General features: G+C 52.4%; 13 protein-coding genes across 26 annotated transcripts in view; 8 read left to right on the forward strand and 5 right to left on the reverse strand.

Annotated features, from left to right (window-relative positions):
- The first annotated feature begins 2,894 nt into the window (after positions 1-2,894).
- On the forward strand, positions 2,895-17,520 carry SIN3B (SIN3 transcription regulator family member B). Its single transcript, XM_054174871.1, has 19 exons — positions 2,895-3,101; positions 3,794-3,900; positions 4,429-4,582; positions 5,518-5,781; positions 6,138-6,281; positions 6,515-6,637; positions 7,085-7,174; positions 7,849-7,967; positions 8,675-8,882; positions 9,567-9,683; positions 10,046-10,284; positions 10,544-10,727; positions 10,950-11,544; positions 12,040-12,209; positions 12,675-12,848; positions 13,117-13,209; positions 13,785-13,879; positions 14,301-14,505; positions 14,872-17,520. Exons 1-19 carry the CDS (start codon positions 3,006-3,008, stop codon positions 15,100-15,102), a joined length of 3,408 nt encoding a protein of 1,135 aa, XP_054030846.1. The 5' UTR covers positions 2,895-3,005; the 3' UTR covers positions 15,103-17,520.
- Positions 17,521-21,232: 3,712 nt separating this feature from the next.
- On the forward strand, positions 21,233-23,155 carry F2RL3 (F2R like thrombin or trypsin receptor 3). Its single transcript, XM_009909838.2, has 2 exons — positions 21,233-21,323; positions 21,922-23,155. Exons 1-2 carry the CDS (start codon positions 21,233-21,235, stop codon positions 22,992-22,994), a joined length of 1,164 nt encoding a protein of 387 aa, XP_009908140.1. The 3' UTR covers positions 22,995-23,155.
- Positions 23,156-26,843: 3,688 nt separating this feature from the next.
- CPAMD8 (C3 and PZP like alpha-2-macroglobulin domain containing 8) lies at positions 26,844-70,478 on the reverse strand. The gene is made up of 42 exons (XM_054175424.1): positions 70,314-70,478; positions 67,868-68,019; positions 66,621-66,643; positions 65,502-65,667; positions 65,302-65,354; positions 64,851-64,868; positions 63,622-63,676; positions 63,392-63,505; positions 62,776-62,860; positions 62,399-62,507; positions 61,708-61,935; positions 61,170-61,340; positions 60,680-60,808; positions 58,698-58,887; positions 58,292-58,464; positions 58,045-58,194; positions 57,775-57,933; positions 56,838-56,980; positions 55,677-55,739; positions 52,320-52,551; positions 51,613-51,766; positions 50,902-51,044; positions 50,057-50,108; positions 49,094-49,392; positions 48,475-48,700; positions 47,769-47,945; positions 46,102-46,183; positions 44,454-44,610; positions 43,951-44,025; positions 42,635-42,800; positions 42,026-42,112; positions 41,593-41,729; positions 41,091-41,246; positions 40,666-40,728; positions 40,073-40,311; positions 39,420-39,507; positions 36,183-36,257; positions 35,394-35,499; positions 35,192-35,302; positions 34,362-34,574; positions 33,879-33,953; positions 26,844-27,016 (listed from the first exon to the last, which is right to left on the reverse strand). Exons 1-42 carry the CDS (start codon positions 70,394-70,396, stop codon positions 26,844-26,846), a joined length of 5,550 nt encoding a protein of 1,849 aa, XP_054031399.1. The 5' UTR covers positions 70,397-70,478.
- A 4,696-nt stretch (positions 70,479-75,174) lies between these two features.
- Positions 75,175-80,672, reverse strand: HAUS8 (HAUS augmin like complex subunit 8). Its single transcript, XM_054175425.1, has 10 exons — positions 80,566-80,672; positions 80,434-80,489; positions 80,037-80,133; positions 79,428-79,544; positions 78,659-78,741; positions 78,002-78,073; positions 77,372-77,530; positions 76,866-77,007; positions 76,047-76,188; positions 75,175-75,439 (listed from the first exon to the last, which is right to left on the reverse strand). Exons 1-10 carry the CDS (start codon positions 80,633-80,635, stop codon positions 75,319-75,321), a joined length of 1,059 nt encoding a protein of 352 aa, XP_054031400.1. The 5' UTR covers positions 80,636-80,672; the 3' UTR covers positions 75,175-75,318.
- Positions 80,673-81,860: 1,188 nt separating this feature from the next.
- MYO9B (myosin IXB) lies at positions 81,861-118,734 on the forward strand. The gene is given in 41 exon segments (XM_054175483.1): positions 81,861-81,940; positions 89,388-90,280; positions 94,499-94,593; positions 95,666-95,728; positions 95,878-95,977; positions 96,112-96,212; positions 96,388-96,517; positions 96,926-97,015; positions 97,228-97,344; positions 98,067-98,201; positions 99,883-100,004; positions 100,600-100,741; positions 101,045-101,240; positions 101,573-101,648; positions 103,212-103,322; positions 104,236-104,275; positions 104,784-104,906; positions 105,356-105,436; positions 105,613-105,723; positions 106,545-106,667; positions 107,129-107,276; positions 107,279-107,540; positions 107,890-108,879; positions 109,554-109,620; positions 110,000-110,130; positions 110,347-110,504; positions 110,627-110,817; positions 111,041-111,139; positions 111,624-111,800; positions 112,241-112,282; positions 112,849-112,960; positions 113,111-113,181; positions 113,596-113,788; positions 114,088-114,216; positions 114,806-114,911; positions 115,136-115,267; positions 116,160-116,283; positions 116,731-116,778; positions 117,239-117,378; positions 117,601-117,728; positions 117,849-118,734. Coding segments are annotated over 40 exon segments (6,678 nt in total). The 5' UTR covers positions 81,861-81,940; positions 89,388-89,443; the 3' UTR covers positions 118,286-118,734.
- Positions 118,735-119,291: 557 nt separating this feature from the next.
- On the forward strand, positions 119,292-122,173 carry USE1 (unconventional SNARE in the ER 1). The gene is made up of 8 exons (XM_054175342.1): positions 119,292-119,402; positions 119,642-119,691; positions 120,225-120,303; positions 120,400-120,552; positions 120,761-120,779; positions 121,405-121,435; positions 121,645-121,807; positions 121,990-122,173. The coding sequence occupies exons 1-8, from the start codon at positions 119,301-119,303 to the stop codon at positions 122,170-122,172; spliced, it is 780 nt and encodes a 259-aa protein (XP_054031317.1). The 5' UTR covers positions 119,292-119,300; the 3' UTR covers position 122,173.
- Positions 122,174-127,507: 5,334 nt separating this feature from the next.
- INSR (insulin receptor) lies at positions 127,508-168,980 on the forward strand. The gene is made up of 21 exons (XM_054175363.1): positions 127,508-127,811; positions 133,788-134,339; positions 148,320-148,635; positions 149,979-150,124; positions 150,382-150,526; positions 150,763-150,977; positions 152,184-152,310; positions 152,912-153,162; positions 153,888-154,055; positions 154,749-154,950; positions 158,821-159,092; positions 159,776-159,918; positions 160,663-160,822; positions 161,392-161,491; positions 162,249-162,316; positions 162,669-162,898; positions 163,182-163,292; positions 163,368-163,527; positions 164,509-164,638; positions 165,067-165,201; positions 167,836-168,980. Exons 1-21 carry the CDS (start codon positions 127,736-127,738, stop codon positions 168,188-168,190), a joined length of 4,062 nt encoding a protein of 1,353 aa, XP_054031338.1. The 5' UTR covers positions 127,508-127,735; the 3' UTR covers positions 168,191-168,980.
- Positions 168,981-176,385: 7,405 nt separating this feature from the next.
- ARHGEF18 (Rho/Rac guanine nucleotide exchange factor 18) lies at positions 176,386-216,005 on the forward strand. Of its 5 annotated transcripts, XM_054175348.1 has the most exons (31): positions 176,386-176,479; positions 178,939-179,075; positions 179,969-180,450; positions 181,976-182,177; positions 182,624-182,738; positions 183,105-183,162; positions 183,344-183,388; positions 183,560-183,640; positions 184,004-184,109; positions 184,639-184,801; positions 195,990-196,057; positions 197,523-197,586; positions 200,676-200,817; positions 201,602-201,714; positions 201,858-201,998; positions 202,381-202,631; positions 203,227-203,352; positions 204,540-204,657; positions 205,177-205,425; positions 206,135-206,211; positions 207,834-208,012; positions 208,359-208,450; positions 208,739-208,924; positions 209,456-209,593; positions 210,496-210,617; positions 211,152-211,208; positions 211,466-211,513; positions 212,271-212,738; positions 213,346-213,673; positions 214,497-214,619; positions 214,730-216,005. In XM_054175348.1, exons 1-31 carry the CDS (start codon positions 176,404-176,406, stop codon positions 214,888-214,890), a joined length of 4,716 nt encoding a protein of 1,571 aa, XP_054031323.1. In that variant the 5' UTR covers positions 176,386-176,403; the 3' UTR covers positions 214,891-216,005. The 5 variants fall into 5 exon arrangements, with proteins under 5 accessions (XP_054031323.1, XP_054031320.1, XP_054031321.1 ...); XM_054175345.1 differs by lacking the exons at positions 176,386-176,479; positions 178,939-179,075; positions 179,969-180,450; ... (5 more) ...; positions 184,004-184,109; positions 184,639-184,801 and adding an exon at positions 190,277-190,340; XM_054175346.1 differs by lacking the exons at positions 176,386-176,479; positions 178,939-179,075; positions 179,969-180,450; ... (5 more) ...; positions 184,004-184,109; positions 184,639-184,801 and adding an exon at positions 190,277-190,340 and having other exon boundaries at positions 197,526-197,586.
- Positions 216,006-222,858: 6,853 nt separating this feature from the next.
- Positions 222,859-225,794, reverse strand: LOC104300740 (ectoderm-neural cortex protein 1). Its single transcript, XM_009901058.2, has 2 exons — positions 225,774-225,794; positions 222,859-225,396 (listed from the first exon to the last, which is right to left on the reverse strand). The coding sequence occupies exon 2, from the start codon at positions 225,379-225,381 to the stop codon at positions 223,612-223,614; it is 1,770 nt and encodes a 589-aa protein (XP_009899360.2). The 5' UTR covers positions 225,382-225,396; positions 225,774-225,794; the 3' UTR covers positions 222,859-223,611.
- A 1,443-nt stretch (positions 225,795-227,237) lies between these two features.
- Positions 227,238-229,550, reverse strand: PEX11G (peroxisomal biogenesis factor 11 gamma). The gene is made up of 5 exons (XM_054175155.1): positions 229,485-229,550; positions 229,219-229,407; positions 228,897-229,075; positions 228,657-228,707; positions 227,238-227,997 (listed from the first exon to the last, which is right to left on the reverse strand). The coding sequence occupies exons 1-5, from the start codon at positions 229,548-229,550 to the stop codon at positions 227,769-227,771; spliced, it is 714 nt and encodes a 237-aa protein (XP_054031130.1). The 3' UTR covers positions 227,238-227,768.
- A 1,057-nt stretch (positions 229,551-230,607) lies between these two features.
- On the forward strand, positions 230,608-239,471 carry ARRDC2 (arrestin domain containing 2). 3 transcript variants are annotated; one of them, XM_009901112.2, is made up of 8 exons: positions 230,608-231,063; positions 235,988-236,054; positions 236,177-236,324; positions 236,666-236,768; positions 237,041-237,297; positions 237,604-237,763; positions 238,031-238,182; positions 238,273-239,471. In XM_009901112.2, exons 1-8 carry the CDS (start codon positions 230,799-230,801, stop codon positions 238,324-238,326), a joined length of 1,206 nt encoding a protein of 401 aa, XP_009899414.2. In that variant the 5' UTR covers positions 230,608-230,798; the 3' UTR covers positions 238,327-239,471. The 3 variants fall into 3 exon arrangements, with proteins under 3 accessions (XP_009899414.2, XP_054031108.1, XP_054031107.1); XM_054175133.1 differs by lacking the exon at positions 230,608-231,063 and adding an exon at positions 234,710-235,059 and having other exon boundaries at positions 235,958-236,054; XM_054175132.1 differs by lacking the exon at positions 230,608-231,063 and adding an exon at positions 234,711-235,089.
- An 8,618-nt stretch (positions 239,472-248,089) lies between these two features.
- On the reverse strand, positions 248,090-252,569 carry IL12RB1 (interleukin 12 receptor subunit beta 1). Its single transcript, XM_054175426.1, has 17 exons — positions 252,524-252,569; positions 252,315-252,370; positions 252,046-252,245; positions 251,728-251,897; positions 251,502-251,656; positions 250,946-250,982; positions 250,649-250,759; positions 250,483-250,565; positions 250,185-250,410; positions 249,925-250,152; positions 249,734-249,835; positions 249,484-249,633; positions 249,250-249,393; positions 249,047-249,143; positions 248,874-248,955; positions 248,491-248,770; positions 248,090-248,439 (listed from the first exon to the last, which is right to left on the reverse strand). The coding sequence occupies exons 1-17, from the start codon at positions 252,567-252,569 to the stop codon at positions 248,300-248,302; spliced, it is 2,307 nt and encodes a 768-aa protein (XP_054031401.1). The 3' UTR covers positions 248,090-248,299.
- Positions 252,570-254,842: 2,273 nt separating this feature from the next.
- The window catches only part of MAST3 (microtubule associated serine/threonine kinase 3), a 23,671-nt gene continuing 5,357 nt past the window's right edge, over positions 254,843-273,156 (forward strand). Inside the window, exons 1-17 of one of the 8 annotated variants that reach the window (XM_054175507.1) lie at positions 254,843-254,947; positions 257,468-257,499; positions 265,497-265,585; positions 265,816-265,888; positions 266,063-266,083; positions 267,236-267,308; positions 267,820-267,977; positions 269,141-269,216; positions 269,608-269,817; positions 269,897-269,998; positions 270,517-270,649; positions 271,147-271,214; positions 271,581-271,666; positions 271,796-272,004; positions 272,334-272,472; positions 272,694-272,826; positions 272,937-273,102. In XM_054175507.1, coding sequence (XP_054031482.1) covers positions 254,909-254,947; positions 257,468-257,499; positions 265,497-265,585; positions 265,816-265,888; positions 266,063-266,083; positions 267,236-267,308; positions 267,820-267,977; positions 269,141-269,216; positions 269,608-269,817; positions 269,897-269,998; positions 270,517-270,649; positions 271,147-271,214; positions 271,581-271,666; positions 271,796-272,004; positions 272,334-272,472; positions 272,694-272,826; positions 272,937-273,102 — 1,807 coding nt within the window. In that variant the 5' untranslated portion in view covers positions 254,843-254,908. Of the gene's footprint in view, positions 254,948-257,467; positions 257,500-258,362; positions 258,443-258,884; positions 258,966-260,644; positions 260,810-261,933; positions 262,279-265,496; positions 265,586-265,815; positions 265,889-266,062; positions 266,084-267,235; positions 267,309-267,819; positions 267,978-269,140; positions 269,217-269,607; positions 269,818-269,896; positions 269,999-270,516; positions 270,650-271,146; positions 271,215-271,580; positions 271,667-271,795; positions 272,005-272,333; positions 272,473-272,693; positions 272,827-272,936; positions 273,103-273,156 lie in introns of those variants that run through there. The other 7 variants (XM_054175508.1, XM_054175500.1, XM_054175503.1 and 4 more) reach the window with 7 other exon arrangements.

Here is a 273,156-nt window from a genome sequence, read left to right on the forward strand (position 1 = left end):
AGTGTGCTGAAAGAATAGGAACTTCAGAGGTTTCAGCCACATCCACAAAGGCTGTAGACAGAAAAGGAGCCTCAGTTCTCACTACTCCTGTCCCTTATGCCACCTCTTTCCTTGGCACACAGAGACTGCAGAACTCCAGATTTTTGGAGAGGTGTTGGATGCATGGATGTGTTCTGCAGTACTCAGCCCAAGACTGGGGATTATGGCTGTCTGCAGGAGGAACAGAGCCTGGGGGACAGGACCACTGAGATCCAAATGTCAGCTATCGCAGCTACAGAAGAAACCCCAACACCCACTCTTCTCATCCAGAAGCAAGGAAAGATGATACTGGGATTTAGCAGGGGATCTTTTGTCTAGAATACATTGTTATTGTGACAGCAGAAAAATGAAAATATGAATAATATACAAATTATTTCACAAACAGAGAAGCCAATGATGAGCCTCATCTGAGGGAAGACGTTCACGTGCAGTTGGAATTAGAACAGTCCTGCTGATCTCCTCCTGTTTCACAAGTGAAGTGTGTGACACATCAGATACCTCTGCCCCAGTGAGATGCCTGGAAACAGATGTGCAAAACCAGCTTGTTTCCACTGTCCTCATCTCTCTCCTGAATTCCAGGCAGGACACAGCACATGTCCCACCACCAGTCACAGAAAAGAGTCAAGGACACAGCACTCAACAAGCAGTGGAGAAGCAGCTTGCCATAGCATATGATGATTTTGTCCCTGTGCTTGATATTCTCCCTGCACACCCATTCCCAGTGACTGACAGGCCCACCTGAACCTTCAAACAGCCCTCTGGCTCACTGATCTCCAGAGTGGCTGTTCTTGCAGATTACAGAGTCCTCTAGGCATGACTAGTGGGGACTTACTCCTCTATGACTGCCCTCAGGCACAAGAGTTTCCTTTGCAAGGTCACAGAAGGCAGATCTCGTTTGGAAAGCAGCCACAGCAAGCAGTGGGCACTCAGTGGATCTGAAGATTCCCTGCAGTGCCTCTGGGACTTGGAGTTCTGTCAGCAGGAACACCAGATGTGCTGTTCTGAGGTCTGACAGCAGTAAGACAGTGTCAGTAGTAGATTACTGCCCTGAGCTGTCAGGGAGAATCCAACTGACAGGACTCCCAGCTCTGACAGAGAATACCCAAATCCTGACAGGCAGCACTGTTATTCTCAGCATCTAGGCCTGGTTTTAAAGCACCCTTACATCTAGATACACTATCACGGTGTTGATGCTGAGTGAATGAGTGCTGCTAACACCACTCTGACACTAAACTTAAGTTCTGGGAGTTATTTATCTACAGCTTATTACTATTCCTTTTGCTGTTGTTAAGCTGGACACGAATCAGTGAAGAGAATGAGACTTCACAAGGCAATGATAGCAGGATCAGAGCATCCTCCGTGTTGTAAGGGAAACATTGTACAGCAGCAGTTTGTGCAAGTATCAGAACAGAAGCTAGAAACCCAATTCCAGAGGCAGTGTGTGAGCACTGTGGCTGGCAGCTGCAATTGCAAGACTAGAGTTGGAGCATTCCAGCACATACCAGAAAGAAAATATTCTGGATTCAGTGATCAGCAGTCAGTTTCAGGGCAAAGCAAGAAAGGTTTCTTTTTTGCAAATTGTCCAATGCTCCAAGAAGAAACAAGCAGCATAGCTTGGTTTTGCCCTTCTCCTCAGTCTCCACGTGACCCAGCGTTATAGGGCTACAAACTTCCGGCATGGGACCATCTGAGGGAAGTGGGTTATCTCAAGTCCAACCCTACTACACAGTAAATGCTTTATTCCGAGTTTGTTTTCCACAGGAGCCTTGCTGGCTGTACAATCTGTATACACAACTGCTACCAGAATTGTACCAACTGCAGACAGATTTGTTGCAACAATAAAAGTTGATTATATAATTCATGAGAAGTTTTGCTGCCCTAAGACCAACCCTCCTCAGTACAACCCACTCCAGATCGCCGCGGCAATGTGCACAGCAAAATCCAGAAACAAAAGCGGGGAAAACAGTATCACAGTATAACTAAGGTTGGAAGAAACCCCAAGGATCATCGAGTCCAACCTGTCTCCACAGACCTCACAACTAGACCATGGCACCAAGTGCCACGTCCAATCTCCTCTTGAACACCTCCAGGGACAGTGACTCCACCACCTCCCTGGGCAGCACATCCCAATGACGAACGAATCGCTCAGTGAAGAACTTTCTCCTCACTTCGAGTCTAAACCTCCCCTGGCACAGCTTGAGACTGTGTCCCCTTGTTCTGGTGCTGGTTGCCTGGGAGAAGAGACCAACCCCTTCCTGGCCACAACCACCCTTCAAGTAGTTGTAGAGGGCAATGAGGTCACCCCTGATCCTTCTCTTCTCCAGGCTAAACAATCCCAGCTCCCTCAGCCTCTCCTCACAGGGCTTGTGCTCAAGGCCTCTCCCCAGCCTTGTTGCCCTTCTCTGGACACGTTCAAGTGTCTCGATGTCCTTCTTAAACTGAGGGGCCCAGAACTGGACACAGTACTCAAGTACCCCCAACCCTAACCTACTATTTTTACCTAACTACATCAGAGCAGGCTCAGACAGAGTCAAAGCAGCTCTGCAGCCTTCCCGCACCCACCTCGGCTGTCCCCTTCCCGCCAGGCCCCCCGGTTCCCGACAAAGGCACGGGGGATCTGCGTCACCGCTGTCCGCTGAGGGCCTCGGTTCCAGCCCCAGCTACCATCGAGCTCCCCTGTCCGGTGCCGCACCCCCTCAAGTGCTCCCCTCCCGCCCCCTCCTCCAGGCCGCTCACCGGGGGCCGGACCCGCCGAGGAGGCGGCCGAGGCGCGGCTCCCGCCACGGCGCTTGAACGCCGGAAGCCGCGCGGGCTGCGGGGCGGTGCCGATCGCAGCGGCCGCGCAGGCTCCGCGCAGGCCCCGCTGCGGGCCTCGCCGTGGGCCTCGCCGTGCCGCGCGCTGTACGCGCTGACGCAGGCGTTCCGCACGCGCTGACGGGGGCGCGCGCTCCTGTCCGACTCGCAACATGGCGTCGGGGGGCGGCGGCGGCCGGGGGGGCAGCGCCCCGCGCTGGGGTGGCGGCGGTGGCCGGGCCGCAGCACAGGAGAAGCTGCCGGTGCATGTGAGTGTGGTGACCGCCTCAGCGGCTCACCCCGCTGGGATCGTCGTGATTTTCCCCTTCCTTTATCCCCCTCCTCCACCCCACCCCCGCGAAGGGCCCCGCTCTTCGCCGCCGTCGACCCGCCCCCGTCGGGGATGGCCCTGCCCGCCCCGCCGTGACCTGCCCCGTCCTGTCCGCGGCGTCGAACTCTCCTTTGCCCGCAACGTGGGGTGTCCGGAAGCTTCTTCCCTGGTGCCGTGGAGCACCCCGTGCCCTCCACCCCCGTGCCCTAGGGTCCCTTGGGGCGGGCCCGCACCCTTCTCCTCCGGTACCGTCAGAACCCCGCCCCTGGGATTGTTCCCCGCCTCCCCTGCGTCCCTGCCCCAGCTCTTCTGTCTCCTCTGGCACCGCGATCCTCTCCCCGGACTCGTGCCCTGCTCCGTGCTTTTGCCATCCTCCTCCAGTACTGTGAGGTCCACCCTCCGTATTACGATGGTACCCCACGGGGGCCTGCCTTCCTCAGGGCCTCTTCACCTGATACCAAATCCCCTTCCACAGGCTGCTTCCACCTTCCTGGTGCTGTGGAGCTCTCCCTGGGCCCTGTTCATAACTCCCCCAGTGCCGTGGGGTGCCCCTGTCCCTATTCAGGGGCCGTGGGGTGGCCCAGGGCCTCTTGTCCCTTTCTGGGCATCACTCATGATCTCATCCCGCAGGTGGAGGATGCTCTTTCCTACCTGGACCAGGTGAAAATCCGTTTTGGCAGTGACCCCGCCACCTACAATGGCTTTTTGGAGATCATGAAAGAGTTCAAGAGCCAGAGGTAAAGCCCAGGGCTGAGGGCTGCTCCAAGGAGCTCCTCAGCTTTTGCAGGACTCTCTCTGTAGGGTCTTTCAACCTTCACACCATCTTTCCATCTCTGCAGTCACACAGGCTGCTGTGCTGGTCTGCCCCCTATTAGAGCAGTCACTTAGACACTGGTGGAGGTGCTTATCCATCCTAACATTTTCCACAGGAAAAGGCAAATCTGTCCTTCTCACACTGAAATCCAGATCTGGAAAATAAATGAAGAAACTTGAGTGCAGAGCCTCTCTGGGACCTGCCAGCCCTAGATGTGGTGGCTGTCTCGCCCTTTTTGGGTGACCTGCACACTCTTCTCTGTGGATAACCTTCCCAGTCTGAGGCTGCAGTCCTCATTCCCTTGTCTTTGGCTCATTTCTAGGCCTGAGGCTCCCAAACTTGTTAAAAATTAATCTCTCAGAAGCCAGCTGCTTCACACACTTCAGTGATTTTCTGGGCTTACACTGAGTTTCTGATTTGCACACAAATAACAAAAACATCTCCATTTTAGCATTGACACACCTGGAGTAATCCGACGAGTTTCACAGCTCTTCCACGAGCATCCCGACCTCATTGTAGGATTCAATGCTTTCCTGCCTCTGGGCTACAGGATAGAAATTCCAAAGAATGGGAAGTTAAGTATCCAGTCACCTTTGAATAGTCAGGTAGGTTATAGAGCTCTTGCACTATGTGTTGCATGTTGCTAACATTTTTGCAGGGTTCCAAAGTGTGTGCCAATGGGCATAATATAAATGCAAAAATTTCCTCTGAAAGCAGTTGCTAGTGTAGATTACACAAGACTCCTGTTCCTGCATGAAGTGTCACTTCAACTCCAAGTACTTAGGTTTGGGCACTGCAACTGTAATTGGCTTGACACATTTCTCTAGGTTCTCACTATGTGGGGTGTGTAGTGACACATTTCAGAAGGACATCCTGGACAAATTCACATTTCCAGTCCCCACAGAGAAACTGTGAAATGTGTTCAGGCAGTAGGCTAAAAACACCTTAGGTTTTGCTATGCAACTGCTGACACCCTGTGATGACAGACATCCGCTGTAGTACAGATGCCTGTGTATTGGCCTCTGCTGCTTTGAGTTGCTGTGTGGTGGTAGCTGAAGCAGAGCTATTACCTGCATTCTGCTGATCACCTTGATGGTTAATTAGTAGCAGTAAATATCTTCTAGATCACAGTTCCCTTGGGTCTCCCTATTGCTTTGAAATTTAACATCTTTTTGAGCCTTACATTTTAAGATGCTGCTTACACGTGACGTATCTTCTGCAGTACAGCAGTAGTGGCACTTGCTGTGGTCTGTGCAGTTTGGTGCAGCCTCTCCAGGGCAGTGGCTAATGCAGGGACAGTCCAAAGCAGCAGTGAGCCAGGGGGTTTGTGAGCCAGATAGGACTTGAGGGATTTTTTTAAATGTGGTGTTAATATTAACTAGGTAGGGAAGTTTATTGGTTAATCAAATCTGTTTTCTTTCTTCCTCACAAGCTAATCTTTCATTTAGCTAAACAGCTTGAAAACCCTGATGCTGGATGACTGTTGAGCTTTCACTTCTCTTTCTGTGCAGTCACTGTCTTGCGTGTCTCATGCCACTAGGTGCCCTCCGAGCCGGTTCCCAGCGCATTCTCTGGCAGTGGGCTGCTGCTGCACTACTCCCAGGAGAATTCACACAACCACAGTGACTGTTCTGAGGAGTTTAGGCAGCAGCTTCCATACAAAGAAGATAAATCCCAAATTCCTCTGGAGTCTGATTCTGTGGAGTTCAATAATGCTATCAGCTATGTGAACAAGATCAAAACACGTTTCCTTGACCATCCAGAAATTTACAGATCCTTCCTAGAAATTCTCCATACTTACCAGGTAAAACAGGTTTCCAAGCAGTTGTTGGAAGATTGGATGTCAAATGACATTGCTGCCTATTAAATAGCTTCTATGTATCTTGTCCAACAATTCCCCCACAGATATTCACATGAAATGACAAAAATGTGAAAACCATAGACATTTCCAGGGTCTGAGGTGTAGTGGGACCATATCTAGGTCTGTCTGTACCACTCTGGCTGATTTAGTGATATCCTGTGTGGAAGGATGCACCTTAAGAACCTTGGACGATATGACAGCCCATTCGCATTCGTGTAGGACAAGGTTTTAGCTAAGCTGGTGAGTTTTCTTGTATCATGCCATGTCATTTTGGCTAACATCTGTGCATATCTCTTCAGAAAGAACAGCTGAACACTAAAGGACGACCATTCCGGGGCATGTCAGAGGAAGAAGTTTTTACTGAAGTGGCAAATCTCTTCAGGGGACAGGAGGATCTGCTTTCTGAGTTTGGACAGTTCCTCCCAGAGGCTAAAAGGTCTTTGGTATGTGTATGCCTAGAACAAGGCAAAACTCTGGATATTTTGTGTGTAGAATACATAAAGGGATGCAAAACTTTAGGGAACAACACAGAGCCAGTAGGTGAACTTTGCTCCTCTTCACTGTCTGGAATTGCACAGAACAGGTGACATAACTCCATGTTCTGTTCAGGTGTGTGGGATTTTTGGTTTGGGCTAGTCAAGAAGAGAACGCTGAAACCATGGTTTATTTGCTTCAGTTCACAGGAAATGGACCCTGTGAAGTGAACAGCGTCCAGAAAACTGAGCATGAGAAGAATCTGGAGCACAGCAAGAAGCGATCAAGACCACTGCTGTTGCGTCCTGTTTCTGGTCCAGCAAAGGTATCTTGTAGCAAGGGAAGACTTGGATTAACCTAAACTCACCTTGTGTGGTTAGGGAATGCCTTAGGTGTCTGAAGTATGTAGGTGTTAGGTGTGTGAAACGAAATTGCTGTAGAGCAAGGGAACATTTAAAGCCTGCTTAAACCTGTGTGGTACCATGTTAACACTAAACATCAGGATCTTCTGTCCTAAGTATTGACCCTTGAAAGGGACAATTTATTGCTCCTACAAAGAAAGTCCTTTGGAATTCATTCTCAAGTGATCCTTTTTTTCTGTTGGTTTCTTCTTAGCAGGGAGTCATTTAATAGGGATTGCTGTGGAGGACTTGACACTTTGTGGGAACTGTGGGGTTTCAGCCTCTGCAAAGAGCTGTTAGATGTCAGTCAGAGGAATCTGATAACATTTGAGTCATAACATTTTAAGTATAACTGCTGCTTCTTTTAACAGAAAAAAATGAAACTGCGAGGTACCAAAGATCTGTCAGTAGCAACAGTGGGGAAATATGGGACACTGCAAGAGTTCTCCTTCTTTGACAAGGTTGGTGTTTGGCCAGTTCTCACGTTCTGTGGACTTATTTTCAACTATTTGTGTGGTTATTAATTGGTTGGGATTCTGTACAATCGGTGTGTCGACCACTTTCAAGAGGGAGAGAAAGACCGAGAAAAGAGAGAACAGGTGGGTTTGGAAAATAAATAGAAATAATAATTAGCCTTTTTATGAATGCTTGTCTCTCTCAGATGTGTTTGTCTCAATTTTTCAGTGATCTTTCCTCATGGTACCAGCTGTAGTTACTGGACTATTGTTTGGAACTGAGTGGTTTTGCACATACTTGTAGAATCATAGAATGCTCTGGGTTGGAAGAGACCTCTGAAGATCACTCTGTCCAACCCTGCTGCAGTCAGCAGGGTTATCCCCAATTAGTTCAGGTTACTCAGAGCCCCATCAAGCCTGACCTTAAATGTCTCCAGGGATGGGACCTCTACCACCTGTTTTGGCACCTGTTCCAGTGTTCCACCACCCTCATAGTGAAGAACTTCTCCCTAATGTCCAATGTAATTATACTCTTCTTCAGTTTAAAACCACATTCTCTTCTTACGTGGCAGTGTGGACAGAGGTTTCTCTCTGTACCCATGGTTCAGACTACTTAGAATGCAACCTAAATAAAAGTGATGTTAAGTGATCTGCTTATTCCTCTCCAAACTGTGCTTTAGGTGCGTAGGGTGCTAAAGAGTCAGGAAGTCTATGAAAATTTCCTCCGTTGCATTGCCCTCTTCAACCAGGAGTTGGTCTCTGGCTCCGAGTTGCTCCAGTTAGTGACACCATTTTTAGGGTAAGTTACCACTTTCTCTGCTATATTGTATTTTTTAGGTCTTACTCTGGTTTTTTTTGATAGACGTGATGCTGATGCTTTGGATTTAACTGCAGAAGTATCTCCTGGTGTGCAAGAAACTGAAGGCAAATCCCAAAAGAGGAGTCATAAAATCTGAATCTTTTAGTATATCTACAAAGTTCTTAAAGAGCATTTTGGGGAGGGTATTTTCCCCTGTGTATCCAGTTGAAAACTTCACAAGCAGCAGACTGCCTGATGTTACACTAAATCACTGGAGCAGGCAATCTCATGAATTTGGAGGGTGCTCTTTGTTCACACTCCATGTTCTGATTTTTCAAGATATGACAGAGGTGTAAACATGAAATCCTAGACCAGAGCTGTGAAAAGGAGAAGTAGTTGGAGCTCTGACGTGAGCCACTCATGCTGTTTGGCTTCCAACAGAAATGGGAGAGTCACATGGGAAGGATCAGTGACTCCTCAGTTAAGGGAAGTATTTATGAAGTTGTGAAGGGAAATTCTTTTCCTTCCTCAAGTGAACAAAACCCAAACCCTAGATAATTCAGAGAGAATAAGAGTAGTAAAAGGTTGGTGAAAGATTTCTCAGTGCAGTGCTAAGTTTGTTTAGATTTTCTCCTTTGCTTTTACAACACTAGCATGCTTAAAAGTGTCAGTGAAATAACAAAATACCTTTACTTGTGCTTTTGAAGGAAATTCCCAGAACTCTTTGCACAGTTCAAGTCCTTTCTTGGTGTGAAAGAGCTTTCCTTTGCTTCGCCACTGAGCGACCGATCTGGGGATGGAGTGAGTCGGGAAATTGATTACGCATCCTGCAAGCGCATAGGGTCCAGTTACCGCGCGCTCCCCAAAACCTACCAGCAGCCAAAGTGCAGTGGAAGGACAGCCATCTGCAAGGAGGTACTTTGGGACCAACCTATTCAGTCCCTGAGCACACTTTGCACTTGGGTAACTTGAAGCGGGATTGTTAGTGCCACAGCTCCCGCATGTGGATTCCTCCTTAATGCTGCTCAGCCAGCTTTGATCTCACATCAGTTACATTCACCCAGTTTACTGAAGTGAGCATCCACGTGCGTTGTACTGATTTTTATCTAAACCCATCTCAAATCTCATCTTTAACATCTTGAGCCTCTGTGCATACAAAAATGTATTCCTATAGACAGAATATTAAATAGCCTGAAATCAATTTTCTAGCAGTGGACCAACGTGGCCTGCAGAAACAAATTTTCCCTGAAAGAGCACCATGAGCCAGTGCCTTGGTCATTCTTCTCACTGGGAACAGAAATCTGCAGCAGAGGTGCTCCCACCTCTCGGTGTCTCCTTTACTCACAGTTGCTGATTGCTGCAGAGAAATCTCAGTAGTTTGGAAGGTGACTGAAGGTGCTTTTGAGCTTTCTGAGCAGGGCCCTGGCACAGTTCCACACAGACCATCATCACATCATGACTTGTGAACTAAATTTGAAACTTCCAACAGAAACTCAGGAAAGAACTGTGTGAAAACAAACCAGAGAATTATCAGACCCCATGAGAACAGGTCAGGGCTCCCAAGGCTCTCTTCAGTGTCATGTCTTTGCGCTGTTGCAGGTGTTAAATGATACCTGGGTTTCATTTCCATCTTGGTCTGAAGACTCCACTTTTGTCAGCTCCAAGAAGACCCCTTATGAGGAGCAGCTGCACCGTTGTGAAGATGAGCGGTTTGAGGTACCTCTGCTACTGAGCCTCTTGTCTGTGACTCCTCAGAAAGGCAGACTTCCAGTTAGGAGGGCTTTGAATTAGTTGGTGGTCACCTACTGAAAGTTCTATTATTGTTTGTTGGTTTGAGATCAAGTTTGGTGTTTTCCACATGCTTGGATCCTAACTGCTCCTTCAAGGCATGAGTCCAGTTCTAAAGCATGTTACCTTTGGGAGAACTGGTGGGGATACACTTTCCAGCAAGAGATCATGCTGATGGGTCTCGGCTGCACGCAGTGGGACTGGGATCCACCCCACAATCCTGGCACCTCTAGTCTCCATTTTCCTGCTGTGCCTGTTCTTACACCACATCTCTTGTGAACTCTTCACAGCTGGATGTTGTCTTGGAGACCAATTTAGCCACAATACGTGTGCTGGAGAGCGTGCAGAAAAAACTGTCTAGGCTGACTCAGGAGGATCAGGAGAAATTCCGTCTGGATGACTGCTTGGGAGGGACATCAGAAGTGATCCAGCGCAGGGCCATTTATCGTATCTATGGTGATAAAGCACCAGAGATCATAGAAAGTCTTAAGAAAAACCCAGTTACTGCAGTTCCTGTTGTTCTCAAGAGGTAATTGCCTTCTTCTGCATTCAGCTGTGTTCTCTTAAGACACTGATAAATGATTTCTAAAGCCTTTTTAAACAGCTGCTTTCTGTAGATGTTGTTTCAAGGCAAAACTCATCTTCAGTGGGGGTTCTTGTGTTAATTCACCTTTGCTTCCAAGCGTGCTGACAAGTTCTTGGTGCATTCACAGCTGGCTACATTCAAACGTTTTGTCTGCATTTCTGTGGTGTCTTTTGGAGCTGAAGCAGATTGTCCTTCTATGCAGATTGAAAGCAAAAGAGGAGGAATGGCGGGAAGCCCAGCAGGGCTTCAACAAAATCTGGCGGGAGCAGTATGAGAAAGCCTACCTGAAGTCCCTTGACCACCAGGCTGTCAACTTCAAACAGAATGACACCAAAGCTTTGCGCTCCAAGAGCTTGCTGAATGAAATTGAGAGTGTCTATGATGAGGTATGTATGCTTGTAAATAACCCACCCTGTGCCTCCTCCATCTGTAGTATTTAGATGCTGACATAGCACCCAGGACCTTGTGGAAGTGTCAGTGCTCTGAAGAGTTCTCTGTCAGAAGTGACTGTCCCAAGCACAGCATTAATCCTGGCTTATTTCTTCTGGCAGGAATGGCTCTTGAGCATGGATTGGAAGGATCTTTATCTATTTGTCTCTTGATTGCAGCATCAGGAGCAGCACTCAGAGGGGAGAAGTTCATCCACAAACGAGCCTCATCTTATCTTCATCTATGAAGATAAGCAGATTTTGGAAGATGCAGCATCTCTCATCAGCTATTATGTCAAGCGGCAGCCCACTATCCAAAAGGAGGATCAAGCCACCATCCGGCAGATAGTACATCACTTCATACCTGAGCTGTTCTTCTCTCAGCCCCCTGAGCACAGCATTTCTGAAGAATCAACAGATGAGGACAGGGAAAACCATCAGGGACAGAACCCGGATACTCCTGAGCTACGGAAAAAGCATGTGCCTGGGCCTACAAGCAGTCCTTTGGAAGCCAAAGCGACCTTCTGTGATGTCACCGCTGCTGAGCCCCACAACACTTTGGATGATGTCTACAGCCTGTTCTTTGTCAATAACAATTGGTATTTCTTCCTCCGCCTTCACCAGACTCTGTGCTCCAGGCTCCTCAAGATTTATCGCCAGGCTCAGAAGCAGCTTCTAGAGTATCGGACTGAAAAGGAGAGAGAGAAGCTCCTGTGTGAGGGAAGAAAGGAAAAAACCAATGATCCAGCCATGGAGCTGAGGCTGAAGCAGCCAAGTAAGAATAACCCTGGCCATAGTCTGTTCCTAACGCTCTGGTTGCTGGTGCTCGATGGCATGTAGCTGAGAAACTGAGACCAGCAAGGAACGTGGAGGTGCAGTGCTCCACTGCACTTCTGGTTTGTGGATACAGCTGACTCAACAGCATAGCCAGTTTGTCATTTATCTCAAGGGCCCTCCCAGGTGGTGCATAGAGCATTCACACAAGCCCTCTGGTGTCACACGTTCTCAGGTTTCTCTTTGTGTTAATCTGGTACTTTGATTTAACATGTAAGTGGCTCCACAGTGAAATAGTTAACTACACAGGGCAGTTGAGGAAGTGCATGAGATAAGACTGTTCCAGCCTATCAGCACTCCTTACAGAGAAGTGTCTGTCTGTCAGCATGTCCTCCATCCTGAATGTCATGGTTCTTGAGCAGTGCTGTCCCTTCCATCTCCTGACTTCACTCTGCCTGCTCCATGCATTAAGTGCCTGCACTTTTCCCTTGCCCAGGTGAGGTGGAACTGGAGGAGTACTACCCTGCCTTCCTGGACATGGTGAGGAGTCTGCTGGACGGGAACATTGACCCAACGCAGTACGAGGACACCCTGAGGGAGATGTTCACCATCCACGCCTATATTGGCTTTACTATGGACAAGCTGGTGCAGAACATTGTCCGCCAGGTAACTCATGGTGGCCAGGCTGTGCTTGGCAGCTGCACTTCTCCTACCATAAGCAGAGGTTTCTCACAGTGCCCTGCAATGCAAGCACTCATGAAACTGAATGGAATCTATAGAGGGGAAACACCAGTAGACATTGAGATAGTTCAGCTTCAGTACCAGGACCACCTCAGAGGATTTACTGCTCCTGGTCTTTTCAGAACTCTGCCATTCCCAAAGTACTTTTGACTCCAGTCTGTCTTTGAATTGCAGATTTGTTCTACTTAAGGCACATCAGCCCCTGGCTCTTCTCTGTTCCTTTTACTGCAAATACTGAAAAAGTGAACTGTGGGGGGTATTTGGAGTTGACGCTTTGGTGCTTCACCTCGGGGGTGATGCTGTGCAGGGTTTTATGTTCCTTTCACAACACACTGGACTTAACTCTTGGCCAGACTCGCTGAGTGAATTCCCACTTTGTTTTTTTTTAAGCTGCACCATCTAGTGAGCGATGACATCTGCTTGAAGGTCGTTGAGCTCTACCTGAATGAAAGGAAGCGGGGTGCTGCTGGAGGTAACCTGTCCTCTAGGTGTGTCCGGGCAGCAAAGGAGACCAGCTATCAGTGGAAGGCTGAACGTTGCATGGCAGATGAAAACTGTTTCAAGGTAAGAGCTTGCTGACAGGGAACTTAAAGTGACTGTGGCATTTTACCTGCAGGAGATGATGGGTTTGGAAGCTCCATAACCAGCACAGTGGTGAGAGCAGTATGAAGAGAAAGCACCAAGACCTGAGCATAAACACTGAAGTGATTTACTGGCTTCCTGAAAAGCCCTGCTGCTTACTCCTCTCCTGTCCAAAAGACTTGCTTTGAATGCACAGCATTTTATTGTGAACCGCTGTGGCCAACATCCTATGCCTGTGGCTTTGTTACAGGTCATGTTTCTTCAGCGGAAGGGACAAGTGATCATGACCATTGAGCTGCTGGATACAGAAGAAACCCAGACCGAAGACCCTGTGGAGGTCCAGGTAATGTCACAGTCACCATGGAGTCTGCTGCAGAGAAAAAGCAGATGTCTAAGAATGTTTTCCCACTTCTTCCAAACTGTGGGATTTTGCCAGGAGGATAAGTTTGCCTAGAGGTAGGAAGATGACCTGTGAGACTGGTCATTGAGAGAAATATGCATGCTAAATGGAGCCTCCTGGGTTCCAGCTGGTGCTCATTGCCTCTTGTTCTGTTACTGGGCACCACTAACAGGAGGTCTGGCCCCATCCTCTTGCCCCGCACCCTTTCGCTCTTGCTGAGCATTGATCAGATCCTCTCTGGGGCTGCTCTTCTCCAGGCTCAACAGCCCCAGGGCTTTCAGCCTTTGCGCCTCACAGAAATGCTCCAGGCCCCTCAGCATCTTTGTGACCTTTGCAGGATTCTCTCCAGTAGTTCCCTGTCTCTGTTGAAGTGGGGAGCCCAAAACTGAGCCCAGTAGATAACTTTTTGACATGCATTCCAGTGCACACAGTTTCAACATAAATCAGCTTCACACACTTTGCAGAAATGTTTGTCTTCATGAGAGCAAAATCTGACTTGAGATGGGTCTCTTGTGTAGCACCTGGCTAACTACATGGAGCAGTACGTTGGGGTGGAAGGAGCTGCGAGCAACCAGAACGATGGGTTCTTGCTGAAGCCAGTCTTTCTGCAAAGGTGAGCACACCCTGAGCCCCACCTGCAGCAGCTGCTCCTGCCTACTCACAGCAGCGCTGGTTCTGTGCTGTGCAGGCAGCTCTCGGGAGGCACACTCGCCTCCAAGAGGCAAAGGGGCTGCTGCAGGCCAGTGCACTGCGTAAGAATGATGGAGAAAACGTTTTTGCCCACTGCAGGAGGTTTGTGCACGAAACTGGTTAGAGTGGAATGGGTCTGTCTGAACAATCCCTTCTGAGAACAATTACAATGGCCTAGTTTGTTGCCATTTCACTAAATGTCAGTGTGTGGAGGGAGATCTTAGAGAGAGTCTTAAAACTAGACGTGGGAATACAACTTTCCTACTTGTGCTGCCAGCTCTGCCAGCTTAGGAGAAAGGACAACCAAGAGTGACACCTGCTCCCCAACCCTTGTTCTGCTTTAGAAACCTCAAGAAGTTTCGCAAGTGGCAGTGTAAGCAAGTGAGGGCTCTGCGCAGCGAAGTGAAGAGCTCCTGGAAGAGGCTGATTGGGGTGGAAAGTGCCTGCAACATGGACTGCCGCTTCAAGCTCAACACCCACAAGATGATGTTCATCATGAACTCGGAGGATTACATGTACCGGCGGGGAGCTCTCTGCAGGGCCAAGCAGGTGCAGCTTCTCTTGTTATTCTTTCTGCAGCTCAGGTAGCAGCTGAGGTTGAACATGTGAGCCAAAAGACAGGTACCCATATGAAGTCTTGTAACTGAATTCCTGCCAACTAGACCCAGAAGTTACTACTCTGTTGGGTGAAACATGGAGAAGAGCTGCTAAATGCTCTGTAATTTGCTGCAGTTCAGCACCCTTTTCTTTGCCATGCAAAGTACAAGGGGGAGTGGCAAACATTAGGAAGCAGTTTCCTCGTTTATTGTTGGTGTTGTGTTTAAAACATGTGCAACTCAGACAGGAAAAGAGGGGGAGGGGGGGTTGGCTTCTCTCTCAGAAACCTCTCGGTGATCTTTACTGTCCTGTTTTCAGGTGCAGCCAATGGTACTGCTGAAGCACCACCAGCAGTTTGAAGAGTGGCACAATAGGTGGCTGGAAGAGAATGTGACCATGGAGGCAGTCGATGTAGTCCAAGACTGGCTGATGGGAGATGAAGATGAGGAAATGGTGCCCTGTAAAACCACTTGTGAGACAGTGAATGTCCACGGGGTCCCAGTGAACAGATACAGAGTTCAGTACAGCCGCCGTCCAGCTTCACCGTGAGCAGAGACTTGTTCCTGGGGCCAAGACAAGTGGGAGTGTTCTGGTGAAAGATTTACTGAGAACAGTGGTGGGAATGCCATGTATGAGTTACTGATATTTATCCAAACAGCATTTTACTTTGGATTATAATGTATTTTCCATACGGCATGGACTTGTCTCCTTGCAGTGTAATCCTCCAGCCATCACAAAGAGACTTTTAAAAGCTTTATAGGAAGTGGGCTCTCAGCATGGCCACAAACCCTGTGGCAGTTTCCTAGCTCCAGGCCACTGCTGACCAGCCAATGCTGCAAGGCTGAGTGAGGGCCTCCAGGCGAGTTCAGAGATGGAGCTAGGCTGCTGTTTGAGCAGATGCTGGCAGCTGCTTCCACTTTGAAGGTTTAATGTTCCCTATCTTGCTGAATTTATTCCATCTTGCAGCCTGCAGAGCTCTTCAGTGTAACCTCTGAGTGCCAGCAGGGCTGAAAGCAGCTGGCTTAGGTTGCTCAGCCCATGACGAGCGGCTTCATCCTCTGTGCCAGCGAGGCAATGAGCACAGCATTTGCTGCTGCTGCTCAGGTGAGGAAATGCCAAAACTGAGATGAGGGTGGAAAGCACACCAAGTGCTCTGGCTCTCACTCCTCAACAGAGTATTTCTGGAGCAGCAGCTGAGGGGAAGAAACTCTGAGCTGCAATTTGTGGCCCAAGGCAGCCCAGGCCTGTCAGCTCTCCCTCTGCTGTCGTGCACTGGACCCTATCTTGTTGCTTTGTGAACTTAGGACCTGCTGCTGAGTCTGCCTTCACAGACCTGGAGCTGCTTGCAGCGTGTGCCTGGGGAGGAATATCCATTGCGAGGTCTGGCCTGGTTTTTTGTGCGTGTGTGGGTTGTTTTGTATTTTGCATGTTGATTGGCAGCCTCTGTAGACTGCGTGCCCAGCCGCTTTGTTTTCCTCCTGTGTGCCCGACGTTGGTGGTGCTGCCGGCTTGCACCACTCCAGGAGCAGCAGCAGATGGCGCTCTGGCAGCACGCTGGAGCCCAGCTTTGTGCCGGCTGCTTTGCTCTTCCTTTTGGGTCAGCGCAGCTGCTGCGTCCTCGGTGACACACGGAAGCCTGTATCGGGCAGCAGCTTTTCCACTGAACCATCTCTACTTCTAGCTAAGCTTCCTTGCAATGGAACCGAACAAACCCCTGCCCTGAACCATGCAGAATCCCACCTCCCTTGTGACTCAATCTATTGAAAAATCAAGATTTTGTCATCTGTCCCAAATCCCTCTGTAGCTTCTCTCTTGTTTCTGAGGGGCCAAAGGCAAGCACACTGTCTGTGGAGAGTATTACAAATACAGTGTCTTGAGGCAAGTCCAGCCTCCTCTCAGCTCTGCCTGCAGCGTTTTCCTGGCTTTTGGGGGAACACCCCTACACACCCTCAGATTTTCTGTGGCTTTGATCTCGGTTATAATTTCAGCCAGACCGAAGTAGTAGCCTGCAGGATTTGTCCTGGGTTATTTCCACTGTACCACACTGGTTTCACAATTGTCTCTCTTGACAGCAAAACATTGGCCTTTGGGGTACATTTAATAGAAAACTGTACTGACTCTTTGTCTTTTGTGCAAAATAATCTGTAGGAGGGAAGGAGGGTGGCCAGTCTTTGGCATTTGTGGCCACTTGCACAACCACTGCCAGCACAGGACTTCATCAGAAGCTCATGTTGTTGTTGGTTGGTTGTCTGCTAAAGTTTGTTTACTGAAATGATCTGAAGGTTCTTCCCCTTCCCTTGTTGAAGGGATAAAAGACACAACAGAGCTCTGAGGGCTGGGTGGAGGAGCAGGGGGATGAGCCCAGTGCAAAGCACAGGATCCCCTTTTTGCTTCCAGACAGCTCAGCAAAGTACACCTCAGTCATGTTCACCTCTCTGCTGTTCTCCAGTGGAGATGACAACTGTGCCAAATTTTATGGGTTTATGATACAGAAAAATGTTTACTAGGAAATAGGTTGCAACTTGTGGCTTAAAATGCATTTGATTCCACGTGTCCTGAGGTGCAGGAGGGTCACTGCCTGTGTACCGTCCTGTTCCACCTCCCCATTTTTAAGTGTACTTCAGGTATTTTTAAGCATCCTTATTTTGTAAACCTTAATTTATGATCTGAATGGATTAAGTAAGACTTTTGCCCTTGCCAGTGCTCTTGTCTCCAAAGGGATAGCAGCAAATGATGTGAATGGAGTCAGTTGGCAGCGCAGGCTTGAGAGGGGCTTGCTTAATGGCTGAGAGTTTAAGCTCGACTGCTGTGTCTCTGCTAGCACAAACTTCATTCAAGAGTTTGTTCTTCCATTTTTTGAAGGATCTTTACTTTTGGGCTTGTAATTGCTTTGCCAGCTCTTTGAATGTAGGGTTTTTTATATTTATTTGCACATTCAAGTAAAATAAAATACTGGGTTTAAAAGTCTGCAGCTCTCACTGCTTAAAATTTATTTTAAATTAAACTTTCTGCCACTCTCCAGAATTTACAGAATCACAAAAAATCCCAGCAGGGTAGGGGTTGGAAAGGACCTCTGAAGATCACCAGGTCACCTAGGAACATGTCCAGGTGGGACTTGAATGCCTCCAGAAAAGGAGAATCCACACTCTTCTCAGAGTATCACTAAGGTTGGAAGAGACCTTGAGGATCATCGAGTCCAGCCTGTCTCCACAGACCTCATGACTAGACCATGGCAGCTGGCTCCAGGGCTCCACCACCCTCAGTGATGAATTTTTTTCTTTATGTTTATATGGAACCGGTGTTCCAGTTCATGAGCAGTTGGTGCTCTTGCACCTGAAACTGAACTTTTAAATGGTAGAAAATTCTGTTAGCCAGGCTGCAAGATGTCATGGTTAGGTGTGTGCCAGCTCACTTCCAGTGGGCCAGCAGGCAGCAAATCTCTAACCTTACCTGTGCTGAGAAGTTAGTGCACAGTAAGAGTATGGAACTACAGCACTGGCTAATGAAGAAGGGAAATAAATTTCCTGTGAGGGGTGTGCACAGGAGCTCCCATCCAGGAAGACAGTGGGGGGGGATCCACTGCCATGCCTGCTGCCAGGACCTCTCAGAGCAAAGGTCCTTGGCTGGATGAGCACACAGAGGCCATAGGGGGGCACAGCTGCTTCCCCCAGAGATGGGTCTCCAGGGGAAGCAGCACAGCACGCAGTGCGAGGCAAGTGTGGGTGTAGTGCAGGTTGGTTGGTCTCTGGCAGCACCTTTGCCACGAGAGATGTGGCACAAAAACGTGGTCCAGGCCTGGTCCCCAGGTATTGGCACGCTAAATACAATTGAAGCCACTGAAGGAAGCTCTAAGAGCTAGAGGCACATCTGCTACAGGTTAAGACAACACAACTGCAACCATGAAAATAACGCTCCACCCACCTTTCCCTCAACCTCCTCACATTCCTGGGCAATAACATGTTGAGCTGCCTTCCCTGTGAGCTCTGCACAAGTGAATGTGCAGATTTTGCAGATCAGGCCATGGTGATGTGACCCAGATCTGATAGGAGTTTCCTTGACATCATCCTCAACACTTCTGTTGCCATAACAAAAGACAACTCTGCTTTCTCTGCTGGTGTTATTTGCTCACAGGCTAACAAGCTGCTGCTCTCCCAGGAATAATCCTCAGATGTAGAAATTGCATGGAATCATTTGATTAATGTGATGGCAGTGATGCCTCAGAGGCCACTTTATACAAGACTTCTCAAAGAGGTCTTGACTTGTCACAAAGACGACATTCCCTGCACTCTCGGGGAGGGACAGCTGGATCTGATATCGCCTAAGAGTGGTTGGAGAGCTCAGCAAGCGGACAGCTTTGGCAAGGACAGAGAAAGAAAGACAGTTTAAATGTATCTTTCAGGTTTTCAGGATGGAATAAGAATTAATGGCTTTCTGAATTAAGGCAGCACCTCAAAACAGTATTTCAGGCTCCATTTTTGTTTACATGTTTCTCTGTCACAGTGATGCACAAGGGGAAATATGGGGCTGGGAAGCAGTGAGCTTTAAAACCCTCAGCCTGTTTTCTAGCATTATGTCTTCTGGGTTCAGAGCCATAGAATAAAAAAGCACCTTCTCCCAGGAGATGATGTATTGCACAACAAATTACTCCAAAACCAAAGTGTTACCCCACAGGGCAGGGATCACGCGACTTGAAGAGATGTTAACAAGCTATGACAAACCTCTGGCATCAGAATTTTCAAGCAAGCTGTTTTGCATCTAAAGCAGTCACTAAAGATCTCACAGCATCTGAGGAAATGAAGGCTACAGAGGAGTAACCTCGCTCTGCTCCACTCCAGAGACCTGGCCCTAGGAAGCAGGGCTGCTATTTGCACACTATCTGAGCCTGATTATGGCTAATTTTTTGCATACAGAGCATGGAAAGGATCCTGGCTGAGGCATGGAAGATACGTGGCCACATGAGTCATTCTGTAATGGTTCATAAATCCTGAGAGAATCACAAAAGCAAACCATCTAACGCTGCATTTTTCCCTGTCCCTGCCAGTGGAACTCCACCTCTTGAATGCTCAGCACAACGATGTGGGAATATGGTGAAAGCAAAGGAAATAGGATCATTTTCTCCTTGGAACAGAGGAGTCTCATCAAACAGCAGCCAGGCTCAGATTTGCAACCCTTACAGAAGAGGCCATTCATAAGCTGAGGAGAAAGAAGTAAACTGCTCCGCAGGTTGCCAAGCCAAATTTACAGTTCCTACTGCCCAGACTCTGGCTTCTGTCTTCTCTCCCTTGCGAAGCCAGGCAGGGGACTGGAGAGCAGCAGCCCAGAAACCAGCAGCTTCTCAAGTGATGACCTCCTGTCCTGCTGGCTTACCCACCTAATGACCACCGGGAAGTGGACATGCTGAGGCTCTTACACAAGTGATAGGATTTGGGGAAGGGGGGATCAAGCCACAAAGGCTCTCGAAGGTTCGGGTAACATCTGACAGTCCCCCTTACCCACATCACTTAGTTGTGTGGTTTAGTTGATGAGGTGGTGTTGGATGACTGGTTGGACACGATGATCTGGAAGGTCTCTTCCAACCTGGTTTATTCTATTCTGGTCTGGTCTATTCTATTCTATTCTATCATGAGCTGTCTTCTCCATATATCCAGCAGGTATGAAGCAGCAGCAAACCACCGCTCTGAACTAACACAGAGAGCTCAGCCCTCTTGCAGGTTTACTGGGTGGAAAACCACAGCTCCTCTTGGGCAAGAGCAGTTGAAATTCACCATTATCTACCCAACAGCAGAGACTTCCTGCACACCCCTGTCAGGCCCCTTTCCTGCTGGATGGAGCAGCTCTCCCTGTGCCGGGCAGTTTATCAGCGGAAGCACAGCACAGCTCTCAAGCCCTGGGTCAGGCCACTTAGCCTTTGTGTGGTAGGACCCCAGGCTGGTGCTAGTGTTGATGTTTTCAAATGCAAATACCTCCAACCCACTGCATTTTAATCATCCTCTTCAGTGAGGTCAAGAAGGAGGGTGCAGGAGCTTTGTGCCCTCTTTACCTAGGGAGCAGGAGCATGAATAAAGGTGCAAGAGAACTCCAAAAGGCCCAACCTGATCCGGAGGCTGCAAGGCATGCACTGAAAACCTTAAACTGTCAAAACATGAGGCTGCAAGAGCCCTGTGCCACTCCTGGGAGCCGGGGAGAATCCTCTTGATCTGCAGCTCTCCTGCTCTTCGGTTATTTGTGTTTCTGCTCAGTCTACACTGGGGAAAGGCCTCACATCTCACACAGAGCCACTTTGGTCTCTTGGGTGGAAGGATGCTTGATGCAGGAAGTCAGAAGTTCAGTTTACACTCTAAACCAAACTCAGACTGTAGCAAATCTGACCATATTTGTTATTTCCAGGAATATTCTGGAGCAGGAAGGAGACCAAAGTGAGTCACTTGAGCCATCGTCTTGCTGTGACGATGAAGCTCAGCCCCCAAATACTGTGGATGGGGATAGGCTCTCCCAGCCCTGCATCCCACACTGTAGTTAAGGCTCTGCTTGGGCACCGCTCGTGCTTGTGGTGACAGCCCCGCAGGACCCATCCTGGGGAATGAGCCTGGTGCTTCCGTGAGTTAAGGGCTAGCAAAGGAAACGCGCAAGCAGGGTCACCGAAGTCGCCGGTCCCACGGGCTCTGGAGCCAGCAGCAGGATGGAGACCCTCAGGAGCAGACGGCTGTCACAGGGGCTGGTGCTGTGCTGTGCCTTCTGGGGACTCTGCCTGGCCTCTGCAGACTATGATGGTGAGTTATAGCTCATGGGGTGAAAAATTGCTGTGTCTGAAAGCACTTGGTGCCTTTGCAAGACCTCTGAAAACTCTTTCTTCAAAGCTGTCCCATGGAAGCACACTGCTTCAGCTCTGTACTTGCTGTAATTGAGGCAGGAGGTGAGGTGGAAGAGAAGGAAACTGGGGTGGAAGACAGTGGGAAGAACAGAAATTTCAGAGCATCTGAAACCAAAATCTTTAGCTAAAAGTCAGATCCCCCACAGCCACAACTTTACCCTGGAGTGGCCCCAAGTCTTGGGATTCTTTTGGAAACTGGGCAGAGGTTTCCCAGGCCTGCTGAGAGCTGTGCAGCACAGCAGACATTTGTGAGCTGGGGGCAGCCCTGCACTTTTTCATTGGGGGTGCTGGTGGCTGCTCCTGCACACCTAATGCTGTGAGCCAGCTTCTTTTGCCCATCACACAACAGCAGTTTACAGAAACAAAACCAAAAACATTTTTAGGGACCCCAACACAAAATGTAAACCTTTGTGGTAAGTGCTTGACATGCAGCCTGCTCTGCAAAGCCCAAGGGCGGCTGCAGGAGCAGCCAGTAACAGCCTGCATTTCTCTGACAGATTACTCTCAGAACAGCACCCACGAGCAGGTAACACCAGAGGTCACACCGTGCCCCCGAGCCATCCCCGGGGAAAAAGCCACCATAGAAAATGTCACCTACCTGCTGGTCCGTGAGGCCACACATGCTCAGCTGGGCAGCGTGGTCACAGTGCGGCTCATCCCCTGCCTCTACAGCCTGGTCTTCCTGCTGGGGCTGCCTTCCAACGGGCTGGCCCTCTGGGTCCTGGCCACCCGGGCTGAGAAGCTGACCTCCACAGTCTTCCTGATGAACCTGGCTGCAGCAGACCTGCTGCTCATCCTGGTGCTGCCCTTCAAGATTGTGTACTATTTCCTGGGGAACCACTGGCCCTTTGGGGAGGGCCTGTGCCGGCTGACCACAGCTGCCTTCTATGGGAACATGTACTGCTCTGTGCTGCTGCTCACCTGCGTCAGCGCTGACCGCTACCTGGCTGTGGTGCACCCCTTCTCCTCACGCTCCTTCCGCACCCCTGCCTTCGCCACCGCCACCTGCGCTGCCATCTGGCTCTGTGCTGCCCTGCTGACACTGCCCCTGACCCTGCAGCAGCAGTCCTACCCCCTGTACGGGGCAGACCTCATGCTCTGCCACGATGTCCTCCCCAGGCAGGAGGAGGAGGCCTACTTCTTCTACTACTTCATCTGCCTGATCGCCTGTGCCTTCCTCACCCCACTGCTGGTGATGGTCTTCAGCTACTGCTCGGTGCTGCGTGTGCTCCTGCGCAGTGGGAAGCGCTACTCCTACTCCGTGAAGCTCACAGCTCTGGTGCTTTTCACACTTGTGGCCTTCTACACACCCAGCAACGTTCTCCTCCTTGTTCACTACTCCAGCTATAACTGCAAGCTGTATGGCAACCTGTACCTCAGCTATATGGTGAGCCTGGCCATTAGCACCTTCAACAGCTGTGCTGATCCCTTTGTCTACTACTATGTTTCTGAAGACTTCAGGGATAAGGTGAGAAGGAAATTCTTTGGTCGCAGAAAACAAAACACCACATCCCTAAAAACCTCCAAGGAAACACTGCCTCAAAAGAGTTCTAAAGACTCCCTGGTATAAGCCTCCATCCAGCTCTCTGCTCCCACCATGCTGATAATATACATTGGGGATGAGATGACAACACTGGGATTCCACAAGTTTCCTCCAGAGCAGTGAGCAGCATTTCCCAGGAGACAAATCCTCTGTCCTCCCTGCACAACCAAGACCAAACCAACCTGGGCCACAAGATTCCTTGAGAAGTGTGGAGTGCAGCCAAGATGGAGAGTGCTTGACATGGACAGATCTGTTACTGGAACACTGCATGCAGCTTCTCAGATGGTCACACACTGCCAGGGATGCTCTTGCCACACACTTATGTCTGCTGTTCCCAGCGTATCTTGCAAGCTCCTTGCTATCTGTGTGCTGTTTCTTTTTCTGCTAGTACAAGGAGGTGCCCAGGTGAGAGGGACTCTTCTGAACTAAAATATTCTGTCAAGAAAAATGTAGAGCTCTGGCTTTTCCAGGACACATATCCTGGGCTTGTTTAGTCAGCCACACCACAGTAAATGTCAGCCCATGGCTGGTAACAAGTGTAAACCCCCCACTTACTAATCCCTGTCTTCACACATAACCCTTGGCAGCCACAATTTCTGTGGGACAAAGGCAGTATGAAGGGATTGTTTTTAAAATCTATGATGTTTTTGAAGAGAAATCAATTAAAGAACTGAGAAAACTCTCGCATCAGCTCTCCACACTTCTGTGTAATGTCACACGTTTCCCGAGCTGTCTGTTACAAAAGGGTGACCAAGCTTGTTGTTTGGAATGGGCTGCCCAGGGAGGTGGTGGAGTCACTGTCCCTGGAGGGGTTGAAGAGGGGATTGGACGCGGCCCTTGGTGCCATGGTCTAGTCATGAGTTCTGTGGCAACAGGTTGGACTTGATGATCTTTGAGGTCTCTTCCAACCTTGGTGATACTGTAATGGAACTTGCTGCAAATCTGACAAAATGCAGACAGCTCAGCTCTCCTGGGCATATCCCAGCCAGCAGCAGGGCAGAAAACGAGCAATAAACCTCCTCAGAGTTCTTGAAGTCTTCTGTTTTACAGTAAAGGCACGACCCCCCAGACACACAGGCTGCCGTGGGAGTAAGAGGCAGCAGACAATACTGTCTTTGTGATAAATATTTTATTAAAAACTGATTTAATCTAAACCAAACCCTTTTCTGGACTCAGACATGCTAAGAGTTGTGTGCATAAACCAAAAATTATCACAGAGCTGCACACACAGGTATGTGCAGGGGAGAAATTAGAACCTATCTGCTGGGTGCAGTCCTGCATGTGCAGGGGGTGCCAACTGCTGAGCACAGGAGGCTTTCCCCACTCAGTCAGAAACAGCAAGCACTGAAAACAAAGAAACAAACAAAAGACACCAAATCCAACCCTAATTCCCAAACTGAGATGGGGTTGTCTAAAGAGATGATCTGGTCACAACACCGAAACACAGGTAATTAACAGGTAACTGTGCACTAGGTGGCAATAGCTGACATCAGCAAAGCAAGTGCTGTTGTTTTCAGTGACGTCCCTCCAGCAAGCTGCACATTCTTCAGGTGTTTGTTTTCTACTGAGGCTGCGCAAGGGAAGAGGCAAGGCCATAGCATTTGAACAAGAAAGACCAAAGGACCTATTGCTTTAAAATAAATACCATGGTAATGACTGCTCTGCATAATCTACAGTTACAAATATATAAATATTCATTTCATTGAAAGGACTGCAAGCACAAACCACTGACAACCAGCACTGCTGCAGCTATTCAGTAACAGAACTGGATGCAAGTAGGAATCTCTGGGGCTGACAAACCTACTGGCACTTCGCTCCTTTTGCAGTGAGGGACCTTCAGGAAAAAGGAAGGAGAAGCACTGGGACAGAGGTCCCACCTTCTGGGGGAGGCTAGGCACAAGGACATTATGAGGGTGAGTAAATGTCTTGCTCTCCCAGGAAGGTTGCAAACTTGCCAGCAAAGCAGTTTTGAAAGTCCTGGGAGCTTCCCAGAGCCTTGTGTCTCCATACACCTGGCCCAAGACAAAAAGGGCTGGAAAATGCAGCCTGATCTGTGCCCATGCAGACATTTCTCTTGAATAAAACTGCTTTTATCCTGGAATGGAATGTCTATACTAGGGTATATTCTTGGTTCCTGTGTAAACAAGCCCTAAAAAATGAATGGAGCTGGGCTTTTTCCTGTTTCCATTCACCAGTAAACACCCTCAAAAGGGATTTCCACCCTACTCTGAGTCCTGGTAACAATAGAAGTGGGAAGAAAAAAAAAAACTTAATGCTATTTTGCAACAGGCAATTGCATGCAGCTCCTCCAGAGAGAGCAATACTGCTCCAGGCTGCAGGGGAAAACAAAACAAAAAAGATTTTGGCTCCCGCGCTTTTGGAAGCACAAAGCTTTTGTTTTTAGTTTTGCCACATTGCTTGGGGCAGGTCAGCCTGAGGGAGCCCAGCTTCTGTGACACCAGTGATTTGTACAGGCCAGCAGACCCAGGGCCCACGCACAGACAACTATGTCCAGGACAACCATCCCGTGGGATCAGAATAGAAGTGGCTGGTAAGATCAGGCAAGCATTTAACAGGACTCTGCCTTGGGTCAGCTTTATTTTCATGCCAGGGTTACAAGCAGGAAAGGGGCTGAGAAGGCTAAAAGCAGCCATTATCAGCACATAGTGCAACATGAAAAGGGCTTCCCAACCTGACCCTCATCACTGCTCTAGCTGGCAAACCCCACCTGAAGCCAACAGCCCCATCGTGGACACTAAAAGCCTTTTAGCCTGACAGGAGATTTCAGTTTTCTCTTGTAAAATGGACCTCCCAGAAGCTTCCCTGAACATGGAGCCTATGGGGAACAACTTCTAGTGGGACATTGTTGTGGGTACAGTAGACCTATGAGTGGGGGAGACAATTAACCTCTATATCATAATTAGCAAAACACACTGATTTTTATTATTATAAATTTGAGAGAACACTTCTCAGCCATCTTTCCTCAAACAGCAGTTCAGCTAAGCACAAGGCCTGGACTTAGCATCTAAATGTAGCTAGGAAATGGCATTTGCAGTATCCTGATAGCAGAGAAAACACTTGGAAATGGTCCACAGGCTGGTATTCCAGCCCCTATTTTTTTCACCTACAGGGCACAGCATGTTAGTCTCTCATCCTTGGAAATACTCCAAAGAGGAGGCGCAAAAGGCAGGAAAATGGACAGAAAAAAAATTTAAAAATCAAGCCGAGTGTCCCCCTCAGCACTCAGGGTCTCCCCACAGGGCAGCAAAGCCTCCAGTTCGGAAGGCACCAGCAAGTAGTCATCGCTCAGTTTCAGTCTGCAGCAGGTCGTCTGTAGCAACAAACTCAGAGGAGTTGATTCTGTGCCTCTTTTCTTGGCTTAAACTACACCTTTCTGTTGAAGAGAAGATAATGAAGAGAAGTTACCTTCCCATTATATATCTTTGTAAAGCATCAGGGGGACTGGGCAGGAAAAAAGCTTAAAAGATCATTTTTTATCCTGTTAGGGACAAAGAACTTTATATGCCGCTCTAGCAAGGTCTAGTTCTTAACAATTCCTTGCTAAAGAATTTAGGTTGAACATAAGAAACTTCTTCACTGAAAGGGCTCTCAACCTGGCACAGGCTGCCCAGGGAGGGCTTGAATCCCCATCCCTGGAGGCATTTCAAAGACACAGAGGCGTGGTGCTGAGGGCACAGTTTAGCCCTAGGCTTGGCAGAGTTAGGGAAAGATCTCTTCCAACCAAAGTTATCCTATGCCCTAAAGAGGCTAGCAGGTGGACTGTGAGAATGTCTCTTTTGAGGAGCTCATCCATCAGACCAGGAAAGTGCTTAATGCTGACTTTCAAACTAGATTCACAATTCCCCACTCTCCAGCTCACCATTCTACTGTGGTCACTACTTGCTGACTCTTGTCCACTTCTCTCACCGTGCTTGATGTCGTCAGTTCTGCCACCACCTCAAAAATGTCAGCTTCCGACGCGTAGGGCTCTGGGTCGTACTCATAGGAGTAGTAGGACAGGTCTGGCTGGAGGGGAGGGCCTTCCTCTGCTGGTAAGGAAACCAGAGTTTCAGGGGGTGCTCAAGCCAAAGAAGCTGCATTTCACCATCACACATTGCAGCATAGAGAAGGGGAATGACATCAGAAGAAAGGAATCTTAATTAGGGAGGCAAATTGGAGCCCAAATGAGTACCTGACATGAGAAAAGCTGGATGCACATGTCCACGGACCTGTGCATGCTGAGATCCACATGCCAGGAGAAAAGCTGCTGTGAACAGAATATTTGATTTTCCAGTCTGAGACCTGAGAACTAGGAGGGGAAGAAAAAAAGGGGGCAAAAGGGCCATGAAATGTGAACAAATCTGAAAGCTGCTTCACCTCAAGACCTGTATAGAGTAAGAGGCATCTTTGGGATTACCAGATGTCACTAGTAAGTTACTCTGCACCCCAAAAATACATCTCTCTGTTTTGGCTAGCTCCAAATGAGGAGAGACCAGTCCATAGGAAGTGGTGCAGCCTGTGTACTCCTCTAAGCACTGACTGAGAATATCAAGTCCCAAGCCAGAGGGCAGAGTGATGGAGCATGGCATGGAAAGGAGCAGCATCAGCAGATTTATCTTCAGCCCAACAAGAGTGAAGATTTCAGCACAACAGGCTAGGAGCCTACATCAGGGTCTGGTGAGGACCAGCTGAGGGAGCTGGGCTTGTTCAGCCTGGAGAGGAGGCTGAGGGCAAATCATTTGTCTCCCGACAAATCCCTGAAAGGAGTTAGGAGAGGAGACCAACCCCCACATGGCTCCAAAGTAACAAGGGATAGGAGAAGAAATATCCTCAAATTGTACCAGAAGAGGTTAAGGTTGGACATTAGAAGAAACTTGTTCACTGAAAGGGTTCTCAAAGACTGGCACTGACTGGTTGAATTCCCATCCCTGGAGGTGTTTCAAAGCTGCAGAGCTCAGGTACTGAAGGCCATGGTTTAGCCTCAGCCTTGGTAGAGTTAGAGAACAGTTGAACTGGATGCTCTGAAAGGGCTTCTCCAACCAAAACAATTCTATAAGCCTGTGATCAAAGTAATTCACTTCTCCCTGAGCCTGAAGTAGCAGTAGCCGAGACATCTGCTTCAGCAGAGCCACCACTGAGAAATTTCCCCCTCTGAAGAGGAGCAGACACAGCACAGGCAGAAGTGTTCACCCCCCCTTGCATACACAAGAGTCTGTGCTAGGACCCTGGTAGGTCCACAAGTCAAATCCCACCCAAGCCAGGCTGTGTCTGTGTGGTGGGTGAGTGCTTGCTGTCCAGCGGGTAGGACTGGGCCTTCTAGGAGGATCAGTCAGTCCCTGCTTTTTAAACTGCTCCTGGGCCAGCTCAGCTGTGCATCATTCCTGTTTGCTTCCTGGGGACACTGCTCTCATCCACGTCAAAGCAAGCACTGAGTCACAACTGTGGCAGGGAGAAGTAGTCTCCCTTTTTCCCCACCCTGCAAAGTTGGCTTTATTTAAGGAGAACACTCATCAAGGCCTTTAAAAATGTTTGTTTTCTAGAAATAAAATATCTGAAGGTTCTTCCCTGTTGCCTCCCACATCCTGAACAACAGGCTCAGCCCTAGGCAGGGGAACACTTGCCTGAAAGCAGAGTCAGTCTCTGTGTTCACTTCTTGGCCTTCTCCATGTGAGAACCTGCCAGATCATGAACTCCTATGAATGCATGATTGCTGTCCACCAGGGACAGAATTAGCATCACAGACCTCACTCCTCACAGGAATGCAGCACTGCAAATCAAAGCAAGGACGAATGGCGACATTTCCTGTTGCACACAAACCACTGCCCCTGCTCCAAATATCTGTGCCTCAGCCAATGTTTGCTGAGCACCGAGGGGATGAAAGCAAAAATGGCCTCTTGCCAGCTCCATCAATGCTGCAGGAGCAGACCTGTGAACAATGTGCCCATCAAGGAGCCTTGGGAGCTAACTCCAGCTGCAAGCAGAGTTAGCTGATAGTTCTGTTAGGACCCAGTGACCACAGAACCACTGAGGTTGGAAAAGCCCTCTAACATCATCCAGCCACCAACCCAACCCCACCATGGCCCCCAAAGTGCCACAGCCACATATTTCTTAACACCTCCATGGATGGTGACTCCGTCACCTGCCTGGACATCCTGTTCCAATGCCTGACCAGTATTGCAGCAAACATTTTTCCTAGTATCCCCTGTAAATGTGTGATGCAGTGAATTGAACTGGGTTCTAAAGCATGACACCACCACCAAGTACAATTATCATAATGCCACCAAGATTTTTCTTCCAGCTACTTGCCCTTCTAACTGCCTGAGCAGACCTGTACAAGTAACAGTCCCAGTGGTGGGGAGAAGGCTGGAAGCAGGTAGAGTGCAACAGCACAGAAGCACTGGGACCACCCTGTACCATGCAGCCCCCTCAGACACTGCTTCTCCAGCAAACACATGCAGGATCATGACACCAGCACATTGCTCTCCAGTATCTGTGGCTGGAGGTTTAGCACTGTTTGCAGGGAAGATTTAGGCAGGTTCAGAAGAGGGTTAATGACCTATGGAGGCAGTCAAACCACTGCTGCTTTAGAGAGAAGCTCAGAGCTACCAAATATCCCTGAGCCTCTGAAGTCCCACCTGTATTTTTGTAGCCTAGCGTGACAATTATCTTAGGGGAAGCCGCCGGCAGAGAGGCACAACACACTGATACTCCAGTTTGCAACCAAAATCCTGCTTCAGAAGTTCTCAGTACAAGCAACATGGCCAGACCAGGCTGTGAAGCATACTAGAAGAGCCTCAAGGCTTAGAGAGAAAGGTGAGTCCATGGTACTCATCAACACCCTGTTCCATCCCTCTGAGTCTCATTATTTTGCCTGTAAGAAAGAACAGCTGAGGAAGGGGATCCAGAGATGAGTTCTCTCAGTGGAGTCCTGTCACTCTGCACACTTCCCCTCAGTCAAGACAATATTTCTAAACATGTGAAAATCTCCCCATCTGTACAAAACAGGCTGCACTTTGAAGATGAAACCTCAGGCACTGCTGCTACATCTGCTTTTCAAAATGCTTTGACAGCAGCTAGGTGCTGCATAGAGCGCTGCATTCTGATTGCTCAGCACCATCAGGACACAGCTGCTTACCTTGAACAGCAAAAACCAGCAGCTGACATTTACTGCAGCAAACTCATGGCTGATAGGGATCTGCCCTGCAAGTTTGTTTGCTAAAACAAGCCCAAATATACTCTGCCATCCCCCACTGCTTGCTGGAAGGAAGCTGGCTCTCATTGCTGCCATTGCTGGGGTAGCACAGACAAGAGCTAACAAGGAAAGCATCAAACCAAGCTGAGCCTGCACAAGTCTGGTGGCAAATGCAGAAGGGTCTCAGACAAGATAAACACCACGTGGTTCTCCAAGAAAATGGCATTTCCTGAAGAGTAACAACACTTGATGCAGTTTCACCAACCTGCCCTGCACTTGATTTGGCTCCTGGAGTTTTGCATCCTTTTAGGAAATCAGCTTTAGCCATGGCTCATCAGAGCTGCAAACCCAGAGCACCTAAGCTGACTTAAACCCATCACATGCTTCAGTGCTAACACACCAGTGAGCCCCAAGGAGAGCTGGGCAGGAGGGATTCATTCACTTGTTAAACTTTGATTCATGTACTGCGTGGCTGACCTGAGAGGAGCCCAGAGAATGAATGAAAATCACATGCCGGGAGCTTTTCCTGATGCAGGATTTAGTCAGTTTTATTTCTGAATGCTCATTCTGCCAAGGCTGCTCAGCTCAGAGAAGGATCTGCCTTCCAGGAGACTCCAGCACTCCCAGACCTTACAAAGAAAGCCAGCTCTGAGCACCTGGGCCTTGACAATGAGATCCTTATGGCATACAGCTCTTAATTCACCATCTGCTTAAAAATGCAGCACACATAGATAAAACATGAACCATAGAATGTAGTGAGATGGAAAACACCTCTGGAGGTCATCTAGTTCAGCTGCCCTGCACTATTGCAGGGACATCCCCACCTAGAGCAGCTTGCTCAGAGCCCTGTCCAGCCTGAGCTTGAATGTCTCCAGGGATGGGCATTGTCCACCTCTCTGGGCAGCCCAGGGCATCATTACCCTCAGTGCAAAACATTTCTTCCTTCTCTCCAGTCTAAATCTCCCTCTTTTAGTTTGAAACCATCACCCCCTAACAGAATATTCACCATGCCCCTCACCTTCCTAAGAAAGCTGTCTGCCAACTTCTGGAAAGCAGAGGAAGGGCAGAGCACAGGATGGGGTCTGTCACGTTGGATATGTGCTGGTCTGAACTCTGGTGCACAACAAGGACAGGGGAAGAGACAGACTCTTCAAAGAACTTGTTTTACCAATTTGTCAGGACACTTGGAAGCCAGGGGAAAATTATTGAGTGGAAAGCAGCCAGAAAACATCTAGTCCAGTTTATTTACTAGAAACACCATGAAACAAACTGTCCTATTGACCCTGCTACTCCTTGGTGAGATTTATTGTGAGCCATCAGCAAGTTCAACATGAGCCTTGGAAAGGCACACAGGTGTCTCCTTCAGAAAATTGTGATTTAGAAAGGCAGAAGTCCTGGCTGGCAGTGAGGAAAACTGTGAGGAGAAGTCCTGCAACAAACAGGGTCAGAGAAGGAAGGCAAAGAGGTGGTGCTCCAGATGCCAGAGCAGAAATTCACCCGCAGCCCATTGAGAACCGTGGTGGAGCAAGTACACAGTTTTAGACTGTGAAATGCTGCATCAGAATGACTAGGCTAGACCTGAAGGACTGTATCCCATGCAGACCCCACACTGCCTCAGGCTTATCCTAAAGGACTGTCTCCCACCAGAACAATACCACATTAGAGCAGGAGAAGCACATAAGGAGAAAGCAGTGGCATAGACAACATATCATGGACTGACTATGCCCTTAGAGACGCTAGTGGAAGGTATCCCTGCTCATGGCAAGGTGGTTGGAACTAGATCATAGAAGCACCAGAGTTGGAAGTGGCCCCTAAAGGTCATCTAGCTTAACCCCTCTGCCTCCCCCACCGCTACCCTTCATCTTCCCAAACCAGCTCCTGCTCCCTCTACACCATCTTCCACTCTGCCTAAACAGCTCCTGCTCCACCACCATCATTGTTGCACCCATCTCAGAGCTGGGGGCAAGACCCTCAACCAGCCAAGATAGCACCCAGAGGAACTCAGCCCCAGCAAAGATCCCCAGCCAGCACCCGTGGATGGGATTGGAATAGTCATCAATTCTGGTCCTAACAGCCGGGGGGCCACCAGGCCCCCCGGCCTTTGTTGTCACCACCACCATCACCCAGTGTGCACTATGGGCACTCACCAGAGATGAGAGGAGGATCCTCCAGCCCAGACGGGCTCAGCTTGGGGCTTCTGCCCTTCCTGGGGGGGATTAAATAGGGGAGTGGGTGGGGAGGGCAAAGTGGCCACACCTGGGGTGGGAGGAGACTCCAATAGAGCACAGGTGCTCTGGGTTTGAGGGGAAAAAGGGGGAAAATGAGCTGGGTGGGGTGGAAAAGGTGCAGACTGTGAAACCAGTGTTCTTGAGAAAGAATAGCTATTAAAATAATATTCAAATATGAATTATTGGCTTTCAGTGATTGCTAGACGCTTAATATGGCTACTTTCAGGATATTCCACTCCTCTTGGATGTTAGATAATTTATTGACAAACCCAAGTATGACTTTGATAGGCCAATATTAAGTTCAACAAACAAAAAACCTACACAGCTTCTGCTAAGGTAACTGTATAGTGTTATCATCTCAGCAAACTCTTTCTCTCAACCCAGAGGGGTTTTTCTGGGGGTTGTTTTCCCACCCATCTGTGTGGGGGGAAGGGGCCTTGCTTCTGAGAGCAGGCTGTGTGAAGCCAGGACACGGCTAGGCTGAAGAGGAGCCAACGGGTTTAGCTGGCAGAGTTGAACTCTCCTACAGTCAAACAGGAACAGTCTCTGCCACAGTGAGCCCTGTGGTCTCTCTCCTGTGTGAGTATGGAGACAATAGGAGTATGAGGTGGAAACCCTTTGTTCTCCAGGCACAAATGCTTGAGTTACAAAGAAAAGTAAAGAGAAGAGAGAATTCTTCCAGCAGGAGAGATGCACTGCTCTAGCATGAGTGGTTCTCTGGTCCTAGTACATGGGCATCAGATGCAAATTTGAGTAGGGGAAGATCTGGATGAGGCACGTGGTGCCATGGTTTAGTTGATTAGATGGTGTTGGGTGATAGGTTGGACTTGATGATCTCAAAGGTCTTTTCCAACCTGGCTGATTCTGTGATTCTGTAATATGGGCACCAAATAAAACAGGCAGCCAAATCCCTGCCTTCTCCATCTATTGACCTTAAACATTTCTGCTTACTAAGGCCTTTTATTCCAAACAGAGCCTCTGAGAGAATCAAGACTGACAGCTCTATTTGTGCACAGACCTGCTGCAGACCAAGTTAACCCCCCTGGCCTCTAGTTCTTGCACTGGTTTGGACTGTTGTCATGTCCTCTGCAGCTGTTTGTTGGAACACCAGCCTGGTTTCCAGCTTCATGTTGAAGAAAAGATCACAGAGAGAGTCTTGTTCAAACATACCAGAGCAGAGAAAACAGAAGAGTCACTTCACTTCTGTGAACAATTACCTAACTCTTGCCTGTTCACTAACAGAGCAGGTATGGTGAGAGGTTTCCTGACAGGAAAAGGACCAGAAGGGGCATTCTGTTGTTGAAATTATCACCCTAAGTGTCCTTGACATCCTCATATTTCTCAATGTTCTGTCTTTTCTAAAAGATGAAACAATTCAGCATCTTTACTTCAGTGTGCTTGAGAGCCACAGACCCTTTTCTACAGCGACAGGATAAGCTTCACCTTGGCTAAACCAAAAGGCCCTGGGTAAATGCAAAGGTCTGAGGGTACCTGCTGCAGTCTGCTGAATGCTGGGTTGCTCAGCGGTGTGGGATTGGGTCTCCCTTTCTTCTGGCAAAGCCTTGGCTGTGAAGAGAAGAAATGCATTGGTCATAAAATTTGTTAATGAATCTCTAGAAAAATGTTTGCACTTCCACAGGTGGCAGAGTCAGGTCACTGAACTTCTACATGGCACATCTTGAAAGCCCATGCAGGATCTCCAAAGTGTTACAGTTCATGGCTGTTAGTTTTGCCTCCAGATAAGGCAGTGTCACTAGTTCTGTCGCAGGTTCACTCTGGTAGAAGATGTACACAAGAACACAAATGCAGTTAAGACAAACAGGAAGGCAGCTGCTCTTCCAACTCGATCCTCTGTAGTATGAGCAGCAAAACAACTCAGGTGTTGAGTTCTTTCCCTGCCACGCCCCTGCAATGACCATCATCTCCCGTTCTGCAACTACATTGTAACAGAAAATGGAGCTGAATGAAACCTACAGGCAGAACACCGGGACATGGGCATCTGTTCTATCCTTGTGTTATTCCTGCAGGATGCTACTTCCATCTGGCAGTGGTTAGGGTAGATCTGTCCATCTGATCCACAGACAGGCTCCCCATCATAGCCACAGTCTCGGGAGCACAGGCACTGCTCAAAGTACTCGTCCTCCAAGCAGCCAAAAACGTTATTGCATGGCCCTGAGTGGACAAAGCCTGAAAAGCAAACAAAAACATCCAAAGCAATATTCTCACACAGCATGGGGAAGGGAAGGTGGAGTAGCAACATCCTTCTGATGCAAGTTTTCATGTTGAATCCCCCAAGACTTCTGCTAGGGATTTACAAACTTGGTGGGAATGAAGCTTTCTGACAGCCTTGTTGCAGCAGGCTCCAGATACTAGGATAAAGAAACTGTTTTGTATGACCTAGAGGACAGAAAGCAATGTGCAGTTTCTGGGGAAATGATGTATGGACGTGCTCAACCTTCCTCCAGGTTACTGCAGACGTCTACTGCAAGATAGTGTAGAGAAAGAAACCCAAACTGCATTTGAAAGAGTTTTTAGCCTCAATGCTGTTAACTCATCTCACCCTGTGCAGGTTCTCCCCAAGTTACACATTCTGTCTTGTCTTTGAAGCAAAGTGACTTCGGTGACTGCGGAGCAGACTTTTGGCTGTCATCAGTTTACTGCTGCTATCCCACAAACTGTTGTAAAGCCTCCACTAACCCAGACTGAAGCCAAGCATTCTTCTAATGAGAATTTTGGGTTCCAAACCCCCGGATAGTTTTAGGCTCCATTTTCCAAAAACTCTGCTTGACTTTGGTGGAACTTACCAACCCACTGGCTAGCCAAGCTCTCCACCTCATTGCAGGCTGGCCCATCGCAGAGCTCCCGAGCCAAGGGACTGTTTTCACTCACATTGTAGAATCGAGTTGCTTCAAAAGCTGCAGGCCCAGCGAGAAGGAGAAATCACAACTGAGCCTTGTGCCCAGAGCTCTACTGCTGCCAAAGGTCAAAAAGCAGAGAGGCACATACCTGGTTCATAGTAGTCATAGACTTTGATGGGAACAGGAGCTGTTTTCCCAACTATGTGCTCTCTGAAAGCTTGAAAGTTCACACAGGTCATGCACTGGCTTGGGATCTGTGTGAAACGATGGCAAAAACTCATTGCAACCAAGCCTGCACTTGCAGTGCAGACAAATGAATGCTGCCTGCCCCTGCTACAGCACACTGTGCTGGACACCTGGGGAAGATGAAGACTGCTCCAGCACTAGGTGGAGAGACTAAGACCATGAACAAAAACCAAACTGGATGAATTAAAATTGATGCCTTGCTGACCTCCAAAGCACATACCTGCTGTACAACAACATGGGAAAGTCAAACCTAAACTCAAGCTGGGTTCTCTGGCTTTCCTAACTCTGCTCCTGTCATCAGCCAGCCTGCTAATACTGATGGCCAAGACAGAAGAGATCTCATTTTCCATTCTCAAGTATGTGCCTGGAGATCTGAATTAGGCTGCATTTTTATTCCATCCTTTTAGTCATGCTAGTTGTGTCTGAAGGTGAAATTATTTTGAGGCAAGGACTAAGTGATGTCTCCCAGAAATTCTGTATGGGCTGAAGCTGATCACCTGCCTCTTTCAATCCTTTAGTTTCCAACTAAACCCACCACACCTACTTGCCCCAAAAGAGGTTCAGGGTAGTTAAAGCTGCAGGGTAAATCCTCATCTGTGAGATACCATCACCGCGCTGCACCGATGCCTGAGCCCCTGGGCATTTGCCTTTGGTTGAAAAGCAACATAATTGTAAAATTCAGTGTCATTACCTCATCAAAATAAAACAGGATTTTTCTTCCATCCACTTCATATCTTTTCAATCCAATTTGCTTGTTCATCAATAACTGGGGAAAAATGCAGCAGTTTTAGTTTCATCTCCTTCCAAAGCAAGCAGTTGGAAATGAGGGGAGAAAGATTTTAGTCTGGAAGCAGTCCCTCCCCAGCCCCTTCAGGTACTGGAAAACTGCTTTAAGGTCTCCCTGGAGCCTTCTCTTCTCCAGACTGAACAGCCCCAACTTTCAGCCTGTCCTCATAGCTGAGGTGCTCCAGCACTTGGTTCATCTTTGTGGCCCCCTCTGGACCCTCTCCAGCAGGTCCATGTCCTCCTTGTGTTGAGGGCCACAGAGCTGGACACAGCACTGCAGATGAGGTCTCACCAAAGCAGAGAGAAGTGGCAGAATCACCTCTCTATGTAGCTAATGAATCTCCACAAAAATCTAAATGCTATCATCTGATAGAATTCTACAGAGGTTTTTTGTTTAAACCCCCAGAGGAGCTCCTCCTGTGACACTGTGTGTCTGGAATGCCAGCACCTGGCTCTGCTAACAGCGGCCATGCTGTGTCCAGTCAAGCAGCCACTGGATAAATGGTACTCAGGAGACACCCATCGTGTGAAAAACATTGGCTCCAGAAGCTGGGGAAGATGAAGGGCTCTGGAAAATGACTCCTGAGCTTTAATCCCAATTTGGGGAGCAGCGTAAGGGCCAGAGCAGACACCTGAATGCTGTTCTCCAAGATGTCTGACAGGTTAAAGAGCAATCCCACTCGTGACACAGCGCGAACATTGCCGTAGCATTTTGGTGCTGGGTTCAGTTGGTTGGTTTTGGTTTTTTTACTATTCCTAAGGTATTTTGAGATCTGAGAATGAAAACTCTGTGGAAAGGAAGACAAAGCCTGACTTTCACTACACGTTAGAAAGAGTGACATGAGGCAAAAAGCACCTCTGAAATGTGCTCAAACCTGCTACCAACAGCTGTGCACTTCTGCAGCACAGAGCTGCTAGCTGTGAAAGCCTGCACACAGCTTCCTGCCGTGGCTGTAACAAGCCAAGGAACATGTGTTCAAGTCCCACGCAATGTAGAAAGGGCCAATTTAATTTGTCCTTACAATTTCAGGAGCCTGATGGTGGCTGTTACTACTCAGCAGTAGATGGCTGCAGACGGTCCTTTTATGAGGGCTCAGAGAGGCTGGCGCCACTGGGAAATGCTCAGCTCAGCTAAAATTGCATTTTGCTGGTGAGGTTTGATATACAGCAGCCTGTGGTGACCTCCTGACCTTGTCGACACCCAGCGTTGTTATGAAGATTTGTGGCTGCACAGCCAGGGGGCAGCCCAGGAACTGCAGCAGAGCATTCATTAACCACCACCACCCCGGGTGCAGGTGGGTGTGCTCCCCTGTGAGGGCAAACAGCCAGAGAAAGAGGAGTTACAGCCCTGCTCCTGCCCACCAGGAGAGGGGAACGGGTGTGGTGACAAGAAAATGCAGCAGTGGGAGCGACAGCACTTGCCTTTGCTGAAGGTGGTGACCAAAACAGAGACCAGAGCTAGCGCTGGATCGTCAGTGGAAAAATTCACTTTTGTCAGCATGATTTGGATGCACATTTGAAAGCTATGAATGAGTCACAAGGGTTGAACCTGCACCTTCAACTGCCTACTACGCTTGAGCCAGTTTACAGATGCAAAGGGTTTCTGCAATAAGGGTGGAATTCAGCTCTCCAAGGGGAACATTCCCTTCTAGAAGATGCAATATCCTTCCCAATTTAGAAGGGTCTGCTATCGCCCAAAGGAATTTATTCTGTTCTGGGTATGGAAATAAGACTGCCCAGTACTGAACCCCAGAATCCCAGCATGATGGGGATTGGAAAGCACCTCTGGAGATTATCCAGCCCAACCCTCTGCCAAAGCAGGGTGCCCACAGCAGCTGTTCAGGAGCATTTGGGACCTTCTCGGGACCCTCAGCCTGGAAACTCTCAGCTCTGCCAGCAGCTTGTTGCACATGACACAGAGTCAGCCTCAAAGGCCAGCAGGCAAAGAAAGATTGACACATTTTACACACATGCATCTGAAAACACAACTTCTACCACGCAGCTGGTGATAAAAAAACAACCCTGATTCAGCACACATCCCCCTGGAGAAGGACACCAGCACAGCTCCCTGAAACAGAAAGGATGCCAGTCTCTTCCCAGGGACTGACACAGGACTTTCTATGGCTTGAGTAACAGCCCAGGAGATTCTGACAGCAGCTTTTGATAGAGGCTGTAAGTTCCTGAAGAGAAACACAGTGATCTCATTTTCTCCAAGAAAATGCAGTGGTGTTTATATTCTAAATTAGCCAAATCAAGTGAAATCCTGGAGAAGACACAGTAATGGGCACTTCTTGAGTCAAGATGTCAAAATAAACTGCTTGCTCTTCACTACACCTCTGCTTTAAAAATCTTCCCTCAAATCCCTCTCCCTCCCAGTGCAACGACGATAAAGTTCTTACTGAAAGAGATCCTTTTTGAGGCAAAATACTTTTTTGTTCTTTACAGGTCTCTCAAGGATGCAAAGATTTTACACCTCTTTACTTAAACAGTCCTTAAAAAGTCTTTGCAGCACAAACCCCAGCAGTGCACACACTGCAGTGCTTCCAGCAGACCTAAAGCCATGCTGAAGGTTAGGGTTCATCTTGCTTGGGGGGCTGCCTGGCTGAGAGACACATTCTGTCCCACTCCCTCTGGACTGCAATAAACATGATGATGTGCTCCCAGAAGACAGAGGGAGGGGGGAGGGGGGAAGGGGGGGGGCATGGTGGTGTCAAAAAAAACCACAAAAGGCAAAAAATTCCAAGACTTGAAGCCTCCAAAGAAATGGAATCCAGATGCTGGAGATAACACAGCCCACAAAGAAGCTATAAACAGCTCCTGTTGGAGCACATTTTCACTTCAGCATTTCCAAGAAGCTTTGCTGTAGTTACTGTGCACTGTTCTCAGGACTAAGCCTCTGCTTGGCTGTGCTGGGCACATTTGCCAACCCTGCTCCCAGGGTCTCTTTACTCATTGCAGAGAAATGGTTTTTGACAAGTGAAATCTCCTGCTCCCCCGCTCCCCCCATTCCAATTGCAATTTGCGGGGCAGTGCTCTAACACTAACAGCCTTTGCTTCCTCCTGCTCCCCAGAGGGAATCCCTGCCAATTAGAGAGCAAGTGCTGGCCCAAGACCATGCCTGGTGCTCGTCAGAGGATCTTACCTGCTCTAGACTCTCGATGTCCGCACGAAACCCTGAGAACAAGGGCACTTCTAGGACAGCCATGTTAGAAGACCCAGAGTGCAGCCACCTTCCCACGAGGACAACAAGAGAGAAAGAATGAAAACAAACTCAGGATTCAAGGTAACAAATGGTACATGGACAACTCAAGATGGAGACCAAATGAAACTTCAGTGGAAAGAAAATAAATGACAAGAATCTACTCTTCTTTGAAGGAGTTGTTGACAGCCACTGTATACTTGCGTCTACAAAATGCCCTTTTCTGCTTTTACTCAACAAAACTTAAGCACAACTCACAGAGGGCAGAGATGTAGGAGATGTCCAGGCAGAACAGCAGAAAGGAAGACTGTAGTCTCCTGTGGGGCTGCTTACCTTACTCAATTAATCACTGAGGAAATAACCCCTTGGAGTAGAAGAAACTTGAATTTCTTGAATCTATAAATGAGAGGGAACTGCAAAGTGCTTTGGGAGCTAGTAATGAAACTACTGCAGCTTTGGTATTATCCCATCTTTAAAAATGGAATTTCTTTCCGTGGAACATGGAGATAAGCAAGAGACTCAGAGAACTCATTAATACATCTGTGTTGTGCCTTTGCCATAGATCCCACCATGGCAACAAGCATCTCCTCTCCTACCTGGTGCATGTCTCCAGTATGACTTTGTATTCCCAGTGGTCCTGATCTGAGGCTGGGTCATCATCATCCACCAGCGCCCTCTCTCTCTGCAAGGCTTCAGATCGATTCTCATCTGGAGAGACAGACCGCAGGGGATTTGGGGCTTGAAGATGCTGCTCTGACTTTGGCTCCTTCAGGTTAACCAGGAGCTGGAAAGCTGGTTTGGCAATAGGATCAGGTACATTGTAAGTGACATCAATCTGTAGCAGAAAGGGGAGGAAACCAAACATTATCAGAGGGGTTTGTTAGATCCCAATCTTTGAAAGCATCCACAAGTGTTCCCCAAAGACCAGCATAAACATCAGAGCTCCCAGAGAGAGGTGATTGAGGGACACGGGCAAAGGGGGCTTTACCACACAGTTACACAGAGGTAGAACTGTGCCAGAGCAAATTCACTCCAGTACAATCACATCTACTTCTATGAATTAAAGCAACACCACCACCTATAATTACTGTGGGAGGAATTCAAAGTGCAGCTCTGCCCTCCCAGCAAATGGATTATGAAGGTTTAGAGCTCTGCTGACATGCTTCCCTTAGCCTCATGGCAACTTTACCTGCATCAGACAGCAGCCTTCGCCTTTGGCACTCACAAACAGCCCTGTTGGAATACTGGGGATCTGGAGAGAATCCACAGTTAAGAACCAGACAAGACATGGCACTCAGAATGGAAACAAACATCCATTTTAGCTTTAGTCTGTACAAAATCTCTCTGGCTATAAAGGAGGCTGGAGAAGTGCAGGCAGTATGGCTTACTCTCTTCAGCCACCTGCACCTAACAAGGGTAAAACCAAGTAGCACCCAAAATAAGCCTCAGGCACCAGTTCATGTCAGAACTCAGCCAGAAACCCCCTGAAAGTCCCAAGATCTCAGCACCCAAGTTGTGCTTTTACCATTACTGAAGTGTTCCGCGCTGCGATCCTGAGCCCAGCTCACACAGGGCACTTACAGAGTGTGGCTACACAACCACAAAGGCACCTACCACTGCTGTCTGGAGGACTTTCTTATTCATCTTGTTAAGCTCAAAGGTCTCCTGGTAGTCTAGATTAGTAGAAGCCAGAGAAACGGTCAGGTTGACTCCTCCAACATAAGAAAGGATGGCATATTCTGCCAGAGCCTGCAGGGCTACACATGTGTCCTAGGGATCACAAGAGGGGTGATCAGAGTGGTGAAGAATACAGGAGCACAGTAAACTTAAAAGCAAGCACTGCTGTACAGACATCAGCACAATCTTCCTTATTAACTCAGATAGCAAAAGCAGTATCAGGTTTTGTCCAATTTTCCTGTCATCTGTGAGGACAAAGCCTAAGCTCCTCTCAAATCATCAGTTTGAGAAGAGAGCAGCAAAGAGAACTGGGAAGTTTTTCTTCTCAGCAGGACACAGACAGTTTCTGCCTAGACTCTAGATGGAAACTCTGCACTGCCCATTCCTGAATCAAGGGGTTCTGCATGCACGGGAACTGCCTCCTCCAGAGGCTGCCCACCTGAGTGGATGAGAACCCCCCAAGTGCATTCCTTTGCTGTGAAAGCCACTTCACCACCGGCAGCGCAGAGGCCACGTCTCCGAGGAGCGTGTACGTCAGAAGCGCGTAAGATGTCATTTCCACTTCTGCAGAAACAACTGAAAGAGAGGAAGCAAAAAAGCCAATTACAAAACTACCTGATAATTAAAATACCATCTATAAGTGAAAATCTAGGCAACAAACTTGGGGGGGGGTGTCTCATTTTTTCATTTTAAGCATTGTAGAAGTAAACACAGGAAGAGAAAAATGAAGTTAAAAAGATGTCTGATGTCTGCGCCAAGATTCATCACCTTCCAAAGAGATCTCTGCTTCCAACGTAAGCTCATTCCTTCACACAATAAATAACCTTTATCTCTACTTCACTGTTCCCTCATCTGCTTTGCAGTGCAAGTACCTGACTGAGAGAGACCATCATTGAACCCCATGAAGGTATCTTCATCGGTAACGAGAGTGCCTGTCAGGCTCCAGTGCGTGGACCCATCTGGAACGACAGGGCAGAGGGACATGCAGGTTATTGCAGCAGGGCTGCAGAGCCCCTGTGTATGGGAGGAATCAAATTCTACTTTTGCATTGACTCAGAGACCAGACTCACGGCCTGAACTGCACTGTCCCTGCTTTTGGACAAGCATCCTCTGGGCAAGAGGCTCCCATTGCAACTACAAAGATGGCTCAGCATGACACATCAGTTAGTTCTTGGAATAAAACATACATCAAGGAACGAGCTGTGTTCCAAGGAAAACTGTCACTCTGACAGGAAAGGCACAGCAGAGCCTCTGGGGAACCTGCCTCCCTTCGGCATCAGCTGCATTCAGGGAACCAAGGTGCTGGCCCTCTACAGAGGAGCCGGAAAACTTTTGACTCCCAAGTCAAACAGTGCTGTAGGAAGCACTCACCTCAGCCCCTCTGCCCTCCAGAGATTCAAACATGTCATGCAAGCTGCAAGGGCTTTTTGCTCGCTCCTGCAAGAGGCCTGTCAGCACAGGGGCTGCCAGCAGCACCATACCTTGGGTGATGGCCAAGCTGTTCATCTTGCGCAGCGCCAGGGCCGCTGAGGGGCTGCGCAGCAGTGTCAGGGCATATGCAGTCAGGGCAGTTGTGTAGGGGTCTGTTGCTGAATACAAGTTGGACTCCAAGAAGAGTTTTGCTTTGTCAACAGCCCTTCTTTCTTCCTGTATTTCAGGGGAAGCAGCAAGAATCACTTTATTCCATTAAACCCCCAGCCAGGAAAGAGGCATTTGGCTCTCTGCAGAGCAGCATTGGCACCTTCCCTCTCTGAGAAGCCAGGCAGCACAAACCCAAAGAAAGGAGCAGGCAGCATAGCAGATCCTGCTCTGGCAGGGGAGATGGATTAGATGATCTTTCAAGGTCCCTTCCAGCCCCTAACTCTCTGTGATAGCAGCAATGTTCTAGAGTAACACTGAGATGCATTTTCCCCCCTGAAGCTGATGATAGCACATGGCCCTGCAAGGCAGCAGCTGCAGAGAGCAGAAGCAAGCTGGCCACTTTGTGTCTGATTGTGCTCCTGACACTCTGGAGCGTCTGGCAGATGCCAGAGGATAATAAAGGCCAAGGTTCCCAGGGGTCCCTGCAGCCAACAAACATGTTTTATTAACTCCCTCAATGACCTCATCATGTAGGAACGTGGCTCTCATAATTTATAGAAACAATTTAATTGGATTTGATGTAATTCAGTTTCCTTTGATTTCCCTGTGGCACTAGCCTTCCCCTTCCTCATTTCCTAGCTAGGATCATTAGGAACACTTGCAGATCTCCTCTCAGAAAACCTTTAGATCCACAGAAAGTTCACCTCAAAAGCCAGAAATGCTGCCTTGCCACACAGAAGCCTGAGAGATCATCACATCCTTTCTCAGAGGGGGACTCTGCTGAGGGGAGGCACAAAGTGGCTCTGAGAGCATTGGAGGAATTCTAGTTTTAATTTAATAAGCTTGAAGGCCTTCCATTCCAACAAGAACTGGGGGCTAGGGGCTATCTGCTTGCAGCAGCAGCATGGGCTCAACTCTTCAAGTGCTACAGAGATGCCACCAAGATTCTGTGACTCCAAACAAATACTGCTGCTTGCACTGCCTGTTTTGAAGTCTCTCCAGGTTTTGCCCCAATGGGCAACCCTTTTATCTGGGTACAGATCACCAAGACATGCTGCAGCACCCACAGTGCCTCCTGGGCAGCACCCATGGTGCCTGCTGTGTTAACCTTCCCATTCAACCTGTGCAGACCTCCTTGCCCTCCACTGCTCCTTCCCTCAGCTGCTGAAGAGCAAGTGGAGAATGCAGCAGAGCTTTTCAGCCAAGGTTGTGTTACCTCAGAAGTTACACCTGTCTCCAGAAGAGATGCAACCACGTAAGCTGTCAGGGAGATCTTACCATGGATTCCACCCTGGAGGACAACAGACACAGACCACTGCATGAAAACTAGAGGAAAGGATGCTGGATAAAAGATTCATGAAGCAAGGCAAAGAACATGTCCTGGCTATCAAAGAAGCTGCGGCATCACAGAACTTCTTCTCATTTGTAGATAAGGAGCATGAACTTTGGGAACCAATCCAGCACTGTCCCTTCCTTCCCAAGAGATAGCTGAAACACACTAAAACACTCCAAGACTTGGCTCTGAAAGGTTTTGAAAGACCTGACAGCTCCCAAGCATGCTCCAAGAGATTGGTTTCACTCAAGTTCTTCTGGTTCTCCCCACTACTCCAACCTCTCTGGTGCAAGTCATGAGGCATAAGGAAACCACGCCGCTTCATGCTTTGAAAATAGCTTTAGAAATGCACCTATTGCATCATGTGGAGTCTGTACAGTTTTTACCTGAATGTCCTTGTTTAGTATCCTGCCCATAGCAGGAAAAGAGCCATCCTCTTTCTGATGCTGGATGATCCAGTCTTTGGCAGCTGTCAGTTCTTTTGGATCAATGAAAATAAACCCTCGAGACTGGGCAAAGGACTTGAGGACAAAAGCTGTTAGCCTGTAAATATGAATTTAGCATTTTTACTGAGAAAAATTCAGAATGATGCATCAGTAAGGGGAGAGCAACATTCCGAGAGAGCACAAGCTGTAAAAATCTTGTTGGGGAAACACTGAACACTGTTAAAGACATTCCTGGTGCTGAAAAAATCTGAGCACTGCCCATGCTCCTGGATAAAAGTGGAGTCACATTGGAAAGTGTAGCTGGAAGACAGCTTTGCCTTAGTTATGGCACACTCTGAGTTCAGTTCCCCTTAGAGGTGCTCATCTGCTACCCAAGTTATTAAAGCTTTTAACTTATGAATCAATTCCTTATGGAATTATTTGTAAAGAGTCATTTTCCCAATTTTGTTACTGTCTCAACTAATCCAGCCCCAGTGCTAAAGTCTGAGGCTGTGTTAGACTTGACAGAGAATTAAGGGCTTAATAAAGCTACAGAAGTGTTTTTTGGAATTATAAGCCTCTGACATGCAGCAAGTGTGAGCCCTGCCAGCTCTGGGAGATTGACTCATTCACTTTACAAGCCCCTAAGGAATGGGAGGGTAGAAAGCACACTGCCTGGCAGGGGATGTTTCAAGTGTTAAGTAATTCTGTGTCACCATATTTCACACCAAGGGACTGAAAGATGCCAGATCTGAGATAAAAGTTTACTATCTCAGATATGGCATCACAGAAGTGGTCCTTCCCCTCAGATGAGCTCATGAAGAAAGTCAGTTTAAAGCAAAATGCAGAGCAGATGAAGAAGCCAAATGACAACACAAGCAAATGAATGAAGACAAGAATCTGCTACACCTGAACCATTGCTGGCAGCTAACAGGGTAGAGGGGATGCAAGGTCCCACCCTAGAGGCCATGGTCTTCTACAAGAGAGGTCAGTAGGATGAGCTAACTCCTCAGCTGGATGATTTCTGGCTCTCATAGTGACTCTGCAAGGTCCTGCTCATCAGTTCTCAGGGCATGAATCCATATCATTCCATTCCACCCAAGAGGGGGTATAAAGCACTTGGGATAAAGACTTCTTTGGGGTTTTTTGGGGTTGGTTTTGATGTGCATTTTTTTCCTACCCTGGCAGAAGTCTCTGCCACTTCTAGAGAAGCAGGTTTCTCTGTACATGCTTCAGGTGGAGTTCCATTCCCTAGTGGAATTAAATGCTTAAATGCCTCAGAGATTGCTACTCCAATTCCAGCAGACCATACATGATCCTTGACTTATAGCATCTGTGCCTAAAGCTTGGGCATATGAGTAGATGTGCCCCCCCCCCGCCCCCCCGTTAACTGCCCCTGAATCTGGAAACATTTACAATACACCTACCAGCACAGCCTGAGCACTCAGCAGCACTGAATCAGCAAGTCCATAGTCCCTGAGCATTGTTTCTGTTTTCTGCTGTGTGGTACCATGGTGGAAGCTGGAAAATGACTCCTCTTTCCTTGCCACTGGTGTACTTTCCCCATTTAGCAAACACTAGATTTTCTCTGTTTTAAAGAGCCACTCACCACATGCTGCCTGAGGAGTCCCTCTCTCCAAAAGCACTGTAGGACCCATCCTGTCTCTTGTAGGTCAGCTGCCGCTGGTAGCCTGCAAGTCACAAAGCATTGGGGGAACCCAGAAATCCTCACAGAAAACCAAGCATGCAAAGTGAGTGAAGACACAGCCCATCTGGCACTAGTGGAAGGCGATCCCACAGCAGGGGAGTTGGACTGGATGATCTCCAGGGGTCCCTTCTAATCCCCACCATGCTGGGATTGAGTGAGTCCAAGCACTGCAAGGAGTGGTCAGAAGGCTGCAGAGGTTCACCTGTCCAGTTTCCAGCTGTTCACCTGCTTCTGCACAACTGCATTGTAGGGAGGTAGTACAGTTACTGACTAGTTTAGCTCAGACCACTTCTCAAGATCAGGAAATATCTGGGAACTGTGGGGTATCAGCACTTTATGACAGATGACTAAATGATGAATGAGCCTTCTGGCTTGGCAAGTCACAACAGCCTTCCAGAGTGAGCAAAGAGCCTTTCCCATCTAAACCTCATGCTGTACAGGGCTTCAACAAACCCTGAAAAGCTTAAAACTCTTCAGGATTTCTTTTGTAAGGGTTAATTAGGAGGCAGAGTTTGTAGCCATAAAGCTGGCAGGTTTGCAGAGTCATGAAAAGAAACTAAAGCAAATGATACTGGAAAGGAAACCCTGACCCAGGCTATTAAAAAAACTCCCTCTGTCCTTATGCTCTCAGCACACACAAAACTCACAAGTGAAGTGGCTGCAGCCAGGCAGAGGAAGCAGCACTGGGCTTTTGCTGCTGAGCCAAAGAGATCTCTGACACACTGCATTTTATATTTATCTTGTCAGAGGCGAGCCACCTAATCCTGTCACCTCTGATTTCATGACATGACTATTGTCTGACTCATACACAAGACAGCTTTGTCCCTTAGAGTTCATTAAAACAAGGATGACCCAGAATTCTTAACTTGTTCTGAGAATTGTATTTGGTTATAAAACTCCTCTGCATGTGGCTCTTCCCAAACAACTGCTGAGGCTGTTGGACTGTTGTCCATAAAAGAGCTGGATTGCATTGGGCTCTTCAGTGAGACAGGAGAGAACACTGAAAAGCAGATGAAAGCCTTTGTTATGTGGCTCTAGGTTAACTACCCTGGGCACTAACTTTTGCTTTCAGGTATAAATACTGTTAAAAACAGAAAGTTCAGAGAAGAGCATTCAGTGACTAAAGCACCAGAGAGTCAATTTTTAAATAAGAGTAAAGCCTAAAGGTACAGATTTTCACTATGTTCATTTCTCCTTGAGACTGAAATGTTTAAACATAGAAAGAAAAAAAAACCAACAACCTAACAAAAAACAACCCCAAAAATCCCCAAACCCACAAACAACAACAAAACCCACCAAAAAACACCCAAACGCAAAAACCCCAAACCCAACCCATAAACACACCAAACCAACAAAACTATCAATTAATAAGCATAATTAATAAGCTAGGGCAAACATAGGCAGCATAGCAAGGGAAAATATCTTGCAGTCAAAATCTGTTGACTTGTGAGGCCATCCCATGAGGATGCCTTACTTGGGACACTTGAGCGGAAAGGACAATGTGGCACTGGTAAAGCTCTCTTCTGCCTTAGAAGCCTTTTCTCCTCTAAGTGCTAAGCATGAGCTACCTTGAACAAGGTAATCTGTAGCTTCAGTCTCCACCTCGTGACTGAGTTGTTTGGTTTTCTGCAGATATTTCAGGACAAAAACATTAGGAGCAAAGTGGATCATGTTCTGCTCCCCACATCCAAAGGGCAAGCGCAGCAGACTGTCCAGGTTGTTCAGTGTAGGACCCATCACATCTCCTGTTTGAACAAGAGGCATCTCTTCACACTTTAATTCTCTCTTCCTTTGGGTGTCTTATGATTAAGCCCCACCTGACCACACTCATTTCTACACAGTCAGCTTAAATGAACTCTGTCAGCAGCTGGAAGTCCTTCAAATGCTAACTCTCAGCCATTCAGGCTCTTGCTGGCAACAGAAGCACCACACACATTTCAGAGTCTGGCTATCCATGACTCCCCAGTTTAGAACACAGCAAGTACCATGGGTGATAATGATGAAATGAATATTATGAATTCTAATTGCCAGTGCCTCTGTGCAACCCTCAAATAGTACCTACTTGAAGTCACTTTCAACTCAAACATGGTTCAAACAAAGGACAGCCCTCCCCCCCCACGCCCCAATTATTTGTCCTGGAATTAAGCAGCACACATCTTTATAACTGCCCACCACTATCTTAGCTGGTGTCCAGGTACTGCTCAGAAGCAACAGCTGGAGTAGCTCTTCCTGTTTGATAACTGGTACCTAGTGATACCTCCTCAGAATTGATACCTATTATTGAAGCTGTAGCTCTTTCTGATCCTGGAATTATGTTGTGGGGAACTCCAAGAGTAAATGCTTCATTGTGATTTTCATCAGCCTCTTCTTTTCTCCAAATTTTAAACTCTCCCATTGACCCCCAGCCTGTGGAAAAGCCAATGTACTTCACCTCGAGCTGCCTGGGGGCTCTCCACTCCACAATAACAGACTCATTTAGCACCCGAGTACCATGGCCAACCTGAAAGGAACAACAGAACCATGCAGTCCCAAGAGCTCATAGGTACAACGTCACCTGCCCAACCCAATGTGATGTCTGCACCAGAAAGCATCATGGAGCAGCAGCTTTCTCTTGCTCTCTCACAAAACAATCCAAGGAAATGTCACAAGAATTCCACAGGCTTGACCTCTAAGGCCTCCATCTCACTTAGCACTAAAAGCACTGAAGGTCTTGGGAACATAACATGGCAAGCAGATAGATGAAAACAGCCTGACCAGGGCTTCAGACAGGAGCAGCAACAGGAGTGAAGCTGTCACCTCCTGCAGCTGCCTCATGACATCCTGCCACGTGTGCTCAACCCCCATTAAAGACAGCAAAGAGACTTCCAGACCATTACACAGGTAAATTCATTACCTGGATAATCCCATTTTCCCAGCTGATCCAGAAGCTGCGGAATTCATCCCAGGAGAGGATGCCAGCTGTGTCCCTGCTGGCCACTGGCTCGCCCATTTTGCTGATGGAAATCCACGTTTTGGTGTTCTGATGTCCACCAATAACAATCTCAGTTATCTCTGCCATGTCATGTGGCCCAGAGGACAGGGCCAGGTGAGCATCATTGTGAGCTTTCACAGCAATGTCAAAGTGTGTCATCTGGGCAGGTTTCTGCACATACTGGTACTCATACTTGTTGGGGGTAGAGATGTGGATTTTCTCTAGTCAGAAAGAGAAGAGCATGTGGTAAGAATGGGAGCTCAGCTCATGTTTCAAAAACAACCCGTAGTTACCTGCTACACTTTAAACAAACCTTTCCTAAGGTTCTTTCTCCCAGCTTCTCTTAAACTGTGAATATTTATGTGGCTATTTCTTCCCATTTTCTATTTCTCTCCTTTCCAATGGAGGAGATCCCTCAATTCACACTGCTCAGCTGGATTTCTTATGAAGTCTGTAAGTGATTTTTTAATTTCTAATCTAGTAGTCAAAAGCATCTCTGTTCAGCTGCTGGAGCCAGCTCTGAGCTATCCAAATCTCAGGCAGAAAGGACCCTCTGATTCCAGACTGAATGTGAAAACATCAGCTGCAGACACAGTGCAGCCCCAGTTACTGTCCACAGTGCTGAATACTGCAGCTGTTTACAAAGTACAGGAGTTGCATTACCTTTTCCAGAAATCACTTGGGCAGGCACAGCAAATTCATAACTAGCCAGCCAGGTAAGAAAGACTCCATTCAAAAATTCCTCCTACACACCATCACTCATCAGAGACATGGAAACAAAGATTTTGGGGTTTGTTTTTTGGGGTTTCTTTTCCAAGGGATGCAGCTATATGGTTCTATTTATAACTAAAGCAAACAGGCTGAATATTTGAATCATGGACTCACCATTTGGGCAGAAGAACACACTGTAGGTATATTCTCTGGACAGTCCCTCTGGCTATAGGAAAACAGAAATCCAGACATTAAAGACAGTGCTTGGATTAGCAGTAACAGCCACTCAGGTTTGCTTACATATACAGAAATAACTCTCTGCTGCTGTAGTGGGGTCTCTATCCTCTGCAGAAAGGTGACTACCCTGTATTGTGTTAGCTAGAGAGATGCTAACCACTGCCAGCCCATCTCATACCCCAGCACAGAATCATGAAACCTCTTTGGCTGGAGAAGCCCTTTTAAGTCCAGCCATTAACCCAAGACCACTGCTAGACTATGTCCCCCAGCACCACACCTACCCAGCTTTGAAACCCCTCGAGGAACGGGGACTCCACCACTACCCTTGGGCAGCCTGGGCCAGGGCTTGACAACCCTTCCAGGGAAGAAATTATTCCTCATGTCCAACCCACACCTCCTCTGGTGCAACTTGAGGCTGTTCCCTCTCATCCTGTCACTTGCTACTTGGGAGGAAGAGACCCAGACCCACCTCACTCCAACCTCCTTTCAGGTAGTTGCAGAGAACAGAAGGCCTAAGCATATTGCTTAGATTAACAGAGCCAAGTTTATCTGATAAAATGTCTATCCCTTTTTCTTCTGAACAGTACTGAGGAGCAGCTGGGCTCTTTCTGTACACATGCCCCACTGCACTCACATCCCATCATGGAAACAGACCAGAAACCAACTTGAAGACTCTTATAAACCTGTTCACATTTGATTAACTAACTCAAAGCTTCTGTGTGATTTACCCAAGCACTTATTTTTCCCCCCCTGAATTATTACTCAAATTCCTCTTTTCTTACCTCAATGATAACACTACTGCGAACATAATCCACTCCCACTGGGGTCCTTCTGTCCATGTCGTTGTCCTCCAGGTGTTTGACATTCTTCAGGGTCTGCATCCCCTCCTGGCAGCAGCTGGTTCCACCATAAGCAAAAGCTTTTGCTAAGGAGCAGAAAGGAAAAGAAGCAGAGGCTTTGAGATGGAAGATCTTCAAGTGAAGATCTAAACTGGACAACTACTAACAACAGTGGTTTGCAACTGCAGCTCTCTCTCGTTACCTTTGCTCTGCATTTGAATGGTCACATCTAAACCTGGGCAGTATTTGGACCATCAGTGGGCAACAGTGAAACTCTTTCCTAGTTTTCAGTGTTGCACAAATTTTCCTGTGGTTATTTGCTTGAAAGAGGAACAGAATTTGTAATTTTCTTGTTGAAAAATCCTCTCTGATCTCAGGGAGATGTAACAGACCCACACGTTAGACACCACACAGCAGGAGAACTGGTGACTAAAGACCCTCCTGCAGCTTGTTGACAGAGACTCCTTAGTGCAGTACACTGCAGAGGCAGTTTCTAAGAAACAAATGAAGTGGAAAATCTAAGCTAGCAGAAAAGGGAATAAAGGATTCCATTCTGGAGTACTAGGGACGTGGGAATTTCCTTCTAAAAGAGGAATCAGAAGAAACACTTGCACAAGGCCAACAGGCAGCCAGCTGGTTTTATTTCTATACTACCAGTGATGTTGCTCAGTCCAAGCTCACTGAAGGACAGAACGACAGAGGTGGGTTTAGCTTCCCCAGGGGCCACGCACTTCTTTCTGGTCAGATGATGCTTCCCAGGGTGCCCCACGAACTTTATGCCTTTTGGAACAGAAATCTTCACATGGACCTGTAAAAACGGTCACAAATTAAAGCTGCAAACCCAATCAAAATACACAAAAAATCTGAAACCCACATGGTGCTGCAGAGCATCCTGGCATGCAGGGACCCTTCCTTCTGCAGACCCAGCAACCTGCCCACCTAGCAGCCTGGCCTGCAGCCAGAGCCGGCTCAAAATGCTACCAGCGCAGGCAGGCAGTGTCTCTGATAAGCAAACACCTAGGGACAGGATTTCTTGGGAAAAACACCACATGAAGGAAATTCTTCTCTGTGGTTCAGCACAAGCTTCCTAATCATCTTCCCTCCATTCTTTAGTGTTTGCACTTCTGAGGTGTCACAAGACACTTCAGACTCCTACAAGTGTCCCAAGCCAGATGCAAACAAAGCAATGAGATTTATTCATGTTGAAAAGCAGAATTTTTATCTTGCTCAAAGGATTCAAGCTGAGCTTATCACTACTTTAGCCCTATCCTTTATCCACTCTAACTTGTAGATGGCACAGGGAAGCCCAATGATAACACAGCACCCGGTAACTTAGTGACAGGACTAGAGAGGGCTGTTACCTCCACACAGACAGCTAAGTAATTGTAGACAGTCAGTGGGATTTTGGTCTGCTCTCCCCGGATGACATGGTATGGCAAGGTAAAATCAATGAAGAAAGGTTTAAATGTCTTCAGTTCTGTTTGCCTGGCAATGCCCAACCCCTTCTCTTCAGACAGCCCCACAGCTTCAGTAATCCAGGTAGTGATGGAGTCTGGCACCTCCACACGCAGCTGTGCTTCTCCTGATACATTACTGCCAAACAGAAGAGGGAATAATTTGGAGTGATCAGATTAATGAAATACTTTGGAATGGAACTAAAGCACATGGAGCCAAACACTTTGAGGAATTCTCTCCACATCCAAACTTACAGGAGAGCAGCTGTGTCTGCTCTGAACAGCAGCTGAGAAACATCTCAGTGTTTACCAGCAGGCTCTTTGAGATCTAGGCACGTTTCTAAGGAGCAGAACAGCAAGTGGCTGCTTAAGCAAAACAAAGTCTAATGTACAAATTCTTACTGGATTAAAAGCTTTACAGGCATTTGCAGTCACTGTAGAGTCACTTTGCTTAGGGGCAAATGTCTGCACCAAGTATGAAAAGAAAGAAGGAAAAGAAAGAAAAGCAAGAGGGAGGAAGAAGGGGGGAAAGCCAGAAGGAGAGGGGAAAAGGCAGCAAAGATCTTTGACAGAGGTCCTGGCAAGAACTGTTCAGCAATAATTTATCTCACGCAGCAGGAACTTTTGCTGGAACCCACTGTCCTGTATACATTGACACCTGGAAGACTCTGCTTCAACATAAGAGCAAAGGAGATGTTTTCCAGACAAGTTCAGCACTGCTGGTCCTGAGGAGCATGTTTTGATACAGAAGCACTTTGGTTGGCTGGTTCTTGGAACGCCTGGCTCATAAAATTTCCAAACCCATAATTTTATTTCAGTAAGGAAGGAAGGAATAAGGAAACTAATTATTAAAAATCAAATTTCTGTTCTGAGTATTTCTCTTTCCTGTGCATACCACAACAGGGTAGCATAAACCTGCTATCCTTCTTCTGTGCTTTATAATAACAGAAATTCCATTTTCTTCTGTAGACTTTGCTATTTCCCTCCTGCAAAGCAGCTTTGGCCTTGCCTGAACAGAAAACATTTTCTCTAAAGCAAGAACAAAAGCTATTTCATGGCTCAGCTGGCAGGATGATTGGTGGAGTTATGAGTACACCCTAAGGTTGTTTTCTCTCAAGTTCTTATTTATTCCCCAGAGCTTGATCCACACTCTGCTGGCCCTGCATGTCTGAGGGCAGTGTGCATTTTAGCTGGCATAGAAAAGGAGAAAGCAAGGTGCTCCGGACAAGCTCTCTGAGCTTACAGGAGGAGACACTGCCTTACACCCCTGCCTGCCACCAGGACTAAGGGCAGGGCTGGGTTTTCACTGCTTTTCAGCTGAGGGTTATTCCCACACAGCCAGCAATGAAGCAGCTCTGCTTTTATCCTCTAGATCAGCTGCACCATTTAATGAGCCTAAACTCTTGTAACTGGAATGAGGCAGCCTACCAGGTACTGCTCTGTGCATTTATATTGCAGAAGGAAAGGGATTCAAACAAGTGGTCTGATAAAAAACTAGAGCCCCCCGGGCCTTTGAATGGACTTGTGAAGCTGGGTCAGTTTGCAAGCCAATGTCTGTGGCCTCCCAGCTCACACCAGAGAGTGGAGACCCTGGGAACTGCACTTGGTTTGACAGCGCCAAGTTTTTTAACCTGCTCCGAAGCCCACCAGCTCCTTAGCTTTGAAGCTGTCACCACAGCTGGAGTTGAGTAGCTGGTACCTGCAGCCCCGAGCAGCAGCAGAGGTGTCCCAGCTCCAGAGCTGGAAGCATCCCCACCTCTTTAAGCAGCCAGTTTGTTGCAGCTGATGTTCTCTGTGCTGGAGCTCAGCCCAAAGCAGCATTAACGATTTTCACACATGAGGGCACTTACTCTGCTGGGCAGGGGCCAAAGCACACAGCCCGACCCTCAGACCTTCCAGCCAGGCTGCAGGACCTTTCAAGAACTGGGTTGGGAAGTCGACATTGGGCTTTTGTCTGTCTCTTTTTCTTTTTTTAATGTATCTTCTAATTGTAAATGGTAGAAGGAAAAAAGAAATTCTTCTAGTTCAAGAGAGTGGAAATGCAGGAAGGCTCAGCCCAGTTGTTTCTAATGAGATGAAGTGGAGAAAATGCGATCTGCAGCTTTTTTATTCCACACTCTCCCACTTATAATTAACTGCCCCAGCTTGCTGAGGCCCAAACAGGCACTTCTGGAATTCTTTGTGTATTCCTACAAAGCATATTTCATGCTCAATTGAACAGATTTGAATACTCTTGCTGCAAGTTCCTGTCAAATTTAATTTATCATCGTTTATTGAGCATGAACTTTACTTGCAAACCTGAAGAAGCCTTTAAATAATTGTTTCAAATTGCCCTGGATGTGCTGTTTCTGGAGACATTAGTTACGTGGTTATCCATTTTTTAGTTCCAGCTGTATGCAGTGGAAGCCAGGATTTATTAGGCAGCAAATGAAGGCTTGGAGGAAACACTTTTGTGTTGGATGAAAGAGCATGGTGAGGCTACAGCAGCATTTACAGGAGCAGCTCCTCTGCCTCCATGTCCTCACACGTTACTCTGGGACTGTTTTCCCACTCAAGCACACACAACAATTGATGCTAGGACAGGGCTGGAAAGGCAGAAGAGCAGCACCACTGCCTGAAGTTGGCACTCCTGAATTACCCTGGCATCCAAACGCAAATCCAGACCAAACTCATTCCCTCCTGCAAAGGGAAACCACCACTCCTGATGGCCTTGGCTGGTCTTGGCTCTTGGCTGGGAACTCATCAACATTTCCCATTCCTCTTCACTCTCCAGTGGTACACTGAATTCTGGTTCACATGAAGATTTTAGGACAGAGCTGGACTTGCAGCATCACTTTATACCTTGCAGCCCCTTCCTGCTGCAAGAGCAGCCTAGCTTGCACTGATCGTGAGGCAAGCTTATGCCACAGGCAGCTCCTCACAGCAAGCACACACTGCAAACCTGTGTCCCAGCTTGCTTGTCACTAAGTTGTTGATGTGCCCTATCCATAAGCGAGTGAAACCTGGAAATGTGTTGGACCAAACCACCTCTCCTTTTTTCCCCCAACAATGCTCCTTTGCTGGTGACACTGTGGTGAGCTGCACAGGGGTGTGAGGGAGTGAGGGCACTGCAAGACCAGGTGAAAATGCTCCAGAGAAAGGTTACTGAGGAGAGCAGCAACAAAGAAAAGCAAAACCAACAAAGACTGTCACAACATGCCAGGGTAACATCAGTGGGTGTAAAAGAGCATTGTAGGCAATGAGGATATAACCCTCTGGATATACCTGACATTGAGGCAGTGCCAAATCCATGTTTCAGGGAAGAAGGTTCGTTTCCTCTTCTCTGCTCTGCTTGAACAAGAAAGAAATCCTTGGATCAATTCTTTCAATGAGGCAGTGTCAGCAGTAACTGAGACATCAGTGTTACCATCTGTGTGCTGATCACACCACCAACTACAACTCAAGCTAGTGCAGAAGCATTAAAAATTGTCCATAAACCAAATGATCATGAACCAAATGAAGTGTGTGCACCTCACACACACTGGAGACAAACAAGGACTTTAGAGTGTCAGACAATGTTAAAAAGACAGAGTAAATAATATCACCTCAAATACCATGGAGCTTGGAAGAGCCAAATGCTTTCCCCAAGCGAAAGCAAAAGGGAGAATATAGAGCATGGAGGTCATGATGTGGCCTCACAGTTACCACGACCACTGCTTGATGTTCCCCTCCTGCTTTTTCTCTTGGAATTACTTTGATCTCTCATAATTTAGGCCTAGCTTGCAAATATTGAGAAAGAGCAACTAATGAACAGAAAACCAAGAGATGCAAAGAGTTTCAACTGAAGCTTTTGAAGAATATTATTTTTCATTTTGCCAGAATTAATTTAAATCAAACAAAATAGATGTCATCAATTTTGGGCCAACCATCAGCTGGGGTCGTGCAGCCTGGAGAACAGAAGGCTCCAAAGAGACCTTAAAGCAGCCTTCCAGTACCTGAAGGGGCTCTAGGAGAGCTGGGGAAGGACTTCGCACAGAGCCCTGCAGTGCCAGGACAAGGGGTGATGGCTTCAGACTGGAAGACGCTGGACTGAGGTGAGACATAAAGAGGTAATTCTTCCCCGAGAGGGTGCTGAGGAACCAGAACAGACTGCCCAGAGATGTTGTGGAGGCCCCAAGCTTGGAGGTGTTCATGGCCAGGTTGGACAAGGCCTTGAGCATGGCAGGGGGTTGGAACTGGATGAGCTTTAAGGTCCTTTCCAACCCAAACCATTCTATGATGTGATTCTATCACATCCTTCAAGAGCACATAGAAGTTTCCCCACCATTGCCTTGTCTAAACCAAGCAATTTCCTTCAGGCATGGAAGTGGGAAACAACAAGACAAAAAATAGACAAGAAATAGCTCAGAGTATCCTGGACCAGATGCACTGCCACAGAAATGTTACCTTGGTGCTATTTTAGAGTGCATTGTAGCCACCAGTGTGCCAGTATGTGGCTGGAAAGCTGGCACAGCCTCATCTGTGTACATGCCCCCATTCTGCCTGTGGTTCAGGCTGACCAGATCAGTCATCACAACCAGACCGGTTTCCTAGAGAACGAAAATGAAGACCACAAAACAGAAACCAGCAAGAGAAAAAAAAGAAAGAATTATACATGTACCCATAACAAACTTCTCTGAATAGAATCTCCCAACCCCATCCCAACATTCACAGGGTAAATATTCCAGCATTTACAGGTTAAATTTCATTGGACCTTGAGGATCTTCCTGAGCTTTATACAAAAGTGACTGGTGATGTGAGAAAGTGTTGGCACCTGGTGGGCAGAGCTTGAGCAAGCTCATTTGCTTGCAAAGTCTCTGTGAAGCAGGGCCCAGCATCACTGGGTGTCTCCAGCCAGAAGGCAGCTACAGATGAAACATCATTACACATTTCTCCCCAAAATATTACATTACAGCTTTTTACCCTTCCTCAAAGTTTCCAGTGTCTCCTGCTGCAGTGAGAAGGCAGCTCCCATGCCAGGCATCACCAGCTCTGCACTGCCAGGAATGCCAAGCAAAACGGAAACTGTCCACACAGCTTCCCAGTAAAAACCACAGGATTCCTAAGAAAGGGACTGGCCAGCTCTGTCCCCTAAATGCCTTCATTCATAGGAGACAACAGCTCCCCAGCACAAAAGGCAGCAGGAGCCTGGTTCTCTTTCCACACCCACCCAGCCCACTGTCCCAGCCCATCTTTGCAGGACAGGGAGTCTGTGCCCTCAGCCTAACCCCTGGAGGAACATCTCTGGGCTGAAAAACCCAAAAGCCTGTGGAGCTGGATGTTATCCTGCAAGCAGCAAAGCACAAAAGACACTGCACAGAGAAGTGAGGCTGAGTCTCCCTACTGTGAAGGCGAAGCGAGCATCCTTGGTGATGTCCCAGTGCCAGGGGAAGACAGAGGACCTGCGGCGCCGCGAGGACATGCCCGGCCACCAGAAGTGCCCTTCCTCCTTCGGGGCTCCCAAGGCATCAGACACATCATACTCTGCAAGCTCCTGAAAAACCTGTAGGGAAAGGGAGGTGCCTGCTCTCCTGAGCTGTACAGGCTGTCTCCTGAAGGTGAGGTGCAGACAGCACTGTCAAGAAAAGGCATCGGGGCCCTGAGCCTCCCTCACCTGCCTGGCTGTCAGCTGGAAGCCTGTCTTGAGCAGGTGCACACTCTTGTCCACAGTGGCTACACAGACACAGCTGGACTTTGCAGCTCTGACCCTGATGTCCACAACATCACCTGGTCTGGTCTCATTTGCAGAGAGGGCTACTGTGACCTAGGAGTGTCACATGAGATCCCATCACCCCAATCAACAGACAAGGCTAGGGAGCAACAGGCTGTCAGCCCTTCCTCTGGAGCCGCAGTTCCCATACCTGATTTTCAAAGGAGGACTCCACGGTGAACTGCAGGCTGTCTGTGACCCCTTCCCCATTCTCCCTGATGTAATAGACCAGAAGACGACCCAGGGGAGCCATGCTGTGAGCCACCAAGAAATGGAGAAACGTCCTGCAGACCTCAAGCTCTGCTGCAGGGGCATTGGTAGGTGCTAAAAAGGACATTGTTAAAAGGAAAGGTTTCTGTATCAAGAGCACTCTCTTCCTGCCCCATCCAAACACTGCAAGTAACAGAACTCTCCATCCAGGGCTTGCATCTGTCCCTTGTTCCCACTGCAAAATTATTCTATGCCCTCTAAAAAGCATCAAAAAGAGGACACTGGTTTGTGTAAAGGTTGTTTTTCCCTGAACAGAGGGAGCAGTCTGCATTTCTGATGCTAGCTACCTGTTCCTGGGAGGTGTGTGATATCAGAGCTCTTCTCAAAGGGCATAGTGCCCCTCTTGCTCCTCTGCTGGATGACATCTCTGGGCTGCAGTCCTGAGAGGACAATGTTGCCTCGTGATGCCACCTCAAAATGCAGAGTGAAGTTGCAAGGACACGTGGACTTCACTGCAATCCAAGCTTCCTCGCCTACCTGCACCCAGAGAGAGAAAAGAAAGATCTGGTCTGTCACAAGGCATAGCTTTTATTGACAAAGCACAGAACTGTTTGGATCTCAGTCTGAAGTCCCCCAAAGTGCAGGCACTGAGCAGTGTGCTTCACTTCTGCTGCTTTCACAGCCAGGAGCAGCCTGTGTGCAGCTCTGCACTGCTTGCACATCTGACCCCAGAATGGGCCAGGGGGCTCCATGCATTAATGAAACAATAAAGGAATCTCTGGAATCCTGAAAGTTAAGGTTTTGGCACAGAGCAGCTGTCAGAATTGGTTGGATTTTAGACACCCCTTCATCAGTCCAGCTCAGAGCAGGAAGAGCTGGGGTGGGGATAGGAAGAGATGTGTGTTTGATAGCCTGCAGTGGGACTGAGACTGTACTTGGGGATTTGTTTGATAGCCTCTGCAGCTGAACTGAGATTACACTTGGTGATTACTTGCATATGGCAAAGACCAATCCAAACACAACCAACGTGGCATGAAATTACTGGGGATAGATCTGAGGGAAAATTTCAAATTGGACAAGTCTCAGTATCAGTTTGCAGCTCTGGCACTCAAGGAGCTGTCAAGCACACAAAGAAATGACAAGAGAGCTTCTTTTGTCTGGGTAAACCCAGCTGATGTTTACAGCAGGCTTCAGAGCAACACAGAGACCACCTGCACTTTTCATGCCCTGAAATTCCACACCCAGAGGCACTCACTGAATACCCTGGAGACAAGATCTCCCAGGTACCACCAGTCCCAGCAGCACAGACACCAGGACAGTCACAGGCCAGGGCTGGGTCATGTCTGGCTCAGCAATAAGCCTTCTGTGGAGCCAGTTTTCCTCATTCCTAGGATATGAGGAGCAACTCATGTCAAGTAGATTCCCTCAGCAAGTCCTGACTCTCTTGACATTCAAAGCACAGCAGAGCCCAGGCAAGGCTGTTAAGGCTGAACAGCAAAGTTAGAGCCCAATGAAATCCTTTGAAAAACCGCCTTCTTCAGCACTGCCACAGCATTAGCATGCCAGAAGGCACAGATGGTACAAACCAAAGGGGCACAGACTAAAACACAATGAGATGCTAATGGTTAAACACAAGGAGAATGCCACAGAGGCCAAGAAGTGCCCCATGACATTACATACTTCAAGTATTAAGAATTCCCCAGTGCAAATGATGAAGCAATTCATTAAAAAAATGAATGTAGCTAATTGGAACACCCAGTAAGAGTTGGCAACGCAGGGAAACAGTTCCCACATCAGCTGCTCATCCAACTCCTTGCTTTCCCACAGAAGAATTAGTTCTAATCAGGTTATAACAAGAACAATGTGTTCAGATTAGCAGTGTATAATCCCCTTTCCATACCTCAGGAAACTTGTAAAAGATTAATTAGCCATTAAACTTCCATGAAATGTAATGATAAAAGGAAAAAAAAAAAGAAAAAGCTCTTATCTTGGATACAAAGAGTCTGAAACCCACCTGGTGGTAAGAGATATCTAAGTGTCTCTATGCAGAGCAAAATGCAGACCCTGGGAGCATCTGCTTGGGGAGAGAACAAACCCTAAACAAGGACATGAGAAGCTGTGCAAAGCGTCAAGGGTACCTGTCTTAGAACCCTGTGAAGCCCACACTGACCAATTATTTGGTGGCTGAAGTGCAGCTACTTCAACTTCTGTGCAGAAACAATCACAGTCCAGGATCCCAGAAACAGAGGCTAGAAAGATTCAGTCAGAACAAAGGACTCTGAGCCAAGAAATGCAGCAGCTGCCACAGTGGACTGTGAAGCCAGCATACCTGGAAAGGTTTATCTGGTGCCTGGAGCTGGATGTGACACTTGCTGGGTGAGTACCAGCTGCTGATGGACAGGTAGCTTGGCAGATACTGATCTCCAGATGGTTTCCCATCGATTGCCATCACTTTGGTCTGGATAAAAGTCACACCTGAGTGTTAGGCAGGCACAGACAGCCCCACTCGTGCTCCCACCCTGCACCCACAGCTCCTGCCTCACACACCCCAGCTGCTCATCTCTTGTCATCTTCACACAGCAACAGCACCCTCCAGATATCAGACACTAGTGTTAAGCTGTATTTGGACAGGCACTTTGTCATGATGGTCAGCATCAGTCCCACTGCCAGTGAGAACAAAGCCACTGTCTGCTGCATTCAGCTCAGGAAACTGCAGCGGAAAGGCAGCGGTTCTGTCCGCAGCACTGGTGGATGCAGTGCAGGTTTGACAGGATTAGTTACATTAAAGCCCACTAATCCTCTCAAGAGCTTTCACCCACCTCCAGCCAGACATATTGGGCAGCTGTAGGGATGGAGGGGATTTCAAACTCCACCAGGCCATCTCTTGACACCAGTTCACTTGTGTAAACGTTGTCCTTGGGTGTGAGCTCAGCTTTAATTCGGACAGTGACTCCATCAGCTGGACTCCCATCAGGGTAAGTGACTTCCACCTGCAGAATGTTTTAGATATAGAACAAGTTACACATTGCAGACAATTCCAGCCAACAACAGAAGCAGCAGGTGGGAGAACTACACCAAGACAGGGTGCAATGCTGGGATCAAGTCGGTGTCATAGAACCATAGAACAGTTTGGGTTGGAAGGGACCTTTAAGATCATTTAGTTCAACCCCCCTCGGCAGGGACACCTCCTACCAGCCCAGGTTACTCAAGGCCACATCCAACCTGGCCTCCAGGCTTGGAGCCTCCGCAACCTCTCTGGGCAGCCTGTTCCAGTGCCTCAGCACCCTCCAGGGGAAAAATGTTTCTTGGTATAATCTTCTATGAGCCACATGGCAGTGTCTCTCCTGATCATTTTACCTTTCCTTTGTAAGGCAGTCCAGGTTTGAATTGTTTTCTGGTATCCTTGGAATACTTGATGTCAATGAGCTGTTTCTGAACAGGTGTTGAGTCATCAAATGTGAGCTGCTTGCTCCCATCAGAGCTGATGACTGTGGCCCAGATGCTGACAGTGCCTCGGAAGTGCTCTGGGACGTCAGCTGGCATCATGTCTTTGACACAGACATCGAATGCAGCAGAGCCATCGATCTACAGAGGGGTGGGAAATGGAAACAGAAGTTTGTGTGCACAATCCAAAAGCATCTAGAAGCCAAATCTGAAGTGCAGATACTTGACTTGGCAGCTGTGTTTTGGGAGGATGTGGAGAGGAGAGAACTAAGTGTGGAGAAGGAAGGAGGCAAGAGAACACCTTTCATCTTTCTCCCCTACCCAGACTCTGGACTAGTTCTGTCCCAGTCTCCTATTCTCATGTTCTCCCTCAGCCTACAATGCTCTAAACCCAGATTAATGCTCTGGCTAGGAATTCTTATCCTCCAAATCACAAACATACTCCATGTTTTTACATTTTATTTTCATTATGTTGGGCCAAATTGTCACAGTTATTAACTTATTTTCTGCTCTCCCATCAGCAAGATAAAAAACAGCTGTGGTATTAGCATCCAAAGGTACAGATCAGGCACTTTATGGCAGCTGCCTCAGAGGTCTCCCTCACCTGTGTGGTCTTGAGGACAGGGTGTCCCACTTCATGCCTGTAGTACCCTACACCATTGATAGTCATATTGACTATTAACTTCCCTGTCACTGGTTTTCCAAACGTGTATCTGAAAAGGAAAGAAGATCACTCATAGCTTCCAGCTGGTTTTGGTGTTCCCCAGTCTATCAAGGTAGGTACTGTGGGACAACAACATCACAGCTCTCCCAGCTTGTGAATGTGCTTCATGAAGGCTCTTACATAGGAAAGCTCCTGATGATGAGCAGAAATCCTATGAAAATGCTGCAGCAGAGGAGATCCAAGCTCCAGGGACTGCATTCTCCTGGTCCTGTACTACAATCCCTAGCAATGAAACTGGATTTGGGACAGGTTCCTACCTGGCATAGACAGTTCCTTTTTCACACAGTGAAAGGTCACGGATGTAGCGAGGGGGGTCAATCATCAACTCAAACTTGGGTAATACTGCAATGAAAAGAAATACAACAGAATCTTCTCAAGGTGATATATGGTCCAGACTATGAAGCACAGCAGCTCTGAGAGGGTCTCAGCTTGTCATCAGCTAAGGCCAGGGGAGCCAATGTTGGACAGGACAGCACTCAGCAGAGTGAATAAGTAAAAGGAGCAAACCAAGACCCTCTTGGAGAGATGGCCTTAGCAAAACACCCTGAGATGTTGACTTCTTTTCAGAGGGATCTGTGACCCAGGGTTTGAGCCCATGCTCAGACACACAGTTGGAAGGACAACTTGCTACTGACTGCCACACCATGCTGGCAGCAGAGTTGAGCTGCCAGTGTCCATAAGCACTTCACAGAATCACAGACTGTGTGCTGGGGGTGGCAGCAGCCATCTTCCATTAGGGGCACTTTGAGACCAAAGAGGAGGGCAGCAAAAAACTAATTCCAAGTTCCAAAGGGGTCTTCCAGTCAAAACCATTTCACAATGTCTTGTTCTGCCAGGTGGGTACCAGGCTGAGCTGATGTGGGCACCACTCACCGTATTTCTGAACATCAAAGGATTTGTTGTAGGTGTGCCCCTGCATTTCAGCAAAGATGAGCCACTGCCCAAACACTGGCTGGTCAGACAAAGGAAAAGTCATATTTACAATACCTGAAACAGGAAACAACAGGCTGTGAACTCAGTGTCACCCCAAGCCCTTGGCAAGACTTACTGAACACAGCTCAGGAGCAAAGGCAATGAGAAAAAAAAATAAATCTGAAACTTACCACAACAAATTGGCTTCAAATTGTTCCACTCTATCATACGAGAGCCCCGAGGATCCTGCAGGGTGGTGTGGGAATGACAAACATCACAGTCACCACGAGTGTCACTGCTGTGCTGAACTCAGCTTGCAATCAAGAATTTCAGTCTGCAGCAGACACGTCACTAGCAGCTCAGACCTGGCTAACACCTGCCCAGAACACTCTGCAGAGGCTTCACCAGGGAATTTGCTTTCTAAACTTCAGCACCCACTCAAGGACACTGCTTCTATAACCAGTGCACACCAGTGAGCACTGCCAACAGCAGATCTTCCACCTATCTTAGGCAACTGCTTTGGATGAGATGAGCTGGCCCCTGCAGACTCTTTCTACCCACGAAGGAGCTGTACAACTAGCAAGACAATTTGTAGATGACAGAGTCAGATGAAATCAATCCTGCTTTAATGTGTGACTGAATGCAAACAGAAGAGGATGGATTCTGCTTGCTGACAGCTAAAGAAAACACATGGTTTAAAAAGTAAAAAAAAACCCAAACCAACCAACGCCTCCTAGCCACAGAAGAATACACAGAATAAACCAGGTTGGAAGAGACCTTCGAGATCATCGCGTCCAACCCATCCACCAATCCAACACCACCTAAACAACTAACTCAGGAGTACCCTGTCCTTGCCATGAATTTCCACTGTCCACTACTATAATGTCTGGGTGCAGATGAGAGGGGCCCTGCTCTACCAGTCCTACCATGTGAAGGACAGAATTGTGTCTGCATTGTGTCTGAGTGGGACCACATAGCTATGAGCCCCAGTGAGTCCAGCCGGTCCTTCTCAGGCTGGAAAACTGACATAGAAAACAAGTATCTCTGTTGATAATAATCACAGAATCACCAAGGTTGGAAGAGACCTCAAAGATCTTCGAGTCCAACCTGTCACCACAGACCTCATGACTAAACCATGGCACCAAGTGCCACGTCCAGTCCCCTCTTGAACACCTTCAGGGATGGTGACTCCACCACCTCCCTGGGCAGCCCATTCCAATGGTGAACGACTCTCTCAGTGAAGAACTTTCTCCTCACCTCCAGCCTAAACTTCCCCTGGCGCATGACAAAGCAAGACAAAGATCAGCAAGACACAGGGCCAGAGCTGACTGCCTGGGTCACAGCTGGGAGTGGCTTGCCCAAGGCTACAAGAACCTTGCAGCTCTGCAGGGTGTGTGCTGGAGGCTTGGCAGATACTCACCACCACATAGGCTTCAATCTGAAAGGGAAAAATAAAAGGCAAGCTTTGACACAAAGTTATTTGCTTCTTGTGACAAGTCATACAGGTAAGGCATGGTGCACAAAGTGACAAAGCTTTGACCACAAGCCTGAGAACCACATTTCATTCACACATCTAACTGGTGCAGATATGAGCATGACCTAAAGAGAGTGTAAGTCTCTGAAACACTCTAACTGCTTTGGCACAGTCATAAGGTATTTGCTAGAGCTGCAGAAGTGTTTAGTCTCCTTCAGCAGTAAGGTGACCAAATGCAAAAGGCCTCAGTTGTGGATAACAAGAAGCAAACAGGAGACACGTCTGAAGAGGTTACAAAATCCAGTGGTGTTCCTGCACAAACACACAGCAGAATAAAATGCAGGCTCCCAAGTATTCCATCAGATTTTACAGGGAGAAAGAAAGCAGTTTTCTTTACCCTGTCATTGACTGGTCTCAAGTCAGAAGCCACCATAAAGAGGTTTATCAACACTAAAAAAGGAAAAGAGAACATTTTTTTGCCACCTCAGCTGAACAGAATATCTCAACTCAGAACCCCCCCAACCCTTCGCACTACCCCCTCCCCTCCCCCCCAAAAAAGGCAGCCTTAGCATGTGGAAAGTTCAGAGGTCACTTTACCTTTCTGCTTGGGTTTGTAGATGGGTTTGTCAGTCTGGATGAACACTGATGACCCTTTACTGTCAATGGTTACTGTAGTATAGTTGTGGAAAATGTACCCTTCCTCTGCTAGGTGTCGGTTGCCCCAGACTTTGAGATGTGCCTGGCCACGGAGCCCTGGAGGCACCTAGAAAACAGACCGTGAGGTGAAAAAGACATGGAAAAGCCTTTGAGCTTGCTGGGGAGTAGAACTGACAGTGAAGTGAGCAAAGAGCTGCCACCTGCTGAATTTCAGTGTAACTCTGTGTTAGCAATAAAAAGAAAATGATGAACATACTACAGCCTTTGCAGTGTCTGAACTTCAAAGAAGGCAAAGTGGTGCTAAAAACACAGCAGGAAATTCTCCTCTACCCTTTCTTTATCACTCAAGCAATGTGATATTTGATCTACATGTGCAGCTTCCACTGAAGAAGGCTACACAGGGAAATCAGCGTCACTACGGAAGATACAACCCTGCTGATAGACAGGATAAAACCAAAACACAGAAATCCCCAAACGAAAGTATTCCTGTGTGCACATTTTCGACCAGTTGCTCAGAGAAAGAGAAGACTTTAGAAACAGTGTCAAAAATTACCAAACAAAAAATCTGATACTAGAGAAATCTGCTAATGGGAGGCCCTCATCTGAGCATGAAGCTCACCTGGATGCCTCTGTAAGCTTCACTTTATGGACTGTGCTGATGGCAAAATACTGCCAATGCCAAAGGCTAAAATGCAGCTCAAACTGGTGAGAGCCCACAGCTTTTGAGGGGCAGCAGAGACACAATGGACTTGTGTGGTCTGCCCCAGTGCTCCACATCACTCAGTTCCCAGCACGTGCTGCCATCCCTGTGCACTAATCACAAGAGACGGTGAGCAGTGAGCCACAGATGCAGCCATTGTTTTGCTTCGGTGGTGTAAGGGCCTGGCAGATGAGCTATGATGGATTAAGCTTTGCTCTTCTCACTCTCCACTCTTCTGAAGTCTGCTTCCTCCTTAGTGCGTGCACCAGGACGTGACCTGTGCTTATGCCACATCTGTTCAGAGAGCAAGGCCTGATGTGGTTGAAGACAAGTCCCATCTTCAGACAGCTGACACTCACCTTCAGTTTAATTGTCCCTTTATCTACAATGAGAGAGAGAGAGAGAGAAAGAGTTATTCTTCTCCAGCTGAGGTACCAATGTTTCAGACTCTGCAGCTGAGTGCAAGGAGACCTTGTGCCTCATGCAATACCCCTTCCTTGTGATTTCACCTGAAATCATTGTCCTACATCATGCAAAACAATCTGCAGTGTGAGTAAGTCGCACCTAGAAGAGCTCTCCAAAATAAACCAGGTTCACATTTATTTACAGTTTTGGCCCAAGGTACTCTGCAAAGTGCCCTGTGGTTAGAGAGCACCATCAAGGCTGAGGTCTCTGCACAGGGCATCATCTGGCTGTAAAGAGGACCTGGCCTCTTTGAGGACTCGAATAATTCTCAAACACTCAAAGAAGATATTTTCATGGCTGGACACAGCCACACCTAAGATCTCTCTTTGCCATGTGTTGTCCACATGTGTAAGCATCGCTCCTTTTGAACCATTCAGCAATTGCCAGCCAGTTTCAAAGATGACAAGGGGAGAATAAAACCAGAGTCAATCTGTTGTAGGAAAGGAAGTAGCCTTTGTACAACTCCCAGGTTTGACACACAGAAGGGTTAAGGAACCTGGCTGCCTGAAGCTTGCCTAGATGACAGCTTACACCACTACTGGCAGCCCTAGAACAGTGCCACTGAACTCCATTTTCACCAATGTGAATTCATTGAGGATTAAGCTGGACATAATCAAAACGCTTTTTGTCTTTACACACAGCACAGAGAGTAGTCTGTCTGGGATTTTAAAGACTTCAGCTGCACAAATACCAGCACCTCTCACAGCACCGCTTAGTCCGGAGACAGGAGACTGCATTTCCAGTGCTCATTTTAATATAAGGGCAGAAAGTGACGAGGTGGTTGTAAATTTTATATTTGTCTTTAAAGTCAGCTTAATCTTATTCCTTACACAGCTCTCCAGGGTCAAGCATTCAGGTTTCAAAAGGAAAAATTTTCACTATAAAATCCTTGAGCATCAGTTATCTAGGGCATGTATGTCTTGGTGTTTCAAAAGCTAAGTGCCCAGGATGTTTGAGGTCACACACATCAGAACCACATTACCACCATCAACTGAGAACATTTAGCAGTAGTCAGTGAATTAAATAGTTTGGCTGCAGTTCTGTTATCACCTACAGCATTTCTCAAAGAGACACTGACAAGCTCTGATGGCAGCTCAACTCTTACAAACTAGGTCTGGAGTTCAGAATGAGAGGAAATTACCCAGAACTGTTCCGTGGCCTTGTGACACTGTTTCTCCTTTGACCACCAACTGAATCTGCACCATTGTCTCCTTGGCAGAGTTAAAGATGGTGACACTTATTGCTTCTTCCACACCAGATCGGAAAACAGAAGGTGCTGCAATCAGATAGCCCCTGAGGAGCAAAGTTGGAACCAGATGGTTAAGAACAGCAACAAAAATCTGATCTTCACTTGTAAGCCACTTTACATATAACAAAAGAACAGACTGCTCTGTAACATCCCTGTGGGGTCACATTTGTAACCACCAGCAGTGTGAGCCTGCATCTAATGTGCATTACAGAACACAGAATGCACACAGAAACAGAGCCCAAGTGTCTTACAAACCCCTAGTATTTAAATAAAGACAGCAGTGTGGATGTTTATTGCATACCTAACACATTTATTTTTGTATTATATATAAATAAACTAAATACAGAACCAGCTAATCATTAAAAATGCTGAAGTTCAGGAAAGAATAAGGAGGTACCTGACCCTCCAGTTGAATTTTGGAGGTCATGCTTCGGTTTGAAACCGTTTAGATACTTCTAATATTTTTTCCCCTCGGTGATTTTTCATGGCTCCATTTTCACAGATCAACTTGATGCAAAAAAAAAAAAAAGAAGTAACTCTCAGTGCTGGCAGTTGGCATTTTCTAAATGGCAGACTCACATCCATGTACCACATCGAAACTTCCAACAGATACAGAAGCAACCCAGAAACTCTAATTGCAAGGCTGAGCTCCAATGCTCAGCTCTGACACCACATGGCTTTGGTTTTTCTCTTTTATTTTTTTTCCCAGAAAATATCCTGCACGTTTAAAAACCTTGGGGAAAAAGGAATTGTTTTAGCAGACAGGCACAGTTTGAAAGCCATCCTAGACGCCCTCCCATATACACCACAATCCTTGTGTTTCTGCACGGAATCTGCACCATTTCTGCGCTGAATGGCATCGTGCCATGAACTTGTCAGCTAAAAGCATTACAGACTCTCAGCTCTTTGATGCATTGGGCTGGAAGCAACATATTCATGTGCTCTTCATGACACACCTTGCTGGATTTTTTTGTACCCAACAGGATTTTTTAGAACAAGGCAATTCATCGGTTTCTCAGCCCATGCCTTTCTACAGTTCCATGAGCCAGATTGCTTTAGTTCACGATTAATTGTCACTCTGAGATGAGGATGACAGTGTTTTACAATCCCCAAGTCACCTTTCATCAAATTCCAACCCCACGTTTCTCTCTCAGCAAGCCTCATTGCCATGGAGATCCCATTACCCCCACAGGAAGATCAGATCTCTGTGGCATCTGAGTTAAATTGCATGGGGTGCTTGCAGATTCAAAACCTTAGGGTTGCCGGGTTTCAAAATTCATCAGAACAACAATAAATAACAATAAAAAGTTACTACTTAGCCTGAAAATTCTTGCTAAGAAAGACATAGACGATCTAGTTGCAGAGGGACAGCACCATCTGCATCCAGTATGAAATGATTAGATTCGAACTGTCATATCAGCACAGTACCCCAGGGCCATATGTGAAGCACATGGACGCACATTACTCTCATCTGCTGTGATTCTGAAGCATCATCCCCTCGATACAGCTATTTACTACTAGTAGTAAATATTTACGTTGGCAATTAAACAGTTAACTTGACAGTGACTGGACGGATCTTTGACGCACATTTTACTAACAGCTCTGTCAGGTTACGCCAAAACCTGACAGGATCTAAAACATTTTCTAGTAAGCAAGTGAAAATAAGTTCTCCGTGGCACTCAGTTAATGTCGCTACTGACGGCTGTAATGAGCCTGGGATAAAGAACAAAGCAAAACTTAACCAAAGTTCACATAAAAGCACTGCAACGAGCTGCGGATTCAGTTTCTAAAAGCCAGAGAACTTTCCCCGCAGCGAAACGTTTCTCCCTGGATGATCTTCCCCACAAGAATGCTTCACATGCTCTCTGAGAGCAGCCAGCGTTGCCTTCAAGCATCCGGGCGCAAGAGCAGCCCCTGTGCAACACCCCGGATTCCTTAAATAATTGTTCGCAGATTAAAGCCCTGCAGCCGCTGCCTGGAGGAGCCAGGCGTAGGTATTTTTAAGGAGGCTTTCTTCTTCTTCTTTATTTTTCCTTTTGTTGTGTTTTTCCCCCCCGTGCTATGCACTTTTGCACCGGCGAGCGCAAACGCGCTGCTGCGCGTGGACCCGCCGCCGCTCGCCCCCGGCCCTCGAGGGGACTCTTCCCAAGCTTTGTTTGGCGGCTGGCGGCGAGCTGCCGGTTGGACCGGGTGATCTTGGAGGTCTTTTCCAAGCCTCGTGATTCTACGGCACAGCCTCCTCCGGAACCCCGAGCAGAGCGGTTGGTCCGTACCCCCGCCACCCTTCACGGGGAGGTTCCCCTCCCGGCGCAGGGTGCGCGACCCTCCCGGTACTTACTGCCGGTCGCGGGGCTGGGCTGCGCTTAGGCTGCAGAGGGTCAGCAGGACCCCCCAGGCGCAGCCGGGCTCCTTGCGGGACATGGTGCTGAGAGCCCCAGGCCACGGTGCTCTCCTCGGGCAGGAGCAGCCTTTTGTTCCCGGCGAGCGCAGCCCGAGGCTCCCCCACCGCCCCGCCGCCGGGCTCGGCTACCCGGTGCCTCTGGACGCCGCCGCCGCCCCCGCCGCGTCCCCGCCCCCGGGCCGCCCCCTCCTGGCCCCGATGCCCGCTCGCCCCGGCCCCGGCTCTTTGTTTGTGGCTCCCCGCCCGCTCCCGACAGCGTGCACCGGGGGAGGGGGCCGGGGCCGGGGCCGGGCCCCGGGCCCTGCCTGCCCCCGCCCGGTCCCAGGTGCGCTGCCCGCCCGGCGCAAGTTCCCGGCGGGATCCCAGCTTCATCCTCCGACATTCGCTGTCCTCTGCAGCCTAGACAGCCGAGCCTGGCCGGCCCGGCTGCCATGGCAGCGGCTCCCCTCCTGCCCGGCCCAGCCAGCGCCGGACACCACCTGCCCGCGCTCTAACTCCTTTCCTTTAGATATTAGTAAGCAAACACTAGTGTAACAGCACAAAATGTGGGGTTTGTTTGACAGATACCTCTCTTTTGTTTTCAACACTGCACATCGTTTGCTTCAAAGGGGTGGGGGAAATGCTTTATTCTGCAGAGTAGTGATGAGAACGTAGAAGCAGTCAGGACGCAGACTGGGTCTAATCAGAACCAATAGAGATCTATTCACTACAGCCAGTCCCTCGCCCTACTGACACCAGTAGGGCCACACCAGTGCCCCACACACTTTCGGCGTGGACAAGTGACTGAGATTCCTAAAATGCCAGGAGGAGTAAATTCCATTTTCTGTAAATGCAAGAAGGATCTGAGGGCAGCACGGGTGGGAGGGTGAAGGTGGCCAAGGACCTGCTTGATGAATCAGTTTTATACATGAGCAGCTCTTCCAGAACTTCCTTTATACTCCTAAGCAGTACCAGATGTGGCTCACAGGCTGCTGCTGGAATTCCAACACCTGTTGCATCACACCGAATAGGATTCATTTTGGCAGGCACAGAAAATTCCATTTCAGTAACTAAATAGTTTGAATTGATATCCAAAGCCTTTTTCTTTTGAGACCAGGGTTGCACATACTTTCATAATTAGCAGATGGGTTGTGGTCTTTGGAGACTGTGGTTGCCTGGTATTTCTGGTAGTCAGTAAATATCAAAAGGAAAATCTTCCATGAGGAAGGAATCTTTCCTTTGAAACTAGTTAATGATTCCAGAGGTGCCTTCCAACGCCACCATGCTGGGATTCTGGGATGTCGTGAGCACTGCTACTCTCAGCTGTGCTTCCTTTTGCTTTTTCCACCCCTCAGTTGCAAAATTCAGCTCAATGAGACTACTCACAAAGATCAAGTGGTAGGAGCATAGCCTTTGCTATTTAGCCTCTTCACTGACTCAGAATGGGTGTTTATCACTGCCTTGCCTCAGAGGCAGCAGCCCTGAAGGCACAGGAGGCACCCTAACTTAGGTAAAGATTCTGAGAGCACATCGATCGATCAGTGATCAGCTGTGCGCCTAAGGAACCAGCCTGTGAATGACTTCGCTTTGCGTCAAGTCCTGCACTCACTAGGTTTCAGCAGGTGTGTGGACGTTCCTGTCATTCGTTACACACCTCCAGACGAGAATAAGGTCTTAGTTAATTTTTACAGCGCTGTATTCATGGTAAGCCCCCCACACTATTTAACTCCTTGTTTAGTTCTCCCTTTGTGTTTCTGTGACAGCCTCCTGCTAGCCAAACACAGATAGCTCATGCAGGAGCTGATAACTGCAGCACAAGGGTCCTATTGGCTTTGTCATACTCCTGCCACCTTTCAGCAATGGAGACAATGTCTTTTTACTGCAATTTAGCAGTCCAGATACAGAGTGGTAGAATCAAGCCTGATCCTGCCTCTGTGAACTCAAGCATCTCTAGAACAAAATTACGAGGCAAGAACAATTAAAAAGCACATTCAAAACGAGGCTCTAATCTCATTAGCATATATCAACAGAGAATATAATCATTAAATGGTTCTGTCAAATGTCATAGAATCACCAAATCATAAATCCTGGAAAAGACCTCCAAGGTTGAGCTCAGCTGTTGAAAACGCAGCACAGCCTCAGCACAGCCACCATGAAACCATTTCCCAAAGCACCACATCTACCTGGCTTTTAACATCCAGGGATGGGGACTTCGCCACTCCCCTGGGCAGCCCATTCCAGGGCTTAACAACTCTTTCAGTGAAGAAAGTAGCAAGAAGCTCGGCAGGTCTTGCACAGCCATTATCGCAGAAACACCTTGAGAGAGAGGTGTCTGAGCCCCCTCTACAAGGCTCATCCTCCGCCCTGGTGCTTGTGTTGCAGACCACACACAAACGCAGAGGAGGAGACAACCTAAAATCATTTCTGTGAGTTGAACAGGAGTGCTCACATAGTCACTGGAAATCCTCTTAATTGGTGAGGCCCAGTGGTGCATTTCAGAGCTGTTAGATCTTCTGCTCTGGAACTCTTTGCATGTCCTGGCAGTCACAGCCCAGTCATGGTTTGTTTATCGTATTCCCTGCGAGCTTCCGGATCCCAGCAGTGGCACTGACTCGGAGGCAGGGAGGGCTGCAGTAATCCAATAAGTTCTCATTAGGTTAAAATGCAGAAACATCTGCTGGGCTCATGAGCTGCTTGCTTGCTATTAACAAGCAAAGAATCCGCTCGATTTGAACCTAGACTGAGCAATGTTTTAGGGCTGGGGGGTGGTGAGGAAGAGAGAAACTGACCTCCAACATCTCCTGGGCAGCAGCTCCACTACAGTGCACCGCAGGCTCCTCAGGTTGACTTCTGGTGACCCTATCTCAAGGATCACAAGAATTGCAGAAAAAAAATGCTTTCCCTCAGTGCTCCTGAACTAGTGGTCAAAATAGTGAAGTGAGAGCAGTGAAACTGAGGAGAGCATGGTGAAAGAAATACCAGAATCCAAGCAAGGCAACCTCTGCAGTGCAAACCTGGCTTAAAATTACCAATTGCTTCTCAGAGAATTAAAGAGATTTTTGCAGAGGATGATGCTTTCATTTCTATTTTCCCATCCAGGGTCTCAAACCTGACTGGTTCATTTCATAACTTCTTTCATTTTTCAGAAGAGGAAAGACAAGCGTCCTGCCCACCCACCCCCCCAAAAAAAACCCCCCAGTAACCCAGCACAGAGCACACAAACCTTAACTGGTCAGTAAGAACTGGCCTAAAGGGTGAGCATGTAGGTAGTGAGCATTGCACAAACTCAGCTACAACAAAACTAGTTCTACACTGATGCCAGTTACAGAAGGGAGAACATTGTTAATTCTAGGGGGAAAAAAAAAAAGAGAGAGAGAGAGAGAGATTGATAACCTGAATAAAATTAGTCTTAAGTTTAGGATCCAAACTGACCCTGAGCATGCAGCACCATCAGAGAGTGGCAAACACAAAATCATTGGTGTCACTTCTGCTTAGCTCCTGCTCTAAGTGCTTCTGTAGCTCTGTGCTGTTGTTTGCGCAGTGCTAAACATGGCAGCATCCAATTCTGTGGCTCTTACAAGGTGGAGGAGACTAAAACACTTCTGCAAAAAGCCAAACCAGAATCACTTATTAAAAACACCCAAGGAAATCAAGCTGGAGAAGTCCTGGTGCAAGCCCACTGCAAAGCCTTTGCTGGAGAGGCTGAGCTGCTCTAACCCTTGTTCTAACACCCATGCGAAGAATCACCCCAGTGCTCAGCTGAAGGAGCAGAGTAGCCAGAACGCTCAAATCACTGCTGAGTCGTCTTCTGAGACCAGCAGAGTACAGGCCCCAGCACTGCCCTGCTCTGCGACCAGTTCCATCACACAGCAGCCTTTCTGCTGACGTCTCCACACACAAAAGCGAACTGGCGGATAGGCAGCCAGACTTGAGCGCCTAGCAAAGGTCCCCATCCAGTGGCCGGCTCCGAAGGTGCAGCTCCTGTTCCCTGCTCAGAGCAAGGTCCTGCCGCGGGCAGCGCACAGGTAAGACCCGGGCAGTTCATGGATCTTGTCTGAGGGAGAAGAAATAAAGGATGCATAGCTAAGAATAACTCACTGCCCTCCCACTGGCTCATGGATAAGGTGCTGTGAAAAAAATATTGCACTGATAATCACAAAATTACAGTGGTGACAATAGAAAGGACTTCTGGAGGTCACCCAGGCCAACCCCCTGCTCCAGCAGGGCACCCACAGCAGCTTGCCCAGGGTCACAATGGCCAGGGGCCTTGGAAACTCTGCAGAGGAGACTCCACAACCTCTCTGCACAGCCTGCTCCAGGCCTCCAGCACCCTCACAACAAAGTTTCTCCTCTTGCTCAGATGGAACATCCTGGTTTCCAGTTTGTATCCATTGCTCCTTGTCCTGAATTTGGCCCCATCCTCTTGCCCCCCACCCTTGAGCTCTTGCTGAGCATTGTTCAGATCCCCTCGGAGGCTGCTCTTCTCCACGTTCAACACCCCCAGGGCTCCCACCCTTCCCTCCTCAGAGAGGTACTCCAGGCCCCTCAGCATCTTTGTGGCCTCCACTGACTCAGTTCCCTGACTCAGATGCCAGGTGGAGTTAAACCCAGATGAGGTTTGAGGTCTCTCTCTACGTTCACTCTTCTGACCTTGGCAGTTTGGGTGCCAGTGCCCCTGGCACTGGTTAGTGCCTCTACATCCACCACTGCACCTACTGTCTAGAATTAGCCCTAGGTAAGCCCAGATGGAAACAAAAGCTTGTGTGGGAGATGAGTGAAGATATTGAAACACGAAGGCAACTGCTGGAGCAGGGGAAAATAGTTTTATTTCATTTTGAGAAAGACAGAAGAAAGCTCCATTTGCTGGATCCAAGTTCTGGTGTAACTGACCAGTCAGACAAGCTGCACCTCACACAGGTGTGCTGGCACTGCCTCAGTGGCCACTTGTCCATACCCACCCCCCTCAGCTGAAGTACCAATGCTTCACAACGTCCAGTCCATGGTTCTCTTCACATACTCTTTGGTTATGCAGAGAAACTTCTTTACTGACTTCAAAAGACAGGTTCTGCACTTGTGTAAAGCTCCTGGAACAAAGAAGCAAGTTCCATGAGTTACTCCATGAGGGACAACAGCTTCTGTGAACAACAAGTGCTTGGCACCTGGATGTTTGCAGCATTCTACCATGGAGCCAGCAGAAGGGAAAAAAATAAATAAATGTGCATTTTCTTCCCAAAAGCTGGAATTTGGAGTGGGGGACACACACAGACCCTTACGGCCTGTCAACAAAGGTTTTAGTTGTAATCTCTTCTATGGAAATGAAGGAGGGAAAGGATGTTTAGCTGCTTGTACCTCCTCGACTTGCATTGTTATTTAAGACACAGTGCTTCCAGTTCACTTCCTGCCTCTTGCAGGTCTCCTACACTTTTGCAGAGCTATTTTTGCTTGCTGAACTCTCAGCTAAGTGTCAGCAAACAGCACATGGAATAGTTCACTTAAAACACACAAACCAACCCCAAAGATCTCATTTCTTTTTTTCCCTGTAGGTAGGGCAGGGACAGAACCAGAGATGTCTGATACAGAGTTCAACAGTGCTACTGTCCCCACAATCAACCCTCCTCCAACAAACATTCTGGATATATTTCCCTCTGAATATTTAGCCGGCGAGCCTTTCCACCCCACTGTTGTAAATACCTTTGGAGCTCTCCATCCAGTTTCTGAGAAACCTCTTTAAGCTCTTTCAGCATACTGCATGCTTTTGCACTTTCTCCTGAGAAGCTCGGCATCACTTCTGTCAGAAGTCCCTGGGTGATGGCTAGCTGCTTTTGCAGTTCATCTGCAACATCAGATGTCACAGACCTTATTCAGAACACATACAGTGGCCTCAGTCAATAGCAGACTGACCAATAGCTGGAGCAGCCACAGAACCAGAGGATGGGAAAATCTTACAAACACGTGGTGAGAAAATTGTGAAAGCCAAACATTTATGAAGAGTGACACCAGCAACAGGCTGTTAAAATTGCTAACAAATCACAATGTATCTAAGTTGCAATTCTACAGTTCTCTCATTCTGTTTCAGCCCTGTTTGTCTGCAGTTCCAGTTCTACAGCTCTAGTTCCTTCAGTACCAGCAAGTCTATCCACACGACTTTCTCTCTCAAACACAGAAAAAAGGACAGGCCACAGTGTTTCCAGTTTTGCAACTTGCTTGCCCATTAGGAACAAGAAAGGAGGAGGGATGCTACAAATACAGTGAAAAGATGGAGAAAAGTGCAGAAAATAAAAACCTGAAGCAAAAAACCCCAAAACCCCACCTTGGTCAAGTGCAGTTCGGTGTGTAAACAGAGGCAAGAACTATTCATAGCAAAGCATGGGACTAATGCTTCAGCCTGTGCCCATAAGAGCTGTGGGAGCACACACTAGTCCTTGTGGCCAGAGGGATGCAGCAGGTCAGAATTTTAACACAACAAATCCACTGGTTTTGAGAGTAAATCTAAGTGTCACATTTCCATACCAAGGTATGCTTGTGTGTCTCCTTCTATGTGAATGTCCTTCGTGGGCAGCTCATGTCTAGTGGCATCCAGGGAAACTGCAAAGCTCTTATATTGCTCTTTGAACTGTTCACAAGCAGGAACAAGGGGAGAGAGTATTTCCACCTGTAAAAGACACATGATCGACCAACACTTCCCATCCAAGGGTCAGCACCTCAGCTCCAGCCACTACTGTTGGGATGCTCCCATGCTTTTCAGACACTTGCACTGTGAACTGCTCTGGCAGCTGGTGTGCTGCTGCTGCCCCTTGCCCAACAGATCTGAATTGTTCTTGCCTGTCCACAAGGGACAATCACCAAGTCAGAAAGGCCATGGCTTAGGTTACTGGAGAGCATGATATGCCACAACAGGAGGTAGGTATTTCTTTTCAGGTGCATGACATTGTACCACTGAAGCAATGCAATCTTCTCTGGATAAAGGACTGCTTTGTGAGCAAGCCTATTTAAATACAGAAGCATGTAAAGCCTACCTGTTTGTCTAATGCCTCACTGAGTTTCTGCTCTCTCTCTTTGAGTAGAATTTCACGCTTCAACTTGCAGAGCTTCTCTTGTTGTCTCTGCTTTTCTTCACACAACTTTAACAAGTTTTGTTCTGCTTTTTTCTCCATCTCAGAAAGATTTTTTCCTGCCTATTACACATAAAAAAACCTAAACAAACAAACATTCACAACTAAAGTAATTCTACATCTAAGTAATTACCATATTCTGAATAAGCAAATGTAAGCCTCAGGACAGGTCAAAGAGCTTCAAAGTTAATGACTGAGACCTCCCTCCATCACCACTAATACTTTCGGTAAAGGAAAAATATACATGTGCAGCCCTGAGTGAACAAAGAACAAAGGCACTGCTATAGCCTTGAACTCCAGCCACACAGATCTTCCAGATCTTCTGCATGTCCCTACCTCAGAAAGAACCAGCATCAGGTTAAGAAACTGACACTGAATTTACTCTGGGAGTTTTTAAAGCAAACCACAGTTTTACAGCTACAAAAAATTGCACCCCCCTAGCTTTATGGAGCAGAAAGCATAGACAAGAAATGAAAAGATTCCTCAGGACCAAGTTCTCTTGCCTCAAACACCAAACACATGAGTGACTCTCACCTTTATTCTTAGGTAAGTTAAAAGCAGTGTCTGAGATTCTAGCTCTTCGATCAGATCATCAGGATCATATCCCTTAAGATAAGAACATATCAGATCAGTTTTGAGATTTACACAATCACTTTTTAAAGCTCAAATACATTACTGGATAAAGTCCAAGTTGTGCCCAGAAGTGTCATTGTCAACAGTCAGCTCAATGAAAACCAGTTTGGCTTTTTAAACAATGCATGTTAGTAAAATAAACTTCTCTGTGCTTTGTTCCACCATTTTTCCCAGCACCTTCAGCAGACTTTTATGATACTGGTAGAGAAGTTGAAGTTGCAGTACTACATTGAATAAGGCCCCTAAATGAGGCACTTCAAATAAATCTGGGTCAACATCAGAAAATATTTTCAAGATAAGGTGATTAATTAAAAAGTCTGGATAGGAATCAGAAAGAATCCACTTGAGGAGATACCACAGTTGCAGGAGGTTCTTTGGTCAGTGGTGAAACACCTGACAAACACTTCCAGCAGACAGACTTATCCTGTGATTTCTGCCAGAAGGCTTTAGGTCATCCCAAGACCTCAGAGTTGTTCTCAGGATTAAAGATAACCAGAAACCCTTCATTTCAGACATCTGAAACCAGACACACTAAGAACTGAATGTAGCTAGACTCACCGCTTCTTGTGGGTTCTGACATGTCCCTGAATCTCCTTCCCAAGCAGATTTTGAAGCAGGAGTCTCTACGTGGATAGTTTTATCTGTATCACAACAGAAAAGTTACTGCTGTCTTCTACCAAGCCTATAGGGTGGGTCAACAAAGCATCAAGGTCTTCAAAGGCAAAGATAATTGCAAAATTATGAAGTGTATCAGCACAAAAGGCATTCACTCTGATGACCTGAGGTGTTGGTCACATGCGAGCATCTAGCTTTAATTGACAGATAGGTGTGATGGGATTTTCAGAAGGGCTGATTATCACTCACTTGTTTTAGAGTGCTGTATTAGTAAGTTCTTCTGCATGAGGAATTATTAATGGCACACAGCACAGGTGCCAGCAGGTACGTCTTTATTTATGATAAAGGGCAATGAGGTCGTGCCAGAGCGCAGCACAGCACCGGACCAGAGCCCCACCCCAAGTGAAGCACAGCTAACTTCCCCTAAGCACTCTGGAAGGAACATGGTGGTACAAGTCATGACAGAGAACTGTGTTATTTAATATTTGATCTTAAACAAAATCCACAAAACCACCCAAAAGATACTAAAAATCAAGAGGCTACTTTAAACCCCCAAGGTCTTAATACATCTGCACAAAGACAGCTGGAATAACTTCACCTTATGAACCAAAATCCTTTTGTGGCTACAGAAGAACACGAGGGTGACTTAGCAAGTTACAGCACACACATTAAATATAATAAATCAAGAAACTGGGCATGAGTGGAAGCTTACCACCACAAATAGTTGAAAGATCGAGGTCAGGCCGACTGATTTTGTCTTCGCCTAACAACGTGGACTGCAGGACACTCTTCTCAAAACTACTCTGATTTGATGATCTAGAGACAGCACCTGCAGACAGAGGCTGTTATCAAGCTGAAAGAATCAGATGCTTTCACTAATATGCAGCAACCTTACACGAGGTCTTCCAGAAAATTATTTCTGTATTTCTTGCAAAAGACACAAAAGCAGACTGTTTCACAGCTCAGGGGTTTCAGCCATTTACAGCTGCGTTACTGACAAGATTAAGTACAAGACAGCAGGGTGGAGTAGAACAGCAGATCAAAGCCCTGTGTGGAGATGCTTATTCTAGACAACCCAATTACTCAATTCTAGTTTAGTTCTTTGTCAGAACATCCAGATAAGAGTTTAATGCACTCGTGTTTACACTTCTTATTCCCACATCAAATTTCTTAATTTCCTCTGTAGACAGGTAACAGCTAGCAGTGATGCAAGCAATGCAAAATATCACATCTTAACAACACTTCAGAGTTGTTAAAAAGCTCCACAAGTTGGAAATCTAAATTCACAAAAGAACAGATTTAAAATTCTGGTAAAACATACCAGCAGAAGTTTTGCGTTTCTGAGGAAGGCCGGATCTTGGTTCAGTTGTACAAGATGGTTCAGTAGCAGACTTTGAAAAGGACTTTGCTGAAGTATCCTGCCAATTAAGAAACAGGTGAGACCAAAGATGAGCAGTAATTACGACTGGCAATATAGCTTCCCTACAACTTGAATGCTGAAATTAACAAACCCAGGGCCTCTGGATGCTTTGCAAGTCACCCGAGTACAGTCCCAAGATCTCTCTCCAGGCTGCATCTAATAACACATCACAACTACCCTAGGAACCCCGCAGTCACCTTGTGCTCAGGTCTCGCTGCCACACGTCCGAGCCGCCCCTCCCACCATTCCTATCCTTCTCTGAGAGACACCCGAGCTCGGCAGCGAGACGTCCAAGTACCTTCTTGACGTCTTTGTTATCGCACTGCAGGTAGCGAGACTTCACGACTCTTCCTCCTGAAGGAGCAAAGACAGAGCTCAGGCGCGCTTCTCGCCGCAACGGGAGCGGGCTCCCCTCTCCCCCCACAGCTACCTTTCCGCTTTTCATTAGACGCTTCTCTGTCCGTCATCGTCGTACTGGAGTCACTCGCCAACAAGGACATCCTGCAAAGACAGAGCGGGAGATGACACCGCCGACGAGCTAGCTGCCGACCCGCTCCGAAGCCCCCGCCGCCATTCCGTCTGAACCGCGCGCAGGCGGAGCACCGCCCCCAAGCTCCAGGGCAAGAGAACAACGACGCACGCCCCCTGGCGGCGTGGAGGGCTGGAACCACAGAATTCCAGATTCACAGAGAGATGGAATTCCAGAATCACAGAGCTACAGAACCACCTTGCTTGGAAGAGACCTTTTAGCTCATCAAGAGTGGCAGGCATCCCTGGAGCAGGCTGCCCAGGGATGTTGTGGAGTCTGTCTCTGGAGGCATTCCAAACCCACCTGGACACATCCCTGGGTGATTTACTATAGGTGATCCTGCTCTAGCAGTAGGTTGGACTGGATAATCTCCAGAGGTCACTTCCAACCCCCACCATGCTGCGATTCTGTGAAGCCCAACCATTAACCCAGAGCTACCAAGTTCACCACTCAGCCCTCAGGACCACATCCACGCAGCTTTTAAACCCCTCTAGGGATAGGGACTCCACCACTTTCTCTGGGCAGCCTGCTCCATGCTTTGACAACCCTTGCAGTGAAGAAATTGTTCCTAACGTCCACCCTAAACCTCCCCCGGCACAACGTGAGGCCGTTACTTTTTGTCCTATTGACAGGCATGAGGGTGTCCCCAGACGGAGCTCCCACCTGTGCAGTTCCTGCAGGGGACTGCTGGCCTCAGCACTACGGCAAAGAAGACACCAGGACCTGACAGCACCTATGTCATGACCGATCCCAAATCCTCCTCTGTCCCCAGGCCTTTGGTGGGAGGTGACCACCCTGCACCTCCAGCTGATGACCCTCAAGAACACTACACTAGAGATCTCCTGTGCTGCTCCAGTGCTCTAACAACGCCTCGGAAAGGTCCCTGAGCACCATCACCACCAGCCACCTCCACAGCAGGAGCTCTCCCCACCACCAGCACCGGGATTCTTTGGTTTAACCATCAATCCACCCACTCCCGCTTCTTCACCGCAGGGCGCTGCCTCAGAGAGCACCTACCTCCCGGCGAGCGCCCGTTCCCGAGCCGTGCTGGGAGCCGCAGCCGCCAGCCGAGCCCAGGCCCGGCCGCCGCAACCCGGGAGCGCCGCTTCGCGCCTCCCGCGCGGACGCGTCACGAGGCCCCGCCGCGGGGTGGCGCATACGTAGTGCGCGCGCGGCACTGGCTGGGCGCCGCCCTGCCTCCCCCTACCCGGAAGTGGCGAGCGGGGCCTGTGGCGGGCGGCGCTGCGGGGCGCCGGCGCTTCACCGACTGGTTGAGGTAAACGGCGGCGAGGCGCGGCGACCCCGCTGGGCGTCTGCCCGGCCTCCCTCCCTTCCTTCTTGTTTATTTTTTCTGTCCCACCTTCTTTCCGTCTCTCCTTCTTTCCTTCCCTTATTCCTTCCTTTCTTCGCTTCTTCCTGCCTTCCTTCCCTCCCTTCTTTTTTTTTTTTCTCAGAGGGACCGGATCCCGCACCGAGCCCCGGGGCCGGTGTGGGGTGAGCGGGGAGCTCTCTGTACGTATCTGGAGGGGGCGTCTGGCGGCCAGGGGCTGTGGGGCTCCGCCGCTGCCCTCCCCAGGGCCGGGAGCTGCTCCGGGGTGGGCCGGCTGGGGCCGGGGTGAGGAGCGGGCGGGAGCTGCGGTGTGCTTGGCTGCGGGGAGCTTGGCTGCGGGGAGCTTGCGTGGGCTTGTAGCGGCCGGATGGCAGATGTGTTGCTGCTGACTCGGTTTGCGTCTGATGTGCTCTACAGCTAGACATGCCCTAAGGGAGCAACGCGCCTCACTGCCCGGCTGCACCTTCTGGATCTCAGTGGGCAGCGGGGGAGATCTTACCGGTTGTGTTAAGTTCCATCCCTAGCTACTGATCTTTCCGCCACGCAGCCTCCTGCTTTCTCAGGTGATTTCTCTGACTGCTGGTATGAACAGCCTGGAAACTTTCACAAAACTACCTCAGCATCGTTCAAACATTCTTTAAAACTCTCCATGTTCTTTTGTTTCTTGTTCTGTTTTTGGGTAATGCTTAGACAATTCGGTGCTGCTGCTGTCTTGAGGTTGTGCTTTATCATGGTGACCATCATTGCCTAAGTGCTGCATGCCTCTAGCTGTATCTTTGGGAGTGCTCTGTCTTTTTGGTGAGTTTGGTGTTGCAATCTCTGGCAAGTAAAGCTTTTGCAAGCTGGGAACATCTCTTTGTTACGTGTTTGTAAACTAAAAGTAGCAGGGTACTATCCTGATTTTATGACTGTTTGTAACCATAGAATCGATGTAGGTGTGTGTGATCCTAATGTAAGCTGACTTCCTACTGTAATTTTTAGTCTTTATGCCTATCTATAAGTATTTTGGCAAAATTCTTACTCATCTTTATTTGCAAGTTGTGATTGTAAATCGAGAAGTACTTTGGATGCAAATGTATTCAGCATTCACCTTCTGGAATTGGGTGGCAGTGTAGCAAAGGGCTGGAGATGATCTCAGGCTTCTGGCAACTGCAATTAGCCTTTCAAAGATGTCATCATCATCCTCCCACAGAACTCCTCGAGGTGGTTTGGTATTGGTTTGTCTTCCTAGCTTTTTGCAAATAAGAGTTGTCATGGGTAATTAGAAGGGCTCTGATTTCAGATGTGTTAGCTGTAATACATGAGTTAAGTACTTGACCTAAAGTAACAGTGCAAAGTAATCCTGCTTTCTAGTTTAGTGTGTTCCTGTCACACCCAGAAAGATTTAGTGAGCCTTTGGTTTCTTTAACTGGGGATCCTGTCAGGGACAAACTTGTTTAACTTAGGGGAAGCAAGATGGGCACACATGTATTCCTATTACCTTAACATTCATTGTGGGTCTTCTTAGAAAAGTTAATTTCATTACCTTTGTCTTTGCACTAACAATGACATTTTCAACCTTCTCTATGTGTGAAGTCCAGTAACAGTGATGTATCTAAGGCCATTTCCTTAATCATTAGTGTTTGTTATCCAACGCAGGAGCTGCTGCAGTGACGTGATGGAACTGTTTTTGTAGATCTGCACAGTTTGGGTTGTTTGGGTTGGTTTTTTTTGTTGTTGCCCTGCTTGAACATGTATCTCAATAAAAGCCTTTTTCTGTAGTTGAATGTTGTAGTTTCAGCAGGGGCAGGGCAGCTCTGTGCCAGTCTGATCAGAGGGGGAAGGCTCAGGTTTGTATTTTTCTGTGGAACCTGAAGCGCTTCTAGAACTGAATAATTTAGGAAGAGTAAATACAGCTGATGAAAAATTTAAATGAGGTTCACCTGGAAAGAAAAGCTTTGTATAGGCTAAGTTTTCTGACAATGATTCCAATGTCAGACCTTGAATAATCCTGGGTATGAATAACTGCTTGATAGTCTCCAAGATTCTTCTGGCTTGGGTTCTTTGCCTCTGATGCTCTCAGCTGTTTTGCTCTCATTCCTTGTTTTCATTTCCTTTGAGTCATACATCTGTAACTCTTGACATCACACTTTGTATAGGAGTAAGATGTTATAGACCCTTAGTGTCACTGTGAACCTGATAAAGTATCCTCGGCGTGAGGTTAAATTGTGTGCTCCTGAGTCATTCAGAGGCAGTAGAGGTCTGCATCTGAAGTACTTTGAGGGTGCAGCTCGGGGTCTCAAGGACCGTAGGGTGTAGAGAGAGGGTAACTGAGAAGGAGCTGCCTGTGATGAAGGCAATGTCTTTGAGTTTTTGCTGTATTATGTCACGTTACTTGCACCGCAGGCCAGCTTCTCCGTGGTTGGGCAGTCTGTGGAGTAACTCCTCTGGCAGGGTTGGTTACGAAGAGTAGTAGCAAAGGTAAATTTGCATGCTCCATCCAGAACTCCTCGTGGCATCACAGAAGCTTTTCACTAAAGAAAACTGAGGATCGAAGGTTATTTAGTCCAGCAGAACTTGTGTGATCAAGAAGAATGTTGAAATATTAATAGAAAGCTGAACAAATTTCAGATAATTGGTAGTTGTCTGAAATATTGGAAAAAATTAGCATTAACGATGATCTTCTAAAAGCAACTGAACGTCCTTATGACAGGAGGTGAGACAAGGGTCGAGGCCTTTGTCTTACTCATAATGCAGTTAATTGTGGAAACTTTAGGGTGTGTCTACAGCCTATTATCTTGCTGGAAATTCCTTGTTTTGCAAATTAAGGATCAGTAATAGCTGAATATTTTTTAAATTGCTAAATGCTTTCAGGTGGATCAGAGGAGTCTCTCCTGGGAGTGGTCATTGGCCATTCTGGTATTCAAGCATATTCGACTTCAAGTCCTAGTGATGTTTCTACTTTTGTCCTCAAGATTACCCAAAGAACAATGGAAGAAGCTTGAGTCTTTCAGTCTGAGGAATGTAACACTGGCAATGTACATGAAAATGTGAAGAACTGGAATATTATAAAGTTCATCCTCGACAATTTTGCAGTAATGGTAGCTTTCCCTTTTTAGCTTGGCTGTGATTCATTGGCTAAATATGTGGCTTCAAATGATGGCCTTATTTAAACTAAACAGATATCCTGTGTGATTGGGGCAAAGCTCTCCTCTAGAATATTACTGTTAGTGAGTGGCCAGTGTTGGCTTTAATGCCTATTAAAAGTTTAATTTGCTTAGTGGAGACTTGAAAACACAAAATGCCATCGAAGTGAGCATGTAGAAGTGGAATGTTTGGGTTACTATTTTTATTAATGTCTGAGCAAAAAGCAAAATTACAGCTTCATGATATACATTAAGTAGCCTGCACGTTGTAATTCTGTGCAGTTCTTCTACAATATAACAGTTAGCTGAAACGTTGCCTTGCTCAGTGATTTTAGTGGCAAAGATAATCAGTCCTCCGTAATCACTCCAGCCCTGTGTTCACTTGGATTGCTTGGTAAGTCCAGTGGCTTTTATTTATTTCTTAAGCATATGAAATTGCTAATTGCTAGGTTATAGAAGTACGGCATTAGTCTGTTGCCTTGTAAACTCACTCTGTTAGCTCTGCTAACAAACACACTGTTGGTGGAACTTGCAAAGGGTGGGGAAGGGGAGAGGAACAAAACCGTGAAAAGAGACTTTAGATTGGTTAGACTTGCTTGGAATTATTTTTCTTAGCAGACCTGTTGGAATTATCCTTCTAGCACAGGGCTGAGTATAAAGTGGTCTGTGACTGGTACCTGACAGTTAAATTTGTCTATCAGTACTTCAGATTTACTTCAATATCACTTGAAATAAATACTACTGTGTGTGTTGTACTGGGACTGTGAAACTGTCTCAAGGGTACAAGTCATACATCACTGTATCCTATAACGCTAATCCTATGCAGCTGCTGCCCCACTCATGCTCACTGAATTAATGCAGTCTAATGTTTTTGAATGAAGGGTTACAATCCAAAGCTTTGCATCTCTAACGGACTTTTTTTCTCTTGCCCAGCTCTTTTTGCTTGTGTAAAAGAGGGCTTTGGTGAAAAAGAATGCCTTGCTGTGTTCTGTAGACACTGATGACTGGCCTTAGTAAATTTAAAGTACTGTGAAGATGTCTATTTGTGCTACAAATGGCTTGTCACAAGTCAAACATTTTAAGGAAAACAGGAAGAAGTCAGACTGTGGAGTCTAAAATTAGTTGATGTAGATCTAGTGCCAGCTTCTGCCTCCCACTTCTTAAACTCTCTTAACACACATGCATTGGAAAGGGGCTTCTTAGGATGTTGAAAGAAATTGAGGTAGTTTGGCAGAATTTCCATCTACAGAAAGCACTCAACAGTGATGTTCTGTGTGCTGACCAGGATGGTGTCTTTTCCTCCTCTATTTCTTTTTGATTCAGATATTCTCTGCACCTGAACTTAGGCTTGTGCTTCCTTGATGAACCAAAGTGCATTGATTCCAACTGCTTAATTTTTGTAAATAGAGGTCATAAAATTAGAAGGAGTTGTAATCATCCTTTCAGAGCACTCCTGGCATAAATGAGAGGGTGGTACCTAATTAACTTTTCTAATTAAGAGGCACTTCTGTGACTGGGGCCTGGCTGAAGCACTCAGGCCTCATTGTTGGTGTCAGAGAAGTTTTTGCAGTGTAGAGTAGCTTCCTGCTGCCATTTAAGCCCAGTTTGTCTGGCTTTGAATTCCAGCCACTAATTTGTGGAGCTTTGACCTCCAGACTTCTGGTTGTTGCCAAGCTCTAGTTCTCTATGCAAGGACTTCACTGATAGTAGTCTCCTCTGTGCTTCTCATAGACAAAGCGTTGGAGCATCTTGCTGTGAGGGGGTGTTTTCTAGCAGGTTTGTTGTTGCTATTCTTCTATCAGCTTCTTAACTGAATTTCAGACATATTCTAGATGCAGTACAGGTCACCTTCTGAGTCCAAGGACTACATGTCTGCCTACCTAAATACTCCTTTACTGTTGCAGTCAGTGTCATTTTGGTAGTGTTGGGAGAATACCATGTTTAAATGATTACTTGCTGTGGTTTCCAGGCTTGTTTCAGGGTGGCTTCTCTTCCATCCCTCTGGTATGGATTGTTTCATGCATAAATTTGAAGTTGTATCTATAAACTGAGCCGAAATCTGTTCAGCATTTGCTTTCTTTCTCCTGTGCTACTCAACTGCATAGTGGATTTAAATTTCTGGTTGCTTTCTGCCATCTCAGTCTCTCTGTGATACATTCCTCATCAATTACTCTTCTCTTTCTTTTAGAGTCATCATGAAAATGTTTGCTTTAAGACAGGAGTCCACCTTCACTAGAATCTAATCCTCCAGTTGCTTGATGATAGTGCTTGATTGAATACTGGGAGTCATTAGGTAATTGACTTAAAACTGTCCAGTGTGTGCTCTTCTCAGGGTGCTGTTTGGATGAAACTGTTCACTGAGGGGACTTCCTCTGTCATACCAGACTGTGTGTCTGAAACTAACTGCTGGGGGAGAAAAGGAAGTCTGTACAGGAGTGTCTTCCCTGAACTGGTTGCTTGAGTACAGAGGAAAATGCTCACTGTTCTTTTATTTTTTTTCCTGTCTGTGCTCCAGATTTATCTTCCCCACGAGCAGCGATCTGCTGTAGATTGTACTGCAAGTTAAGGTGTTTGAGCTTCTGTAGATTAAGAATGCTTTACACTTGCATAATTACTTAAGAGGTACTTCAGATTATTAGCTCCTGAGTGTGACTAGAACAGGAAATGGTGAGTGGACTTTGAGCTCCCTGGTCCATCCTTCTATATGACCAAGTTCTTGCAATGAGCTGACTTGCATGAATGAAGAGTGAAATGTAACAGGGGAAAAAATTCCGGGAACGATCATCCAGCTTGAGCAGAGATGTGCTGTGGTTTGTCTTGCTGCCTGTGGCTTGCTTAGCCTTCCTTTTGATGAGTAGCCACTAGAAACGATCCAGCTTGCACAACAATGTCTTCTGTAAGCTCACTGCTCAGAGTTCTCTTAAAGCGTAATTCTCTGCTGTTCAGGAGGCAGATCTGTCATATGCCTGTGGAGTGATTCATTCCTTGCAGTGGAAGTGGCAGCTAAATGCTTCCAACTCTGGGTTTTCATTTGAAATCATTGCTCTCAGTGGCCTTGTGCAAGTTCCTGTGCAGTTTTTCAGTGACTTCCCTGCTCTTTTTTTGTTTGTAAGTGTATAATCAGAGCACCTTGTTCTTGGAACAAAAGGAGGTGCTTCATTTTACTACCCATCAATAAGCTTATTAAACTGCTGAACTACAGCAGAGTAAGCAAACCTAGTCCTGATGATCTGAGCATATTGAGCTGCAGTGGAGAGAATAATCACCAGCACGAGCATGGTGTTAGTACGTCTGGAGGCTTTTAGCTTGACAGTTAGGGGGAGGCTGACTTCCACGAGGTTGATGTTATATTGCTGGCCTGCAGCAGGGGTGAAAGAAGGAAAAAGATTTGTAGTCTCATGCATGAGTTTCCTGAAACCCAGTGAGGTAGGACGGTCACTGTGATGGGTACAAAGGCTTGTGAATGAAGTGAGTTATTTGGGATCTTGGTAGCAGAACTGAAAAATAGTTGCACTGATACTGTTTTGACTTTGTTGCCTAAAATGGAACAAAGCCCCAAAGCATGTTGAAATGTTTCTGTAGTGCAGATGTGTCTCACTGAAGTGAAATGAGCACTCTCTTGTCTGGGTAAGTGATGTGTGTTTAAGAAATCATGGTGGTGTACAGGGCCAGGAGTTGCTGGCAGCAGGAGGGTCTCTGGGGGTGCTGTACCTGTCCTGTACCCTTCATGAAGAGAGGTCAGTTGGGGGAAATGAAAATGGTGTGGGTCTCAGTATCAGAACCATCTTCTGCCTCGCGGCTCTGCACTACTCCTCTGCTGTAGTTCATGGCTACTCTAAACTCTCACTGCTGATTTACGAACTGATCAAACCCCGTTTCTACCTCTAACTGCTCATGCAGCTTAGGTGTTTATGTGGGAAGATGAAGAAATATTTGTGCAGCCATGCAGAGAAACAGTCAGAGGAATGGTTAAAACTAATCTGGGAAAGCAGAGAAGTTTTAATGTAGGGATTTAGCCCAGTTCAGTTTGCTTTGTGGCTGTGCAAATGGCTGTGCTGCTGTGAGAGGGAGGGATGGCACAGGAGCAGAAGGAATAGTGACACGATAGATAATGTGGCAGCTACCCACTGCGTAAGATAGGCTGAGTGCATTTGTTCTTCACTGATTTTATTATTTAAGAACTATTCTCATTCTCAGGAAAATAACCCCTTGGTACATCTTCTACACTAGTATTTAACACCCGATTTCTCTCTTTTATCTTTTTTCAGACAATGGGCACTGCATATTAAGCAGGGGTGAAGACTGAAGCCCATTTGGGGACAGAATGAGTTTGAAAGATGCTGATGGTGCAGTTTGCCAGGCAAAGGCAGCCTATAGTCTTCATATTTACCCCCAGCTCTCAACAGAAAGTGCTCCCTGTTGCAAAGTGACAGCAACCAAGGACAGCACCTCTTCAGATGTCATCAAGGATGTCATTAGTATCTTAAACTTGGACGTCTCAAAACATTATGTGCTCGTGGAAGTGAAAGAATCGGGTGGTGAAGAATGGGTGCTTGATATAAATGATTCACCTGTGCATCGAGTTCTGCTCTGGCCTCGCCGTGCTCAGGACGAGCATCCGCAGAAGGAAGGGTACTATTTTCTCTTGCAAGAGAGAAACACTGATGGGACCATCAAGTACGTCCAGATGCAGTTGCTTCCCAAGGAGACGGATGCACGGCGGTTGGTGGAAAGGGGTTTTCTTCCCTGGCATCAGGAGAACTTTGATGACTTATGCAACCTCCCCAATTTAACAGAGACAACTCTCCTGGAGAATCTCAAATGCCGCTTTCTGAAGCACAAGATTTACACTTACGCAGGAAGTATTCTCATTGCAATTAACCCCTTCAAGTTCCTGCCCATTTATAATCCTAAGTACGTCAAGATGTATGAGAATCACCAGCTTGGGAAGCTGGAGCCTCATATCTTTGCCATTGCTGACGTGGCTTATCACACCATGCTCAAGAAGCAGGTTAACCAGTGCATCGTGATTTCAGGGGAGAGCGGCTCTGGGAAAACTCAAAGCACAAACTTCTTAATTCACTGCCTCACAGCACTGAGCCAGAAAGGGTACGCAAGTGGTGTGGAGAGAACTATTCTAGGAGCAGGACCGGTTCTGGAGGTAAATTTATGCTAAAACTGCCTTCTGTGAAAATTCTTTCTTGAAAACTTTCACTGCTGTTTGAATCCTGCTTTGAGTCACCTCCACGGCTCGGGCTGCGCTGGCGTTTGGCTGCGTTGCCCAAATGCTTCTAATTGATTTTCCTTAATTCATCCTTCCGTTCAGTTGACTTCCTGTTGCTTTTAGTTGATATTTGACTTAACTTTCCACCACTGCACATGAATTCTGGGGCAGAGGTTACCTGTGTTTTCAATCATAACATCTTGATGTCATTTGAATCAAGTTGTAAGTCAATGTTTTTATGGAAAGATTGTTCCACTAAAACGTGAATGGCTCTGTGCTGTCCTGCCTGTGTGTGCCAGCGTGTCCTGCAGCAGGTTTATCAACTCCCTTCTTCAGGGAGCTATTCCTGTTCTAGAATTGTTTGCTTTGAAGAGAGCAACACTGTTAGCTGGGGAGAAAGTGTGAGATGGTTTTGGCTTTTATTGCTAGAGCATTTCCAACAGGAAGTGAGGAGGAGGGTACAGCTGGCCTTGCCTTAGGTAACAGCAGGGCAGACTTACTGCTGGGCTTTGAGACTTCCGTCTCTCCCCTTACTCTCTCATCTGAAAGGAAAAGCTGAAAGCTTGGATGGATGTAATGATCACTCATGGTAGAATCTTCTACTGCAAGGAGATGGCACGTGGCCACTGGAATTTTTAGGTTTAAATATTCTCAAATGTAGCAACACTTTGTTTAAAAAAGTAATAAGCCATTTTAAATGCTTATAGGCAAGACGAGAAAAAGCAGGGAAATGGAACTTTCAAGAGTGCTACACTTGTGATTGTGGAAAGCTTTTTTGCAAAGAATGAGGAATCTACGCAAGTTCTTTTTTGCCTTGCTTTCTGCCTGAAAGAAGAAGTAGAATAGTTTGAGGTTTGTTGGTTGCTGGAGTTCAAGTTGGCAGTTCTAAACAGAAAACAGGAAGGGGTCACTGTGGAAAGTGCTGTTTGATCAGCTGATCTCGCTGCTGCTAATAGAATTAACTGTTTCAGATCCTGGCCTACCAGATGTGATGCAGCTGTGTCAGACCAGGTAGAGATGTAAGATCTCATGCTGTGGCCTGTGCATTGAGTGGGAAAGATGTGTATCCCTAGCTTCAAAGCTAAAGTTAAAAACGTTTCTGGAATCACAGGCAGATGTTGTCTGGGAACACTCGTGAAGAGAGAGGTGTTTGTGATCTGCAGTATGATTGGCTGTCATCAGTACTGCAGCTTCCTCAGACTTCGAGTGGGCATTTGGTAATGCATGGGGAAATGGCTTTCATAGCCAGAAATACAATGGCCAATTTAAAGCTCAGTTTGCAAACTTGTCAGACTCTAGTGTGGCTTTGGAGTACACTGTCTGAAATGTGGGGCCCTCCTCTGGAATCCTCAGAAACTTACTTCTCTGTTCACATAACTGCAGTGCATATCAAAAAGTGGTGCTGTGGTATGTCTAGAGCACAGAGACTTCAGCTCAATCTCTCCTACTTTGGATCCAGCAGAGCAGGTTCAGTGCACATGGAGGCTTCCACATTCCCAGCATGGCTGCGCTTGTGCAACTCTGGTCGCTGACAGTCGTTCAGCGCAGCACCGCAGTCAGAGCTCCTTTGGGGGGAGCCATGCAGGGGAACCTCCCTTTGCTTTGTGGAAGTTAAACTTCGATGTTAGAATCGGTCACTTCCAAACCCAACTGGTGACTCATTTGGGTTTTTACTTAAGGGAACTGAAGTGCTACCAGGGAATTTTTCTTGAATGGATGTTTCAGGGGATTTTTTGCATGAAAAGTTCTGTAGCCTGCCTGAACTGTTCGAGTATGTTCCATTCTGTCTGGAAGTTTTGAGTCCTCGTGGAAGATCGACATGTGCTCTGAACTGAAGTCTGACTCCCTGGCTCCTCTGATGTACAAATTGTTTGCATTTTGGCTCAGAACTTCCTCTTTTTAGTGACCTTTTATTTTCCTCACACCTAAGGAAATGGTGTGTTTCTAGGCTGACCTGTAAAAATGCAAGGAGTTAAAGCAAGCATTTCTAGCACAGAGGCAAGCACACTTAGTGTGGTGTGGAGATGGATTTACAGTTTCATCATCACATACTTAGTGCACTTGGGAACATGTCTCAAGCTGCACCAGGGGAGGTTCAGGCTGGATGTTAGGAAGAAGTTCTTCACAGAGATTGGCCATTGGAATGTGCTGCCTAGGGAGGTGGTGGAGTCACCATCACTGGAGGTGTTTAGAAAGAGCCTGGATGAGGCACTTGGTGCCATGGCTTAGTTGATTAGATAGTGTTGGATGATAGGTTGGACTTGATGATCTCAAAGGTCTTTTCCAACCTGGTTAATTCTATTCTATTCAATCCTGATTTTTGGTTGGCCTGCTTACCTCTGTTCAAAGCTTTAAGTGGTTTGCAGGTAAAGTCTTGTTAATACTTTAGAAATTGTGAACGACTAGGAGCTAGACTTTGAAGAATGGAGTTTAACCCCTACCATGAAAGGAGATTTGACCTTAAATGTTGCTTGATATTAACTTCTCAAACATCTGAGAAGTACAGGATACTGAGACAGTGTGGTTAAAAATGAAGTACAGTGCTAGCCCAACTGCTGTCGGATGACCTAGTGAAAGGAAAGCTGATCACACTTAACTTGTCAAAGTGTGTTGAAGAATATGGTAGCAGTGATTAAACTTTAAAGTTAAATGCCACCCAGAAAAGATTCCTCACCCAAAATGTTCAGCAACTTGGAATGTTCTTTAAAAGTTGTAGATGATAAAGACTCTCATGAGAAAACCATCCAGTACATGAAAACTTCCCTAAAACTGATAATATTAAATCAGCTTGCAAGAATTTGCTGTATGCTTTGACTAAATACCAGACACATGAGATCATAAGAGCCTTTAGTTTTAAAGTGGATTCGTTGCTTACATGAATAATTACTAAGAAAAGTTTTTCAGGAAGCTTGGGCTATGGGAGTTCTTCACTCTGTAATGCCAAAACATTTGTTATTAAAAACATAACCTGGCCAGACTGGCTGTGCTGTGCTTTTGTTTCTGGAATATAACTGGTAAGGTAGCTGGTCACTTCAGCTGGCAGTAAGAAGTTTTTCCAGGATGAATTTGCAAGTCTGCTGTTGTGAAGCCCGGCAGAGTTCACTCCACCACTGAGGGGAAGTCGAATGGTGTCCTTCAGAAGCAGCTGAGGCACTGTTGATGAGATGGGACCAGGGGCTTGACTTACTGTTTCCTGTGCTGGTGTTGCTGAACTTCCACTTTTGCTTTGCTGTTTGTTTTACAGTTTGGTAACTGTAAGGAGCTGGCCTGAATTTCATGCAAAGGTTCACAAGCATTTGTATACAGCATGGGCCCTAAACAAAGTTAATCTGGGTGATGAGTTGTTGGTTGGCAGCTGCAGAAAGGTGTCACTGCTTGCTTTGACCGGTCCTCAGTGGGGATGCTGTCTGCAAGGTAACACAGGTAGTGTGCTGGCTAGAATTGAGAAGGTTGAACTCCAGTCATGTACAAGCGTTGCTGGACACAAGACCAGGGGTGTAAGTGGCCCTGGAGCTGTTAGAGAGCCAAGCAGACATGGCACTTGGGGCCATGGTTTAGTGGCCATGGTGGTCTTAGGTTGATGATTGGACTCAATGATCTTAGAGGTCTTTTCCAACTGAAGCAATCCTGTGAATCCTCTCTGGAAATCCACTGACTATTCTAAAGTTACAGCAGAATTGCCCTGTGGGTTTTCACCCTACACAGGCAGAACTCCTTGTACTCATTCCTTCAGGTCAGGAATAATGGTTGTCTGAAGAATTATGGATGTTCTCCCAGGCTGAGAATTTCTGGGGTTCTCTGAACTCTAGAAAGCTGACAGTAGAAATGTAGTTGTAAGAGAGCTTTGAGTGAGGATCTCTTTTGGAAATAGTAGTAATTGAGGCTAATTTGCACTCTCTACCTGTGATTACCTCTCCTGTACTCTTGGTTATATCTGAATGTGTCATCCTCCTCCCTCAGTCCCTCAAATATTGTTTCATGGGATGAACGGTAAACAGGTACAGGTCTGTGAGGAGCAGTGGGGGCTTCCTAAGCAGCCTTTTTGGGACCTGCATGCTGCCATTTCCATAGTGCAGGTTAGCAGGAGGCTGAGTAATGAGCAGCTCTGCACTGGCATACTTTAATTGAAAATTAACACATTTTGCTTTATTACAGGCATTTGGGAATGCGAAAACGGCACACAACAATAACTCCAGTCGCTTTGGAAAGTTCATTCAAGTCAACTATTTAGAGAATGGTATTGTCCGAGGGTAAGTACAGCATGAGGCTCTGCTGGGGCTGAGCTCTCTACTTTCGGGAACTGCTGAAGAATCTGTGTGCAAAATGCTACCTTACTGAGGATCTGCTCACGTGAGAACAGCTTGGGCTGAGGAGTGCTTAAGACTCTGACTTGGCATCAGTAATTTGTGTGCAAATAGTTGTGTGTCTAACAGCATGCCAGAAAATAAACTCTCTCAGATCTTGCTGCGGTAAAGAGCCCCTTAAATCTTTAATGCTGGCATCTGCAGAATGCCCAGCCGTGTCAGGCATGTGGTCAGGATGGAGCTGTGCTGGTTCAGGTGCACAGTGTTGATGTAGAGCTCTGCCTGAAGCTTGCTGCCCTGCGGTACAGTGACTGCTGGCTGGTGCTCCTTTGGCTGCTCTTGGTGTTTGCAGTGTACAGTAGCCCAGGTGCCCGGGAACTCTGTGCTACGTTTGCTTTGAGTGTTACTCTGAAAGAAATTGGCATCGTTTCAGATGAAGCCCCACTAGCTCAGGACTTTGGTTCAGTTTGAATATGTTTGTTTTGTCTTCAGCATGAGAAAAAGCTGCTCAAACTTTGGCCTCACTGTCTGTATCCCATGTCAAGGAGTTCAGGTTATCATTTAGGAGATTTCTTTATCAGGCCCTAAGGGCGGGCGGGCTGGCTGCCTTCCATTTGAGACTGATTCCTATACTGGCATAAAAATCTAGCAGGTTTGTTAGGGTGGGAAGCAGACAGCTGTCCAGGATGTTTGGGGGGTCTTAGCCTTTACATTCCTGTTGATCTCAGAGCAGATATCATTAGCACTCTGCATATCTTCTTTCTGCTTGCAGTTTTTCATCATGACTTTCCTTGCTCCGTCTGCCTTTCTCCAGTTGTATCTGCTTGGAGCAAGCACTGCAGATAGGTGTTTCTTAGGCCCAGTTACAGTCTAATGCATGCAAAAATTTTTACTGTAGATTTAACAGTGTCTAGCTACTCTCTTCTGTATTTAGTGCAGCTTTCACTATTTGAACTCTCTTGACAGTGGCTGTTTGTGAGGTCTTCTCTTTGACCTTTATTGTTTTGCTGTTCTTTAGGGCTGTCGTTGAAAAATACCTGCTTGAAAAATCTCGCCTGGTTTCTCAAGAAAAAGATGAAAGGTAAGAGGTGAATGCAGTTTACTAACACAATTGTCATCAGTGCAAGAGTTCAAGAGCATCTAGAGTATCTAGAAGAGAAAAAAAAGGGCCTCTAAAGAGTGAAAGCAAACCCATTGTCTCTTCATGAGAGCAATGTGCTGCCTTCCTAGGAACTACCACGTCTTTTATTACTTGCTACTTGGAGTCACTGAGGAGGAACGTAAAGAATTTCACCTCAAGCAACCTGAAGATTATTTCTACCTCAATCAGGTAATCTCTGACAGGAATTTACCAATGCATGGACAAGTGTGGTCTTTTGGGTTCAAGATAAAATGGATTATTCTTGTTTTCCTGCCATGCTAGGGCTCTGTTCTTTGCCTTTAATTATGGATCTCTCTGTACAGCATAACTTGAAAATTGAAGATGGGGAAGATCTCCGACATGACTTTGAGAGATTAAAACAAGCCATGGAGATGGTTGGCTTTCTGTCAGCAACAAAGACCCAGTAAGCAGAACCCTCAGCATTCATAAAGTCATCTAAGCTTTTGTAACAGATAGCTAGTTAAGATTCATGGCTGTGTATGTGCTGGGATCACATTTAATCCAGGAGAGAGCAAGGAGAGCTGAGTGAGGGCTTGAAGTAGAATTAAGTCTAATACAATGCAATTTTTCTTCCTTAGGATTTTTTCAGTACTTTCAGCTATTCTGTATTTGGGCAACGTTACATACAAGAAGAAAGCCACAGGGCGTGATGAAGGGTTGGAAGTAGGACCTCCTGAAGTGTTGGACATTCTTTCCCAGCTTCTGAAAGTAGAGTATTCCTCTTCAGCTCTAATGTCTGATGAACCTTTTCATCTTGCTCTGCCTTGGCATCTTACCTGCATATCTTCTTGTCCATTTTGCTATATCTAGGGCTGGGTTATGTGATTTACAGGAGGGGGAGTGGAGGAAATTGGTGAAATTATTTGGGTTAGGGTTGTAATATAGGAATTTGTTTACTCACTTATTGGAGAGCTATTTAGTAGAGAGATTCTTCACCATCACAGGGAAACATTTGAATGAGTCTAGGCCAAAAGAAGTTGAAGAATTGTGAGGATGGATGGGAAATGTAACTGTTGTCTAGGAGCCTGGGCTTCGCTGAGCCAGTTTTGTGTTGCTACCCTGTTACTCAGTGGGGAGCCTGAGGGTGACTGATTCTTGTTCTTGCTTGTTTTGAAGGTTAAACGAGAAATTCTAGTAGAAGTGCTAACAAAAAGAAAAACTGTGACTGCTAATGACAAGCTCATTTTGCCATACAGCCTCAATGAGGTGAGTCAGGAACACTGGCGGGGGAACTGAAATCCCTGACCCTTGCTTTGTGCTGCACCAGCTGCTGCAGCTTGCCCTCGCCTTGAGCGGGAGGTGTGGGCATTGACGGGAAATGCTGGGTTTGTGTCTCAGGTTTGTAACCTTTGGGTGACACTGCTTTCAACTAGAAATGGGGTTTTTAAACAAAGCTCTGAAGATGGTTTGATCTGCAGGCGATAACAGCTCGTGATTCAATGGCCAAGTCCCTGTACAGTGCTCTGTTTGACTGGATCGTGCTGCGCATCAACCATGCGCTCCTCAACAAGAAGGACATGGAGGAGTCTGTTACGGTGAGCTGCTCTCCGGAGTAAGTCTGAGAGTCAGAGAGTAGTTTCAGTCGGAAAAGACCCTAGGATCATCCAGTCCAACCATTCTCTAACCTACCAGGGCTGAGGCTAAACCATGTTCCTCAGCACCACATCTCTGCAGCTTTGAAACACCTCCAGGGATGAGGATTCAGCCACCTCCCTGCAGCTTGTGCCAGGCTTTGAGAACCCTTTCAGGGAAGAATTTTATTCTCCTGTCCAGACTAAACCTCCCCTGGTGCAACTTGAGGCCATTTCCTTTCATCGTATCACTTGTTACTAGGGAGAAGAGACCAACCACCACCTGGCTTCAAGCTCCTTTCAGGGACCTGTAGAGAGCCAGAATGTCTCCACTCAGCTTCCTTTCTACCAGGCTTAGCAATCCCAGTTCCCCTCAGCTGCTCCTCACCAGCCCTGTTCTCCAGACCCTTCAGCAGCTTCTTTATCCTTAACCACCTTTCTTTGTAGACAGTTACGTGTATAGCTCTAGCAGACAAGGCTGTAGATGATGTGTTCGGATATCTGGGATAAATTTTGCTGCTTCTGAAGCCTGTGGTAAACTTCTTGGTAATATTTCATCATCTCTGTTTTCCACAGTGGACTTCACTGCCAGCATTCAAGTGGCGTCAGTGCTGGCTGCAGGAGTTAACTGCTGTCAGTTCACTGTAAGACAGGTTGTTTAACTAGATGTCTGTGTCTTCTTTCAGTGTCTGTCCATTGGTGTTCTTGATATTTTTGGGTTTGAAGACTTTGAAACCAACAGTTTTGAACAGTTCTGTATAAACTATGCAAATGAGCAGCTTCAGTATTATTTCAATCAACATATTTTCAAACTGGAACAGGTAAGAAATGAAAGTGCTGAAACAGGCTTTTGTTTTTAAATCAAGTGCTCCTATCTTATGCAAACTGACTCAGTACTCTGCAAAACCCCATGGCATGAGTTTTGTAATTGCTTGAATATATCCCAAAAAGTCTTACTTTTTAATCTCTTAAATGTTGCTCATTGTTCTTTGAAGGTTGCAGCTCTCAGTGCTCTACATGCACTAATGGTAGTGGGGTCTTGTATTAAGTCTCTGCTTGATTGCAAGAAGCTAAAAAGACATTTAGGCAATCCCAGACAGAATTCACATAAAACTGAACTTTGAGATTTCAAGTCTGTAGGTGAGGTGTTTGTTTCAGGTTTCTGTTTTGTGTAATGGCAGATTGTGAGTATTTAATCTTTGCGGCTTCGTCCACCTGACTGCACTTAGGGGATACAATTGCCTGTTGCTATTGGCAGTAGCTCTGAAATCCTGCTGTTGTTGGCCTCTGTTAATTTACTTGTTTGCAGATGCTATCATCTTACAGAGCTAACAGATCCTGTCTCTAGACTGCAGCTTGTTCTAGACGTGGTTTGTGCTAAATCTTTCTTGGATCACTGCTGAAGAGATGTTCTGCAGGGTGATGTCCTGTGCTGTCACCAACCTGTAGATAACTTTTAAAAAGAGGAGAGTCACCGAAGGTCTCTTGTCTGTTCAGGTCCCCGTTGGTAGCTTAGGACAGCCATGGCTAGCCAGGGTAAATAGTGACATTGTTTTTTTTCTTTATAATTCCATTTTTCAAACAGGCTTAATCTTTGAATGACCCATTTCCTGGGTCTCTTGCAGCATGAGGGCCCTCAGGGCCAGCTCTATATCTTTTTAAAGAAAGGCTTTTTTGTCTGTGAAAGTGGCATTTCAGTTGCACAGGTTGCCACCTGCACACAGCACTCTGGGCCTGGACAGGCTGAGTTCTACCTGCTTAGAAATAATCAATTGCTAATCAGCATCAGAACAGGGAGAGGTGCTCATTGTCTTTCCTTAAACATACACTTGCAGAGCCAACTTGCTGTGCAGTGTTAGGTGTTTTGCATTAGTATCTTGCTAGTTTTTCTTCCTGTGGGCATTTACAGCACTAAGAAAGCCTCCTGGGTTGGTTCCATACCTTAACGGGAAGCTTGTCCTGTCAAGCCTTTGCTGGGTTGTCACTGCAGCAGAAGAACTTCATGTTCTCTTGACAGAGCTCTCTGGCTTTTCTGAGCCTCAGGACATATGTTGCTTCCTCAAGGCTTCACTGCCTGGTTTGGGACCTCAGCTTCATCTCCCAGTGCAATTTGGAAGTTCTGGAACTTGGTATTCAAATATTTGTCCTTTCCCATAATATGAGAACTATGGAAGAGAAAAATACACTTGAAATCTGCCTACCCACAGTATTGATGTAATGCTTTAGCCACAGGTTTGTGGGACGGCACAGCAAAACTTGCTTTTCTCTCTTTTAAACAATTTTACCAAGCATCTGCTGTTGAGTGACTTTCCTAGGTGGGCCTTCAATCTGCCCCAGTGTGCCTGCTCTTGGTTATAAATTGTCCTTAGTTTTGTTTCTGCTTCATAAGCTGACAAACTCAACTTGCCATAGCTGTTGAAGGAGGTCGTTTCAGCATTTAGACCACAAGATGTTAAAGGTCAGGGCACTGTACTGATGAGGGAAATTTCTTGAGCTCCACAGGAGGAGTATAAGAGCGAAGGGATTGCTTGGCACAATATTGACTACACTGATAATGTGGCCTGCATTCACTTAATCAGCAAGAAGCCCACTGGCCTCTTCTATCTTCTGGATGAAGAAAGCAAGTAAGCAACCAACATCATCTGGGAAAAATGTGTGGCAGGGAGGAGGGAGGGTCTGTGAAAGGGAACAGAAATAGAACACCTTTTAAAGGAGGGGGAACTTGTGGGAAGCACAGGTCAGCATGGGGTTGGGCTAGATGGTCCTCAGAGATCCCTTCCAACCCTACCCTTCTGTGGTCTTATGACTATGATCTACACTGTAGTTTGCTTCTGGTGACTCTAATATGGTGGTGATACAAATTGATGCTAAAATTGAACTTTGGCTTAAGCAAACTCAGAAACACTTCTGTGTTGTACTGGGGATTGCAATGAGGATACAAGGCAGGCATGTAAGGCTTGGCAGTGGTTAGCAGCAGCTAAACTTGACTGATGAAGTGAGAGGAAGCATTGATGCAGACTTGAAACCTCAGAATATTGTGCTGTGTGTAGAGCTGTTAGGTTTTGGTCCAGAAATGAAGCCCATCTCTAAGAGTCGAGGCAGGTGCGTGTGTGGAAGTGTAGAGATCCTGCATGGTAGGATAATTCCCACAGGGATCAAGAGGTGTTTATCATTGTCATCTCAGTATTGGAGCCGACCTCTTTTGTTTCGTATTCCTAGTTTTCCACATGCTACCAACCAAACTCTGCTTGCAAAATTCAAACAGCAGCACGAGGAGAACAAGTTCTTTGTTGGAACCCCAGTGATGGAGCCTGCTTTCATTATTCGACACTTTGCTGGCAAAGTTAAATACCAGATAAAAGTAGGTGAAAGAGCTGCTGGCCACACAACCCAGTTTCCTTGCCTTTCTGATAGTTTGGGTGGGTTTTTTTGTTTGTTTCTTGTTTTGTTTTTCCAAGAAGTATAAAATTTGCTGGGAGTGGGTTGGATGTGTCCCCAGAGGTACTTCAGATTTATTTTCTGTTTGTAATGTTGTAGGCTGGAGGATAGCACTGGCTGCAGTGAGAGCTGGTCACAGCAATGGATTGTTCTGAATTGTGGTTGAGCTCTGGAGTCAGGACACAGCTTTCCTGAGAGCCTCTGGTTCAGTGTGCCTGTTTTGCAGGATTTCAGAGAGAAAAATATGGATTACATGAGACCAGATATCGTTGCTTTGCTGCGGAGCAGTGACAGTGCTTATGTCCGGGAGCTGATCGGCATGGACCCCGTGGCTGTGTTCCGATGGGCCGTGCTGCGAGCTGCCGTCAGAGCCATGGCTGTCTTTGCAGAGGCTGGGCGCCAGAGAGCCCAGAAGGCTGCAGGTATGGGCTGAGAAAAGTGCTCTGCAAGCACCCTCAAGTACTCTGCAATCAGTTAGTGCTTGTTGACACGACTAGCTTGAGGGGAACCTAATGAAGGTCAACAAGGGGAGGCTAGAGTAATTCTGAAGTGCTTTTCTGAGCAGCTGCAGTTTGCTCTGCAGTAGGAGGGAGTTGGAGAAACAGAATTATTTAGCTTGATAGCTAAAGTACTGGAGCAGAAATCCAGGCCATTGGGTAGATCTTTTGCTTTGTTACAGTTTGTGGTTTGGGCTTTTTTTTCTGTGATGCTCATATCATTGCCAAGATTCAACTTGTTGATTATTTCATAACAGGAGTGGTACGTCAAGGACCCAGAGTTCCCCTTGCAGAACTCCAGACATCAAATACACCAGCAGAAAAAGTTTACCGGTGAGAAACACATTTCTGACCTATTTGGGGGAAAGCAGATGACTCTCTGAGCCACAGTATCATATATCAAATGTCATCTGGAGCTTTCACAGGGGTAGCCTGGTTTATATCTTCTGTCTTGGTTTGCCTGGCCATTTTGGTGCTATCAAAACAATGCTCTGCTTTTTTTCACATGAGATCCAGTACTACCAAATGGTGGTGGTAGAGCCGCAGTTCTCTTTACCACTGGGTTTTGAGTTCTGTCTGCCTTTTGTCTGTTGATTTTAGCATTGTGTGTTCCTCTGCAGCCAGTTCTGTACCACTGAAGTGTTTGTAGGAGCACTCATGGGTGTCACAGCATTATGAGATGGTTAGGAGGCAGGGCATATCCCACAGAACCACCTCCACGTGTTGCTCTCTACAGGCATATTTGCCTTTCCATGGAGTGTTCAGGTTTTATACGTGTTCCTTTTGCAGCTGCTCAGTGCTTGATTTCTCATTTGATTGTTCTGAGGATTTCGATATAGATGCTTTTGAGGACATCATTTCTCTTTATGAGAACAAGAAGTAAGTAGAAATAGGCTTGCACTTAACAGCCAGGGAGGCACATTCCTGTACAGACTGACCTTCTGAGCATGCTCTGTGTAAAGGTGAAGCCCTGAGGTACATGACACGGTGGCCTCATGGTGCTTCAGAATTACTCCTTCGTGGACAGTCTCTGTCACTTGTGGCAACTCAGGTTACAATTCAGGTGAAAGGATTGGTCATGGGGTAAGATCTTGGTTTTCTTTTGATATCTTGAACCAAAATCTTGATATTCAAAAAGGCTCAGAGGTGCCAAGGGAAGCAAGTGACCATCTGTAGCGCTGCTGCTGCCGCAGAGAGTAGCTCAGAATGGTGCTGGCATCTGACAGTCAGAAGTGATTCTTAACGCTTCTGTTATTTTTGGTTTGTGCCTCTCTGGAGAGTAAAGAAGGTAAGTTCTCTGCCAAGACACACTGCTTCACAAGCTCAGTGCATGCTTCAGACACCAGAATCTGCCATGGATTAGGGACCATCCCAGGCTTACTTTGAAATCCAAAACATGGATATGTTTGAAACAAAAATGAAAAACTAAATCCCATCTGTATTGCTGTAGTAGCTGGCTCTTGCCAGACTCTTCTGATGCAAGTCTGCCTAAGCAGATGTATTCTCTTAGTCAGATCTAGCTATAAAGATACTTACTGCTTCATGATATTTGTGTCTGAAAAGGCTGCTTAGCTTAACAAAAGGGTTCCTTGCCCCTTGAGAACACTTTGCTAAACTGCCCTCTGTGTTCTGAATTGATGGCTCAAGATTTTACATTGAAAGGTAGAATTAGAGGGTAAGTTTAGCATGAGGCCCTGTTAATGAAATTGGAGGGCACTGACAAAGCCAGAAGTGCTGGCTTGGCATCGGAATCATTCATGCTCAGGAAAAAGTAGTCTGGGATTGACCTGCTGCTGTTTGGAGAGCACTTGGTGATGGGATCTCTTGAGGTTTGACTTCTCTCTCATGGCTGTGTGTCTTTGTTTGCCACCTTTGTTTTGCTGTGGATCATTTTAGAGACATGCATGAACAAATCATCGCAAGTATTAAAGGACTCCCATGGCAGGGGGAGGATCCCTGTAAGCTGCTTCGGTCGCTCAGTCGGCTTCAACACCGCTCCCACTTCATGTGAGTTCTGGTGCCCCAGGCATTGCTTTGACAGTGCAACAGAAACCAAGCAGTAAATGCAGTCCAGAAAAATAGACCTGTCCCAAGTCTTCTGCAAAGAAATGACCAAGAATAAAATCATTCCTCCTAAAAAGTGTCAGGGCTGTAGAGAAAGCTTTGCTGCTTCCTTGTCTTAGCTGGAAGTGGAGCCTGCTTTTGGTGTGAACTTGCTCAAATCCCCTCCTCTGTGGTGCAAGCTTGTTGCAAACATTCAGCAATGAAATCTCCCAAGCTGTAGCTGATGATTTCTGAAATTTAGGATGCTAATGTTGTGAACACGTCAGGGTTAAGGCTCTTTTCATGTGCATGTATGTAAGAAAATCAGTCTGGGGGCCACTGTATAAGTGTAAACTGGGTGGCATGGAGTTGGAACATGCCTTAGAATGCTGTAGTTAATGTGCTTAGAATTGGGAGGATGTGAGCCACAGCCCAGAGGTTCTAGTTCCCTGTCTGTGAGGGATGTGAGCTGTGCCTGAGGTTTCTGTACTGCTCCGGGAGGTTCTCAGCTGTTACCACCACTCCCGAGAGCAGTGCTAAGACTCACCTGAGTGCTTTCACAGGGATCCTGCTGCAAGCAGCAATGACTCTGAGTTGTGTATTTCAATTTGTTAGTGCCTTCCTATTATGACAGGAGTTAAGTTTCCAATAGCTACAGTGTTTATTTAACAAAAAAAGACTCATTTTGAACAGTTTGCATTGTTTGCATTGATCACTTGTAAGAGACGTGCATGAACACACCCTGATACTGTTGTGCTCATTTCCATCTATCCTTTGTCTTGCCTCATGAATTGCATCAACATCTGGCTTGCTGAAATAACCTAACATCCTGTGGGGTCTTGGATTTTTCTTAAATCGTCTTCTAATATTTTAACAGGAAAAGTAGAGGTATGAAACAAAAGCAGATCATTCCCAAGGTAAAGTTATGCAGTAAACTTACCTTTCTCTTGGGGTCCTTGGGTCAGTTGGTTGGTTTCCTTTTTTGCTGTGGTTCGTTCTGATTGCCAGAGCTCACCTCAGAAGATGCTGTTTCACAGCACAGGGAGGCTTTTTGACTGTCTAAAGAAAGGATAGTTAAAATGCTCACCTTTGTAAGAACTGCTGAAGAGTTAAAAGCTGGCATCTGTTTAGTTAGGCTGGAGATGCCATCAATACATGAAGTCCTTTCTAATCAGGCCATGGAAGGCAAACACAGGGATGGCATCATCCACTTTGCTCACCTTACAGTCTTGGGATGGGCCAGTGGAAAAGCTTCCCTCTTAAGGAGATGCTTTGGTCCAAACCAGAAATGATGATGGAGTGTAACACGTCACTGAATGTGGAGCTCCAGGGAGCTGGCTTCACTGTTACTCTTTTTGAAGTAGACAGAGATATTTTTCCTTCAGGCAAGAGACTTGTGTTTTGATTGTGAAAACATTCTTCTAGAACTTGCTGGATTCCAAGTCTCTGAAGCTCATAGTGAGCATGACCCTGCATGATCGAACGACCAAATCCCTCTTGCACTTGCACAAGAAGAAGAAACCTCCTAGCATAAGTGCACAGTTCCAGGTGGGTGACTGATGTGGTGGTGGACAGCTCAGGGTGCACCCTGACCTCCTGGGAACAGGCCTTCCTGAGCTGTTTGAGCCTGATTCTGCTTGAAAAACAAAGCGAATTTGTTGGGATTTGTCTGAAGTAAGGTTTATTACTTGATTAAAGTTAGACCTTGTTTAGAGACTACCCTGAGAGCTCTCTGGAGCAGTTCTTGTCTGCAGATCTAGCCCTGCGGTTCCAGCATTCGCAAACCCCACTTTCAATTACCTTGAGAAGAGGTACAAACAAGTACAGGGATCTGCTGTACAGTGAGGGGAAACCCCCATGTTGGATGACATAGGACTTTGGAGAGCCATCAGGTCTGAAACAGCCTTAGTTCCAAGGAAGAAGCTGGGTTTCTATCCACTGCAACTCAGAACGCTGCTGTCTGAGGAAGAAAAATGTTTCTGAATATTGCATTGCAGACTTCCCTGAACAAACTGTTGGAGACACTGGGCAGAGCCGAGCCATTCTTCATCCGCTGCATCCGCTCCAATGCTGAGAAGGTGAGACTGGGCTGCTCTGGCTGGGGATCCAGGTCCTCCAGCTCTGCCATGGGTCTCTTGACTTGTTCACTGGTACTCTAGGCAACTAGGGTATGAAATCAGAACGTGTTTTCTCTGATGGACAGAAATCAGACTCCTCAGGCATTTACTAGCTGCTGGCTGCTGCTTTCTTTCAGAAAGAGATGCTGTTTGATGAGAGCTTGGTGCTTCAGCAGCTGAGGTACACTGGCATGCTGGAGACAGTGCGCATCAGGAGGTCTGGCTACAGTGCCAAGTACACCTTCCAGGTATGTGAGGAACTGGAGGTGCAGTGTGTTGTCAGAAATGTCTGGCTGTGGGGAGCTTCCTCTTTTTTTGTGCCTGTATTCACATGAAGCTCATCCATTTGGGATGAACTGTAAAAATTCACTGTAACTCTGACAGAGCTTGCACAGTAACAAGTTGTAGCCTGAACTGTTGTGTGTCTCACCTACCAGTAAGTTGTCCTACCGGTTGCATGATAGAAGCAGAGTGCTGTGCTGCAGACATGAGTGGTCAGTGCTGCATGTTTCTGTCTCCCTACAGGCATTAGTTTTCTGTAAAACTCTGTGTCTGTGTGGTTCTGTTAGATCATGGAATCACAGACTGGGTTGGGCTGGAAGCAACCTTGAAGATCGTTGGTTCCAAACCCCTGCCATAGGTGGGGACACCTTCCACTAGCCCAGTTGCTCAAGGTCACATCCAGCCTGGCTTCAAATACTTCCAGGTTTGGAGCCTCCACAACTTCTCTGGACAACCTGTTCTAGTGCCTCACCACTCTCATGAAGAGGAACTTCCTCTTAATCTCTCATCTAAATCCTGCTTCTTCCAGTTTGAAGCCATCACTGCCCATCCTGTCACTGCATGTCTTTGTAAAAGGTCCCATAGATTCCCATACTTGTGATCTTTGCTGTTACCTAGAGGCTGAATGAAGCCTGCATTTTGGAGAGTAGGAAAAACTAATTCAGTTTGGAGTGTCAACTAAATGTTTTCAAACCCCTACAGCTTAGATGTCTTAACGAGAGTTTTAAAATAAAGCTAAAACTCAGACCACATGACTTTGATCTCCTGCTGCCTTTGCTTTTCACAGGAATTCATAGACCAGTTTCAGGTGTTGCTGCCCAAAAATGCCAAAGCCTCCAAGGAAGACATCTTTGTTTATTTGAATAAACTAAAATTGGATGAGAACTACTATCAAATAGGGAAAACCAAGGTCTGTGAAACCCCCCATAACCAGTAGGAATTGCTGATGTACCCTGCAAAATGTAGTGCAGCTCCTTTGCAGCTGTTGCTCTTTTCTGAACTTTGTAAGTAAGTGACCTGCTTCACCTCCTGCAGCTGTTAGCTGCCTCCTCTTGGTGCCAGCCTGCCATCAGGCACCACTGTTCAGTTCTCTGTTGTGTGGGTGCTGCTCTGGGGAAATTGCTGCTCTTGGCATTTGTCGAGCAGGCTGATGTTTGCATCTGAGGAGGGAGCTGAGATGTGAAGTCTCTGATGTGCACTTGCATGTTTTGGAATCAAAATGCTCCTTTTGTTTTACCAAATCTGACTCACTCTTGGTGCACTGTTGGCTGATGAGGTTTGGTTCATCGCTATGCTCGCGTTTGGCAGATGAATATACTCTGGGAGGCTCTCCCCTAAGCATTTATTGATGAGCCCTCTTGGCCCGAGCAGGTGTTTATGAAGGAGGCTGAGCGGCAGAAGCTGCAGGATACGCTGCACAAAGAGGTGATGCGGAAAATCGTCCTGCTGCAGAGCTGGCTGCGGATGGGTCTGGAGAGGAGGCGCTTCCTCAGGGCACGGCAGGCAGCCGTTGTCTTACAGGTACCCAGCTGCTTTTTCTGACCAACAAACTACTCCTCTCAAATCATCCCCTGCTTTCAGTACCCCTCCCTCACTTGGGAACTCTCTCCTCCAAGGCCTGCTGGCGTTCCCGGTGCCTTAGGCTGGCACTGCAGAGGAGCAGCGCAGCTGTGTGCATCCAGGCAGCGTGGCGAAGGTACAGGGAGAGAAAATGCTACCTCCAGCAGAAGAGGAGAGTTTGTCTTCTGCAAGCCATGTTCAGAGGACATCTGCAACGTCAAAGGTAAAGGCAGAGGAGCAGTGCAATATGCAAAGGGCCTTTCAACCACAGAGTGAGTCTGCTCCGTGCCGAGGTCGGGCTCTGGGTGATGTCCTGATTGAAGACATTCCTATGGAATACTGCAGTCCCCATCAAATGGCTGCTGCTGGCTGGGGGCTGGTCAAGTACTTAGTGCCTGAGCAGTGTTCAGCTGAGCTGTGCTGATGCTCCCAGCTCTGAGAAGCAGACCTCCATCCAGTCCTATGGGGACTGTATTTGGACTTCACATTTAGGCTGCATTTGAATAGCCGGATGCTTTCCTTGACTGGTGGGCATTAAGTATTTGTGTTTTCACATTATCAATTCTTCACAGATTTCAGAAAATGGTCACAGAAAAGCAGAAAGCTGAAGAAAAGCAGAGAGAGAGGCAGGAAGGTCAGGTTGCAGAGAATGATACAAGCAAGGATGAGCACTGTGAACAAACAGACCAGATGCCTGTGAAACACAAGTCAGAGCTGGATCAGGGTGCTGAGGACTGTGATCAAGCCCCAGATAAGCAGCCTGCAAACGTGAGCTGGTCTGAAAAAGCCCCAGATGAGCAACTTGCAAACGTGAGCTGGTCTGAAAAAGCCCCAGATGAGCAACTTGCAAACGTGAGCTGGTCTGAAAAAGCCACTTCCCTCCAGAAGAACGTGCCCGAGAGCGCCGAGAGAGTCCCAAGCAGCCGGGAGAAACGCGAGTCCCGGCGGCAGAGGGGGCTGGAGCACAACGAGTTACAGAACAAGCACGTCCTGCTCTCCTTTGAAGGGCCACCACCCTACCAGGGGGAGCCAACCTCTTCTGAAGGTGCCCTGGAAACTCCTTCAGCCTCAGAGACATTGGAGGCACAGGATGCTGTCCTTCAGGGCAGCAGCAAGGGAGAGAGAAGTCCAGGGGAAGAGAAGGCTCTTTCAGACACACCAGCATCAAGTGAGATAAAAGAGAGCAGCTCTGTTCCTGAGCAGCCACCTGTGTCAGGAGATGACAGGACCCTGGACAGGACAGAAATGAAAGGGAATCAGATGAAAGGCAGCCAAAGGCTCCACAGGCTGGAGAGGCCAACACATCTTGCACTGAACCTGCCCAGCATGCCGGCTGAATGCTGGGGAGAGAAGAACAAACGCCTTGTGCAGAAGGCTGCCAAAGATCTGGATAGTCCCACTGGTTCCCAAATCCAGAGATACGTGGATGACCCAGGGAAGCTGAAGTACAAGAGAGAGAAGTGGAAAGGGAAGAGACAGTCTGATGCTGGCCAGAATGACATGCTGAGTCAGTCCTTGGATGAGAGAACACATGGGGATAAGTCTCCTCAGAAGCAGCTGGAGTAAGGGCAACTTCCTCATCCTCTAGATGTTTTCAGAAAACAGCCAGTTATGATGTCTAACGATAGAAAACTGCTGAGAACCTGTGCATCTGGCCATGAGCTGAGAGAAAACAGAGCTCCCTGGCTCCTAGTGCTGCAGTTGACTCTCTGTAGGTAGAATGTGTTCAGAAGGAGGTGGTGGAGTTGTCATCATTGGAGGTGTTTAGGAGGAGACTTGATGGGGTGCTTGGTGCCGTGGTTTAGTTGATTAGGTGGTGTTGGATGATGGGTTGGACACCATTATCTTGAAGGTCTCTTCCAACCTGGTTTATTCTAATTCTTACTCTATTCTATTCTAAAAGATGCAGACCCTGCCTTGCTGAATTCAAGTGGCCAGCCAGGACTGGAGTTAGAGCAGGCTCTGGAGTTTATTTCCATGTGCCTTTTGTCCATTGCAAACAAGGTTTTAGTGACCTCAGTTTGCAAGTGTCATCTCTCTGACACAGCAGGGCATCAGGACATCCCCAGGTTAGGTTACTTTTGCAGTACATTTTGCATTTGAATGCGAGCTGCAGGAGTTGGACAGGGCTCTCTCTGGGCTGTAGCACTGATGTGTGGGTGATCGAAAAGGTAAATATTAAGGGACTGCAGACTTATAAAATGCTCGTTCTGAAACTGTTCTTGTGCCATTGCAGAAAGAAGGGGAATTCATCTTCATTAAGTGATCTTTCAACACTGGCCCAGTCTGTTGCTATGAACCAGGTACTGATGCTCTTCTACGTACTTACACTTAATTATCACTTGTGACTAATTTGCTATAGCCTGTTCTGTACACCTGTGTTCCCTTCAGGTGAGTTAGTTTGGGGTGTTCTTTTGGTTGGGTGGAGTTCTTTTGGTTTTGGCTTGATACCCATGTGAAAAATTAATTGGCAAGTGCTATGCAACATGTAAAATTAAATTCTAATAAGCAGACCCTTGATCAGAGCATTACATGTACTTAGATCTTGCATTAGCAAGCTGATACCTATTGGGTAAAGTGTTTTGTCTTGAAGCAAGCTTCTTTTCACCATTCTGTTTTTTAGAAGCATTTAAAGGATTTGTTTTGCTCAAAATGCAGATTCTTGACTCCTCTCTGTTGTAGCCATTGCCAGATACGATAGAAGAAGGAAAAGGCCCCAAGAAGCAGGCTGTGCAAAAAAGGCCCAGCGACCTCACACCTACCTCAGATGCATTTGTTTCCCTGCAGCCCACGAGTCAGCAAATAGATGCCAGGTACATATCCTCTATGTGCCTGGCCTGCCTTTAGGGAAAGGGAACCAGGCAGGGGAGTTTCCACTGGCATTTGAAATGGGCATCCTGAGACTGGTTGTGGAGAAATGTGTTGACATCATCTCCAGGAGTGGCTGTGCTGCTGCTTCATGTTGCAGTAAGCATCACCTCTCTCCACTGCTTCTGATGTGACAGACATGGCTCTGCTTTTATGTTCAGATCTGCTTTTAAAAGTCCTCTGCGTAGACTCTTGGGGAAAAAGCCAGACAAGAAAATTCCAAAGGAGAGTCCTGATGTGATTGATGAAGGAGAAGGCCTCTCCCTTGTATCTTGTGTCCTCTTTCCAGAGACCGGAGGAACCCTGAAAGTTTCTGAAGGTGAGTTGCTGGGATTTGATCACCAACTCGCTGAGATCCATCTTGTGTAATGCTTTGCATGGGAACAAATCCTGCAGAATTCAGGCTTCCTGCTGTAATCCACTACTGAACTTCTTTCCCAGCTTCCTCTGGGCAGACGAGTCGCCTGCAGGCCGGGGAGCGCCATGGGAAGGAGAGCAGCAAGGCGAGGAAGAACCGGACCATAAAGATCAGCAAGATCTCCAGCGTGTCCCAGAACTGGAGAGCCTGCATGGCCCGCGAGATTGCCAACGCCAATGAACTGAAACACCTGGATGAGTTCCTCTTGAACAAGGTAAGGGGCAGCACCTGGGAGAAAGCTCAGGGCTGTGCTGGCTCTGTGGGGAGTGTTAGACTGCTTCACTAGATCAAGTTTATTATCATGATTTAAAGCAAAGGGGAAGCGATTTGGTAGCTGCACAGAATGATCACAGAAAAACTAACCTAGCAACTGAAGCAGGGTGTTCCAGGGTGTTCCTGTCTCGGTGCAAGCTGATGCAGACCTGCTTGCCTTCCAGATCAATGACCTGCGCTCCCAGAAGTCTGGTGTGGAATGTTTGTTTTTTGAAGCCACTGAGAAGTTCAGAGGGAACATCAAGACCATGTACTCTGCTCCTGTAAGTAGTAAGTCTCAATTAAGTGAAAAGTTGGTAGGTAATAAATTAATTGAGGGTGCAGTTTAATTGCTTGAACTACAGCTCTTAAGCAACGCAGTTCAGCAATTCTTAGCTCAGTGTTAGACTTGAAAAAGAACATTTTACAGCTCTTCTGTAACCTTAAACAGAGGTTAAGGTTTTTCTCTTTCACTGAGCTGTAACTTATTTTTAGAGATGGATGGATTTTGCTGTCTTCAGCCTCTTCATGCTGCTGTGTTTAAACACCAAAGAGAAGTGCCTACAGCTTTGCCAGTATTCTTCTGACACTGCCTTGTCTCAGCCAAGTGCCTCCTCTCCACTTGGGAAGTGTGCTGTTGTGGGCTGTTATTTTGTGCTTTAATCCTGAACATGCTTCCTCACCTCTGAGCTTAAACACACAAAAAGATGAAACTGTCTCAACAGTATTCAAAAGGACTCTTCTGAATAATATTTTTTCCTTCTCTAGAATGGGCAAATCCACGTTGGCTACAAAGATCTGGCAGAAAATTACCAGCTTCTAGTTACAAATCTGGCCCAAAAAAGGGAAGAAAAAGAAGTCAAGCTGGTTTTAAATCTCTTCCAGTCCCTTCTGGATGAATTCATCAGAGGATATACAAAGAGAGATGAATCTGAGCAGTCCAAGGTATAAAATTTACTCTGTAACTGGCTTTTGGGGAGATTAAGTGACAGCACTCTCCTCGGATAAGGAACCTGTGCCCTGTGTTCTGCTATTTGGGAAACACTTCCATACACAGATCACCTGTCTGTCACACTCTGAGCACTGATGCACCTTTTTTGATTCCTTTGTTATTTACCTTTGTATGTTCACAATCTCAAAGTGTTTTTGCATCTCCTTTGGTGAAACCTTAGGAGCTGCCTGAAATGTTTAGAGCTGGAATTGCTCTGTCATCAGGCAATGAGCTCAGCTGATTTTTAAAGAAGTTCAGACAACTCTCATACCAAGCTGAAGCTCCAGTACAGTGCCTCAAATGTCCGGAGATGCAGAATAGGGAGAAAAAAGCCCAAGGAATAATGGAATGTCTGAATCTCAAAGACTGATGCTAGTTTTGTATTCCATTGCAGCAGACCAAAGCCCAGAAGAAGAAACGGAAACAAGACCGTGCAGTAAGTGCTTTCTTGTTTGCCATCATCTAAGTCCTCAGCTGTGCTCATGAAAACACTCTTGAAAAAGCTGATTTTGTACTGAAGTTCTGTTTTATTTTGCATGCTGAATCACTTGCTCTGCTATGAAGATGTGATACAACACAGAGCTGTTCTCTGTAAACCACAGATGTGCTTCTGCAGTGCTAGGTGGCACTCGATTGTGTTCTTGCTTCTCCATGGCATCTTTTAGAACTTAATGGCTTTCTGAATCAACCAATGGTTTGGGTTAGAAGGGACTTCAAAGTTCCTCCAGAGTCATGGGACTGTTTAAACTGAAATGCTAAATATTGATAACAAACTATAGCCACTGCATCACACTGATGAACTTTAATCAAGGTGACAAGTTCATGATGCAGGAAACCCAGCTGCTTTAGTAGGCTGAAATTTGTTTTCAAGTTCAAAGCCATCAGTTGTAACTGTGAAATGAAAGTGGAGAATCTAAGATAAGGCAGACACTTATATTAAAAAGAGCAACAATAATAAAAAAGGCAAAGAATATCCCTTGGTTTCATTCTGTCTTCCTCCAGATTGAAGAACACAACGGCCACGTTTTCACAAACTACCAAGTGAGCATACGACAGTCGTGTGAGCACTGCTGCTCCTACATCTGGCCCATGGAAAAGGCTTGTCTCTGCAGTGGTAAGTGGAAGCACTTCCTGTCTGCCACTCAGCCTACACAGTGTGCAGGTCCCTTGTAACTCTGACTGGTACAGAAGGGGCTTAGTGCGTAGATGTCTAAGGGGAGATCCTTAGTGTCTGCAGTGCTGGTAACGATTGTTTTCTTTCCAGTTTGCAAGCTGACTTGTCACAAGAAGTGCATGCCCAAAATCCAGAGCAGCTGTGTGTCCTGTGGGAAAAAGGTAAGTACTGTGTGATTCTAGGACTCACGCTTGCAAAATGCTGCTGTTTTGTCTAGCAAATGAACAGTGAGCAGAACGGTTTAAACATTTCAATTCACTCCTCTGCCTGCACGCAGTCAGAGACAGGTCCTGCAGTTGCAGAAACACAACCTAAACGGTTCAGAAATCTTCTAGAAGGTGATGCTCAAGCTACTTTGGGAACTCTCTGTAACACTTGGTGCTATGTTGGACAAACTGTTAAAGAAATCCTTCCATGCATACCAGAAAGCTTCTTTATTGCTGCAGCTCAGGAAATCTGCCTTGTGGTCCAAGGCTTTTTGTGTCTGGAAGCACAAGCTAATTGTAGCATGCAACAAGGGAATTGTCTAGCTTGAGAGTAGGTGATGCACAGGGCTTGACTTGTATCAATTCCAGAATGAACAGGATGCAGAACCTCGTCACTTTGGAGTGTGTGTGAGTTCCCTGACCAGTGAGAGGAACTCAGTTCCTGTTGTCATGGAGAAGCTGCTGGAGTATGTGGAGATGCACGGCCTCTACACCGAGGGCATCTACAGGAAATCAGGGTCAGCAAATCGTATGAAGGAGCTGAAACAGTTGCTGCAAGCAGGTCAGGCAGTGTTGTCCACCTTTGAGGTTTTCTTGCATGATACTCCTTTTCTCTGCAGTTCTGTCTGAAAATATCTGCCACTTCTTAGGGTTTTAAACCCAGCTTTTTGTGGCTGTGCAGGCTGGAAGAAGTTGCTTAGTACATAAAAGTGACCACCAGCAGACTTTGGTTTTATCCTTCTGAATTGCCACTCTTGATTCTGTGAATCTGAGTGCTTCTAATCTTGCTTCTTTGGGTTCCTATTGTGTACATCAAAGACATGAACTGCTTGAAATGACAAAACGGGTTTTTTTTCCCAGATCCAAACTCAGTGAAACTGGAGAACTACCCTATCCACACCATCACAGGCATCCTGAAGCAGTGGCTGCGGGAGCTGCCGGACCCCCTGATGACATCCGCCCAGTACAATGACTTCCTGCGAGCCGTGGGTGGGTTGGGCAAGTGTCTGAAGCAGTGGGTTTTGAACTTGCTCTTTCCTTGAGAAAGGAACCTCTTAAGATGCTCATGTTGGCTAAGCAGCTTTCTTCCAGTACACTTCCTTTCATTTTTTACATAAACGGAATTCCTCCTCTGGCTTCCTTGGCCTTGCTTTTGGATTCCTGTGTGTGGAAGCACAACATCACCACCCAGCTGCCTAAGAACAGCACTGTGTGAATAGGGTTCCCCTTAAAGATTTTTTTCTCCTCGATGTTCTGGCCAAATCCAGTAAGCCAGATCTCTCAAATAGTTAGACTCCCTTAACTTCAGTGAGAGTAAAGCACCCTAATTATTATTGGAGATCTTGGTGTGCCACTTGATGGTCGCTAGCAGCAGCATCTGAAAAAGCAGGAGAATTGCAGTGCCTCGTGGGGTGCTTTCACATCTAGCTATGACCATTAGCAAATGAAGTGACAGTGTGACTTCTGAGAATTTAATCTCTCTGCCGCAGACAGTCTGGGACAATGTCAGCGAGTGCTCGGTGGCTTCCCACTAGCATTGCACAGCAGTTTTGATCTTGTGCTTTCTCCCCTTGTGCAGAGCTACCAGAAAAACAGGAGCAGCTCTGTGCCATTTACAGTGTCCTTGAACAGCTGCCACAAGCAAACCATAACACCTTGGAGCGCCTCATCTTCCATCTGGTCAAGTAATGAGTTTAATTACTTCATTTGTGGAGAGGCTCCCTGTGACTTCACAGTCCCTCTTGGAAGCTGTCTAAAATTTTAAACTCCTTAAGTGTCAGGGTAGGGATTGTGCTGCTGGCTTAGAAGTGATGGAATTAAAGCTTATAGCTGTGCTAAAAAGCAGATGAATGTTTGTGTTCTAGAAGGGTTCCTTCAAACTTTTTTTGTTCTGAACATTGAATTTCAGAGTGGCTTTGATAGAAGATGTCAACCGCATGTCGCCCAACGCCTTGGCCATTGTTTTTGCACCATGCCTCTTGCGTTGTCCTGATCCCTCTGACCCTTTAACCAGCATGAAGGATGTTTCAAAAACAACCATGTAAGTTTTAGCAGCCTGCTGCATAGGAGTGCTTCGAAACACAGTGAAAGGCCAGTACTGCCACCTGCCTTTGTGTGAAGCTGAGGCATGAGTTGCTCAGTTCTGGCTCTGCTAGTGCTGCCAATTTGTATGCCCTGCTCTGAGTCCTTCCACCTCTCAAATTTGCAAAGCACAAAGGACAGCTTTGGAACCTAAATAGCAAGTCTGTATTTTACAGCAAGATAGTCTCTTGAGGGGATTGTGCAGCACTCATATTCTGCTGAGAATCAAGCCATAATGAGCAGGATATAGAATTAAGCTGTCCCCTGCATACTTGGAAACAGCTGATAATTTCTTGGATGTTGTTCCTTGAATTGAAGAAGGTTCTGTGCTTCATCCTCTTTGTTCTCACCCTCCAGCAACTCTGGCTGTCTGAATGCCCCTCGCCATCCTCACTGCATGACTGGTCTTGCATCTGTCCCCAGTGAAAGGAGAGATTGAAAAATGTCAACTTTTTCTAACTTCTTACTGACCCCTGAGGCCATAGAGGTGGAAAAGGGCAGCTGCAGGCTCAATCTGCATCTCCCAGTCTGTGCCAGCGCAGGGAAGACAGCTAGGAGCAGTTAGCAGCCATGGTGGTGTCTGCTCACTTACCATTGTCGTGTGCAGTCAGCAGGAGTGTCTCTGGTTACCCAGGAAGAACACCTGCCATTCCTTATCACAGTCTGTTCTGTCTTGCTTGCTGTGTTGGACTCTTCACCCTGTCCCCACACCCTGCTGTAGGGCAGGCCCTGGGATGTGGCTTGCAGGCCATCCCCCGGTGTGCCAAACATCCCCAAGTCAGCAAAGGCATCTTGTCCCAGGAGCTTTTCTGGCATGAGGCTGCTGAATAAACTTTTGCCCTTTTGTCCAGGTGTGTAGAGATGCTGATAAAAGAGCAGATAAGGAAGTACAAGATAAAAATGGAAGAAATAAATCAGCTGGAGGCAGCTGAGAGCATTGCTTTTCGACGGCTCTCATTGCTTCGGCAGAATACGGTAAGTGGTGAACTGAACCCCAGGACCATTCAGCAGAAAGCAGCTGCTTGAAGGGATGTGCTGGCTGTTCGTCCTGCCTGTCCCATCCAGTAAGTCACAAATCAATTGCAGGATGAGGAGGAGATGGTTTGGACATGTCCAAAGATGTAGGTAGGAGTTAAATACAGAGCTGCACTGGAGTCTCTTTGATAAATGAAGGGTACAGGGGTGGGGTTCCGCTCTTGGAGCGGTCAGAATGTGTTCCCATGTAATTCAGTCACTGGAACTAAATTGCTGAGCCTCTTAGATGGCAAAGGTGTTCCTTTACTTCAGAGATGGATGGTGGACAAAAGTATGATATGTTCTATTAAGGCAAATAGGATTTTGTTGTTGTACTGATTAGAGTAAAACCACACTCTGTCTGCTCAGAAGTTGCACATAGTGAATTTGGTCTTCATTTCTCTCTAGCTCTGGCCTGTAAAACTTGGGTTTTCTTCCCCTTATGAGGGGATGCTGGTATGTACCCCGCTTGCTTGTTAAGAGTGCATGGGGTTTCTCCTTACTGCATGACTAAAATACTAGGTGTGCTGTCACTCGGTTTGAGGTGCCCTTTTGGACAACTGCATGTGTTGGAGCAGCTTTCTCCCCAGACTGCATGCAGGACTGCTGACCTGTCATCACATTCTGAGTGCCCTGTCCTGGGTGCAATGATCTTACTCATAAATGTCTATTAAAACTAAGGTGAGGCTGGTAAATCAAATTCCTGTGCTTCAAACAAGGTAACAAACCCCCAGAAATCAGGTGAATAGAGACACTTCTATCACTTTTTGAAGCATTTGTGTGGGTAACTAACAGCTCTTCATCCATTTGTAGCCTTTCCTCTGGCCTACTCATTTGTCTTCTGCCTTGTAACTAGCAGCCAGTCAAGGATCATACAGCTGAGGACTGAGGTGTTAAACCTCAGTTTGTCTTGCAGAGCAAAAGCTCCCAGGCCAAAGGAAGTGACAGTGGCAGCTCAGAACTGAACTCGGTGCACGAAGAGGAGGACGTTTCTGAAGCTGATAATCGGGAGAAGGAGATTCTGATTGGTCGCATACAGTCAATAAAGGAAGAGAAGTGAGTGACCCTTCTCCATCTCTGGAGGTGCCACCTTGGCATCTCTTGTCCCAGGTTGATGCTGTTCTGTGTCCCTTTGTGAGGGCAAAAAGGAAAACACAGAGGACTGGCTAAAAGAGCCCTGAGAGGCTTCTTGCAGGAAGGCTGACCTCCAAGCAGGAGCTGCAAGCAAAGCCGCCGGGACCAGAGGTGTCTGAGTGCTGCATGTCCCTTTTGCTGCAGGGAGGATATCACCTACCGCCTACCCGAGCTCGACCAGCGCGGCTCTGACGAGGAGAACGTGGACTCGGAGACCTCAGCGAGCACGGAGAGCCTGCTGGAGGACAGGGCAGGGCGGGGGGCTACGGAAGGTCAGTATTAAGGTAGCGTGTGTGTTTTTTATTCTACCAACCTCAGCTGGTCACAGCTGCTTCTATCAGCTTATTGTTTTGTGCACACTTTCAGTATCTAAGGAACTTGTTTCTTTAAAGCAATTCTTGGATTACACTGCTGTGCTCAGAGCTCCATCATGCCTGCCAAAGACTTTTGCGAAGTGCCTTCTCTTCTGCAAGCCTCTTCAGACTCTTCTTTTGCATCCCTGGCTTCAAGACACCGGCCATCTTTGACGCTGCCCAAGATGAAAGTGCCCCATCGAACTCCGGTGATGCCAACAGCAAATATAAAACTTCCTCCTGGGATTTTCAAATGTACAGAAGGATCTCAGGGCAGGATTTCTGCTAAGGAGGAGACTCAGGTACTGGTGAGACGAAGGGAGCAGCCAGCAAGGCGGATGGACAAAATCCACTCTGTTTATGTGGCACATGGCTCTGCAGCAGCCCAGGAGCTCTCAGGAGGATGTGAACCAACAGCCAAGGTTCAGCGCAGGTTTTCAGACCCCTACTCTCACCTTCCCTGTCTGGAGCAGTGAAGTTCTGGAGCTGTCAGAACCTTTTCTGAAGTTGAGTGCAGCTGTGGCTTTAACCCTTTGGAGGCTGTGAACTTGTTCTTAAGAACAAGTATACAGTACTGCGTGCACGTGTACAGTACTGTAAGGGTTAAGCAAGGCTGTTTGAAACAAAGATTCTTTACCTTAGATTAAAACCCTGCAAAGAAAGTAGAAGATAAGCCTGGTGGAGGAAAATACAGGAATTTGAGTGCGCAGGAAACGAGACAGTCCCCAGATTCTGCTGCCGTGCCTTTTTCCAGTTGCCTTACAATGGGGTCCAATGGGACCAGCTATGACGTTTTGGGTCAATTTGTGTTGCCTTAATATTTTTTTTAATGTTTTTATGACCAATTTCTGTGTGGTTTACAGAACTGTTAATGTTGTAATAGCCTTAACTGAGACCAAAATACATAAAAACGTTTATTAATACATTGCACTTTTAAACAATCCGTGTGTGTTCATGAATGTCTGCCTTGGCTAAAGGACAGTTTTGTCGAAGGAACTCTTTGTTTGGAATCACTTCTCAGTGTCAGTGCTTCCTAAAACACGGGGAGAGCTCAGCACCGGGGTAGGCGCACTAGCACCGAGCCCGGGGTGTTGCCTCAGAGCAGTGCTGGGGGCTGGTGCTGTGCAGAGCTGGGTCACACCCGTGCGACGAACCCCGAGGCTGGGACGGGACCCGCTGGGAGCAGCAGGCTCTGTGCCAGCCCTTCACGGAGCTGGTCTGAAACCCCTGCTCCTCGCCGAGGTGCAGGAGGAGCAGGGCTCGGACACTGTCGGCACACTTCAGGCGCTGCTACTGCAGCCCCCACACAGCATCTCCCTCTCGCGGCGCTCTCTGTACCCGCCGGCCCCGCCGCGCCCCGCCGGCCCCGCCCCGCCGGCCCCGCCCCGCCGGCCCCGCCCCGCCGGCCCGGCCCCGCCCCGCCGGCCCCGCCCCGCCGGCCCCGCCCCGCCGGAAGTGGCCGTGAGGCGGTTTCGGGGGGGGGCGGCGGCCATGGCGGCGACGCGGCTGGAGCTGAACCTGATGCGGCTGCTGAGCCGGTGCGAGGCGCTGGCGGCAGAGCGGCGAGACCCCGAGGAGTGGCGGCTGGAGAAGGTGAGGCGCGGCCTGATCCAGCCGCGGGGGGACGACGCTCCTCGGGGGGAGGCCGGCAGGGGCCAGCTGGCGGCGGTGGCGCTTCCCAGCCTCTGTCCCTGCATCAGCGCGTTCGGCTCCGGGACAGACCGAGGCAGCGAGCGCTGGGGAGCGTTACAAGTCCAACTGGAGTCGCAGCCCTCTAGCGGGCAGAGTGTTTCTCCTTAATGCTGTCACTTACGAGTTTTTTACCTCCTCAGTATGTGGCTGCTCTGGAAGACATGCTCCGAGAGCTGAAGAAGCAGTCGAGGTGAGTCCTCTGCAAGCCAGGGGCATCCTGCATCTCTCGCCTGTCAGACAGAGACATAGCCCACAGACACCCCCCCAGGGCAGACCCTGTCCTCTGAAATAGCTCTTGGAGAGGGACAACCTCTGCCTGCAAAGCAACAACAGCAGAGCCCTGTGAGGAGCTGTGTAGCTCTGCCATGTTCCCCACACGTTTCTCTGCCTGCCAGCCTCGGCCCCTCCGCCATGCTGTGCCCCAGGCTGGCAGTGCCTGGGTGATCTGTAGGGGCTCTGGGAAATTCCTAGCCAGAGACTGCTCCTCATAGGATCAGCAGAGTGGTTTGGATTGGAAGAGACCTCAGCCCTGTGCCATTGGCAGAGACACCTCCCGCTAGACCAGATTGCTCAAAGCCTTGTCCAGCCTATCACTGATCTGTGTTAGAAGATGCTTCTTGAAGAATCAGATGCTTGGGGGTTTATTTTGCTTAGAAAGTCTCTTGGGCAAGAGAGAATGATAATAACTTCTGGGGGTTCTGTTACTATTTTCAATTCCAATAGCAAGCCAGCTCCAGAACTGATGAACGAATACTCTCGCAAAGTAGACTTCCTGAAGGGGCTTTTAGAAGCTGAAAAACTGGTAAGATCTGCTTGAAAAGACCTGAGTGCCCTCTGTCTGTATTCCCTTTATGGCCTATAGCAATAGGGTGACTCTCTCATTGCTTCCTCCTCACAGTCTTCGTCAACCGAAAAGGCTCTGGCAAATCAGTTCTTGGCCCCTGGCCGTACCCCCACAACAGCCAAAGAGAGGACCCCAGCAACTAAAAGGGTTCACCTGCAGACAAAGGCTCGATGCACAGGCAAGATGAGGAGCGAGCTGCTTGGCACAGTATGTTGTGCTGCTGCTTCTTTAGGAGTTGTCTCTTGCTTCTTTTGATGGCTGTGCCTCAGCTGTGCCCCAGGCTGGGTGGCCAGTCATCTTTTTCTGGTTTGGGTGGTCTGAACGCTGGGTACAGGCACTGCCCTGAGCCTGAAGGACCGTCCTTTATCACTGACCCTTTTTAATCTTCTCTTTTGTTTCTCTTTCTGTCTCCCAGGACCCCTTGGCTGCCAATGGTAAGTTTAATCTGTTGGCTTTTTCTGCCTTTGGTTAGCTAGGGAAGGGAAGAGGAAGGCTTTGTTTTATTAGGGGTTGGTCAAGGTGGTTCAGATAGGTGTTAACACCCAATGAAACCAAAGGCTCTAACAGGTGAAAGCCTGAGGGCTGTTACCAGTATGGGAGCAGGGACTCGCAAGAACCCATTTTGTGTAGAGCTCATCTAGAGCAGACACTGTGGGTGGAGAATGAGCAGGGGCAATTTGCCTTTGTTGCTGCTCAGAGGAAATGAGGCGATCTCAGGTGCCTGGAGTGGGTGTTGTGCAATTCCTGCTAAACACCGACCCAAGGCAGGGAGCTGCTAGGAATTCATTTGTAGTTTCCATAGCTACTGTTAGAGCAGCTGGAGCTAGGCCAGGCTAAGGTGCCCTAAAAGAGAACGTGGCTTAAACTGTGCCCCCAGGGATGTGATTCATCTGGGCTTTGTCTCTCAACCCTGCTTTTGGGTTGGGTGTTGTCTTTCCCCTGTGGGAAGCAGACAGCCTTTTGAAGTGCTTATTCCCTGGGGTGGAGGGTCAGGTAGGATTTGGACACCAGAAGAGCCTTTCATAACCTGCTCAAACACAGATGTCTCTCTTCTTGCAGATTTTGAGGAGTTCACCGTGAGGAAGCGGAAGTGAGTGCAGATGTCTCCTCCTGGTGCTCAGTGTTTTGGGAGCTGCTTTCCCAGTGGCCTTTAAATCATAGATGTGCTTCCATCTGGGTGAAGGTTCTGCTGCTAGACACCAAATACAGTGACTGCTGACAGCCATTCTTGGTCTTGTCAGAGCTGCAGAGTCTGGGGAGGGTACAAATCTCACCTTTGTCACCCCTGTACTCCTGCAGAGGCCTCGCAGCTGATGAGAAGCAGTCAGCGGTGGAGCTGGATGCTGTGTTGCAGCACCACCAGGACATGCAGGAGAAGTTAGCTGAAGAAATGCTAAGTCTTGCTCGCAGCCTCAAGAACAACACTCTGGCTGCACAGAATGTGATCAAGCAGGACAACCAGGTAGTGCCTGAAAGGGCCACACTCTGCAGGGGGCAACCTGAGTCCAGCTGGGATTGGAGAGGAGAGGCTGGGGGTAAAACCTGTCTGCTTCTGTAGTGCAGCTGAAGCTTTTGTCTGTTGGGAGCAACAAGTCAGATCTGTCAGAGCTGAGTCTGAAGCTGCTTTGTTCTCTGTGCTCCCAGACGCTGTCGCATTCCCTCCGGATGGCAGACCAGAACTTTGAGAAGCTCAAGGATGAGTCTGACCGCCTGGAGCAGCACGCCAAGAAGTCAGTCAACTGGCTGCTCTGGATCATGCTGATTGTGGTTTGTTTCATATTCATCAGCATGATTCTCTTCATCAGGATCTTCCCCAAACTGAAATGATTCTCTTCATTTAAAATGGCTAGAAGTGCAGGTCCTAAGATGAGCTGGTGCAAGATCTCTCTACAATCAGTTTCTTTACCACCTCTCATGTCCCTAAAGAGGCTGCCCATGACCTACCTTGCATCTCTCTTGTTCAGTCACTGACTTCCATGCGGAGTTCCATGCTGGAGGTTTTCTGCACTTGTCTGCTTGGTTACTCTGCTTAGTGAATGTTGTTGCCCATTGTGGGAGAACTGGGATCCAGGCAGCAACTACTCACAAGTTTCATAGTGGCTAGATACAGTCCTGATTCTACTGTGGCAAATGTTAGGACCTCTAAAAGGCATTTGTTGAGGGGCAGCAGATGAACCCCATCTGTTCTCTGGCCATTTCTGATGCTGTAGGAGCCACCGGATGGGGCCTTGGGGGCTGCCTGCTGATGCCATAGCAGCCCCGGGCCAGGGGACAGTGGGGGAAGAGCTGCTTGTGAAACCCAACTCTGAGCACACCCCAGTGGCAGCCTCTGGCTCAGAGCTGTTCCGTGTTGGTTACAGAATGGGAATGAAGGGAATTTGACACTTCCTACCTGAAGGGTTTTTGATCATTCAGCAGAAGGGTTGCAGGTTGGTTTGCCACTCACTGGCTCACCCAAGGAGTGACACCACGAAGGAAGTTTTGCTAGCTCTTGGCCTGTGCTCCTTCTCTTCAAGCAGAAACGTGCAGTTGCAGCAATCCAGGTTTGGACATTTCTGCTTTTCCCCAAAGCTTGTTTTCAGCTGCAGTGTTTGCCTTCTCCTTGAGCATCATTGGTGCCTGGATGTCACCAAATGATTTTTGAGTTCTAATTGTTTACTGATTTCCCTGTAGCTATTTCAGTGCTGAGCTCTTCCATTAGAGCAGAGGTTGGATGTGGTGCTGGAATGTTTTGTGTGCAAGCCGTGCTGGGATGATACAACACAAATGTTTCAGCTCCTGTAACATTATCTCCTTTATTACTCAAAATAAATTTTTTTACAGCTTGCAAGAGGCTTGGGTGCATCACTGCAGACGAGTTGAAAGCAAAGTTCTGCTGTCAGCCATGTGCTGGCTATAACTTGGAGCAGGTCAGTGGGCAGGAGCTGGGCAGCAGTTTTGAAGGATGAAGTGCCAGAGCAGAGAGCAAGTCCTGTGGCTACCAAGGCTCTTTGTGACCCCTGGTGTGACTGCCCAGCACTGCTCTGCGCTTTGGTTACCTCTGACCCGCTGGAAGAATGTGACCTTCTGCCCTGGCACCCCAGGCATTCATTCCTCGGTGGCCGGCGATCCCCAGCACACAATGGCTGTTGGCAGTTGGCAGCCCAGCCCTTGCTGTGAGTTCATTTAGTAATTGCAGTTATTCAGAACACTTTGAACATGGCTGCCAGGAGTGTTTAGAACAAACAGTTGCTGGAGGCTTTGTGACACTTCAGGCTTGGAGTGACAGTTCTGACCCACACAGGAGTCTGCTGCTGAAGCCCTCAGCTCCAGCTCACAGCTCTGGGCTCTGCTCTGAAGAGCCTTACCTACAGGAAGGGCTGCGTTGAGAGCATTGGGAAGTGAGGGGTGCTTAACTTTGCCCAAGGCTTGGGAAATCCAGATGGAGAGGTGTTTCTTAGGCATGGGGCTGGGCCTTGGTTGGCTTCTTGGTAGACTACCTGCTTCCAGAGAGCAAGTGAAAAAATCAGACCTCGTTTGGAGCCTTGGGTCATGCCAGGCTCGCCAAGGCATCATTTCTGAGCAGTGGCTAGAGGTCAGCTTGAGCCTTTCTGGCAAACAGCTTTGGTGACAGAGGCCCTTGTGCTGTATCTGAAAGGTCTTCTCCAATCAAAATGATTGGCTGACTGCTGGGCTGTCTGTAGGGATACAGGATTGGCAGGAGCAGGACACGATGGCTCCTGTGGCTGGGCACTCAGCTTGGTTTGGGCAAACGTTCCCTGGGCTGGCCTCCACAAAGCCTCTGCCTCTCAAACCTTGTAGGCTGTGAGCAGCTTCCCACAATTGCAGGAGTCATGCAGAAGGGTGAAAATGCTGGACTGGGCAGAGAAGGGTCTGCTGCCAACTGTTCCCTGGGTGACAGCGCGCAAGTTGTAGTCTGCTGGAAACCTGATACGAAACCTCAGAATCAAAGCCTCATGATGAATAATTACAGGCATCAAAAAAATTGTAACCATGGTAACTGAGCAGCTAGGAGCAGAAAATCCTAATCAAAATTGTTGGTGGCCAGCAGAGTGCTGCTGCCATTCCACAGCCCTGCAGCCTAGTGCAGGGCTGGCTGGTGCCTCCTGCTCTGGTCTGCCACCTGGGGCTCGGTGTGTGCTGGATGTGTGCTCCTGCTGCACAGGAGTGACATTAAAACCTGACCCAGCTGAATCAATGCCACCTGTCACATGGTGCTGCTGTGACATTTCTGGCACCAGCGCTGCCTCCTCATAGGAGATAGAATTGGGAAGCAGCAGCAGTGAGTGAATAATGGAACAGATGAGACTGCTCTGTGCGACACGCAAGGAGTGGGCTCCTAGCTACAGAGCAGCCTGCTGCCCAAAGCGGACACCTGGAGGCCCTCTTCTGCTGCCCACAGGGCTGTCCCTCTAACTCTGTCTCTGGATCAGCAAAAATCTGCATTAGTGTAGAGAAATAAGAGAGATGAGTAAGGGGGGCAGGGGTGGTGAGCTGTAGATCAGAACTGGTGCAGCCAGTTGGTTACCCTCTGCCTGTGCTCTGTGTTAGAGGGACACTGCTGCAGGTGGCTGCAGATAGAGCACAGCAAACCCAGAAGGGTTGTGCAAGAGAGGCCTGGGGCTGGCTTAGGTGTACTGTGTAGGAAAGAAGGGGAGATGAGTAGGCTGGAGACAGACCCAGACCTGGCTGTTTCCTAGGTGGGCTCAGGCTGCAAATGTCATGTGGGGGTTGTAGCAATGAAGGGAAATTGAGGTGCTAAGCTGAGAAGCTTGGTGCTGAATTAAAGCAAAATATTCAGAGAAGGGGTGGAAAGGAAGTCAAACCTTGCATCTGGCCTGCGTCACATCCCAAAATCAAACGGAACAAATCCAGAAGCTGGACCAAAAAGAGATGGAACAAGCACAGGGCACGGAGAGTTTGACTTCCTTTGCACCCTCCATCTTTCTTTGAACTGTGAGTGGCAGAAAGCTGGAACAATGGAATTCTCCAGAAGGATCTGACTGTTTCCTGTCCCAACAGTAAAATCCTGGGACTTCTGTCCCTAGCACGTAGGGTGCCGGATCTTCATCCGCTGAGCCGGGAGCAGGCCCTTGCTGGCGTCGGCGTGCGCGGAAGGAAGGGCAAGAAAGGAACTTGGCCAGCCTGTGACGCGGAATATTTTATATTAAGAGATTGGCAGAAGGTTCTGTGGGAACTTCCCAAGGTCAGCTCTCCTCTCTGCTTTAGGTTCAGTCACAGAGGAGTCAGTTGGGTAACCTTTACAGCAACATCCTGCCAGTGATGCAGTATGCTGTGCATGGTGTGTGGTGAGAAACTTGCGAGCAGGAAAGTGTTTGACAAACCAAAATATGAGGGGAAAAGGAACCAAACAAGAAGAGCAAGCAAGTGCTGGCTTGGTTTCCTTGCGCCCTCGTCACCACTTGGTTTATCTGATTGCAGACCTGGTGCGCTGCAGCAGTCAGCCTCTGGGAAAGATGTTGGGAAGATCCCACCCTGCTGCTGCTCACTGGTATTTAGAAACTGAAAGAGGTGTTTTAGGGAAAGATCTGTAGCCTTTAATCCCCATGTGCCAAGCTGTAAGCTGATAGCATTGTCGCATGTCAGGCACTGAGAACAGAAGGAAGCACAAGCAGGTTGCTGTCACCATCGCGTTACAGATCACACACAGCCCAGCCTGGCTGGGTGCTGCTTGGCTCTGCTCTGTGTGAAGGCTCCAGTCACCAAGCAGGTTGGTTTGCAAGCACAGGGCAGGTGCTGTTGTTTTCATTCCTGAGCTGCCCTCCCTTCCTGAAGCATCCCAAATGAGTTGGGTTCTGAGTCTCCTTTGCATTTGAGTACCCCTGAGGAACTGCAGTGAGAACAGTAACATGAAGGAAATCTCTTGCCCTGAGGGCAGTTCTGCTACCCCAACACCCTGAGTCCACAGCTGCTGTGCTCTGCAGGCCCATCTGCTGCAGTGATGACAGAGACTACCCCTGCTTAGGCAGGGCCTTGCGTCTTCTCTCTGGCCCCTTCCACCCCAACCCATTCCATGGTCTAAGCACTCAGGTGTAGTTGGGGCTATCACATCTCCTACTGCTGAGTCGGGGTGGGAGGATTTAGTCAAACCAGGCCATAACTTTGCCCCGTTCAGCTCAAAGCATGAACCATCCCCAAAGAGAGGTGATTTCACAGACCAGTCCTCCTCCCCTTCACAACTTTGGAACTCCCCTTCAACAACTGCAGCAGTTCTTGAAGTCGAAAAGCAACACCAAAGCGTTGAAAGCAGTGCAGCCCCTCAGGCACTTCAGGCTCTAGGACAAGGAGCCTCTGTTGAGTGAGGTGCTAGTTGTCCTGGCCTGTCCTGTGGCCCCTTGAGCAAGAGCTATACCAAAAGAGTCAGAGCTGTTATAAGCTGAAGGCGGTGGGAGAAAGAGCTAAAAGACAAGGATCTATTTGCCAAGTGCTTTTGAATTAAACAGCTTTATTACAGCAGTTTATAACTCAGTATCTTGCAAAAAAAGGATGAAAGTCACTGCAAGTTGCCAGGAAACGTGCTGGCAGGGCTCAGGATGCCGACAGCGCAGAGATGATTAAAAAAAGGAGAAGGAGGCCTCGATGGTTGAATCCCACTGAAAGGAAAAAAAAAAGACAAGCAGAAATTTGAAATGGCTCTTTGGGCCGGGCTCACTGATGTGATGCTGACCAGGGTACTGCTCATCAGGCAGCAGCCCCTCCCTAGGCGCTGTGGGGCTCTGGGATAATTCCAAGGCTCCAGAAGCTTTATGGAGAGGAGTGGCTCGGTCAGAGCTGGGGAAGAAGCTCCTTTGTGACACGGGGCTTCATCAGGGATAAGGAGCTGCCCCTTCCTCTGCTATCATTGCGCTCCTCACTTTTACTCGCTCCGAGCCAGCGAGGCAAAAACAATCTCCCTGGGGCAGCTCTGCCGCCGGCACCTTCACCTCTAGTCTGGTTTACAACCGACCGAGCCCGAACGAATAGCCCCAGCTCTCCGTGCCGCCGGCCCGGGCCCGCATCCGCTTCAGCGGGACCGCCCCCGGCAGGTGGATGCCATCGCCGCCGCTCCTCCCTCGTCCCGTCCCGTCCCGTCCCCTGCAGGGCTCCGCACCGCCTCTTGCCGCCACCCCGCTCCCGCTGACGGGGGCAGCCCCTTGTTTACTGGCCAGGGAGGCAGCCGCCAGCCCGGCCTGCGCTGGAAGGGGCCGCCGGAGCCGGGGCCGATACTGCGGGGCAGGGAGGAGCCGGGCGCTATAAAGGGGCCGCGGTGCCGCTCCGGGGGCTCTTGCCGACGATGCGAAGCCGGGGCCGGCCCCCGCGTCCGCCCCGCGGCCTCTGATTCGCCCCCGCCGGGACGCGCCGAGTCCGGGCGGCTTCAGCGGACGCGGGCATGGCCCCGAGAGCGGTGGCGGCGCTGGCCGTGGCCGTGGTGCTGGCGGCCTGGTGCGGCCGTAGCCGCGGCGAGAGTGAGTAGGGGCCGGGGGCGCGGCCTAGGCGGGCGGCGGGGCCCGGGCGGTGGCGGCGGGGCCCTCGCCGGGAGGGGGTGAGGCGGGCGGCCGGGCCCCGCCGCCTTACCCTTTGTACCTGCCCGGGGCGAGCGGAGCGGGACCGGGGGGTGGCTGGGCCAGGCCGCGCCGCGGGGCCGGCAGCTGGGGCGGCTCGGCCGGGGCCTGCGGAGCGGGGCAGCGGCGCCCGTAGCCCTCCCGCGGGGGTCACCTTCATCCCCGGAGTCGGCGTTTTCGGCCCCAAATCGCGATGGGGCAGAGGGGGCCGTGAGGGAGGGTTCGGTGGGGGCCGAGATTGGAGCCGGGACGGTCCCGGGAAGGGCTGCAGCTCGCCGCGGGCCGCCTGAGGGTTTCCTCGTTCACCCCTGCGCTCCGTGCCTCGGCCGGGCGGAGGGGAGCGCAGCGGGTACGGCCGTGCCGCCGCGGCCGGGGACGAGGCCGCTGCCCCGGGCCTTGCGTGGGTCAGGTGCGGGAAGGGCTGGGCTCCAGCGCCCCGACACGGTTCTCCCCGTCTGCTTTCAGAAGGCATTTGGCATGGTGAGGTGTAGAGCTGAGGGACTTCGAGGTAGTCTTTCAAATCTACAGGTAGCGAAGGGGAGTGAAGCTCAGAGGCAGAGATCAGTGGTGCTGAGGAACGTGGTTTAGCACCACACTTGTTAGTTTTGGGTTAGTAGCTGGACTCGATGATCCTAAAGGTCTTTGCCAGCCTAAATGTTCCCGTGACTCTGTGTTTAAACAGGATCTTGTGAGTTACAAGAGAGGGGTACAGAGATGTGCTGGAGGTCACACACTTGTTAAATCCAGGGCTGACACCGGTTTAAGCCTTACGAGCTGGTTCCATGGCTTACATTCAATAAACCTGCACAAGAAATTCTGCCCGTTAGAGGCTTTAATTCCGGGTGATGTTTACAGGTGGTTTTTAATGCAAGTATTCATTCAGAAAGCTGGCTGGGTACATAAAGTGTGTGTCTCAGAGGCAATCCCAGCTGTCAGCTTCCCATCAGAAAAGGCAAGAGAATCGGTTTGAGTGCAGATAGGTCAGTGCTGGGCATTTCTGAGGTGCCTGCTTCCAGGGAACAAAGCAGGACCTGCCCTGCAGCAATCAGACAAGTTCCATATTTCAAAACCTCCCCAGTTTCTTTCTCCTGAGTGTTTTTGCACTAGAAGCCTAGAAAGAGACCAGGGGAAGGGTTGCACCTCGGGAGGATAAGTCCCAGGTGGTAAGCGTGCACCAACCTGCCCCGTACCAGGGGGCAGATGGAAGGGTGGTTGCTATCTAGCAATGTGCACAGCTCTGCCCCAATGGGTTCTGATTTCAGACCCTCTTTGTTACCACCACAGTGAAGCTTCTTACGTATTTGTTTTAGTTGTGTTCTGCTTTTTGGTTGCAGGAGCATTTGTGGTCTGAGCTCCCTAATGCTTTGCCGTGTTGCTGCTCTGCGATTCACGGATGGAGGAGCAGCAGCAATGCACAAGGTGTCACAGCAGAGCCCAGAGTGCAGCAGCTCTGTGATGTTCACACAGTGCAAAATACTTTCTCAGGCATTTCACAGGCATTTTGGACAAGAAGGTTCCTAATCCCAGGGGTTTTCCAGGCATGTTGGTGTTGGACCCCCGTGCTCTGCGGTGGCAGGCAGTGTGCAGAGGCTCGGGGTAGAAGCACAGGCGAGAGCTGCGTAAGCAAAAGAGCTGTTCCCTGAGCAACCCAGCTCAGGCTGCTTCCTTGGAGCCGTGTGCCCAGCGTTTCCTACCAACATGCCCCGTGACAGTGCTGCCCTCTGCCCCGAGGCAGCCGTACCTGCTTCCTCCCGTGCCCTGTATCCCTTTGTTTCTTTTAGACAGTGTGGAGAGGGACTTTTTGTAAGGGCCTGTGGTGAGAGTGCAGGATGAGCAGCTGGTGATAGTTGTCTGCAGTGCTGCCTGCGTCTGCTCTTGCTTGCTGAGGGGCCAGAGCTCCGTGGCAGTGAATCACTCAGGCTTGGTATCCACAGGGTTTACCCTAAACAGTGCTTAAGTTCCAGCTGTTCCCCTCCTTAGCCTCTGTCTTGAAGATTAACCTCTGACACCAGATCTAGTTTCTTCATTCAGTACTTTCAGGTTGTTACCAAAGAAGTTTGTTAAGAGGCTTTGGCATCGTGGCTTGCCTTTGGCTGGTTGCAGCTATTCCAGGGGGCTCTGGTGGGACACAGCTGCCACGATTTTGTAGTTGAGCAGGGATGGAGGAGTTTCCTCCCTGGCAGTGCTGTGCCAGACAAGGAGTTGTTTCTGCTGCACTTTAGGAATTTGTCTTTAGCAGAGCTTTTGCAGTAGTTTGAACAGGAGTAGCTCTGGGCCTGCTACTGGAGAATCGGCTTGAGATTCGGATTTTCCTGAAAGCTGATTTGTGTGTGTTTTGAAAGCAGGCTGTCTGTGTTGTAATGGACTGCTCAGCTTTGCTCTCATCCTTCTGGGATCAAACCTGCCCAGCCTTGGTTCTGAACCGTTGATTATTTCCAGCCTCCCTGCAGAGGAAACGCTGTGGAGAGGAGCTGTGGAAAAACACTCCTTGCTCTGCTGAAAACTGCTGCTTGTTGTCTTGGGAACAATAAATTTATGGGGTGACTTCAGCAGCTACTGCTTGAACAGAAGAGGCAAACTGCTGAACAGCGTTCAGAAGCATGAAAAGATTGAGAAGCCTCCAACAAAAACCAAAACAAAAAAGGCATATTTTGGATATTCTTAACTCATTACTCTCCTTGATCCTTGAGGTGGCTGCAAAACCACAGCGCTCTTCTTCACTCAGTCATTTCTCGTGTCCTAGTTTGAGCGTAATTTTCTCTAAATATGGGGGAAATGTCTAAAGCCTTTTAACCTTTGTACATTTACAGTTCCCTTAGCCTCCTGGTCAAGTGTTTACTTCAGAAGCAAACCTCAACTGGTTTTAAATTTCTCCTAAGTTTCTGTACCAGGCTAACAGGGGCGTGAGATGCTGCCTTCTGCTGAAGGGCCTGGGGCAGAGCCCCCCGGGGTGGAACCCCTGAAGCACAGCAGACCAAGGGCCAGTTTGTGGTGCTGCTGTTGTTGAGCTTTGAAAGCAGCGGCAGCAGCATCCTGGTGACATCCTGGTTTGTGAAGATGTGGAACCCTCTGTCTGGTCTGTGCTGGCAGCACTGGTTACCAGTGACAGAACGGGTGGAGAGTGCACAGCTAGCTCTGAAGTGCAGACAGGTGCTGGCTCTGGCCCTGGGGCTGCAGCTATCACTGGGATCGTTTCACTCTCGCAGCTTTGCTGCTCACTCCCAAGCCCCACCTGGCTCTTTCTAGCTTCAGCCTCAGCAGGCTTTGCTCCTTTGACAGACCTGATCAAAGCACTTGGCTCTGTCACCCTCTCTGTGGTCTCCTGGGGGATGCATTTCAGGGTGGGGGAAGCTGAAGCTGGCTGAGGTTTAAACCCTGCATGGCTGTGTTTTGAGGAGATCTTTGAGCAGCTCTGTGGCTGCTTGCATCAAGGGTGATCTCCAGAAGCCTGCAGTGATGTGGGTCAGTCACAGAGGTGTAGTTCTGCTTCTGAGTGCAGAGGATTGGGTGCTAGACAGGAGCACAGAATGCTCTCCATGGAGCCTTGCTGGATGTTTATCCCTTCTTTGGACAAATGACATTGTGATTTCCCTTGGTGCTTGGCACCCTGCCCTCTGTGCGGTGTGGGGCTGAGGCAACAAGTTGCCCCCCTGGGATTGTTCCTTCAAACCAGATGACTCAGCTTCATGGCTGGATGATGGGAAGGTTTCTGTAGCCTGAAGTGTGGCTCCAGCCCTTGCAGGATGTCACCCTGACCGTGCCAGTTCTTTCCATCCAGGCTCAAGCTGCCACAGGGGCAGCTGTGTGCATTGGGAGGCTCTCTGGGGGCCAGCTGGGGGCTGGTTTCTAGTGACTTACCCAATCCTAGTCGCAGCGATGAAAGCCTCAGGTAATCATGCTGAGTCTGCAGATGCTTTCTGTGGCCTGGAGCCTCAAAAAGAGCCTAAAGCTTTTGCTCTTGAAAGTCAGAAGTTCTTGGTCTGTAGACCTGAGCTGCGTTTGCCCTTTCCTTTTTCCTGGAGGTCAGCTGCATGCAGCCATCGCTGCTGGCAGTGCTGGGTGCTGGGATACAGCAGCTGACCATGGGGCTACCTCAGGCTGCTGTGCTTTGCCCATGAGCTCAGCAAGCAGTGAGGAGGAACCAGGGTGGTGGATTTGGAGTTTATCAGATACCTTCAGCTGCACTGCTGACCTGTACAATGAAGTTCAGTGTTGGAGTTGTGTTTATTCATCTGTTGTTTCTCCTTTCATGAAGAAACCACTACCACACCCTCTCACACACTTGCTTCCTTGGAAATGCCTTAGTTGGTATTTCATTATCTAAAACATTATCTATATTAAATATTTATAGTGCTTCAACTGAACCTGCTGTGCCCCCAGTTCTTTCAGGCTGTGGCTGGGATGTGCAGCATGACAGCCTTCAGCTTGCTTCTAGTTCTTCACGGGACACAGGGAGTGCTACTGGTTGGTCATCAGCTCTCCTTCCCTGCTCTCACAAGTGCAGCTTTGCTCTCTGAGGCACTGCTTTTGCTTCTGCTTCCAGCAGGCAATTTATGAAACGACTTGGACACGGTGCCAGAAAGTCCCATTGGGCAAGAAGGTTGCTTCAAATCCTGCAGTGGTGTTGCCAGGTTTTGGTTTTTTTATTGCAGTGGAGCAAATTTTTGAATAATCATTAAGAGGTTTACATAAAATTTATTTTTAACCCACACAGCAGTGGTCTGGGTAAACCCACGAGGAGTCAGACAACATCTGTCTCTGCAGCACTGCTGTGGAGCCTGATTATTGCTGGGTGATTTCTTGTAGCTCTGATGTGGTCATTTTATAGTTGGAGAGCTTTACAGTGACAAAGTTGTAAAGATTCTGTGCTTCTAATTCTCAAGTGGGGGGAAGCTGTCTCAGCTGTAGGTAAAAGAGCAAATCCCTCCAGTGCATGCTGTCTTAAAAAACAAACTGAACAGGTCAGGAAAGAGGTTGGGTGTTTGCTGCCTTTCCACAGCCTTCTCCCTTGAACACTGGGGGCTGATTGTTTCTGTGCAGCTTGCTTTAGAAGGATGGTCACTGGGCCTTTTGCCCCTCTGCAGGCATGGGGCTCTACCTTTCCTCCTGCTTGTCTGTGCTCAGAGCAAACAAAAATTGCCCTGTTCCCTTTCCAGCCCTTTGCTGGTGCTGGGATTGCTGTTACTCATTCATGCTTTGTGGCATCGTCCACCTTGCCAGTTCTTTGGGTCACTGCTGCTGCTAAATAAACTGCCCAGGGAGTCGAGGCAAGGAGGTTTGCAGCCTTGTGAGAACAGTAACAAAGACAGCCCCAAGACCTAATCTGAGAAGAGTGCTGGGGCAGAAGGTGCTGCTGTCTGCAGAGCCTGGGCAGGCCCTGGGCTGTGATCTTCTCTGCCTGTTCCCAGGTTTTCCTGCTCCCTTCCCAAGCACTGCCATTTCCTAGCCATTATTCTTTTCCTATCTTCCCCTCCCTGCAACCACTCTAAATTGCTTCCTCTAATCCACTGGCATTAGTTGCACAATCTGAGATGAGGTAGGTGTGTTGCTGGCAACTATCTAAAGAAAACAGCCTCTGCTGTGCAGCCACCTCTGACTCCTGTGGGTGCCAAGTGACGTCTGGGGGCTGGTGGTACAGCTGCAGGCGTGCTGGGGGTGACATCCAGGAGCTCAAGATGGCAGAAGAAGTTATGAAACACGCTTGCAGCATTGTTGTGTAAGCATATAGCAGGGAGCGCTCCCCACAGCAGATTTCCTAACGCTTGAGAGGACCTCCTGGCGCGGTCCAAGCGTGGCTCCACCTCACAGTGCGGTCAGGCCTCTGGAAAACTGCTCCAGATCAGCTTGTCTGAAGCAAATAAATTGTTCTTTGCCTTCCAGTCTGCAGGAGCATGGACATCCGCAACAACCTGACCCGGCTGCACATGCTGGAGAACTGCACCGTGATCGAGGGCCACCTGCAGATCCTGCTGATGTTCAAAACCAAGCCCGAGGACTTCCGCGAGCTCAGCTTCCCCAAGCTGACCATGATCACGGACTACCTGCTGCTGTTCCGTGTCTATGGGCTGGAGAGCCTGAAGGGGCTCTTCCCCAACCTGACTGTGATCCGGGGCACTCGCCTCTTCTTCAACTACGCCCTGGTCATCTTCGAGATGGTTCACCTGAAGGAGGTTGGCCTCTACAACCTGATGAACATCACCCGCGGCGCCGTGCGCATCGAGAAGAACAACGAGCTCTGCTACCTCTCCACCATCGACTGGTCCAGGATCTTGGATTCTGTAGAGGACAACTACATAGTGGCCAACAAGGATGACAAGGAGGAGTGTGGAGATGTGTGTCCAGGTGCTGTGAAGGGGAAGAGCAGCTGTCCCCCCACGGTGATCAACGGCATCTTCATCGAGCGCTGCTGGACGCACGACCGCTGCCAGCGAGGTGAGCTGCGAGTCCCAGCTGTGCTCTGTCACCTTCTGGCCTCCCAGGGCTCTTGGCAGGGTATATCTAGTGCAGAGTCACAGGATGGTTTGGGTTGGAAGGGACCCTGAAGACCATCCAGTTCCAACCCCCCTGCCGTGGGCAGAGACACCTCACGCTAACCCAGATTGCTCAAGGCCTCATCCAGCCTGGCCTTGAACACTTGCAGCCTCCACAGCTTCTCTGGGCAACCTATTCCAGTGCCTCACCACCCTTGTGGAGAAGTATTAATTGCTGCCTTTAAGCCCAGGTTCCTAAAAGCAAGGCTCAAAATTGATGGTAGGCAAAGAGAGAACCTCTGGGACAGGACTGTGCCAGCAGTTCTTTCTCCCATGTGAATAATGTACCTAAAAATGTGGTATTTGGTTACTCTGGGAAGTTAAGGGCAGCCTAGAGCTAACAGCTTCAACAGGCTGTAACTGGTGCCTAGTGGTGTTAGTATGGGGTAGGGGATTGAGAGTCCAGACTGACTGAGGGGCTGCAGCAGATGAAAATGCAACAGTGGGGAGAAGTCTTTGTGGAATAAAGCCAACGCTGGAAAGGTGCAATTATACTGTTACTGAGAGCTTCCTGCCATAAAAAGGTGTAAGATATGTGGGTGAGTGAGCAATGTTTGCACAGAGTGAGAAGCTGGAAGCCAGGTCAGACCTGAAGGGAAAAGGAGAAGAAGAGAGGACCTGGAGAGGGGTTTCTCATAGCAGGAATCCTGGGGAGGGTGAAATAATTGGGCTTTGAGCCTGGGGCTTGACCCAGGGGCAAAGCTGTGTTCCGAGAGTTAGCTGCTGTTGCAACCCCCAAATCACAGGGCATGAACAGCAAGATGCAAACCAGTGGTGTGTGTTCCCTTCTAAGAGTGGAGAAGGTGGTTGTAAAAATCTCAGTGTCTGAGCTCCTTCGGTATGCAGCCACCAGCACCCAGCCCTGGCTTCTTGCACAGCCCTGGTTTCTGTTTTGTGCTGTTCCCTAAGGTTAAAGGTCTGGCTGAAGCTCCTTCTGTGGCTAGCAGTTGCAGATCAGTGTGCTGGGGGGGGGCTGGCTTTGGGAGGTGTTCGTTTGGCACAGCTTGGGTTAGACACCCAGTGCAGAATCTCCTGTGTGCTGCTTTTAGGTTTGCATCTCAGGGTGGGAAACTGCTGCTCTCTGAACTGATAGCGCTGCTGGGGTGCACTGCTGGCCAGGAGATCTACAGGACAAAACATCCCTCAAGAAGGTGTGGATATTGATTGTTTGGATGTTACAGAGTGTGTGAATTGACAGAGACAAGTCCCAATCTGAGGAGCTTTTCCAGCCTGCTGAGCTTTGAGTCTTGCTGCAGCAAATCAGGAGATGGACAGGAAGAGTGGTATTAGGGAAAATGTTTGTACTGCAAGAGTCTTCAGGGACTGGAGCAGGCTGCCCAGGGAGGTGGTGGAGTCACCATCCCTGGAGGTGTTCAAAAAATGTGTGGCCGTGGCACTGGGGGCCATGGTGTGGTGGCCATGGTGGTGTTGAGCTGGCAGCTGGACTCTGGTCTTAGAGGGCTTTTCTGACCTTAATGATTCTGTGCATCTGTAAGAAGGTGGAGGGAGCACAAGGCTGAAAGCTGTCACAGGTAGATCTTGCATGAATAGGAAGGCAAATGGCAACAGCTGGGGTTGGAACGGAGTCCTGAGCATCTCCAGCAGTCCCTGCTCTGTTCCTGCCTGCTCCCTGTGGTTAATTCCTTCACCTTAACGTGGATGCTGCCTCTTTGGTATTTCTTGATTTGAACCAGCACAGATACCCCAGTTAACTCCAGAGCTAACTTCCAGTTGCAGCCTGTAATTATCTCCACGGCACACATCCAAGGCTCTGAATCATCCTTGCAGCTATAGCTCCAGCCCAGACATTTTTTCAGTTGGTGATAGCACGTTCAAGACAACAAAGTAAAGGATCTTCTTACAGGCAGTGGAGCTAAGGTTGTGGATGAAACCACTTGGGAGGAACTGAAATGATTTGTGGGCAGCAGCAGGCTTTGAAACAGCAGTGGCAATATTGAGGAATCTGTGGCTGAGTGCAGGGCTGTGTAGGTGGATCCAGCATGGATGGAGGCTGCCTGGATGTGCCTGGGAGTTTTCTTCACTTCTGTCTCACTGACAGTGCTGCTGTGCAGAGCAGGTCGGTTCAGATGAGGCCAACTCTTGCTGTATTTTGGGTAGGAAGGCAGGAAAGTGTGTAGTCCGTGTGGAATTTGGGTCTAGCCTTGTGCTGTTTATGGCAGCCAAGTGCTGTTGCTGTTGGGGAGTTTTTGTCCCCTTTCAGCCCACCTCTTTAGGAGGCTTTTTTCCCCTCTGCGCGTTCATTGCTGTGAAGAGGCAGCTCCTGGGTCGGTGCAGTCTGTTCGTCCAGAGAGCGTCTGCTGAAGAATGCAGACGACAGAAATGCTGGAAATGCCACGTCCCAGACCTCAGTCTGCATCTGCCAAACATGATTGTCATATTTTGCATTTTTCTGCACGTTTTTAAGGCAATAAAGCCGCCCCGCGCCGGCCGCCCCGCGCGGAGGAACAATCCCCTCTGAAATCGGATTTCCTGCCGCGCTCTGCCGGCCCTCCCGGCCTGCCGCAGCCGGAGCGGCCTGGCAGCTCGCTGGCCCAGCCTTTGCCTCGCACCTTGGCTCAGCTGGAAGTGGAGTAAGGTGATAGGAAGGCAGAGCAGAATGGGCAGATGAAAGTGGCCAGGAGAATGATCAGGCAGGGAATGCTGAAGGGCCACGTTCCTGGGGCGTAAGGAGAGATGTCTGAGGCAGAGGCTTTGTTCCTTAGAGGATAGGGTGGAATTGGAACACTGGGAAGAAGTTCTTTGCTATGAGGGTGGTGGGACACATGAACAGGTTGCTCAGAGCTGGTGGAGGCCCCATCTGGTTGGGGATGTACCTGCTGACTGCAGACTGGGTGACCTTGAGAGGTCCCTTTCAACCCAAAGCATTCTATGAAATTCAGGTTCTCCTGTTCATCCTGCGTGGAACCTTTGTAGGTGTCTTACCTTCCTCATCCTGGGACTTCACACAGGCAGCAGATCTGAGTTACTTGGGATGTGAGTCGTTGCAGGTTTGTGGATTGCCTCTTTCTCCGATCTCTTACCATGCTTTATGCCATAAAAGCAGAAGTTGTGTCCCTGAAGTAGTGCAGCCTGACAAAATATCAACCTCATGATCAGAGGCTGGACTTGATGATCTTGAAGGTCTCTTCCAGCCTAAATGATTCTGTGAGTCTGTGGAAGTAGGAAGTGCATGAAACCTTTTGGGCCAGTAGAAGGGGGTGATGAAAGAGAGCTGATGGAGCGGGCGAGAGCCTGGAGCAGCTGACAGACAAAGGAGCTGCTCAAGGGCATAACAATCTTTATCAGAATTTGCTAGGGGAGGCAGGTCTGGGGACCTGGCATACAACAGAATCTCTTTAATTTTCCTGTGATTTATCCAGGGAGCATTCTGGGGCAGGTAGGGGACAGGTAAGGAACAGCAGAGGAGCTGCAGAGCTCTGTTTCCTGGTAGAAGCTCTCAGGAGAGCTTTGCTGACTGCTGCCGAACAGCACCGGGCAGTGTGGAAGCGAAATCCTGCAGCTCAGAACATCTTCAAGGCAGGTTTGAGTAACAAAAGTTCAGAGGTGTGTGTGGGAAACGTTTTGTGATGTTTACTTAGGTAGAGATATTACTTAGCAACAGCTTCCTGTGATTTTTATGTGCTGGGAATGTCTGTAACTAACCCTGAGCTCAGTTTTATTACTGCTGTGTGGGAAAGGGTCTCGGAGCTCCGAGCCCAGCCTCCAGGGTGAGGTATTTTTAAAACTTCAAACACAAAAGAAATGTTTCCAGTGGCTACCACATGAAGTGGATCTGCTCCCTTTATTTGGAGATCTGATAAGAACTGCTTTTATTTGTGTTTTTTCCCCCTTGGCTCTGCCAGATGCCAGATGGAAGCTGACACCCGGAGCTCGCGCGGCCCCGCTCCCGCCCTTGCCAGGCAGCTCTGCTGCGGCTGTCGTGGCGCTCGCAGCCCAAACCCCTGCACGTGAGCTCAGAGAGAGGGTTTATGGTGCTGGTGTCAAGCTGGAGGTTGAAGACTTCAGGAGCTTTTGATGAATGGCAGACCTGGGGGATCACCAGGGGTGTCCTGGAGGACGCCAGGCTCCCTCTTCTCTGGTGGCACAAAGCGGTCCAGTGCTGCTGCCGCCGTTGTGCGCTGTGGGGTGGGAGTGAGCTGCTGCCGGGGAACAAACAGGGCAGGGCTGGGGTCCTGGGCTGGAGTCCTGGGCTGGGGCTGTGGGCAGCGCTGAGCTCCAGGACGTGTCTGTAGCTATTTCAGTTTCTGCTGTGATCAGAGTCTGCTGCTGGCAGTGAGCAAGTGTCCAAAGCTCGGTCCCTGGAATACTGCAGATTACAACTGGCTGTGTTCATGGTCTTGATCTGGAGTTTTCAGAGGAGGGTGCTGGGGGGGGGCTCAGTGCTGACATTGTTTGAGAGTCGTTGCTTTTATTTTGGCTGTGACATTTCAGACAAGCAGAAAATTGCCTTTGGCTGTGTGCTGGGCTTGGATGCTGGCAAAGCAAGGGTCAGGTTTGCTTTTGGGTCTGGCTGCCTTGGAGTCTGTATTGAAATTAACTGAAAGAATAGGGCAGGACATCAGCTCCTCTTCATGTCCTCACAGATTCTAACATGGAGTTTCCTTCTCCCCTCTTCAAAACTGGGTCAGAACTGCTATGGAAGAGAGGACAGAGGCAGGGCAAGAGGATGCTTTGTACTAACAAGGAGCTTCGGGAAGCTGGTGAAGGGTCTAGAGAACAGGGCTGGTGAGGAGCAGCTGAGGGAGCTGGGGTTGTTCAGCCTGGAGAAGAGGAGGCTGAGGGGAAACCTTCCAGTGCTCTACAACTCCCTGAAAGGAGGCTGCAGTGAGGTGGGGGTTGGTCTCTTCTCCCCGACTGGTGTGAGGAGGGCTGAGTTTGATCCTGCCTGTGCAGGGGAAGGATCACCTGGTGTCTGGGGGAGAGCTGCTAACTTGGCAGCTCCAGGGAGGCCTTAGAGCAGCCTTTTGAAAAGGGCTGGAAGTAACAGGATGAGGGGCAAGAGATTGAAACTGGAGCAGGGGAGGTTAGGTTGGACATTAGGGAGAAGTTCTTTGCTCCGAGGGTGGTGGGACATTGGAACAGGTTATGCAGGGAGGTGGTTGAGGCTCCATCCCTGCAGATATTTAAGGTCAGGCTTGATGGGGCTCTGAGTAACCTGATCTAGTTGGGGATGTCCCTGCTTACTGCAGGGGGGTTGGACTGAATGACCTTTAAAGATCCTTTCCAACCCAATGCATTCAGGGGTTCTGTGTGCTCCGTGTTTTCGTTGACATTTTTAACTCATTAGGCATCCGTGCTGCACCACAGCCCTGCAGGGAGGCTGGTCCTTCCTCAGCAAGGGAAGGACTGAAGTGTTCATTGAAACTTCAGTGTCAGACAGATGTTTTTGTTGTCTTTTCTGCAAAGACAAACCAGCTCTGCCCTATGGTAGTGGGAACATAACAGAGGTGATTTAATAAACCAAACAGGACTTGTTTTTCTTCTGGTCTTCAGTCCTTTCTGAGTGTCACAGCTGGTCATGCTGGATGTGTTTACACAGCTTCAGTGTGGGATGAATGAGGCCAAGAGCTTCCTTGTAAGTACCCCTCAAAAGCTCCCCAAAGCCAGAGAGGAAATGGATCTCCCAGGCTGATGTCTGCCTGTCTGCAGGGCTCTCCCAGTGGAGCCTTAGTACAACTTAGAGCACTAAAGGGGTTTGTTTTCAAACTGCACTGGAAGCCAAGGCCTTAGAGCTCAGTAAACTCTTTCTGTGTTCATTCAATTCTCTGGATTTGGGGCTCGGGGTTCCTGGCAGGAGGGAAGGCAGGAGGTGCAGTAGCTCCAGTCTTACCTGGAGTATTTATGTGGAAACTGAGGCTATATCTGAAACAACTTAGAACTGCAGAATCATTGAGGTAGGGAAGGCCCTCAAAGATCATCCAGCCCAACCCCAAGTGCCATGTCCACATGTTGCTTGAATACCTCCAGGGATGGGGACTCCACCACCTCCCTGGGCACCTCCCTGGGCAGCCTGTCCTAATGCCTGACTACTCCTGCAGCAAAGGACTTGTTCCCAATATCCAGCCTAAACCTCCCCTGGTGTGACTTGAGGCCACTTCTCATCCTGAACTTCTCAGCTCATTAGCAGGTTTGCACAGCTACTGAGCTCTCATGTTCACATGTCCAGTCCCTTTTCCTCAGGCTTCTCTTCCCCACTCCAGTGACATCAGCTCAGAGCTGCTTAGCTGATTCATACAGTGTTTGGCTGCTCCAGGTGTCTCAGCCACAAAACCATCCTGCAGGTCTGTCAGAACTGGGTATCTGCATCAGGCTTTCTTCTGGGAAGTCAAAAATGTTCTCCTGTGAGGCTGTGCAGGGCCTGGGCTCAGTGGGTGTGATAAGAAAAACGTGCTGGTGTTTTGCATGGCTGTGCTGGGGAAGGAGGAGCTGCTGCCTTGTCCTTGCCCATCAGCACCAAGGAGCAGGGCCTTGCTTTCCCACCCAGTGCAGTCAGTGATAGCAGAACAACTCCAGGCTGTGCTCTTCAGACATGCTGTAGGGCTCCCCATGCTGAGATTTGACAGTGACTAACCAGAGCCCCCCGGAGCCTGCCCTGGAGTGCTTTTAGATGCAAGCCTTGCTCTGGGGCTGCAGGGGGCTGAGCAGGACTTGGCAATAAGCTGTTGAGAGGGCTGTAGATCAAACCCTATAGGGACAGAGCTGAGTTGGAGAGCCTGTGCAGGGCCACATCCTGCACTGAATGACTTGGAGATGGACAAGTAGTAAAGAAAACCACATTTCATAGAGAGGTCTCAACTGCTTGGCTCTGACTGCAAGCAAACAGGATCTATTTCAGTACTGCTAAGGAAAGGCTTATTCCTAGAAATAAGCTTTGGAGAGCAGGCTTGCAGCTTTGGGCAGAGGAAGAGGGCTGTGTAAAGGAGTGGACAGGAGCTGGGGAGGCCGTTAGATGGCTGCATGCAGAGTGTGCATCTGATCTGCTAGGCCTGGTAAGGAGACACAGATATGACAGAGAAAAATAACATGTTGTGGGCAGGGGAAAGCAGGCCCCTCGGGGGTTACTGGCAGCCATGCTCCACCAGGTTTGGCTCGGGATGGAGCTAGGTGGGAAATCAATCTGGTGGCAGAAGGATGTCTGTCAGCCCTTTGGTGAGGCCTTCTCTGTGCTGGCTGCTGATGGGCTGGAACTGCTCTGGGTTGGTGCCTGCCAGGTTGCCTCCTGCCAGCCTCGGGTTATGCTGGGGAGGAGGCAGCAGCCCAGCAGCTCTTCTTCCAAGGGTGCTGCCTGCTTGGAGAGGCTGCTGGAGACCCAGTCGCCTTCCCTCTGCTGCTGTCTCCATTAGTCAGCCCTGCTTGGTGCAGAGCAAAGCCCTTTACCCTTGGAGAGGCTGCAGTGGGACAGAGACTGGCACTGTGATCAGATTCCCACCACAGCCATTCCAGGGCTGGCCTGGATTTGGGCAGCATGCTAAATGACCCTGCACTAAACCAGTTTCTGCATCCTGGGCACAGAGGGAGCAAAACCCTGGCTGGCAGGGCTGGTGAGCTCTGCTGCATGGGAAAAGTCATCCTCCAGCTGCTCCTTTGCACAACTGGTCTTCAGGTGATCCTTCACCTCTCTCTCCTCATCCTTTCTGGGCAGTGGGGTCTGAAGGGGGCATCTGGAATGAGTTGTATTCCTTCCTTCTCTCTGCTGCTTTTCAGTTCTTCACCCACAAGCACAACTTCAGTCTCAGGATCTCTGTTTACAATTCCTCACTCTGCTGTGGAATCTGTCCAGATTAAAATCTTAACCTCTGTCTGACATTTCTGTGTAGATCATTAGTTATCAGCTCAATCTCCTTGTGGTTAATCTTGTACTTCCACCCATTTTATTACCTCTCTTCTGGACTACTCCACTTTCCTCTCTGCTCTAACCTGTGCATCCTTTTTGCTGTGGGTTTGCTCTTGTTCCATGCATCCAGGCTGGGTTCTGCTGCCCTGTTCCCAGCACAGCTGAAGGTCTCAGCTTAGCTTCCCTTCTTTCTTGCCTTGTTTGCTACTCCATCCTCTGCAGCCTTGAGAAAAGCACTCTTGTCCCTCTCTTATCTCTGCAGAAAGCAAAGGTTGAACACCTTCCCTCCTTCTTCAGCCATATCACTCCTCAGCTTCAGGACAGGTTTGTAGGCAAAGGCAGCAGCTGGTCTTGGGCCTGTGTTAGAAGGAAGGAGCTGGACCTTGGTCTTGGACCATCACTGCATGATGAAGCACTGCTGCTCTTGTTTATGTCTCTGTTTCTCAGCAGGGCAGACACCAGCTCCCATGCTTCTCTTCCATGGCTTGTCCAGCTGCATCCTCTCTCATTCAGCACTAAGCTGCTGGCTCCTGATTCTGCTCAGTCCCTGCTGCTGAGCACAAGGCAGTTCTGCCTGATGAGAAGCTTGCCCCTGGCACTGTGCTATGGGGTCACCAGGCTTGGGAGGGAGGTGGGTCACATCCTGCTGGTTCAGCAAGCAAAGATTTGCATTCAGACACAGTGGGGACAGAGACTTTACAGACAGTTACACCTCTGGGACATCCATGGCTTCCTGGACCAATTCCCTGCAGATCCTCCTGGGTCTCTTGGATCGCAGCATGAGTGAGCAGGGTTGATCTGAGTAGGTCAGAGTGAGCAGGGATGTTTGCTAGATGCTGTGCATCAGGAGGAGCAAGATAGAGTTAAATATTAACGTGAGGCTTTGAGGAGAACCCCAGGTGGTGTGTCAGCCCCTGAATGGTAGAAGCAAAAATCCTTCAGCTGTGATGAGGATTGGAAGTGAACAAAGCATAACAAGAAGAAAGCACCCTCCTAGCCCTGAGTGAAACAATGAGCAGAGCTCACAGGAAGAGCCTCCAAGTGAAGGATTCTGATTGTGGTCTGAATTACAAATCCTCTGTTCCCATGCACAGAATTCTGTGCTATATGAAGTGACTGTCACAGAATGATAGGGCTGGAAGGGACCTCCTGAAGAACTGATCAGCACTGAGAAGATTCCCTCTCAGTCTCTTCTCCAAGTCGCTCAGCCTTCCTTCATAAGAGAAATGTCCCAGTCCCCAGCCATGTCCTGGTGTCCAAACTGCTTTCAAATGAGCTGCTCCTCACAGCTCTGTGTTCCCCAGAGGTGAGGTGCACTCAACATTTCTGCCCCTTTTGTAGGGGACAGATTTCACTTCATGCCTCTTTTGTACGTTACTGGGCTGAAGCTCAGCAATTTCTGGCCTCCCAACTCTCAGATACCTGAGGAATAGGAGTGGCTGTGGTGGCTTCTTAACCATGCCCAGCTCTAAGCCATCAGAGGCCCTGAGTTAGTATCGATTTGCACAGGGGTTATATTTAGTGATAGCTGGCTGGGGCCTCCAGGTCTGCCTGAAGGCTTGGTGACATTCTGGGGGCTTGCATGCTGGAGAAGAACCAGCAGGCAGGCAGGGGTGGGTGGTCACTGCTGACCCCCTCTGCTGTTCTAAGCTGCCACGTTGTTTTGAGCACAAAGTACAAGGAGCAGGCTTGATCTGCTTGCTGGAGAATGGCACAAGAGCACTGCTGCAGACAGCAGGTGAAGTATTTACAGCTGCTCGTTGCTGTCCTGGTGTGCACTCTGTGACACTCGTCCTGCCTCACACAGTGCTGCTGTGTTTTCAAACCAAACTCCACGTTCTGCTGCTCCAAGCTCAATTGCCAGCACTTGAGACAGATTTCTGCAAGTTGTTTCTTATGTGCCTGGGGAATCAGCTCGATGGAAGGGTCCTAGGAGAATGAAAACTCTGTGGGTCTGGGCACAGGTGCTGCCCTGTGTCCCTGCTATGAGAGCTGCAGAAACTCATTGGCAGAGGTTGCAGCTTCCTAAGCAAATCAGGAGCCAGTAGCCACAGGTGAAGTGGATCCACTGGGGCTGATGACTTCCTCCAGGCTACATCATACTCAGGTGACTTTTATAAAACACACTTTAAATGTTATAAAAGTGGCTGTGTATGGAGGAGTTGCTCCTGGCAAGTCTCCTGTGCTCCTTGGCATCACTCGCACGTGAGCAGGTTTCTCTGCTTCCTGCAGCGAGGCAGTGCAGAAGCGAATGGAGCACTGAGTGGAGGCAGCAGAAGGCTGGCGTGGGAGAGGCTGAGCTGCTGGAGAGGTCTCCCTTTATTCACTCTTTATGACCAGCAGAGCTCAACCTGCCCCCCTATCTCCATTCAACAACTCCTTTCACAGGCCTCCATATCCTCCATTATCACCACGGTCAAGGTGCCACACCACTCCACAGGCTTTTATCTGTTCTTAGCTCACATTAGCTGACCCTCCCCAGGCCCACACCACAGCCCCAGCACCTCTGCTGGGTTTGCTGTGGTGGCTGCTGCCGGCTGGGAGCATGGCTGGGGGGAAGCAGCTGAGCACAGAGGGTTTGCAAGCGTCCCTGGTCCCGTTCTGGAATCGTGGAGACATTCCCTGTAGCACGTAACCTGTGCGAGGGCTGGGAGGCAGAACAAGCTTTTTCTTCTCCTTACTGATGGGTGTGATAAGAGCTGTGTGGCTGTGCTGAGAAATGTCAGTGGGAAGAGTTTCCTGGACGCTCTTGGACAGTGTTGTGTTTGGAAGGGAGGCACCTGCAGCTCATTGTGTCTGTTCCTGTGTGAGTGGGGTCCTCCTAACGCTCTGCCCGGCAGGTCAGTGGGGTCTGGCCCTGGGTACTGCAGTGTCTTCTTTTATAAGTTACATTTTAGTGCTGATTGTCAAACCTTGGATTTCTTTGGCACTGGCTCTATCCCGAGTTGGTGCCTGGAGCCGAAGGCCTGGGGGTGGATCCCAGCTCTGGAGTCGGTGCCTGCTGGGAGGGTCAGCACTCAGCTGGCTGTGGTGCCGGGGCAGAGGGAGGGACCCCTGTCGCTAGAGCAGGGGAATGCTGTGGGTAAGGGACACCTGGACATCTGATGATGCTTCCTGAACCTTGCTGCCTGCAGCCAGTGTCCTTGCTGGCAGTCTGTTTGCAGAAGCATGTTAAACATTTGGGGTTTGTGCTGGTCCAGTTTCTCCATTTCTTATGGAAATCAGGGGGGTCTGGGAGAGCTGCTGTTAGCCATGGAGCAGTCCAGTCTGGTGGACCTGTATAACCACGTTCTTCCCAGGTTACTGCTGCTGCAGTACCCTGGGAGCAGTTTGCCCTGTGTAGCCCAAGAACTGCCACTGGTGGGCTTTTAGGATTTAGGTTTCTGCCTTTCTGGTCTTGGTGACGTGAAGAAATAATTGAAGGACACAAGCCACAGTCCAGAGGGACTTGCAGATCCGTGCTGGGATCCGTGCGTGCGTGGGGACTGTCCCCGGTGCGTGTCTGTGGCACTGCAGCCATTGGCAGGAGGAGGCAAGGGGAGTGCAGAGCCCCCCGGGACTGTCTGCAGGACCTGGCTTTGAGTTCTGCTCCTGTGGGTCTCGGCTACGCTGACAGCAGCCCGAGCTCTGGCAGCCAGAATGAGCTGTTCTGAGCCATGTCAGAGCCGGGCTCCTCCTGGCTTCCCCCTCCAAGATTTTTTGCCCTGGTTCTGAATGCAGCTCCGGAGCTGAAGGCTGGCCGTGAGAAGAGCCCTCACTAGCCGGAGAAGTTGGGAGGCGGTGGAGGGCGAGGGCTGGCCGGGGACCCCCTCTCGGGCGGCGGGTAAGGGGTTAATGCTGTTTGCGTGGTGCAGATAGCGAGGCTGGATGCCTCCCGTGCAGGCAGCGAACGCATTGGCTGCGGCCGAGGGCGGTTCTCCTGCCGCAGTTGTTTTCTGTCCTGGACTCACTTGGATCTGGAGCCTCCCAGTTGCCTTGTCTGCAGTCAAAGCACAGCCTGGCGAAGGACCTGGCGGTGCAGGGCAGCTTTGCTCCTTGCTGCCGGCTCCAGCCACGGCCGAGAGGAGCAGCTCGCAGGGCACATGGCTGGTGGCCGCACCACCTGCGAGGATCCGTGGTGGCCTGAGCTGCCTCTGCTGAGCTACCTTCCCGTGGACAGGGCTTGTTGCTGCACAGTGCTGCAGCTAAGGAGGGCTGCTCTGAGGCCTCCCTGGAGTCTTCTCCAGGCTCAAAGACCCCAACTCTCTCAGCCTGTCCTTGCAGGAGAGGTGCTCCAGCCCCATGATCATCTTTGTGGCCTCCTCTGGACCTTCTCCAGCAGGTCCATGCGTGAGCACTGTCCCTGTACAGTGTGTATGCAGCACCTTGATGTTCACACATCTGCTTCATGAGGTGTATGCCTCTCCCCATACCCAAACCACCATTGATCCAGCTCTCCCAGGACATTGCCATTTAATCCCACGCAGTGACAGAGGATCCCACTGCAACAGCAAAGCTGATCCTGAGCCATTTGTGTCTTTCCTTCCCCTCTGACAATTCACCACTGCTGTTCTGTTAGCCCAAAGCCAGACACAGCTAGCACAAGTGTTTTGTATCACACTGTAATACTCAAGCAAACTGTTTATTAGCTGATCAGCTTAATGCTTGATTGACTTGCCTGTTAAATATTGATCTCCTGGTTCCCTGTGTTTGCTCTGGAATCTGTTTACAGTACCAGTGTGGTTTGTTGCCACCTGGAGCACAGGGAAGTGGTGAGACAGAAGTGATCCACAGAGGTAGACATTCCTTTGCACTGACTCTGCTGCCTTTTGTCCCCCCCCAGCTGGGCCTCAGCAGCATGAAGAAATGTCAGTTTGAATCTATAATCAGAAAGCTTTGTAAAATGCTTTGTTTCCCAAGTCTTTGGAGCCACTCTAGCTAGTTAAATATTTATTCACCCCTGGAGCAACAGGTTTGAGCTTCTGCTGGCTCCATTCCTCCCCCATCCAGGGCAGATCAGTTCAGCATTACCCTGTTTGTCATCCTGGGGACAGGGATTGTGGAAGTCCTACTCTTACAGCTCTGACCAAGAGCTTTTGTGGCTGTGCTGAGCAGCTCTGCTCCTGTGCTGGTGCTGAAGCACTTTTTCCTGCAGCAGCTTTTATGGTACAACGTGGTGGCTTCTGCTGCTCTTCCCTTGTCTCTAAGTAGGGTTTATGAAGTTGCCTTTTGACTTTCTCCTTCTGGGAGGAGTGGAGAGAGGTGCTGGGGAGGAGACAGCACATCGTCAGAGTCCCGCGGCATCAGCCAGAGGCTGGGGCTGTGTCCAAGCGTTACCTGTGCCTCCTCGGTTTGTACCTCACTGTGCCACAGCTCCACGAGTGCCACCTCATTGCCAAGAGGTGAGCCTGCAGTGAGTCAGTGACAGTTATTGGAGTCTGCCAACCTCAGTGGCAAAGAGGTAGTGAACTGGACTTGGTCAGCACATTTGATGTTCTGCAGTGAAAGTGCAATTTGGCAGTGAAGAAAACAAAGCAGAGCCTGCCTGACCCATCCAGAGCCACCTCACCTGGGTGCTGCAGGTGAAGCTGTGCTGGAGAGGTGCTTTCCAGCAGGCATGCCTTGACAGTGGCAAGATGACCTCCCTTCAGGATCTTGTGTGATGAGGATTTGTGCAAAATAGTGATTGACAGATCCTGGTGTTGCCATGGCTGCTTTGCTCTCTTCAAGCTGTGTTCAGACATCAGAAGCTTGTAGAGCAGGGAAGAGAGAGACGTTAAGAACAGGTTAAAAGTAGGTTTAATTGCAGCTTCTAAAAGCCTTTCCAGCTTAGAAGTGAGATGGGTTTTGCCCTGTGAATAATTGCAGCTGAGTTCAAACAGTGTCAGTAAGCAGCAGACTTCAAGGACGAGTTCTCATAACAGATGAAAACAAAACATTAAGCAGGTGCCCTCTGCCACTCAGCTGCTCCTCAGGAAGAGGTTTCCAGGGCCCTTCCCGCAGAGCTGTCCTCTGTTGCTCATTGCCTTTGGTGCTTTCCCTCCACAGTTTGTCCTCCTGCCTGCAAGTCCCAGGGTTGCACCCCGGACGGGCAGTGCTGCCACAGCGAGTGCCTGGGGGACTGCACGGAGCCCAACAACCCTGACAAGTGCATCGCCTGCCGCAACTTCTACCTGGAGGGGCGCTGCGTGGAGAGCTGCCCCCAAGGCTTCTATCGCTTCGCCGGCTGGCGCTGCGTCACCTTCGGCTTCTGCCAGGAGCTGCACAACAAGTGCCGGAGCGCCCGGGAGTCAGGCTGCCACGTCATCCACAACCAGGAGTGTGTCCACGAGTGCCCCTCGGGGTACATCATGAACTCCAGCAAGTGAGTGCGGACCTGCCGCAGGCCTGCTGCCAAGCTTGCCTCTGGCTTGCTGTTGGAGCGCCTGCGACCTGCGCCGCTGTAGTGTGATTTGCTAGCTCAAGCCACCAGCCTGACCAGGGCTTTGTTCTTCTGTTGGCCTCCGTTGCCTCTCCAGTTTGGAAAAAGTGGGAAGGGCAGATTGCGAAAGATGGGAGGGAAGAGGAGAGTCCTCAAGCTGAGAGGATCAGAGTGTAACAGAGTGGGATGAAAGAAAGGGCAGTGGAGAGGCTCTGGGGTGCGTTCAGAAGAGTGTGGCCAGCAGCGTGGGGGAGGTTCTCCTGCAAAGCAGACCTGAGGCTGGGGAGCCCTGCAACCAGGCCAGGGGAGGAGCTGAGCTAATGAGCAGAGCGCAGATCTGAGTGCATCCTTCTCGGAATCTGTCCCTCAGCCCTGTAATTACTTGTATTGAGCAGGTTCAAGCTGTGCCAGACACAGATGGACAATGTAACAAACAAGTGGAGCATGCAGCAGAGCAGGGAACGGCCACTCTATTCCCAGGGTTTCTGACAAAGGGCTTCACTCATGTCTGCTGCTGAGCTGTTTGTCACTGAGAGCTTTGTTTGTCCCGCAGCAGTTACCTGTTGTGGTGACTCAGATGTCCTGTGAGTGCTGCTGGCTTTGTGCTCCCAAGGGCTTGTTCCCGCTGTAATCAATTTCAGGGAATTTACTCTTAACAGCACCTTTTATTCCATTTCCTGCTCTGTTTGTCAAAAGAATGAAGTAGCAGCCCCCAGAGTCGACACTGCTTGGGGAGCAGCAGCCATCAGGACCTTTTCCTAGAGCATCCCTTTCTCTGAGCCCCTTGGGAGCATGTGGTCGTACGATTAGGGCCAGCCATGCCCCTGCTGCCGTGCAAGCAGCATTTCCCCAGGGCACAAAGCACATCCTTGCCTTCTTGCTTGCCTCTTGAATGCAGCAACTTTCTCCACAGTTATTGGTCAGAGCATTCCCAGGTGAGCTCTCCAGTTGCATGTTTGGGTAACAATCTTGGGATAGAGACTGGTTTTCTAAATCTTGGGGTTCCCTCCTCTGTTTGCCCTATTGAGGCACCACGTCAAGTACTGGTATCATTCTGGGTTGTATTGTGTAGGAAGGGACAGAACCATCCCCCTTCAGGAGGTGGAGAGGACAGTGTCAGCAGGGTCAGCTTGCGTGGAGCTCCCAGAGCTGTGTGCTGCAGGCAAATCCCATGGCACCTTGGTGGGACGCTGTCACAGGGCATGGATTCCGCTGCTTGTGGGACTTGCTGGGGCTGCCCCAGGTGGGGTTCTGCAAAAGCATCACCTCTGCCTCCTGTTTTGCAGCCTGCACTGCACGCCCTGTGCTGGGCCCTGCCCCAAGGTTTGTGACTTTGGCAAGGAAAAGACGATCGATTCGGTGACGTCGGCGCAGGAGCTCCGCGGCTGCACTGTGGTCAATGGGAGCTTGGTTATCAACATCCGAGGAGGAAGTAAGTGCTGCAGGGGCTGAGGAGCACTGGGTGTCACATCTGGGGCACCATCTCTGAGCTGGGGTGGTTCACTCTGCACTGGGCATCCTGAACCTCAGAGTGCTCCCGAGGTGCTCCCTGGGGGTGTTCTGCTGGCTGACTTTTGTCGTGTCTGAGGAATTTATGTCAAGCAGTTCTGCTTAATAAGTCTGGACTCTGCTATCAGTGTTTCTCTCTGTGGTATCGGAAGGCTAACCCTGATGTTTTCCTCTCCACAGATAACATAGCAGCTGAGCTGGAAGCAAATCTTGGCTTGATAGAGGAAATCTCAGGTTACCTCAAAATTCGCCGCTCTTACGCCTTGGTCTCTCTCTCTTTCTTCCGTAAGCTCCATCTGATAAGAGGAGAAACGCTGGAGGCTGGGTGAGTTCCTTCAAGGGAGAGTTGATTTTAATGCTTTGAAGTATAAGGAGCAGCAGTGCCATTGGGGTGATTTGTATCAGCAAACAATTCCCAAGTTATTTTTAAATGGTCTTCTGCCCATGGCTTGTGTCCTCCCAGGACGGGCTGGCTGCATTCTTTGGTGTCTGGGTTTGTGCAGGAGGAGAAGGAGTTCTCAGGATCCACCCCTAATCCCCATCTCCATCTTCTGCCCTCAGGAATTACTCATTTTATGCCTTGGACAACCAGAACCTTCGCCAGCTCTGGGACTGGAGTAAACACAACCTCACGATTGCCCGAGGCAAGCTCTTCTTCCACTACAACCCCAAGCTGTGCCTGTCAGAAATCCACAAGATGGAGGAGATCTCTGGGACCAAGGGGCGCCAGGAGAGGAACGACATCGCCCTGAAGACCAACGGGGACCAGGCCTCATGTAAGTCTGGGAGTGTAGCGAGACCTGCACGCTTCTGCTTGCCCTCTGCCTTGTTCTCCTGCTGTTGCCCCCAGCCTGGCCCACGATGTCTTCCCAGGGCCTGTCCCTGTCCCTTTGTCTGCACCAGGCCTGGGGCTCAGAGCTTCCTCTGCACAGCAGCAACGCTGTTGGTGTGCCCCGAGTCAAAGTGCTGCTGGGTTCCCCACCTGGCCTGGAGCCACCTTGCCAACTGTTCTTCAGAAGTTTGCTCTTTGTATGCTTAGCTGTGAGTTTTTCAGGGCTGGGTGGAAAAGTGCAGCACAACACAGCCTCGGCCCAGCCCGGGACTGCTGCTGAGCACCTGGCCAAGAGCTGTAATCTCCTTACCCATGGCATGAGGCTGCAGCATGCACGCAGGGCTAATGTCCTGGAGGAACAGGATTCCCACCCCCCTCTGCAGCCAGGGGAGGGAGTTGCCATGACAACAGTCAGAGACATCTTCCAGTTTTTGTTTTGCTACTCAGAGGTTTCTAAGCTAGGAGCTTTCTCCATGAACACAATAAGGCTGTGCCTGCGGCAGCAGGTGAAGGAGTGAACCCACAGTGGTGCTTTGTGCTCTGGTTCTGCTCTTCTGCAGGGACATTTTCCTAAAATCAGAGAAGCACCTGAGCTGGCAACAGCCTTACAGAGATCCTGAGGCCAAAGGCAGGAATAGCAGCAAAGTAAGACCAGGTTTCAATGAGCAGCTCTTCGCAGTGTCAGTTTCTCACCTCTATCTGTGGAGAAAAGAAACTTCTAAAATAATTAAAACCAGAACCATTTAGAATAGAATAGAATAGAATAGAATAGAATAAACCAGGTTGGAAGAGACCTTCGAGATCACCGCGTCCAACCCCTCAACCAATCCAGCACCACCCAAACAACTAACCCACGGCACCAAGCACCCCATCAAGTCTCCTCCTGAAAACCACCAATGACGACAACTCCACCACCTCCCCGGGCAGCCCATCCCAATGGGCAATCACTCTCTCTGTATAGAACTTCTTCTAACATCCAACCTAAACCTCCCCTGGCGCAGCCTGAGACTGTGTCCTCTTGTTCTGGTACTGGCTGCCTGGGAGAAGAGACCAACATCCGCCTGTCTACAACCTCCCTTCAGGTAGTTGTAGAGAGTGATAAGGTCACTTCAGCCTTGGCAAAATGGTTGTGGCTTCTCTTTGGTTACAGGTGAGAATGAGCTGCTCAAGTTTTCTTCCATCAGAACTTCTCATGACAAGATCCTGCTGAAATGGGAGCCCTACTGGCCCCCCGACTTCCGCGACCTCCTGGGCTTTATGCTCTTCTACAAGGAAGCGTAAGTGAGCTGCCCCCAGCTCTGCTGGGCTCCTGCGACAGCAGCTGGCAGTGAGCAGCAGGTACTCAACCTGCTCCCCAGGCCCTGCCTTTGGCTGGCTTCTTCACTTCAGTCTCTGGGGTTGCCCTTGTATAAAAGTGTTTGTTAAGGTCCTTGGCTGAATGAGTTGTGCACAGTCACAATCCCTCGTTTGAGGGCAATCCAGACATGAGCTGTTCCAACTCTTCCAGACATACATACTCTAACCATGGCATTTGTCTTCTCCCCACCCTCTCCATGAGATGCTGAAGGATTTATTCCTTTGGAGGTGGGAATCTTTAGAGGTGGCAACCTTTAGAATCAAGGTTGCCAAGCTGATTTTCATGAAGCTGAAATGGAAGAGCCTGGGTTTACCTGCTGGGACCATCGGCACCTGGTATGTGGTGCTGTTGGGGCTGCAAAGCTCCCTGTGAGGTGGTTGTGCTCACTGTGAGATACTTTCTCCAAAGGGTGAAGGACTCAGCTTCCAGTGGTGCTTTCAGAAATGTTGTTTTAAAAAGCTTGGGTTAGGATTCTGTTCATTTGAGGCTTTTCTTGGCCTTTTCTTTTCCCTTTTCTGAAGTCCGTACCAAAATGTGACAGAGTTTGATGGGCAGGATGCTTGTGGGTCAAACAGCTGGACAGTTGTGGATGTTGACCCACCCCCACGGTCCAATGAGCCCAAATCCCAGGCCCAGCCAGGCTGGCTGCTGAGGGGCCTGAAGCCCTGGACGCAGTACGCGGTGTTCGTGAAGACCTTGGTGACCTTCTCGGACGAGCGGCGGACCTACGGCGCCAAGAGCGAGATCATCTACGTGCAGACCAGTGCCACGGGTCAGTGCTGCCCTGCAGGGCAGGGACAGGCAGACCCAAACAGGCTTCTGCCTGGCAGCCAGCACAGAGTCACAGGATTGCATTGTCACTTAGGCTGGAAAAGGCCTTTAAGATCGTTGAGTCCAGCCATTAGCTCAATGCTGTTGCTAACCCATGGCCCTCAGCAGCAGATCTCTGTGGCTTTTAAATCCCTCCAGGGATGATGCGTCAACCACTGCCCTGGGCAGTCTGTTCCAGGCCTTGACAACCCTTTTAGGGTAAAAATTGTTCCTTGTGTCCAACCTGAACCTCCCCTGGTGCAAATTGAGGCCATTTCCTCTCTCATCCCATCACTTGTTCTTTGGGCAAAGTGACCAACCCCCACCTGGCTCCCAGGATCTGAGGTGCAGCCACACCAGTGCCCAGGATGGGGGAATATAGTCCCATATCCATGAAACTTGGCGCTGCCATAGCGACTCTCCTTTGGTGGGAGGATGTCCCCAGAGCCATGGAAGGGTGCAGGCTCTCCTGCTTGGGGAGCTGGTGCCAATGTGCTGCTCTTCCCTCAGCCTCATTTTTAAGAGCTCTCTGGAGTGTCCTGTGGCAGCACTGCTAGGTGTCAGTGGGACCTGGTGTTGAGGGCACTGCTTATTCCCATGGGAATGGACGCTGGCTCTGCTTGTCTTTGTTCTGTCAAGCACAGGCAGAGCAGGGAATGTGACCTCTTTCTCTTCCCACCCCTACAGTTCCTTCAGTCCCATTGGATCCCATATCTGTCTCCAACTCTTCATCCCAAATCATTCTGAAGTGGAAGCCGCCCTCAGAGCCCAATGGCAACATCACTCACTACCTGGTGTTCTGGCAGCAGCAGGCAGAGGACAGTGAGCTCTATGAGCTGGATTACTGCTTGAAAGGTGAGCATGTGCTCCTCTGCCTGCCCAGGCTTTCGGTTCAGGCTTGCTCCCAACTGCTGGAGATGCTTCACACGCAGGGGAGGTGCTCTGCAGGGTGTTGCTGGGTTTCCAGGACATGAGCTGGGATGCAGCTGTGTTCTCCCACTGCTGCTTTACATTCCACACCAGGTGCTACTGCCCAGTCAAAAGCTCTCCAAGCCCATGTTCTTCACAAGCAATCAGAGCTTTTCCCTTGGGGATCTCCCTTCTGCACATGTTCCTTTGAAACTGAGTGAGGAGTCTAATAGCTCTGGGGTTAGTAAGGGGAAAAAAAAATCCAGTGGCCAAGTTAATTTTTTAAGGCCTCCTGTGCCTGCTTTGAAAGGTCTTCAGAGGAGAGTTTCACTGAGGACCTCCCCAGATCTCACCTGCTGCCGTGTGTTACTTATATTGGGATGGGCTGGAGTAGAACTTGGATGACCACAGCAGCACCTGAGCTCTGTTTCAGAGAGAGCACAGCTTTGGATCAAAGGTGTTTTGAATCAATATGACTTTTTTCAGTCATGAATGAGGAGCAGCTGCTCAGTTGTTGTTTTTCAGGATACCCAGATGTGCCCTGAATCTTGTCTGCACTGGTTTGGGGTCTCTGTAGGACCAAATCTCTGCCTCTGCCACATCAGGCATGAGTTAGTGTTAAAACTGTTTTGTCCCCAGGATTAAAGCTGCCCTCAAGAACATGGTCTCCTCCTTTTGAATCCGAAGACCCTCAGAAGTATAATCAAAGTGAAAATGAAGAAGTCAGTGGAGAATGTTGCTCCTGCCCCAAAACAGACTCTCAGATACAGAAGGAGCTGGAGGAGTCTGCGTTCCGCAAGACGTTTGAGAACTACCTGCACAATGAGGTCTTCATGCTCAGGTAGGGACCCAAACAGCACTGCCCAGGCTTCAGTGTGAAACACAAACACTGGGCTGGATGTGGCCAGAGTGCCAGCTGCTCTAGGCTTGCACAAGTCCAGCCCAGCTGAGGGTGTGTGCTGGAGACTAGTGAGAGCTGAGCACCTCCAGCTGATGTTGCTGCAGGTCTGGAAGGTCCTGCTTTGGTTTCCTCTCTCTGACTTCTCAGCTTGAGAATGAAGTGAGAATCCCTAAGAAACAGCTAAGTGCCTGCAGCTCATTTAAACTTGAGTGAAGCCAAAAATAGCTTGCTTTTTTCCCCTCCTGTCCTCAAACACTGTGGTCCAGCTTTTCATCCAGGGAAAAAGAAAGGAGAGGCGGGAGGGAAGTTTTCCATGCCACAGCCTTGTTCTTCAGCATGGTGTTTGCAGCCTTCTCGCACTTAGCCTGGGAAATAGCTCCAATACCATGAGGAATGCAGCTGCCGTGGGTGGTGAATGTCCTGTTTTGAATGGCTCAGGCAGTGTCACATTAAGTGGTGTTAAATATCTTCACACTTCAAATGCAGCTCACACGGCCAGGAGTCAGGGCAGAGCCTGCAGAGATTCACCCTGCTCGCTGTCAGCGTTTTGTGCTCCCAATTTAGCCTCCTCCTGCCCTTAGCTAACAAAGATTTATTGTCAGCAGCTTGACAAAAGCCACCTTCCTGCACTGTCACTGAGCACTGGAAGCCACTGAGTGCATGAGCAGTATCTCTGCCAGCCTGGTTTGCTGCCTGCAGCTGTCACCTGGGAGCCTGTGCAGAGCCAGTCCTACCGTTTGTGGGTGCTGCTTGGGACAGCTCTGCAGCAGTGCCAGGACATGACCTGTTCCAAAGCAGAGGAGAACCAAGCCACACACCAAAGCCAGGCTCTTCTTGATGCAGGCAGACAGTTCTGACAATGTGATTTCTTTCTTCCCCCCAATTCTATTGTGCAGCCAGCCCAGGATGCTGCTCAGGCCAGTTTCTGGGGTATGTATTTGAGGAAGAAACCAACCACCAGCATGTGCCACCTTGTCAGCCTGCTAAGGAAGCAATCTCCACTGCCCTAGGCTAAGTACTGCTTTGAACAGGAGTCCCTTTTGCTGTTACAAGTCATCAGCAAAGTTTCCTTCCTGCTGACATGTCCTGCTTGTCTTTTCTGACAGGCTCCAGGCTTCCGCAATATAAATTTGAGTTCATTTTCCTGTGAGTGTTGTGGCTGTTGCCTGCTCACAGAGCAGCCTGTCTGGAGCCTGGCAACTGAGCATGGAGTGTGGCTTACTTCAGGTGTCTTTTGTGTGGCTCCCAATAGTTTTTTGACCTCTCTCCAGACACTGTGTGGACTCCTCCTCAGATAAATCTTCTGCCAGTCAGGGGGAGGAATCTCACAGATGAGGCTGGCAGGCAATATGAGCTGGGTGCAGAAGACAGCAGTTGAGAGGTTACTCCCTTGATGCCTTGTCTCCTTGTTTTCCATTTTTCTCCTCCTGTCCCCAGCTGCCTGATCCCTGTACAGTATCCAGTCTGAGGCTGTGCCTCAGCCCAGGCCCGATCTGCCCTGCCCTGCTCAGATCCCCTCTGGTGTTCATAGCAGCAGTTCCTTCCCCAGGCTGGTTGCTACTTCAGGAGACACTGTCACAAGTCTTGGGAGTTAATTTTCTCCACCACTGGCAAGGCAAACTAGAAGCTCTAAAGGCTTCTTGCCACATAGCCAGCGATGGGTGTTCCACAGGAGGGGGGTTGTCATCTCCCTTTGTAGCTGCACAAAGTGGCCATCAGAAGCTGATGGTTTGTTTCTTCACTCTTGTGTTCTTTGGTTGGAACAAGTTTTGCACAGATTGGAGCAAAGGGGTGACTGCACCCTGGGAAGGGTTGCCCAGGGAGGTTGTGGAGTGTCCATCCTTGGAGATATTCTAAACCTGACCAGATATGGTCCTGAGCAACCTGCTTTGGCAGCCCTGCTTTGAGCAGGGCATGTGGGTTACACAAACCCCAGAGGTGCCTTCCAGCCTCAGCCTCTCTGGTTCTGTGGAAAGCACAGAAAGATTTTGCAGTCCAGTCTGAGAGGAGAGGGAATCTCAATGGCTGGTGCCCAGGGTGTAATCTCATGGACACTCCACTGTCACAGCTGCAGAAGAAGCAGTCTCAGTTGTTCTTGCTTTTGGCTCCGAGGTGCAGCAGTGTCCCAGTGGATGCTTTCCTGTGACAACCAAAATTGTCCTCCATGGGAGGAGCTGCTGAGCCCAGGCTGTGGGCAGCAGCACAGCTTTGCTTTGAAGACCAAACAAGAGCCAGGTGATCCTCGAGATTCCTTCCAAAGGAAGGAGGTGGCAGGACCCTGACTTGGGTCTCTGAGCTCTGCCCCATTGCTGGGGAATGCTGTGCAGAACAATGCAGGACTGAGAGAACAGCAGCCCCAAATTGAGTTAATTAGTAATTAGAGAAAACTAAAACCAGGGCTGTGCTGCCCTGAGCCTGCTGTGTGGTCTCCATCCCTCCATCAGGTGCAGGATCCTGCCTCTGGTGCTGAGTGCTGCTCAGGGCTTGGTTTGAGGAGATCCTTAAACCTGCTTTGCAGCTGCTGTCAGAGAAGACATGACCCAGGGCCATGGAGCTGGGGGTGGCAGACAGAGCACTGATGGGTGCAGTCCTGCTACAGCTGCAGCTGGCCAATCCTCTCCCTGGCAGGCAGAGGGTGGCAGTGGAAAGTTCAGCAGCAGAGATTTGCTGCAGCAGCTTGGGACATTTTTAGACTGGAGATGCCTCAAGGGCAGGTTCAGCTCAGGCCACTCTTTGTGCCCTTTAATAGCTGCAGACACACAAGGTTCAGCACCCCCCTCACACACAGCCTGCTCTGCAGGTGCCATCAATACTCAGCTCTGATTCTGAGCTGAGCATTGATCTCAGTGCTGATCAGTGCTTGGCAGGAGGCGGGTGCCAGGAGGATGGGGCCAGTCAGTTTTCAGTGGTGCCCAGTGACAGAACAAGGAGTAAGGGGCACAAACTGGCACACAGGAAGCTCCATCTAAACATGAGGAGGAAATTGCCCAGAGAGGCTGTGGAGTCTCCCTCTCTGAAGAGCTTCCCACCCCCCTGGCCATTGTGACCCTGGGCAAGCTGCTGTGGGTGCTCTGCTTTGGCAGGGGGTTGGACTGGGTGAGCTCTAGAGCTCCCTTCCAACTCACACCATGCTGGGATTCTTCACCTCAGGCTGGTCCCAGCCTTGAATTCAGTGTGGCAGTAATATGTCAGAGGGAGGAGTTTTGGCTTGGTTCCTCTTATTTTTTCCAAGAAGATGAAATTTGTGACTGGTTCTTCACTGAATTTGTTCTCCTTATTTACTGACAAAGTCTGAGCTGAAGGCTGGCTGGTGGCACCCACCTGCAAACAGGGCAGCTGACAGCATCCCACTGCCCCTTCTGGTTTTGCAGCTGCAAACATTGATTTGCAGAGTGAGGTGCAGTCATTTGAGAGTCAGCAGTTGGTTAGTAAACCTGGACTGAGGTGAGGTTTCAGTGCTTCTGTTGAGACAGACAGAACAGATTTGAGCTCCTAAGAAAAGGTTAACATTAGCTCTCTCTGTCTGTGAAGATTTAGCCTTAGGGTCTGGGCACTTGGGATATGTGGCACATCTAAGGTCAGCAGAGTTGGTGGCTGCGGAATGACCTCAAGTTGTTCATAGCTCCCATGTGTAGGAGATGACCTCCAGAGCATTGCAACACTGTACAGGCATCTGTGAGGCAGCCAAGTTGTGCTCAGCTGAGACCATGGAGAACTTGGACTCTAAAGCAAATGCTTCAGTCTCAGGTTTATTCATTTCTCTCCCTGCTGGCCACACCAAGTCCCCCTCTCACCTGCTCTGTTTGCCAGGCCATCAAGGAGGCGCAGAGACCTTGGCTCCATGGCAAATGCCACTGTGGTGCTCCCCACCATCACGTCCTCCCCAGATGGCTCTGCTGCAGCCAATGAGAGCACAGAGGAGCAGAAGCCCTTTGAGAAGGTGAAGTCCAAGGAGTCTTTGGTTATCTCAGGCCTGCGGCACTTCACCGGCTACCGCATCGAGCTGCATGCCTGCAACCACGACGCACAGGAGTCCCGCTGCAGCGTCGCTGCCTACGTCAGTGCCAGGACCATGCCTGAAGGTAGTCACCTGGGACCCTTAGTGCAACAAGGACATGGGCCTGGTGGAGAGGGTCCCGAGAAGGCCACAAAAATGATCCAAGGGTTGGAGCACCTCTGCTACTAGAACAGGCTGAGAGAGTTGGGGCTGTTGAGCCTGGAGAAGAGAAGGCTGCAGGGAGACCTTAGAGCAGCCTTGCGATGCCTGAAGGGACTCCAGGAGAGGTGGGGAGGGACTGGTAACACCAGGACAAGGGACCATGGTTTGAAACTGGAGCAGGGGAGATTTAGGTTGAACATTAGGAAGAAGTTCTGTACTGTGAGGGTGATGAGACACTGGAACAGGCTGCCCAGGGAGGTGGTGCAGGCCCCATGCCTGAAGACATTCAAGGTCAGGCTTGATGGGGCTCTGAGCAACCTGATCTGGAAGAGATGTCCCTGCTTACCGCAGGGGGGTTGGACTAGATGACCTCTAGTGGTCCTCTCCAACCCAGTGCACTCTCTGATGGTATCTCCCTGAACTCAGCTTTGGGTTGGTGAATGTTCTCTGAGCTCTGCTGCTGCTGTGGAGCCACCTGCAGCGCGGGAGCATGGTGCAGGGCTGGCGCTGCCTGTGTGCCCCGCTGGGAAGGGAGATGGGTGAGGCAGGTTTGAACTGTGCCAAAGACAGGAAAGCAAACTCTTGTTAATCTGAACTTGGCTCTAGCTAAGGCTGATGACATCGTTGGCCCAGTTACCCATGAGCTGGTGGAGAAGAACACTGTGCACCTCAAGTGGCAAGAACCACGGGAGCCCAACGGCCTCATCGTGCTCTACGAGGTGAACTACGGACGGCTGGGGGAGACCGAGGTGAGGGCACAGCAGGCTGGGGGGGCTTCAGTCCTCATCTGCGTGGGGCTCTGTCTTGTCTGGTTGCCTTCTGCATGAACCAACATCACAGAAAACATTGCTGGTGAATTTGTGTCCTTAAGGAGTCTGGGGTGGCGTCAAGAGGTGCTGGGAGTGTTGGTTGGTAGCCAGCTGAACATGACCCAGCAGTGTGCCCAGGTGGCCAAGAAGGACACCAGCATCCTGGCCTGGATCAGGAATAGCATGGCCAGCAGAACCTTCTGGCTCTCTGCAACTCCCTGAGGGGAGGCTGGAGCCAGGTGGGGTTGGGCTCTTCTCCCAGGCAGTGAGTGATAGGGCAAGTTTGCACCAGGGGAGGGTTAGGTTGGACATGAGGAAGAATTTATTCACTGCAGGAGTGGTCAGGGATTGGCACAGGCAGCCCAGGGAGGTGGTGGAGTCCCCATTCCTGGAGGTGTTAAACATGCAGACATGACACTTGGGGATATGGGTCAGTGGCCATGGTGGTGGTGGGTTGATGATTGGGCTGCATAGTCCCAGAGGGCTCTTCTAACCCAAGCAAGTCCGTGGCTCTGTGTGGCAGCCCCAGGTGTGTGCCAGGAGGGAGGGAGGGGAGGCAGAGGCTGCAGTGTGTGCAGAGCTGGGGCTCGCTGCGGGTGTCAGCAGCTCCCTGTGCAGAGCAGTGGCTGTCAGCAGGTTGCTGTGCAGCAGCTGTCAGCAGCCCTGCCCTGCTCTCCCCCGCAGGAAGCTCACCTCTGTGTGTCCCGAAAGCACTTCGCCAGCGAGCAGGGCTGCAGGCTGCGGGCACTGCCCCCGGGCAACTACAGCGTCCGTGTCAGAGCCACCTCCCTGGCTGGCAATGGCTCCTGGACAGAGCCCACCTACTTCTACGTGGCTGACTATTGTGAGTGCCTCCCATGGGCAACCTGGGGTCCTGACAGAGAGCCAGGGATCCTGATAGATCCCAGGCATCCTGATAAGAGCCAAGCTCTTCTGGAGGAGGTGAGGCCAAGCAGACAGTGCACAGAGACTGAGACTGGACATGAGAAGTTCTTTACTGTGAGGGTGGTGAGGCGCTGGAACAGGCTGCCCAGGGAGGTGGTGAAGGCCCCACCCCTGGAGACATTCAAGGTCAGGTTTGATGAGGCTCTGAGCAACCTCATCTAGTTGGGGATGTCCCTGCTGACTGCAGAAGGGGTGGACTCGATGACCTTTAAAGGTCTCTTCCAGCCCAGTGCATCCTCTGATGGGATGAGAACTGTAGGGACCGTGAGATGGTGACCGGTGCCTGCTCTGGCTCTGCTCTGAGGAAGCTGCAGCTACTCAGAGGTGTAGCTTTCCCTTAGGAGCTGCCACCCTGAGCAGCACCACGTTCTGTGTGTGCTGCCATGCTGGTTGCAGTTTGCTGCAGGGGAGGTTCCAGTGAGGAGCAGGCAGGGGCCCCAGAGCTGTGAAGCCCTCTCTCTCCTGCAGTGAGTGCTCAGCCCAACATCGCTGTCATCATCGTTCCCATCATTTTTGCCATCATCATTGCTGGGATTATTGGAGCTGCCTACGTGCTGGTGAAGAAGAGGTGAGTGCAGGCTCCTGCTGGATCACCAGAGCAGCCAAAACTTAGCCCCAGAGCTTTTCTTTATTGGAACAAGGCTGTGCTTAGTTTCTAACTTGGACAAAAAGTGCCACAGCTTGGGAACTGGGATTGGTTTGGGGCCCTTACTCCAGGAAGGACATTGAGGGCTGGAGCAGGTCCAGAGAAGGGCAACAAAACTGGGGAAGGATCTGGAGAACAAGGCTGGGGAGGAGCAGCTGAGGGAGCTGGGGGTGTTGAGCCTGGAGAAGAGGAGGCTGAAGGGAGACCTCATTGCTCTCTACAGCTCCCTGAGAGGAGCCTGGAGCTGGGGGATTTGGGCTCTGCTCCCTAGGAACAAGTGATCGAACAAAAGGAAATGGCCCTGGAGTTGCACCAGGAGAGGTTTAGGTTGGGCATTAGAAGAAAATTCTTCCCAGAAGGGGTTCTCAAAGATTGGCACAGGCTGCCCAGGGAGATGGCTCAATCCCCATCCCTCAGAGCTGCAGAGATGTGGTGCTGAGGGCCATGGTTTAGCCCCAGCCTTGGTAGAGTCAAAGAATGCTTGGACTGGATACTCTGAAAGGGCTTTTCCACCCAAAATGATTCTCTGGCTCTGTGACTGCAACGTTGATCTAGTTGAGATGTTTGGTGCCTTTGGAAATGGGGACAGCCTGTATGTGCTGCATGCTTTGGGAGCTGAAGTGCACTCACCTGCGTGTCAGAGGCTGGAAAGGTGCTGAGGAGTTCACCTCTCTTCCAGACAAACCGAGGGACCAACTGGACCGCTCTATGCATCCTCCAACCCCGAGTACCTCAGTGCCAGCGACGGTGAGGACACCAAGGGCTTCCTCCAGGGGCTCGTTGCTTGTGTGGCCACGGAGTTGGTGCAGCAGCATTTGGCTGGCACTGGCACCCTGGGGCTAAGTCTGTTCTTTCCATGGGTATCTGCAGCGTCCTCTGGCAAGGCTGCCACAGTTCTCAACCACTGCAGCAGGCTGCCCAGGGAGGTGGCTGAGTCCCCGTCCCTGGAGGAACACAGAGCTGTGGTGCTGAGGGCCACAGTTCAGCCCCAGCCTCAGCAGAGTTAGAGAAGGGTTGGGCTGGGTGCCCTGAAAGGGCTTCTCTACCCAGAGTGGTTCTGAGGAATGTCTCTCAGAAGAGCTTTTCCCTCTGCCCCCAGTCTATGTCCCTGACGAGTGGGAGGTGCCTCGGGACAAGATCACTCTGCTGCGGGAGCTGGGGCAGGGCTCCTTCGGCATGGTCTACGAGGGCATCGCCAAGGAGGTGGTGAAGGGGGAGCCGGAGACGCGCGTGGCGGTGAAGACGGTGAACGAGGCTGCCAGCCTGCGCGAGCGCATCGAGTTCCTCAACGAGGCCTCCGTCATGAAGGGCTTCAGCTGCCACCACGTGGTGAGGGGCGCCCGGGGCCTGGGTGCCAGCCCCAGCCCACACCTGGGGCTCTGCTTCCCAAGGCCGCTGCTCAGCACAGGTTGTGGTTCACAAACCACAGCGGCCTGCGTGTGCTGCTGTGGGCTGGGACGCAGCTCGCTTCGCTTCTTCCCACCAGGCTTCCTGGGCTGTTCTGGGCTCCTTTCAGGGATGCTGGCTTTGCTGCAGGCCCCTCTTGCTACAGCTGGGCTCTTCCCAGCGTGTTTGGATGCAACCTTGAGGGAATTTCCCTCTTGCCTTCCAGGTTCGCCTCCTCGGGGTGGTGTCAAAAGGGCAACCAACTCTGGTGGTGATGGAGCTGATGGCACACGGAGACCTGAAAAGTTACCTGCGCTCCTTGAGGCCTGATGCTGAGGTGGGGACAGGGGAGGGGCACTCCTGTGTGACAGAGCATCTGGGCTGGGGCTTTGACACTGCTGTGTTGCTGCAGAATAACCCCGGGCGGCCGCCCCCCACGCTGAGGGAGATGATCCAGATGGCTGCCGAGATCGCCGACGGCATGGCCTACCTGAACGCCAAGAAGTTCGTCCACAGAGACCTTGCTGCTCGCAACTGCATGGTTGCAGAAGACTTCACTGTGAAAATTGGAGGTCAGAACATGACAAGAAGGACACTGAGGGCTGGAGCAGGTCCAGAGAACAGAGCTGAGGAAGAGTCTGGAGAACAAGGCTGGGGAGGAGCAGCTGAGGGAGCTGGGGGTGTTCAGTGTGGAGAAGAGGAGGCTGAGGGAGACCTCATTGCTCTCTGCAGCTCCCTGAGAGGAGGCTGGAGCCAGGTTGGGGTTGGTTCTCCCAAGCAGGAGGACAAGAGGAAGTAGTCTCAAGTTGCACCAGGGGAGATTTAGGTTGGACATCAGAAGAAACCTGACAGGGGTCTCAACCACTGGCCCAGGCTGCCCAGGGAGGTGGCTGAATCCCCCTCCCTGGAGGTGTTTCAGAGGCACAGAGTTGTGGTGCTGAGGGCCACGGTTTAGCCCCAGCCTTGGTAGAGTTATGGAGTGGTTGGAGTGGAGGATCTGAAAGGCTTTTTCCAACCAAAACAGTTCCATGATCCTGTTCCTGCTCACTGCAGTGGGTTTGAACTAGATGACCTTTAAAGTCCCTTCCAGCCCAAGACATTCTGTGATTCATAAGAATTACAACCAAGAAGGTGTTTGGTGCAGCAAATCAAGTGTTGATAATCCTGTCCTTAGGTCAGGTGCCTTTCCAGAGGAGCAGTTTGGAAATAAGTGAATAGAACATTGACAGCCCAGAAGCCCACAGCATGGTGGTGCTTCAGGGCTGCTTGGGCTCCCAGCTGAGGCAGTGGGATCTCAGGGCAAAGAGAGCTCTGTTTTACTTCAGCAGGATGAATACAAGTGAGGTTTAGAACAGAAGCTGCCACTAAAAATGTTCACCCTAGGGTCTCTGACAGGGTCTGTAGAAAAAATGCAGGGAATTGGAAAATGTGTTCGGTGTTGGTCACAAGATGGCTCCAAGCTGGGCCCAAGGAGACCTGGAGTCAAAGGAGATGTTGCACAGTGAAGGTGTCCTGGAGGGAGATGTTGAACAGGTGCCAATTGCCTTTCCCAGACTTTGGCATGACCAGGGACATCTATGAGACTGACTACTACCGGAAGGGAGGCAAGGGGCTGCTGCCTGTGCGCTGGATGGCACCAGAGTCACTCAAGGATGGCGTCTTCACCGCCTACTCCGACGTCTGGTGAGTGGGGCTCTGCACTCCGGGCTGGGGTCTGGCTCAGCAGCTCAGGGGGTTAGCACACAGCTTAAGGGGTGAGCTGCTGACTTCTTCACAGTACAGATAAACCAAAGTCTAGGGAGGAACAACCCCAGGGTTCAGTACAAGCTGGGGGCTGACCTGCTAGGAAGCAGCTCTGTGGAAAAAGCTCTGAGAGTCCTGGTGGACAACAGTGCTGGAGTCTCCTCTGGAGTCAGTCAGCCCACCTGGATGCCATCCTGTGTAACCTGCCCTGGGTGGCCCTGCTCTGGCAGGGGGGCTGGACTGGACTGGATGATCTCCAGAGGTTCCTTATAAAGATGTGCCTCTGAAGTGTGCTCTCCAAAGGAAAGCTCTCACTTGTCAAGTTCCAGCGTGTTTTATCCTCACCAGGAGTCCTCTCTCTTTCTTAGGTCATTTGGTGTTGTCCTCTGGGAGATCAGCAGTTTGGCAGAACAGCCATACCAGGGACTGTCCAATGAGCAGGTGCTAAAGTTTGTCATGGATGGAGGATACCTGGATCAGCCAGACAACTGCCCAGAGAGGCTGTGAGTAGCAAGGCAGGGGGCAGTTGGCCAAGCTGCACTGTGTACCCAAAACAGGCTTTAGAAAACCATTGCTCAGAAACTCAGCCAGGCCAGGAGGAATTCAGTGAGCCCTGAGCCAGCCTGTTTCACTGGGGGGGAAATGAAACCAACCTGGACCTCACATCTTGAGTAGAGTCAGGAGGACAAAGCTTAAAACACAGCCATGCGCCACGCTGGGTGCCCAAGCACAGAGGTTTTTCCTCTGCTCCAGGCCAGTGGGTGGCACTTGGGGTATTTCAGGTGGCACAGCCTGGCCACCATCTACGTCCACATGACTGGAGAGCAGGTTGTTCACCCCAGGTCTGCTGAGGTTGGCTACAAGTCATCTCTCTGTGCTGCACAGAGGCTGGAGAAGGACAGCAACTGACCTCCAGAGATACAGGTTATGGCTGATGAGGGGGAGAAGCTAGAGGATGCTCTGCTGAGCCAGGAGCTGCTTATCATGTCCAAGGCCTTTTCATTTCTGTTGCAAACTCATTGCCCTACTTAAAGGACAAGGCAAGGTCAGGGAGCAAAGAGAGCACTGTGCAAGGACAGGGAGAGGCACCTGGCAGAGGTCATGGACTGCAGCCAGGTCTCCTGTGCCACTGTTCTCTGTGGCTGCTCCTGATGGCTTCTGTCTGGAGGTTACTGCAGCCTTCCCACTGCACTCCCAGTGCTCCCTGAGCTGCTCCCCCCAGAGTAATTAGAACCCTCCTGTTGCTAAGTGATTAACCTGAGCTAGGACCTGTTGACAGGAGGGTGTGAGGAGCCACTGCCAAAGCAGCCACAGTGGTGAGGGGGAAGCTGGTAACCTCTTACCTCAGCCTTCGTGTGGCCCAAGCGGCACTTCCAGAGTCCACAAGTGAAGGTTTTGTGAGTGTCTCTCTGCGCAAACCCTGCACCACTGCCTCCCCTGGCAGCTGCAGCTCCACTGTTTGGAGTGGGAAGAGCTCTCTCCCTGGTGCCTGATAGCACAATGACCTCTGCTGCAGCCTTGCTTTTGGGTGGGATGTTTACAGAACCTCTGTCCTCTTTTCCTTGAAGTTTTGGGAGCTGCTTTGTCTTCCAGACTGAGATAAAATTAAAACTGAATGAATGAAGGAGTGGGGAGCAGGGAGCTGGGAGCGGGGAGCAGGGAGCAGGAAGCTGGGAGCGGGGAGTGGGGAGCAGGGAGCGGGGAGCTGGGAGCGGGGAGTGGGGAGCAGGGAGCGGGGAGCTGGGAGTGGGGAGCAGGGAGCAGGAAGCTGGGAGCAGGGAGCTGGGAGCGGGGAGCAGGGAGCAGGGAGCTGGGAGCAGGGAGCGGGGAGTGGGGAGCGGGGAGTGGGGAGCTGGGAGCAGGGAGCGGGGAGCTGGGAGCGGGGAGTGGGGAGCTGGGAGCGGGGAGCTGGGAGCAGGGAGCGGGGAGCAGGGAGCGGGGAGCTGGAAGTGGGGAGCGGGGAGTGGGGAGCTGGAAGTGGGGAGCGGGGAGCGGGGAGCTGGAAGTGGGGAGCGGGGAGTGGGGAGCTGGGAGCTGGGAGCAGCGGGGAGCTGGGAGCAGCGGGGAGCTGGGAGCTGGAAGTGGGGAGCTGGGAGCGGGGAGCTGGGAGCAGGGAGCTGGAAGTGGGGAGCTGGAAGTGGGGAGCTGGGAGCGGGGAGCTGGGAGCGGGGAGCTGGAAGTGGGGAGCTGGGAGCAGGGAGCTGGAAGTGGGGAGCTGGGAGCAGGGAGCTGGGAGCGGGGAGCTGGAAGTGGGGAGCTGGGAGCGGGGAGCTGGAAGTGGGGAGCTGGGAGCTGGGAGCTGGAAGTGGGGAGCTGGGAGCGGGGAGCTGGAAGTGGGGAGCTGGGAGCAGGGAGCTGGAAGTGGGGAGCTGGGAGCGGGGAGCTGGGAGCGGGGAGCTGGAAGTGGGGAGCTGGGAGCTGGGAGCTGGAAGTGGGGAGCTGGAAGTGGGGAGCTGGGAGCAGGGAGCTGGAAGTGGGGAGCTGGAAGTGGGGAGCTGGGAGCGGGGAGCTGGAAGTGGGGAGCTGGAAGTGGGGAGCTGGGAGCTGGAAGTGGGGAGCTGGGAGCTGGGAGCTGGAAGTGGGGAGCTGGGAGCAGGGAGCTGGGAGCAGGGAGCTGGAAGTGGGGAGCTGGAAGTGGGGAGCTGGGAGCAGGGAGCTGGAAGTGGGGAGCTGGAAGTGGGGAGCTGGAAGTGGGGAGCTGGGAGCGGGGAGCTGGAAGTGGGGAGCTGGGAGCAGGGAGCTGGGAGCAGGGAGCTGGAAGCGGGGAGCTGGGAGCAGCGGGGAGCTGGGAGCGGGGAGCTGGGAGCGGGGAGCTGGGAGCAGCGGGGAGCTGGGAGCGGGGAGCTGGGAGCGGGGAGCTGGCAGTGCCGTGCACGCCCAGGACGTGTGGCCCGCAGCCTCGCTTCCTCCGGAAGCTGAGTTAAGAACAATTGAAGGAATTGGAGGAATTTGGGATCCAGACAGAAATAGAGAAAAAGGAGTGTCAGGATCCAGAGGCAAACAGGGAGACTGGAAAGAGAGCAAAGAGCTGGGTTGGGGTGTCGGGGGCAGCGGGGTCAGGGATCTGTCGCAGCCCTGCCCACGCAAAGCTGTTCCTGCCCTGCCCCTGGTGCCCTGACGCCGGTGTCCTGATGCAGGCACAGCCTGATGCAGATGTGCTGGCAGTACAACCCCAAGATGCGTCCCACCTTCATCGAGATCATCGAGATGCTGAAGGAGGACCTGCACCCCAGCTTCCACGAGGTCTCCTTCTTCTACAGCGAGGAGAACAAACCTCTGGAAACAGAGGAGTATGAGATGGACTTTGAGAACATGGAGAGCATTCCCCTCGACCCCTCCTCGTACTCACAGAGGGACAAAGCCCTGGGGAGGGACAATGGCCCTTCCATGGCCCTCAAGGGGAACTACGAGGAGCACATCCCCTACACTCACATGAACGGTGGCAAGAAGAACGGGCGGATCCTCTCCATGCCCAGGTCCAGTCCTTCCTAACACTTCCTGTGGGGCCCCAGGGTGGTGTCTGCATCCTTCCCCTCCACAGATCTCAGGACTCCGGTTCTTGCTGCCACAGTGTGAGACACATCTACAGACTCTGCAGTTTTGATCATCTGGTGATGAATCTTTGTTGTTTTTGCCAAGCTGACTGCTTGTCAGTGGACTTATCTGTGAACGTAAATGGAAGAGATTTCCATGGCTGCTGCCTGCCTGTAACCAAGCTTCAAAACAGGAAGCGACCAAGCGCTGGGGCGGAGGAGGAGCCAGCAGTGAGCTGTGCTGCTGCCTGAGCTAGGGCTGGAGCAGACCCCCTGAGGGACAGGAGCGTTCCCGGTGGAATTTTGAGGCAGTTGCAGGCACTCTTCACTACAGCTGAAGTGTTCAGCACAGCAGCCGGATGCATCAGGCCCTCAGACTGACCAACAGCTGCTGCTCTCCTGCTTCTCAAGGGGTGGGAGCCTGGGGTGCAGTGGGTGGGGGGTGTGCAGCACCCTGGGCACCCCACCTCTGTCCAGAGGTTTCTATGTTCTCACAGAAGCTTTCCTCTTCTCAGAAATGTGTACTCAGCTTCTTTTCTCCATTTCCCCAGAGGGACTGAATCCTGAGCAGGTTATTTGCATACCAAGAACTCTTGGGAGCAGGTTTTCTCTCATTAAGAAATGAGGAGAATGTGCTGGGGGCCGAAGGAGCAGGGAGCTGAGAGTCGTGGGTGCTTTCAAGACCAAACCAAGCAGGAGTCCCCTGAGCTGCGACAGGCAGCCCTCTGTCCTGGCAGCACTGGGTAGATATTGTTCCACATTCTGAAGTGTCAGCTGAAGTTTTACCTTGGTATAAATTACTGACTCTTGATGTTCCATTCGGGGGGGAGAATCTCGGGAACTGTTTGGTCTTAAAGTGGTCCAAAGATTTCAGAATGGATGGATGTTAGCTGATGCTCCTTCAAGAGCTCTGAAGCAGGTGTGAAGTTTACACTTGGCAAGGCTCTGTCATGCAGTTTGGTGGTTTACACAGCAGTCAGCTGGCTCCAGACGAAGTCCTGAGATAAGTAGTTGGGACTTGACTTGGTTGTTGGGGGCTGAAGGACACCAGAACATCCTGGTCCCCGCTCCTGCTTCTCCATTGCCCCCAGCGTCCCTCCCTCTGTGCCCTCCCTGCCACTGAAGCAGCCAGCGAGAGAGGACCAGCAAGGACTGGAACTGAAGGAGACACAAAAGCCACTTTCCAGCGGGGGGCACAAGGCCCAGGCTCTGCAGACACCACAGAAGCTGAATGTGCTGTGGTCAGCTGCCTGTCTGCTGCTGCTGCCTACAGGCCTGCAACGTGTGCCCCCCTCTGCTCTCTGCTCCTCAGGACATCTGCTGGACTCTGCTGGAGCTGCTGGGCCTCAGCTGGCAGAGGAAATCTGCTCAGGAGGTGCTGGCAGGGGGATGCACTGAAGCGAGGAAGGGAGATGATCCATGCTGCAGGCCCTTGGTACACCAAGGGTGTTCAGTGCTCCACTTCTCCTCCTGAAGAAGCCCAAGGCCCAGTTTTTGCTGTCTGCCAGGAGAAAACTTTCCCAACCGGGTGCCAGCAGGGCTGCCGAGCTGGTGGGTGGCTGCTGATTGCAGCCTTGGTGGTGCTGCTGCACTCTCCCTGTAGCCACAGGGAAAGGGCTGGGGTCTGTCTGCAGGGAGGCTCTGCTCCGAGCCCTCTTGGCTCAGCCACACTGGGGGCACACCGGGGGCACACCGGGCCCTGTGCCCAGCGTGGGCTGCCAGGCCCTGTGCCCAGCGTGGGCTGCCAGGCCCTGCTCGACTGCAGTCGGCTGGGACAGAGGTGCAGGGAGCAGGTTGCTCATCAGGTGGGATGGCAGATGAGGAAGGAGCTGGGTTGCAAAGGCCTCGTTTACATTTCTCCTGCTGTACCAGGCGCTGCTCGGCAGCCCTGCTGCGCTGCAGGAGCGAGGGCAGGACTCTGACACTTTTCTAAGGAAGAGAAGCTTTTCTTATTAGAAGTTTTTTATTTATTTTAATATATAAAACACTGTAAAAAGAAAAAAACAAACCAGCCAACGATTTTGTTCTCATAAACACAGAACTTGTCAGTTTGTATCTGTAACACCTTGGCATGTGGACGTGGTGGGGTTGTGTTTGTCCTGTTCTGGTGCAGTCTACCTCAGTGTTTCTTTACTGTTTCATTACTGCGCACCCCTCAACCTGTTGCAGTGTTCTGGTCTGGACCTGTTGTGGATCAGGGAAAACCAATATCAGCTGATTCCAATACTGGGGACCATTGATTGGAGGGAGTGGGGGAGAGGACTTGGCATTTTTCCATCACAGCACATCTTTGTTTGAGAGCATTTAAACTGCAGCCATCACAGCAGGGGGACTGGCAGGTCTTTGATGCAGGCAAACATTGGGACCTTGTATTGGGTCTGGCTTCTGAATTCAGCTGATATTGGTTGGCCCTCTGAGCACCCCCAGTGTGCAGCACTCGGGCCACTGAGCAAGGGAGGCAGTGCTCAGCACTGGGATCGGGCAGGCCACTCAGCTCATCATCATCCTCACTCTGCACTGCACAAAGCAGCTGTTTATACCCAACCCTGAGCAGGAAGAGGATTGCAGTCATCCTTCTGAGGCTGTGCCAAGGCTGAGGAAGGGCAGTGCGGGCCCATGGTGAGGATTTCCCTTGTCCCCCTTTCAAAACTAAACACCAGCGCCTGCCACTGCTGAAGGTTACACTCAGCTGGAGAGTCAGGAAGAAGAAATGAAGATCACCCCCGAAGCCCAGCTCTCACTTCTGGAAGGCCTCCACACTCAACCTGCAGCTGACACTTGGGGCTCTGCTGTCAGCAGCTTCTTGCCCTGGGGATGCCCACGGTCCACACGCCTGGATCTCGCTGATACCTGCTCAGAGACGCCAGCAAGTTGAGATTGGATGTGCTGGGTGAAACCTCTGTGCTGAAGGACTCCTGCCCTGCAAGGTGTCCTGTGCCAGCAGGCACTTGGCCCTACTCAGGAGAGCTGCTTCTGGTTGATCCAGCAAAATCCCTGTTGGGGTGAGGATGTGGCAGCTGCTGCTGAGGAAGGCAGGGGTGGAAGGGCTGGAGGAGGGCAGCCAGGACCCACAGGTGGATCCCACTCTTCATGGGCAGAGAGCTTTCTGCTCACAGCACAGGCCAGCAGGGCAGACTCCAGCCTGTTCCAGAGCAGCTGTAGTGAGTATCTTGGTGTGGGAGAGGCTGCTCTTAGGTTGCTAGAGGCTACTCCTTGTTTATGGGCAGTGATCTATCTCCTCCCAAGTCTGCACTGCAGCAGCAGGACACTTGAATGCAGAGCCTTGAGGTCTCTTTGGGAAACTCCAGGTCGCTGCTTGTGTCCTGACCCAGTGACAAGGGCAGGTGGGAAAAGACAGGGGCAGGACAGGTGCTGCATTGGGTGTTTGGTACTTCTGCTCTAAGAGGGAGCGAGGCCATCAAGTTCCCTCCTAATGTCACTGTGAGACAGACCCTGAGCTTCCTGGGGCCCTTTGCTGCAGGCAGTGATGCTGTTACCAAGACTGGAGCCTTGTTTTACAGGTCAGAAAGTCAAATACTTTGTGCCATAAAAAGTCTCTTGAGGCTGTCATCCGTGGGAGAGTGGTTCAGAGCCTGGAGTAAGCAAGGAACTGCAGAAACCCCCTCTGGTCCTCGCGGGAAGCTGCCCCCACAGGGAGACTCACAGGAGCCCTTCCCTGAGCAGCCAATGCCCCTCAGAGCTTCCTGTGCCCATGGGCCAGGAGAGGAGCTGTGGAATGCAGTCAAGAAAGAGTTCCTTCAGAAGCACAGGAAATTCAAACCAAGATTAGTTTGGTATTTGAGCTTCATTGAATTTGGCCTTCTTATGCCCTTTGCTTGGCTCTGTGTTGGCTCTGCTTGGATTCTGTAGGTGGATGATGTGTGCAGCCCCTCTGTGCCGCCTGCTGCCCCAGAGCGTCGCCAGAGTGAAGCCAGCCACGCAGCTGCCTTCTGGAGCAGCCTGGCTCTGCAGAAGCAGTTCTGAAGCTACCAGCCCTGCTGTCATTAATGTGCATTTCTTTTCCAGGTGAATTTGCTTGTCCTCAATTGCTGGTGCAGTGTCAGCAAACTTCCTGCAGCACAATGCAAGCTGCAGGGATGGGAGAGAAATGACTTTTTAAATGTTGTACAATAAAGTTACCTTTAACTTCTGCTGCCTTCTTATTTCTTTGTTTACAGAGCTGCAGGCTGTAGGAAAGGACCTTTCTGGCAGTGGATGAGTTCTGCTGCTAGGACTAACGAGTTCCCTTTTCTCTGCCCCAAAAGTCCAAGATGGTTCTGGCAGCTCAGGAGGAACCTCCAGTGGAGGTTGGCTCACTTAGCTGAGTCTCAGCCCTTCTTAAGTCACAGTGTCACCAGTACTTCTTGAGCTCAGCACCTGAGAGATCAGAGCTGGAGTCGGTGCCAAAGCTCTTTGGCTGATGCAGTCTCCCAGCAAAGCTTCCAAATGGTTCTCCCAAAAACCAGTCCCATGAAACCTGCTGGTGGAGAACTTCAGCCAGGCCCCACTAGACAGACAGAATGGTACTGGAAAAGGAAGTGAAGGAGTGGCTTTGGCAATGATTTTATTGGTGAAGTGTCCAAGCAGTGGTTTGTGTTTGTGGTTGGGGCTTCTGGGTGCTGGTGTGACCAAACACAGCCAAAAACAAGTGCCCTGCTTGGCTCCAACTGCAGACCTGCAGCGCAGGGATGGTCTGTGAAGCCTCTTCTCTCGCTGCTCCCACCTTGTGCTCTGCATCTCTCAGGTTCCAGAAGAGAGCAGTTCTGCAGAGTTCACAACGTGAGAGGATCAGATGTGCTGTGGTTGTTATTGTTTTAAAAGGAAGGGAGGAAAGTGAAACTCCTTCCCCTTGATTTATTATTTTTCACCTCCTCCTCGATTTATTTTTCACCCCTTTCCCCTTGATCTCTAGGTCCGTGGTTCCTCTCTAAGAGCTAAGCAGTGACATGTACAGAGAAGCCACCCTCTAGCTGTGTCTCAGAACGCTGAACAATTAACTGTTTCTGTTAAAATTCTGAATAAATGTTGCAGGAATAATTCTGTTCCTTTTGTGTCTGCTGTGCCTGCAGTGCTGAGTGCTGCTTCTCCACGGAGAAAGCACCAAGTTGGTGTCTGGGAATAAACAACACTTCCAGTTGCAAAATGAATGAGCTAAGAAAAAAACAACCAACCAAAAACCCACCTCCAGCAGATCTGCCAGGGATGGGGCAGTGCCCTGGAGACAATTTTGCTCCTCAGTTGCCAGCCTGGGCGATCCACCCTGGACTGCATCCTCACCATGGGGCTCTCAGCAGCCCAATGCTATCAGGCAAACCTTGAGATTTCCTAGGAACCATCGAGAGATGCTTCTCAGATGGTCTGTGATTTACACACACACACACCTGCAAGCTTCCTTCCCTGCAGGAGGAGAAAAGGGCTCCGCTTCCTCCAGGCTGAGCACTGTCAGCTCCCTCAGCTGCTCCTCCCCAGCCCTGCTCTTCGGATCCTTCCCCAGCTTTGTTGCCTTTCTCTGGAGCCACTCCAGCAGCGCCGAGGTGAATCCTCCCTGCACTCCTCGGCCCTGCTCCTGGTAAGTTCCAGGTTCCCAGGGCTGGGCTGGCAGGAGCTGGTGCTGCTGGTGGAGCCCAAAGCGTGAGGTGCTGATGCCACCTAGTGCCGCTGAACATGGCACTGGGCAAGGCAAGTGGTGCGGGCACTGCTCTGCCTGCTGCCCCACACCGGCTCTGCCAGGCTGCCGCCAGGGCTCCTCCCCAAACCATGTCAGATGCTGAGCAGGAGGCAAGGGTCTCTTCCGCAGGCTGAGGACAACTCATGGGCTGGAGCAGCTGCCTGGCGTTCAGGAGCAGCCCTGACTCCGAGGCCAACAGAGCTCTTGTGGATTTCAGAGAAATCAAACCTTAATCCTCTCTGCTCTTGCGGTTTCCTGGAGCGCAGGGCACGCTCTGCTCCGGCGCTGCCAAGGCTGCGGTCTCTCAGCACCGGAGCAGATCCGGGTCTGCCAGGGGAGCGCTGCCCAGCAGTCTGTGGGGCTCCTTGGGAAGGAGCAAGTGGCTGTGCCAGAAAAACCTGAGCCCAGGTTGTGCCAGGGGCTTTTCCTGCTGGGCCGTGGGTGGCACCTTGCCCCTTTTGGGAGCCAGTGGGTTTGGCTGTCACCCGCACAGACGATGTGGCTCTTGCTTTGTCTTTGTTCCAGACTGAGACCTGCTGGGCCTCAGGGTCTCTGTTGCTGCCCCAGGTCAAGCTACAGGAGCAAAGCCACAGCAGTGGTTAGCGGGACCCTAGACGGGCAGCGCTGCCCCGCGGCTATGGTGCAAGAGCCCCGTGCCAGCTCTGCACACCCCGAGCGGTTTTCCTCTGAACGGAACAGGAAACAGCCTGTGGCAAGTGCTCTGCTCGCAGCCATCGCTGCTTCGGCACCCCTGGGCCCCTGACCTGGGGGCTTTAGGGTGCACGACCCCACAGGTGATCCTGCTGGACCCTCCCAAAGCGACCAAACCCCTGCAAGGGTGGGAGGCGGCGTGGGACGGCACCGGGGCCACCACCGAGGAGCTGCGGCAGGTTTGCCTGGGGCCACTGGAAAGGGGAAGCGGTGAGAGGGCTGAGCCAGGGCCCCAGGGAGCAGCCCAGGCACAGGGCTGCAGCTCCTCTCGAGTCTCTGCTTCTGGCTGTGCTCCGGCGGCTGGAGGAGGGGCTGGGATTCAACCAGACAGCTGCCTGCAGCCCCCGTGGTAAGTTGCTCTCTGCACAAACTCCATCCCGCAGCCACAGGCCGGTCCCTCAGTTTCCTCAGGGCCTGGAGGGAAGAAGCTTCTCTTGAAGCCAAAAGCTCAGGTTCTGGGCTCCCTGCAGCCTTCCCACTGCTTGTGCTTGAGGCACAAGGTGGCTTGGGGAGCCTCAGCTTGCAGGGAGCTTCACTCTGCTTTGAGTGAAGAGATGAGGTCTGGGTTTAACCCACAGCCTGTCCCTGTGGCTGCCTCCAGGGCACTGTGGAGGTGGCTGAACACCGTCCAGGTGCTGCTCCTGGTTCCTGCTGCTGAGGTTTGCAAGGACACTTTGGCACTGCCCACAGCTGGATTTGGGTTGGGCACAAGAGGAGTCCACACCTGGGTATCCCAAGTACCCTCAAACCTGCGCAGTCCAGGGCTGGGCATCCATGTGCCTGGGGAGATGAAAGCCAAAGGGATGTGGGAAGGGCTGTGTTGGGCAGATGAGGCTTTGGGGGTTGTGGCCAGACAAGGCACCTGCCTGCTAATGACAGCAGCCCAGGGTGGGCTCCGTGCCAGGGAGGTGCCTGTGGCGGTTCCCAGACGGTCTGCGCTCTGACCAGTGAGGCTGCAACATGAGCTGAAGAACAGAGAGAAGGTTTGGTTTGGCCCAGGAGCCCAGCACCCACATGGAGGGGTGGAAATGGCTTCTTCAGCCTCATCCAGGAGTCAGGAGCAAAGTTTGGAGCCAGTCTGGACTGTGGGGATGCTGCTGGAGGTCTCAGGGTGGGGAGTTTGGTGATAGCTGAAATAGTTCCCACCTACCTCGCTGCATGGGAGAGCTGAGAAGAGCCTGGAGAAAGGTCCTTGCAGGGGGTGGAGACTTTCTGCAAGGTGATGCTAATGATGTTGACAGAGCCTTTGGCTCCCCCTTGTAGCGGCTCTGCCGTGGCACTTGGTGATAATGCCAGAGGTGTAAGTATCAAGCCTGTGGTCTTAACTCTTACCCTGTGTTGAAGGTGAAAGTGACTCTTACCAAGGTGAAGGTTTGCCCCTGCAGAGCTGCCTTGAAGGTGATGGTTTGTCAGGCTGACACCAGGGAGCTGTGTGTGGAGCAGGGAGGTTTTGGCAGGAAGGGGAAGGGGGTCCTGGGCTGTTCACAGCTTGTTTTCTGCGACCCTTGAGCAGCATTTGGGGACTGTCTCTGCTCCAGGGCCACTAATCCTTGGGTCCTGCTGTAGGAAGTCCCTGACCCACACAGGTGGGAATGCTAGAGATCAGGAATTTCTCTCTGGCTACAACTTCCATCAGCTGATGCCTCTGACAACACTCTTGGCTTCTGCACTCCTCCCTTGGCAGCCCCTGGGCTGCAGCCTGCAGTGCTGCCTTAGACCGCGCTGAGCTCCGCTGCACTCGGAGCTGTCTCTGCTCAGGCTTGTCCCCTGCCCCGGGCTCGGGGGGCTCCCAGATGTCAGACTCGCTGCTCAACCACTCCTGGCCATCGTTCTCCAAGCGCTGGAGGAAGAGGTGGTCCTTCAAGAGAGGTAATGGCCTGAGCAGGGCAGAGCAGGGCTGTGTGCCAGGGCTGGGCTGCAGGGCAGCCACAAGACCCTGTCCAGGGCAGGCAGTAGCCAAGGGCCTCAGGGTCCCTGGGCAGGGTTTGGTGTTGGGAGCATCTCGCTTGTCTCTGTAGGGGACACTGCCTAAGTGTTGGTTAATGCTTCTCCTGCCATTTAATCTTCTCAAGGCACATAAATGCTTTTAGGAGCTGGGTAATGGGTTAAAAATCAGCCTCTGGCTTTGTAATAAATTGGGTTTGTTGCTGCCAGAGAGCTGCAGGTCCTGGGGCTTGCAAGTAGCTGTTGTCTGCACAGCTGCCTGCTGGGGGCTGAGCCTTTACGTTCAGAGTCTGGCGTGTCAGCAGATGCTGGAGGAAAGGATTCCTGCAGTCTTTGGGAGCAGGCTGACGAGCAAGAGCCTGTGCTGTGCTGGTTTGTGAGCAGCAGGGATGGGAAGTGGCCTCACCCCTGCCTGCAGTGCCACGGTTTGGAAAGTCGGAAACGGGAGCCGCAGGCAGCGACACGCTGCTGGCCCTGCCTGCAGACACTGCCCCGGCGCTGCTGCTTAGCGCTGGTTTTAAACGGGTTCCACTTGCTAGCCCTGGGTGTCTGCCCCTGCAGCGTGGCACGGGAAGGGCAGCTGGTGCAGGGCCGGGGCCACTACTTTGGTTGCTTTCCCAGCTGACATCTCTGCTCCTGCCTTCCTCCCGAGCTCCTTTTCCGTAGCAGCACTGCCCAGCACCTGTGTCCTGCTGTGCCCTTTCCCAGGGCAGTCACGGAGTATGGTGCTTGCAGGACGTGATCTGCGTGGGGACAGCTTCTATCCATGTTTCCTCTGATGCTCCCCCAGCCCAGCACCAAGCTGGCCCCAGAAATACTCAGGGGGTGAGGATGAACCACTGCTGGCAGAGCTTCTTTCCAGAGCTGGCTGCTCTGGGGCTTTTTCCTGCTGTGACACTGTGGATCCAGCCTGTTGGTAGGGAAGCAGCAGAGGTGGCTGTGGGAGGGAGGTTTCAGCTGCAGGTCTGAACTGGGTTCCCAGTGACCTTGTCCCCGGTAACAGCAGCAGAGTTTTCTTCCTTGACACAAAGCAGCTCCAGCAGCTGATGCCACTTGTCCCTGTGGCTGCCTCAGACTGGCAGGTGTGGGGATGCCTGTCCCTCCTTCCTGCCTCCCCCGGCAGGAGCCCAGAGCTGTCACATTTTGCCTGCTGGGAAGCTCTGGCAAAATGCAGCAGAGTCCCAGTGGTGGGCAGGGAGCTCCACAGAGCAGCCAGCGACGCTTCCTCCCCAGCTCTGTGCTGGGAATTCCTCTGAGCTGCTCCTGCAGCAATAACCTTTTATGGTCCCCAGCCAGAGGGGAATTAAGCAACTGCAATGCCTGCTCTGTGCTCTGCTAAAGCCAACAGCCCAGTTCTTGGGAGTGCCCTTGTGCCATCCCATCTCCAGCTTCAGCTGAGTAAAGGTGACTGCTGCTGTCTGCCAGTGCCTGGGGAGCTGAGATCTCACATCCCCTGGCACTCACCACAGCCATGCAAAGCATGGTCTGCAGTGCCCATGGAGGCTGCGAGAGCTGTGCTGGGCCTGGAGGGGGCTGCTGGATGCAGCCTGAGCCTTGGCCATATCCTGAGCCCTGTATGGCACAGGGGATATTTTCCAGGCCTCTGAGGAGCTGACTCTGTTCCAGGGTTCTACTTCAGAGCTGCAGACTGGAGCCTGGTGCAGGCCCAGAGCAGCCTTGGCAGGAGTGGCTCCTGTTTGGGAGTTAAAAAAAAACTATTTTGGGTAACCCTGGGGCAAGGGCTCTGGCCTCTGTCAGACCACAGCACTTGTCAGGACCTGCAGCCTCAGCCCTGCTGCCTCCCAGGGCTTTGCTCCTTTCTCTGGGGGTAGTTTGCTGCTGCAGGGGGTGGCAAGTGTAGGGAATCTCCTTTTGAGTCCTCCCTTGGATTTTTGTGAGGGGAAGCACTGCCTGTCCTGGTCCCCCCCCAGACCCTCCTCACCAGCTGCTTGCTCTCCTTGGGTGTGACAGGACAAGGGGGGATGGTTTGAACTGAAAGAGGGAGATTCGGACTGGATATAAAGAAGACATTTTTTACACTGAGCATGATGAGACCCTGGCCCAGGCTGCCCAGAGAGGGAGATGCCCATCCCTGGAATCATCCCAGCTCAGGTTGTTTGGGGCTCTGAGCAGCCTGCTCTGGTCGCAGCTGTCCCTGCTGGCTGCAGGGGGTTGGACTGGGTGACCTCTGAAGGTCATTTCCCACCCAAAGCAGCCTGGGATCCTGTGTTTGTGTTTTCATACCTGCTCTGCAGCTCAGTAGGTTTCTGTTGGCTTCTCAGTGCTCTCTGCCTGTGGGATGGATGTGCCAACAGCTCAGTGCTGGCTGCTGCCACCCCCATTGCTTTCTGTCCCTGCTGGCCATGACCTCCTCTGTCTTGCAGGGTCTGACTGCAAGCCATGCTTACAGGAATTCCCTGACCCCAGCACCCCTGCTCTGGAGTATCCTAACCCTAAAAGCTTCCTCCCATCCTTGATTGCTGAGGATGACTCCTTCTGCATGGCTGAAGAGAAGGCAAGTGTCGTCCTTCCTTCTACTGCAGAAAACTGAGGGCTCAGCACCATGTTCAGAGGGATCTGTGGGGAAAGAGCTGCTGACCCAGGCTGCCAGGGAATGGAAGGGAAAAGCACCCCTCTGTGCTTTGCATTGGGATTAGGGGCTGCCCAGGTCAAGAGAGACAGGGAACTGCTGGAGAGAGTCCAGTGGAAGCTGCAAAGCTGCTGAGGGGCCTGGAGCAGCTCTGTGAGGAGGAAAGGATGAGAGCCCTGGGGCTGAGAGCCTGGAGCAGAGCAGCCCCAGAGGGGAGCTGAGCAATGCTCAGCAAGAGCTGAAGGAGCTGTGGGGGCCAAGAGGCTGGGGCCAGGCTCTGCTCAGTGGTGTCCAGGGACAGGACAAGGGGCAGTGGGCACACACTGGAAGCCAGGAGGTTCCATGTGGACAGGAGGAGAAAATTCTTTGGTGTGAGGCTGCTGGAGGCCTGGGGCAGGCTGCCCAGAGAGGCTGTGGAGTCTCCTCTGGAGAGCTTCCCCCCGCCCCTGGGCACTGTGCTCCTGGGCAAGCTGCTGTGGCTGCCCTGCTGGAGCAGGGGGTTGGGCTGGGTGAGCTCCAGAGGTCCCTTCCCATCCCTCCATGCTGGGTTTCTGCGATTAGGAGGACTAAGGCACAGAGAGATCTCTAGGACTGGAGGAAGCTAAGCCAGTGGGGCTGGGGCAGGTCTGACTGTGAGATGCAGTTGGAGAGGGCACTGCTAGGTCCAGTTTGAGAAACCCAGCTGCAGGTGGACACTTTGCCCTGAGAAGGGAAAGAGAAGTTGCTCCAGCTCTGTATGGGAGGTGACCCCTTCCTGGGAAAGGCAGAAGGCTCTCTGAAGAGCTCTGTGAGCTCAGACTGAGCTGTGGCTGCCTTTGCAGGAGCACTCTTCCCCAGAGCTGGATGGCCCAGCAGGGGACCTGCACAGCAGCACGGAGGATCTCCTCTCGGACTCTGCTCTCCACGGCACACAGTTTTACAGAGACCTGGGGCTGCTGAGCCCACCAGCACCAGAGGCAGCAGTGCAGCCAGAACAAGCCACCCAGCCTGTGTCTGCTGCTCACCTGCTGGAGGAGAGGCCAGGGGCTCTGAGCAGCTTGTCTCTGGACATTGCCTTCTCCAACCCCGTTCCCTGCTGGCTGCGCTACAGCGAGGCCGACTGCAGCTCTCTGAGGAAGGACCATGGCGGCTCCTGTGCAGCAGTGCCAGGAGGTGGTACCAGCACTGCCCAGTGTCCTGCAGAGGCAGGCAAAGAGCTGGACCTGCAGGAGGCCAAGGATTCCTTCCCCATGCTGGTGAGATCGATGTCCACCTCTCGGAGGCACAGCTGGGAGAGCTCTTTGTCACCTGTGGATTGCAAGCGCAGGTACAGCAGGACCAGCAGTGGTGTTTGATCCGGGGCTGCAGGGATGCTACCTGGGGCTGCAGCAATCACACTGCCCTGAGCTCAAACTGCTGCTGGGTGCTCCCCCTTGCTTGCCAGCATCTGCCAAAGCAGCTGGACACTACTACTTGTGTTGGATGGGATGTGGAGGAGCAGATGCTAGATCAGCAAGAGGCTTTAATGTCTCCTTGGCAGTAGGAAGGCTCTTCCCACTTGGGGCTGGCAAGAGGATGTCTCATGTGGGCAGAAACCATCTCTGTCTGGAGGGAACCTTCAACAGCATCAGCTGCCCTGCTGGCCTTCATGCTGTGGCTCAGAGGCAACTTGAAGGATTAAGAGCTCTGTCAGATCCTTTTCCTCTTAACTGTGAGCTCGGTGGGGCTGTGCCTGCAGTGTCCTCCAGCCCTCCCCTCCACGTGGCTGCAGAGGTGGATTGTGCAGCAGGATGCTGAGCTCTGGCTGAGAGCTGTTTGCAGGCCTGGCCTGGCTGCTGTGCTGCTGCCACGCCGGGCTGCAGGGTCCTGCACCAGTGTCCCCTGCTGGCATGTTATTGACCTCTTGGGTGTCTGGGAGTGAGGTGCAGGCCAGCAGGGACTATTTTTATCTCTCCTCCTTATAAGGTACCCTAAAATTATCTCAGCATGAAATCTTGGCAGTTCTTTACCAGGCCCAGGCTTTGGTTCCCAGCCCTGTGTCTGTCCCCCACGCCGTGGATCATTCACAGTTTGTGCTGTGCCCAGCACTCGAGCAGCAGTGCTACAGAGACACTGGGTCCCCTGGCTGGGTGATTAGTGCCACCTGAGTGCAGGGCCAGAGAGGGGAGCACACCTCCACTGCCCCCTAAGCAAAAGCTTCCTGAAGCTGTCTCTGGCAGCAGGAAGGTGACAGTGATCTGCAGGCACAGCCCCATGGGGAGGGTAAGATTTTCCACTGAGCCCCATCCATCACTTTTCTCCTGTGCTGCTGGCACTGCAACAGGACTCAGTGTTCAGGGACCCATGGGGCACTGGGGGAACTGATCCATCCCTCATTCCCCAGAAGGTTTCTTTTTCCTTCCTTGAAGCTAGGCTCCAGTGGGAGCAGATTTCTGACTGCTGCCACAGTGAGGAGCCCATAAAGGACAAGGTTTGCCTTGCCAAGTGCCCAGAGGGACTTTGCTGGCATTGCAGCTGGCAGGGCAGCAGCTCTCAGGCAGGCCAGGCTGGCTGGTGCTGGGATGGCTGCACAGTCTCAGGGGTTGCTAAGGGATCAGTGAGAGCCCTCCAGCACCAAACACCCACCCTGAGCAAGGAGCTCGTGCACTCGCTGATGGAGCCAGAGAAGCTGTTTTGAACAGCCTAGGACTTGGTGTCCCAGCTGATGCTTCTGGCATCTCCTTCTCCATGTGCCTGCTCTCGTGACACTTGTCCTTCCCTGAGCTCTTTAGGACTGCCCAGCCCTGGCTAGGACACTGTAGGCTGTGCCATGGCTGGGGCTGCTCAACTCTTGTTCCTCTTCCCTGAACTAGGTTCAGCCTGGATACCACGGAGATGGGCAGCGACCCAGAGCAGGAGGATGTGGAGAAGGGGAGCCAGTGCCTCCCACAGCCTCCTCGTGTGTCCCTTCAGCTGCCCAAAGGGGACCTGGAAGCCTGGAGCAGTGGTGGGGGAATGGTGCTCAAGGTGGAGCTGCACCCCAGGCTGACAGTCAGCCCTGGCTTGGAGCAGGCGGTAAGTGCCTGGGGGCTGTGTGCAGGCTGGCAGCAGGGCAAGCTTAGGGTGCAGAAGGCAACACACATGGGTGTCAGCTGCAGGCTGGACTCTTTCAATGCCAGTGTTGAACCAGGAATGGCAGGAGGTCTGCAGGAAGCTGAGCAGAGCTGGGCTGTCTGCTCAGGGACAAACCAAGGAGGAGTCAGCCTCTTCCCTGGGGTATATTGGGTCCTGCTGTAATCCTGTGCTCTGATGCACCAGAGGTATCAAACCACACAGCAAAGGGACCCATCCTGGGGCCCCTGGGGTGGGCACACAGGGCAGGAGGCTATGGAAGGCAGGCCAAGCACTGGCACTGAAGCCCAGACTCCCTGCATCACACCTTGCCAGCCAAGCTGTGCCCTGATGGAGGCTCCCTTGGTGCACAAAGGCTGAAAGGTGTCCATGGCTCTTCCCTTCCCCAGGAATGTGGCAGCAAGGGCAAGAGACTGAGGTCAAAGTCTGTGCCAGCAGCCTGTGAGACAGTGGCCTCCCCCCAGACACCCTGCAGCTTCAACACCTCTCTTCCAGCTGTGGAAGGTTGGTACAGCCTGCACATGGCATGAAAGGAGCTCATGGGTTTGTGGTTGAAAAGGTAACAAACTGGAGACACCATAGAATCACTGAGGTTGGAAAAGACTTCATCTCTGGGGTGGCATCAGGTCCTACCCTCTATCTGCAAGCAGGAGCCTCAGAAGTTGATGTGCTACAGCCTGGAGAAGGGAGGGGTAACAGGGAAGTGCTGCAGGCTTCACCTCCCTCACAGAAATGCAGAGTAGCCTTTTCTGCCCCAGCTTCCCCTGGCACTTCTCCCTCCCCATTATTAAAGGCAGAGTGGAAGCCCAGAAAGATTAATGGGGTCCAACCACTACCCAAGGTCCCTGCAGAGAGTGTTTTGTGTTGCAGGTGTCAAGCCCCCTGCTCTGGAGATGCTGGAGAAGGACCACATGTCCCCGGACCACGTGTAGGTATTGTCAGTCCTGGCTGTTCTGGGATGGAGACTCTTCAGTCTCTCTGAGCTGCTGGAGATACAGCAGCAAAGGAGATCCAGTCCATGCTGGGGCACAGCTGCTCTGTGGGGTGCAGAACCTCTTGGCAAGGAGATTTTCTAATCCCTTTCTTTTCTTTCGCCCCATCCCTGGCAGGCTCATTGTCCAGCAGGTCCTTCAGGAGCTGAAACATTACCATGGGTAAGTGTGGCTGGGAGAGGGATGTGGGGGAGGATGGTCATGGTCTGCTTAGGACCCCCCTGGCAAAGGACCCTTGGTTCCCTGAGGGACAAATCCCAAGGGTACCACAATCACTTCATTCTTTCAGTGAAAGTTTTGCTCCTGTGTGTCTGATGTCTTCTCCCCACACAGAGCAAAGCAGAGAGCTGGTGTGCAGGAGGGCAGCGACTGCTCCCAGCAGAACATCACCTGGTTTGAGTTCCTGTCCAATGAGTAAGTGTCACAGAGGGGAACTCACACGCCGTGGTCCCAGGGCAGGCTGAGTCGAGTCCCCTTCTCCTTCAAGCTCTACTGCCCTGCCCGTGCCTTGTGCAGGACACTGGTGTCTGCAGGGCTTCAGCCAGGATCAGGGCCTGGTGGTGAGCAAAGCCACAGGGGCAGCCAGAACCCACCCAGACAGTTTGCAAGTGTCCCACTCATGACACGGCTGATGCTGAGCCAGACCCTCCAGGAGATTAAAAGGGTCAGAGATGGGATCCTAAAGGACTGCTGCAGATGAACTTCATCAGTGGTTTCCTTGGGCTGTGCCTGGCCAGGTGCTGCCCCTCAGGGAAGATGGTTTGGGTCTTGTTTCAGAAACGAGGAGAGCGGGAAGAGCGAGAAAGCAGAGAAGGGCACCAAGGTGATGCGGCGCCTGAGCTCCCTGCGGAGCAGAGTCACTGGCTCCTGGCAGAAGGATAAGGTGAGGGCAGAGGCTGAGTTTGTGGAAGGAATCATTGAGTTCTTCAAGCTGCAAAGGGGCTCTGAGCCCAGGGAGCAGTGAGTTGGATTGCCTGGGATGGCTGTGGTCGGCAGATGCGCTGTGGGCACTGGGCAGGGATCCTGACTTGCAGCCCTCCTTGCTTCCAGGCCATGTTCTGGCTGCTCTCCACTCTCTCAGCTGGAGTTGTGCAGCCCAGAAGAGCACTGCTGTGGCTGAGTGCCTGCCTGGATCACCCATGGTGGAAAGGAGGAGAGCCTGCAGAGGCACAGATCTGTGCTGCAGTGCTGTGCCCTGCCCTTCATCACACATGGACCTGTCCTAGAGGGACTGGCTTGAGCCTTGGGAAGGTGTTTGGGCAAAGCACCAGGATCCCAAAGACTCCAGCAGAAAGCTGCCTGCTGAACCTGATGTGCACCAGCTCCCTGTGTACTCAGTTTTACCAGGGGGACAGAAATGTTTGGGCAGTGCAAGGCCTGTAACAGAGCTGGTTTCTTTTTCCTCCTTCCAGGGTAAGAACAAAGAGCAGCCCAAAGAGAAGGAGACAAAGGAGCCAAAAGAGAGGTGGAAAGAGGTCAATAGGCACCAGCTTGTGCCAGGGGTTTTCTCCAGCTGCACCAGCTGCTCCCTGTGTGCCAAACCTCTTGTGAATAAAAGTGGTCTGCAGTGCCTGAGTGAGTATGGCTGCTGCTGCCTGGCACTGACCCAGCCTGACTGCACTCTGCCCCCCAGCCTCCCCCCTGTTCCCTGCATTCAGTCCCACGTATCCCTTCACTCTTCAGCCTGGCTTGGCTGCCCCCCACTGCCCTGCTTGGCCTGGCCTCTTTCTCCAGATGGTCTAAACCATAGGATCCCAGACTGGTTTGGGTGGGGGTGGGAAATGACCGTTTAGAAGCCATCCAGTCCAACCCCCTTGCAGTCAGCAGGGGCATCTGCAACTGCAGCAGGTTGCTCAGAGCCCCAGGCAACCTGACCTGGACCTCTCTCGCCTCTCTGGGCACCCTGGGCCACGGTTTCACCATCCTCAGTGTAAAACAAAATCCTTCCTTATCTCTGACTTTTAATTCAAACCATCACCCCTTGTCCTGTCACAATAAGCCCTGCTTAAAGTCTGTCCCCAGCTTTCTGGTTGTCCCCTTTAAGCACTAAAAGGCCACAGAAAGGTCTCCCTGGAGCCTTCTCTTCTCCACACTGAAGAACCCCAAACCCCAGTGATCTCTAAATCCTGCCTGGCAATAGTTTAATGTTCATTTCCTTTGGCCACTTGACCATTTCCTGCCCCTTGTCCCCAAGGAGGGTTCTAGGTCAGCTTTTCTGTTCATGTTTTCTGCACAAAGTCCTGCTTTGCCCAAGCAAACCTCCCTGCTGCCTGAGCCAGGCCACATCCTTCAGGCTGTTTTTCACTGCTGCAACGATGTCAGCTCAGCACCCTCCCTATGCATGGCCACAGGGATTTCTAGAGCATCCCAAACTTGATCCAGTGGTGCTTCCCAGGACCTGCCTGTGCCAGATCTTTGCTCTGCAGCTGTAAGCAGTGCACAGGAATGGCAGCTGCTTCTCCACCACATGCAGGGGACTCTGCCCTCCCACCGCAGTCACTGTGGCCTTGCTGCGTGGCTTTGGCTGATGGAGAAACCCTGTCCCTCCTCTGGGGCAGGTACTCAGGGCACTGAAGAACGCTGTAATTCCCAAGGGATTGTCTGCAGGCTGAGGGAATCTTCTGGAGAGAATTGCTGTCGTTCTCTACCCCTCAGGCAACGCTCGCTCTCCAGTAAAGGTCCCTCTGAGGTTCTCAAGGTCAGTAAAACCCTCCTGGGGCACAAAACTGACTGCCCTTGGACGAGTGCTGTGGAAGTGTATTTTGCCTTCGGAGCAGACAGAGGTTAGCTGCAAAAAAGGTGGACGTGGGCACAGGGCTGGGGTTTGCCTCTTCCCTTTGCAGAGGCCTGAACTGAGGCTGACCAATTGGGCAGGGTTCTGAGATGCTCACTAAAATGTACAGCCTGAGGCCAGACCTAGACCGGGACTTGTGTGACAGCTGTTGGCATGAGAGCGCCTTCCTCTGGGTTCTGCTGCTGGAGCTGATAGTGTGTATCGGTGGCTGCATGGCTGCAGCTCGGAGCAATGCCTGGGCTGCTGGCAAGCCGCTGATAGGGCTCCTGAAAGCAAACTTTGGAGCCACCCTGCAGCTCCACTTACCAGAGGTGAGAGGTGCTGGTCAGGGTTCAGCCTCAGCTGTAGCTGCTGCCAGGGTCTGAGGCTGTTCGGCTGCTCCTCTCGTTTCTTGCCGATGGATTCCCTCTCCCGATGGATTCCCTCTCCCGATGGATTCCCTCTCCCGATGGATTCCCTCTCCCGATGGATTCCCTCTCCCGATGGATTCCCTCTCCCCATCCCTGCGCTGAGCTCTCGGCCCCCGGGGCTGTCACTGCCCTGCGTTCTGAGCTACAGCGCCACCAGGCGGCGGCAAACTGCGCAGGCTGCGGGAGGCACCAGGCGGCTGAAGCCTGAGTGAGGAAGGGTGGGAAAGGAGGAGGAAGCCTCGGGTCTGTTCGCTGTCCAGTGACACATAAAGTCTGGTGGCGTCCCTGGCTGTGATGACTGAGAGGAGCAAGAGCTCCCCTCATTAGAGGAAGTAATAGCAAGAGGAATTCTGCTTCTAATTCAGATCAAGGAATCATGGTTCTGCTAGGGATGTGAGCCTGGGGGGCCCTGCACAGGGTCACCCCTGTCCCTCTCACCCCCAGTTCCTGCCCCAGTGCAGTCTTGGAAGGAAGGAGGCTGTGGTGTGTGTCTGAAGTATAGATGCAGGAGAGTTTGTGCAACTCCAGGTTGTGAGTCTCACAGTTGTGATGTGAGGAGCCTGGCAGGGATGAAAAACAGAGAGGAAAGATTGCAGTGGCCCCCCCAGACCCTGCTGCTACGTAAACTTTGAGCTGTGAGGCTCTGAGTTTATTTTCACCTGGAAACAGAGAAAGCTCCTTTTGAGCCTTTGCTGTCAAGGGTGGAGAAGGTTCTGTGCCTAAATTAATCCTCTCTTATAAACATGCTTCCAGTGTTTATGCAACAGGAGTCAGATGAGGCCCAGGAAAGCCCTGACAGGAGAAGAGGTCTCCAGGCAGGCCACACCGTGGAGGTGAGCCAAGGATATGCCATGGAATACAGATGGCAGGAGCAGGGCTGCCCCCCTAGTGCCTTGAGCGCTGGGCTAGAGGTAGTCCCTGCACCTCTTCCCTGGCTGAGAGCTACATTGACAGGAGTGTGATGTGTTGGGTTAGGAACTGGCTGGAGGCTGAGCCCAGAGAGTGAATGGTGCCACAGCCAGCTGGCAGCCAGGCACCAGTGGTGTGCCCCAGGGATCAGTGCTGGGCCCCATGCTCTGTAACATCTTTATTGATGATCTGGATGAGGGCATTGAGTCCATCAGCAGGAAATTTGCTGATGACACCAAGCTGGGGGCAGGAGTTGATCTGCTGGAGGGTAGAGAGGCTCTGCAGAGGGACCTCGACAGGCTGGGCAGATGGGCAGAGTCCAAGGGCAGGAGACTGAACACATCCAAGTGCCAGGTTCTGCACATTGGCCACAGCAACCCCATGCAGAGCTACAGGCTGGGGTCAGAGTGGCTGGAGAGTGCCCAGGCAGAGAGGGACCTGGGGGTGCTGGTCGATGGTAGGCTGAACATGAGCCTGCAGTGTGCCCAGGCAGCCAGGAGGGCCAATGGCATCCTGGCCTGCATCAGGAACAGTGTGGCCAGCAGGAGCAGGGAGGTCATTCTGCCCTGTGCTCAGCACACCTTGAGTCCTGTGTCCACTTCTGGGCCCCTCAGTTTAGGAAAGATGTTGAGATGCTGGAAGGTGTCCAGAGAAGGGCAACAAAGCTGGGGAGGGGTCTGGAGCACAGCCCTGTGAGGAGAGGCTGAGGGAGCTGGGGTTGCTTAGCCTGCAGAAGAGGAGGCTCAGGGGAGACCTTCTTGCTCTCTGCAACTCCCTGAAGGGAGGTTGTAGACAGACTGATGTTGGTCTCTTCTCCCAGGCAGCCAGTACCAGAACAAGAGGACACAGTCTCAGGCTGCACCAGGGGAGGTTCAGACTGGATGTCAGAGAGAAATTCTACACAGAGAGAGTGATTGCCCATTGGAATGTGCTGCCTGGGGAGGTGGTGGAGTCAGCATCATTGGAGGTGTTCAGGTGGAGACTGGATGGGGTGCTTGGTGCCATGGGTTAGTTGATTAGGTGGTGTTGGATGATAGGTTGGACTCGATCTTGGTTTATTCTATTCTATCTGTTACTTACAGGAGGGATGGAGCCCTAGAGCCTGCAGGGAGGTCAGACCAACCTCTCCAAAAGCAAACCTATGGCTGCAGCCAAAGTGTTTATTTCTCACAAATGGTAGCTGCTGTGCTGGACACCAGGCTGTCCGGCTGTCCTGGGCTGATGTTACATGGTACGAATGGGCTGAGTCCCACTGGAACAAGCAGCCACTGGCAGGGGCCCAAACCAAAGAGGTGCAAGCAGTGCAACTGTGCTGGGCTGCTGCTCTTGCAGACCAAGGAGGGAGCCAAGGCAAACCTGAAAGTGGTTCAGAGGAACCCCTGAGTAAGCTGTGGCCCTGCTGACACAAACATTGGAGGGTTTAGAGAAGGAAGCTGAAGAATATGCTACTGGCAATGCTTCTCCTTTGATGCTTTTCACTTTCTTTTGTGGTTGGGCAGTATTGCCTTCACCTGGAGCACCTCCACGGTGCTCCTCCTGCACTCCCTGCCAAAACCTCAGTGTCTGCTACGTTTGGCCTGACAAGTGTGCAGGGCTGCACTACACAATGATCTGCCTCCAGCTCGTTCAGTACAAAACCCTTTGTGACTGCAGAGTGACACAGGATTAGGAAGTTGGTGCTACTCTCCTCTTTGCAATCCAAGCCTTAGCTCCAAGCTACGGAGTCTTTCAGCTGGTTGCTGTGCCAGATTTTGCAGGTTTTGTGGAGATGCCCTGGGGCCACAGAAGCACAGCACGTTCTGTCCCTGACAGCTGCAGTTGGGCAATCTGCAAGGCTTTGCTTTTATGTTACAGCAAAGCACCGAGTTTGACGTGGCCGAGGATTAGCCTGTCACCAAGTGACACCCAGCTGTTTACCCCCAAACCACCTTATTTAATGGTGATTTCCCTGGAGTGCTAAGGGGCCTCGGTAAACAGCTGGGCCTTTATTGTACTCAGCCCTGTACAGAGGCAGCACAGAAGGGAACGTTTGTGAGAAGCGGGGTGGAGGGGAGAGGCTCTGTGGTTATCCTGGGTGCTGCATTTTCAAGCTCGATGGGCAGCTTTGACGTGTCTGATTTGAAACGTGGCAAGCTTGTGAAGATCAGTGTGTAAACCAGAGTGAATCACAGAGCAGGATGTCAGATCAGGTCATGAGCTCCTCTGGTTTCTCCTCTGTGCAGGGAATGCCTCAGCAGCCCAGTGCTGACGCCGGGTCAGACCTGGCTGGGCTCAGGGAAAAGCTTTTCCCAGCCATTTAGTTCTGAGTCAGTGCTTGAAGGTGCTGACAGTGAAGGGCTCTCTGCTTTCTGTTTGTCTGCGTAAGGGTCCTTGGCAGGGTCCTTGGCAGGGTCACACCCGGTCACAGGGTGCAGAAGGAAGCCAGCGCCCTGCCAAGCCCTGTGGGCGCGGGCAGGAGCCGCAACCACCTCAGCCCGTGCGGAACGGCAAACCCCAGCGGGCTCTGGATGACACAGGAGGTGTTTAGGGCAGGTGCCAGGACGCCAAGGACCCTGCTCAAGCTGTCACCGCGCCGCCGCCTCCCATCCCTTGCGGCCTGGCTCTCGCTTTGCTGGCACTGCGGGCAGCGCCGATGGGAGGCAGCTCCCCGCAGCTTCGGCATCTTTAGATCCAGGGCCGGGCAGAGGGCAGCAGATCTCGGGCTGGGGAGCTCGGACGGACCCCTCGTCGGGGAGAGACCTGGCGGCTCCGGACGCCTTCCTCGTCCCGGGAGCAGAGGAGGGGAACGCGAGGGCTCGGGGCGGCCGCGGGCGGCCGGGGGGCCGGGGGCGGGGCTGCCGCAGCCTGCCGGGGGGCCGGGGGCGGGGCCGGGACGGGCCCGGGGCGGGCGCAGGCGCGCGGCGCGGCGCCGTTCGCTTCCGGGCCGCGGGGCCGCTTCCTGTTGCTGTGGCGGCGGCTCCCGGGACGCAGGAGTGCACTCGGCGGCTCCCCGGGGAGTCCGGTAAGCGAGCGCGGTGTCAGCGCGGCCCCGGCTGCTCCCCGCGGCGCCCGCCCCCGGCAGGCCTTAGCGAGCCGCTCCCGGCACCGGGAGCCTCTCCCCGGGGCGCTGGGCGGCCGCGGCCCGCTGAGCGGCGGGCCCGGTCCCTGTGCCGGGCAGCCCCTGGGGCTCCGCAGGGCCTGTGCTGGGCCGGGGGCAGCCCCGCGGCGGAGCGCAGGCATAGTCCGTCCCGGGCGGCAGCTTTGCCGTCCCGGCCGTGCCAGACCCCGCGGGGCTGTGGCTGCCCCTGCGCTAGCGGCTCGGGGTTAGTCTGCAGGGCAGGAGGTAGCTTGGGAAGATCCAGTCTCTGTCTTGGAGACCTCCTTTAGGGGCTGAAGGAGCTAAATACCGCTCGGGAAGCCTGGTGCGCGTTTCTGGGGCTGTGGTTTTGCAGCTCTAACAAATCAGCCACGTTCCTGCGTGCTGTCTGAAGGCTCTGCCGTGGGCTTGTTACTCTTCTCTCTGTATGTCTGCTGTGTAAAATCAAGGGAAGAAACGCTGCTTCTCAGTTCCTTCTCTCTCCCTTCTTAAGAGAGTTTTCTGTAGGTGGCCTTTTCATTTGGCCAAGTTGTGTAGTGAGAAGGTAGTTTATGGTCTGAGGAAAAAATCAAGCCATGGGACGCAGCTCTGCAGCAGGAGCCATCAGATGCTGTCTGTTGCAGTTCCACCTAATGTTTACCTATGAAATGTTTTAAATACCTTTTATGATTGTCATAGCTGCTGCTTCGGTTCTGCAGGGTGCCCGCAGCATGGGGGAAGGGCTCGCTGTGAGAGGGCTGGAGTGGTGCTGGCCCTCCTTTGAGGATGAAGTGCTGCTTCTCCTCGGCGTTGTTTAGAGCACAAACATCAGCTCTGTGTTTCTGCACTTAAAGAAAACCCTGGGGCCACCAGAACTTGCAGTGTTGGGAGTGACACAACCCCACCCCCTGCCCTCTCTCTGATGTTTTGACCATAAAGCCAGATACAGGCAGTAATTAGAGGCTGGTTTTGGAGACCAGGAGGAATGCTTGAGCAGGGAAGCTGAAACTTGATCATTCCTTGGTGCTGCTGTCCTGTGTGGGCTGTCTCCATTTCAGAGTGTGCAGCATCTCATCACCCTGAACCCTCCAGTTTTGGTTTCTGCCTAATTAGGTGACTTAGCAATCCAGGTGAGCAGCGGTCACCAGAGCCACTGGGACACAGTTGAACCTGCTCTGAGTTCCTGAAGATCCATGACCTGCATTTACCCAGTGCAGAAACTTCTTCGTCTTCCACTGCACCTCCTCATTCCTGAGGAGATTTGTCACCAGGCTGCTCTGCTTTTTCTGCAGCCTTGGGCTTGTTTCAGCTGCTCCTCAGACGCTGTGTTGGGTCTGTGTTCTCTGGTAATCATGCAAGTAGCTTCCTTTGTCAGATCAAGAGAGAGGATTTACCTTGTATAGGGTGAGGGAAGAGGGCAGAGATCCTGTTTGATCCCTGAAGCTTTGAACATTTTAGAGCAGGAAAGTAATTAATTTCACAGGAAAAGTATTTCGTTTGGAGACTGAGGGGCAGGGAATGTGCTCTGACATACACAGAGTCACAGAAGGGATTGGGTTGGAAGGGATCTCAAAGTGTACCCAGCTCCAACCCCCTGCCGTAGGCAGGGAGACCTCCCACCGGCCCAGGCTGCTCAAGGCCTTATCCAGCCAGGCCTTGAACACCTCCAGACTTGGAGTCTCCACAGCCTCTCTGGGCAGCCTGTTCTGGTGCCTCCTGGGGAAGAATTTCTTCCTCATGTCTCGTCTCAATCCAGCTTCTTCCAGCCCGAAGCCATCACCCCTTGTCCTGGCACTCCCAGCCCTTGTTCAAAGTCCCTCCCCTGCTCTCCTGTAGCCTCTTCAGGTACTGCAAGGCTGCTCCGAGCCATCTCTTCTCCCAGCTCCCTCAGCCTGTCTTCACAGCTGTTTTAAAAAGGGGGCTTGAATGTCATCTGAAATAGCAACTTCCACCTTGGGTTAATCACAGCCCCTGTGAGCTGTGGCTGTTTGCAGATGGCCCTTTTAAGAGTCACTTTCTGGGGCAGTACCGCTCCAGACAGGCCAGGGTCACAATGCCCACAGTGTCTGGTGAGTCATACATTTGTCCTGCAATCCAATTCTGCAGGACATTTATAGGCCATTGGCACTGTCTGATCCACTGGAAGGTGTTCTGGCTGGGGGAGCAGATGTCTTCAGCTGCCCTTTCTCAGGCTCATTGTCCTCCTGCATGCTGTGAGCTGTGCTTGTGCTTTGGGGCACTGCAGAGTTCTGTCCTGTGCAGTGCTCTTTACTGAGGGGAGAGGCTTTAGTACCCCACATATTAATTTCATTGCCCTCAGGACCTTTCCTGGTGATGCTGAGACTCTTGGTCTTACATCTTTCTTTGCTGGATGAGGTCCCTGTTTTAAGTAGTCCCTCAGTGTTAGGTCATCACTGGCACTAGCCTGTGCAAAGAGCTTCTGAGGCAGGGACAGTCCTTCTGGTGAGCAGATGTGGGGTGGTGCTCCCCAGACCCTCGGTCTGAATTCCAGCCCTGCTGGTTTAAGCCCAGGAGCAGCCCAGGTGGATTTGCATAGTTTCCATGCTCTGTGTGATACTGATCACTGCCAGAACTTCACCTCTAGCAGTGGTGGTCCTGTCCCCACCCAGGCAAGGTGACCCAAATCCTTGGACCTTGCTTGAGCAGTTTGCTGTTCTTAGCACTGGCCAGAGCCATAGTCTGCATAGTCTATGAGCAAACAATCCTTTAGAGGATCTGTGCTTCCCTGCCAGATTCATCCTGGTGCAATGGCAGGGAGGAGGTGACAGGACAGAGAAAGGGAAGAGCCTGGCTGGCAGTCCTGGGAGTTTCTAGCTCTGTCCTCTTCAGGCAGATCTTCTGTGCCTCTCCAGTTTGGGAGGACCTTGCTGACACAACTCCAGTTCACTGATGAACCTTCTGAGTTCTTCACCTGAACACAGCCAGATGCTGCCAGTTACTGACTGATGATGCTGAGATGCTTTGTCAGTTTGAGCTGAGCGCTGCCCCTCTGTTCTGGTGCCCATCTGTCGGTTCTGTGTACACCCAGAGCAGCCCTTTGTGGCCGTCTCTGCTCAATGTGTGCAGGTTCCTGACGTCTCTTCCCTGTCCTCTGTCCCTCACTCTTCTCTCTGCTGTCTTCTTGACCCTTGCTGGTCTCCAGTACCCTGTTCCCAGCAGCTGTGCAGAGGATGAAGGATGCAAGGAGAAGCTCTCTGCAGAAAAAGGAAATGTTTGCTCTCACTCTTAACTGTGCTTGGTCCAGCAGTGTCTGCAGCAGCACAGTGAAGGTGCTTGCAGGACAGTCTGATTCCTTGGTCAGTTTTCAGCTGCTCCTCTCTTAGGTGGGCAGAAACGCTGCCCATAGAAGTCCTTCAGCCAGCTGCATTTCAAATAGCCTCCTGGAGCATCCAGTCCTTGGGCTCAGCTGCAGCTTGTGAGGCTGTTCTGTAACAGTGCCCTGCTTTCTAGCATGTTCTGTCCTGGTGGGCAAAGCCTCTTCTAGCAGCAGAGGATGCTGCTACACAGCACTGTTGGCTGTGCCAGCTGGGCAGGTGGAAGATGCCTACTGAGAGCCCTCTCAGCTCTCTCCAGCAGAGCCTGCATGGCTGTGGAACTGCAACCTCTGCTGAGCTGCTGTGCCGGGCAGTCCATGTGCCAAGGTGCCAGCCAGGATCAGCCTCACTAATCATTAACAGGAGAAGAATTATCAAATGTCATCACTGGAGATATGTAAAGAGCAGGGATATGAAAGTCTGGTTAAAGTTTGATGAGGAGCTTGCGGGTGGGGGTGTTACACAAGGGCAGAGGAGTGCAGGGGGCTGAGGTGGTGGTGTGGGGCTGTGGGCAGGGCAGCTACCCCCAGGCTGAGCCTGCTCTGCCCTGAGGAGAGCCCCTCTGAAAGCTCTGGCTGAGGCCAGCCCAGCCTGACCTCCTGGAGAATTCTGTTTCCTTTTGTGTGGTGGTTTCTCTGCTACAGTTTGCTCCTTGTCTGGGGCAAAGGGAGTTCCACTGTCAGCTGGGTGCTTGTCATGGCCTCTCTGCTGACCAGATCCTCGCAGGGGTGGCAGATGGAGGCCTCTTCAGGGCTGAAACAGGCACAGAGATGTTCTCTGCAGGGAGTCACTTGGATCATTTGTGTGTTTGTCACACTTGTTCAGAGGCACATGCACTCAGATCAGACTTTTGCTTTGCTGCCTTTCCTTTGTGGCAGGGCACAGAAACACCACAGCTAAGAGAGAAGCTGTGGGAGGCCGTTCTCTTGGGGCAGGCACTCCAGGTGCTGCATTCTGCTCTTGTTTTCCACACTTGTGGAGGCTGCAGAACAGAAAAGCACTCCTGTGCACTCAGTCTTTCTCTCAGGCTTGTTTCTATACCATTATTCATTCCTCTGTGTTCAGGCTTTGCTCCTGCTCCCAGAGCTGTGCTGTACTTATGGCACACTCCAGCCCAGGGTTCGCTGCCTCCAGCAGGAGCCTGACAGCAGCTCTCGGCGCCAGGCATGGGTGAGAGCTCTCTTTGGAAGAGCAGACCTGAAGTGGTTTGTCCTCTCTTTAAACACAACCAGGCTCTTCTCTAGCAGATGTGGTGTTCACCTTCCCAGTTTCTATTTTAAGAGGTATGCCTGAAATATGTGGGAAGAAACAAACCCTGGTTTCCTTTCCTAAGCTGCTGCTGTCCTGCTTCTGCTTTTGATGAAGGATCTTGTTTGAGAGAAAAGCTGCAGAAAAGATCAGATGCTACCAGGTGGCATCCTGCTTGCTCAGGCAGTGGTTATTAAAAGGGAAAAAGAGATTGGAAAACAGGGTGGGGGGCAAGAGGCAGGGGCCAGACTGTGTTAGTAGTGCCCAGGGACAGGACAAAGGCCAGTGGGCACAAACTGGAACCCAGGAGGCTCCATCTGAACAGGAGGAGAAACTTTGGTGTGAGGGTGCTGGAGCAGGCTGCCCAGAGGGGTAGTGGAGTCTCCTGCTCTGGTGAACTTCCAAACCCCCCTGGGCATTTTGCTCCTGGGCAAGCTGCTGTGGGTGCCCTGCTGGAGCAGGGGGATTGGACTGGGTGAGCTCCAGAGGTCCCTTCCAGCCCCTCCATGCTGGGATTCTGGGATTTTACTCTAGGATTAATGGGTTTGTGCCTTTTGAGTGAGAGGGGGCTGCTTGGCCCTGGTCCTGCCCTGGTGCTGGTGACTCCCTGGGCATTCTGTGCTGTGTCTGGAGTTTTACTGTGGTTGCTTCAGCTCTCTGCAGAAGGGCAGCTGCAGGATTTGCTGCCTTCCTGAATAGTGCCAGTTCTGAGACATGGAAATGGCCTCTGCAGGTGAGAGGGAAGCAGCACCCTGCTTGAGCGGAGAGGAGGCAGGATGCTGCCCGTACACTCCAGAGCGTCCCTGAGCTTGCGTCTGTGCACGCCAGGGCCGCTGGGTGCCACCTTCAAACTGCCAGTGGTGTAAGGTCAGAACAGAACATGCACCACAAGGGTGCTTACTGGGGCTCTGAGCTCACTGCACAGCTCCTCCAGCACTGAGACCTTCCTGTGTCCCTGCCTGTCCCCGGACGGGAAGGATGAAAATCACTGAGGACTTTCTCTGTGTTTCAGATTGTGCTGTGAATGTCCACAAGAACTGCAGGAGTCTGTTGGCTGAATGCAGCAGCAGCAAACCCAAGGTGGGCTTTGAAGTCTGTTCTTCAGTAAACTCACTGTCAAATGATTTAATTAATTTAGTGTGAGTGTTCTAATTGAGCTCAGTGCAAGAGTCTAGCCCTGCATCCTCCAGACACTGAGCAGTTATTATCTTGTCATTACAGTAATGAATGTCAATGCAGGGAGAACACAGGGCAGTGTTCTGCTGCTGCACTGCCAGTGACCACTGCTTGTGGCTGTCAGAGCTCTGCCTGACTCTTCTCAGAGTGATCAGAGCCATCCCTTCTGCTGGGGCGCAGCTGAGCCACCTCGCACGCTGGGTTTTGTGCCCCCAGCAGTCTGAGCAGGCAGAGGAGGGTGAGGCGTGGTGGGAGGCTGCTGGTTGCAGTCGTTTGGTTTATGAACTGAGCCACACAGAATTCAGCTCTGCCCTGTGTGGTGTGGTGAGCTGGGTGCCTTGCTGAGGTGCTCCCTGTGCAGCTGTCACCTGCTGCCTGTGGTCACATCCAAGGCCACAGCTTGGGTTCAGGCTTCTCTCTGCTGTGTTTTTTTATTCTGGTACTGGGTTTGAAACTTATTTCCTCCTCCCTGTAACTAATTCTACTTGAGGGAGTTTTAGTGTGTGTTGAACTGCAAGTGTTGATGATTTCAGAGGCTGATAGCAGATCAGGGAGTACCATGAGGGGGAAGAGAGAGCAGAACAGCTCGGACCTGGGCAATTAGAGGGTAGAGGCAGTGCCCTCTGCCTGTGCTTGTTTTGAATGTGTCTCCTTTGGGGGCAGAAGAGTTCTTGTGGGGGGTATGGATAGACAGCTGCCACCTTCCCTTCGTGGGCCTGCCTTTTCAACTGAAAAATGCACTTGCTCTGATGCTTTAGCATCTCCCTTACTTTCATGGTTGAATCTGCCCGTTCCAAACCACCCCTGAAGAGAGCAGAGAGAGCAGCAGCACAGAATTGTGGGGCAGGAAGTCAGAAACAAGATCCTCAAAGTGAAGCAAGGGTCCCCCAAAAGCCCATTGTTAGCCTGTGTTACTGAGGAGAGCTGTGCAGCTTGGACACAGTGCATCTCAGTGATGCTGATACCCTGCTGAGGGAAGGGGGAGGAAGCACAGGTCCCAGAGCTGTGGTTTGGAATGGGCAGTATGCAGTGTTTGGGGAAGCTGCCTGGGTTAGTTTAGTGCTGCTGGAAGCTGATGGGCAATGAAGTGGAGGTGAAGCTGCATAAAAGGTTACGATCAGAGCTTTCATTCAGCCAGGACTTGAGTTTTGGTTCTGCTTCGGTCTGGTTCACGCTGGAAGGAGTTTGGATCCCAGCTGCTGGTGTCTGTGTGCCGTTCTTCTGGAACAGGGGAAGAATCCAAACTGTTCCTCTGTCAAACCTTTGATGCTCTCAGCCTTAGTTAGTGCTCTAAGAGAGGACAGTTGGGATTCATTTGGCTCTGGAAGTTTGCTCTGGATGTGTAAGCTATTGTGTTTTTCCCCTCTAGCAGAAAGATTTGCAGCAGAGACCTTCTGGATCTTCACAGAGTTCGCCCCAGTGCATTTCCCCAGGTTTGTACTAAAGGATGATTTCTGTGCTCAAGGCTTCTCTCTTCGATTGTGCTTTTGCCTTTAATATGTTTTAAGGGCTATAGCCAGCGAGTTATTGAGGGATGGAAAAGGTCTCTTTTAATAAGATGGCTTCATTTTTTTTCCCATTGGGAATGGCTCAGAGGCTCCTAGCAATCTCCTGTGTGTTTTTATCTCTTTATCTTTTTATTTTTCTTTATTCCTCCTTGCTGTGTAACCTCAAAATATCATGGTGGAAAGGGATCGATGCGTTCGTTTGCCATTGATTGCCTATTCTCTGCCCTCTGAAAGGACTAGAACTGTGAACTTTGTTTTACATCAGATTTTCATAATTGTCTATTTAAAACTTGCCTGCAGCTAGTGGTTGCTAGAAATCTCCAAGACAAGCTGGCACTAATGGTCTGAACATAAATCTTTGCTGGAACGAAGTGGGAAAAGGGATCGGGGAGGGAAAAACAACCCAAAACCCAAGGGTGAAGAGCAGCTCCCTCGCAGCACAGGCTCTGAGCTGCTGGAAGAGCTCCTCACAGGTGTGGGACTGAAGTGGGATTTTTAATCTGCCAGCATTGTGAGGTCTGTATGGACAGAAAGGGCTGCTTGGCCTTCAGGTGGTTGACCGTGGCTGGAGCAGAGTTAGTCTCTGCCTTGCAGCTCTGCTTGGCTGCTTTGCTGGCTGCTGGAGACACCTTTGGGTGTGTGCTGTGTGCTCTGCTCTGGCATCGTGGGACTTGCGCTGCAAGGGCTGCATCGGCAGGGAAGAGCTCTGGCAAGGCAGTGCCAAGGGAAGGAGCTTGTCAGGCGCTGAGTGCTTGCTTGCATTACCTGGAGTGGTTCTGTGCATTCAGGGCAGAGTGCAGAGGCTGAAATGGAGAACGAGGAGAAATCATGGGAATGGGCAGAGCTGGCTGTAGGGCTGTGGGTGGAACAGCTCTGTGGTACACAGTCTGGTCTGGGCTGACAGGGGCACAGCGATCGATGGGCTCTCAGCAGTCTGCAGACACTGCTAATTGAACTCAGAAAATGGCTTTTTGGTGGTGCAGACTCTGCCAGGCAGCCAGGGCTCATTTTCCATAGTCAAAAGCAGAAGCTGGCAGGTAAAGGAGCAGCTGCCAGCATGGGCATGGTGTGCCCTTACTCGTGGTGTAAGGCTGTGCCCAGCACAACAAGCCAGAGGCATTGTGTCTGTGTCACAGAGAAGCAGAGCTTGAGGAAGGTATAAACTGTTCTTTGTGTGTCCCCCATCCTTCTCCTGGTGTTTTGCCTCTGGAGAGGTCTCTACCATTGTGAAACAGAACTGTATGTTCTTGGCTTGTGGAGCACAGAGAGGGGGCTTGATGGGTGGTGATTTCAGTACCTCCCCAGTGGAAGTGGGGGGAGAGTTGTTCCTGAGCCCTGGTTTATGGAATCTGCCAAGCTTGCCAACAGCTCCAGAGCCTCTTTTTTGGACCTGGAGCTCATCACTCAGAGGTGATGGAAGAGGACTCAGTTTCCCCAGGTCACTGTAGACTGAGAATGGGCTCTGTGTGTAGTCAGGAGCTTTCAAACCCAAATAGGGTTTGGGCAAGGTATTTCCATCAGGAAAAGATGTGCTGATAGAATTGCCATTTCATGTCCTTGATGAAACCTCCCCTGCAACCCTGATGAGGTTCTGGTCAAATGTTCCCAGGAAGACGAAATGGGAGAGAAGCAGAGGCAGAGGTTTGGACACCAAGAAAAGTGGGAAAGGCAGTTTCAGAAGAGGAAGGATGAATGCCTGGATGTAGCTGTGGTACACTTGAGTGAGGCAGAAGTGGAGGCCACAAGAATGATCTGAGGCTGGAGCACCTCTGCTGTGAGGCCAGGTTGAGAGAGTTGGGGTGGTGCAGCCTGGAGAGGAGAGAGCTCCAGGGAGACCTTCTGGTGGCCTTTTGGTGCTGACAGGGACTGGTCAGAAAGCTGTGGACAGGCTTTTGAGCAGGGCCTGTTGTGACAGGACACAGGGTGATGTATTAAAAGGCCCTGTCCCACCCAGCCCAGTCTGGGATTCTCTGGCTCAGGAAGGGGAGCCTTTGGAGCTGGGCAGACACCAGTGGCATTGTGAGAAGAGTTGACAATTACTGGTGCATAAACCTTGACTATGAACTGGAGTCCTGGGCACAAGGAGCCAGGAGATCTGTTCCACTCCCATGGCCTTAGAAGCACTTTGGCTAAAGGGCAGCTGCAGACCTTGCCAGTGTAGAGCTTGTCTGGCTGATTCTTCATCTCTGCCAGCCCTGCAGCTCCTTTTTGCAGAGGATGGGCTTTGTCTCCTGTGCCTTGCTGATCGTTACACACACCAGTGCTAAATAACTGTATCCATTTTTCATAAGCCTATTACAGGCTTCCACGTCCTGTGTAACAGTGATTACAGTTCTAAATATCTCTGCAGCCCATTGCATCTAGATTGAAAAAGCATTAAGAGGCTGCAGCCCTGAGCAGCTCAGGTACCCGCGGTGGTCAGCGTCTGTGCCCAGACAGAAATCCCTGGGCAGCGAGAGGCAGAGAGCTTGGGGGCTTGGGCTGTGGTCTGAGCTGTTTCTTGTTTGCCATGAGCTGTTCTGTGCCCTGATAGGTGGGGTGTGAACGATTGTGTGTAGGTTCTGGTGTTTTACTAAAGGAGGAGATACTTTGCAATTTCCACACTAAATGGGCACAGTAGGGACCAATTTCCTGCACTTCAGACCTGCTGATTTAGCCAATACAGTAAGTTAAGTGGCAGCTTTACATTTCTAGAAGGATCACAGGTAGTATAAAAACAGAGCCTCTCTGGGGCCACGTTACTGTGGCAGGTCTGAGGGCAGCTGGCAGCAGCATGGGGAATACAACTTCCAAGAGCAGCGGCCGGAGCAGCGCCCTCCCGGCTCAGCCCGAGCTGGCTTTCTGTGGCTCCTTCTCGCGGCGGTGGAACGAGAATGTGTTCCTGGACAACGAGCTCCTGACGTCCAAGATCCTGTCTGTGCTCCGGCCGCACTCGGAGCGGGGTCTGCGAGCAGGGGACCTGCAGTGTCCCCCTCATTTTCTCAGCACCAATTCCATCTTTGCCTCTCTGGCAGCTTCCCTGAAGGAGCAGCCCCGCAGCCTCCTCCTGGGGGCGGATGGCACCGCAGCGCTGCCGCGGCACCTCGGCATGACCATCGCCCAGCGAGGACCTTCCCAGGCTTCGCTAAGCGCTGCTGGGGCTGTCAGTAAACTTGGGTAAGTAAACTGCTCCTCTGTGATCCGTGCTCCTCTGCCCCCACCCCGCTCTGAAACCGGCACAGCTGCAGGACTAAGGCAAGAACTTGTGTTGGCTGTCAGGCTCGGAAGAGCTTTGCTGAGCTTTTTGATGCTGAGATTCATTTCCCTCAACATGAAGCTTGGTTTAGTTGTTGTTAGACCACATCTGTAGTCCCTCTGTTCCGTGTTGTGAAAGAGCCCTACCAAAGAGGGCACTGCTGGAGTGTCTCTGTCCAGGTGATGGTTTTCAGGGGTGTTTGTGCTCAGACTGGTTGCAGTGCAGCCATCTCCTCTGAGCTCAGCTGTTCTGGGTTGTGCTCATTCTGGCTGGCACAGGACACAGCAGTGGCTTCAGTTGCAGGGTGGCTTGCTTAAAACAGGGGACAATTCAAAGCTGTCCACTGGTGTAAGTGGCTGTTTACTTCTGCCGTGGCACAGCTCTGCTCCCCTCTGAGTGAAAGTGCCCTTTGTACTCTGAGCTGGCTGTGCCTTGTCACCAGCTGATGTCTCTGCCAGTGTCATGCCAGAAGCTGCTCACCCTGCTCTGATCAAACCTGTCATGTGTCAGGAATGGAGCTGCTAAAGTAATTTGACTGTTGAAAGCTGGAGTGCCACAGAGGCTTTTCTCTCTCTCTTGTAAGTTAACTGCACTGTAGGGTAGCAGAGATGCTTCTTGGACAGGTCTGACTGGGGTGGGGTTTGTCAAGCAACGTGAAAATAAACATTGTTTTGGTCCCTTGGTCTAATTTCTTTGGCCATTCAGACTAATTTCAGGAGACATGGATGAAGGGGATTCAGGCTTTATAAAATTTAAGCAGCCTTCAGATGATGTTGTCTCACTTGCACCTTCAACAGCAGACTCCATCTTTCTGGAAGGTATGGAATTTCTGTGCTTTTCAGGATCCTTAGGCAGCTGCTTACTCAGTCTGACAGCGGCACTGAGATGTTTTTGCTCTTGCTGTTAGTGGGGGATGAGGTGGGGAATGATGGAAAAGTAACTGAGTGTGCTTCTGGTCTAGATGCATATTCTGTGTCCCTCCGGAGCGAAATAGAAACAGACGCTCATGAGTTTGAGGCAGAGTCCTGGAGTGTGGCAGTGGAGCAGTCCTATGTGAAAAGGCAAAGGAAAGATGTGATCAAAAGGCAGGATGTCATCTATGGTAAGAGCAGTTGGGATTCCTTCTGGGTTTGAAACTTCTCCTGGAAGAATAGAATGGAGTGAAGACTCCAGCCTCTGGCTCAGTCTGCCTAAGTCTCCTGCTAATGGCTGGAAGCAGCCCAGTCTGCAGTGTGCCTGCAAGCTGCACAGCCTGGCTGCAAACTGGGGAACAGCTCAGCTGCACCTGGGAGATGTGCTTGAATGAGCCCCTGCTCGTTCACTGCTGGCTGGGGAGGTTAACAAGGCACATCTGGGAGCTTCCTGTCAGCGATGCAGAGATGGTGGTGAACAAGGTGGTGTAAAGGGTGGTGGCTTTTGGAGCTGCTCTTTGATAGCTCACAGGACATAAATGATTTCTGATGTTTCTATCTCCCCTTGCCCAGAACTAATGCAGACTGAGATGCACCACGTTAGGACACTGAAAATAATGCTGAAGGTGTACTCCAAAGCCATGAGAGAGGAGCTGCAGTTCCCACAGGCAGTCATCAACAAGCTCTTCCCTTGTGTGGATGAGCTGCTGGAGATGCATGGCCAGTTCCTGCTCCAGCTAAAGGAGCGGCGGAAGGAGTCCTTGGAAGAAGGCAGTGATCGGAATTACATCATCCAGAACATTGGAGACCTCCTGGTAAAGCAGGTGTGGATCCAAACCTGGCAGTGCTGCTGGCACCCAGAGATCTCTGACGGGCTGAGAGCTGTCAGGCTGGCTGAGCCCTGGCTTTGAGCTCCTCTGGCCCGGGCAGGGGAAGCACTTGGGCTTGGGGCACGGTGTGGGATGTGCCGCTGCAGGTGGCTTGGTTCAGGTGCTCTGCTCCTGAGAGTAAAATCACACACTGCTGGTGTTCACCCCAAGCACACCAGAGGCAGGTGGTTCACTTCTTTAATGCTGAGCTGCCTGCTTCTGACCTTCTGAAAATGCAGTAAAGGTCCTTTGAACTCCAGACAGCCTCAGCACCCTTTCTGCTGTGCAGTGGAAGCAACCATTTCCTTTCTGGTGACCACTTCTACACTCCTCAGCCTTTTCAAGTGCTTCTAAGAAGACAGCTGTCATGTTTGGTTTGGTCTGGTAGTGCTGCAGGCTCTCAGGTGTCACTCTGGTGAAGGCTCTCATCTCTGGTGCAGAAGGAATTGCAGTATTGGAACAGTGTCTCAGAACTCAGTTCCTGTAGAACCAAGCCTGGGTCTGGCAGGGAGGGTGGCTTTCCCTTGATGATTCTCTTGTTTCCAATTAGTTTTCAGGTGAAAATGGGGAGAGAATGAAAGAGAAATACACTGTGTTCTGCTGTGGACACAACGAAGCTCTCAGTCACTACAAAGAGCTGCTCCAAAGCAATAAGAAGTTCCAAAACTTAATAAAGGTAAACAAGAACCAGAAGCCTCCCACTCTGGGACCATAACTGGGAGGATAAAGCACTCTTGGCCTGCTGTAGGCTTTGGTTTGCGCTTGGAGATCTCTGCAGGTTGAAGGAGCAGGGTGTGGGGCACATTCTCACTGCATGGTGGTTAGCTTCTTGTGGTGTAGATCTTCAGAGCAGCTGGGACACAAAGGTATCCTTAGCAGGGGGTAAGTGGGAGGCAGGCTCTTGAGAGTGCAGAGGAGGAGGACAGAGTCTGTTCTCTTTTTGGCTGTGGCACTGCCCTGCTGTGTGGCCATCTCTGAAAGCTGCCTTGGTAGGAAATGAAGTCAGTGCTAAGTGCTGCTGCTGACAAATCAGGTGGATTTTGCCACCTTGCCAAACCCAGAAGCCTGGCTCCAAGGATGGTTTACTGATCTGCTGTCCAGCCTAATGTGGAGCTGATAGGAAAGGCTGAGGAGGCAGTGGGAGGCTGTAACCTGAGTCTGGGCTGGCATGGCACAGCCCTGAGCCTTCTGGTTTCCAGCCCTCAGTAAGTGATACTGTGTGACCCTTCCAGCACAGCTCTGCCCTTGCAGCTCCTCTCAGCAAGGTGTCTGTGCAGCCTCTGTGCTCTCCAGGAGCTAAACCTGACTTTCAAAATGTACAGCCTCAGTGTTTGGAAGGAAAGCTCTGGCACCGTCCCCTGCTGTCAGGGTTTGCTGTCCCTGCAGAGAGAGTTGGATGCTTTGCAGTCTCCCCTTTCTAAACAGGGGCCTGCCCCTCCTGTGGGGCAGCCCACTGGGGAGCATGCAGGGCTGACAGAAGCTATTCATCAGGAGCTCCCCTGGCTGGTAGGTAGTGAGATCTGGTTTTAAAAATACACTTTTCCATGTGTTTAAGGACTGGTCCTGTTCCAAAAGGCAATCAGCAAACAGTTTAGACTTGGAGCTTCCTCTGCTTGGCTCTAGATTTGCTCAGCTGCTGCAGTTATGGGCAGTTGAAAAGAACTCCTGAAGGATTTTCCAGCAGTAAAAGCAATTCTTGTGCTGTCACCAAGAGGTTTCCTTCAGTAGAGGACTGCAGCGAGTTGTGTGTTGCTGTGCTCCACAGCATGGCAACGTTTTGGGGCAGAAAAGGTGTGATGGGGGGTGGAGGGGTCAGCAGAGCAAGCTGTGCCCTGGCTGTGATGAGTCCCTGCTGTCTTCTAGAAAATTGGCAACTGCTCCATCGTGAGGAGGTTGGGGGTGCAGGAGTGCATCCTCCTGGTGACCCAGCGCATCACCAAGTACCCGGTGCTGCTGGAGAGGATCATCCAGAACACAGAAGGTGGGTTGGGAGTCCTGTCCTGGAAGCTCACAGCTGACTGCTGATCCTTTTTCTCCCATGTTTTCCATGTTGTTCCCTCAGGCAAGGAGGGGCAGGCTGGTGCTGCCCTGTGCCTGCTTGCTCACCTCCTGGATAGCTGAAGATGCTGCTCTGGATAGTGGCTGGACTTGATCTTCATAGAATCACAGAATGTTTTGGGCTGGAAAAGCCAACAGCTGACCCAGCACCAACCCTGTCCCCAGGCGCCACCCCCCCACCCCCGGGCAGCTTCTGTCTTAAACAATTCCATAGTTCCAGATGCAGATCCAGATCAGCCTCATGTCAGCAGAGGGGCAGGAGCAGAGTTCAGTTTCAGGTCTGCAGCCACAAAACCCCAGGAGCTCAGCAGAGGCTGATAGCTGCAGGGTGACCACAAGCCCTCGGCAGGGCTTGGTGTGGAACTTCATCCCAAATTGCGTCTGGGTGGCTCACAGCTGGCACCCCAGAGAGGGGGAGGTGACTGCTGCTCTTCTCTCCTAGCTGGCAGCAGGGATTGTGAGGAGCTGGGCCAGGCCCTGGGCCTGATCAGGGACACCATCAGCCATGTGGATGCCATGGTGAACGAGTGTGAGAAGGGGCAGCGGCTGCGCGAGATCATGCACAGGATGGAGCTGAAGTCCTCTGGCAAGTGCAAGAACGGCCTCCTGTTCCGCAAGGACGACATGGGGCAGAGGAGGCTGCTGCTGGATGGGATGCTCTACTGGAAGGCTGCCTCGGGAAGGCTCAAAGGTGAAGGGGCAGCAGGGGAAGGGCGCAGCCAGGGAGGCAGACAGCTCTGCTCTCTCATCCACTGGGTTCTGTAGCTACTTAGTCCTGATCGATTGGGGATAAAATAAGCTGCAGTAACCTGGTGTTCATGGGAGGTTGGAGGAAATAGCACTTGTTCTATTCCTGGCTTGTCCAATAAGCCTCTCTATAGTGCTGCATGATAAGTTCCTTATGCTGTGTGCTTGTTATCTGGCTGAGCTGCTTTCCAATTCAAGAGGGAGGTCTTTAGGTAGATGACAAAGCCTTGAGTCACCCTGCCTCAGGCTCCTCTGGAAAGCATTATCTTGTTCACACTTTGAACGATTGTGTGACACCTTCCCTCTGCATCTCTCCTCAGCCAGAAAATCAAACAGTTCCCATCAGTGAATGTTTTAACAGCTTCATTGCCCAGCAGCTTAGGGAGAAGCTTCAATGGCACATTAGAGGCAGTCCTTCCAGAAGGATCTTTGTTCCCTCCCGAGGGCTGGAGTCAGGGTGCAGGATGCCTCTGTTTGTACCGTGCTGGTTGTGCATCTCTGCAGCCTGTCAGTGGCCAGCCCAAGAGGAAGGCAGTAGCAAACCCAGTGCTGCAGATGCTGGTGTGCTGTCCCTTGACCCACAGGAGGTTTAAGCCAAGGGATTTGGTTTTTTTTCAGTCTGGACTAATCCTTCTGCTTTTGTCTCTGTCTAGATATTCTGGCAGTCCTGTTAACTGATGTGCTGCTGCTCTTGCAAGAAAAGGACCAGAAATACACATTTGCATCAGTGGTGGGTATTGTTCATCCATTCACCTGGAGTGTTTGTGACAGTGACATCCAGCTGGAGATGTTAGATTCTTGTTAGGGTAGGTTCAGGATGAGTATCAAGTTACTAAACCAGGCAGCTAGCTTAGACTCGCTTTTCCTGACGCAGTTCAGGCTCTTGTTGAATCCCTCCCAGTGTGAAATGGAGCTCCCTTCCATCAGCCAGCTCTGGCTCCCACACCTCCTGTGGTTTTCTGCTGTCCCAAATGTGCTCTGAGGGTCACTTCTCCTTTTCTGCTGTGACTTTCCCTTGCACTGAACTTTCTGAGGCTGCTCATTATACAAGGCCTTGATGTGCTGGAGCAGTGCTTTGGAAGCACTCGGCAAGCATGATCTGTTCCCTCTGTTAATGGGAAGGCTGCCATGTCCCAAAATTCAGGTGGGGATGTGGTAACCTGGGTCACAGTAGCCTAAGACTGAGTGAGGGCAGAGAACTTTCCTGAAGCAAGTGCAGTGAGCAGCACGTGCAGGCCATCTCCACAGGTATCCTCAGAGCAGTTCTCTGTGGACACTTTGTCCTCATTTAGCCCAGTTGTGGCTGTAAGAAAACCACTACCAGAGAGGCTCTCTTGTGCAGTTGTTTTCCTGGGTGTATTATTTTCCAGACATTAACATCAGAGCTGCATTCTAATGGCAAAAGCTGTGGCTGCTTTTCAAATTGCCCTTCTAATGCAGAGGGTGGGGCTGCTTCCTCTTGAACAGCATGAGGTGGCCCTGAGCAGCAGCTCCTTTAACCCCACTGATTCTGCCTGAAGCACATCTGAGTTGTGAGCACAGGAGCAAGTGCACAGAGAGCCTCAGCTGTGCCTGCCCTCAGCTGTGCCTTCCAGTGACCTCTGTGCAGGGCTTAAGTTGCAGCGCAGCGCCTCAGAGCAACTGGCAGAAGTTGGTGCTGCTGAGCTCTGCTCCACAGTTCAGTTTTCTGAGCATCACTCTGGATTAGGCTGTTACAGAGGGCAGTTTTCTCCTGGGGAGGATCTTTCCAGGCTCCATACACTGAAGCTGTGCTGTGTGAAGCATAGACGGAGTTTCAGTAGCTGACATCCCTGCTCTCCTTGCACGGACTGGCAGCCAGTGCAGCTAATCCTTTGTTATGCAGTGCACTGCCACCTGCTTGCATTGCTCACAAGGCCTGACTGACCTCCCTAGCACCTCTGGGTTGTGTTTTCATTCCTCTTGTAGCTAACTTGCCAGCTTGGAGCTCTAACACTTCCTTCTGTTCTCTTCTTTCACTTCACTTCTGAAGGGCTTTGCTTTCTTGCTCACATTTTGGTTTTGCCTCTTCATGAGCACAGTGCTGGAGCCTGGAGTTCTGGGACCCAGGGGGAATCCTCAGGCGTTGAGATTTCTACATCCTTTAGCCAGGAGCTCTTGGGTTTGAAACGTCCATTCTTGTTTTGACCTGTGGTTCAGGAGTGACAAAGGACAGTGTCAGCAGTGCCATGAGAAGGGGGTGTGGCAGTGAAGTTACCATGTGGGGGTGTTATGGCCCCTGGTAACCCTGGGAGCAGGAAAGTGGGGGAGTGAGGAATCACAAACTCTGAGAGCCATCTGGTGTAGCTCAATGAAGGACATTCTGTTTTTCAGGACTCTAAGCCTCCAGTTATCTCATTGCAAAAGCTGATTGTAAGAGAGGTAGCTAATGAGGAAAAGGCCATGTTCTTAATCAGTGCTTCCTTAAAAGGACCAGAAATGTATGAAATTCATACCAGCTCCAAAGAGGAGAGGAACTCCTGGATGGCATACATCCGCCGAGCGGTGGAGAGGTGAGTGGGGAGGAGGCCTTGGGCTTTTGCTCCTCAGTCTGCCCCTTGCAGGCCTCACAGATGTGAACTTAGTGCAAAAAACATTTGACTGCTTCAGCTTTCCTCAGAAGCCTGAAGTGTGCAGTTCTGTGTTCACTGGGAAGGAGCCCCTCTTAAAGATGTAATAAAACCAGGCAAAGACTTTATTCTGTGTTGGGTTCAAATCGGATGACGGTCACTGGTGTCAAGTGCAGCAGAGCTTTGAACCAGGGAGAAGGTGGACATAGAAGATAAACCACACCCAAAGGCTTCAGGATGTCTCCTGAGATGGTTTTAATTTTTCTGGTCTGCCTCTTCCTTTTCCCAGCTGTCCTGATGAAGAGGGAGGAGTGTTCACAGAGCCTGAGGCAGAGAGGAGGCTGGCTGAAGCACGAGCTGCTAAGTTAAAAGAATTTCAAGGTAATGACTCTGATACTCCACAGGCTGCTCCTCAGCATCATTCTGATTTTTGACTCCTTTATCACCTGAGGTGTCTGAGTTTCTCCTTCCTCAGCCTTTGAAGGTAGTTCAAGATTGTACAGAAGTAGAGTGAAAGGAGTCTAATAAGCTTTGCATGCCCCACGAGCTTCCCCTTTCGTTACCTCTGCATCTGATGCTCTGAGCACAAAGTCAACAGCTGAGTTCCAAGCTGTGTGTGGTGCCCTGGCACTGAGCAGGGAGGAGAACTCAGCTTGTTCCTTCCTGCAGAGCGTTTGACCTTGAAAGATGAGCTGATTCTGCAGAGCCTGACTGAGAAACAGCAGATTTACCTAGAAATGTCTGAAATGAATGGGTTTGAAGAGCAGTCCCAAGGATCTCGAGCGAGGCTGCTCCTGCGGGGGGACATCTCAGAGCAGCAGGGAGAGGCCATCCTGAGGTCTGCAGTGACAGAAGGTAACTGCGGCTCGGGCACGGGGCTGGGGCAAGAGCCTGGGAATCATCCTGTGACAGCATCATGCTTGGATGTCACACTGCTCAGCCTCCCTCCCAGAACCAGTCTGCGAGGCAGGGAAAGGCCATCTGTGGTCTTTTCATGGAGAGCCTTCTCCACAGCTTGTGGCATCTCAGGATGTGTCTGTTCAGCTGTCACCCTGAGCTGTGCCCTGTCTGGGTGCTCTGCGTGAAAATGGTCTGCCCAGAGAAACAAAATGACACAAACATCAGCTCTGCTTTGGGGAGGAAAGAACCAGCCAAAAGCAAATGCCCAAGGCTTGATAGCTGACTGCAGTCAAGGAAGAGCCCATCTCCATGTGAGCTTGTCTGAAGTGCTAGGCAGGAAGGGAAATGTATCTGGGCTGAGCGAAATCTCTGCAGCTGCCCAGGCTGTAATGGACAGGATGTGGAAATCTTTTCACCTTGTTAGCATGAGGTTCTTGTCTGGCTGCACAGATGTGGCTGATTGTGACAGGTTCTCCTCTTCCCTAGCTGAAAACCTCCAGAACCTCATCTTCACTCACTTCGGCAGTGGATCCTCTCAGCCTGAGGATGGCTCTGGGTCAGGACTCCCCAGGAGAGCAGAGACCTTTGGAGGATATGACAGCAGCCCCTCAGTCTCACACAAAAGTAAGAAAGGGCTCATTCAGCACTCTCCTGAGATCTTGGCTCCTTGCTGTGTTGCTCTGTGCAGAGAATGAGCTAAGAACAATGAGCCAAGTGAGGCCCTGCTGTCAGGAACCTTCACTAGGCTCTAAGAGGAGGATCTTTCTATGGTATCAGCACCTTGCACCTTTTGCTTCTGATTCCAACCCTAGAGAGCAGAGTAGGGCTCTGGGTGCTGAGGCCATGGCCCATTCTCTGTGAACAGCACAATTTGACACAGAGTTGTGATTTTGTTGAGGGGGGGGAAAAGAAGCTTCAGCTGAAAAGCTGAGCTGCTGCTTTTATGAAAGCTTTCTTCTGCTCTCTTGTGGTCTGCACAGTCACTCTGTCAGCCCAGGGTAACACAAACCACAGATCAGGTATCAGTTAATGACAGCAGTGGCAGTGCAAGATCCTGTCCAGCTCCAGTGTTTGCTCCCCTGGTTCTTAATCTCTGGAATGCTTCCTGCTGTCATGCTATAGGTGCTTTAGGCAGTGTGAGCTCCATCTCCTCCTGCCTCCTTCCACACTGACAATGCTGCTGCTGTGAACAGGACCCTACTGCCAGGGGTAGTCCCTGCTGTGCCCTTGCCATGCTGGCAGCCACAGACAAATCGTCCCCATGCCCACACTGTGGCTGCATAGCCTCATCTGAGCTGCCTGCCCTTGAGTATCTTACCTCACTCTCCTCTAGCTTTTACACTTTCCTGAGCAGTGCTACTCATCTCTGTTGTCTTCTCTTCCACTTGCAACCAGTGTGGTTGCAACCACAGCTGCAGATTGGTTCAGACTTCAGTCACATCTTTTGTTCTGCTTGCTGTGTTGCACAGTGAATTTCCACAGGCCCTGTGCTGCTGTGAGCTACTCGTCCTCCATTCTCCTTTCAGGTGGTAGCTTTAGGAAGAGCACTGGTGGTGAGCAGAGACAGTGGGACTGGAGGGGCCCTGCAGCAAGTTCAGATGTGCAGTTCCATGACCTCCCTTCTGATGCAGAAGAAGGATCTCAAACCGTACGTTGGGCTCCTGCATGCTTTAAATGCCTCTCCTTGTGCTCCTCTGGGGCAGAGTCACAGAGTCAGGAACTGTGGCAGCTGGTGGGGCTGAGCTGTGGCAGCTGGTGGGGCTGAGCTGTGGCAGCTGGTGGAGCTGGGCTGTAGCAGGCCTCTGTCTGCCCAGTTACCAGGCTCTGGAGAGATTCCAATCCCACCTGAACAGGATCCTGAGCAGCCTGCTCTGGGTGGCCTTCCTTTAGCAGGGGTTTGGACTGGATGACCCCCCAGAGGTCTTTTCCAGCCCCCATCATGCTGGGATTCTGGGGTGTTTTGAGGGGTCAGCACCTGAGAGGTGTTTGGAGTTGTTCTTCCCTTGCTGTGCTTTAATCGCTGCGCCTGTGGCTGCCTGGCCTCTGACTTGAGAGGCCTTGCCACAGGCCCTGCAGTGCGTGGCAGCAGTCCCCACTGCAGCAGTGAGCACTCATGGGATTAGCCCACCAGGTTCTGGCAGCACTACTAATGCTCAGCAAGTTCCTCTTCTCTTCTTTACAGGGTGAAGTGACAGGGCTGGATGACAGCAGTGGTTCTCAGCCCTCCGTGGAGTCTCAGGTAGGTTCCTCCTGCTTCTAGGAGATTTGATGGCAAATGACCACTGTGGCCAAACAGGCCAGGGAGGTTCTGCTTCCCTTCTGCTCTGCCCCACCGAGGCCATGTCTGGAGCACTGGGGCCAGTTCTTGCCTCCCCAGCATGGCTGTGTTGGTGTCACTGTGCCAGAGTGCTCTAAAGGAAAGCAAACAAGGTGCAGCACACCTGGAGAGCTCTGTTCTGCTGTCTGATGTCTTCTTTCCTCCCTCCTCTCCTCCAGCTTGTCCACAGGATACAAACACTGTTGCAGCTGCTCTTCAAGCTTCAGGTAATCCACTCTTTGCCATCCAAGAGGGTTGTTAGGCATTGAATGTCATAACATTGTGAAGAGGAGCTAACTTGGCAATGCCTCCTGCATCTGAAGTGAAGGTGTTTAGGGGAAATAGCTCCTAAAGCTGAGTCTGACACCTGAGAGTGGAGGAAACAAGCCCTGTGCCTGGGACTGTGGAGCAAGGGTTAGATCTGTTGTCTGAAGTAATCCTTTCCCTTTTGTGCTCACTTCAGTGCAATTCTGCTGCTGCCTGGAGCTCTGCTCTCTGTCCTCACTGCCTTCTGAGCTGCTGCTCTGCACATGTGGAGGTGTGAGCTGTTTGCTGTCACATGGCAGTCAGCAAAGCTTTGTCTGCCTGAGTTCAGAGCAATCATTCTGGGTGCCAGAAACGTTCCCTGTGACACAGCTGAGTGTGGCTTCTTTGGCCACGGCCCACAGGGAATGGCTAAGCAGAGTCCTGCCTCAGGCCAGGCACAGTGCCAGTGTCATGTGTCCTCCTTTGGGGTTTTCTGGATGAAATGGACCTTTTCCATTTACAAGTTCTGAGGCAATATTAACTCCTGAATCCAGCTGGCAGTCGTTGTCCAGGGATGCGTGTAGGGTGTCCAGGGAGGATGGGTTCACAGTGTGCTGGCCAGCCTGGGTCTGGATCTGCTCCTGGGGACAGCTCTGCTCTGGCCAGGCAGCTGCTGCTATCTGCGGAGCTGCTCTCTGCGGTGCAGCTGTGCCCTTGCTGACCCCTCTGCCCCTGCAGGCGGTGATCTCGCAGCAGGACAGCTTCATCGAGCTGCAGAGAGCCTCCATGCTGGACCGGGAGAGGCAGTTCCGGCTGCAGTCGACGAGGGGCAACCTGCTGCTGGAGCAGGAGAAGCAGCGGAACTTCGAGAAGCAGCGGGAGGAGCTGATGACCCTGCAGAAGCTGCAGGGGCAGCTGAAGCTGGAGCAGCAGCGCCTGGAGCGGGAGCGCAGCCGGCAGCAGAGGGAGTTCCAAAGCACCGAGGCTCGGCTGCAGGAGCGTGAGGAGGAGACTCGGCAGCTGCGGGAGAAGGTGACTCAGGAGAGGGAGGAGCTGGAGCGGCAGCGGGAGGCCTACCAGCACGACCTGGAGAGGCTGCGGGAGGCGCAGCGAGCCGTGGAGAAGGAGAGGGAGCGGCTGGACCAGCTCAGGAAGCTGAGGAAGCAGAACACAGTGTCAGGCACCTTCTCCCCAGACCTGGGGCAGGTGAGCAGCTCTGTGTCGGGTAAGCTGCTTGTCCCTGAAGGAAGGTCACCCTCTGGGCAGCACCAAGCTATGCCCACGTTTTACTGGCTCCCTTGAACCATCCTCTGACCAGCTGATGATGGAGCTGTCAGTGGGAGCTGAGCAGTGTCCTTGGGAGTCCACCCAGACCCAGTAGTGAGGAGATTTCTGCAGGGGGCTGCCTGAGGGCTTTCTCCATACAGGAGCTGCCCTTCTGCAGGCAGGTGATGTGCAGTACTGTGCTGCACTGACTTCAAACACAGGTCTTGGCTTTCCAGATGTGGCTCTTGGGTCTGGGCTCATTTCTCACTGCCCTAAGGTGCTGCTCCCTGCCCACCCTGCCATCACCTCCTGCTTTTGTGTTCCTCTGCTAGCTGCAGCTACAAGCAGTCTGGAGCTGCTGAGGTGCTCTTCAGTGTCCCAGGGTTAGGTCTGGTGTCACGTTAGAAGTGCCCAAGAGCCACAGCCTGTTTGGCAGAGTACTCTGGGGCTCATCCCACCTATTCTGTGTGTCCCTAGGAAGTGCTTTGTGTTCTCGGGGCCGAGGGGGACAGTGCCCATCTGACTCGGTGCCTTTTTCCTCACGCAGACCCAGGTGCTGAGTCACTCTGTCAGCTTCAACGGGGAGGGCACAGACCCATCCCTGCCCACCCTGAAAGGCTCTGTCAGGGTGAGTGTGTCCGGGCTGGAGCTCCTGGAGCGGCCAGAGCTGGCTCGCAGGGACAGTGCCAGCCTGGAGAGCCGCCCGCCCCTGGCACTGAAGAACGAGGTGCCCATTCACCTCCTGAGTGCCACCAACCAGATACAGAAGCCAGCTGCGGTCCAGCAGCAGATCCCCACTAAGCTGGCAACCTTCACAAAAGGAAGCAAAGAGAAAGGTGGGAAGAGCAAAGCATCTCACAGGACAGACAGCTCAGGTGAGTGTTTTGAGGGCATTTCTGGTCTCTGCCAGCCTCACAGGAGGCAGAACTGCTGCTGAAACCTCCATCTGCCCCTGTGGAACCCAGAGATTTATGCACTACAAGGACAGAAACACAGAATGATAGAAGCGTGGAGTGGTTTAGGCTGGAGAAGATCTTTGAGATCATAGAGTCCAACCCTTAGCCAAACACTATCAAGTCTGCTGCTAACCCATGGTCCTCAGCACCACATCTCCATAGCTTTTAAATCTCTCCAGAGATGATGATTCAACCACTGCCCTGGGCAGCCTGTTCCAGGCCTTGACAACCCTTTCAGGGTAGAGTTTTTTTCCTAATGGCCAACCTAAACCTCCCCTGGTGCATCTTGAGGCTGTTTCTTCTCATCCTGGCACTTCTTCCTTGGGAAGCTGAAGTGGAGCTGAAAGAGCTCGTTTTGTCACAAATAGGAGCAAGTAAAAATAGAGTCCCTGTCAGGCTGTAATTGCTGCTAACTGCTGGGTACCACAGGAGTGATCTCTGCCACTGACAGACACCCTAACCAATGTTTTTCTTCACCACTTAAAATAGCCTCCCTGCCAGCTTAGGAGCAGGACCTGGCATCGTAAGCTGCAGAGTGATCTTTGTAGCTTTGTGCAGGGTTCAGACTTGGCAGCCTTGCCCATTGCCAACTTGATGCTGCCTGGGCTGAGCAGCTGAAGGCAAAGCTTCAGTAGCCTGCACAGCAGCAGCAGCCCTCTGTGGTGGAGCAGCTTCCCTGGCCATGCAGAGGTGCCAGGGGTTGGAAGTCCTGCAGCACTCACATGTGTAATCCTCTCTGCAGCTTCTGCTGACCAGAAGCAGCTGCTCCCGCCCCGGCTGGCAGGACGTGAGGAGGCTGTGCTGAGGGGCAGGAGATCTGCAAGCCCTGTCCTCCCGAGCAGCCAGGTCTCTGCATTCCAGCCAGGTATGTGGTGGGCAGCCTGTGTGCCCATGCAAATGTCTGCTGTGCCCGTGGAGGTGCCTTGGGCTCTCTGCAGTGCCATCAGTCTGTCTTCTCCCATCCTTCTCCTGCAGAACCACATGGCCCTGCAGATGCCCAGCCAGAAGCACCTTCTGCTGCCCCAGCAGCCCTGCTCAAGCCCAGTAACCTTCCTGTTCAGCCCCTGCCACCCTCTCAGCCCAGTCTGTTAAACGTGCAGGATGATGCCAGCAAAGAAGATGTGATTTTCTTCTAACCATTCCCATCTCCAGAGGAAGCTTTCACCACACTTTCAAGAGCTCAGGCCCTGGTGTCTGAGGCCACAGAGACCTGATGGATGTCTTTTCATTTCTGCCCTGTTACTGCTAGGAAGGACCAAACCAGGATCACTCTTCTGCTTCGCTGGCTTCTCTGCCAGAGGCTCAGAATGAGGGCACAGCAGTGACCATTTGCTGGTTGGTTCTCTAGACATGGCAGTGTGTTGGCACATGGCAGGGGGGTCTGAATTCAGAGCATGTTTCCAGGCTGCCCTTCGCTGTGGCATTGTCTGGGGGAATGGGCACTCTGTGGGCACCATTTGTGAATTGTTAATGGTTGGCATTGAACCACCCAGAGTTTCATGTCAGAAGTTGTAGTGGTAGGCCCCAGAATTGCTGCAGATGCTCAGACCTGTCTCAGGCACCTGCTTGAGGCTGAGAAGGGTTGGACATGGGAGGACACAGTGGGAACGAGGAGCTGTACCCAACATACTTCTGGAGCCTCTCCTCGGAGGCCTGGGAGCTCTGCAAGCTGTGGGAGCAGTGCAGCACTCAGGAACTGGTTCAGGAAGGATTTAGAGACTTGGATTCTGTTCTTTGCTGCAGATGTGTAAGAGGCTTTTGACTGCAGTCGTTTATTGTCCTGTTTCATCCTTTGTTTGGCTGTGAACTTGCTGGGGCTTTGCTTCTCAGAAGCAGAAGATATTGAAGCTGCTGCTCCTGCAGAGACTCCTCTGCAGCCCTGTTAGGAATGAAGGAAATAAGAACTCTTGGGTTTGGCCTCAGCTAGGCCTAGGTTGGGTTAGCTGCTGACAGCTAACAGCTTTTATACCTGTGTGAAGTGGGTCAGGTCTGCACCCCAGCGTGCTGAGGGCTCTGATGTGTCTCTTCCCTCTGTACTCTTTGCACACTCCTGCTGCTGTGCTGGGTGCCATCACTGCCCCAGTTCCACACAGCACCCCAGCGCTGGTGTGCCCGGTGATGAGTGTGGCTGGGCAGATCCTGTGCACAGGAGAGGTTGTGCAGAGACTGTCCCTGCAGGATTCAAGAAGTCAATGCCTCAGAGCCGGGGCTGATGCACTGCAGGAGTGACACAGGGGTCCGTGGCTGCGTTTGCAGACAGTAGGATGGGAGGCAGTGACCTTGGGGTTGTGATCTGATGGTTAGAGCAGAGCTCTGCCCTCGCCTCGTTGTTGCATTCCTGCCAGGTTGGGGTGCAGGGGAGCCCCTCAGGTCAGGGTCCTGATGGAGCCAGTGTGTGAAAGCCAGAGCTCTGCAGGGCTGGTGGGACTCTGCTGAGGCCAGGCTCTGGCTGTCTCTGACACCCCTGTGGCTCCTCTGGTGAAGATTCAGGGAGCAGCAGCAGTGCTCTGTGTTCTCTCCTTCCTGCTGCAGCCTGGGTCACCCCTAGTGCAAGCTCCATGCCTTAAATCAGCAGTTTTTAAGAGCTGTAGCCTGAAGTGAGGTTGCAGCAGTGCAACAAAGCACCGCAGCCAGAGGGATGTCTCTGGGTGTTTGGGAAGCAATTCTGGGAAATATTTAGTTAATTTTGTGCTGCTGCTGGAGTCTGGGAGTGCTCTGTGCGCTCGAGGGCTTATTGGGCTCCTTCCTTCTGCTGTGCAGTGAATGAGCTCAGATCAGTGGCATCTGGAGAGGAAAAGTCAGCAGTGAGGGCTCCTTTCCTATAGTGCTTCAACTCGACCAGAACTGTTTCATCCCCACCCTCAGCAGTGCTTCAGATGATTTGTGGCTGTTAGCAGATGGACCCAGGACCATGACAGGCTGTTGGTTCAACATCCCAAAAGCTCCCTGGAACATGAATCTTCAATCTGTAACTGAGAAATCGCCTCCAGAGTCGTTGTCTGCCCTCACTCCACATGTCCAGCTGCAACCAGCTGTGGCAGGAGTTTTCACCCCCAGCAGAGGCTGCAGCTCCTTTCACGTGGGTCAGACCTGCTGGGGTGCCAGGCTGGGGGTTCCTGTGGCTTCCATGCCAGTGGGGAGGAGGTTCTGGAGCTGGCTAACGCTGCCACCCCTCATTGCTGGTGTGGAGTTTGCCTCACCAGAGTGTGGAGCAGTCCTCGGCGGAAGGCTGAGGGAAGCAAGTGAAGGGCAATGAGCTGACCCTGCTGCCAACAGAACCTGAGCTGTCAGTGGATCACTCCAGGTGAGTGAAGTGGTTTGGGCCTCTCTAGGCAAACCAAGCTGCAAAGTACTGCTGTGCCCTGGGCTGGGAACCTGCTGCTGATTCCCAGCCCTGGCCTTTCCCTTCCACTTCTGCTCTGGGTAGAAGCTCCCTTTTCAGCGATACCTGAGGATTGGTTCAAAATTCTCTGCCTCCAGGTGCCTTTGGGCTCCTTTCTGAGCCAGGGCATGAAGGACATCACAGCCCAGGCTCTGAAGTGCTGCCTGCTTAGCTTGGTGTCAGCCCTGCGCTGCCGTTGTCTTTGTCCTGCGCTCTTGTGGTGTCGCCCTGCAGCGGCTGCTGCTTTGGCTCTGAGTTCCTGTCCCAGCCAGCGTCCAGGAGGCTTCCTCTGCCCTTCCCATCTGGAATGCTGCCCTTGGTGTTTCAGACTGAGGATGCCTCCACCTTGGCTAGCAGCAGGCACAGCTGCCCTGCCCTGCTGTCGGTGCTTTCCTGGCTTCCAGCTGTGCTGTCCGCGTTGTCGTCCCTCAAGCCGAGCTCGCCGGTCCCTGCCCAGGGGGGCAGGAGAGTTGGCATCCCTGTGGCACTCCTGCAGAGTCAGGGGTGATGCTCAGCGATCTGTGGGCACTTTTGTCTTTCTAATAGTCAGGTGATCCTGCGTGCATGGAACGTGGTGTTTGTCTTTTGCATTTACAGTGGAAGCTGAAGCTCACTAGAAAGGGTTACAAAATGTTTCTGTTTCACTTCAGCTCTGCAGAATTGGAGCCGAGGCTCCCCCGGTGCTGCTCAGTGGAGTCCCTGTGTGTTGTGCCCCTGCAAGGGAATTTGGAGCATTTTGTTGTCTTCCCCAGCACTTCTCCTCTTTACAAGAAACAAACCTGATGCCAGGTTACAGACGTGCTGCCCTCACCTGACCTTCCTGCTGCCCAGGGAAAAGCAAAGCCCCTTCCCCGCTCTCCTCCCCAGCCAGACCCAGCACCTCCTCCGTGCCCCCTGGCAGCTCTCTCGGTTACCATCGCTCACCAGACACCGCTCCTGTGAGCTCTGGTTCCCACCATTTGTGCCATGTTTATAACTCAGTTTTTTATATTTTTGTACTGAAGGAAATTGGAGCACTTTAGGCAAAGTTTTCTTTCCAGTTCCATTTCTGTACCTGGCAGGAAACCTCTCACCAAGCGGCTCCTGTTGGCACAGCCGCCCGCACCTCGCGCAGGGCTGGGAGCTCTCTGGATGCTCCCTAGGCTTAGGTCTGGTCTCTAGGCCTTGCACTGTAAAGATGTAATAAATAATCATGGTCCATGGTGAATCGACCATTCTGTTGGGGAAGAGTTTTGGTTTGTTTTTGTTAGGGTGTAAACAGTGTAAATAGTTCCTGTTGGTACTGGCGTAGCAACACCTCTGTAGTCTTCATCTGATCTGTAAAGTGGCTGGGCCAGAGCTGGGCCTGTGGCTGGGCCAGGGCTGGCTCAGTGTCCATCCTCTGAGGGGGCAGTGTTCATTCTGTTGGGTTGTGCACTCTTGATTAACTGCAGACCTGATCAGCACACCAAGTGATGATTTTTACAATGATTGCAATGTTTCTCCACTGAAGGATTTCAGAGCTGCAATAGGACTGAAACCAACTTCTAGCAATAAAAAAAACCTTTAAAAGCTGCCTCCCTCCATCTGTGCTTGGTGCCCAGTTCCTGCTGCCAGCAAAGGTCACAGCAGCAGCCATATCTCCTCTGCTTCTGTTTTGTGCCCTGGACAGAACTGACCTGAGGGGTAGGAGGTGGCAAAACAGGGTCACCAAGGGCAGGTCACCCAGGAACACATCCAGGTGGGGTTGAAAGTCTCTAAAGGAAACTCCACACCCTCTCTGGGCAGCTGCTGCAGAGCTCCAGCAGCCTCATAGCTCCAGCTTGCCCCCAGTGCCCCTTGTGTTGTCCTTGGACATCCCTGAGCAGAGCCCTGACTGGTACTGTGATACTATCTTTATCCCCAGCAATGAGGGCAGCCCTCAGGCTCCTCTCTTCCAAGCCCCAGCTCCCTCTGCCTGGCCTACAACAGCTCTGAGGCTCTGTATGAGCAACCTCCTGATGGTTTTCCCAAGGAGAGGGAAGAGTGGAGGTGTTAAGTGGAGGTTGCCCACAACTGCCACCCTTGCCAGTGGAGTGAGCACCCCAGGAGAGGCCGTGCTGCTCCCCAGTGTCTGAGCTCCACACCCAGAGAGTGGGAGCTGCACCAAGGATCTGAGGTTCACAGGCAGGTCCCCTGCGTGCTGCCAGTCTGAGGCATGCCTGGCTCTGCCCCAGGCAGCATCACTTCCCCTTGGAACAAGTATCACAAAAATAGAAACTTTCTCCCTGCTGCTGGTGCCAGCTTGGCACCTCGCTCCCAGCACCATCCCATTGCCTCTGGCTGCTGCAGAGCTTCCAGCTCCAGACTCGGGGAGTTGCTTCCTCGTAAAGTCCCAGCAGTGGTGCGCGGCACAGGGCAGCCCCAGAGCTGCAGCCTCGGAGCAGCTCTTGATAGAAAGACGCCAGGCTGGCGAGAGTGGCAGACACCTCGACTTGGTGGTGCCGTTGCCAGGGCTGCTGCTCCTGGGCGAGGCACAGGCACTTGTCGCAGGCAGGATGCGACCTCGGAACGGTGCCTTTAGACTCTGGAGCTGCTCACAGCAGTACCGCAGCAGCTCCGCCCTGCTTTGTCTCTCTCTGATCTCAGCTAATTAACCTGAAACCCAGAGCGCATTCCTGATGCTGAGGTGAATCATTCTGAGGCCATGGGCAGTGACCAGCTTCGTGCTAAACCTTCCTCTTTCATGTGGGTGAGACAGGGCTGATGGTTCCCATGCGTGCGGCTGAGGTCCAGCAGCAGGACAAAGAGCAGGAAGGAGCAGTGGGAATGTGCCCTGCTCTGCCTTCCCCTTTCCTCAGCCCTGTGACTCAAATCCGGTTAAATTTCTCAGCCCAGCTGCGGGGCAAGCCCAAGGTTCAGCAGACAAAGGCTGGGGGGTTGGGGGGGGTGTGGCTGTCCTTCTCTGGTGTCTTTATTGTTTGCTGCTTCTAGGCCCATGGGATCTGGCAGAGGATAAAAGCCAAACCCTCTTGAAGATGTGCCACCTTTGGCTCAGGGGCAGTGTCCTGTGCACAGGAGGCTCAAACAGGGCAGGGGTTGCTTTGTCGGGGGCCTCCATGCAAGCCACGAGGCTCAGTCTGCTGCTGCATTGCTCTGGCTGTGGTGGCCTACAGGTGAGAGGAGAAACATCCCACGGGAGAGCGAGGCCATGCTTGGAGCCTGGAGCTGCCCACATGTGTTGCCTTAGATGTGGTTGTGGGCTGGGGTCTAGCTGGAGGGGTGCAGCTGCAAAGCAGGGCTCTGCACTATGAAGGGCTCTGACCTCTGCTGAGATTCTAAGTGAATTCTGCTAATTCAGGAGGATTTCTGTCCCAGTAACGAAGTTAACCTCTAAACCATATTCACCTGCAGCCCAGTGTGCCTAAATCTTCAGGTGCAGTGCTGCTGCAGCAGCTGGATCAATGCATGGAAACCACAAACTGGGAAAACAGGTCTGTGGGGATGACATCAAGCATGCAAGAGGAGAAGGTGGTGAGCTCCCCTGGTTCCTGCCAGGAGGAGGTGGAGCTGGAGGGACAGCACAGCACAGGGCTTCCTGCCAGGTGGAGGAGGATGAAGGCAAAACGCAGCTCTGGCTGCCTTTGTTGCCAGGCAGTGGGGAGCCAGCGCGGAGCAGCCGAGCCCAGGTGTGCCTGCAGTGTGGGTTTGCCTTAGGGGTGGTTAGCTCCAAGGGTTTGAAACGGGAAAGGTAATCACAGAATCACAGAACTGCTGAAGTTGGAGAAGCCCTCTGAGCTCATCCAGTCCAGCCATCCACCCAGCACCACCACCAGGTCTCCCCTCAGCCTCCTCTTCTCCACATGAACCGACCCCAGGTCCCTCAGCTGCTCCTCACCAGCCCTGCTGAGGGCAGACGTGGCTGGGAGCCAACCTTTATTGCTTGGCAGCATAAATAAAACAGCTGCTGCTCAGAGGGCCCTGAGTGGAACCTCCACTCCTCTGCCTCGCTGAGCAGACTTTGTCCAACCCGCAGGACCAGCTGTAGGTAGAATGAAGGTGAAGCAGCTCCCAGATGACCTGCAGAGGCTTCCTGCTGACCTTTAGTCCCAGCCCTGTCCTGTGGCTTTCCCCTGGGCTGCAAGCTCACTTTGCCTGCCTGCACTCGTGTGTAGGGCACAGCCCAGCTGGGAGCTGACCATGCTCCTGCTGCTGGGTGGTCTTACAGATCGGACTGTGTGGGCTTAGAGATCTGTAAGACCACCTGAATGATTCTGTGCTGCTGCCCAGTGGTGCTCAGGCAGAGGCTGACAAGCCCAGTGATGTTCCAGGCTGGGTTTGCAGGGCATCTCTGGGCTCATCTCTGTGCATCCTGGTGCAGAAGCCTCCCCTAGGATTCCAGAAGCCATAGAGCACAGCCAGGGTGAGTGAAAAAAAGGCCCAGCCTTGGGGCTGGAAATGACACAGGCAAACAGGGTGGAAATGAAGTCAGTTTGTCTGCTTCAGCCACCAGCAGCAGGGCACCTCTCTTCCTCCCAGTCTTGCCAGTTCTTGCCTGTGCTAGCAGCTAGGAAGGGTTGTGACACTGATTGATTGAACCTGAACAATGGATCACACCCAAACCATACTGCTGGGGTGAGAGAGTTGGGTGCTTCCTCTGACCCTCCTGATTCCTGCCTCATAACTCCCACCCCACATGGAGCTTTTCCTTCCCAGCCCCTGACCACCCCCCACCTGCAGAAGGGCCCAGAGCTGCAGGGCAGTCATGGCAGCACTTCCTTCCATTCCCTCTGGCAGTAAGGAACTGCAGCCCTGCAGAGGGTGACCATGCAAGGGCAGAGAACAGCTTCACCTTTGGACTTCTAAACAGCTTTGTGTCCTTCAAAGCTAGAAGGCAGGACCAAACCTGAGCTGCCCAAGTGTGTGAGCCCTCGCTGGCCGATGGAGGTCTGGGCTTAGGTAGGGAATGTTCTTGGCTACTCTGCTCAGCCCTATCTCAAGGATGGGCTGGAAAATGTGCAGCTTAAGCAAGCAGAGCAGGCAAGGGACACAATGGGTTTTATTCAGATTTATTGAAGCAGCTCCAGGCTGAGTAATAAACAGACAACTGCTGCATAAACCCCAAAAAGTACAGAACCAGCCCACGAGCAATGTGCTGTCACCTCTTCAACATCTCAGGCCTCTGCTGCTGCCTGCAGGCAGGGTCACACAGAGCAGTCCAGAGCCCACTGCAAGTTAACTTGGAAGCTTCCTTTGTTCTTTAGTAATTATCACTTAACCCAAAACACTCAACGACAGAAGTAAAAAAATATCCCTCCAGCCCCTGCTGAGAGCACAGGAGTCAGGAGAACATTTGGCAGCCTTCTGCTACCTCAGGGGACAGACCTGCCAGCCCAAGTCAGTCACTCCATGCTCATCCCCTCTCTGCCCCAAAGGAAGGGGATCGAGAGAAGTGGCTCAGAGGCTGCCAAGATCCATGCAGGAGCTGGCATCCAGGGCACAGACTTGCTGGGTAGGAGGGGGTGCTCCTGGAGCAGGTGCTGTCTGGAGCAGGACATGGGCAAGAGCAGCCTGCAGCGCGAAGAGGCTGCTGCGAGACTAGCATGCAGCAAGTCCAAGAACACTGCCCAGGCCTTGAAACCTCCAAGGCTGTTACCTTGGTGAGGTGCCTGCTTGCTTCCCTCTGCACCCAGGAGGCCTCTGAAGCATGGCAGAAAGCTTTATTACATGAACCACATCCACCTGGGCACAGGATCGCTCCCTTGCTGGGATCTGTGATCCACTGGCACCTTCGCTGCCAAGAGCCTTTAGAAAGGTTTCATTACAGCTGCAAATTGTAAAGGAGTTAATTGGTGTGTAGCAGGGAAAAAAAAGGGCCTGAAAGGGACACCAGAGAATAATTAGAAGCAGAGAAACCCTGTGTTTATATGCAGACAGGGCTTGTCTTACAAAAGCAATTACCAACCATTCTGGGACCAAATCCTAGCTATAATCTTGTTCTGGCACCAGCTCGCAGCCCTCACGTCCCACAAGAGCTCTGGGTTCCCCCAGCAGCTTACCCATGGCACCAGGAGCAGGCTGTGCTAAAACCAGCAGCCAGTCCCCCATGGCACCACGCAGTCTGTCCCTGCTCCTGCAGACAGCCTGCCAGCCAGAGCCCTGAACCCCCAGCCTGCTGCAGCAGGGAGGACATCCAATCCCCCTCAGCATTCCCAGACTCTGCGCAGACCAAGGCTCAGTGGAGGGCTGGGATGCCAGCTTCAGGCTCCTGATATTTATACTGAGGATCTCCCCGCAGCAGTTCAGCACCTAAAGAGAAGTTCTCTCTCCTTGCAGGGTTTTCAGTCCCGCACCAGTGGCCTGGAAGCACATCTCTGGAGCTGCTGTTGACATAAGGCTGCTCCTTAGGACAACTCCAGGCCAGCTCCACCTGCACCTCCCCTCAGGGTTTAATGCTTGTGCAGCACAAAGTTACAGGCAACTTCTTCACCTTGCAGGTGCCTGCCCACCCCGGGGCTCAGGCAGAGAGGTACCTCCAGGTGCTGACAAAGGCGGTGGGGATGAGGGAGTAAGGCACAGTGGTGACGCTGCTCCAGGTGTCAGACGCAGGGTCGTAGCAGTCCAGCGTCTTGCAGCGCTGCGCCCCGCAGTAGCCTCCCACCACGTAGAGTCTGTTCCCCGAGGCCACAGCACGGCAGCTGATGCGCTTGGCAGTGACGTCCCCGAACTTGGACCACTGGTAGGTGTCACTGTGGAAGCGGTAGGCAGAGCTGGCAGAGAACTCCGTGTCCCCACCAATGACGATGATGTGGCTGCCCACCACGGCAGCAGCTGTGTACCGCCAGGGCTGGGGGCAGCTGGTGGGCACCGTCCAGCGGTTCTGGCAGGGGTCGAAGCACTGCACCTTGGGCAGCTTCTCCTGGTTGGCACTGGTGCCCCCAAACACAAACAGCTTCATCTTGGCTCCCACCACGGCGGCGTTGCTCACACCTTCTCGCAGCGGAGCCACCAGGGACCATTTGTCCAGCTGTGGGTCGTAGTGCTCCACCTGCTTGAGGGAGACGGAGGGGGAGGCCGGGAAGGCTCCGCTCACGGCCGTGTGACCTCCCACCACGTACAGGCAGTGGTCCAGCTCAGCGGAGCCGTGGCCGAACCGCGCCACCAGCATAGGGGCAGCCTTGGCCCACTCGTCGTGCAGGGTGTCGTACACCCAGACATCCCTGGAAGCACCGTGCTCAGAGCCCTTGCCACCGGTGATGTAAACCTTGCAGCCGATGGCGCAGGCGCTGCACTCCTTGCGGGGGCTGGGGATGTCAGCACCAGGAATGATCTCGCTGGATTTCTGGTCCAGGACGTAGATCTTGTCGCACATGAAGGTCTGGCCCCCCAGCAGCAGGAGGGCCTGGCTGACCTTGCGGGGCCGGGCGCAGCACCCGGTCACAAGGCCATCGTTTTGCAGGATCTTCATCTTGCAGCGCACGGCATCAGCCACGATCTCCCCCCCCAGCTTGTGGCTGGTCACCAGCTTCTCGCAGGCCACCTGTGTCCGCAGGTAGGCCTCGGGCAGCAGGGCCAGGCGGACCGAGCGCAACAGCTCTGGCAGATCCTCATGGCGCCGAGGCAAATCGTAGCGGATCCAACCCATAACAGCTTCGTAGACCAGCGTCTCGTCCTCCACCTCCAGCTCTTCGCTCTCCACCAGCTCCAGCAGCTTGTCCTTGGGCAGACGGAGGAAGTCTTCGGTCTTGCAGAGTGAGGTGAAGTTGGCCAACGCCATCCTCCAGGACAGCTCCAGCAGCCGCTCGCAGCAGTGGGCGTCGGACAGCAGCAGCATGTTCAGACAGTTCCCAGGGCAGAGGTTCTTCTCCAGAAAGTCAGCCGAAGCATCCCGAATGTCCTGGAACTGCAGCATGTCCCCAGCCTCCAGCAGGGACTCCGCGTTCTCCTCGTTAATCAGCACCCGGGCAGAGTAGGCATAGTCCAGCAGCAGCTCCAGCACCTCGGGATGCAGGGAGTCGTGGAAGTTGACTTCAGCGTCTCTGCTCTCTTTGAGGCCACCGCTGAACATAGCGTCGAAGTAGCGGCTGCAGGCGGCCAGCACGGCACGGTGGCAGGGGAAGGCCTGGTGCCCGGCACGCAGCACCACGTCGGTGAAGAGCCGCCGCTTGCGGAGCAGGTTCAGCTGCGTCAGGAGGCTGTCGGCGTGGCCCGGCTTGTGGAAGAGCTGAATGTTCATGGAGCCCGAGCTCGAGCGGGACTTCCGATTCTCGTGGCTGCTGACGGACATGGTGCTGGGGCTGCGCTGCAGGGAGAACCGGAGTCAGCCGAGAGCCCGGCTGAGCCGGCACCAGCGCGGGGCGGCTGGGAGCGCACCGGTGGGCTGCGTCGAGAGCACGACGGCGGGAACGCAGAGCCCGACCGGTAAGGGGAGCTAGGAGGTGGGAACACAAAGCCCGGTCGGTAAAGGGAGCTCGGAAGTGGAAATGCGGTGCCCAGTCGGTAAGGGGAGTTCGGAGAGCTCGTCCAACAGCGGCGGTGTTCGCCCAGGGCCTGATCGAAGAGGGGCACCGAGCAGCCCAAGTGCCGGTGCGAGGCACGCCTCAGTGGCGCCGTGGGGGCGATGCGCGGCCCCGGTGCTGCCCCCCCCGGCCCCGGTATCTCCGCTCCCCGCGCACTCACCGCTCCCGTCCGCTCCCTGCTCTGCGCCGCTCCCCGCCCGCGCCGCGTGGCCGCCCTGCCATTGGCTCCGCCCCGCGCGGGGAGCAGCCAATCAGCGGGTGCAGTCCATCCGCTCGCGCTCTGTGAATGGGGCCGGGGCCGCGCTGCGCAGGCGCGTACGGCGCCGGGGCTCCGCCGTACCGGGCCGCTCCCTACGGCCCGGAACAGCTCTGCCGGGGCAGCAGCCCCGCTCCCTCTGGCCGCAAGCCTTATGCAGCCGAAGAGGGCTCGGTGCAGCCGCTGTGCTCTCCCTAAGCCCGGCCGGAGCTCGGGCGATGGCGTAACGCGGCCATAAAAGGGTCATAAACGCGGGAGCCAGGGCCCTGAGCTGCGATCAGCAGCTTCTGAGCTTGTGGCCTTTAGATCCCGGCCTGCTGACACAGGGAGGTCACGGCCGGAACGAACTGTCCCTGCTCAGCAAATCCTTTCCTGCGCAGAGCGGAGCTGGGCTGGTGGCTGCAGCAGGAAAATGGAACAAAAAAACCGAGGTTTTGGGAGGCTGGGGTCTGCCTGTGCAAGGTCGTGTGCCAAAAACTAGCAACTAACTGCTGCTCCAGGCAGTCAGCAACCACCACTGGTGCTCAAATAGTGTCACTGGGGACCAAACCCACTCTAGGGAACAGCTGAATGACTACAGTTTGCTTCATCTTTGCCCTGTGGTATAAAATTGGAAGCTAGAAGCAGCAAACACTTTGACCATTTTATGCATCTTTTCTCTATGTTATCATTAAAAGCAGGGTTTAGAGCTGTACTAAGTGGGCATCAGAGGGTGAAGGTCCTGACAATCAAGCAAGGACAGATGAAGGCCAGAGCACAGCAAGACCTCACTCTGCTCTTTGAACAGAGGCAGAACGTTTCCCTTGTCTGTGCCAAAAACCACCACAGAAGCAAGTTAAGCCTCCTGGAAATGGGGTGAGCACCACCCTGCCTGGCAGGGAGCACGAGCAGGGCACAGACTCAGCAGAACTTTCCAAAGAGGCATTCCCACGGCTGCAGTCAGCTGCTCAGAAGCCGGTGGTGGGAGGCAGGCTGATGACAGATGGATGAGGAGCTGCAGCTAATGCAGCACAAAGTCTGTTGCCTCGGCACCCTTTGGAGCTTTCTAGAAGCAGATAAAGAACATTTGCCCTCTTATCAGGAACAGAATCACTCAAGGCCACCTCTGAAGCATTCATCTCGTTTATTATTGGCACCGCCTAGGAACGGAACTGTAAAACTCAACTTGGCACTGGTCTGACTGGTCCTTGAAGGCCATGAATACGTTAAAGCTGCAACTGTTCGGTGGAAGAGCTCCACCCGGCGGCACTCCCTAAAGGCACAGCTGGAGGCCGGCGCCGCTGCTCCACCTCCCGGGGAGCCTCAGCTCCCAGCTCCCAGGCTTTCTCCGTACGTGAGCAACGCAGAGCAAAGCCTCTCCAGGCTCACCAATGCTATTGCTTTCCCCGCTCACCTCTGAAGAAACGCCACTTGCTCGCTTCTGGTTGTGCTTGGGACATCTGCTTTGGGCTCCAAAAAACATCCCCAGCCCAGGGTGACCTCCCTGGCTTGGGTGAGGCACTGAGTGCTGAGCTGGAACTTGCAGGATTCATCCCTCAGAATTTGAGTGTCACAGACCGTGGCAGTTTCTCCACCTGACACTGACTTTGTGCTCTTTCAAGTGACAGCAAAGTCTGGAGGGTTGGATTTGTCTTGTGGGACAGAGGAAGAAAGGATGGAAGAAACTTTTTCCCTCCCTATTTTACCAATATCTTGATTTTCAGAGGATTCACCTCATTTCTCTGATAAAGAGTGATAAACCCATAAAGTGCAATCAATCCTGTTACTCATACCTTGACTGCAGCCCCAATTACAGGAAGTGTGGAAATACAGCCACCAACACCCAAGAGGTAAAATGCATCTCCCTCACCAAAGGCTTTTTTACCATGGGAAAACTGGCTTCCCAAAGCTTAATTATGGTTATACAGCTTCAGAAGTTCCTCCTCCAGATGCTTGGTAGATGCCAATCAGGGAAGAGATGGTCCCCAGGAGACCAACTAACCAGGGAGGGAAACGTCCAGCCCAAAGAAATCCTGGAGGCAGCCAGTGGATTGCATTGGAGAGATCTGCTGTGGCTGTGAGGATGCTTAGAACCTCAGCCTTCACCTGGGCTTTCACTTCCTTTTGACTCCAGGGTGAAGATGCACTGCTGGAGACAAAGGCAGCATCAGTGGTAGCCCAGAGTGACAGCTCACAGCAGTGAGCCAAGGCAGCCACCAGCATCTGGGGCTGAATCAGCAATAGTGTGACCAGCAGGAGCAGGTCAGGGACTGTACCCCTGTACTGGGAACTGGTGAGGCTTGAGTGCTGAGCTCAGTTTTGGGGCCCTCACTCCAAGAAACACCTTGAGGGCTAGAGGAGGTCCAGAGAAGGGCAACGAAGCTGGGGAAGGGTCTGGAGAACAGCGCCGGTGAGGAGCAACTGGGGGACCTGGGGGTGTTCAGCCTGGAGAGAGGGAACTGAGGGGAGACCTCCTTGCTCTCTACAACTCCCTGAGAGAAGGCTGGACCCAGGTGGGGGTTGGTTTCTTCTCCCAAAGAACAAGTGACAGGACAAGAGGAAATGGCCTCAAGTTGCCCCAGGGTAGGTTTAGGTAGGACATGAGGAACAATTTGTCCAGCCCCAGAACAGGCTGCCCAGGGCACTGGTGCAGTGCCCATCCCTGGAGGGGTTTCAAAGCTGTGTGCTGGCAGTGTTGGGTTAATGCTGGGACTGGATGATCTTAAAGGTCTTTTCTAACCAAAACCATTCTGTGATACTAAATGAGAGCAGACACTCCTGGGTAAATTAGCTGGAGAGGAATCATACCACTTGTGCTGCCTCAGCTTTCTTCTTAACTGGAACAAGACCCTCAGGGATCTGAAAACAAGACAGCAGTATTTCTGTTTTAGCATCAAAGGGGAGGGTTTTTCTTTAGCGTTAAGTGCATCCATGAGGAAGAGACCCTCCCGCAGCCCGGAGGCTACTTCACATTAGTCTGGCTACAGGGAATGCAGTTCATTCCCTGTCTCCTTCCCACCACAGCCTGCAGCTCCCTGCCAGCCTTACCGCAGGATGCCCAGGAGCAGGGAGGAGGCCCAAAGCGCCGTGCTCAGAGTCCACCACTTCTGAGAGCCGACGCGGACGATGCCAGCGTCAGCCGCCCAGGCAATGTGCTCACAGGGGTAGTAGAGCTGGTTGGCCAGGTTGCAGAGCACCGACAGCCCCCGCACTAGGCAGTCCTCGTCCTGTGGGGAGCATGGGGGCCACGCCTAGGTGCCTGTGGCGCAGCCGGGGCGGCAGCCAGCTCAGCCCGTGCCCTACAGTCACCTTGGGGCCCAGCCCATAGCCACAGCTGTGGGTGCTGCTGCACCCCTTGCCCTGCGCTCACCTTGGGTCCCAGCCCGTAGTCGCAGCTGTAGCTGAGCATGGCGAAGTCGTCGAAGAGGCGCAGGACCGTGCGACAGGCGCTCAGCTGGGCCGACACGGCCAGGAGGCTCCGGGGCAGCCCGGACGGCGAGGCCTGCGGCCTGGCCAGCACCCCGCCCGCCAGCTGACAGCCATAGCAGAGCGCACGGACCTGCGGAAGGCACAGCCCGGTGAAGACCCGGTTGTAACGGCAGGACAGGGCCCTACGGGGCCGTTCCTGGCACTCACCGCCCGGTCGCGGCCGCGGTGCGTCTCCAGCGCGGCCACGAGGCCGCCGAAGGCGCTCGCCGCCATGGCAACGCTCCCGGAAGTGACGTCACGGCCCGGCGCGCGGCGCGGCCGGAAGCTGTCGCCTCGGCTCGGGGCCGTGGCTGCCGCAGCCTGCCCTGCACGGCGGCCGCCGCCCCTGGCCCCGGCGCCCCTCGCGGCCTTCCTTTGCTGGAGGCGACGCACGTTCGGCTGGGGGCCGAGCGCTGGGCTCCGGCAAGCGCCTGGCAGCCGCTTTCTGACAGCCAGATCCCCGGCTCGGGGGCGGTTACAGCCCTGCCGCCGAGCCGCGCTCGGGCTGATCGCGGGGAAACCTGCTCGGAAGCCTGCCTGGAGCTCCCGGGGGCCTCTGCAGCCGGTGGCAGTGCCCTTGCAGTCACACATCCACATGCACGCAGACCCCCACATCCTTGGCCTCACCTCCCCTGTCCCCACACCTCCCTTCAGAGTCACCCCCTGCCCACGGGTGAGGAATGGGCAATGGCTCCAAGTCCCCGGCACCAACACCTCCCCAGGAGATCTCTTCATTTGCCTCCTCTCCCTGAGGATTGTTTGCTGTGTGGGCAAAAGTTTCTAGCAAAGTGCTGACAGCAGGGCCCTGTCTTCTCTCTCTAGTCGACAACCACACAGACCTGTGACTGCAAGTCCAACTGCAAGGCTTTTCTGATGCTGCCTCCTAATGCACTGGCCTGAATTTAATTTCCATTCCCTCTGCCAGCAGATGGAAGTCCTGCCCTAACCACGCAGCCCACGCTGGTCCCACACAGCATGCAGATGCCAATGCAACTTCAGACACAGAAAGCACAACTGGCCTGGGGGGCAAGAGTCTAAGACTCCTCTCCCACTCCTCCCAGCAGCGCCTGAACTGGGAAGGCCTTGCAGCCTCCCTGATTCCCACAGCCATGTGAAATCTTTGGGTATGGCTGGCGGTGTGTGAGCTCCCTCCCTGCCGACGCAGCCCAGGGCACGTCCCAGCTGCACGTCGCTAGTGCCTGCAGCCCAGAGATAAGCGGCCGTCCTGCAGTCCTTCCCGGTTTAAAACCCCCTCGCTCCCCTCTGCAGCCCTGGCCTCAGCCTCACACACGTCAGGTTGACGCTAAAGCCCCACAGCAAAACACGGTCCCAGGCCAGGCAGGGGCAGGGATAAATTGGGGATCTCCTGTAGCCTTTGTTCTTCCTCCCCTCCCTGAGAGGCTGCGCAGCTCCCGGTCTTGTGCTCCTCTTCCCGGGTGAGGAGCAGCCCTCGGAGCCTCTGGGGGAGCAGGGCCAGCAGCTATGCAGCTCCCGGGCCGGGTGCGCAGCCTGGCGCTGGAGCTGGAGGACAGGAGTCTGCGGGGTGCCTACGGCGGCGGGGAGCTGCTGCGCGGCCGGGTGCGGCTGGAGCTCCGCGGGGCGCTGCGGCTGCGGGCGCTGGAGGTCTGCGCCCGGGGCCGAGCCGCAGCGCACTGGCTGGAGAGCCGCAGCGTGGGGCTCAACATCGTCTACCGCGACTACACTGCCTGCCAGACCTTCCTGCACCGCCGCTGCCAGCTCATCCCCGGTAAGGCTGGGCACACGGGCGGGCGTCCGCGCCAGGGCGATGGGTTGGGAGCCCCTTGGGCTGTGGCAATTCCCTCCAGGAGGGCCTCTGCGCTGCTGGGTGCTTGCAGCTCAATCAGGGCTGTGCCACCTGGGCACCCTCTGCTCACCTCTGCTGCGGGTTTCTTTGCTGCTGGTTTCCAGGAGGCTGCGAGATGCAGCCTGCTGAGCACGAACGAGCTGTGGCTATTTTCTGTTTGCCCAGGGCAGTGCAGCGCTGTCTGTTCACAAGTGTGGAAAGAGCACTTAGGAGTTCAGTAAATATTTGGTTTCAGTTTCCTCATGCGGGCACCACATGCCCAGCTAGCACGTTGCTTAGATGCACAGTGAGAGGACAAGGCACTGCCTGCTTTGGTTGGGATGAAATGGTCCAGGGCTGAGGGATGTGGGACAGCTCTGCTGCCCAGCTGCTCCTTAGCTCTGCCTCTCCTGATCAGTCTGCCTGCTTGAGCCTCTGCACTTATTACAGCTGGGGCTCTGGGGCTCTTTCTCTGCCTTCCCCTGCTTCTGATGGCCTTGTCACCTGTGACAGTGCCATGTGCCACCCAACCCTGGAGATGGCTGCAGGATTTATCTCATGATGAAGGCATTGATTGTGTCTGTGATCAAGTGCAGCCCATAAAGTGGTGCCAGCTCTAACTGGCGATGGTAGAGCTTGCAGGAGGAAACTGGAGTGATGGAACAAGGATGTGAGCTGATGTGAACTGTCCTCCTGGAGCTGCTCTTGTCTCTGGACTGCACTGGGGGGGTCACATTCACTCTTTCTGGATGACTGCTCCTTGTCATCTCCCAACAGCTGCATTGCTCTGGACTCTCTGGGGTTTGGCAGCAGCTCCTCTGTGCTGTGCCTGAAGATGGCCTTTGCAGCTGCCATGCCCATGCCCTGACCCCCCCAGCACTTGGTCACTGCAGTGTTTGGATGGTGTCCACAGTAGCTGTAAGGTCACAGGGTGAGTTTTGTCCCGTTACCCCTGCAGTCAGGCTCTGTAGGGAAGCCACAAGCTGCTGCAAGTGCCTTTTGCCTTTGCTGCTGGGACTGTGGATGACAGAAGCCCCTGGAATCATCTGGAGAAGGACACTTGGCCAGGGGCTGCTGGGCCTTGTCAGTGCCCTGCACACCTGTAGCTTGAGCAGACAGTTTCTGGCCCTCCCCTGTGGTGCTGGGAGAGCTGAGCTGGGCTCCCTGGGAGCAGAGAGCCTCACCAGAACTTGGGGGCTGGGATTGTTTTGTCTCTGTCCGTGTGTGGATTCCTTTTCTGCTTTCTGAGAGGGACACAGTTGTGTGATCTCTGGAGCTGTAGGCTGTGCAAAAATGCTGCTCTGCAGCCACAATGTCCCCCTCGGGATCCTGCTGGATCCTGCTCTGTCCTGCTGTCCCCACCAGCAGTGTGAGGACCTTCCTGATGTCAGCTGGCAAGGAGCTGCTGAAAACATGCCAGCACCTGAAGGTCCCCGTGACTGCTCCCCTCTTGCTGCTTCGGGATGAGATCAGCTGTGCCTGCGTGGTGGTTAAAAATGCAGAGTTTTGTCATGGTAACAAGGCAGTGCAGAGGAGGGAAGCTCAGCACAGATAAGAGCCCTGCCTTCTGCTCTCCTCTCAGCCCTGACTTTATCTTCGGCTTCCTGGCAGGGTAGTGAGCACCGGTGCTGGGGTGCTGTGCTGTGAGACAAGAGAAAGGGTGAAAGAAGGATGTTGGAACATTGAGGAGCTGGAGTGGGCTCAGAGACCTTGGCTGGACTGGATGATCTCAAAGGTCAGGGAAGGAAAAGCCCTGAGCTGTGCAGGCTGTCAGCTCACATCGGGACTGGCTAAGCCCGGCCAGACTCTAGGTGGGGCTGAAGCGTTGAAGATCTTTTCGTGCTCTGAGCTCGGCCTGGGCTTTTTTTGGGGTTGGGCACCCAGGAGAATTCTTGAGTGCAAAAGCTCTTGGCCGAGGTTCCACAGATCCTGCACCTGGAGATCCCAGGAAACAGGAGAGTCCCTTTCCCAGCGCTGGGCACCCAGATTGGTGAGAGGGGAGCTTCCCACTCTGCGTGGAAGCACCGAGGGGTAGCTGTGGCCGTCTCGTGGAGCTGACACGGGAGGGAGGTTTGCAGAGATGCTCATCCCGTGGGCGAAGCTGAGTCACAGGCTGAGGGCTGTGTGCTGGCAGGCGGGAGGAGGAGGGTGCCAGGCACAGGATGGAGCTCAGGACCCAGCCCCTCTCTAGAGCCCCATCACCTCTCATGGTACCATGCACTGTGGTGGGGACACCTGGCACCTTCTCAGAGCTGGCATCACTGCTCCTCAGGCTGTGATTGTTCTGCCTCCAGCCCCTCTCTGGCTGCCCGCAGGCTCCCTCGGCAGCCTTCACCGTGATTCATCTTTTGCTTGTGGCAAGGAACAGAAACCAGAACACAGTCCCCTTCCTCTGGGGACACAGAGCACTGCACTTGGCCTTTGGAGACAGCTAAAGCTTTGCAAAGCTTCAGCCCAGATAATTTTTGGTGGCTGAGATCAACCCAGTTCAGCACAGCAGGTCCTGCCCAGCATGGCTGGGAGCAACTGGAAAATGCTCCAAGCTTGGGCAGCCAAATGCTGAGCAACATTTTTCAAGCCTGTTTTGTCTCATCTCCAGTCTGTGCCCGGGGTTGGGGCTCTGAATCGCTGCAAATGTGACAATCAGGATTCAGGAAGAAGTTTCTAAAGCTGCATTAACCCTTGGGGGTGTGGTGGGTGGAGCAGACCCCTTTCTCTTCCCTTGCACAACATCGTGTGGTGCTGCTGATGTGGTGTCCGCCTTGGGAATCACCAGCTCCCAGGTTTTGTGCCTTTTACCCTGGCAGCAGCAGCAGATGCTGCCACCGGCATGGATCCATGCAGGTGTAACTTGGCACTGGGTTTTTGGAGCAGCACCCCATGAACACCAGTATGAGCTGGTAAAAAAACAGTGCAAGCCTGCTGACAGAGCTTGGGGAAGATGGATTGCTCCCTCTGCAGCTGCACAGCTGAACAGGAGCCAGTTCTTGATTTCTCAGAAATCAGCAAGGCTGTGTCCCAGTCCAGCTCTCCTCCCCGGCCAGTCGGCCTGGCCGTGCCACGCGGGGAGCCCAGATCCAGTTGCAGCCTGTTCTGATCTTGGGAAAGGAAAAACAGGGATTTGAGTGCAGCCCTCGCTCTGCAGGATTGGGAATGGAGGGAGCTGTGGCTCCGAGGGAGAAATCCCCCGACGGAGCCACTGCCTTTGGCCCTGGTTGCACCGATCTGTGCTAATGCCAAGGGCAGGGATAGGATGGGCACAGGATGGGAGCCGAGAGGGATTTAGAGGCACACCGAACAACTTCCCAGGAGTTGTCCACAGAAGGGCTGGCAGCACTCAGCTTCCTCAACCATCCTCCTCCGGGACATATTCCCATGGTCGGGACACCCCCCGGGATGTCCGGGCGCAGCATCAGGATCGCGGGGCAGGCAGAGGAGCTGGGGACACTCAACGGGGACACCCCACAGCCCCGCTGGGATAGGGACCAAGTACCCCCCCCACCCCGGGGAAGAGGCCGGGACCGGGGCCGTCCCGCACATGCTCGCTGCCTTGTTTTGCAGAGCCCGGCGGGGCCGCCCCGCCCCGTCCCGTCCCGTCCCGCCCCGCCGGGGCCGCCCCCGGGCTCGCCGGGCACTTAAAGTGGGGCGGGCGGCGGCGGGGCCGGGCTGTGCCAGGCAGCGGAGCGCTCGCCATGATCTTCGATCGGCTCAAACGCTTTTTGATCTTCCTGGAAGGGCCGGACAGGGACGTGCCGGCCGCGTTCAGCCCCGGGCAGGCGGTGTCGGGACGGGTGGTTCTTGAGCTGGCGGCGGCGGCGCGGGTCGGAGCCCTCCGGCTGCGGGCGGTGGGCGCTGCCCGCGTCCACTGGACCGAGTCCCGCAGCGCCGGCTCCAGCACCGCCTACACCCAGAGCTACAGCGACCAGGTGGAGTTTCTCAGCCACCGGGACACGCTGCTGGCACCCCCAGGTACGGCACTGGCCCCCCGGAACCCAAACAGCCCCCGCGGGGTGCGAAGATGTGGCTGCAAGGGGCTGAAAGAGCAGGGACGTGGGGCAGCCTGGAGCCCCCCGACTGCTGGGTGCACAGCCCCCTAACCCGCTGAGATTGGGTGCCTGGGACACTCTGGCAACTGCATGCATTGGCATCCAAGCAGCTGAAATCTGGGTGCACGTCATCCCAAAGAGCTGAAATGGGGGTGCAGGGGTGCCTTAGGATCTGGGCGCTCTGGGAACTGGGCGCAGGGGTCTTCTGCAGACACCTCAATTAATGAGTGCACTCTGGGGTGCTGGTGTGTGCAGCCGGACCCCCATTAGGGAGCACCCCACACGAGGCTCCCCCTTTGCTGTGGGTGCTCTCTGACAGGGGAGCAGCATTGAAAGACTCCTGTGGAGGTTCAAGAGCTTGGTTTGAGCAAGGGGTTGGACTAGAAGATCCCCAGAGGTTCCCTCCAGCTCCAGCTGCTCTGTGCAGTGCAGGCAGAATCGAGGTGCAAATCCTGGGACACACGGGGGCAGCTTGGCTGCCCACCCTTCCAGAGCTGCTCCTGGCATGGCAGGGCACCCCGGGCTCTCATTCGTGAGCCACCGTGAAGCAGAGCCTGCTCGGGAGGCTGCCCAGCTTCCGGGGAACGTCCCTGGATCGAGCGTGCCTGGAGACATGTGGGAAGCAGACAGTGCCCCGCACCCGTGGGACGTGCCCAGCTCCCGGGGCACAGCTGGGACTGCTGCTGCAGCTTCACCCTGGCAGCATTCCTGTGCTATTGTGCTGCCCCTTGGCTGCGTGCTGTACATCTCCAGCACCCATCTGCCCAGGGAGGAAGTTCTGCAGGAGGGAGATAATCGTCTTAAATCTGTTTTGTCCACAGACAATGGTGATCTCACCATCCTGCAGGCAGGCAGACACGAGTTCCCCTTCACCTTCCAGCTCCCCGAGTAAGTCACCCTGGGTTTGCTGCCTTAATGCAAAGAGTGAGAGGAGCTGCTTGGGACAGGGCATCTCACAAACAAGGCTCTTGCAGCAGAGCCCTTCTGAATTGCTTGTTGCCTCTGCACAGGACCCTGGCAACCTCCTTCGAGGGCAAGCACGGCAACGTGCGCTACTGGGTGAAGGCCAAACTGCACAGGCCATGGTCAGCAGTGAGGAAAGTGAAGAAGGAGTTCACTGTGATTGAACCCATCGACATCAACACGCCTGCACTGCTGGTGAGCTCCACCTGCCCCACCCTGGGGCACTGGCGTCCAAGACTTCTCTGGAAGCCCATGGGGAAGGTGTCTGCCTCCCCTCTGGCATTACAACACAGACCTGGTGCCCAGAGGGAATGTTTGCCCCCCTGTGACTTGTGCCCTTCAGCACTACCTGGGCTAGGCAGAGAGCATCTGTGGCTCTTAGGTTTTGGAAACTTCAGTGTGTGTTGCGACAGCTTCTTGCATCAGACAGCCAAGAAGTTGCTGATGTTCCCCAGCAGGTTCTTGGTGCCAGGGAGGTGCTCACTTTGAGTTTCATTCTTGCTTACTAAGGAGCTTAAATATTTCCCATTCTCCAGGCTCCTCAGGCCGGTGCCAAGGAGAAACTTGCTCGTGCTTGGTACTGCAATCGTGGCCAGGTTTCTGTGACTGCCAAGATCGACCGAAGAGGCTATACCCCAGGTGAGACCACCTACAGGTGCCCTTGAACCTCTGCAGGTCCTGGGGTAGACCCTAGCAGGAGGAGTTTTGAGGTTGCTGTGAACTGGGCTCATAACATCTGGCATGAAATCAGCCAAGAGAGCTTTAGTGCCCCTGACGTGGGCAACCTCCTCAGGACAGGCTCCCTTCACATTAAGCCTTTGTGCCTGCGGTGGCAGACAGTCTGTCAAGCCCTTGGTGATCCTGCCCTGGAACCCCTTGAGGCTCCTCCAGCATGAGCATCTCTCTTCCAGGGGAGTTCATCCCCATCTTTGCCGAGATCGACAACTGCACTAGCCGAGCAGTGGTGCCCAAGGTGGCCATCATCCAGACCCAGACCTTCATCGCTCGGGGCACCAAGAAGCAGAAGAGGCTGGTGGTGACCAGCATTGTTGGCGACTCCATCGCAGCAGGCAAGCGGGAAGTGTGGCACGGGCGGGCACTGAAGATCCCACCGGTGGCTCCCTCCATCCTGCAGTGCCGCATCCTCCAGGTGGAATACTCCCTGAAGGTGAGGGCCCCATGGGAAGCATTGCCAGCATCCCAGCTTCCCCTTCTCGCCAGAGCTGTGTTCATTGTCCCCATTCTAGGCCAGTGCAGGTATTTTGGGGCTGGTGATTTGTAGTCTTGAGCGTCTCAGTCCCGTTGCCCCTCACACACAGCACGAGGGCTCATGCTGGAGCATTTCCATCTCCCTTTGCATCCTGCTGCAAGAATTCCCTCTTGGCCAGCTCAAGCCAGCACTCTGGGGAGATCTCATCTCCTCCAGACTGGGGAAATGCCCAGAGCTAAGCTTCCCTGTGTCCTGTTCCTGCAGGTTTGTGTGGACATTCCCGGGACGTCCAAGCTGCTCCTGGAGCTGCCGCTGGTCATCGGAACCATCCCACTGCATCCCTTTGGGAGCCGCACGTCCAGCGTCAGCAGCCAGTACAGCCTCAGCCTGGACTGGCTGAGCACCATCCCGGAGCAGCCGGAGGGTGAGGGTCTGCCTCTTCCTGGGATCTGGGTGCTGCAACTCCTTGTGCACAGTGTGGGTCAGAGCAGTTCTCAGCCTTTTCTCTTGCTCCAGAACCAATTTCTGCTTTGTTTGCTTTATTTGCTTGGTTGTGGTGCTGAATTTCCTGGGTTCCTTCCCTGGGAACTGGGGGAGTTTGGGCAACAGTGGATCTGAAGCCCCTTTACCTGCATGTCTCCCATTAGTGCAGAGTGTTTCCTCCTCCCTGATGGCTCTGCTCTCTCCTCAGCTCCTCCGGAATACTCCTCAGTTGTGTCCAGCCCTGAGGCTGAGCAGAGCCTGGCTCCACCGTGCCGCAGTGAGCTCGGCAGCGTCCTGGAGGGTCCTTTCTTCGCCTACATCCAGGAATTTCGCTTCCGACCCCCTCCACTGTATTCAGAGGTATCAAACCCTCCTGAGCCAGCAGGGCTGGTGGGAGCAGCTGGGATGTGCCCCCTGCTGGGGTTCTTGACTGGAACCTTGGCTTTGCAGATTGATCCAAACCCTCCTTCAGACAACATCCGTCCGCGCTGCATGACCTGCTGAGAAGTGCATCGGATGTGGCTGACACAGAGGTGATCCCTTGGGATGGAAGCTTGCACCCTCACAGCACTGGCCTGGAAATGGGGACATGGTGGCTGCGAGACCAGAGCTCCTGCAGTGCCAAGACCCCAGGTCTGCTCACTGCTCTGGCACTGGTAGGCCTGGACTGACGCTGAGCCTGCTGTGGTGGACTTGTGCATGGTAGGAGGGCACAGGAGAGCCCTCAGCGTGGAGCGGTTGGGCAGGATGTGGAGGGTTAACTGCCCCAGGATGTTTGGGCTCAAAGGGAGGATGTTTGCTCTCTCCTTACCTGCCGTGGCCATACTCTGGCAACTCCTGTCATGGAAAACAGGAGTTTGAGAGACATTGTAGGATTTCTAGAGAATATTCTCATTTTTCTCGGGTTCGAGTCCTGTGGTGCTGGAGTTGCAGCCCTTCTGTAGCAGCTCAGCAGGACTGCAGCTCCTGTACTGCAGCTCACTAAAAGGCCTTTTTCTGCCCAAATGAAGCAGAGACTTTGTCTACTGCTGATAATCTTTGACCACCACAAGCCTGGTGATGCTTACAGGAGGAATGGTTAGAGCTGGCCTGCCAAAACTATAAAGGCTTCCACGTACTGTTACCAGGACAGAGGACCTGGGATTTATGGTCTGTGGCAGTGCTTAGGTGCCACAGAGAACAGGACAACTGGTTCCTGTGTGTTGGCACCAAACCTGCCCTGTGTGCTGATGCCTCCCCTGTGATGGGGCTGAAAACCAGCCCCCAAAGTTCAGTACCCACCATGGGGGCTTGGAGCTGTGGCTCTGGCATCTTGCTGGTGGCCAAGAACGTTCTGAGGCTGGTGACAGCCATGAGTGGGAGATGTGGAGCTGAAGGGTCATTCAGGACCAGGAGTCCTGCACAGGACAAGCTTGACCCTGTGCCTCTAGAAAGGTTGGTGGCCCTGACTCTGCCCTCACCATGCACTACCCTGTGTTGACTGGCACAGGAACTGGTGAACTGGGTCTTGTAGTGTGGTACCAGGGGCTGACTCTTCTCACTCCAGCAGGACCTGAGCAGGGTTTGGGTGCTGAGGACTTAGCATTCCCTCACTGAGCCAGTCCTGCCCGCGGGGCTGCTGGCGTCGGCGCGCCCCTGAGCCAGGCGTGCTGGGGGCCGCCCCCCTGGGGCTGCCCTGCTGCCGGCAGCTTGCTCAGGTGAGTTCTGTTTTCTAGCTGTAAACACTTTTGTAACGACCACTCTTGTCTCTGTTCTTTTTGTACCACTTTTTGCTGGGGAAGCTTTGTTCCAAATAAATTCTTTACACACAAGATGTTGCCTGAATGTTTTTTCTCTGCCTTTCTGCTTCCCACTGCCTGGAGCGCTGCAGCTCACGTGGCTGTCGGGATGCTCCCTGCCCTTGCTTCATTCCCTGCCACGGGCGCCCAGCTCCACCCTGCACTCAGTCCCACTCTGTACTGGGATTAACTGGGCCACTCGGCCAGGGCTGATCCTCTGTGCTCAGAGCTCACTCCTCTTCCTGGGGCCAGTGCTAAGAGTTGATGCTCTGTGCCATGCCCCCAGCTCCAACATCTCCATGCACCTCTGGACCTCTCCCCCCTCACTAGCTCAGCCCAGGTGCTCCTGTTCTATTTTTCCATGCTTGCTGCTTCTTCCTCCTTGGGCTCTCAGGACAGGCAGGGACCCTGCAGCTCCATCTGGGATCCAGGACGCTCTTGTGGCTCAGATGTTCCTGGAGGAGGTTTGGGAGCAGACCCACATGGGGCCAGCTGGGAAGGGCTGCTGTGCAGGGGGATCAGGGAAGCTACTTCACCTGCTTCCTGGGCCTGGGATTTGGTTTTTCAGCAGCATTTCTGCACTGATGCAGCAAATCTTAGCACGTGTAAAGCAGTACTTGAGGTAGGGCTTTACTTCTGCCTTCCACAGACTCTGCTCAAAAAAGTGTTGCCACTGGAATGTGATTTGACTTCCCCCCCCCCATGTATTGCTTTCATTGTTGTTTGCTGAGCTGCTCACAGCTGTGGCACGTGGGTGAGATCACCCAGCCCAGAGTTTGCCTGTGAGCTTGCTGCTCATGCAACCTTCATTCGAATCTGTGTTTTAATTTGGCATCCCTGGGCACACTGAGTAATCCTCCTCAGGAGAAGATTAACCAGCCTGGCACTGGCTTTGTTTGCATGCTTGCTGGGGTTGATGCGTGTCCAAATCTGCCCCTGGTGGAGTGGTGGCTGCCGCTGTGTGGCCTCAGGGCTCAGTGCCAGGGCTTTGGGGGACATCAAAGAGGGCACAACCTGTAGCACTGCAACCCCCTGGTTCAAGATGCCTCCGAAGGAAACCCTGTGATCAACCCCACCCCAGGCAAGCTGTGCCACGCCGCAGCACGGCACAAGGAGGCCGTTCTGTGCTGGCCAGCGCCGAGCGGTGGAGATGGCCGGGGGCTGCCGGTCAGACCCTGATCATCTGCCGCGGCCGCACAAGGAGCTGTTTATTCCCAGGGCTGAGGGGGAAGAGAGCAGCGAGCACCCCCCGCATCCTCCTGAGCCTTTCTGGGAATGCACGTCAGGGTGACAGCCATGGGGACAGGCCATTCCGGGATGGGGAACCCAATGCCAGTGGGCACCACTCCCGCGCCTCACGTGGGAGGGATCTTTCCAGCAGGAATTCTTGCAAATGCCTCCAGGGTTCTTCTCCTAAGGCTGGGCAATAGCGCGGCGAGGCAGGGGGCACGGCTGGTCTGGGTCCCCTGCCAGCAAAGGGCTGTGCCCCCGAATCCCGGCGGGGCTAAAAATACCTCGTCTGGGATCCTGGGAGCTGGGGCGAGGCACAGCCCCCACCCCGGGCAGTGCTTTCACAACCAGCAGTGCTCCCTGCAACCTTTGCCTGTTTATCTTCCCCAGCTCCAAAGTCCTTACTGCCCAGCACAAGCTGTTCTCCTGTTTATCGGCACAGCGAGGTGGGGGCTGGGGGTCTGCAGGGTCTCTCTCTGCTGAGCCCAGACGGTCCCATGCCGGCCATGGCCCAGAGACCCAGTGTCGGAGACTGGTTGTGCAACTGCCGCGCTGGGATTATTTATAGCCCTTGGCCCTGCCTGTTGGAAAATGCTTCCCAGACCACCCGGCAAAATCTGCTCCTTGCAAGGGGCATGGAAAGACCACCATCCCCCCCGCCCCACCCCCGACTCTGCTCCTCTCACTTTTCCTCTTTGTCCTTCACCCTCCAAACAGTGGGACTCCCTCTGCCCCGGGCACTGAGGGGCTGGGACCTCCTTCACAGCTCTCAGCGCTGCAGGGTGCTGGGACTCCCATACTGCGCCTTACAGCCCTGCAGCCCCTTTCTGCAGCACCTTGAGGGGCTGTTCCTTCCTCCCCCGTTTCTCCCAGTCCCTGGAGGATGCTCAGTCCCAGCATGGAAGCCATGGCCTTCATTCGAGGCTGTTCTCCTGCAGCAGTCAGTGGCAGGGGGCCAGCATGGCTGTGCTGCAGGGAGGGTGACACACAGAGCCTGCAGCTGTCCCAGCACTGGCAGGGACAGAGTGTGCCAGCACCAGCTTGCAAGGGCCAAGGATTAGCTGCACAACTGCTGCCTCCCAGCCCGGGCACCCATCCAGCTCCAAAGCAGGAGCCACCTTCCTCCATCCCAGCTGGGCCAAGCCCTGCAGGGTACAGCTCACCCCAGTACACATCGTGGGAGCACCAGGGGCTGCTGTTTGTGGCAGGGGCATGGCTGGTGATGCCAACTCTGGATTTTGCCCAGGTGGGGACACCCAGCTCAGGACATGGTTGATGTGCTGCTCGCATTCAGCATCTTTGCAGCCAGTAGGGCATGGCTGGCACCACTGTACCCTGAGGAGCAGCAAGTTGGTGCTGATAGGTGCCCAGGAGCATGGGGACCTGCTTGACCCATGCTGTGCCAGGGGGTCTCTGAGCACCTCAGGCACATGCACACAGTCCCCTGCACCACCGGGCCTTGCTTTGGTTTTGACCAGCACAGCTTGGCCATGGCAGCATCTCTAGGGACATCTCTTTGCATGGCAGTGGCAGAGCTCTGCTGGGACACTGGGAAGTAGCTGTGCACCCCAGCAAGCCAGAGCAGCCTCGTGACCATCCTCCACCTGCTGACTCAGCAGCTCTTTGCCGGGACCACTCCCACCCATGGAAGCCACAGGCAAAGTCCCCAGGTCCCCGTGCTGGGGCTTTCCCTGCTGGCTCAACTGGAATTGCAGCTTTTCCCCGGAGCCAGCGCAGGCAGCAAGGCCTTCCCGGGGCAGGGGCAGGCTGGGGAAAGCCTGGGCTTGGTTTATGTCAAAAGCCAGGCTCTGGAGCAGCCGGCTAGACAATGCTGCGTGTGCCATCCCCATGGAGCACAGTGGTGATGCAAGTGGGCTTTGTGGTGCTCACTAAGACACCCCACGAGCCCCACTGGTGCTGGGTGACACTGCTGATGGGTTTGCCATGAGGTTGGCTGGTGCCATGGGCTGCCAGCAGCATGCCACTACCTTGATTCCCTGTATCAAGCCAAACCCCTTGGTTTTCTGGGGCAGACTCCCCCCCAGTTTGGGGTCGCTCACTGTGGGCCTGCTCAGGCCCTTGTGCAGTCCCTGCTCCCTGCCCCGGGCAATGGAAACTTTTAATGACTTTTTTGACTTCTCTCCAGTTGTTTGGGAGCAAGGAGGGAGGCAGAGGGAGCCGCAGGGAGCCGCAGGGAGCCGCAGGGAGCCGGGTGCCGCGCACAAACATGTCTATGTATAAACACCCAGGGCTGCAGCGGGCACGGCGTTGCCAGCGCAGGGTGCCACCAGGGACCCTCCCCACTGAGCTGGGTGTCCCCTCCCCTGCTGGGATCCCAGTGCAGCATCCTGGGCTTGGTGACCCGGAGCCATCCCTGCGGGGATGCAAATATTTTGGCTTTTTACAAGAGAAAACCAACAACACTAAAACAAAAACCTCCCGCGCCGAGTCATCCATGGCAGCATGTGAGGTGTTGGCACACAAACAAGGCACGTGGGGATGGTCATGGCACAAACGGGGAAGTGGCACAGCTCCCACGCCATCACTCAGGGAATGGCTGAGATCTGTGCGTGACACAGCCGTGCCCTGTGCCAGGGACATGCCACCGTGGGACTTTGCTCCCAGCACTGCTCCCCACCCTGGGCCGTGTTTGCTGGCACTCCCGGGTGATGCTTCAGCTCGTGTGGAAACCCTCATCTGACTCAGGTGTTTGGCACCAGGCAGAATGCCAGTGGCCCTGGCGGGCTGCTCTGGGTGCTGGTGGGGACTCAGCCATCCAGTTTAGAGGTGAAGAGGAAGGGGCTGTCACTCCCACTGGTCCTCTTCCCCCATCTTGGCCCTGCTCAGAGTGCAATGGGGCAACATTGATAAACCTCACAGCTCCAATCCCTGCTCCTGCTGCCCAGTCTCAAAGTCTCCAGTAACAGGGATTTGCTCTTTTTTTCTTGCCCTCACCCTGAAAGAAGCAGCAGCTTGGAGATTGATTCGGCCAAAAATCCTTGGGCCAACAAACCCCAGTTTAGGGGAGAAGAAAGGGCCAAGGCAGCTCGCGGGACACCCACTCAGCACCAGGGCTTTACGGTTCACCCCCTCCCTTTTTACTGACCTCGTTAGCAAGCCTTCACCCAATTACTTTTACATGCAGGGCTTTGTGTGGTGCAGGAGAGCTTTTCCTGCCCGGCAGCTGTGTAAATGCCACCACATCCCAGCCCGGTGATGGAGGCAGCGATAGCCTGGAGGGGTCCCAGCCGGTTGGAGGTGGCCGCGGCGGGCAGCAGCGGCGGGGCGGGTGGTAGCGGCACTGCCGGACGGTGCCGAGGGGCCCCGAGCCGGTTCGCTCCGCTTCCCCAGCGGTTTGGTGTGTGAAAAAAATGCGGGTGAGTCAATCTGCCTGCCAGGAGCTGGTAAACACGGGGGGAGCGGGCTGGGGGGTGGGGGTGGGGGGGGTTGGCTCTGTGTTTATCGCTGCAGGGCTCGTCGGGGCGCGTGCCGTGGACAGGGATCTCCTGCAGAAATGGGGCTCTGAGGGGGGCTCTGCCTCCCACCCAGCCACTGTCCTTAGGTCAACCCCGGCCACTCGAGCAAAATATGTTTATGCTGCAAACCTCTGGTTGGCTCTGCTGCCAGGCGGGCAGGGAATGTGTGCGCTGATAAGGGCACCGCGTCCTTCCCTCGCGATCAGCCGATAGCTGGGGGAGCGCCGCCCGGCTCCCAGAGCCTTTGTTTATGAGGTCTTTTGTTATTGTTATTACAAAATCTTGGTTGGGGAAAAATAAAAAATAATTCCCTATTAATAATTCTAAGAATCCTCTGTGGCTTGGCCGCACCGGGCTGTTGCCAAAGCCTGGAAAGCTTCGGCTGTGCCAGAGGCTGAGCTGCCCCCTCCCCTGGGGCAGCCATCTGAAAACATGAAAACTGCAGAAAAAAACTCCACGCAACAGCACTTCCTGCCCTCAGCCTGGTGTTTCTCACGCGGCAGAGGGAGAGGATGGCTTCTGGCCGCTCCTCCTGGCTCACACACTGGGGCACGCAGCATCCCGCTGGGATTTATGCAGCGATTCAGCATCTAGGGCAGGTCCAAGCCCCTCCGGGTGCGGGGGGGGAACCATGAAATAGTTAATCGTGATGGAGCTTCAGGGCATTTTCCATTCCCGGGTTTGGAAATGGTGCTTGCCCGGGTGAAGCTGTTGCAGCAAAGGGCTGAGACTGACGTGAGCAGGATCGAGCCAGGGGTGCTGAGCGGCCACGGACCTTGTTTGCGAAGTCAAACTGCAGTTGGTGTTGTTGTGGTGACACCGCCGATTGCGAAAGGCCGGCGCCAGAATACTCACGGCTTCGAAAACAAGCTGAGCCCAGCTGTGGCCAGCGCCTGTCCATCCAGCTGTGGCCGTCTATCCAGCTGTGGTACCCTCAGCCCCTTCCCCACTCCATGGGCACAGCTGGGGTGCCTGTGCCAGCAGGGCTGGGGGGAGGAAGAACCCCACCTTTTTTTCTTAGGGAGGAAAAGCAAAACTTCCCCTGCAGCAGCCACAGAGAGACCTGAGCATCCCCATCGGGGGGTGGGGTGGGTACTGATGGGGTGGGAAATGCCCCTGAGTGGGATGCAGCCCTCAGAGGTTTAGACTGGATATTGGGAAAAGCCGCCTGGCACTCGGTCGGGCACTGGAACAGCCTCTCCAGGGCGCTGGTGGAGTCGCTGTCCCTGGAGGTGTTCAAAACCCCTGTGGCCATGGAACTTGGGGCCACAGTTTAGTGGCCATGGTGGTGCTGGGTGACCTTAGAGCTGGTTTCCAGCCGAAATTGTTCTGTGAATGCTGCTTAATGAATATAATAATAATAATTTAAACGCCCTGTGTCCCAGGGAATGGTCTGTTTGTTTAGAGATGAAGTCAAAGCAGCTCCTGAATGGTCACCTAATTCTGCCGGGAGCGGGTGGCACTGTGTCACCCCTGGCAGTGGTGGCTTTTTGCCCGGCAAATAATCCTTCTCCCTGCCACGACTCCTGGTGGGACTAGGATCAAACACTGCTGGCATCTGATCTTCTCCAGGCTGGGGCTTGGGGGGGAGGAAGAGGCTGGGAGAGGGACGGATGGGCAAGGGAAGGGGCTTCAGGGTTGCAAGCTTCTTCACTGCCCAGGCTAAACCCAGGCTGTTGTTCTGGGGTCTGTTTTCCCCCAAGGCTGGGAAGGAGGTTAAACTCCTTGATCCAGGAGCAAAATCCCAGCCTGACCCCGAAGCCCTCCTAAAGGGGGACCCCACAGTTCCTTTGGGGAGGGTGCTGACCCAGACATGCTTCCCCCTGCTCAGGGCTCAGCTTTTGCTTTTTTTTCCCCCTGCTGCGATGGCCTTTTGCTGCTTGCCCCGGAGCTATTCCAGATCTGCCTCTACATTTAGTGTAATGAGTTGCCTGGTCTCACACTGCGGGTGGTGACAGCTCTGCCAGGCGTAGCCGATGCCCTTCGGCGCGTCTGGGTCCTGCTTGGGGTCGGATCCGGATGGGGGAGCAGAGAAGGTCATGTCCTGGCTGCAGAAGCTGGTCCCAGTGGCTGTCCTCGGGTCACTGGGCTCAGAGCAGCTCCGGGGGACTCATTTGGAAAACAGCCTTGTGAAGTTTAAACTATTAGGCGGTCCCGAGCAGCTCGCTCGCACTAATTGGGAAGGCTGCCTTTAATGAGCTTTCCCCGGCACGGTGCCTGCGGGCTCTACGCGGCACCGTGCTCCCGACTGAGCACTGACCAGCTCCAGACGCGGGGAAGGATGCACGGCTCTGTCGCGGGGATGTGAGGGGTGCCGTGGGTGGGATGGAACCCTGTAGAGTGCCCCCCCCCCGTCTCTCCAGGGTGCAGCATTCAGGGCCGGCTGTCCTGGCATGAACTTGTTCCACGAAAAGGAATGATTAACCGGCAGCCCTGGCTCCGTGCCGGGCCCTGTGTGCGTGCTGCCACCCAACCCAGCTGAGCCCTGACCCCGCAGCCACTTCCCTCCGGCCCCAAAACCGGGCTGTAAACAGGGGCTAGGCTGAAACCTGAGTGAGTGCTCGCAGCCATCCTGTAACCCAACGCTTCCAGACAGCAAGCCCCGCATCGCCCAAGTCCCGATGGAAATCTCTACATCTGATCTCCCCAGATGGCTTTTAGCGACCTGGAGGATGCCGAGCCCCAGCCTCCAGCTGATCCCCAGGGATCTGGGGCGCTGGAGGGCAAGGATGGAGGCTGTTGGTGACGCAGCGGCCTTGGGGCGAGGCACAGTGGGCAGTCACAGATGGATTTCCTGTGCGGGAAGCTCCGTGGGGATGCGGAGCTGGTGCCACCTCGTGGCTTCACCGGCAGCTGGGTGCCTCGGACCTGCGGTGCCCGGCGCCAGTGGGCACGGCAGCGGCGGTCATGGTCCTGGGGCGTCCCGATGAACGCATCCAGACCCCCCGGCTGTAGGAATAACTCAGCGGCAGCTATCCCCATCACCGGAGCGCCAGGCAGAGCCATGAAAACCCCAGCCCAGGGGAAGGTGCCGAAGTTCAGATGGGCCCCGCTGCGTTATCTCCGGGAGGCATCGGCGAGATTTCCCCCCTCGAGTGTCAGTGCTGTGAGCATCATTTTGGTGAAATCTCTTCCAAAGCACGAGTGGGGCCAAAAGCAGCAGCGAAGAGGCAGAGTCGTGCGCTGGCAGCTGCGGCAGTCACCGACGGCGCCTTGCCCCGGACTTCCCCGCGCTGCTAACCCCCTTTAGGCATTTTCCTTTCCCTTATTTTTTGCACTCTCAGCAAGTCAGCGCTGACACCTTCAGCTTCTGACGCAAAACCACAAACCACTCTTCATCTTCAGCATCTCCAGTTCTGCCCCAGATAAGGCCCAGGGCCGTGGCATAGCCCCATGTTGGGGTGCTGAGGGGGCCTTGCTTGCCCTACACCACACCATCCCGGCCCCGCAGAGCCCTGTGCTGCCCTCGACTCTAAATCCTTGCTGAAATCTGCCTGGGCAGGCAAGAGAAATCATCTCAGCTCTGCTGCTTCTTGTGTTTGTGTGAGGTTTTTATTATTGTTACCTTTGTTTTTGTATTTTTTTGCACTTTTTTCCCTAGTTTTTGTAAATCACCAGTGTTTGGTGCTGGAGCTGTTTGTGCCCTCATCCGACCACAGCCATGCTGGCCCCAGCTCTGCTAGGATGCAGCTAGCTGGGATGAAGCTCTGCTTCTGCTCCTGATCAGACCAAAGAAATGCCCTCAGCTGCAGCTGGACTCTGCAGCCAGTTTCCCTTCTGATGTATCGCCAAGGAACGGTTAAGGCTGGGATGTGCCTGGCCAGATCCTGGCCCATGGAATCTGGAGGCATCACCTACCACATCCTGGTAACCAAAACTATCCCTGAAAATGCAAATGTGGACATGAGTCCAAGAGGTGGGTGCCCAGCATCCCATGGGAGCCCCCTGCCCCCCTCCTGCCATCCATCCCTGCTGCCCCTGGTCCAGCGCTGGTTATGGCACCAACTCCTCCTGTGATGGGTCACATCCTTCCTGGTTCCTGATGATGATGGGTTTGTTGGAGATGAGAAGGGTGATAGGAATCAGTGGCTGATGCAGCCCCCATCTTCCCTCCTCTTCTTCCTCTTCCTCCTCTTCCTCCTTTTCCTCCTCTTCTTCCTTGTTGGGCACTTGACTGATGCAGCCAGGGCTGCCAGGCGATGGCAAAGCCTCTGGCCTCAGCACCTCCTGCCTGCGGTAGGCAAAGGGCAGATCCTGCTCACAGCCTGGCAGGCACAGCACCACTGGTTCCTCAGCTGTGGGAACAGGCTGAGGTGTGCCAGGCCATGTGCTGGTGTCAGCCATCTCTTTGTCAGGATTTGACTCCAGGATTGGCAGCTCCTTGCTGGGATTTGGCTCTGGCATCAGCAACTCAGCTGGGCTGAACCTCTCTGAGGGCTCCACAAAGCCTGGCCACGGCTGGTCCTAAGGGTAAGATGCATTTGGTGTGGGGACGTCCCATGCCAGGCCCATGCACAGGTGCCTGCTGGGCTGCAGGACCTGACCCTTCCTGCACCTCCCATCTCACCTGGCTCATTTCACTGGTGGAGAAATGGATGGCTTTGGTGCCCATGGGCTGGGGCAGGGGCGGGAGGAGGAGGCGGCGAGCCCTGGGGAGGGGGTGGTTGGTGAGGGGGTGGATAATGAGGGAATTGGGGGCCTAGTGGCCAAGGCAGGTGGGGGTGAGGGTGTTACCATCACCTCTTTTTGATCAGCTGGTAGATAGTGGCCATGGTGGGGAGACTGAGGGAGATGCCCAGGTACTTCAGGTTGGATTTCCATGCTGCTCCCTGGGGACCTGGGATGGACATGGCTGGGTGGTGGCACTTCTGTCCCCAGCACCACGTGGGACTTGAGAGCCATTTCAAGGCAAGGGTGAGCACCCCAAGCACCCCAGCCATTACCCAGTGCCTTGGTCCGGAAGTGCCACCAGGTGCCACAGGTCCTTCCGCTCTCCGCTGTCACCTCTCGAACAGCCACCCTGTAGGCTGTGCCTGGCCGCAGATTCTGGAGGGTGTGGTGCGAGGCTGCGGCGTCCAGCTCCACGTCTGCGCAAAAGGAAACGAGCGGAGGACATCCAGCGGCTGCCTGCAGGCTGCCCTCCTCCCGCCCCACGGCGGCGTGGGGATCCTACTCACACGTCACATTGTCCCCCCTGGCTGTGTGGCAGATGAGGTACTTGGCCATTGCCCCAGGACAGGTGGCATGTGGGGGTGGGCTCCACTGCAGGGTGATGGTGGTGGCATCCCCGCTGCTGGCATTGATGCGGATGGGCACGGACAGTGAGGCTGCGCCCGGTGAGGGGGTAAAAAGAAAAGGAGAAGAGCTTTGCAGCCCTCTCTTTCTACAGCTGAACCCAGCGCGGGCACTCCCTGGCCCCCCAGGTACCGTTGCTGGCATAGTGGTGCCGCAGGGCGAGGGTGGCCCAGCCCCGGTGCGGGGCCCAGCCGTGCACAGCCAGGCGGTGACACGCAGGCAGCTGCAGCGCTCCTGGGGAGGAACCAGGGACGCTGGTTAAAACCCAAAGGGACCCAGCCCCAAGCAGGGGGAACAGGCTGGGTGCTCAGGGGGCTCCTTGCCTCTCTCCTCATGGATGCTCCCGGCCGGGAAATCCTGCTGGGTGCAGGTGCCCTGCTTTGTGTCGCCAGGCAGCGCCTGCTGCTCGAAGCAGTAGACAGAGCCAGGGCTCGGTGCCTCCCACCGCGCCGTCATGGTGCCACCAACCACGCTGATGTCCTCGAAGCCAAAATCTGGGATGAAATGGGGGCTGTGAGGGACGGCTGGGAAAAGAACTCCCTCGAGGCTGCCTGGGAGCTGGGTCCCTCCGTGGGGTGGATACCTGCATGCTGCTCTGCTGGCACACGGAGCTGCTGCGGGGGGCCCGGCCCGGCGGTGTTGGCAGCTGTCAGCAGGATTTGGTACTCGGCCCCGGAGAGGGTGAGGTTGTGCATTGTCACCTCCCTGCTCAGCACCACGACCTCCTCCTCAACCAGCTCGGCACAGCGGCACGCCGGCATGTGGGCACGCAGTGTGTAGGTGACATCTCCCTGCTCCCTGGGGGCTTGCTTGGGGAGAGAGGGAGGGATGAGATGGTGGGGGGCACACACCTGTCAGGGTCCCTGGGGATGTCACCATACCTGCCAGCCCAGCCTCAGCACCCGCTGCCCAGCTCTCCCTAGTTTCCCCAGCTGGTAGCTCAGCACAGGGCTCGCCCGGATTTCTGCAAAAGGAAGGAGCCTGGCTGGGCCATCGGCGGTTTTGGGAGCTGCCTGGATCCCATCCACCTCCTCTCCTCTTCCTCACCCTCGGGAACAAAGATGGAGCTGCTCCAGTTGCTCCAGTAGCTGCTCCAGTGATGGGGCTTGTGTCGAAGCTGGACCTCAAAGGTGCCGTTCTGCCCCAGGGTGCAGGTCACTAGGGTGGGGTGACAAAGGCAGGCAGGGAGTGACATCCTCTCCCCCTTTTCTCCAGCTTTTGACTTTGGGGAGTGCTGGGGCAGGGAGGAGCAGGGCAGAGCTCAGGGCAGAGCTTCTGGGCTCCAGGATCTGGGACCCCCCTCCAGAGATACTTGTCCCCTACATCCCCACAGGCTAAACCAACCTGAGTCATCCTTGCCCATCACTGTCTCACACATCACCTGCGGAGAGAACCAGGGGGGCAGGCACCCACCCACCCAGTAAAACCAGTATGTTACTGGGACATCAAAGTGGATGCCACAGGATGCCCACCCCCCCCCAACAGTCTGGGGACTGGGAGAACAAAGCAGAGCACCGGGGACATAGTAGTCCAGGAGGGTGCCCTCAGCCAGGGGCACCACACCTCTGGTGCTGGCATCTTCCAGCAGCAATCAAGAGGGGTGTGGGTCCCCAGCTGCTGGGGACAAGTGTCCAGATTTCCTCTGCCGTCATCGTTGGTGTAATCTGGGGCTCGGCTGCATAATCCCCGCGCAGCGCAGCCTGATCCCCTTACAGGCACAGCAGAACCCTGTGGCCGGGAGGAGCTGGCACAACAGATGGGGCACAGACGGGTTTGGTGGCACTAGCAAGCCCTTGCACTCCCCAGGCTGCCTGAGCTGCCCTGGCACTGCTGCCCATCCCATCAGTCACTGCTGCCCATCCCATCAGTCACTGCTGGCTCTGGCACATCAGGGCTTTACCTGTGTCCAGTCAGGGTTGCCTGGGCTCCGGAAGCGAGCCTCCCGCTGCAGCAGCCCACGGTGCCCACGGTGGCACGGTGCCCCTGGCACCTGCAGCCATAGCTGCCCACCAGTCTTGTTGAAGGACATCCCAGCTGGAGGTGGATCCAGCTTGACTGTAAAGAGCAGGTTTGGTTGTGGCTTTGGTGCTCATGCTGGTACCCAGCCTGGCTTCACCAGTGCTTACCAGCCTCATTGAGGTACAGGGTGATGTTGGGGGTCCTGTGAAGGTGGTGCCCCCAGCGTGCCTCCACCCAGGCAGTGACGTTGGTGAAGACGTAAACGCGGCGCGCACTCAGGATGTATGTTGTGCTCGTGCCCACCTTGAACTTCTGGCATGGCTTGGGTGGCATGTAGCTGCAGCAGGAGTGGGCACAAGGTCAGACCCACATGGGGCAGCATCTGCCCTCCCAGTGGGATTGGGATGTGGAGGCTCCCCGTGTGTCCCGGTCAGGATGCATCCCATGGGGTCCCCAAACCATCCCCACTGTGGTGCCCGACTCACCAGAAGGTCAGCAGGTAGGAGGTGTTGCCGGTGGGGCCTAGGGGTGGCCAGGAGCAGAGGAATGGGTGGGAACAGGACTGGCACTGCCTCCAGCAGGAGAATCCGGGGTCCGTGGCAGTGCCTGCAGGAGAGGGCAGCGGCTGCGGGAATCCCACACTCCAAAACCCAGTGGGTTGGGCGAGGCCGGGATGGAGCAGCCCCTCCAATCACTGCTCCAACGCCGTGTCGCTCACCCAAGGGATCCAAGCAGCCACCTGGGTGATTCTCACCCCAAACTCCCCATTTCCCCCCTCCCCGGAGCTGTGGCACTGGCCTCTGCCCGCTGCTGGCAGGGATTCACCAGGCTTCAGTCATCCCTGCGGTTTCAGGCGAGCGTCTCCATCGCCGCCGCGGCTCCCCGGGGCCTTATCACCCCCGAATCGTTCATTGAAAGTCTGTGAAGTTATCTCTCATCTGCCAGCGCCGCAGAGGCACTCACCGCCCGCCGCCAGCGCCGTCAGCGCCGCCAGCAGCCACCCGTCCATCAACCACCCAGAGCGGCCCACGCTGTGCCGGAGCTCCGCTGCCCTTCCTGGATGCCCTCTGCCCCTGCGCCCCTTGGGTGCCCCCTTCCAGCTCGAAGGCAGCCCGGTGCTGGCGGCAGCTCCCTGCGCCCGGCGTTTCCTCTTCTGCCGAAAGCTCGCCCCAGGAGGCTGTTCCCAGGCACCCAGGGGCGGGGGGAGGGGGAGGGTCATGCCTCACTTTTACCAAAACCAAAAGAGAAAGCAACCAAAATGTCCTTCTGTGCCACCCACCCCTCTGGGACCAGACCCGGCCCTGCCCCGTGTGGCCCGGTGGGAAGTGCAAGGTAAGCACGGGAGGCGGAGGGGGCTTGAGGGCTTTCGGCTGAGTTCTTGGCGAGGTTTTAGTCCCCCCCGCACCGTGACCGGGCAAATCTCGGGGGGCTGCGCCAGGTCTGGGCTTGTTCAGGTGCCCGGCAGCGTGCGCCTGGCAAGTGTCGAAACCAGGCTCTTGTCTCCATCCCCGGCACAGTTTCCCCCCCACCCCGGCGGTACACAAAGCCCCAGCGAGGCAGGCAGCGGTCACCGGGATGCTGGTGGCCGCGTGATGGAGCGGCTGACGCCAGGCTGGTGGAGCCGGGTGGCACCGAGGGCCGAGCACAGAGTCCCCTTGTTCCCACAGAAAGTGTCCCCTTGTGTGGCTTCTGTGGGGCCGGAGAGCAGCCGTGGCAGGAGTGTCCCTGTGTTGTGATCCCTCTGCCCCCTGCTACTGGCATGGCCAGAGCTGGGACACAGAAGACCCCCTGGCACCTGCTGCCCTCCCACCTCAGCAATGTGTGCCCCCTCCCCACTGGGGGTACCAGCCATGCTGTGCTAAACTGAGCCATGCTGGGCTTTGCTACGCCACAACATACAGAAGAACTGTGCTATACTTAGCTGGGCTGTGCCATGCCATATTAAATTGGGCCAGGCCGTGCTGTGCCATGCTAGACTGGGCTGTGTCATGCCATGCAGTGCTGGGCAGTCCTGGGCTGTGCTGGGCTGTGCTGGGCAGTGCTGTGCTGGGCTGTACTGGGCTGTGCTGGGCTGTATTGGGCTGTGCTGTGCTGTGCTGTGCTGGGCAGTGCTGGGCTGTGCTGTGCTGTGCTGGGCAGTGCTGGGCTGTGCTGGGCTGTGCTGGGCTGTGCTGGGCAGTGCTGGGCAGTGCTGGGCTGGGCTGTGCTGGGCTGTGCTGGGCTGTGCTGGGCAGTGCTGGGCTGGGCTGTACTGGGCTGTGCTGGGCTGTACTGGGCTGTGCTGGGCTGGGCTGTGCTGGGCTGGGCTGTGCTGGGCAGTGCTGGGCAGTGCTGGGCTGTGCTGGGCTGTGCTGGGCTGTACTGGGCTGTGCTGGGCTGTGCTGGGCTGTGCTGGGCTGTGCTGGGCAGTGCTGGGCTGTACTGGGCTGTGCTGGGCAGTGCTGGGCTGGGCTGTACTGGGCTGTGCTGGGCAGTGCTGGGCTGTGCTGGGCTGTGCTGGGCAGTGCTGGGCTGTGCTGGGCTGTGCTGGGCAGTGCTGGGCAGTGCTGGGCTGTGCTGGGCAGTGCTGGGCAGTGCTGGGCTGTGCTGGGCTGTGCTGGGCTGTGCTGGGCAGTGCTGGGCTGTGCTGGGCAGTGCTGGGCAGTGCTGGGCAGTGCTGGGCTGTGCTGGGCAGTGCTGGGCAGTGCTGGGCTGTGCTGGGCTGTGCTGGGCTGTACCAGCCATATGACTGATCTGGGCTGGACCACACTGAGCCAGGGGTGCTGTTCCCCCACTATGCCCTGCTGTGCCAGCCCCAGGCCATACCATGCTGGGCTGTATTGAGCCAAGCAGACTGGGCCATCCCTTTTCTGTGCTAGTGTTGCAGTTTGAGCAGTGTTGCAGTCTGTTCCAGCCCTGTGCCATGCTGTGCCATAGGGGACTGTCATGTTGGGTTGTACTGAGCCAGGCAGACTGTGCCAGCTCTGTGACAGCCCCTTGATGTGCCGTGCCAGCCCCTGATAAACTGAGCTATACCAAGCCAGGAAAACTCTACCAGCCCTGTGCCAGCCTCATGCTGTGCCATGCTAGGCACATGCTGGGCTATACTGAACCAGCTAGACTACGCCAGCCTGGTGCCAGCCCCTTGCCACGCTCTGCCATGCCAGTCCCTGCTGCGCTAGGCTGTACCAAGCAAGAAAAACTGTGCCAGCCCCTTGCCGTGCCGTGCCAGCCCCGAACTGCTGTCGATGCACGTCCCGTGGTGACGCGGCGGGGCCGCTGGGCGGCGCGCCGGGAGCGGCGGGAGGCGGCAGGGCGGGAGCACCGGGAGCACCGGGAGCGACGGGAGGCGGCGGCGGGCGCGGCGGGATGGACGAGTCCAGCATCTTGCGGCGGCGGGGCCTCCAGGTGAGCACGGAGAGCCGGGTACGGAGAGAGGGGCACGGGCGACAGCGCGGGCAGCCCAGCCCCGGTGAGCCCGGGGGGAGGTGGTGCTGCGGGGGCAGGGGGCTGTGGGCGAGAGGTGGGTGCTGAGGGCGAGGGGTGGGTGTCCTGGTGGCGGGGGCGCAAGAGGTGGGTGCTGTGGGTGAGAGGGGGGCGCAGGAGGTGGGTGCTGTGGGTAGGCAGGAGGTGGGTGCTGCTTGTAGGAGTTGTGTGCTCAGGGTGCTGCGTGCCAGAGGTGAGGGTGAAGTGTGGGACGGGTGGGACCGGAGCCAGGCACCCAGTGCCAAGAGCAGGGTAGGGTACAAGGGGTGCTCCACAACAGCACCGTGGTGCCCCCAGCCCAGGCCATGACAAACCACTGTGCCAGAACCGCTTTGCCCCCCGAATAGCCACCCCCTCCCCCCATCACTTTCATTCCTGCTCCTGCCAAGGAGCCCCCACCCTCCCCGTGTGTCCTGCACCCACTGCCCACAGGAGCCTCAGCACCCGTGGGGTGACAGCCACAGCCCCCTACCCTGGCTCCCATTTTCCGTGTGACCTCCCCCTCCCTGTGCCTGCTGGCAGAAGGCAGCGGCGCTAACCGGGGCGGGCCGGAGCTGTCGGGGCGGTTGGAGGATGGCACCAGGCTGCCTTCATCTGAGCTGGCAGCTCCGCGGGGCAGCTGTGCTCCGTCACACGCTCAGTACAGGAGGGAGCCCTGGGTGGGAGCTGCTTCCCCGTGGGTTCCGGGTGGATGGAGCCATGGCCGTGGGATTTGGGGCTCTTGGCTGTGGGTGTCGCTGCTGGCAGTCCCTGGGAAGAGTGGAGCCATGGGGCCCTGGCTGTGCCCACGGCTCTGCCCACATCCCCGTGGCAGGAGGGATAAGGGACTCCCAGCAGGGAGAAAATCCCAAAGTGCTGAGCAGCGATCTCCATCCTTAATGCCATCCCCAGTCCCATTCTCAATGCCATCCCTGATGCCATCCTTAATGTCATCCCCAATAGCATTCCTGATCATATCCCAGCTCCCACCAGGACCTGCTGACAGGAGATGCCCTGTGCTGGATGGGCACATGGGGCACCCCGTGGGTCCTGGTCCAGTGATGCTGTCCCATGCATGTCCCTGTGGATGCAACACAGCTGGAGAGCCCCAGGCAGCGATGGGTGCTGGGTGCCACAGGGCTGCTCTGTACCCTTGCACCCGTGGATGGGGGGGAGCTGTGCCATGGGGTGAGGATGAGCACAAGGCCGAGGCTCTGTCCCAGCTGCGTGTGGCTGACCAGAAAACCCTCAGTGCCACCCTTCCCTGCCCATGTGTCTGCTCAGGGGCTGGTGGCACAGCCCTGGTTGCAGGTGGGGATCTGATCTGGGTGACAGCAGAGCTGGGTGAGGGTGCTGGGGGTCTCCTGCTGTATGCAGGGACCCTGCAGCCCCTTCCCCAGAAAAGGCCTGGGGTCTCCCAGTGCTGCTGGGTGCACAGGGACACCCACCCCAGGCGCCCACTGCCAGCACCCACGCCACCCTAGGGCAGACACAGAACCGTGGGCCCTGGGGCTGCCCAAGTCCCTGTGTGCCCAGGCATGATGTCACTGGTTGCCATGGCAACACTGCTGCATCACTGCGTGGCAGCACGCCCCAGCGCCGGGATTTCCGCAGGGGCTGCGTGGCGTGGGCAGTGAGATGGGGCATGGGCACCCTGGGGTGGGGGGTGGGGTAAAATGGGTGCTGCTGTGTGCATCCAGATGGGTGGCAGCAGCCCCTGCCTGCAGGGACCTCCCTGCCTGTGCCAAGAATGTGTCTAAGCCGCTTAGGGGTATGGGCATGGCGGGCACCGGCAGTGAGCACCGGATCAGGGTGATGATGTGGCATTAGCTACCATGTGTGCCAGCATCCTGCATCGTGCCATGGCACATGCCAGCCCTTTCACACCATGCCCCTCGCAGTGACTGCTGAGATTTGTGCCACTCTCTGTGGCACATCTGGTAACACATGGGTGGGCACTGGGGTTGTGACAGATCCAGTGGGTGCCTGCCATACTGGCAGGATTGTATGGACCAAGGTTCCTGCCCACACAGGTGCCCTTTGCCCTGCTGCACCACCTGGAGCAAACAGCTCTTGGATCAAATATTCCCAACAGTGCAGCACTGCCAGCTGCTGCCCGCAGCCAGGCCTGGGGGGACAGGGTGCAGCCAGCACCATGCCACGTTCCAGCCAGGCACCTGGGTACTGCTCCCACTCCACCACCCTTGTGCCCACACTCCTGGGCCTGGCTACGATGCCACCAAGCCCTGGGGACTGTGGAAGATGTCTCCTTGTGCTAAAGCCAGGCAGGGGATTTGTCACCCTTAGAGCTGGGGCATGCCAGGCAAAACTGATCCTGCAGTGCCAGCCATGTGCTGGGAGACATGGTGGTGGCTGGCAGGAGATTGTGGGGGGTCCATGAGTGGGCACCCCTCGATGCCTGGTACCAGGCTCTGACCCTGCTTCTCACTTTTCTTGTTGCAGAAGGAGCTGAGCCTGCCGCGGCGAGGACGAGCGTGAGTCCTGCGCTGGGGCACCCGGGGCCGGGGTGGCACGGGGAGGGACATGCCCGGGCATGTGGCGCTGGCATTGCAGGGGGCAGCGCGGATGGGTGCCACATGGCGCCAGGGCTTGTGGTGCCAGTGGTGGCATCACTGTGGTCTCTGATCCTGGAAGAGCCTGACTGTGTGTGCTGGGGGTATTGGGGTGCACTGGGGTGAGCAGTGCTCTGCCACAGGTCTATTGCATTGGGGTGCACTGGGGTGTGCTGAGGTGCTCTAAGTGGTACTGGCAGGAGGCTGTTGCAGAGCTCCCCTGGGGGCCGTGTGCTGTTGGGGTGTACTGGCACTGTTGTAAAGTAGCTCGGGGGGTTCACTGGGCTGGGGCTGTTGGTGAGTCCGGGGGCTTGTGCTGGGGCATGGAGGGGCTGTGCTGGGAGGCACCTGGTGGCAATGCTGGGGCTGTACCGGAGCCACCCTGGAGCTGTACTGGATCTGTATTAGAGATGCGCTGGAGGAGCACGGGATCTGTACTGGGGCTGCGACAGGGATGCACTGGAGCCGTACTGGGGCTGTGTTAGGGATGTGCTGGCGTCATACTGGGTGTGCTGGAGCTGTGCTGGAGCTGTGCTGGAGCTGCGGTGTCTCAGCAGCGGCATCACCTCAGCACATCCCGGGCGCGTTACGGATCTGGTCTGCCGCTGAACCGAGCCGCGTTGGGTCGGGTGCACCCGCAGTAGCCGTGCCGTGCCGTACCGTGCCGTGCCGAGCAGAGCCGCAGGGGCGGGCCCGGGGCCGGCAGGCCAAGCGGGGAGCCCCGGGGCCGCCGCTGCCGCCCGCGGGAGCCACCCAGCGCGGGGGCAGCCGGGGCGGCGGCGACGCGGGGAGTGGAGCGGGGCGGCGGCAGCGGCGGGATGAAATCGCGGCGGGACAGGCTGAAGATTCCCTCGCTGACCTTGGAGTGAGTCGGAACGGGGATGGGGAACGCTGCTACAGGCCCCGGGGGTGGGCGATGGGGCACGGGGGCATCCCCGTCCCGCTGCACTCCCATCCCAGTCCATCCCCATCCCAGTCCATGCCCACACCCCGGGGACACAGGTCCCAGCCCTCCTTCCCTCATCCACAGCGCAGACCCTCGCCTGGGTGACCTCCTTGCCCCAGCAGACCCAGACCCAGCCTTAGACCCTGCACCGTCCCTGCTGTCCCCCACGTTCATCCTTCAGCTCTGCCCCACTCCCATCTCCCTGCCCTGTCTCTGCCCCACAGCCCTGATCTCCTGTCCCCACTCTGCTTTTGGCCCCTGGCCCCCTCTGGATGCCCCCCAGCCCAGCCAGAGGGGTCTGTGCCACTGGGGTGGCCACCGGCCCACTGGTGACACCACCCTGGCACATCTCTCCTTGCAGCTTGTCCCCGAGCAGCCAGAGCCCGACGCTGCTGAGCCCCTGCAGCCCCTGCAGCCCCTTACTAACCCTGCACCCCTGGAGGTAAGATCCCCCCAAAGCCCTCAGGCACCACAGCCACCAGCTTTGTGGAAGAAGGGGGCAGAGATAGAGAGGGAGGCAGTGAGATAGACCCCCCCCCAACCAAGGATGTCTGGGGACCCCAAAAGTAGAGCTGCCTTCTGCAGGACACATGGGGTGGCATGGCCAGGGGCTGTCCCCAGCCCTGTACACCCCAAACATGGCCTGGCTGTGCCAGTGGGCTGCCAGCTGGTTCATACTGGGAATGCCCCCACAGGCGCTGGTGTGCAGGCTCCAAGCATCCTTGTTTTGAGGGGGGGTCGTCTCGAAATCGAGCCAGGGCAGGGCCCCGTGGTGGGAGCAGAGTGGCAATGGCAGTGGTGCCTTCGTCTCTCCCAGGACACCTCCACTGTCACCTTTTCTGCTCTGCTGTGGGGCAAGGGGCTGCTCTAGGGGTGGGTGCCCCCCCAAACGCCACAGAAGTGGGTGGCTGGGCCCCGTTGTGTTCTGGCTGCTCTCTGCCCTGGGGACAAGGTTCAGTGTGGGTGTGCTGGCACCTGGCAGTCACACCTGGGATCTGTGCCCCATGGCACCTCCCTGGCACTCATGGATGATGCCATCTGTCTGCTGGGGTTGGCACTGGGTGAGAAGGAACTGTCAGGAGCTCTGCTGCTGCTCAGCAACAGGCAGAGCCATTTGTTGCAGGCAGGGACAGGCAGGAGGCAGGATTCTGCCTGCACACAGGGGTCTCTGCCCCCCTCTGCCAGCCCTGTCTGGCCTCCTGTTGCCCACAGCGACTGTCGCACCTGGCATGGCCAGAGGGTCACTTAGCCAAGGCCTCGAGGTTTGTGTTTTGGGGATGATTATGGCGAGGATGAGAATGGAGATGAAGAGTGTGGCAACACCTCTGGATGTTTCCATGTGCTGCTCTCTCCTGGTTGCTGGGCAGATGAGGGAAAGCGCAGCGCTGCCAGGCTCGGTGCTGCCCTTTCACCATGCCCAAACCACCTGTGTCAGGATTTCAGGCCGTGGCACCAGCTGGCTGCCACCTGGCAAGTGTGGCTGTGGCCCCAGCATGCTGCCACGCGGGGGTTTGGCACCAACAGGGATGAGGATTGGTGCCACTGCTCTTTGTTTGGGATCTGCCTGGTGAAATCCAGTGTGGGAGGGAGGTTCTGGGACATTTGCTGGGGCAGTGCCAGGCAGATGCCCTCCAAGCACAGTGTCCCGTAGGCAGCAGGGTGCTGCTAGAGGGGTCCTCTCCCTGAAGGACCCGCAGGCTTTGGGGCTGCCCCTGATGACTTGGAGGGGGGATTTGTGCTCCATGAATGCAGCAGCAGCAGATGCTGCATCTCCATGGTAACGCTGACCCCATTTTGGGGTGCTGCCCTATCTCTGTGGTAACCCCAAGCCTCCATTTTGGGGTGATGCCCATCCTTATGGCAACCCTGACCCCTTTTGGGGGGCTGCCCTGTTCCCGCAGTAGCCCCAGGCCCCCGTTTCGGGGTGCTGCTTCTTTTCTGCGGCAGCCTCATCCCCCCGTTCATTTTGGGGGTGCTCCCCCTGTCTCCATGGAAACCCCGGGCCCCTTTCGGGCGCTGCCTGTCTCCATGGCAACCCCGGCGCCGCCGGGCGGGAAGGGGCGGGCGGCGGCAGCGGGAGGCGGCGGCGGGAGCCTGGCCCCAGCCCCGGTCCCAGCCCCAGCCCCGGCGCGGCCCCGGTAGCGTCTGTCAGACCGTGCCGGCGGATGCGGCCGGGCCGCAGCTGGGTCCGAACCGCCCGGGGATGTCGGACCCGAGCTACTGGGGAGCCCTGCCCGGTTACCGGAGCCAGCGAGCCGCCGGCGCCCTGCTCCAGCGCTCCAAGAGGTACCGTGGGCGGGCTGGGGAGCGACCGCGCACCGGGGCGCGGGGGTTGGGGGGGCTGTGCACAGGGGTGAGTGGACTGGGGGGGGGGTTGCTGTGCGCCGAGGTGCGGGGGTTGGGAGGGGTGGTCTCTGTACCGGGGACGTGCACGCTAAGCTGTGTGATCTGGGGGGGGCTGTGTGTGGCGTGAGGGGAGGTGTGTGCCAAAGATGCTTCTTTTTGGGGGTACTGTGCCCTGAGGATTCATCCTCAGAGCCCTGAGGGTGCCAAGCTGGGGTGGGGTGTGCAGGAGGGTCGTGTTGGTTGGCAGTCCAGTGCCATGGAGGGGGGCACAGAGTTTAGGGTGCTGGGGCATTAGAGGATGCACATTTTAGGGTGCTATGCACCAGTCTCGGGAAGAGCTGTGCCTCGGGGCTCTTTGCTGTAGGGTGTGTGTTGCAGGGGGGGTCCTGCATGCATAAGGAGGGGAAACATCCCTCTGAGCCTCTGTGTGAGGTGGGCACTGCACTGATGAACATTTCCCATGTGGTGACACATCCTGAGCCAGAGTAAGGGTCCCCAGGGTGCCTGGGGAGGTGGGAAGAGGCCAGTCCCTTACAGCCAGCTACAGGCAAGGCTACAGGGGGCAAAGCAGAGGGGCAAAGGTGTCTCCCATCCTTGGGGAGCAGAGCTGGAGCAGTGTTGGGGGGCTGCTGCATAATGGAGTGCTGAGTGATTTGAGCCACGCAGGAAGGTGTCTCCAGGGAGGGTGACAGGCAGTGCTGCCAGCCCTGGGAAAGGTGCTGTGAGTGCCCTCTGAGCACCCCTCCCAGGTGTGGGTGCTGGCACCTCCATCCAAAGATGGAGCAGCAGATCTGGGCTGCTGTAGCTGGCCCTGGCACGAACCCTTCACCACAGAAGGTGTTGCCAGTGCGGAGGCAGAGGGAAGAGATTCCCATTGTGAAGCCCTGGGGATGTGGCCGTGGGCTGGCACCAAGCGACGCAGTTGCTTGGCAGATGAATCACCCGGCACCGATCCTGCCCCTGCCAGGCTCCTGCTTCACCTGGGCTGTGGGAACCACGGGGATGGGGCCCCTGAGAGAGTGAGGAAAGGCACTGGATGGGGTTTTCCAACCTGGGCAAGGGGCCTGGGAGAGATGTGTAATGCAGAGATGATCTGGGCAGGCATCTGTGCCCATGATGAGTTTGTAATTCCCATGAGGGGCAGAGGATTTGCTCCTCTATCACTGGTGTTCCTAGAACCCACGGTGAGAGCTGCCGTGGCCTATTTACAGTGGGCAGGAAGCATATGATGTTATTTAGTGGGATTAAGAGGTTTGAGGGATCCTAATTTCCCCTGGGGGGATGCTGAGATGGCTGGCACCGGGCAGGACGTCTGCTGCTCAGGTGGCACAGAGCTGTCTTCTGTGGATGCTGCCTGTGGCTGTTCACTCCTCGCACGCCGCAGCAGAGCCTGCCAGCAGCTGGCACAGGTACCATTCCCTACTTGCTGATGGGGACCTGCAGCAAAGGGAGGTGCAGGGGTGCATCCCAGGGTGTTGGGGGGTAGGCTTTAGGTTGTTTTCTTGCAGAGCAAAGAAATAAATAAGTCCATGTCTAAGCTGCTGCCCTGCAGTTCCCTGCAGGGATTTGGGATTTTGCTCTTGGGAGGTGCCCAGCGCCCTGCTCAGTGCTCCAGGGAGGGCTAATCGGAGCACCCACAGTGCCAGGCCTGGGGCTGGGCTGAGGGGCTGGAGCGGCTCTGCAGAGCCGTGCTGAGTGCCTGGTGGGGTTGTGAAGATGTGGAGGGGTTGTGCATGGTGTGTGCCAGGCAGCGTGTTGCATTTCACCATCCAGACTCTGGTCCCCAGCTTCCCCCATCCCAGTCTCCATCCCCCGAGTTCAGTCTGTCACAAGTCATGGAGGAGAAAGAGCTGTCATGGAGAAACTTTGATGTTAAACACAAAGGAAAACAAATTTTCCAGCCTGTGGTGATCCATGGCACTTCTTCAAGCCTCCATACTGTGTCATGAGTCTGTTTTGGGGGGGAAGTGAAGGAAAAATGTTGTGAAGAAGGAAGCCAGGAGTGCTGGCTCACGCTGGGAATCACACAGCCAGGAGCAGAGCCCCCTCCTTGCTCTCTGAGCCTGCCCCTGCCCTGGCAGCCACCTTGCTCCCACCACCCTGCACCCACTGTGCCCCAAACCAACTTCTTTGCACCTCGTGCCCACCTCTGCTGGCATCTGGCAGATGCTGCTGTACCACCCTGGGGTGTTCTAGGGCTCAAATCCTGCAGCCCCTGCCTGTGCACTCCATGGTGTTGGCCTTGCCTGTGGGTGGGTGGTTTGGTGTGACCCTTGGTGTTGGTGCTGGCTCTTTGCCCCCCAGCACCACTTGCCCAGATCCCAGTGAAGCCATTTGCAAGCTGGAGACATTGTGTTGTGCTGTGTGGCTGCATCTTGCCCTTCCCACAGCTCTGAGGGGGAGGCAGCCTGTGGGAAGCTGATGAGTTTTGCTCCATCTCCTTCCTGTGGGCATCCTGACCATGCTGTGCCAAGGCTGTGTGCTGGTGCCAGTTCCTCCTTGCAGACAGGCTCAGGGTGGATGACACATTCTCTTGCTCCCAGCTCTGGAGTCACAGCAGCTGTCACACACTTTCCACATCTTTTGAAATCAGTGCTGGACAGCGAGGCCGCAGCAGCCCCAGCCTGAGCAGCGCCGGAGACGCTGACGGCGATTTTCCACTCCATGTTTGGTACCAAACGTGCAGTTGGTGATGGAGGCAGAGAGGGCAGCAGCCCTTGCTCCTGCCTGCAGGCTCTGGCAGCTCAGCTCTACCCCAAAGGCTCCTTTCTAGCCCGAGGTTTGTGTGCTGGGAAGGATTGGAACCAGCTGCAGCTGAGGCAGTGGGAGAAGGGAGGTTGAACAGCGCAAGATGGTTGTGGTGCCGAGGGTGGAGCGCACGGAAACAGGAAGCTTTGGCCTCCCCCTGTGTCACCCTTACTGGAACTGCCTCCTCAGAGGGTTTGTTCACTTCCAAACCCAGCAAGCAGCAGCAAGCCCCTGGGGTACTCCCTGACCCCATGCACGAGGCACAGGCACCCCAGGCCCCGTGGCAGGACCCAGCTGTGAATTGCAGAATCCTGGAGCAGCTCCAGAGCTGTGTGCTCGCTGCAGCCCTGCTGCTGCTCTGCCGCTGCTGCTGCTGCCGCTGCTGCTGCTGCCGCCGCGGCGGCCTCGGCTTCCCCTCCTGCCTGCCGTGGCAACAGCCTGTGGCTTGCTCCTGACCAGGGCGTGGGTGCTGGGCTTCGTCTGCAGCTGTGGGTGCTTAAAATCAAACGAAGGGGCCAAGCAGGGCTGGGAAGGGCTGACTGGTTGTGGGGAAAGGTTTCTGCCTCCCCCTGGCATTGCAACTCATCTCTGGTGCTGTGTGTGGGGCTCTGACCACTCCTGCGGAGCCTGGGTCCATCCTTGCTGTTTTCAGGGCTGATTCTGGTTGTGATGTGATGTCCAACGATGCCCTTTGATTCCTGGCATCCATGAGAGTTCCTGTTCCCATCCTGATGAAGTTCAGTGCTGCCCTCACAGCCTGAGGGAGGGCAGATGGAGGAAGGGGAAGGTTGTCTTCAGGCTTGACCTTCTGCTCAGTGCTGTGGATATCTGCAGTTCCCCCTTGGCAGGCTGACAGCAGTTAATGAGCCTGCTGGGTCCCACGGGGGGTTGAAATGGGCTGCAAACAGGAGTGGGCTGCAGCAGCACTGCAGGCAGGAAGGCTTTTCAGGCTGGACCGTGGCAGCCTTGGGCTTGGGAATGGAGAAGGGCTGGAAGGGAACTCTATGATCTCCAGAGGTCCCTTCCAACCCCTACCATTCTGTGGTGACATGGAGATGGTGGTGTGCAGATAGAGAGATGGAGACTTGGCACTTGCAGGCATGGCCTCTTGGGTGTTCCAGAGGAGCTCTGGGATGCTGGAGTGTGGCACTGGGATGGTAGCTGTGGAGTGTTTGGGGTGTCAGGGTGCTAGTGCCATCAGTGTGGACCTGCACGCGGTGCTGCTTTTACTGGCTGCTGCGGCATCCCTCCTGGCTCTGCCTCCTGCTGCCTGCAGGGGCACGACCAAGCCAGGTCTCTGCCAGGGCATTGCACTGGTGCCAGGCATGTCTGGGCAGAGCAGAGGGGATGGAGATGCTGTAGGCTTAGTGACAGAAGGGTTTCTCCACGGGGCTCAGGGACAGCTGGGCAGTGGCATGTAGTGACATGGGGCCTGGGGACCAGCTGTCCTCCCTGCTGTGGCACAGGGGCTGCCCAGCATAGGAGGCTTAGAGGAACTGGGGACATTTCCACACGATGGAGCAGGTTGTGGCCTGGAGCTGCTTGGCATTTCCATCACTTCCTCCTTTTACTTCCCTTTTCCTATTCCTGCCCTGGGCCCACTGCCTGCTTCTGTCCCTCCAGCCAACTAAAACCAGAAGTGGGACCTGGACCAGAGGGTTCCTCGTTAAAAATAAGCCTGAGGTTGGGCCCTTGCTGGAAGCATTGAACCAGGGCTGGATCCTGCCCCTGGCAGGAGATCCATAATCATTGGATCCATAATCATGCCGTGTGCCCTGGCACAGGGCATCACACACGAGCAGCCCTGTCTGTGCCCCAGCCTGCCCAGCCCTGCCCATCCTTTGCTTCCCCAAATTGATTACTTCCTTCTCTTCCCCAGTTGCCGAAGCAGCAATAGGAAGAGCTTAGTGGTGGGCACCCCCTCTCCGACCCTCTCGCGGCCTCTCTCCCCGCTCTCCGTGCCAACAGGTAAGGAGTGTGCCAGGGCACAGGCTGAGCATCTCCCAGAATTCCCTGAAGGTTTGGAAGGTAACCCCTCTGCTCCTGCAGCGCCGTGCCAGCAGCAGGGGCTGCTCTTTCCCGGGAGGGAATAGCTTGGGAAGTGATTTAGTCTCCTTTCCTCTGAAGGAGCTGCCCCTGGCACCCTGGGCACCATGCTGGGAAGGGTATCAGGGTGACTCTTCCCCCTTACCCCACAGCAGGGAGCAGCCCCTTGGACAGTCCACGCAACTTCTCTGCCAGCACCTCCATCAACTTCCCCTTTGCTCGCAGGTGAGCTCCAACCCCCCCAGCCCATTTCCAGCCCCCAGTGTTTGCAAGTCACCACCTGGGACAATTCAGTTAGACTCCAGTGGTTTGCTTTAATCTTTTGTGCTTTTTTTCCCTCCCTGATTTGGGGTCTGGTGTTGTTTGCTCTGCTCCCATTGGTGCCTCCCACCACTCCAGCCATGCTCCTCGGACTGACAGGTGAGTACCAGTGATGGGCTGGGGCTTGCATCCCAGGGAGATGTCTGCTCTGCATGGGGACTTGTTCCTTTGTGTGCCACCTGGGCACTGCTGGCTCGTCTTCAGCTGCTTGTCACTCAGCACCCCCAGGTCCCCTACTGCCAGACACCTTTTCAGCCACTCTGCCCCAAGCCTGCAGTGTTCATGGGGTTGCATTTTGCTCTAGGAGCAGGCTCCTGGCAGCTCCAGGAGCAGAAACAGCCTCATTGCCGTCACCAGCCCCAGCCCCCAGCTCAGCCCTGCTCTGAGCGCTCCCAGCAGATGCTTGGCAGATGTCTGGGGCTGGATGCTGGGCTGGGCTCCTGCAGAGGCAGATCTTGCTGCATCCCCTCCCCAGCCCATGCCAAAATCCTGTTTAACTAATTAATTAATTACCCACACGGGGGTGGGTGGCTGATTTGAACCCATCGATTGGCACATGGAAAAAGGCTGGAGGCTCCCGGGGGGGTTCAGGCTGTAACAGCAAAAGCCAAGCTGTGGAGCCGGGGGGAGCAAGCCTGCCGGCAGCCAGGACGCGGCGGTGCTGGTGCTGGATCTGGTGCCCTGCCAGCTCCCATGTCCTTGACCCTCACAGGAAACGGCAGCAGGAGGTGAAGGGCCTTGTCCTGATGTGAGCATTGCCACATCCATTAGGAAACCCCTCCAGAAGGAAGCATTCTCCGGCGGCCGAGCGGTTGCCTTCCTGTTTATTGCAGGGCTCTGCTCCCCGGCGCCTGCCGTCTCGGATGGGGCTTTAGGCATCCCCAGCTCCCGTCAAACAAAGGCTCAGCAGGCTGCATTTGGCTCCAATTAAAACTCAGATTTTCATAGTTTGGTTTTTTTCCATCTGAAACAGATTCACCACCCAACCAAGCCCCAGCACTGTTCTTTCACAGAGACCTGGCTCACTGTCACTGTCCCCATGGATGCCTGCAGGTTGGGGATGCAGAACAGCCTCCCCTCCCCTGCAGACCTCTCTTCCTGCAGCTGATTTCAGCCCAGTCTGAAAAGAGGTTGCAGGGTTCCTTATTCAGAGCAAACCTACACCCTCCCCTGCCAGCCGGTGCTGAGGTTGCTGATTTGCATTGGGCTGCTGGTTTGTTGCCTCTGTGACCAGGAGCTTTGTGCCCACAGGGCTGATGGCAGAAGGTGGTCACTGGCTTCGTTACCCTCCTCTGGCTATGGGACCAACACCCCCAGCTCCACGGTATGGGTAACGTTTGATTTCTCATCGCAGCAGGAGGGAAAACCCCAAAACTCTTGGTTTTGATTTAGTGTCTCCCTAGCCCCGTGGCAGTGGGTCCTGGGCAGCCTCTCTGTTCCCTGAGGACCATGAGGTTCAGCTGTGTCCTGCTTCCCAAGAGTGATGATGGCTTCCAGCATCCCTGGGCGTTACAGTGCCCCTGGGCACACACCCCAGTCCTGTAGGGCAATGGCCAGGCAGGAGCCACTTGGGATGCTGCAAGCAGCAGGGATGGGACTCGTTGGGGCTGGATTTAGTGGGAGAACTGGAGGGGTCTGGGGTGGGACCAGGCAGGACAGCCAGCCCCTGCCTGGCCTCACCACCCATATGCTATATTGTTTGGCACAGAGCCTGCTGCCCATCCACATTCCCAGCCCCCAAAGAATATTTTCCTTGCAGGGCTGTGGGCTTCCACCCCACTGCCTGGAAGCAAGGATCCATCTCCTGATGCCCCCACGTCTGTCCTTCCTTCCAGTCATCTTCGTCCTCCCAGGAGCGCCTGCACCAGCTGCCGTACCAGCCCACCCCCGACGAGCTGCACTTCCTTTCTAAGCACTTCCGCAGCTCGGAGAGCGTCACGGACGAGGAGGGTCGGCACTCGCCCTGCCTGCGCCCGCGCTCCCGCAGCCTCAGGTACAGCACCGCTGCCAGGGTGCCCACGATGCTGCCAGCATGGTGCACCCTGTGCTGCCACGTCCAGTACATCCTCTGCCCCCTCCAGAGCTGCTCCTGGGATGTGCTGGTCCTGCTAGGCTCACCCCAAGGTGTAAGGCTTTTTCTCTTGTAGGGAGGAGAAGGAGCTATGGCTTGAGGCTGTAGAAGCCTCATCCCTGGAACCATGGGGCTGTGAGCTTCTCCTTCCTGGGAGGGTGCTGGAGGCCTGGGGCAGGCTGCCCAGAGAGGTTGTGGAGTCTCCTCCTCTGCAGAGCTTCCAACCCTCCCAGGCCATTGTGCTCCTGGGCAAGCTGCTGTGGGAGCCCTGCTGGAGCAGGGGATTGGACTGGGTGAGCTCCAGAGGTCCCTTCCCACCCCTCCATGCTGGGGCTCTGTGTAAATCCTCTTTTCCCACTGAAAAAGCCCCTGACCCCCTTTCCAAGGAGGCAGAGCTGTAGCCTGCATTTTGCCAGCAGAAGTTTCATTAAAATCAGATTAATTATCTGCAGGGGTTTGCAGGTGGGGAGGTTTTCACCAAGGAGATGCCAACTCTGCAGTGGGCAAGCAAAGGCTGCGCTGGGGCTGGCCATGAGCAGCTTGGGTCTGGTTTTAATCACTGTTATTTAATTATTTAGTGGTTAATGAGTTACTGCTTCTGAGACTTGCTTTGTGTAACAGAATCACCAGGCAGGGGCCTGGGAGAGACAGTGCTGGATGAGGGTAAGAGAGGAGCCTTGTTCAGGGATGGTCCTGGTGGTGGTTTTTTTGCTGATGAGCTGCAATGGGGAGAGCTGTGGGATGCAGAGGAAGGAGTGGATGAGCTCTCTCTCCAAAGCCAAGCTGACTGATCCACCACCCTCTGGACTTCCAGAGGGCTTGCACTTGGAGACCTGGGTCTGCGGGAGGTTAATCTTCCCTGGATTACGTCCCAGGACCTCAAGTTCCTCGGGGGCTTCCCTTGTGGGAGAGATGCTCCTGGAAGTGCTGGCCCAGGGCTGAGGGCTCTGTTCAGATGAGCATTAACTGCTTGGGATCCAGAGTTAGGAGGAGGGGACAAATGTTCTCCAGAGGCAGCAGAGACATCCCAGCCATGGATGTCAATGGCTTGGAGCCCATAACACAGCTGGTTCCTCCGTCTGCAGCCCCGGCCGGACGAGTGGAACGTTTGACAATGAGGTGGTGATGATGAACCATGTCTACAAGGAGAGGTTCCCCAAGGTAACTGCTGGCACTGGGTGGGGTGACCATCCTGATTGTACCTTCTCCAGAACAGCCTCTTCTCTGTGCTGGAACACAGAATGCATGAGTAGATACCAGGGGGTGTTGAGGACACTGGAGGTGTGATCGTGAACTGTGGAGGCAGAGCTCTGTGGGTCTGCATCAGCACACATGCAGGCAGATGGCTCTGGAGACTTGGGTGGAGCTTTTCCAGCCTGCTGGATTGCGGGGCCAGGATGTGCATGTGGATATTGGAGCTGTGGGAGCTGGTAGCATGAGGTCCTGGCTGGCCAAACCTAATTCAGGAAGTGGCAGCATGAGGTCTGGGCTGGCCAAACCCAGCTTGTTGGGGCACATGTTCCTGGGCACCACCATCCACTCTGCCTCGCAGGCTACAGCCCAAATGGAAGAGCGTCTGCAGGACACCATCACAAACTTCTCTCCAAGCAGCACCCTGCCCCTTGCAGATGGGGTGCTGGGCTTCATCCACCACCAGATCATCGAGCTGGCTCGTGACTGCCTGGCCAAGTCCCAGGGAGCTCTCATCACCTCTCGCTACTTCATGGAGCTGCAGGAGAAACTCGAGAAGATGCTTCGAGATGTGAGTATGGGGCAGGACCCTGCCTGGAGCTGCCTCAGGGAGCCCCTGATGGACACCTGGCTTCTGTCACCCCTGGCAGGCTCAGGAGCGTTCTGAGAGCGAGGAGGTGAAGTACATTGATCAGCTGGTGAGGAAGCTGTTGATCATCATCTCCCGTCCTGCTCGCCTGCTGGAGTGCCTGGTAAGACACAGCAGCTCCTGGGGTCTCTGTCTTCCGTGCTCTGCGCCTGCCCAGAGGAGAGGCAAAGCCTTGACCATGAAAGACAAAGCAGCTTCTGGCCACCTTGCCTGGTCACCATGGGAGCTGCTGCTCCTTTCCCTGCCTAGGCTGCAGCAAGGACCTAAACCCTTCCTAGCATCCAAACCATTTCTCAGAGAGGAGCAGCTTGACCTTCACAGTGACCTTAGCTAGCTTTCTCCTCCACTCCCTGCTGTTGGGATGGCTTTCTAAAGCACTTGGCTCTGTGCTGTGGTCCCTGCAGCTGGAAGAAGGAGCTCACAGGGCTTTGGTTTTTTTTGTTCATCCCTTAGATGGGGAGGGATGGGGAACGAGGGTGGAAACAGCAGCAGAGCTTTTGGCTTTCTCCTGGACGCCTGCAGAACCTGTACCTAACTACCACTGTCACCTGCAAGGCTTAGAGGAAAGGTGGAACATTGCAAACTCTTCCTCCTCAGCTGCTTTTGGTTTTCCCCATCCAGGAGTTTGACCCAGAGGAGTTTTACCATCTCCTGGAAGCTGCAGAAGGCCACGCCAAGGTTGGCCAGGGGATAAAGACTGACATTCCTCGGTACATCATCAGCCAGCTGGGGCTCGTCAAGGACCCACTGGAGGGTAGGGAACCGCTTGGGTTGGTGGCCCTGAGGTCTGCAGTGGGATGTGGGCTTCCAGCTTGGTCACATAAATGAGCACTGGGAGGTGGTGGGGGACCAGCAGGGCTGAGCTGGTGCCATGGAGTGGGTCCCAGCAGAACCAGGATGGTGTCCAAGTCTCCTGGCTAGCCCCACGTCCCTCGTTATTGCTCCCAACATGTTCAGCAAAGCAGATTAAGCTCAAGAACGTTTAATCCATAGGAAGCCATGGGGCTGGGGGGGCTCCATAATCCCCCAGGAACACAGGAATGACTATGGAAAAAAGAGAATTATATAAATGGTCACCCTGCTGCTGAACCTCTGAGCCCTGTGACCTCAATTTCTCCATGCAACAGCTCGAGCCCAGCCCCTGGCTAAATCCCCACAGGATCTCCCAGCCTGGAGGGAAAGTGGCTGCTGGGGATGGTTCTGGTGGGGCCTGAGGGTGAAGCAGGTAAAACCCATCCCTGTCTTCTGCAGAAATGGTCCAGCTGGATCACTTTGACAGTGGGAACACCATCACGCCAGAGAACAATGATGCCTGCGAGGTGAGCATGGTCCCACCTGCTGCCCGCAGCTCCGTCCTGCCTCACCCCCACCCAGGCTCTTGGCAGCTTCCCTGCTCTCTTAGGCTGGCAGAGGGTGACTGGGGCTGTCCCCAGGGGTGACTCCTTCAAGTGTAAAGTCTCAGTCCCTCAGCTGGCTTCTTGAGTGGACAGAGCTCAGAGCGGGTTCTTGATATGCAGAGCATCTTGGCCTTCCAGTTTGGGGGTTGGGGCTGGAGAGGGCTCAGGGAGGGTTGTCCTCTGGCAGGAGCACTTGGAGGTGATACCTGACAGTGCTTGGTGAATTCCTGCCCACACTCAGAGAACCAGAGTGTGAGAAACACCAAAAGCCTTCTGTGTTTTCTTCAGAGCCAGCCTTTGGCCACAGCTCCTCGGAGGAAGCCCTGTGAAGGGGACTTTGAGACCATCAAGCTTATCAGCAATGGGGCTTATGGGTGAGCTGGGGACTTCTTAGCGCTTGTCTCCATCTGAAAACATCTCCACAGCTGTCCCTGTCTGGGCCTTGCAGTGCTGCAGGGCTGGCCCTGGTGGAGGGACAGGTTTGAGGTCCAGCTGTCCCCTAGGGCTGTGTACCTGGTGAGGCACCGGGAGACGCGGCAGCGCTTCGCCCTGAAGAAAATCAACAAGCAGAACCTCATCCTGAGGAACCAGATCCAGCAGGTGTTCGTGGAGAGGGACATCCTCACCTTTGCAGAGAACCCCTTCGTGGTCAGCATGTTCTGCTCCTTCGAGACGAAGCGGCACCTCTGCATGGTGATGGAGTATGTGGAAGGTGAGGAGGGGCGACGGGGCTGGATGCTGCGCTGAGGAGGGAGATAAGTGTCTGAGCATCAGGGACACCACCCTTGGGCACCTTCTGTCCTGCTTTGCTCCAGGGAGCAGAGGGCAGAATGAGGATATGCTCTGGTGAGCCTGAGCCTCACCCTGATGCTGGTGGTGGCCACAGTCAGCTAGGAGAGGGTTTATGCCCCATGCCCAGGGGTCCACACTGCTCCGAGGAAGGCCTGACTGGGAGCTTGCTTGGCAGGAGAGGCAGCGTGGCCCTGCCCACTGTCCTGCCTTGTCTGAGCCCCTGTGCCAAGAGGATCTCTGTGCCCGCAGGGGGGGACTGTGCCACGTTGCTGAAGAACATGGGGCCGCTTCCAGTGGACATGGCCAAGATGTACTTTGCCGAGACCGTGCTGGCGCTCGAGTACCTCCACAACTACGGCATCGTGCACAGGGACCTCAAACCTGACAAGTGAGGATGGGGGCCAGGTCTGAGCAGGGGTGGGCTTGGGTCTGGATGGGGAAGGGAAAGGAACTGCTCCAAGCCAAGAGGACAAGGCAGGATGAGGTCAGGGCTTTTGGTGCCCAATGACCCAGGTCCATTGCCAGTCCACCAGGAGCAGAGATCCTGGGGTCTGGCTGGGGTCTCCCCAGAAGCAAACAGCAGCATCCTGGGTGTCTGTCCTCTTGCAGCTTGCTCATCACCTCCATGGGACACATCAAGCTGACAGACTTTGGTCTGTCAAAGATTGGCCTGATGAACATGACCACAAACCTCTATGAAGGGCATATGGAGAAGGACACTCGGGAGTTCATGGACAAGCAGGTAGGAGGCCCTGCTTTGCTTGGCCAGTTTGCCATCAGCAGGGACCAGGGCAGCCTTGGGGCTTGCTGCAGAGGTCACTGCAGAGGTGTCAGCTGCTGCTTCCCATGCAGGTGTGTGGCACTCCGGAGTACATTGCCCCAGAGGTCATCCTGATCCAGGGCTACGGGAAGCCTGTGGACTGGTGGGCCATGGGCATCATCCTCTACGAGTTCCTGGTGGGCTGCGTCCCCTTCTTTGGAGACACCCCTGAGGAGCTCTTCGGGCAGGTGATCAGCGGTGAGTGCTGCTGGCAGCTTTGCTCCAGGGTTTGCCCTCCCCAGCAGCTGCAGC

Source organism: Dryobates pubescens, chromosome 31 (genome assembly GCF_014839835.1).
Source record: "Dryobates pubescens isolate bDryPub1 chromosome 31, bDryPub1.pri, whole genome shotgun sequence".
Taxonomy (NCBI): domain Eukaryota; kingdom Metazoa; phylum Chordata; class Aves; order Piciformes; family Picidae; genus Dryobates; species Dryobates pubescens.

Excerpts from the sequence above, each read along its gene's own strand:
- F2RL3 (XM_009909838.2), top strand. The coding sequence starts at position 21,233 with ATGGAGACCCTCAGGAGCAGACGGCTGTCACAGGGGCTGGTGCTGTGC. Across the intron at positions 21,324-21,921 it reads GGCCTCTGCAGACTATGATG|ATTACTCTCAGAACAGCACC; the intron begins GTGAGTTATAGC and ends TTTCTCTGACAG.
- HAUS8 (XM_054175425.1), bottom strand. The coding sequence starts at position 80,635 with ATGTCCTTGTTGGCGAGTGACTCCAGTACGACGATGACGGACAGAGAA. Across the intron at positions 78,074-78,658 it reads GTCAGAACCCACAAGAAGCG|GGATATGATCCTGATGATCT; the intron begins GTGAGTCTAGCT and ends TCTTATCTTAAG. Across the intron at positions 77,008-77,371 it reads GTGAGGCATTAGACAAACAG|GTGGAAATACTCTCTCCCCT; the intron begins GTAGGCTTTACA and ends TGTCTTTTACAG.
- USE1 (XM_054175342.1), top strand. The coding sequence starts at position 119,301 with ATGGCGGCGACGCGGCTGGAGCTGAACCTGATGCGGCTGCTGAGCCGG. Across the intron at positions 120,304-120,399 it reads TTTTAGAAGCTGAAAAACTG|TCTTCGTCAACCGAAAAGGC; the intron begins GTAAGATCTGCT and ends TCCTCCTCACAG. Across the intron at positions 121,808-121,989 it reads TGATCAAGCAGGACAACCAG|ACGCTGTCGCATTCCCTCCG; the intron begins GTAGTGCCTGAA and ends CTGTGCTCCCAG.
- ARHGEF18 (XM_054175348.1), top strand. The coding sequence starts at position 176,404 with ATGTCAGACTCGCTGCTCAACCACTCCTGGCCATCGTTCTCCAAGCGC. Across the intron at positions 176,480-178,938 it reads GAGGTGGTCCTTCAAGAGAG|GGTCTGACTGCAAGCCATGC; the intron begins GTAATGGCCTGA and ends TCTGTCTTGCAG. Across the intron at positions 179,076-179,968 it reads TGGCTGAAGAGAAGGCAAGT|CACTCTTCCCCAGAGCTGGA; the intron begins GTCGTCCTTCCT and ends CCTTTGCAGGAG.
- IL12RB1 (XM_054175426.1), bottom strand. The coding sequence starts at position 252,569 with ATGGACGGGTGGCTGCTGGCGGCGCTGACGGCGCTGGCGGCGGGCG. Across the intron at positions 250,983-251,501 it reads GCAACCCTGACTGGACACAG|GTGATGTGTGAGACAGTGAT; the intron begins GTAAAGCCCTGA and ends TTCTCTCCGCAG. Across the intron at positions 249,144-249,249 it reads CTTCCGGACCAAGGCACTGG|GTCCCCAGGGAGCAGCATGG; the intron begins GTAATGGCTGGG and ends TGTCCATCCCAG.
- PEX11G (XM_054175155.1), bottom strand. The coding sequence starts at position 229,550 with ATGGCGGCGAGCGCCTTCGGCGGCCTCGTGGCCGCGCTGGAGACGCAC. Across the intron at positions 228,708-228,896 it reads CTGCTCCTGGGCATCCTGCG|ATCCCTGAGGGTCTTGTTCC; the intron begins GTAAGGCTGGCA and ends TCTTGTTTTCAG. Across the intron at positions 227,998-228,656 it reads AAGCTGAGGCAGCACAAGTG|CAGTGCATCTTCACCCTGGA; the intron begins GTATGATTCCTC and ends CTTTGTCTCCAG.
- LOC104300740 (XM_009901058.2), bottom strand. The coding sequence starts at position 225,381 with ATGTCCGTCAGCAGCCACGAGAATCGGAAGTCCCGCTCGAGCTCGGGC.
- ARRDC2 (XM_054175133.1), top strand. The coding sequence starts at position 234,813 with ATGATCTTCGATCGGCTCAAACGCTTTTTGATCTTCCTGGAAGGGCCG. Across the intron at positions 237,764-238,030 it reads CATCCCGGAGCAGCCGGAGG|CTCCTCCGGAATACTCCTCA; the intron begins GTGAGGGTCTGC and ends CTCTCTCCTCAG. Across the intron at positions 238,183-238,272 it reads CCCCTCCACTGTATTCAGAG|ATTGATCCAAACCCTCCTTC; the intron begins GTATCAAACCCT and ends TTGGCTTTGCAG.
- CPAMD8 (XM_054175424.1), bottom strand. The coding sequence starts at position 70,396 with ATGTCCCGCAAGGAGCCCGGCTGCGCCTGGGGGGTCCTGCTGACCCTC. Across the intron at positions 49,393-50,056 it reads TGTGTTCTTCTGCCCAAATG|AGAAAATCCACATCTCTACC; the intron begins GTGAGTCCATGA and ends CTTTCTGACTAG. Across the intron at positions 42,801-43,950 it reads AGACAGGTGTAACTTCTGAG|GAAGAAAGAAGGGCTGTTGA; the intron begins GTAACACAACCT and ends CCTGAAATACAG.
- INSR (XM_054175363.1), top strand. The coding sequence starts at position 127,736 with ATGGCCCCGAGAGCGGTGGCGGCGCTGGCCGTGGCCGTGGTGCTGGCG. Across the intron at positions 153,163-153,887 it reads CGTGCAGACCAGTGCCACGG|TTCCTTCAGTCCCATTGGAT; the intron begins GTCAGTGCTGCC and ends CCACCCCTACAG. Across the intron at positions 162,899-163,181 it reads GCTTCAGCTGCCACCACGTG|GTTCGCCTCCTCGGGGTGGT; the intron begins GTGAGGGGCGCC and ends CTTGCCTTCCAG.
- SIN3B (XM_054174871.1), top strand. The coding sequence starts at position 3,006 with ATGGCGTCGGGGGGCGGCGGCGGCCGGGGGGGCAGCGCCCCGCGCTGG. Across the intron at positions 3,102-3,793 it reads AGGAGAAGCTGCCGGTGCAT|GTGGAGGATGCTCTTTCCTA; the intron begins GTGAGTGTGGTG and ends CTCATCCCGCAG. Across the intron at positions 13,210-13,784 it reads AAGACCCTGTGGAGGTCCAG|CACCTGGCTAACTACATGGA; the intron begins GTAATGTCACAG and ends TCTCTTGTGTAG.